The following is a 288,358-nucleotide window of genomic DNA, read 5'->3' as shown; positions in this document are numbered from 1 at the left end:
TGAGATTAAACTTCAGATCCCACCAATAATCAACCAACCCTTTAAAACCATGTTTTTTAACTTTTTTTTTAAAGCTCCCTTTTAATGAAGGATTCAGGTCCACTATGCCAGATCTAGGAGGTTATGCACAATATCCATTAAAAATTACAATGATATTCTGCTATTATAATCACTTGAGAAATTAAAATTTTTGTTAGGCTTTATTTTCTATAGTTTGCATTGCAAAAAGGTTTTTTTGCCTTATTATTATTATTATTATTTTGGTATATAAAATGTTACAATATTAAATGTTACTTAAACTATGCATACCCCTCCCCCCATCTCCAAATGCCAGAGAGTCTGGTGCTCTGACATTCTCTTTGAGTCTTACTTCTTAAGACCATTCTTTATGGTCCCCTACTTTTCTATCTTTGGAAACATTACAGAAAATCTTTGGTGAAACCCCCTCCACCTCATATGAATGATTCTCCTGCAGTATCTAAACTATGTACTTAATGAGTTGGACCAAAGTGTTTCAAGAAGTACAAAAGAGAAGTTTGCTCTCCCTTAGATTTGACCAAAAAACAAGTTAAAGGTATAGTTTATTCCAAAGTAAACACTGTCCCCCTCATAAATTTTCCTTAAACTTAAGATATCTGCTACCACTTACCCATCAGCAGACAAGAAAATACTGAGTAAACTATGTACTTTTAATATAAAAACTCAAAAACAGCCAATCGTGCTTATCTGGATTCTGTGACAGGTAGGACGATTTTTCTATTATATACACATGATGGAACAGTTTTTTCTTCTAGTAAAATCATGCCTCATTCATATAATAGAATTAAATACAACATTTGGAAGCGCTCCCCACAATGTTCCAGTGTCCCTTTAGTACTTCCAGCTATTCCAACAACCGAAACATTCTGTGCAACATTGGAAAAGATGAAGCTGTCCCTAAATACCTAATGGTTTTATAGAAATCAACATTCTGTCCCCTAAACTCTCCTACAAAAAAAAATTCCAACACTTAATTCTTTATCCACATCCATGAATTTAATAACTCTAATTAAACAAAGCTCAGTGAACCACTGGTTCAAGAGAGCCACATCAGAATTAGCTGACAAGCTTTTCAAAATAAAACCCCCCAGGCCCTATTCTAGAAATGAGGACCAAAATGTCCAGGGTTAGGATATAGACATTTGTATTTTGAAAAGTTCAAGTGACTCTAATGCATTCTCGTGGAACTAGAGACTATATTTCATGTAATCATCATTTCTCTTTCAGTAATGAGATCTGCTTGAAGTTTCCTCTCTTCTCAATTTAACAGATGTCACAAAGTGACAGACTGGGCCTTCAGCCTATTAACTGGTAACTCTCCTTTCCAGGGAAAATATTCTTGGAAGCTCAGCAGAAGTCTAGACCTGGCTATGGGTCTATCTATCTATACATTTGTTTTTCAACAGTGCATTCAGAATTGACAGTTGTGCTAGGGGTTAGATGTCTGGACAGTTCCATTTTGACCACAATCCCTCTCATACTGCTGTCTTGAGTCAGAGCCCCTATACACTCACTTTACTGTATCTGTTGAATAAATTTTTTGACCCATCATCAGCACAGCAAAAAACTGTGAACTGTAATAAAGTTATTACAATAATTTTGCCATCCATTTTCTTATTCACCCCCACAATCAGAAATCTGTTGTTCATGTAAATCTGACATCTACAGAGCAGACACGTCCGGATTTAAAAGCCAAGTAATAGTTTTCCTCTGTGACATTCATCCTTATGTTGAAGATTTTAATGTTAATTTGGGTTTCATAGTACTGAATTCTACAGACCAAACCCACAGCTCCATAACAATCAAAATTTGTTTTTAATAATCTTATCCTAACAAAAACCTAACCTCACACATGTATTTCACAAAGGGATTTTAAGTAGCAATAAAATACCCTGGAAAACACCTAACAGTATATAGGCTCTTATATATTATCTCAACAATCCTAATATGATGGTATTATGTATCACTACCTGTACTTTCAGGATGAAAAAAACAGGATCAAGTGTTTACCAAATTTCCCAAGGTCAAAGAAGTAGTGAGTGGAAAAACCTCAGTTTAAACTGTCTTCTGACTCCCCATAGATACGCTCAATCCTAGGAGAGAACATACTAAGCAATAAACAATAACGTGTTCAGTGTTAAGGAAATTCATCTGTTCCAGACTCAAGAATGAGGGGCAATGCCGGTAACAAAATCTAATTTAGACTCCTAGAATAAAAGCTTCTCATTCAAGCTCAGCCTATCTTTCTGACTCAAGGATGAGAGACAACGCTGGAACCAAAATCCAATTTGGATTCCTAGAATAAAAGCTTCTCACTCAAGCTCAGCCTATCTTTTTGGTTCTGGACACAATGAGCTTGGCTTAATCTCAAACCTGATCATACTGGGACTTAAATTGTTTGTTTTTTTTTTTTTTTTAATTATCACCATGGAAACAAACCAAGATTTTTGCAAATGACCTCATGATTTTCATTACAATTGGCAGAAACTGAATAACGGCTAATGCATTTACCTCTCTGCCCTTCAAATAAATCATTTTCCTGCCTATGTTATGAAATCTCAGTGACTCAATGAAAGATGCCCCCTTCCTTACACTTACTCCTTCCAAACAACCTAATTCATTCTTCAAAACCTAGCTCAAATGTCATCTCTTCTATAAGCCTTTCCTAACTTCCTCTAACAATTAGTTATTCTGCTGAGCTTACACAGCTCATAATGATTTGTTTACAAGTATCCATGTTGACTCTGACTATAGCGGACACTGTTATAATACCAACTACACAGATCTGTTATAATACCAACTACACAGATCTCCGTTCAAGACCGAAGGATTTGTTGTCCCGGCTGCTGAGAAGTACTACCGAAAGATAACCCTCAGTTGTCAGTCCTGTTCAGAACTGCCTCTGCTGAAGAGCTACCTTACCCAATGTCATATCCTCTTCCTAGGACCAGCCCATATGCAAAATCAGGCCTCTTCACTCCAACTAAGGGTAACTTTAAAGGCTCTTCCTGGCTTCACATTCTCCACAGGATTGGTTGGGTCCTTCATTAAGATCGTATCACAACTTGGGGCGCCTGGGTGGCGCAGTCGGTTAAGCGTCCGACTTCAGCCAGGTCACGATCTCGCGGTCTGTGAGTTCGAGCCCCGCGTCGGGCTCTGGGCTGATGGCTCGGAGCCTGGAGCCTGTTTCCGATTCTGTGTCTCCCTCTCTCTCTGCCCCTCCCCCGTTCATGCTCTGTCTCTCTCTGTCCCAAAAATAAAAATAAAAAACGTTGAAAAAAAAAAAAAAAATTAAAAAAAAAAAAAAAAAAAAAAAAAAGATCGTATCACAACTCAATTTCCTCTTCTCTCCCAACGTGCTGATCCTAAGAGCACTGTCTAATAAAACTCATGCAGGACTACCTCCAGTTCAGAGTCTGCTGCCCAGGGAGCTCACCTTCTGAAATCTCCAACTCTCCCTAATACACAATGAACTTGTCTGGGTAATGGACAGTATCATTTGTTTACTATCCCAGAACCTAACATAGGGTCTGAAACATACAGTTGACCTTTAAATAATGCAGTAGGTGTTCTAACTTTTGACTCCCCCAAAACTTAAGTACTTAATAACCCACTATTGACTGGAAGCCTTACCAATAACAAACAGTTCTTTAACACATATTTTGTATATGTATCATGTACTGCATTCTTTTTTAAAAATGTTTATTTGAGAGAGAGAGCTAAAGAGCACATGCACACACACAAAGGAGGGGCAGGAAAAGAGAGAATCCCAAGCAGACTCTGTGCTGCCAATGCAGAGCTTGACTCAGGACTCAATCTTACGAACCATGAGACATGACCTGAGCCAAAATCAAGAGTCAGATGCTTAACCGACTCAGTCCCCCAGGCGCCCATACTTACTGCATTCTTACAGTAAAGTGAGCTAGGGAAAAGAAAATGTTAAAGTCATAAGAGAAAATACATTTACAGTACTCTCTCATATTTACTGAAATAATGCCACATGTAAGTGGACAAGTGCAGTTAAAACGCTTGTTCAAGGGTAAACTGTACTCATTTTCTAAATTAATGACAATCACCACTTAAGTGTTTTTTATGTTGTGTTTTGTTTTTGAGAGAGAGAACACAAGAGGGGGAGGGGAAGAGAGAGGGAGACGAAGATCCAAAGCGGATTCTGCACCAACAGACTGACAGTAGTGAGCTGGATGCAGGGCTCGAACTCACGAACCATGAGATCATGACCTAAGCTGAAGTCAGACTCTTAACCCACTGGGCCACCCAGGTGCCCCTAGTGTTTTTTAAGCACAGGCTGAATGATCAAGGTACTTTAGAAGTAACTTCTAACTTAAAATCATGTTTCATGAATTCTCACAACAAAAGAAAGCCATGGAAGGGAAGATTCTTGGTAGAATCTGTCATTTAATTAAGAGGTTGCAAAAAGGAAGCAATCACAAAAGGCTGGATACGACTGGCAGACAATTCTTTGTTTGACCTGTTATAAATATGGCATATTTCACATATACCTAAGTATGCATGTACATAGAAATGTTTGTGTGTGTATGTATACATTAGCTCAAACTAGCTGATAACATTTAAAACAGGGCTATGGCAGAAAAATAGATTTTGGGCCTCTCATAAAAAAACCTAATGATTAAGCAAACTAGAACTGTAATCATCCAATAATAGCCTGGAGTTTTAGTAGCAAATGTCCCCTTTGGTAAGAGCCATATAATCTTTAATCTCCAATGTGCCACAATACCTACCCAACATCGCTTATTTCCATCAGGTGCCTGGCCTCAACAGATTTTGAGTTTGTAACTTCTGATATAACCTGAGAAAGGACCCACACATTTAAAACTGGATGATCAGGTAAGTGCCAAGAAGCACAAGTCGTCAAAATTAGGTCAGAATCTGAGCAGGAAATGTGAGGGAAAATTTGTGGGTATTTAGAATCTGAACTGGACCATAGGGAATTAGAAAGAGGGGAAATGAGCACCAGATAAATAAGGTACACAGGTTAAGAATGGGTATTTGTGTACCTATCTTATCTGGCCTTTTATTTTAATATCAAAGGCCAGCTTCCCTCATATGATAAGCATATAATATACTTATCAGCATAAACATATAATGTGCTTATCAGTTCATTAGGTAGTGATGTAATTAACCTTAAATTACCCAACTAAAGGAATAAACCAGAGCACTCCACTACATACGTACCCAGAATATGGTATATCAAGAATAGGACACCACCAGAACATTTGGACAAAGTTACCCCCATGAGAGTTATTTCAAGGAAAAGATGCTTAATGAAAAAAGCAAACTGCAAAAAGATATACTTGGCAGCTTACGTACAATAGAAAAAAACAATACACTGTTATTTATGGATATGCATATACATAGTCAAAGTAAAGAGGGAGACTAGAAAAAATACATTAAAGTGGTTGCCTCTAGAGAAAGGAAGGTAAATGAGACATGGGGCAGAGAATTCGGAGGACCCAAACTTTTCCATCATGTTTATTTCCTCTATTAAAGCAACAACAAAAGATCTAGATGATGAAGACAGATATCTGCACTAACTCTATTTTTCCATTAAAAAAAAAAAAAAGTAAGGGGGTGCCCGGGTGGCTCATTGGTTAAGCGTCTGACTCTTGATTTCAGCTCATGTCATGATCCCAGGGTCATGGGATTAAGCCCTGTGTTGGGCTCTGAGCTGAGCGTGGAGCCTCCCTAGAAATTTCTTTCTCCCCCTTTCTCCCCTGCTTGCACCCTCTCTCAAAAAATAAACAAACAAATAAGTAACGAATTATCTCACATAAACCTCCCAAGAATCCAAAGAGGTAGGTATTTTTATCCATATTTTACAGTGGTGAAATTGAGGCACAAGAAGTCACTTGCCAAGGACCACAAAGCTATTTTTGACTCCACAAAGCTACTTTTTTTATTTTGAGAGAGCATGCACACAAGGTGGGGAGGGACTGAGAGAGGGGTGGGGGGGCGGGGGGAGAGAGAATCCCAAGCAGGCTCCATGCTGCCATTGCAGAGCCCAACACAGGGCTCGATCTCACGGAACTGTGAGATCATGACCTGAGCAGAAACCAAGTGTCAGACGCTTAACCCACTAAGCCACCCAGGCGCCCCTCCACAAAGCTACTTTTGACTATTAGCGGTGCATACAGAGCCCAGAGCTCCTAGACAATGAACTAAAAGGAAAAATCACTTTGCATTCACTAAATAAGGAAGCTATAACCCCCAAATTTGGCAATTGTGATCTAGCACCATCAGGAGAAAGAGACACTTCTCTGGCAAACGTGAGATTTCTGGTCATCAGAAAGGTAATCGCTCTTATGGATTGACAATTTATATCACCTAGATGAACTTTCCTCCAAAGATTAACTACTTCATGGATGGATTTATCTACACTCATTATAGGGTTTTTTTTGGATAAGACATATTTGGAAAGAAAAAATTAAAATGAAATAGTGCCATACAGAAAAAGACAATGCCCTTAAATTTACTTTGCTCTCTGTGCTACATCTTTTAATTAATAATTCAGACTGTCAGATACAAGAAAGAGGCAGCTTTAATAATAGACACCAGTGTCCAGTATTCCCCCACTGTCCCAAATAAAGCTTAATAACCTGACATATCTCCAACTTTTATGAGCTTTGTGAACTCTGGGCATGACAAAACTTAGTCGTCTTTCAGAAAAGTGGTGGACAGACCCTAAAACATGGTTACAACCCAGCAATTGCCAACTTTGAGTGGCATCTGAATGACTAAGCAAGCTTGCTGCTCTCTGACAACAGAAAGTTACACAACTGGGAAGTAATTTTTCCTTTCCCCTTCACTGAGTTCCTTTGTACCAAACTCAGTAAAGAGCAAAAACAATAAATAATTGTTAGATGAATGAACTAGTACTTCTCAGTTTATAAAGTACTTTTTCATTTATCCTCTCCTCTAATCTTCACAAAAATACTAGAATATTCTGGTGGGAATTATCATCCAGAGTTAAACTGAAAGGAAAAATGTTCACTTTTGCCTTGAATGGGAGAGGAAGGATGGAGAGTTAGCTAGAATTCCAGAAGTTGACGTAGTCTTAATCACCTAATATCACATCCCAGCAAAACCATCTATCTTCTTGTTTTACTGTATCCCTATGATCAATCCCAGATCAAGTCATTCCTTTTATTAGAACATTCGTTTTTCTCCCCTAAAAACTATGTCCCCCCCCCCTTTTTTTTTTTCTAAAAATTGCTGTTCAGGGGTCCCTGGCTGGTTCAGTCAGTAGAACATGTGACTCTTGATCTCGGAGTTGTAAGTTTGAGCCCCATGGTGGGTGTAGCAATTACTTAAAAAAAGAAAATCTTAAAAAATTTTTTAAATAAAAATTGCCATTCAAGCCTCACTTACTTCACACTGTCCTAGATTAGAACCTTCAGACTCTTATCAGTATGAAAACATATCCCCACCCCTCTCCCTTTCCAAACCCGATTACATAATTACAAACTAATACCTCCCAGCTGCTTTTAGTTATGCAATATATTTGTTGTCATACCTGCCACTTGAGTGTCTGAGTTGTTTGCCGCTCTAGTAAAAAGCATCTGGATTTTGCTCAATTTCTTCCATTAGGCTGTAAATTAATTAAAAATAGTCTATATTATCTAATACAATTCCTTTCTTCACAGTGCTGAGCACCATTTTTCATCCTCTTAACATAACATTCATTTTATAAAGTAGTGAAGAGTACATTAGCTTTGGAGTGAGACAAATCTGTATTTAAAACTCTCCGCCACCTACTATCTTTGCAATTTTCTGTAAATCTAAAATTAATTCAAAATTTAAAGTTAAAAAAGGAATTTAAACCACCCTGCCACTTGCTACCGTGTAACTGTATTTGTCATAATAATATTCAACCTCTTAGACCTCAATTTCTACAATTAAACAATAGGGATTATCTGGCCTACACTAAAGGACAAAAAGGTCTCAAACTAGAGCGCCTCAAAGGTAGGGTTTTTTTTTTAAGTAATCGCTACACCCAAAATGAGACTTGAACTTATAACCCCAAAAGAGACGTGCTCCAGTGACTGAACCAGCCAGAGGCCCCAAAAGCAGGTTTTTCTTTAGCTTTTCAAAATATATTTTACAATAAAGTGTAAATTAATTTCCCCTCCCTCTAAGCCTTGACTGCTCAATGCCTCGTTAAAAAAACCACACATAAAATGATTTCCCAATACTTCACTGTCGCCTACGGACCATTTAATACAACCATAAAATATCACTGTAAACAAAAACAAACACCCCCTCCACACACAACACACACACACAGAGGTCACTCTGATCATTCACTCTCTTCCACTCAACTCACATCCTTATCCTTAGTCTTATTCCCAACAGGACACCTTTAATCTACAAATCCATTCACCTATTTCTTCCTAAGAAGCTTAATCCACCAAGAAGGGTTAGGTGTGTAGATATCAGAAATCTGTGTCAAAGCAGCATGTGGAAGCAAGGTATGAAGCGATTACTAACTGCAAAATGCATTCATGGAGGATGAACTGTTCCCTTCCTGAAAAAGTTCTAATTCACTCAGTTCTTTCTTCCTTTGATTAGTGGCTTTTAAGTATTTTTAGCTATGGAACCCAATACATAAAACAGACATAAGGAGAAGCTGCTCTAGCTGAAGTAAAGAATAGGTACAGTAGAACCCTACCAGCTGAGCCCTCTCAAAGAAGCTTAGGGCTGTAGGAACCAGTGTGAAAAATCATTGTCCTTTCTAGATTAGTGGTTCTTTTTTTTTTAAATTTACATACAAGTTAGTTAGCATATATTGCAATAATGATTTCAGGAGTAGAATTCAGTGATTCATCCCCCATGTGTAACACCCAGTGCTCATCCCAACAAGTGCCCTCCTTAACGCCCCTTGCTCATTTAGCCCATCCCCCACCCCACAACCCCTCCAGCCACCCTCAGTTTGTTCTCTGTACTTTAGAGTCTGTTTTGTCCTCCTCCCTGTTTTTATATTAATTTTACTTCCCTTCCCTTATGTTCATCTGTTTTGTATCTTAAATTCCATATATGAGTGAAGTCATATGATATTTGTCTTTCTCTAATTTCACTTAGCATAATACACTCTAGTTCCATCCATGTTGTTGCAAATGTAGATTAATGGTTCTGAAAGTGAGGTCTGAAGGCCCCTAAAAGTCTCTGAGACCTCTTCGAGGATGTCCACGAAGTCAAAACTATTTTCATAATAATACTAAAATATTAACTTTCTTTTTTTAAACTGTACTAACCTCAGCACTGAGTTGCAAAACCAATGATATATAAAACTGCTGGAACCGGGGCACCTGGGTGGCTCAGTCAGTTAAGCAGTTAAGCATCTCACTTCAGCTCAGGTCATGATCTTGTGGTTTGTGGTTTGAGCCCCGCGTCAGGCTCTGTGCTGACAGCTCAGAGCCTAGAGCCTGCTTCAGATTCTGTGGGTCTCCCTCTCTCTGTGCCCCTCCCCTGCTTGTGCTCTGTCTCTCTCTCTCTCTCCACCCCCCCTCAAAAATAAGTAAACATTGAAAAAAATATTTAAAACAAACCTGCTGTTTCATGCTGGAACCTGAGCATGAATCAGGACAATGACCCAAGCTCTAAAATAGTCACTAAATTCTTCACTGCCACCCACTTACAGCACACAAAAAAAATCCACTTTCACTTGAATGCCTTTGATGAAGCAGTAAAAACTGATTGTATTAATTCTTGATATTTCGGCATACATCTTTTTTAAAAATGTTTATTTATTTTGAGAAAGAGTGTGGGAATGAGTGAGGGAGGGGCGGAGAGAGATGGAGAGAGATAATCCAAGCAGGCTCCAGATCCCACAAATCTCAAGTTCATGACATGAGCCGAAATCAAGAGTCGGATTTTTTTTTTTTTTAATGTTTATTTTTGAGAGAGAGACAGAGCACGAGCAGGGAAGAGGCAGAGAGAAAGACACAGAATCTGAAGGAGGCTCCAGGCTCCTCTGTCAGCACAGAGCCCGACTCGGGGTTGGAACTCATGGACCGCAAGATCATGACCTAAGATGAAGTCAGATGCTTAACCAACTGAGCCACCCAAGTGTTTCACATCTTTTTAATACTCCGTGATTATTCTTTGAGATGAAATGGGAAATACTCAAAAGCACTTCTTGTAAATGGAAACACAAGGGCTATCTCAAAGAAAAACACTTGTGTGATTACCTGAGTAGAAAGCTGAACCAGCTGATTTTTTCATGAAACACCATTTTTACTTCAGAGAATAAATGATAAACTATGGTTATTGAGACTTGAAACAAAAATTAGAATTATGTCTACCACTATGAGCTTGCCAACTTCCCAATTCTTAAAAGACTTAGCTGATGAGATGGGTGGAAATGTTAACAACTTTATAATTAAATTTGTCAACATTTGGAAGAGGTACATAACCCGGTGAACCAATAATTTCTAAATGATCAATGTATGAAGTCATAAAATCATGCATGGTAAACATTCAAAGTACAAGACAGACCAATGAATTTTAATGTAACACTGTACAAAAGTTCAATAATATGGTTTCAGATTCCATATTGCAACAAATCTTTAGAAACGTGTTAAGTATAGTGTCAAAGGAGAATACCTACAATTACTTGAAAAGGTTATTAAAACATTCCTCCCTTTGGGGCGCCTGGGTGGCGCAGTTGGTTAAGCGTCCGACTTCAGCCAGGTCACGATCTCACGGTCCGTGAGTTCGAGCCCCGCGTCGGGCTCTGGGCTGATGGCTCAGAGCCTGGAGCCTGTTTCCGATTCTGTGTCTCCCTCTCTCTCTGTCCCTCCCCCGTTTATGCTCTGTCTCTCTCTGTCCCACAAATAAAAATAAAAAAAGTTGAAAAAAAAAAAATTTTTTTAAAAAAATTAAAAAAAATAAAAAAAAAAAATAAAAAAAAAAAAAAACATTCCTCCCTTTTCTGTATGAGGCAGGATTTTCTTAACATACTTCAACCAAAACAACTTATCAACTATCTAATGCAAAAGATCTGCAAATCCAGTGGTCCTCTATTAAGCCTGACATCAAAGAGATTTACAAACATGTAAAACAACCCCACTCTCGGGGTTCATTTTTTAAATGAAATTGTTAACAAATGAGATTATTTCTTTAAGTCAATAAATCTTTAAAACTTTTAATTTGTATGGGGTACCTGGGTAACTCAGTCGGTTATGCGTCCAACTTTGGCTCAGGTCATGATCTCACAGCTCGGGAGTTCAGGCCCAGTGTCAGGCTCTGTGCTGACAGCTCAGAGCCTGGAGCCTGCTTCGGATTCTGTGTCTCCCTCTCCCTCTGCCCCTTCCCCGCTCACCCTGTCTCTCTGTCTCTCTCAAAAATAAATAAATATTTAAAAAAAAATTTTTTTAATTTTAATTTTCTAGTGCAGTAAATAAGAGTAGATATAACCCATATAAACAAAGGCTCTCTGGAGTATTCAATAATTTTTAGAAGTATAAAGGAGTCCAAAGACCTCAAATTTTGAGAACTGCTGTACTAGAGTATTCCTACTGCCTCCTTCTAATTCATTTGCCAGATTCCAGTTTGACATCTTCCAATTTACACTACTACTCACCAGCTTAAACTCACTCTTAGTATCAGACTTAGGTAATTAGAGCTATATTTTAAGAAATAATTTTCATTTCTCTACTACAAAACTGCATTACACTGAATTAAGTACAAACTCTTCAATATGACAATTCAGTGTCAGTACAAAAGGACAAGACTTCTGATCAATGCGTATTCATATGACATCAAATGTATCAGTAATATGAAAGATAATGGAATCCCACAGCATCACATTTAATCGCATCAATTCAACTACAAGCTCTTTTGCCCTCTTCCACAAAAAGAGAACTAGATATTGCTTTATTTACCCAATGGCCTATCCCCTTTCAAAAAGACCTTGATTTCTATCCCAGAGAAAGGGAGGCTACCATGGAAATAAAAGAAACTAAAGAAAGTTACTCTAGGACTCTCAGCTTTTCAGCTGCCTGATACCAGATTTTGACAATTTAAGGGTTTTTCAAGGACAGTTTGACAAAATGTAAGCATCTGTACAGCTGACTTTACAAGCATACACTAGGTAAGATAAAGGTATGACTTTACTGAAATACTGGTAATGTATTCTCAAGAGCAGTGATCTCCCAATCCAGGCAATTTTGCTTCCCAGTGGACATCTAACAATGTTTAGAAACCTTCTTAATTGTTACAACTTGGGGAGGGGGTATTATGGATATCTAATGGGTAGAGGTGGGGAATGCTGCTAACTATCCACCAATACACAACATAGCTCCCAGACAAAAAGAATTATCTGGCCCAAAATTTCAACAGTGTTCAAGATGAAAAATCTTCTCTAGAGACATGTGATGCCAAATACTTAGGTTCAATTCCAAACCCAAAGAAATACACCAAATTCTCAAAAACCGTTGTTTACATGCCTTGCCTCTAATATTTATATTGTTAAATTAATTTCTTTCTAACCTTTCAACAAATTGCATAATTACAATGCTCTATGTAATACAATGTGCTCTCTATTGGAAATTAAACATCAGAACTACTATCCCTTACTTCCTAGGTTCATTGCTACAATAAAAATATCACAATATCACAAAAAAATACCCAATTTCTTCCAAGCCGTAAATTTGGTTCCCTAAAAGTTCTATTTGCTCTTAACTATCTATGAGCTAGTAGACATGAATGAAGTCAGATACCAAAGTACCATGTAACATACAAACAGTATGGGTCATCTTATCTAGGCCCCATATTTCAGGAGCACACATATACTCAGTCTTTTTATAGACTATTTTTAGGTTTAACTGCTCCATATTTGTTTATCCCTTCAAGGAAAAACTACTTGGCCTACTATGTGCCAAGCAACTTGAATACAAAGACAAAAATATTTACCACAGTCTAAATAAGATAAACAGCTAAAATACAAAATGATTTGTGCTATAAATAGAAGTATCAAATAAGTGTTAGGGAAGCTTACAGGAGACAGAATGCCAGGAAAGGCTTCCCAGAAGAGGGTGACGCTTGAACTGAGAAAATGTCACAGAAAATACACGGTTCACATCTCAGTGTTTAAACTACTACTCCTCTGCTCTTATGCACTAGTTTTCAGTTTTTGCTTCATCATCTAAACAAGAGCAAAGTGATGATCTGACCAATGTAAATAGATCAAAGTGGCAACTTTCAATTCAATTTCATCCAATCTTAATGAAGAGTCAAAAAATAATTCTATCAAAGTATTTCCCAGTACCTCCAATTTGTCCAAGTTGTTTTTTTTTTTAATATCCTAACTTCTTCCTCCAAGTAAACATACCATCTGTCACCCAGTTAACCAGCACTTTTCTGAATTTATAAGACTGTCAGAGATCATGATCACTGCTCTTTTCTTTCTTCCAGTTAGTTTCCTCTTCCGAACACAGTTTCATTTTCTCATCTTAGTCTACTGCAATACTTTGAATTCTGTACCAGAAAGGAACCATGAGTTCCGAGGTACCAGAACTACAAAATAACTGCTGCCTCTCTTTCTAAGCCTTGTCTATATTTCTTGCTTTCTATTCCAATGCTTCTGTGAGCCACTAACTGGACTCTCTTCTGAGTCCCCAGCAGCTGATACAAATAAAAATTTCAGATTTGAAACAGGAAGCTAGCCAAAGACATGTATGTAGTCCTATCGATTCGTTTCCAATACGTTACATCATTGACATTCTTTAACCAACTTTTGAGTTCTCATAGTTTAGGTTAGGGTACCGCATATGAAGCTTCTGCCTTACTATGAACAGACCTGGTAGCAACCAGAACGGAAACGCTAGTGAAGACTGCTGCCAACTACCGAATGCCCCCCCACCCCTGCCGCCAATAAATGGGAGGCTGGAACACCCAAGGAGAGTGATACACGAGAATATTTTCTAGACTGAGTCAGATCTGGTATTCACTAATCCCGTCCCTTCTCTGGGCCTCAGTTTCTCCATCTATAAAACTTGCTAGTGACGTACAGTAGGAGGATTGGCTTAATTTCTAAGGTCCTTCCGGCTACAGTAATCCAGATATCCCATCTTTCTCATCTAGTTTTACAAAGAACACGTGGGAGGGCAAAAAAATAACCTTTTACTCCACTAAACCGACCTTAATTCTCAGATATTGTTTTAAAAAGCTAACAAACTCCTGACCCACCCACCCTAAACCTCGGGCAAACCTTGGCAAGCCGTGAAGTAGCCAAGACAAATTGAAGCCCATCCCACACTACGGTCAAGAAAGTGCTGGGGAGACCCTAGTCAGGGAGTTAAGACGCGGCCCCCGCAAAGGGCCCGCCCACCTAATCACAGCCAGGCAAATGAATGAGTACCACCAGATACACGGACGCTCCTCCAGCGCAGGCTGCAACTGGAGACCCCGGGGCCCATACTCCACCGATATTGATTCCCTCCCAGCGCCTGAGGAGCCCGGCCTTGGGGCCGCAGGGTCGCGGGCCCCGCCCCCTCCCTCAGGGCAGTAGGTGCGCGCCGGGGCGCGAGACTTCGGCGAGGAGGCCTGGGACGCCCCGCGCACCCGCCCGCCCTGAGGAGAGGAGGAGCCTGACGGTCCCGGGCCGCCACCGCCCCGGGTCCCGACTTACCGCGGTGCGGTGGGGCAAGGGAGGTGTCAGGAGTGAAGGCCTAGGCCCGTCCACCACCCGCCGCTCAGAGAGCAGCGCGCGGCCGCCACGAAACCGTCGCCGCCGCTACCACCACCGCCACCGACCGCCGCTTCGGGCGCAGCGCGCAGAGGGCCCGACTGCGTCACACGCCGCCCGCCGTCAGAGGCTCGCTCCCGGCGCTCCGCCCTCGCTGTCTGAGCATTGGCAGAAGCCGCCGCCACTCTAGGCCCGCCCTGTTATTCATTGGGCAACGAGTCTTTTGAAACCGAACGTGAGGGCGGTCTTCGGGAGAAAAGGAGAGGGGGAAGAGGAGGGACAGCGGAGTTACGGGGAGGGGCGGGGAGGGGCGATGGGAGGGACATGGAGTCCCGCCCCTCCCTGCCGAGATTGGCTGGAGGAGTCGTGACGTCATACAGGGCCCCCCTCGAAGTGGGCTTGTGAGTGGCTGCGTGGGGGTGCATCGGGCGGGGTGTGGGAGAAGAGTGGTGACGCTATACAGAGGCTCCGCCCCCTTCCTTGGAGCCGAGACAGTCGGGCTGCTGAAGCTCGGGCCAATCAGAGGGGAGGCTCCAACGATGGCATGGTAACTATTCTACCCTTTCCTTGTCCCAGTCCGCGGGCGGTGATGGGAAGGCTTCCCCGTAGTCCTGCCCGCACTTCCTGGCCAGACCACGTGCGGAGCTGGAGGGCCCTCCTGGGAGGTCTGTCTCTCCGTGTAGCTTGCCTGCAGCTGCTACGAGGCCCCAAAACCTGGCCTCCTGGTCTCCCAACCCATGCCGGCCCCATCACAACCTTTCCTTCTTTGAATCTCCCTAATGTACGCTATGAGCATGCCGTGAGGGAATGGCTCAACATGGGATTTGTTACAAATGAGGGTTCTTGGAACTTCTTTCACACCTGCACTTTAGGAATTCCTATTTATCTTAAAGGCCTGGTTCAAATGTTCCTGCCTTCTCTGGGATACATTCCCGGATCTCTCTGAGGAAGTTTGGCTAATGCTTGGGCAGGCCTCTGTTACAGCCTTGTCACTTTGTATCCTATTATTTTCCTGTCTTCTGTGCTCAGGCTCTTAGAAGTCAGAGCTGCATTTTATTCATTGGGGTTTCTTTCTCCCGTGGCCTAGCCCAGGACAGACGCTTGATATTACAAGGGAGAAGGTTGAGCATATTCTAGAAACTAGACCTAGTGACTGAGGGTCCCATGCAGAATAGCAGGGACTATGCTCAGAAAGCAAAACCTATTCAGACTACCTCTCCACCACCACTTTTTCCTGGAACATCAACACAGAATTGAAGTGGGCTCTGCCCAAAAGTAGATAAATTTAAATCCCTCTGAGTGTTCAGTGGTAGCGAGGTATTACAAATAATTGACTAATTTGTCCAAAAGTGGAATGCTTGTAAAGATGAAATAAGATAACAGTAGAAATCTGATACATTGTAGGTGCTCAGTAGATGCTCAAAGGAAGAAACAAATAAATATGTGGATGGTCAAATAGTAAAGCTAGTTTAAACATCTGACTCCAGCCACATTCCCCCCACTCCTGCATCCAAATATCCCTCCCTTTCATCCTCCCTTTCCTGTGTTCTACATTGGAAAGTCATTAGTTCTCCCTGGATAGTTTACTATAGCTTCCTCACTGACCTACAGAACATTTGATTTCTCACCCTCCAATCCTGAAACCCAAATATGATTAAACCTCTCCTCCACTTATTTATTCTGGTGTCCCTAAGCCCAGGCACAAAGTATAGGTGCACATTAAATGTTTGATGAACGGATGAATGACTTTCTTAAGTAGAATAGTAGTAGAAGTGTGAGACTTTTGAGTTAGGGAACCCTGAGTTTAAACCTGAGCCCAACCATTTATTGGCTATGTCAACTTGGGCAAAATTTTAACCCCTAAGCCTCAGTTTCCTTGTCTGTAAAATGAGGGTAACAACTGTAATTGCCTTTAAGGTTGTCGAGAGAATTAAATGAGATAAAGCATTTAGTATGGGACCCAGTATACAGTAAGCCCTCAATAAATGATAATTATTCCTATTCTTTAAAAATGTCAAGGAATTCCCATTCTAACTATTCTAAGACATTGATTCTGACACAGAAATGGCTCCCAGAAATATGTTTTAAGTGATTAAGTAAATACATTCAGGTCAAAGTGCTGGCAGGTATGCAGGAGCTGAGATCCTTAAATAGGATCCCACATACTTGTGGGAAGACTGGAGGAAGAGACATTAGATGAGGAGTGTGGCAGGGAGCAATTTCCTATGACCATGGTGATTTCTAAATAGAAGGACCTCTTGTTAGATACTCTGGTAGGTATGTGGCCCACATGCTCATCATTCCCAGGTACTTCTGCCCTCGGAAGGACTTTGTGGACCACATACTCTCACTCTGTCTAATTCTCATAACCCCTTCTAGTCTCTTCATTCCTTCTTCACCTCTAAAGAAAAGAAGTTTGGTGCATGCTCACAAAAACTTGCTGAGCCAAACCCTCTCTTGGGCTTCAGGAGCCCAAGAAGTCCACAGCTTAACACTCTGCTCTGGCCCAGAGAGACAAAGCAAAGGAAAGTCCAGCTTTCCTGGGAAACCCCAGTCTCTCACATACATACTCTGAGAACTCACCCTATGCAGCTTTGAAGGATTGGTGCTCAGAGCGGAGACAGGACCCATAAGGACTGAAGAATCGGGGAAGGGCAAGAGACTTCCTTTTAGAGTGAGGGCCTAGATTTCTTTCTTTTTTTTTTAAATGTTTTTAAATGTTGACTTATTTTTGAGAGAGAGAGCGAGAGAGCATGAGCAGGGGAGGGGCAGAGAGAGAGAGAGAGAGAGGGAGGGAGACACAGAATCCAAAGCAGGCTCCAGGCTGTGCTGACAGCTCAGATGTGGGACTCAAGCTCACGAACCATGAGATCGTGACCTGAGCGGAAGTTCGAAGCTCAACCGACTGAGCCACCCAGGCGCCCCCTAATGGTTTAGATTTCTTAGGTGGTGCGTAGGAAAGAGTGACAGAGTTGGAGTCAAACAGCTAAGTTTAAGTACCAGACTTCCTACTTTTTAGACCTTGCACAAATTATTTAACTGTTCTGTGACCCAGTTTTCTTGTCTATGAAAAGGCACAAAAATTCCCATGTTGTAAAGTGATTGTAAATGTCAAATAAGGGAATTTGCAATGGACTGGGCACATGTTTGACACACAGTAAGCACCCAGTAAATGTTGATTTCCTTCCTCTTTTTCTACAACTGAAGGGAGGGATGATGTTTATAAATAGCATATAATTAGATTTTTATAAATCTTATGTGAATACCTTTGACTTTAAACTAGAGCATTTAGTCTATTACACTTAACAAATTTATTGGTATATTCAGAATTTAATCTAACATTTTCTATTTGTCCTACTGTTCTGTTTCTGGGTTTTTCCTTAATTTGTTTTTCATTTTAGTTCTTTTGTAATAATAACCTCCATTTTTTGAGGTGCAGTCCTGCCAGATTGTTTTAATTGAGATATAATTCACATAATATAATATTTACCCATTTTAAGTATAGAATTCAGAGGGTTTTAGTATAGAATTCAGAGGGTTGACCCTTTAACAACATGGGTTTGAAGTGTGCAGGTCCATTTATATGAGGATTTTTTTTTCAATAAATACAGTACTGTAAATGTATTTTCTCTCCCTTATGAGTTTCTTAATAACATTATTTTCTCTAGCTTACTTTATTGTAAGACTACAGTACATAATACATACAACATACAAAATGTGTGTTAATTAACTGTTTATGTTATCAGTAAGGCTTCTGGTCAACAGTAGGCTCTTAGTAGTTAAGGTTTTAGGGAGTCAAAGTTATACATGGATTTTGGACTGTGTGGGTCTAGTGCCCCTAACCCCTGTGTTGTTCAAAGGTCAACTATATTCATGAAGTTGTGCAACTATCACTACTATCTAATTCCAGAAGATTTTCATAACCCCAAAAAGAAATCCCAGACAATTAGCAGTCATTCCCCATTTCCCCCTTCCCCCAGCCCCTAGCAACTACTAATCTACTTTCTGTCTTGATGAATTTGCCTATCTGAACATTTTCTATAGATGGAATCATACAATATGTGGCCTTTGTGTCTGACTTCTTTCACTTAACATAATGTTTTCAAGGGTCATATGTGTTATAGCGTGTATCAGAATTTTATTCCGTTTTATGATAGAATAATATTCCATTTTATGGATATGCCATATTTTATTTATACATTCATAAGCTGATGGCATTTGAGTTTCTACCTTGTGGCTACCATGAATAATGCTGCTATGGACATTTGTGTATAAGTTTTTTATGGACATATGTTTTCAGTTCTCTTGTGTTTATACCTAGGAGTAGATTTATGGGGTCCTATGGTAACTCTATGTTTAACTTTTAGAGGAACTACCAGACTGTTTTCCAAAGTGGCTGTACTATTTTACATTCCTATTAGCAATAGATGAGGGTTCCAATTTCTCCTCATCCTTGCCAATACTTGCTATATTCCTTTTTTTTCAATTGTAGCCATCCTAAGGGCTATGAAGTGACATCTCATTGTGGTTTTCATATACATTTCCCTAATGACTAATGATATTGACCATTTCTTCAAGTGCTTATTTTCCATTTAAATTTCTGCTTAGAAAAAAAATATGTACATATGTATTTTTTTTTAGAGAGAGAGCGTGTGTGCGCACAAGTAGGGGAGAAGGGCAGAGGGGGAGAGAGAGAGAGAGAGAGAGAGAGAGAGAGAGAGAGAAGGAATCCCAGGCAGGCTCCATGCTCAGTGCTGAGGCCAACATGAGGCTCAATCCCACGACCCTGAGATCATGACCTGAGCTAAAATCAAGAGTCAGCCACTCAACTGACTGAGTCACCCAGACACCCCTAAATCTCTGCTCTCTTAACATTCTTTTGGATTATTTCATTTTTCTCTTGTACCAGCTTGGAAATTAAATTCTCTTTTTATATTATTTTAGTGATCTCCCTAGAAGTTCCCATATGCATTCCTAAGTGTGCTATTAATGAACACCTTTATGGTACAGTTTGCCAAGATGGAGGGAAAAAAAAACATCCTAGGTCAGAGGAACAGAGAGAAAAAAGATGTAGGACCAAGAAAGAGCTCAGTATATCCAGAGGTACAAACTAGGATTTCATCCTAGAAGTGATAGGGGAGCCAGAGAAAGTTGAACAATGAAGAACAAAATATACAATGAAGATTTAATTACTATTTGAGGCAGAATGGGCCTACAGCAAGATGGGTGTGCCTAGGGTGGATAGTTTAAAGTCATCCAAGGAGGATGCCTCTGCTCTGTGAAAAAGATCTCTAGGAAGAACAAAGAACAACCCTGGAAGACTTTCCTGAGGCTGCCCAGGAGGCAGGGTCGGAGTTTGGCCTGAAACCGGGTATCTTTAGCACTGCGTCCTTGCCTCTTTACCTATCCCTAGCCATGCTTATTCTGCCTCTACCCCTACAACAGTGGTCTTTCCTCAAAGGCTTTTCTTACAGTTCCTAAATCTCTTCTTGATACATCCAAATCCTGTCCATCCTTCAAAACCCAATTCAATTAAATCAACCCTTCAATCAAATATTTTCTGGGCTTCCTTTGTGTCTATCTCTGGCCTAAGCTGAGAGATTCAGAAATAAATGGAACAGGTGAGGGTTCCATCCTTAAATGGGTTTCCAGGAAGGAGAGGGGAACAGACACTTAACAATAATTTCACTACATTGTGGTCAATCCTAATAAAGGTGTGATGGACTTCTAATGCTTCCTGTGGAGTGGGGAGGTAGGTGAATCATGGTGCTTAGGGAGAGATAAGGAGGAAGTTGAGCAAAGCTCATGGAAAAAATGAGCGTAGCTAGAATGTAAAATATGTGTTTGCTAGAGTAGAGGATGGCCAGATAACGAAGGATGATGAATACCACACTAAGGAATTTGCTCTTGATCCTAAATGCCATAGGGAGTTGCTAAACAATTTGCAGCAAGAGAGGCACATGATCAGATCTGTATGGTTTTTTAAAATGTTTATTTATTTTGAGAGAGAGAGAGAGAGATAGCAAGCATCAGCTGGGGAGGGACAGAGAGAGAAGGAGAGAGAGAGAATCCCAAGTAGGCTCTGTGCTGTCAGCACAGAGCCCGATGCAGGGCTCGATCTCACAAACCATGAGATCATGACCTGAGCCAAAATCAAGGGTCAGACACTTAACCGACTGAGCTACCCAGGCACCCCCAGATCTGTGTTTTAAGAAGAGCCAATGTGGCTGTAAATGGGGAGGATGATGAAGAGATAGAAGAGCAAGGAAACCAGTGAAGCAGAGCCTCAGGAAGCTTTCCTTAACAACTACATCCCACATTCACTTTTCTTCTGCTTCTCACCTCTGTACTGCCTCCATGCTACTGCGGGCTGGAGCATCCCTGTAAATAAATGCTCAGTCAGCTTGGGGAATCTAGTATGTGTGTGTGGACAGGGGGAGTGGAGCAGTGACTGTGGCCAAAGCTGGACAATATTGGTGCTATTTCAGGCACAGGCCTCTCTGAGGTATGTCCAGGCACAAGGCAAACCAACCAGGAGGACAGGAGACACTGGAAGGTTTCAACGGCAGCAGCAGCAACTACTTGGATTACAGACAAATGCTGATTCAGCAAACACTGACTGCCCACTGAATTGAAGGCAAGACTAGAAGCTTAGATGCTTGTTCAACTTCTTTATCTGTAAAATATATTCCATCAAATTTACCTCACCAGATTATTAAGAGGATTGAATAAGAAAGTGTACATAAAGTTCCTCGTAAGTTGCCTAGTAAGAACTCATTTTTCTACTTTTCCTCACGTAAATCAAGGTGATAGGCTTTGGAACTGACAGAAGAAGAAATAGATTCAGAGAGGGTCAGTGATGGCTGAGGTCACACAGTTCAGAAAAGGCTCAGTCTTGGGGTGCCTGGGTGGCTCAGTCGGTTGAGCGTGCGACTTCAGCTCAGGTCATGATCTCGCGGTCCATGAGTTCGAGTCCCACGTTGGGCTCTATGTGGATAGCTCGGAGCCTGGAGCCTGCTTTGGATTCTGTGTCTCCCTCTCTGCCCCTCCCCTGCTCATGCTCTGTCTGTCTCACTCTCAAAAATGAATAAATGTTAAAAAATAAATAAAAAAAAAAAAAAGAAAAGGCTCAGTCAGGACAAGTTCAGACCATAGCTTCCACATCTCATCACAATAGCCAGGGTGTCTTGAGTATCTCCTGCATACCTGGCACACTGCTGTTTTACCTCACTTAATCCCCAGGACAACCTTGTGCTGTGGATATTCCTAAAACCATTTTACAGATGAGGAAACTGAGATTCAGGACTGTATGGTGAATTGCCCAAATCACCAAAGAATTAATGGCAAGATTAATGCACCTCAAGTTTCAGGCATTGGGGGTAGTCTAGAGGCACAGAGAAGGGACCCAGCCTCAGGGAATGGTATTTAGGGCCAAAGGAACAGACAAGGAATAGGGTCAGGGAATAAAGACAGGGAATAAAGGCCAGGAGCAAGCATCTGTATGTTGGAGGTAGACAAAGAAGATGACACAAAGCCCTGAGGTAGAAAACCTACATCTAATCATTGAAACTAAAAGGAGGTGGTTCTTTTAGTACAGTCTTACTAATTGTTCATTTGCCCTGGAACCCTAAAGCACAGGGTGGAGAGGAGTTCAAAGTCACTAGAATAGGACATTGTCCCGCCAGACTTGGAGCCTCCAGGAGTGAGTTATCTCTGGGTCTGCCACCATTGCCCAGTCAGGGCCTGCCACAGAAAGGGCTAGGCTGAGTGAATGAACAAGAATGAATGCATGAAAAAGATCTCTGGTAAGTTAATCAAATTTAAGCTTCTGTATCCACCTGCAAAGTGGTGAGTGTAGCTACCTTGTGGGATTAACATTATACAGTTGACTCTTGAACAATGCAGGGGTTAGGGGTGCTGACCCCCCCCCCCGCCCCCACACAGTAAAAACTCCATGTATAATTTTTGACTCCCCAAAACAACTACAAATACCCTACTGTTGACTGGAAGCTTTACCGATAACAAACTATTGATTAACACATGCTTTGTATATGTTTTATATGACATATTCTTACAATAAAGTAAGCTAGAGAAGAGAAAATGTTATTAAGAAAATCATAAGGAAGAGGGGGCACTTGGCTGGCTCGGTTGGTAGAGCGTGTGACTCGGTCTTGGGGTTGTGAGTTGGAGCCCCACATTGGGTGTGGAGCCTACTTTAAAAAACAAAATAATTTTTTTTTCTTAAAACCATAAGGGAGAAAATATACATTTATAGTACTGTGCTGTATCAAAAAATCCACGTGTAAGTGGACACGTGCTGTTCAAACCCGGGTTGTTCCAGGTTGTTCTATATAGGAAGGGATTAAGGGAATGACCTCAGGTGCGGGACTCCAATCCTGTTTCTGACATTTATAGCTGTGTGAATAGGTAACATACCTTTTCTAAAACAGGGATGTTAATAGTATCCATCTCATGGAGTTTTTATAAGGATCAAATGGGATAATGCATAAAAAATAGAAAAGTGCCTGGAAAACAGAGGGTGCTCAAAATGTGCTATTACTGTGGGGATATATGACTAGGAAAACTGTGGTGGTAACTACGTCTAGGTCAGAGGTCTTCACCCCCTGCAGGTGCTCTGGCAACCCCAAGAGTCTTCCTCGGGTTCCTTCAGGGGTCAGTCTGGGTGGGGAGGGAACCCTGTGGGCTGGGTTGGTTTCTGCGGATCAACCCTCTCGTGGTGGGGCAGACCCAGGACTGGGGAAAGGAGAGCCTTGCTCTGTTATGTCAGGACAGGGCGCCCTCTCCTGATCAAAGCCGGGAACAGCTCTGGCCCCGAGTTTTTGGGGTGGGCCTCCCTGATCTCTCTACCTATAACGTGCTCTTCCCTTTGCTGAATGCCGGGAATCGGCTACGGGGAGCAAAGTTAGGGGGAGGGGCGCTGAGGCTGGGGCAAAACTGTTTTAATGTTTCAGAAGGGCGAGGCCGGATAATTCGGCTAGAATGGGGACGTGGGCAGGAGACACCGAGACTAGAAAATTAGAGAATTCGGGGCTTGTTGAACCAATTTTATGTTCTTTCAACAGGTGATGGAACGCCGCTGAGAGGTAAGGTGACAAGGTGGCTTATCCAACGTGTCAAACCCAGGGGTCCAGGGCTCTTCCGGCTGCCCCCACGCAACAGGAATTAGTGGGGCAGACCAGAGCTAGAGAGGCATGGCACAAGGGGACACCGGATCAAGGCGGAGAGCCAAGGGTCCAGGTCCGCAGAAGTGGGGAGGGGCCAATGGAGGATCTGGGCGCAGTTTCCTCCCCAAGCGCGCTGGCCCCGCCCCCGCCGTTCCCGCTCCGGCCCGCCCCCGGCCGCTTGCCCCAGGCCGGGCCTGGGCTCCCCTCGGGTTCCCCCAGCGCCCGGCCTGCGCCGGCGCGGCCTCCTCGCCGCCACAGCCTGGGTGAGTATGGGGATGGGTGTGACGGATCGCGGGGCAACCCCACTTGGGGGAGCTCCGCCACGAGGTCCAGCTTTCTCACCGCCCAGCCCCAAGGTGCTGGTGCTTGCCCAGGATCTGCTGCTGACTTCTGAACTAACCCTTTACCCCTCCTGCTCTCCCACATGGTGCTGGCTGTGCACTGATTGAGCTCTCCTTCATTCTCCAGGGTCTGCTGATGGGGATTTCTCTTTAGATGCCAGGGATGTAGGTGTTGGGTGTCTCTGGAACCCGATAGAGTAATTTCAAATTACACCTCTTCCATTTATTAGCCTGTGACCTTGGGCAAGTGTTTTTAACCTCCTTGAGCCTCAGTTTCCTGTTCTGTAAAATGGAAATACACAGGCTATATAGGGCCTGCCTCATAGAATTATAGTGAGGGTTAAAAGAAACAAGGTATGTGGAGCATTAAGCAGGGTGCCTCATACTCAGAAGGTACCCAGTAAGTATGGATTCTGGCTGGAGGCTGAGAAGATCTCTGGGACCTTTGGAGATAAGGTAGGGGTACTCCTAAGAAAGCAGTTTCCAGCTAAGTAGTACGTATGAAGAAGTTAGAGCTGACTGGGACTGAAGAGCTGCCCTTCAGGTAGTGAGCTCCCTGTCCTGAGGCCTGGAGAAGTAAAATGACCATGTTGGAATGGTCATATTAGTAATCTAAACCACATGATCTTCATGTTGCACAACTGTGGAAAAAGACCCAGAGTGGTTAGATGACTTGCCCAAGGTCACACAGCTAAAAGAGGAGCCAGGCATACCTCCAAGCAGTGGAACAGATTGTTCCTCCAACCTCTTTACCCACCCCCTGCCTCAAGCAGTGCCTATTCATTTCCTGAGGATCTGTTCTTCAGTTTGGGCATCCCAGTGGTTCCCGAGGCTTCTAGAGCCACTGGCTTCAGAGAGGGGACTAGTGCTGCTACAAGCACCAAATCAGGGTTTGGGCTGGGTGGGGAAGTCCTTCCCCTTCTAGGGTCTCTAGGGACTTATAGTCCATTTGGGGATGATCCAAGAAATGTGTTCAATTTGGGAGGGGCACCAGCTCCAATTCCAATTCCTCTGGGAGATCCCTGGCTCCTGAAGGCAGAAAAGAAGTTGGGCAACTGGGGCAGGCTGACTAATCGGGCCTAGAAGAGAGGCAGGGTGGGGGAAGATGGAGGAGAACACAGAAGCGTATTCACCTGGTTCTGGAATGCTAGGAGGTTAGCTTCAGGTTCTTCCTGAGGGCGGGGCCAGGAAGAGTTGGGACTTGATCTGGCAAGACCTTTGAGTCCATAAGGGCGGGTTCTTTATGAATCTGGAACCAGCCCTAGTTTGGCCACAAGAAGCGTAAGTTCCAAGGATGGCTTTCTGTCAGGCTCAGCATCTGGCTTTGAGGAAGGGCCTTTCTCTCTCTGCATCTTGGTTTCTCTGCCTTTGCAATGGGGACAGGATTCACTGACTCATCTATATAGGATTTGATTTACCTTTCTTTCTCTAATGACAGGTGCCCCTTCTCTCTCCCCTCCTAATCTGATCTAACCTGACCTTTCTACCCAGAGGTCTGTCCCAGAGACGAAGGGGTCAAAGAAGGCTGGGGCTGCAGTTTGTGACCCTGTGGGCCCTACATCTCCCCACTGCTGGCTCTCCCTTCTAGTTGTTGTGCGACCCTGAGCAGGTTCTTGTTCCTCTCTTAGCCTCAATTTCCCCTCTGTGCACTTAGGGAGGCTGGGCTAGGATTGCTGGTGTATACGTGGTTATTATAGTTGTTAACCTTAGCATCCTCATCTCAGCAGGGAGTCAAAAGTTCTCAGGAGCTTTTACTTCATCTCTGGAGGGGGATGGACAGGCCCCATGGGTTCTGGGAAGCCTCCAGAAGCTGACCAGGCAGCTCTTTCCAGCAAACAGCAAGCCCAGGCCAGCACCAGGCCTGATTCTGCAAAGCCTTTCACCCTCAGAGCACATGAGGCAGCAGGTGGGGACGAGCAGGGGGTCAGGGTTCTATTGGCTTCCATGGAGCCCTCGCTGCTGTGCACTGTGGTGCAGACACACAGAGCCTGGGAAGGGACCGAAGGTACAGAAGGCCCTGGGCCAGTGGGTGAAGCAGGGAGAACTGAAGCCTAGAGGCTCAAAGGCCTGTGAAAGAAGGTGGACTATTCTGTTCACTGGGAGGTTTTAGGGTTGGTTCCTGAAACAAGAGAGACCAGTTAAACCAGCTCCTGTTGTCATAGACCTGTAAAGCCAGGTATAGGGGAGAAGAAACTCTCCCAATCTATTCAGGCTTCATTTTAGCACAGATTTGCTTCATTGTCTTTCCTCTGAAATTGAGGGTGAATGTCCTCTTGGGATTCTGAGTCAATCATCCCCATCCAGGGCAGGAACTGTCCAAGTTTAGGGGCTAGATGGCTTTCTTCTCAGACCCTCCATCCCATGGCTCAGCTAAGCTGAGGACTCAGCACAAGGGCTGGCTTTACCACAGAGTCCCAGCCTTGCTGCCTTGGGCCTTGACAGCATACTACTCCATCCCCAGGTCTGACAAGATGTACCAGGTCCCACTGCCACTGGACCGGGATGGGACCCTGGTCCGGCTCCGCTTCACCCTGGTGGCCCTGGTCACAGTCTGCTGTCCACTTGTCGCCTTCCTCTTCTGCATCCTCTGGTCCCTGCTCTTCCACTTCAAGGAGACTACGGCCACACACTGTGGGGTAGGGCTTGCGAAGTGGGGGGGGGGGGGGTCAAGGAATATCTCATATTCAGGTCCAATTGGATCGATTTTGGATCCTGATTCTGTTGTAACAGGATTAGTGAGCTCTCCAATGAGGTCCATCAGACAAACTGGGTTGCTGGGTACCTGTAAATTGAGGTCTCAGGAATTAGCCTTCTGCCACTTTCCATGGGGGTCATTAGGGCCTGGAGTCATTGAAGTTGGGCAGCCCCAGAATTCAATCCTTACTTCATAGAGGGGCAGATTCAAGAGCCCCCGGGTTTCGTGGGGGATGGAGAGAGAACAGGACTGGGCTAGAGGGTGCTGGCGCCTCTTAGTGTGACACTGTGGGCTGTGGCTGTCTCTGTGAGAATGTGATTATGTATGCATCTGTGTGACTGTAAGGGACGTGACTGTATGTGTCTGGGAGAGACCATATCTGTGTGTGTCTGGATGGGGGCCTGATGATGTGTGTATATATGTGTTCCATATGTGTATATGGGCTATGTTCCCCAGGTAGGCATGTGCCCTCTGAGCAGGGATATGGTGTGCTGGGCCAGGAGGAAAGATGTGAGTTTTCTCTGTAATGTTTCGGGGTAAAGAGGGTCAGACCTGTGTTGACCTCTGTTACACTCCTAATTTCATCCACTGACTCTCTATTACCTGAGACACAGAGACTGAGCCTCAGCTTCCCATGTCTTAAAATGGGGTTGGCAATTCCCGTCCTCCTTCTCAGGAGTAGTGTAGAGCTCCAGATAGAGGAAGCATAGGAAGGTGGTTTGGGAAGTGTGAAGGGTGAGGAGCCGAAGGAGTAGGAGGAAAAGAGATTGTAAGGTTGGAAGGCAGGGCAGGAGAGGAAGAGCCCATGGGCTCTAGGTGGAAAGGAGGCAGGGCCTGGACATGGACCCTTGGAAGAGCATCAGAGAGAGCTCTGAAGGCCCCCAATCAGCTCAGCTTCCTGCCTCCGTATAAGGAGCATTTGCTCCAGAAATAGGACTATGATTAGAAGTGGGGTCTGAATGGCAGTATGGAGTGGGGCCTACTTCTTTTGTTCTTATGACTGGAAGTTTTCTCTCTCCTTGCTTTGTCGATGGGTAGATGTTGGCCTTGAGCGGTAGGCAGCCAGTCTTATGATACCCAGGGCTGGGAGCTGTCAGAAAGAACAGGACTGGACAAAAAGGGGCTGACCAGGTGATCTTGAGGGGGAGGATCGAAAAGGATCCAAACAATGGCTTTTCTTGACCAAGTTTTCACCTTAGATAATGCATCAAATGTTTCTCTCACCTGGTCAACTCCTTTGTATCCTGCAAAACCCTTCTCAAATGTCTCCTCCTTTGAAAAAACGTTCCCTAGCCTCCTTGGGGAAGACTTAATCACTCTTTCCTCTGGGTGCCCACAGTTCCCTGTTTTATCTTTCATACAGTTCTATCATATCATATTTGTATCTCTGTTCCCCATCAGACCAGGAGCTTCTTCAAGGTGGGCACTACATCTGAATCAGAAAGAATTGGTTGAATAAATGAATAGGACCCCCTCCCCCCTGCATCAGCCCCGTGCCCTTTGAAAAGGAAGCCTGAGACCAAGTCTTAGTCCATGCAGAAAATTATATTTGTAAGGCATATGGAATTAAATGGAATAGGCTGTTTGCTTTGCCCCTCATGGCTGGCTCCTGAGGGCTAATGGGATCAGTAAGCCAGCATATCTGGCATACCTATAACCCATTCTTGACATACTAGTTAGGGATCCTAAGGCATAGGTAGTTGCAGGAGGGATACCTGACCACTCTGGGGCAGGACTGAGCTTAGGGACCCAGGTGGTATTGTGTCCCCACTCTCTGGGACTACCATGTTGGAGCCACCTTGGGGCAGCCCAGGTGGATGTATGCTCTGAATTTCTCACCTGGAGTATTCTAGAAATGGCCAACCCTAGAAATAAAAAAAGTAACCTTACTCTAACACATCTGTAATTTAGATGACTCTGTGTTTGCTTGCATATCTCCAGTGATGGGGAGCTTCCTTCCTCTCCAGGCAGCCTATTCTAAGGAGGCTTAGTAACTAACAATTAGCAAGCTCTTTCTTGTAGTGGACATGACATTCTCTTTTTGGTGAATCTCTGCCTTTGCACTGGCTCTGCTTTGGGAGCCTGAGAGCTACTCTCTCTCCTCCTGGCATCAAGCCAGCCCTACAGAGGTGGGATGGCAGTAATGGGGGTAGGGGTCCCCGAGTTTACTCTTATTAGGTAGCATATTTCCAGTTCTTTCAGGCAACCCTCACAGGATGTGCGCCCCTAGACTTGGCCCAGTCGGTCACTATTCTCTTCATATGAGGCCCTGATCTGGGCATAGGTCTTCATATGGCCTGGGTAGCACAGGGAAAAGTAGTACCGTTGCATTCCTATTACTGGCTGTTAGACCCCTGTTAAGGCATCTTGAGCTGAGTTAGCTGTTTCTGCACAGGTCCAGACTGGACACTGATAACCTCATATTTAGGCCCGTCCAGATCTGTCTTGGATCCTGAATGTATTGTTCTAAGATTAGCTAGCTCTCCAATGAGGCCCAACAGACATACATCTGCTTCAACAGAAAGGGGTGAAATCCTATTTTGCTTTCTCCCTTTTCCTTCCCTGAAAACTGCCTGGATCCCAGGATACAACTCTCAAAAGGGTCCCCACCCCCATCCCTGGCAAGGAAGCTGTTGTGGGCTGACTTTAGCCACTATCACTCTTACCTTTGCAGAGTGTTCCAGGGTTTATGATATGGCCTTGTTGGTCCTGGGAGGGCTGTGTGCTTGGGCAGGCGTGGAGATCTGAGCTCTGTGGGCGGGAGGGCAGGCCCTAGAGAGCTAGGGGTGGGACCCTCCAGTCTTAGAATAGTTTCAGTCTGGCTAGAACTCTCAACCCAAGCCCCGGATCCTTCAGCACCCAGTGTGAGTGTTGCTCAGTTCGCGCCCCCTCCCCCATTTCCTTGATGCTGAGCTGGACTAGTGAACTAGGGCTCCCTTAATCGTGGGTGGTATGAGTCCCAAGGGAGGTTTGGTCCTAGGCGTTTGAATACAAAGCCTTTCTGTCTGCCCCCCAGAAGGGAACCCATCTCACAAGTCATGGTAGCTGGGGCAGTCAGGGGTGGGAGGAGGGACTTCTCTGCCTAGCAGGAGAAGGGAGTGGAAGAAGCTAGCTCCCTTGGTTTGGGTCTGTCCTTGCTGGGTCTGGCCCAGCACAATAGGCTCAAGCTGAGTGGAGAAGGTTCCCGTGACCCTCAGATTCCCATAAACTTTGGATTGGGTGACATGGTCTTAGAGAGGAAGGAGAAGCCTCTGCAGGGACCCTGGTATCTTGAGATGATGGTACTGTTGACCTGAGGCTTGGATCATTCTGAGCCTGGGGGTGGGCTGGTTGGCAGCCTGTGGTCCCATTGAAATAGGTTCTGGGCACTCCCACTGTTCCTGGTTGAACTTGGGTGAAGAGGAGGAATGTGGTCAGACAGGGTCAGTGGGAGGGCTTGGACCAGTCTGAGCCAAGGGTCCTTTGTCTAGGTTATGTGACCTGAAGAAAGCCTTGACTTGGGAGCTTTAATCTGTCAAGTGGCTAAAATCTTAGTCCTAATGTTCTATGGAACAGAAGTAATAACCTTTCTACCTCTGATCCTTCTGAGTTGGGTGTGAGAGTCTTGAGATTGAAGTGGCCCATCAAACTCCCATGTCCAGGCCACTGGGAGCCTCTATTCTCCAGGCTCTTTAAGAGGTAGACCTATAGGACCATTGTGCCAAAGGGATTCCTAAGAGCTGACCCTGCCTGACTCAGCTGCTCCCGCCCCATCTCTCTCTGTACCTCCTTACCTTCTGCACTGCTTTCCATTTCCCTTTATGCTCTTTCTACTCTGGCTCTTCCCTATACCCAGAGGAGCCAGCTCTGGAAAAGGCTCCACTTCCCGAGGCCCAGGTGTCCCACCAGGCCCCAAGTTGTGTCCCTCGCCCTGCCTGGGCACCACTCCCTACAGGATGTTCTCTGCGGCCTCCCAGCCCTTGGACCCAGATGGGACTGTGTTCCGGCTCCGCTTCACGGCCATGATCTGGTGGGTCATCACTTTCCCCATGTTCGGCTTCTTCTTCTGCATCATCTGGTCCCTGGTGTTCCACTTTGAGTACACGGTGGCCACTGACTGTGGGGTGAGTGCCAGGCTCCCCCGCACCTGGGTCAGGGCCAGGTCAGGAGATGGCAGTAAGAGTGGAATCAGAGAGTAAGAGAGAAGGCGGAGGGTCAGAGAAAGGGGAAAGGGATAAAGGGATGGTGGGGGGCAAGTCAGAGTTGTGGGAATTTGTGGGGAGAGACTCAGGGAGAGTGGAGTCACAGTCTTCTGAGAGTAGAAGATTACAGAGAGTGACAGGGAGCAGAGGGGAAAGGGGAAGGGAAGGGAAGGCAGTAGGCAAGAGAGGTCATGAGAGGGAGGAGGAAGCTGAAGAAAGACCAGACTGGAAAGGAAGCCAGGACTGGGGAGTTAGACTGGGCCAGGAGCCAGGAGAGGTCATAAGTGGCTTTAACCCAGACTGGGGACGTGGCCTGAGAACACCCCCAGCCCTGCCCTGGAATCTTCAGGCTTGGTTTCTCCCCTGGCAGCCTCGGGCCCCCTAACCTGTGTCCACTCAGGACTCTGCCAGCTAGAAACCCAGATGGACTCCCTGCCTCCAAGAGCAGTCCACCAGGCCTTTCCTGAAGGCCTAGGGGTAGAGGTTCTGTGTCAGAAGGATGGAACTGAACATGGACTTGCCCTTAGCCTCTCATCTTACATGACACAGTCCTAGACACAGACAGTCACAGCACAGTGAAATGGGACTCCTATTGTGATAAAGGGGAACATAAAGAATGAAGGGGAGCATAGGGATCACAGGGCCCAGAAGAAGCACTTAATCCAGCCTAGGTGTTGGGGAAGACTTCCTTCCTGGACCAAGGGGCATTTCTGCTATGGGGGTAAAGAAGGATCTTTGTGAATGCCAGGCTGACAACTTTTGATTTTATCCAGAGGGCAGTGGTGAGCTTTGGAAAGATTTTAAGCAGGAAAGGGACAGGATCAGATTTATGCTTTAGAAGATCATTCTGGCTCCTGAGTGGAGAACAGATTTAAGAGCAGGGGGCAAGAGTAGGGAGATAAGTGAGGAGGCTAGTGCAATAGATCATGCTACTGGGAAGACCAGAGCTAAAATAGGGACTATGAAAGTAGAGAGGCAGGGATGGAGTCCAGAGAAGAGGAGCAGGTTGAATTGATAGGAATGGGAGGTCTTGTTCAGTTGGCAAGGGATGGGGGCAGTAGATAGCAAAGTCATCCATAAGTTTGGGGGACTTTTATCAAAGGAATGAATCTCAATTGGTGAAATCTGAGGTGCTTTGATAGGGAATTTTTTGGACCTTCACCCTTTATACCATGTGACTTTCTGATCTACTGCCCTGCCACAGGTCCACTGAGCCACATCCTCTAGGATGTAGAGGGTTTCTGTTCTTGGGGAAAGGGGTTATGTTCCCACTTCAGTACCCTTAGCTCTGAGCTCATGGGGAGATTTGGGGTGAGCTGGGCACCTGGTCTCTGATAGCTCCTGATGTTGCTGGCATAGTTGGTGAGTGGAGAACTTGTGTGCTTGGGATGGGGGAACATAAATGAATATCTATACTGATTATGCATGTGTGTGCATGCGTGCATGTATATTTGTGTGTGTGGGTGGGGGTAAGAGGAAATCCCTGCTCTCAGCATCCTATCTCCACCCCTAATCTGGGAGGAGCTTATGAGGATGACACCAGTAGCCACAGGGCCCTAAATCTCCCTTCTTCCTGTGGTGTCCTCCCAGATTTTTGCCATCTCTACCATTTACCTGTTTCCCAACATCAGTTAGGGCTCTGGGCTCTCCCAGCCAAGCTTTAAAAAGCTCATGCTGGAGGAAACAGACAAAAAGCTCATGCTGGTCCTGCTCTCCTTAAAGTAGCTGGGATGGAGGCAGGAGTTTTCAGAATGAATATTCTAGGAAACAGAGGCAACACTCCCACTAACCTTACTTAGGGGACCTGCCCAGAGGGGTAGAAAAGTAAGGAGGCTTGGAGGGCTCAGAAGTCTCTGATGAAGTTACAGTTCTTGCCTGTCACTCCCATGCAGGGTTCCCATGTTCAATAACTACATAGCTCACCAGCTATTTGCAGGCTTTTCAGGGAAGTTTGTCTTCTGAAAGCCATCACTTGTACCTGCTGTGTGCTAAACACTGCAGATGCTCTGCATACATCATATTTAATATTCACAATCATCCTGCAAGGTAGGTGGTAGTGTCCCTATTTTGCCAACAAGGAAATTAAAGCTCAGAGAGGTGAAGTGACCTTGAGTAGGTTAATAAAGGCAGAGATGGGATGCAGACCCGGGTTTGTGTGGCTCCAAAGCCTCCATGCTGTCTCTTTACTGATTACTCAGAGTGAGTATCTGAGCCTGGTCTCAAGCTACATGGTATCTCAAGCCATGGCCTTGGGAGCGGCACCCTCTCAGAGAGCTACACTTAGCTTCTTTTGGTAGTGCTGAGGGGAATCTATCTCCTTTTCTGTGAAGGCTGCGAAGCCCCTGGCTGGCGTTACCCCAGGCCCACCTCTGCCCTGTGAGCTGCGTCCACCATTGCCTATGTTCCCAGCATTGATCCATCAGCATCACCATTAGGAGAAAGGAGGGGATCTTCTAGAACTCCATCTCTGAAGACTGGTCCTGCTATAGTCACAGCACGGTCATTCCTTCTCTGGGTCCCTGGGCTCTGGCACTGCTCTGGTTCTTGCTGACAGTCTAAAAAAGTCCACAGAAAGCGAGTGCCATGGACTGGTAGTTTCCAGTCCTGGAATCCTTTAGAAATGCAGATTCTCAGATTCCAGACCCCCAACATCCTCACACAATCCCTGGTTAGTTGTACGCATGTTAAAGGTAGAAGCACTGCTCCAGACCCTGGAGTCTGAGAGATCCTCCTCCTCTCCCTGGCTTTCCTGTCCCCATCTAGACTGTTCTTCCCTCATCCTCTCACCCTCTCACACGAGCAACACACCAGTCCTCGCAGCTGTGTGTTATCTCCTCCTCCTTCCTCAAGGAGGAAGAATAGTGCTCCAGTTCCTGAAGGAATAAGGAGTTCCAGGCTTTGAGAAAGATGAATGGGAGGGATGCACAAGAATAGGTCATTTTCTTAGACTACCCCAGGTTAGGAGCACCCACTTTCTTTCTTTCTCTCTTTTTTTTTTTTAACGTTTATTTATTTTTGAGACAGAGAGAGACAGAGCATGAATGGGGGAGGGTCAGAGAGAGGGAGACACAGAATCCGAAACAGGCTCCGGGCTCTGAGCTGTCAGCACAGGGGCCTGATGCAGGGCTCGAACTCACGGACCGCGAGATTGTGACCTGAGCCGAAGTTGGCGCTCAACCGACTGAGCCACCCAGGCGCCCCAAGCACCCACTTTCTTAAGCATGATCAGGGTGGGGGTACCCTCCTGACCCAGGTCCCCCAGGATCTCACAGTACCCTCTACCACCTTGGCACACCTGCCCAGAAGAGTTAGTAGAACTGAGAGCAGTCAAGAACAGCTCAGGTGGGCCGTGAATCCAGCACGGAAGCTCAGGTGGTCTGTTACTCATCCCTGTCCTCAGGACTGAATCTGGGGTCCTGGGCCATGGAATCTCCCATAGCTCTGTGCTATGGGCTCAGAGAGCATCTGAACCTGTCTACAGCTTCCCCAGCCGTATGTAGGTTCCATGTATAGGGAGATGGAAAAGGTCCAACCAAGTCCCTGCACAAACCCCAGGCTGCCTGGGGAATGAGAACAAGCACATTGGGGGCCGGGACCTGGAAAGGGATGTCTCCCAGGAGAGCTCTCTCTGGAGGTGCCTGAAGGAGGACCTCCGGGCAAGGAAAGGGCTGGAGCGGAGCCTTCTGAGGGCCAGCGTGATTTTGATAGATGGAGAGAAGGATCTCCAGGTGGGTGGGTGGGTGGGGCTGGTGGAGGCCTGCCACCAGACTGGTCACAACTCTCTAGGTGCCCAACTACCTGCCTTCGGTGAGCTCGGCCATTGGTGGGGAGGTGCCCCAGCGCTACGTGTGGCGCTTCTGCATCGGCCTGCACTCAGCGCCCCGCTTCTTGGTGGCCTTCGCCTACTGGAACCACTACCTCAGCTGCGCGTCCCCGTGTCCTGGCTACCGCCCGCTTTGCCGCCTCAACTTTGGCCTCAACGTCGTCGAGAACCTCGCACTGCTAGTGCTCACTTACGTCTCCTCTTCCGAGGACTTCAGTGGGTGTCCACATGAGGGAAGGAGGAGCAGGGGAAGGGTTGGGAAGGGTCGCCCCTGCGCCCTCCCTCACTCAGACCTTCAGAGGGAGGGGTTAGGATGCTTCCTGTAGTGCCCGCTCCCAACCCTCCTCTCTCCCTCCAGCCATCCACGAAAATGCTTTTATTGTGTTCATCGCCTCTTCCCTCAGTCACATGCTCCTCACCTGCATTCTCTGGCGGCTGACCAAGAAGCACACAGTAAGTCAGGAGGTACGGTCTACCCCTAGTGGGGCTCTAAGCAGCCCAGGGGAAAATCAAGGACACCCGTCCTCAGGATGCGGGTAATGGTGAGATGGGAACCAGAGTTCTAACAGGAACCCGGGCTGAGGCTGGGGCTTGGGGATGAGTGGAGGGTGATGGATTGGTCAGAATCTAGGACTGTGTTCGGGTACTAATGGAGACTGGAAAATAGAAGAGATGGAGGCTCCAAATGGGGGTAGAATGAGGGACAGCACCCAGGCTGCAGTGGGTTAGGAACTGTGTCAGGGGTCTGTGGTCTGTAATAACTCCAGTGCCCCTCCTTACCCCCGCCCCCGCAGACACCTTTCTTCTCCCCACAGTATGTGGAGGTGTCAGGTTGGGGGGTGACTCCGAGTAACTTTCATGTTCCATCCTGCTGAAGTGGGAGGGGCAGGGACAGCACTGCTCCTTGGCTTCATTATACTCCCAAACGCAGGAATATGAACATGCCCATCATTCCTGCTGCCCTTGCCTGTGCCCCCTTCCAAAACCAAGGGAGGTAAGACGCAGCCCTCAGGAGTTGGGGCTAAGAGGGGAGGCTGCCCACACATATCCAACAGGCTGCAGAGTGATCAGACAGCCCATCCTCTAGGACCGCAAGTCCTACAACTGGAAACAGCGGCTTTTCGTCATCAACTTCATCTCCTTCTTCACGGCGCTGGCTGTCTACTTTCGGCACAACATGTATTGTGAGGCTGGAGGTGAGGCCAGGCTGGGATCCGTATGGGGTCACAGTGGCTATGGGACAGTTATGATGTTGTCTATACTGTGCGAGATGGCAGTGGCCTTGGGGGCTGACTGCCATTGTGTCTCCTTTGTAGAGATGTGTGGTGGTGGCGATTTATCAAGAGGCCCCTGGGGGGCAGGGGCGGGAGTCTCACCACGCTCTGTTCTTGTGCCCTTGCAACAGTATACACCATCTTCGCCATCCTGGAGTACACCGTTGTCCTAACCAACATGGCGTTCCACATGACAGCCTGGTGGGACTTCGGGAACAAGGAGCTGCTCATTACCTCCCAGCCTGAGGAAAAGCGATTCTAAACCCTTTCTCTCCTACTAGAAAGGAGGAGGCGGTCCACTGCCCAGAAACTAGAAACAAGACACCACTCTGGCCTTCCCCACCCTGTGTCCTCTGTGGACCGTGCTGAAGCTGGGGGAGGGGGAGGAAGGGCAGAAGGGCACAGGACAGGGTTTTAGGTAGCCCTGCTGGCTTCTCTTTTCCCTCACCCCACTTGAAGGCACAGGGACCTTCAAGCAGCATCACCCTTATCCGGAGGCCCCAAGAAGCTGAGCTGTTAGGAGAGCTCCACCATCTGGTGCTAAAAAAAGTCCTGAGGTTTATAACCACCATCGGTTCTTGGCCTTTACATAGCCACCTCTTGCTGAGGTCAGGGACCACTGAGCAGTGGCTGCTACCTGAAAACCACAGCCATTTCTCTCCACGGGGTCATTCACTTGACTGGTGTATGTGATTATTTCCTGCACATGCCCAGGCCTGTGGCCACAGTCCCTTGCTAAGTTTGCCCAGGTGTTCTAGCTCTGACTTCACCTCCTGTTTAGTGTGTACCCCTTCCCCATCTAAGCCTTAGTATGTCCATGCAGGTGGTTGGGGGTAGGAGGGCTGTAGGATCTGTAAGGGCTCTGCCAGTGTGTGGTTCTGACACTACCTTGTGGAGGTAGTGTTCTGTACCTGAGGGATGTCCTGCTCCAGGAAAAGCACTGGCACAGCATTTGTTTTCCTTCCCTTCTGAAATCCGTGGCTCACCGACTCTTCCTCCTTGGCAAAGGTGTAGGGTAGTCAGAGGCAGATTCCTGCCCCAAAATGGGCTCTCTGCTGTCTCCCTGTCCTCCCTGCTGCCCCATGCCCTGACCTCTTTTGGTTGTACATTTTATTTCAAAGGAAAATAAATTTTTTTTTTTTTTTTTGCCAACAGTCTGGGCTAGCCTTACTTGTCTTGGGGCTTGGACTTGTCTTTCTTTAATTGGAACTGAGGTGAGGGACAGGCTCCAGGATGGAGGGAAAAAGTCCATGACAGTGTATGATTCCAAGTGGTATCCCCCTATCCCCCCTCTTCCCACCTTAGATCTGGAGTGTCTTAAGACTGGTCTAAGCCACAATTCTGATGAGGAGGAGTGACTGAGCTATCCCTGTAATGACTCCAGGCTTGGTAGCTGGGATAACTGGGAGAGTCTTGGGTTGAGGCACAGGCCTTAGTTCTAGCCCCAGCTCTGTCGGTGAGACCTGCCACCTTCGGGTGTAAGGCAACAGCTCTCAAGTGCAGGACTGTGAACACCTGCCTGCAGGCTGATGGTTCTCAACTTTTCCCTTTCTGAGCCTCAGATCACAAAGTTTTTCTTAATGCTTTGCATCTCAGTCCACTATAGAATCTGTGGCTGGGCCCCAGAGCAAGACTGGCCCCTCCAAGGGAGCCCAGATCTTTGTTAGGGAAATTGGGGGCTGGGGGGAACCACAATGAAGCCTATTGTCTCCTGTCCCCTTTTATAGGAAACAAAAGGCTCCCAGTCTCTGGGGAGCCCTAGCCCATGCCCATCCCCTGCCCAACCCCCAATGCCCAGCACACAGGGAGGAGCCAGGGCCACTGGAGACAGGAGGTTTTATTGATGCTGATGGGGGTAGAAAAGGCCCCCAGGAGCCTGGGGAGGGAGGGGGACTGAGTCAGTCAGCAGATGCATAAGGCCTGGGCACATGGGGGTAGGTTAGGGCACATTCATCTTCTCAGGATTCTATGGCTCCTTCTTTGGGAAAGGGAGAGAGCATCTTGAGGGGGGGAGCAATTCGAAGAGCAGCCAGGGAAAGGTTAGGGACAGCTGAGAGCTCCTAACCTGAGAGAAGGCACCATAATAGGCAGCAACATCTGTGTGGAAAGCTGGATCAACTGGTCAGTAGGGAAAATGGGGGAGGGGCACTGGGTTGGCTTCTTGGGGAGGGGTCCAACCTTGGCCTGGGTGAGCTCTCAGGAATACCTGGTGTTCCCAAGCAGAGTGGGGCAGGGCCCAAAGCCCCTTTCTCCGTGGGCCTCCTTAAGGAGAAATAGGCATTCAGAGAAAAGGGCATTCAGGGAGCCCCCTGGCAAGGGGTGCCAGAATTAGTCCTTAAGGCACAGCTGGGGGCAGACAAGGCGCCAAGGCACAACTGGTGGGGGGGCAGGGGCAGCCTCCAAGCTGAGTGCCAGGGTCACAAGAGGACGCAGGACCGCCCACGCTTGATGGGCGTGGGGTTGAGCACAGCCCGGACAGCCTCAGCAAACACTTCCTTGACGCCGTCCTGCTGCAGGGCTGAGCACTCGAGGTAGCGCACAGCATGGATCTGCTTGGCCAAGGCCTGGCCCTGCTGCGGTGTGATGGGCGCCTGGCCCTGCTCCTTAAGGCGCCGTAGGGTGTCAGGCTGGGCTCTCAGGTCCTTCTTGGTGCCCACCAGGAGGATGGGCACGTCGGGGCAGTGGTGGCACACTTCCGGATGCCACTTGTGCCGCACATTCTCGTAGGAGGGCGGACTGGCAATGGAGAAACAGATGACAAAGACATTGGTCTGAGGGTAGGAGAGTGTGCGGAGTCGGTCATACTCCTCCTGGCCCGCTGTGTCCCACAGGTTCAGGTTCACTGTGCGCCCGTCAACCGCACTCTGGGCACTGTAATTATCGAACACTGTGGGGATGTATTCCTTGGGGAAGGCATTAGTCGTGTAGCAGATGAGCAGGCACGTCTTGCCCACAGCCCCATCGCCCACCACCACACACTTGATGCTCTGCATCGTGGGTGCAGCTGCTACAGTGGAGGCAATGCCTCCTTCCCCTTCTGGGCCCCTCTGGATGCAGTGACCTATGGACAGATCAAAGGGACACTCATGGTTATGGAGGCCTCTACCCATTGGGAAGAAGAATGGGGACACACAGAAGGAAACCAGTTCCTGTTCTCTTAACCTGACACCATCCTGCAACCCCATCAAGACAGATGTTAGAGAGGCAGATACACAGTGAGAGAGAGGCCCTAAGACCAAGCAAAGATACTCAGGTGTAAGGAAGATGGCATTATGTATTATGTGAAGCACCTAAGTTCTGGTACCAAACTGAGTAAGGTTAAGTCTTGGTTCTGCTATTTGTACATGTGTGACCCTGGACAAATTACTTAACCTCTCTATGCTTCAGTTTTCTTACCTGTAAAATGAGGATAAAATAATATCTACCTCATTGGGTTGTTGTAAGGATTATGTAAATTAATACATGTAAGGCATTTAGAACAGTGCCTTGGTCATACTAAGCATTAGCTACTTTTTTCCTTTTCCTCCAGGCAGTATAAACACAAAAAGACAGTATACAAGTGTAGGGATCTACCAGATCCTCTACCAGACAGGGACCCCTCCCACTGAGTAGACTAGAGAGGGGTTCTAGCACAGAGCAGCTGTCCCAGGTCACTCTGAGATGCAGTGTGGAGTCTCTATCAACTCAGGGCTTATTCTGCCCAGTGCACTATGTTTTAACTCTTAAGCCTGACACCTTGGCTACTGTGTGCAAACCAAAAGGCACAATGAGAAACCTGCTGAGTAAGGAGCACACTTCTCTAGACGGCTGCCCTATCTCAATCCAGGGTGCCTGAGAGGTGAGGAAAAGGAGGGAGAGCTGACCCCATAATTCTTGTAAGCACAACAAACCCTATCTGGCAACTCAGTGCAAGAGAATACTGGAGATTGTGCCAGGGCTGGGATTTGGTCTGGAATCTGGGTGTGTAATGATGATGAATGAGGCAGAGGCTGTGGCTCCCAGACATTAGCATCTTCTCTCAAGGCTCTTGGTGGGGTGAGGTAGATCCTCCAAGCCCAGACAAGAGGAATGGATGGAAGAGGAAAACATTTACTTCCTCTGTCCTTTTCCTGAGATCATGGCATGTGCCTCTGAAAAATTTCAGAAGCTTTTAAACTCGGGTAGAAAACATAGTGACATTAAAGCACTATCACTGAGAATATATGCTGGAGTCAGATTGGCCAGGGATTCTAATCTCAGTTCCACCAACCAGTCATGTTTGATCTTGGGCAACATATTTAAGTTTCCTGAGTCTAAATTTTCTCATCTGTAAAATGGGAACAATCTTGCCTATTGTGTTAGAATTGTCAAGAGTATGAAATGAGCTAATGTGAAGCAAGTGTTTGGCATGAGGTGTGGCACACAGGAAGTGCCAAATAAACAGGCTGCTGTAATTATTAGTGGGGTAAGTATGAGAGAAGTCCCAGCTCCAGCCAATACCCTGGTCTCCCCTGTAGTTCACAGGGCCTTGGGGAGAGGAACTTCTGAATTCTGGGACAGAGCAGAGCTTCCGGAAGCCCTGTGATTATTTATACTGCTATGGCAAGATTCCTCCTCTCATTGGCTACTTCCTCTTGGCCATGGGGGACTTTTTTTCTGGCCAGTATGTGACTTCCTTTCCCTGACTCTCTCCCACAACCAGGTCTGTGCTCCCTGGAAGGGACGGCCCTGTTTTAGACCCACCCAGTCTCTAAGTTATCTCTTGTTCTACCCAAGCACCATCACCACGAGCCCATTTTCCCCATTTCACTTCACACATACTATACCCTGGTCTGAGAACCCCTTACCCCTCAGGTTGACCTCTCAACCATTGGTTCAGAAGCCTCAAAAATCAAATGGGGGGGGGGGGGGGAAGGAATCCCTCCCTGGGAAGCAGAAAAGGAATTCTGGTCATATGGGAGCTGTACAGGACCCAGGACTTGGTCCCAGCTTGGAGGGAGATGGTGTCACTCCCTGAGGTTGCCCCTCTGGGGATTAAAAATATTTCCATCTTATTTGAATGAATAAACATGCGTTCAACCTCAGGTGAGAGGATAGAGAACCTCAGGGAATGGCTCTGGGAAGGAAATAAGGGTCCCCTAAGGCAATGGAGAGAACCTCAGACTGGGAGTCAAGAGACCTAACATAAATCCTAGTCCCAGCTCTGCTCTGCTGCTGACTCACTGCAACCCAGCATGAGGCACTTAGCTTCTCTGGGCCTCAGCTTCCCAATCCATGAAATGGGGAGAAAAATGCCTGTGACAAGGGTACTAGGTAGATGAAATGAGACATCAAAAACCCTGGGAGCAGGGGATAGGATGATGGGCATATGAAAGGCCCCCAGGAGCACAGGGTGGGGGTGGGAGGACTGAGTCAGCAAATGCAAAACGCCTGGGCAATTGGGGCAAGTTAGGGCACATTCATTCTCAGAATTCTGTGATGCCTTCCCTGGGGAAAGAAACAACCAGTTTTTTTTGGGTGGGGGGAAAGGTCCATCACTTGTGTCCACAGGATTATCTGGGAGACCCTGGCATTTTGAGATCAGGCCTCTTGGGCTTGTAAATCTTCAGTCCCACACAGAGCAGAGGAGTGGGTGTGGTAGTGTGACTGGGAACTCTTCCCCTACAAGCCCAACACTGGGCTGGCCCAGGCAGGAAGGCAAGGAGGGAACTCTGGCCGGCAGTCACAAGGCCCAAGAGACTGGAAGTATAGCTGGCTCCGGGCAGCTCTCTAGGGAGGGGTTATCAACCGGCAATCAGTAAATCAGCCCTCAAAGAAGCTGGGAGGGACAGAGTAGCTTCCGGGCTGGCAAGGGAACAGGGACTGACACCGGAAAAGGATCTTGAGTGAGGTAGTGTCCAGAAACAGGGCAAAGCAGAAGCAGTGTGGTACAGAAACAAGAGCACTGGATACCTGAATTTGACCTCTTGGATTCACCTGCTGACTCTGCCCCTTGATCAAAAGCCTTCACATGGTACAACCTTTTATAGGTACATGATGTTATATTATTTGATCCTTATAACAACCCGCTGGTAATATTCCTAATTTACAGATTAGGAAACAAACTCAGGGCACTTAAAGGAACCCAACATCACACAGCTAGTTAGCATGGAAGCCAGGACACAAACCCCAGTTTTGTCACCCAAAGTCCCATGTTTTCTTCAAATGTGTCACATAGCCTCCAAGTTACCCCTTACCAGCTGTCTTAGAGACCTTAAGCAAGTAAGTCACTTCCCTCCCTGGAGCCTCTGTTTCTTTATCTGTACAACAGGAGCGATAATACTTGCTCTCCCTGCCTTCAAAGGGCAGCTGTGAGGATCCCTGAGCATGGGAATTAATGTGCTTTGTAAACTGGGAAGTGCTATGTGCACAAGAGGTAACAAAAGCAATGCCTTTTATCCCAAGAGGCAGGAAGCACCATGTATGCAGGCATCCAGTGGTGGCATCATCCCAATTCTCCCTGCTCAGGTGTAGCTCAGACCCTTATCCTCTCTCCCAGGACAACTCTTTTCTCTGAAATCCTATGGCCTGAGCTGGGTCAAATAAGTTCCCACAGATCATTTAAGGAGGGCACATACTAGAAGGCAGGGTCTAACCTGTGGCATATAAGAAGCATCAGTCAGTGCTACAGAGGCCAATCATGAGAGAGGCCTGGTCTGCCTGGGGTCAGGGATCATCTGTGACTTATTTACTAGGTGACTTTTTTTTTTTTTTTAAAGGATTTTTGTTTAGTAAATAATAAATTAAGGTTTGCAAATATATGTAGTATTATTCTGGCTTTATATCCCGAAATTAATTCAGATCATGCCTGGTCCCTCACCTTGGTGTTCAGAGTTCCTCATAATCTGGTAGAGGTTTTGGAGTCAGATAGACCTGGGTTTAAATCCTAGTTCTTCCCCTTATGAGCTAATAGCACCAAACCTATCAGGTTGTTATAAGGATTAAGTGCAATATTTGTGCTTTGTAAATGTGAGTTCCCAGCTCTCTGCTCCAGAGGGATTTCCACCGTCCTTTGTAAAGGATCCAGGTTCATTCTTGCCTCTGGACTTTTCCTCTTGCTCTTCCGTATGCTGTTGTCCCTTTAACCCTCTCCCATCTTCCTGACTCAAGGCCTAGCCTCAGTCTCACAGTCCCATGAGTCCATAGCATGGCTACCCCTTTTAGTAGCCATGCTATGGCTTTGGCTCGGTGTGATTCTCCTCTGATAGTCATATGTAAGTTTCCTAGCTTGTGAGTGCCCCCCAATACTGAAGCTTGAGCTTCTCTCCACTGCCCTCACAGAAAAGCTAAGTATAGGGATGGGCACACAGGAGTGTGCAGCCACTGCCTTCTGATTGGTTTGCTTCTGCCCCATTACTGAAATGTGGATAGATGCCATAGAAGCCCAGAATTGGACAATAACCCCACAGCCAAAAGCTTTGACTTAGATAAGCAAAAGTCTCTCCTCACACTACCAGCTTGATCTGGCTCCCACAAGGAGCAGTCCATGGGAGCACAACTCATAGGAGGCTAATGTGGTCCCTGGAGCCCAGCTTTCACCCAATGGGACCTGGTCTTGGGGTGTGGCCCAGGCAGGCCCAGAATGGGGGAGGGAAAGGAAGCAGCAGATTGATTGCCAGATCTGTGGCCGTTATAGTAGGGGAAGTGTCCCAACTAGGAGTGGGGGAGGGGAGGAATGGGCTGTAACAGATGGGGGAGTGTGGAGGCAATGGGAACTTACTGTAGCCTTCTAACCTGCCTCCCAGATCTGGGGATCCCCTTCTACAGCCCTCCTTGAAATTCATTCTAACTATAATCCGTCTGTGGGCATTCTCTTCCCTGAGCTCTGGTCACATCACCCTGACCCTCTACAAGCAGCCTCCACATACTCTTCTTCAAAATACAGCAAGCAACAATATTGGCTGTCCCTGTGGGAATCCAGCATTTCTCCCCTATTTCCATCCATCAACCCCTCCCTACCCCCACCTCCAACATCCGTCCTCCAGAGCCAAGTACTCTTGCCACTTCCTCCAGGAAAGTTTTTGCAAATCACCCAAATCCCAAATGACTTATCCCATCCCAGGTCTGGTCCTTATTTTTCTCACAGGTACATTCTATCTTGTATCACATGGAGGCTGAACTGAATCTTATCTCTCATCACTGGACTGAGAGGGTCTAGAGGGCAAGGTCCTAGCTGATCTGTCTCCCTGGGCTGAGCACAGCACACAGTGGCTATTAGTAAATAACTGAATGAACTCAATCCATCCCTCATGTCTTTGCACAGAGGAGTTCCTCTTCTTGGAATTCTGCTTCCCTGCCTCAGAGTCTCCCAGTCCTTCAGGGCCCAGTTCTGTTCCCCAGCTTCTCGAGGACATCAAAGCAACCCCCTCTCCTGCCCTACCTTCCCCAGCACTGTCTCTACTATACATTGCACTCAACTGGATGCCTCATAAGGAGGAAAGTCTGTCCTGCTTACTTCCAGAAGCCCAGCAGAGGGCTGAGCAAAAGCTGCAGACTGATACACATCTCCTCCCCCATCAATCCAGACTCTGACTCTGGGAACAAGAAAGAGCCTCCATGCCCCGGAGACACAAGACAAGGGTAACCCACTTCCTCCTTCCTCTATGGAGTACAATTTAGAGTAATGAACACACAGGCTAGATTGCCCTATCCTCAGGTGGGAAGGTGGGGGCGGGGGGGGGGGTGCGGAGGCAGGATCCAGGGATAGCTGGCCCAGAGGTGATGAGGAAGATGGGTAGGAAAAGTGATCCTGATAAGGATAAGGACTGGTAATATTGGAAGACCCTTGGTCAAGGATGAGGTGAGGATCAGGGGTGGTGTTGGAGATGGCTTTAGAAGCTCTGCAAATCTTTGTTTTGCAGGAGAGGTGGAGAGGTGATATGAAAAGGCTCAAAGGGGCTGCAGCTGGCTGCAGCTGGGCTGGGAGGAGGAAGCTGGGGGGAGACATGAGGTCAGTGTGGGGCTGGGATGAGGCCAAGGGCTGAGTCTCCCTCGTTCTTCCCCTTCTCCCCATCAGCAGGGACAGAACCCAAGAGAGTCTAGTTCCCAGCCTTAAAAAAAAAAAAAAGAATGTAGGCCGAAGAACTCTCTGCTTCTTGCTATTCTACACCCTTCAGCCCTGCAGAGGAGCCTGCATGGCAGCAGTAGGGTAAGAGGCAAAGAGAGCTGACTCTACCTACTAGGGACTAGAAGGAGGAGGAAATGAGATCCGAGATGGTTGTAGCTGGGAAGGCTGTGGGGGGCTGGGACCCTTTCACTAAGTCCCAGTTCCCTTCCTTCTCTCACCATCCCAGCACTTGGGGTGCTCCTCAAAGGGTGAACCCTAGGACCAGGGCAGCTCTGGCTGGGGGAGCTAAGGAGACTGACCCTCCCCCACCAGGCAGCACAGAGGAAGGCTCCAACACTTGCTTCCTCCTCTCTTCCTCCTCCCCACCTAACAGCAGCTCAGCAGTCCTGGGGGCCCCACGAAAGGCCTGTGAAGTGGCACTTCCTTTGCCTTTGCTCATTTCACACGATGCTATACAGAAATGCCATGCTTTACAGAAATGTCATCCTCCCAATCCTGCCCCCCGCCTCTGAAAATACCCAGAGAGACCCAGGGCGCCCTATCCCTTGGGCCCCGCCCCAGGTCTGAGGGGGTTTCCACAAGGGAAAAACACATCAGGGAGGAAACTCCGGCATCTATTTTCCACTGTCAGTGGGGCAGAGCTGGAGCAGGGCACAGGGTACTCCCCCGTATTGCTGCCCCCTAGCAAAATCCCCAACGCTCTGCCTACTTCTCTTCTCTCAACCTGTAAGAATCCTTGTGCTTTGGGGGGAAGAAGCCGCAGGTCCTGTCCCTGAACAGATAGAGACTACTCAGGCCTCTGATCAAGGCTGGCATGAGACAGGAGGGCCCAGGGTTAGGGGCACTGCTATGAGGAGCTTCTTGGGGGAAGAAGAGTTAGAGCTCTCAGTATTCTCTATGCTCACTGGAGGTACTGACAGGCAACTCCTTAATGCTGGAGCTGAGCTACAAGAGACCAAGTTGACCTGGGTTATACAGAATTGGGAGCAAATCCAGGACAAGGACCTGGGTCTCCTAACCTCCAGTCTGATGTCACTTCCACAAAGGAGAAGGTGAGGTCTGTTACTCTAGCTGGGAATAGGCCCATGTCTCTGGTCTCATTCAGGATGACCCTACAATGGTTTATTCTTTCCGGAAATGGGCCAAAGGGATCTGGTTGATGCCTGAGCCCTTTTTGCTTCCACATTCCCTTGACTCTCATGCCTAGACCATACTAGGCTATGATTCAGCATTGACATTACTGTATAGACAGCCATCCTACCCTGCCCCAACTGAGGAGCAACAACTCTAGGCTCTAGCTCCTGGGGAGATGCCCTCCGCCCATGACATGAGGACAAAAGAGGAAGCTAGACCCTAGACAGGAAAACCAATCTGTTCTGGGGAGGTGGCCCAGGCTTTGTCTTTGGTTTCCCTCCTCACATACTCCTACAAGCCTCACCACTAATGGGTTTACACTGTGCATGGAGAGAGAGGTCTTCACTCTGGGCCAGGGCCCCACCTTCTTCCTAGTTGCCCAGCTACCCTCATTGTAATATCTGTCTCACTATAGCTACAGCTTCTCCTATGTTGCTGTTTAAGACCTCCTAAAAGCTCATATCAGCCACCTCATCTGCCCAAACAAGCTGGCCAGAAACAACTCTCCATATCCTAGATTTCCAACCAGGATCTGTGACAATCTCACATTAGCCATTTCTTCCTAAAATAAGTACTGGTTTAAGCAGGTGGGGAGTCAGAACTCCTGAATGGTTTTTTAATGAGCCATGATGCTGAAAAAGGACCTTGCATGAACATCCTTCTCTGAACTGGAATTTTTTGCAGGTCCCTGGGATTTCCTCCTGGAGTGGAATACCCTATACCTCCCAGAAATAACAGGAGATATAGGTGGGTGGAAGAAGGGATGATTCATGGGAGAGGGACAACTGTGCAAAGGGAAGAGAACAGAATGAGGAACCAGATTAGCCCTTAAATCTAGCTGTGCTTGGGAATCCCAAAAAAGTTCCCCTCTACTTCTCTTTTTTTTCTAATGGAGAAAAATGAATACAGTAGACTTAAGGAGGTAGAGAGGCAGGATCTATCAGTATGCTTCCCAAAGACTTGAGGAAGGAGCTTTAGAATGGGGACAAGAGCTTATAAACCCAGACTGAGCTGAAGTTAGACTCGGGAGAAATTCTTGAAAGAGGGGGAGTAGGCTCCTGGGTGAGAGGGGGAATATTAAGGATGCCTGAAGTCAGAGGGGTCAGCAGAGGGCCTTCTGGTCACCAACGCCTTGCTGTAGCCCAGGGCACGTGGATTCCCAGCCTGGGAAGGCCCCTGAAGGCAGTAGGGAAGAGGGGGCAGACACCTTTGCCTTACAACCCTCTTCTTTTCCTGAATTGGAACTAAAACAGTTAAGACTGAAGTTAGACCAGCCATAGTCTTTCCTCCAGAATCCTACCTTTGCCCTCTCCCTTTCCTTCCATCACACCTAGCTGACCTGGTCCCATTCTCCCTAACAGGTGGTGTTGCCACCAGTAAGCATTGGAGTCAGGGACCTTTGGGCTATCCCCCAGCCTCCAGACCTGGCCTCTTGGTTAAGCAACAAAGGGTCTGGGTGATTTTGATTTCCCATGGCCTCTCTTACCAGTCTTATTCCTGTGTCACTCTACCCTGACTGCTACCGACTGCTTCTTCCTGCCTAACCACAACCTCACCCACTGCAGGTTCCCTTCATTCTGCTGGCTTCCCCTACTCTGAGCCATTTCAAGGCTGAGGGCAGTTATTTTGTCTCCAAAAGATAAAGATATAGACACACTGACAATCCCATGCAAACACACATATAGAAAGGGTTACCAGCCCTTTAATTGGCTCTATCACTGTCTCTCTGAGGTAGGGAGATTTGAAAAGGCTTTCAAACTCAATCAAAGATCTAGACCCCAAAGTTGGAGATAAGTGACTGAAAGGGAAGAGGATAGAGAGAATGAGAGGAGTGAGGGATGGTGGAAGATGCAAGAGGGTGGGTATGTGTTTGGGAGCCAGAAGTTGGGCAAGGAAGGAAGGAGGAAATCTGCAGGGAACAGAGATGGACACAGAGGCAGAGCAGGTGACAGGACAGGACATAGGCATGACTGTGTGTTTAGGTGAAAACACTGAAAAGGATGCAAGAAGAGGACGATGGAGGGTTTGTGGATAGGGTCTGAAGTAGGAACAGAGGAAGAGAAATGAGAATGTATACAGTTTAGGGACTAGCGATGGGGTGGGGGGTAGTGGGAGATGCTCCCAATAATTTCCCAAGTCCAGAGCCCCTGCTGCCTCCCAGAAGCTCTAGTCTCTCTAGCTCCTCAAAGCTCCTCTCTAGCTCTCAGTCCTGCTTTCAGTGATGCCATCTTGTTAGGGGCTATCAGCACCTCTAGGCACTGGACAAAACCAGGACCTCTCCTTCCTCAGTTTACCCCAAAAGAGAAAGGCCAGTCCCAGGTCAGCTAGGCACAGAGGATGTTTGCTTACTAAATACTTGTTGCTTGATTCCATGGATGGAGAGGATGGGCGTCAGAAAAACAGACATACAGACAGAGGCGGGCTGGCGGAGCTCCCCCGCCCTCCTCTGAGCGCACAGGACCTTGAACTGCAGCCTGTGAGTGTGGGTCCGGATTGGCACAGATCTTCCAGAGAGGGAGCTCTTTCTCTGCAGTCTAAGGCTTCACAGGCCACAGACACCGCCCCCCTCCAACCTCCCAAGTGTCACAACTGCCGGAGCAGAGGGAGCGCCTTCTCCAGCCCAGAAGGCCCGCTCCCTCACACACTTCGGAACCCCCCTCCCCAAACTTCTGAGGTCACCCCACCCCCGAGTCCCATGTCCCAGCTCTTCCACTTCAGAGACTTTTCTCTCAGAGCGGGAGACCCTCCCACCTCAGTGGTCCCTCGCGGCTCCCGGGAACCGGGGCAGCCTCCCTCGGTACAGAAAGCCACCCTCTCAGAGCCGCCGCCGGCTCGCAGTGGCCGGCTCCCCGCCCCGCCCGGCCGGCCGCGCCCGCCCAACTTGCAGAGAGCCGAGAAGCTCCCGCCCGCGGCCTCCCGCAAGCAAACTTCCCGGGCCCGCGTCCACACGCAGTCCCCGCCGGCCGGGCTCCCCTCTCCCGGACCCCTAGCCCGCCGGACCGCGCCGGGCCTCACCTGGTGCCCTCCCCGCCGCGGGGGAGCTGGGGGCGGCGGCAGCGGCTCGGGGCTCGAGAAGGAAGTGAGAGCGGGAGGCTGGAGGAAGTGGGGGGGGCGGGCCGGCCGGCCGGGGCGGGGCGCGGGGGCGGGCCCGGGCGGGGCGGGGCCCGACCAGGAAGTGCGGCGGCCTGGGCCCCCAGCTCTGGTCTCACCCCCACCCCCACCGCCTGCCCTGCTCGCGGCAAGGTCCTGCCCCCACCACCCCCACTCCCGCCAGACCCCAGCCCTCTGCCTCGGAGGCCCCTAAGTCAGGCCTCCTAATGTCGGTCCTCCTAAGGTCAGTCCTCCCAGTCTCCTCCTTGCCACCCCCACCCCAGTAGAGGCCCTAGCCTAGGCGCTAGGCTTTTGCCCCCCTCCCCATATCTCGCGCCCCCCCCCCCCCCCGCGGGAAGATGTTAAGAACAGGCACCCCTAGGCTGCGTGCCTTCAGTCAAGCCCAGGATCGATCGCTGGCCGAGGCTGGGGGTTGGCCAGAATGGGTCCGTCTGGGGCAGTCCCCACCCCTGCCCCGAGCCCTGGGGGAGTGCGGAGTGGTGGTGATTCAGCTGTGGGAAGGCCCCAGACCCCTGGGGAGGGTGCACAGACTGGGGGAAGGGGAGCTGGCGTCAGCACCCGGGGAAAGACAAGATCAGCAGAGGCGCCTGAAGAGCCGCGGGCCCCAAAAACAGGATGTCGTGTCGTCGTTCCGCAACCGGCTGCTTCGTGCGCCCCGGCTCTGGGGAGGGGGCGGGGCGGATGCAGGACTCAGGGCTCCCCTAGCCCGCTCTTCTAGTCGCGGCGCTCAACTGCTGAGGGCGGCAGGGCCGCACCCAGGCCCGAGATCCTGCAGGCAACCTGGGTGCAGTGGGTGGGCAGGCTCGTGGGCGCCCTCTGGTGCTTCTGCACCCAGGTCTTGCTCAGACTCGGAATGGATATCCTTCGTTCAACACTAAGTTTCTGAGCGCCTACCACGTGCAGAACTCCTTGCCGTGTACTGTGGAGGAAAACTGGGAGGCATTTAAAACAGGCTCCCTGTCTCCAAGAGGTTTTCCAGATAAAGGGGAAGAACAACTCCGAGAATAAATAGCTTAACCTTTCTGAGCCCCAGTTCTATCTTTGGTAAAATAGTATAACCTCTCCTTCATTCTGTACTTGTGGAGAGATAACATGAAAGTGGATGTACAAGATCTGCTGTCAATGCCTGACTCAAAGTAAACATTCAACAAATGCCTTTAAAAAAAAAATCACGCTGGGAGCGCCTGGGTGGCTCAGGCGGTTGAGCGGTTGAGCGTCTGACTCAGGTCATGATCCCTGGGTCATGGGATCGAGCCCCGCCTCCTGCTCTGTGCTGAGCCTGGAATCTGCTTGAGATTCTCTGGCTTTGTCACTCTCTTTCCCCGCTGCCCCTCTCGACTGCTAGCTCTCTCTTAAAAAAAAAAAAAAAAAAAAAAAAAAAATCATGCTATAAGAATTAGTTTCCTAAACACAACACGCCTACCCACATCTTTGGGTCTTTGCCCATTCTGTTCCCTCTGCCTGCCTTCTTTCCTGTATTGACTTCCAGGTGAAATCCACTCAGACTTTCACAATTTGGCCTTAATGGACTACTCCCTCCCTGGCTGCCATTATCCTTTCTCTGACAAAACACGTGCACACACACATACACACATACACCCCACCCCACTTCTGCCATGCACTCAATAGTCTTTCTCAGTGCTGTCTAGTGGAAATAATGTAAGACACATATGTAACTTAAAATTTTCTAGTGATTACATTTTTCAAAAAGTAAAAACAAACAGGTAAAATCAATTTTAATGATAGGTTTTACTTAGCCCAATATAGCCAAAATATTATCATTCAACATGTAACCAATATAAAAACTATTGACTATAAAAATGAATAGGGTATTTTATAGTATTTTTTTTATACTAAGGCTTTGAAATATGGTATGTGTTTTACACTTAGACTGAATCTTGGCTAGACACATTTCAAGTGCTCTATAGTACATACAGCTAGCGGGTATGAGGTAGGGCAACAAAGTGGAACCTCTGTCAGATTCAGACTGGTAGATGACTGAATAGATGAATTCAATTCCCATGAGCCTTCTGGCAGAGCTTGTCCTGATCTTCCTAAGTGTAGGCTGGGTCTCTCTCCTCCCTCTCCATAGCACTTGGGACAAAGTCCTCTCTGTGGAGAAGAGGAGAGCAGGAAAAACAAAAAGGTAATTTGATTCCCCTTGATATCCTACTGGGAGCACACAGTTGGTGCTTGGTGTTTGATAAATGAAGAAAGGATTGTGAGTTTTCATAAAAAACAGGATTTAGTGGAGGACTACATAACTAAAGCAGCTTCTATAAAGCCATTAAAAATTGTGTCCGACAAAGGTGTTCGAAGGACAAAGGTGTTCGAGTTGTGTTCCTAGAGTTCCCTTCCCAGGACTTGAAGGCAGGAAAATGGTAGCGCTCTGGCCTCCCTTCCTTTCAAACCAGAGTTAATTTGCTTTTATCTGATTTATATACTAGTGTTCTGGATAAAGAGCTTATTTTAAAAAAGTTTCCTGCAAAAAATATTTGAAAATCAGTTTTAGAAGCATAGTAGTAAAAGTAGGATGCACATTACATGCAGTAGGCCAAAAGTCAGACTGCATTTCCAGAGCCTTAGGTCTTGGGCATGCCTGGCCCTGGTTCAGCTTACTTTGGTGGGAGAACCTGACTTGTCCTGGAGGATTTCATGGTCTGGTGGGACATGGGACTGCTGCATATGAAGCTACCAGAAGAGGAAGAGCCCTGGGCTGCTGGGCTTCAGAAGACCTGAAGTCTAGTCTTGGCTCAGCCAGACCTGCTAGTGAGACTTTATGCTAGGCCTACCCTTCTCTGGGTCTCAGACTCCTCCACTGGAAAACAAGGGATTAAATTAGATGATACCCTTTGAGTTCTGACTTTCTATGATATACTCTTCAGAATAATAATTAAGTAATCAAGGTTTATGCATGCAGCATATTGCTCATCGCTCTTTAGTACCATTTAGGTCATCTTGCTTTGTGCTCTAGTTAATTGTATCTGTGCCTAATGTGTGTCTCCCCCACTGGCTGTAAATCCTTTGAGGTTGTGTCTGATTCATCTTTGTGTTCACCCACTGGGCCTGGCACAGGCAGGCCTGAGCACCCATTTGCTGTCAGTATACATCTGTGGAATTAAGTTGCCATAATAAATGTGTAGAACCATCAGAGGTCAGGTGACTTAGAACCACATTTATGGCACAGATATAGGATGGACCAATATGGCCAGAGGAGTGGGAGACAGGTACTGGGGTGGAACTGTCTGCAAAGGGTTCTTGGAAAAGGAAGATGCTTAGCTGAAGAGTGTAGGAAGAGGGAACAAGCCCCAAAGGGCTGTTTTTTCTTCCTAGTCTCTTACTTGCTTTCCATGAATAGGTGAGTTCTTGGTAGGTGGTGTATGTTTGTGCTTACAAGCAGCTAAGAAACAAGGACACCCACTGGGACATTTAGAAGTGATGCCAAGGGGGGGCCCTGGGTGGCTCAGTCAGTTAAGTTCAGGTCATGATCTCCTGGTTTGTGAGTTCAAGACCCATGTCTGGCTCTGTGCTGACAGCTCAGAGTCTGGAGCCTGCTTTGGATTCTGTGTCTCCCTCTCTCTCTGCCTCTCCCCTGCTCACACTCTGTCTCTCTGAAAGAAAAATAAACATTAAAAAAAAATTTAGATCCTCTGTCCCCCACTCTCTCTGCCTCTCCCTCCCTGCCCTCCCCTGCTCTCATGCAAGCTCTCTCTCTCTCAAAAATAAACATTAAAAAAGAAAAAGTGAGATGATATATGAGAGTATTTGGTAGAGGTAGGACAGAGAGATCACAGATAGCTTCTGGAGCCAGACAGTCCAGGATTCAATTCCTGGTTGTATCACTTACGTTGAGACCTTTGACAAGTCATATGAACTCTCTCATTCATTCTTTGAACACATTTTATTGAAAACTTTCTCTAGGCTAGGTATAATGTCACATGGCAATGACACAGAGGTGAAAACACAGTTAAGTCCCCATCCTGATGTAACTAGCAAGGGAGATAGATCTTAAACAGGTAAGTATACAAAAGTACAGAGTGCTATAAGAGCATAGAACAGAGCCATTTAGTTTCATTTTAAAATGGGAATGACAATACTATGTGCTTTGTGGGATTATGAAATAATGCAAGTTGAGTGTTGAGCAGATTGCCCAGAGTACGACAAACATTCTCTGTATGCCCATGACTTGGCTCCCCTAAAAAAACAGGGCAGAGACAGAAAGGAGGAAGAAAAAAAGCCCTGAAATGATCTCACCTCTGCCCTGATGTCTTCCGAACAGGTCTTCCCAGCTTAGTCTGCATGAGCTCCAGCCCCGATAGCTCACGCATGGCCCACACAGGTCTTCTGCTCAGCCCCAGTTGCAGCATCTTCAGATTAACCCTAATTCTGTGTTGTCCTTTCTCTGATGTGGCTTAGGGGACTCAGGCTTGGTGGGGCTCCTCTTGGTCCCCTGGTGTTCCCCCTCTTTCAGCCTGCCTTAGGGTTAAAAGTAGGAGTCTCTCTTTCATTACTCCCTTTTATTGCTACCACCAAAGACAAGCCCGATGTTTCATTTCGTGACATGGGAAGATGATGAGCAAAACAGGAGATAGCAAAAAAGAACAAATAGGGGAAGTGACAAATGAAACAAAGTTCTAGAGTTGCGTCCTCTGATCCATTGTTCCTGAATCCCTCTGAGGAACTAACTAGATGGGGGAAGGAAGGACTAGGGGCTTGCATGATCTAGTGGAGGGTCTCTCCTCCCAGGCAGGCAGAATAATAGTTGCCTTGTTTGCCTCCAGAACACCTTTGCATCTTTGTACCACCAAACTGAGTGGTACAGGTCATTTGGCATAATCCCCTCTGGGAATTCCTCCTTCTTCAGCTCTGGTGAGTTCCAGGAGCAATTCAGTTGGTGCAGAGTCACACAGCAGTGCCTGGATGTGAATCTAGGCAATCTAATTGCAGAACCCCTCCCCCTCACTCCATCTGTGTGCCTCTGCACAGCCTCACTGATTGCTTTAGGCAGTTACTTGTTCCTCCTCTGTGCTCCCTCACTTGCCCCTGTACCATTTCCTCTCAAGACATTATCAATAAATGCTCAATAAGTGAATATTACTATTCATATACAAATTCCCCCCAAAACCAAACTCTTCAAGGATAGGAACTGGGTTGTTATGAACAGGTGCTCAGTATATGTTAAGTCAATTAATGAACATTGGTAGTAAGATTCTAGACTTGATTTTGGAAGAGGAGGTGATTTTCTTTGTGAAACTAGCATAGGAAGAATTGTTAGAAGCCAAGATCTCTCTCTTCCTTACCCAGCCAGACCCTGTACAGCTTCGCAGTAATAGCTGTACTTGCCATTTTTGGACACCAGGGAGCGCCACTAATAACACAGCCCAAACTCAGGGATTCTAAACTTTTGTGAGCAGATTTAGGACTGTGTTACACTTCTACTGGAGATACTATCACTTTCAAAATGAAAGCTATTGGTAACCAGAAACTCTGTGGTATAGAGGAATGACAGCTAGGGACAAGACAGCCGGTTCATAGAGAACACACATCATTCATTTATGCACTTTTATTGAGTACCAGCTATGTACTTCATGTTCCTGGGAGAATATGAAGATGAATGAAATTCAGTCCTTGATGAACTCAGAAGCTAATGGGGAAGACAGATACTAATGAGAGAATCATAATCCAGTTATATAAGTACTCTAAGATATAGCAGAAGACTGGAGACACAGGGCAAGTCAGACAAGGTGCCAAAGGAATGAAGGGGTGACTTTTGAGCTGGGTATTTAAAAAAAAATTTTTTTTGGACTAATCATAACTTTTGGTTCACGCTATGCTGTCATCATTGGTTAAAGCATGGGTGCTTTTCTTTCACTGGAGCTAAGACTTGAAGAATAGAGAGAAAATCCTAAGGGAGAGAGCTCGATGTGGTGGCCTCAGCCTCATTTTCTTAATCTATAATGAGTATAGCCTCTGTCTTATCTAGCAGAGCTCTTTTGAAGGAAGGATGACATAGTAGATGTGAAAAATCTTGCAAATAGTGACATAGAGGGATGACAATTGTTAATCCAATCTGATTTAACCAATATCTGCAGAAAATCAGGAGCAAGGCCCTAAGAGGAATTCAAGGGAGATACACCCGGTTGAGGTAAAGGTGTATGGTAAAGGCTTTGTATATAGGTTTAAAAAAAGAGAGAAGGGCACCTGGGTGTCTCAGGTGATTAAGCGTCTGATTCTTGACTTCAGCTTAGGTCATGATCTTGTGGTTTTGGGCTCAGGCCCTGCATCCAGCTCTGCACTGATGGTATGGAGCCTACTTGGAATTCTCTGTCTCTCTCCCTCTCTGCCCCTCCCTGCTCATGTGCCCTCTCTCTCCAGATAAATAAAGAAACATTAAAAAAAAAAAAAAGAAAAGAAAAAGAGAGGTGGGAAAAAAAAAGCTCTTTGGTTCCTCCTGAGACTCATAATGTGATGAAGGGTTCTTGCAGAAGCTACACTGACATGAGGACCCAACATAGGGGCTATTGAGGTGAGAGTCACAGCTTCAGATCCAGGAAGATCCATGCAGTCTCAGGATTTTCCTGTTTTGTAGAATATCAAAGCCAAACTGGATTAATAATCTGGTACTTATCCATCCTATAGTTGGGGAGACTGAGATCCAGAGGGAACTGGCTTTTCTGATGTTACATCATGATGTTGCAGGCAGAGAGAAAACCAAAATGTTTCTCCTGTTATCCAGGCCAGGGCTTTGGTTCCCAGGTACCATCTATTTTTATTTTTAATTGTGGTAAATTACACATAACATAAAGTTTACCTTCTTTACCATTAAAAAAAGTTTGTTTATTTATTTATTTGGCGGGGGGAAGGAAAGAGAGAGAGGGAGAGAGAGAATCCCAAGCAGGCTCTGCACTGTCAGCATGAAGCCTGATGTGGGGCTTGAACCCACAAACTATGAGATCATGACCAGAACCAAAATCAAGAGTTGGATGCTCAACTGACTGAGCCACCCAGGTGCCTCAGCTTCTTCACCATTTCTAACTGTACGGTTCAGTCATGCAAGGTACATTCATGTTGTTTGGCAGCCAGTCTCCAGAACACTTTTCATCTTGAAAAACTGAAACTGTATTCATTAAAAATTGCCTATCCTCTCCTGGCAACCACCATCCTACTTTCTGACCCTCTGAATTTCACTCTAGGTACCTCAAAGAAGTTGAATCATATAGTATTTGTCTTCTGTGACCAGCTTATTTTACTTAGCATAACCTCCTGAAGGTTTATCCATGTTGTAGCATGTAGAATTTCCTTCCTTTTTAAGGCTGAATGATATTCCACTGTATGTATATACCACATTTTGTTTATTCATTTATCTGTCCATGGACACTCAGATTGCTTCTACATTTTGGCAATTGTGAATAGTTCTACTATGAACATAGGTGTGCAAATATGTCTTTGAGGTACACCTGTGTGGCTCAGATAGTTAAGCATCCCACTTTTGATTTCAGCTGGAATCATAATCTCCCGGTTGTGAGATTGAGCCCCGCATTAGGGCTCTGCGCTGACAGCATTGAGTCTGCTTGGGATTCTCCCTCTCTCCCTCCCTCTCTGCCCCTCCCCATCATGTGCTCATGCACACTCTCTTTCTCTCTCTCTCTCAAAATGAATAAACATTTAAAAAAAGTTTCAAATATCTCTTTGAAACCCTGCTTTCAATTTTTTGAGTATATATTCAGAAGTTGAATTGCTGGATTGTATGCTAATTCTACTTTTAGTTACCAGGCACCATTTTAGCCTCATAGAAAATGCAGCATGCTCTGAGAGGTTCACATTCTTGATGTGAATTGGTAATAGACCCTCACTTCCTGCCTTCAAGACCCAGGCTTTTTGTATTAAATGGGTTATGCACCCATACTGCCAAAGAAATCGTGTGGTACTCAAGAGAAATAATGCAGTCGAGTTTAAAGGAAGTTAAGCATGCTTTACTTTCTTTTTCTCTAGTGTGTTCTCTTAGACAAATGAGTGAACAGGCAGGTTGGCTTAGGCAGAAATGATAAACTAGCAATCTGAGTGATTAATTTATGCTACAAATGTGTTTTGTCTGGTCTGTACAGCGTTTTTTACTTAATTGCTAGAACTAAAAAAAAAGGGATATGTCATATAAAAGTCCAGCTTTTAACCTTCTCTTAATGATCCAACAATTACAAGTCCACCTTCTTGCCTGCTCTCCAGTGTGCCATAGTCCCCACCACTCCCTATATCCCACCTACTTCCCTCAATTATATTATCTATCTGCCATTTGAGCTTAAGACCCCTGACTCAGAGCATATGTCTAACAGAACCTAGGTCAGGGGCTCATCTTCTGTTCTGTCCAATTTTCCAGCACAGAGTTGTTATTCAAGAAATATTTTGGTGGTCAAATGAATTAACTCATGTCCACCAGGTTTTACTGAGCACTTATGTGCAGAGCCAGGGACTGGATCCTCCTTTCTCAGAAATGGATGAAGCATGGTTCCCTGACCTCTGAAAACTCAACCTTACCGGGTGGAGGGAGGCAGACATTAGTATGCTCCAGTTCTGGACTAGAGGCACTGGTCAGAAGTGGGAGCTTCTGAGGAGAAGACCTTGAACCGTATCTGGAAGAAGGAGAGGACAGCTATATGAGGAGCTAGAGGTAGGAGGGCAGAGAAGCCACCGCAGATACAAAGGCTGGATGGTGAAGGTTCAATGTGTTTGAGGAACTTTAAAGAAGGCCAGTGCGACTGGAGCTTAAGAAGAGAGTGGGGGAGAGTGCTGGTAGATGACGTTAGACGTGTATTTTTGTATCAACAGCCTAACCCTTAAGCCAGGCAGCTGTTAGGCAAATCCACGTTCTGGTCTTCTGAGGGCTCGCTCAGAACAGGTAGCTGGCTTAGCACGGTCAGTCAGAGGAGGACCTGGGCCTAATCCCTTCCCCTGACTCCAGTGCCAAGGACAGGGTAGGGCACAGAGCAGGTTTTAGTAAAGATCTGCTGACAGCGTACTCGAGAGAGAACAGGAAATGCAGGCTCTGTTGAAGGAGGCCCAGGCGCGGCTCTCTCTTGATTGGGGCACTCATTCTAGGTCGCTAACACCTCCTCCAAGCGACACAGGGAGCTGGGAGAGTGAGAGGCAGAGAGGAACCAGCCACAGGCCCTACCCACAAAAACCTCAAAGGGGAGGGGATTTGAGGAGCAGGTAGGAAAATAGGCTGTGACAATTAAGGGAGGGCATCCGACTTCGCTTGGATGAGGCGGGGAGAGGGGTCAGGAAAGCAGATGGGTCCTTTAGCCGAGACGTAAGGGATGTGCAGGGCAATTTTACGTATAGCGTTTTGTATGTTGCATTTTGTTTTCTGGCATTATTTCCTCTGAAAGCACTCGCAGTCCTTAATGGGCTGCCCCGGGGCGGGTCCTTGCTTCACTCCCCAACCCTCTGCAAAGGGGCAGGGCCTCCCAGGAGCTCCAGTCTTGTCTGCAGCACCCAGATTTGTCCGCCAGGGGCCGCTGCGCACGGGTGACTAAGCGCGCAGGTTCCTAAACTGCAGAGAGGAGAAAGCTGATTGGCTGCGCGGTGCGGCGGGCGGGCGGAGCCTGAAAGCGGGTCCGGGGTGGGGGCTGGGAGCGTGCCCCCGGCCCAACCGTGCCAGGCCGTTGTCGCTTTAGGCAGCCCGGGACTGCGATCATTGTGCCAGGGGCCTCTATCCAACCCCGCTCTAGAGCTGAGGCGACTGGAGCATCACCGAGGCCCGGAGACCCGGGCAGGGCAGTTACTGTCGCCGTCGCCGCAGGCCTGGGTTACCTGAGCAACTGCGTGTCCGTGGCCCGCCAGCCCAACCGCGGGCGGTTAGAGCGGGAGAGACTCCCTTGAGGGAAGGGGAGGTCGGGACCGGACCATTGGTGCGGGAGGAGTGTCCTGGCAGAGACTAGGGCGGGCCGGGGTCTGGGGAAGCAAACCGCGGGCTGGGGGCACCCGGCAGCAGCTTCCAACAGGTTATTCCGGGATAAGCCCGGCGCTGGGGCGGGCCGGGCTTCGCTGGGGGCCGGGCGGCGCGGGGCGGGCCTGCAGGAGAGCACGCCCCCGCCCGCCCCGGGCCCGCCCCGCGCCGCCCGCCAGCCTGCCGGGGAGCCGCTGTCCCGGGCCTGGCGAGTGCGCGTCCGCCGGCTGAACCTGGGCACCGCCGCTCGCCTGGGCACGGGACTGGGCGGGGGCGCTGACCTCGGCCTAGGAGGCCTGGGATCCCGGAGCCGCCCGCGCCCGCGGGGACCTGCGAGTTGCACGCCCTCTCCCAGCCTGTGCTGCTCGCGGCTACTCGGCGGGGCGAGGCCAGGTGCCCCCCTCTTCCCCTTCCTTCCCTCCCTCCCCCACTCCGGTGTCCGCGGGAGATCCCGCCCGTCCGCCCCCCTCCCGCAGAGGTGTAGCCCGCTGCGGAGCTGACAGCGGCCCCGCAGCCACCCTGTCCAAACTCTCCGGAAGCGGCCGGAGCAGACCCGGCGCTCAGGCCGCCGCAGCTCCGGCGGACCCACTGTTGGACCGGAGGCACCCGCCCTCCTCCCGCGCCCAAACTTGGAGCACTTGACCTTTGGCTGTCGGAGGAGGCAGGCCGGCGGGTGGCTGGACAGCTGCGGCGCCTCGAGGGCATCTTGCCTGGGGTTCCAGGACTGTCGGCTATACTTCTGGGCTCCCGGCTTTGCCTCTGGGATCCCGAGGTGTCCACATCAGGCGCATGTTGACTGAGACCTAGAGTCATGGATGTGTGCGCCCGTGTAGCCCTGTGGCTCCTCTGGGGGCTCCTCCTGCATCACGGCCAGAGCCTCAGCCATAGCCACAGCGAGAAGGGTACAGGAACCGGCTCAGGGGCTAGTTCTGAGGAGTCCACTGCAGCAGGTAAGGCCTTGCCACGGGCTGGACTGGGCTGGGGGCGTTGACTCAGAACTGAGGTGCCTGAGTGGGCAGGTGGAACCTTAGGTTTCTACATATGAAGTTGATGGAGGACCCACACATGGCACTGTCTGTTCTCAGTAACCCAAGGAGTTCTTTCTGTTCAGGAGCCACCGCTAATGTTTCTGTCTCTCGTGAACAACTTTCCTCCTCCCTCCCCAGGATGTCTTTTGTCGATAACCAGAAGAGGCTGGCCTTTGGGGCACCTTGGCCTTTCGGTTTATCAAGCCAGGACCCTTTCTCAGGACTACTTGTTAGGAAGAATGGTTTGGGCAGATGATAAGTCTATTGCTCTTGGCCAGTTTCAGCACTTGGCAGCACAGGGGAGGTTGAGGCCACTTGGGTTGGGCAGGGAAAGTCAGGGCTGGGCCAGCCCTCTTGCCCTATAGCTTGGTGTTGAGGTGTGTCTTTCTGTTCCAACAAGCGTGGGAAACTTAGTCCCACCCTTCCCTTAGGTAATCTTCTGTCTTTAGCTATCCCATTTGAAATATCCACATAGTTCCTTAGAATCCCACTTACCACGAGGGAGTTAAATGGCTTTTTCTTATCATAGGTATGGTATGATTTCTGGGACCACTTGTTGATGTATTCTGTTTCTTCTGACTGATCAGGGTAGGGATTCTATAACATGTTTGGTCTGTTTTTCCTTATGCAAATCATGGAGACTTGTCAGATATCGGGAGCTTTGGTGTTCTGTTGCAGAAGGAAAGAGTACTTTTGTAAAATTCATTTGTTTTACACAAGGCTTAGAAGGAATTCCGTTTTCTTTCCCCATTTCTCTCACTCTGTTATTGTGATCTATCCAAAGTAGTGGGGTGCAGAGTGGGGAGGGTTTATAGCTGAGTTCTTGATGAAGGTAGACAAGCTTAAATGAGGGGACTGCTCAATGGATACCCATTGATTCAAGGAGGAAAAGGAAACATAGGTCATGGTGGCTGGGAAGTTTCATGGATGGATCCAGATGATGGCTTTGGTGATAGATTCTTTGTTGGAAAACTCCCTTTTTTAACTTCTTTGATTCAGGTGAGTGTGATTCCAGATATCTGAAGGGCTGGGTTCCATTTGAGGTCAGGATTGTCCTGTGTCCAAGCATAGCACCTAGGCTGTTATTTTGAAGATAGGTCTTTCTCACATATTAAACCTCTTTCTCCATATGCTATCTCCTTGGGCCCTGAAATGTAGCTCAAAGCTTGGTTTTTGCTGGGTTTGTGAAGGGAAAGACTAGTAGGCAGATGTAGATCAAACTGGAGCATCTCTGCTGTTTCAGTGACATTCCTGTTTATAACTGATAAAATGGTCCTTTTCTCACCCTAAAATATGAGTGCCTGGCATAAAATGAGGTTTTTTTGGGGGGGGGGGTGTTTTATATCTTAGACACAGGCTAAAGGGATAAAGTTTTGAATTTTAGGCATTAGCTTGCTATCAAGATTTGTGTGTATGTGCACGTGTGTGACCACACCTGCCTAAAGTAAGAGGCATTCTAGCATCCCTCAGAACCACCCCATGACTTGGGCTTAGGGGGACAGCCCTCTTTACAACATATCTTAAAGGACTGGCCATGCTGATTGTATCACTTAGGCCTCTTGTTTGGTTTGGTTCCTCTCAGTTCAGAAATTAGTTTCTGTTAGGGGTGCCTGGGTGGCTCAGTCAGTTGGGTGTCCAACTCTGGATTGCGGCTTGTGTCATGCTTGTGTGGTTCATGAGTTTGAGCTCCGTATTGGGCTCTGCACTGATGGCACAGAACGTGCTTGGGATTCTATCTCTGCCTCTCTCCTGCTCTCTCTCAAAAATTAATGAACAATAGAGGTGCCTGGTGACTCAGTTGGTTAAGTGTCCGACTTTGGCTCAGGTCATGATCTCATTGTTCTTGAGATTGAGACCCATGTTGGGTTTTGTGCTAATGGTATGGAACCTGCCTGGGATATTCTCTCTCTCTCTCTCTCTCTCTCTCTCTCTCTCCTTTGCCCCTCTCTCACTTGCTCTCTCTCAAAATAAATAAACTTAAAATACATAAATAAACATTAAAAAAATAAATTAGTTTCTGTTGTCATAATAATACTGAATACTAAGGAGGGAGGTCTCAGACAGATACCCTAGGTGCTGGGCATGGTTATAGTTTGTGGGAACCTGGGGACCCCAGCACTATTGTTCTAGGAGTTTATCCCCTTGGGCCTGGCCTGTCTGGGACTTTGACTCAGGGACTCATTTTTTTGCAAAGAGGTGGTTCATAGACAGGACTCTGCTAAAGGATTTGAGGAGAAGCTTTCTATGCAGCCAGGCACTCTCCTAGCTTTTCCAGTCCCCATGTATTCTTAGAACACAGGAATTTTACTTGTCTGTAAGCTTGCCATTTCTCTAATCAGATTCAGCATACCTAGTCAATTTATGTGTTCTCTACAGTTTATTTTTATTTATTTTTTTAGAATGTTTATTTATTTATTTTGAGAGAGAGTGAGAATGAGCGGGGGAGGGTCAGAGAGAAGGGGAGAGAGAGTATCCTAAGCAGGCTCTGTGATGTCAGTGCAGAGCCCAACGTGGGGCTGAATCTTACAAACCTTGAGATCACGACCTGAGTCAAAATCAAGAGTTGGATGCTTAACTACTGACTGAGCCACCCAGGTGCCCCAAATTTATTTATATATATATATATATATATATATATATATATATATATATATATATATTTTTTTTTTTTTTTTTTTTTTTTAAATTGATTAACTTATTCATTAAATTTTTTTTAATGTGTATTCATTTTTGAGAGATGGAAAGAGAGCATGAGTCGGGGATGGGCTGAGAGAGAGGGAGACACAGAATCTGAAGCAGGCTCCAGGCTATGAGCTGTCAGCACAGAGCCTAATGTGAGGCTTGAACCCATGGACCATTAGATTGTAACCTGAGCCAAAGTCGGATGCTTAACCGACTGAGCCACCTAGGCACCCCAAGGTTTTTTTAATTTTTAAGTAATCTATACACCCAATGTAGGACTTGAACCTAAGACCCCAAGATCAAGAGTCATATGTCTACTGACTGAGCCAGCCAAGTGTCCCTTGCTCTCTACAGTTTATATTTTACAATTACACAGCTATTTTTCCTGTAAAAGTCTCATAATAGCCTACTAGAATGCATGGCAGGTGGTATTATCCCCTATTTTATAGATGAAGAAACTGGTTCTGTGCAGTCTTTAGACAAGTTTTAGATTTCTTCCATCTTCTTTGGCTCTGCTTTGTTAAAGGAGTGCTAGGCAGGGCTGAGAGAATGTTACTTTCTTCCTGGTGAATTATTTAGGCAGGCCCTTGTGACTGTAGCTGAGATCCAGATCTTCTGCAGGGGCCAGAGAATTGGATTTTTTTCTCTTGTTGGACGTATATGTTTATCTGAAAGTCCTATTCCTTCAGTGAAGGCAGGTGGTCTGCTATGAGGCTCTCTCATTGGACAGTAGGGAGGCCATTCTTGTCACCTCTGACTCTCTGATGCCTGCACACCCAGCTGTGCTAAGTTACTTTCTCAGTAAAGATATGTGTGCATCAGAGTGCTACCCTGGGGACTGCATTTCTGAAGCTGTCCTGGAACTGATGCTTGGAACTTCCCATACACTCTGGGCTCATTGCTTCCAGAAACTCAAAATGTTTTCTGTAGAATGTTTGTGGGGGGATCCCAGGTGAGTCAGGTTGTGACTGCCAGTGTTGGAGATACTGAGGGTCTCTGATCAGGAACTGTGGTGTGACTCATTATAGCCACAACAGGGCCTTGCAGGATAGGCATCTAGGCAGTTTGTGGACTGCAGGCTGGTTTCTCAATCAATTCCTGATGGTAGTGGGAAGGCAGAACTCTGCCTGCCCACCCGGCTAGTTGCTGCTGCCTCCGAGGCTATAAATGGCCTGGCCATCTTGGTGGCTATGCTAATTTTAGCTGAGGGTAGCTCCCGGAACTGGACTGGGGCCAAGAGCAGGTGGGTGGGACTTGGCTGAGGCTAATATTGGGGCTGAGAGAGGGTCACATTAATCCTGGGGCAGCTAGGACATCATCTGCATCCATACCTTGGCTTTGACAATCACCTCTTAGCTAGGTTAATTTATTCAGCAAACCTCAAAGAGTGGCAGTTCGTGTGCTATTTATTCAACAAATGTTTGAGTGTCTTCTCTGGACCACACACTATGTTTGGTGGTGGGAATTTAAGGATGAACAAAACAGACATGTTCTCTGCCCTCAAGGAGTTTACAGTCAGTCTAGTGGGGAAATAGGAAATAAATCCATAAATAAATATATTGTGTGGTGGGTGCTGCAAGAGAAAGCATAAGCAGAGTGCTGTTTGGAGAATAGGAGGAGGACAGAGATCCAGCTGAAGTAGCAGCTCAGTGCCTAGTAAGACATTAATAACAGCAGCAATAATAGCAACTAGCCTTTGTGAGTTCTTAGTGTGTGGCAGGCATTATTCCAAACACTTTGTTTCATTTATTTCTTACGTGATCTGGTGTGCTAAGTATTAGCCCTGTTTTATATTTGAGGAAATGGAATCATAGAGAGGTTAAGTAACTTGCCCAAGGTTATACAGCGAGTGGGAAGTAGATCCAGTATTTGAATCCAGGCAGCCTGACTCTTCTCCCTGCCTTCACCTCAGCCCTTAGGTTACACACTCTCTCACAACTTGTGACAAATGCTGTGATAGAGGTATTGTATATACACACAAAAGAGTGTGGGAAGCCCAGAGGAGCAAGTGACTAACAGTGCCTGGGAGAGCTGGGGGAGGCATTTCGGTTTCCCCCATAATTTTTTCTCAGATCTTGGGAGATAAAAAGTGGTTGCCTAATTCAGAAGTTAAGAGGTGGAAACATCAGTTAGTTCAACCCACTTATTTTTACAAACGAGGAAACCGACATCCAGAGAAGCATCAAACCAAAGTTTCACAGTGGGTTACTGGTGGAACTAGATGAAGACAGTCGAGTCAAGGACCCTGACTTAATTGGTTATTCAATCCGCAAGCCCATAACGAGTGCTTACTGCTTGCTTTGCACTATAAAAGAGACAGGGCTACCAAAGAAGTCTAAATCTGGGGGGTAGGGGTGGGAATATTTATTTAGAGAATATTAAATGTAGCATAAAGCACAGGCTTAATGAAGCAAAAATCCAGGCAGTGTAGACACTGTAGACTAAGGATTAAGAGAGCTGTGTGTGGGTTGGGCTAGGCTGAGGTGGCTGGGGAGGGCTTCCTGGAAGGAAGAGTTGGGTAGAGGCAGAAGGGAACGAGGAGGGAGTAGTGGTCTTGACTTGGGGAAGGCTGGAGGAAAGGGGGCATTGTAGATGTCTGGGTCACCAGGGTGAGCACATGGAGTCTCACTGTTTGGTGGCTGGCTGAACAATAACTGGGCAGAGTTGCTTCATACTTGGCCAGTTACCTAGCATGAGGGCCTGTAGACAGAAGATTGCGCTCAGATGTAATGTAGCGGCAGAGCTAAGAACTACCATAATTTTGAAATAATGATGAGTGTAAATAATATTTTGAGATGCCTACAACAGTGTAATGTAATGTGAAAGTGTCTATCATTTCTTTTGGTGACAAAATCATAGGTCCTGTTGGTAATACTGTGGTTGGTTGCCCATAATATATAATAGAAGGAAATATTAACTTTCAGTAAAAGAATATTGGAAATAAAGATGCAATTTCCTTCCCATCCAAATTCACAGTCCCCTCTGAATTCTGTCCATGGTCTCCTTAGGAATGTGGGGCCTTCATGTTAAGAATGCCTGTTCTCTGGCAAGGAAGGGACGAGGTCTTGTTGAGGGGAATGGTTTCCTAGGGCTCCACAGGACTTGGGTTTTGAGCACAAAGAGGCCCCTCATTTCCTGCTGAGTAACTTGGAGATACGTTGCTTAATGACTTCACGGGCATGCTGTGGTACGTTTCCCTTTATGGGAAATGATACTCCAGGAAACCCAGCAGCTCTGGCTGTTAGACTTCTAGGGAAAGAGAAAGACACCAAACTGGGCTTCCAACAGAACTTTCTCTTTCTTTCTTTCTTTCTTTCTTTCTTTCTTTCTTTCTTTCTTTCTCCCTCTCTCTCTGGTTACTGCTGATAAAAAATACGAAATATTTTGGGGCACCTGGGTGACTCAGTTGGTTGAATATCCAACTTCAGCTCAGGTCAGGATCTCGTGGTTTGTGGGTTCAAGACCTGTGTTGGGCTCTGTGCTGACAGCTTGAAGCCTGGAGCCTGTATCCCCTCCCTCTCCTTGCCCCTCCCCTGCTTGCACTTTGTCTGTCTCTCTCTCAAAAATAAATAAACATTAAAAAAATATGAAATATTTAAGATATATAACAAACTATAAAGAATAATACATTGCATACCATGTGCCCAGGACACAGTTTAAGAAATAAAGTAATAACAATACAGAACTTTCTTTATTACCTCCAGGACACTTTGTATAAATTTCTAATGTAGCACATAACACATTGTATATGTTTGCTCTCTCCCAAGTGTAAGCTCTGTGGAAGAAGGGAGGAGGGATTGTCCTTTATTCATCTCTGTTTTTTTTGTGCCTAGCCCTAAAACCTATTTTAAAGTTTGTTGGAAAAAGTGGAATCTGGGCCTGTTTGAATGGCTCATAATTTCTCTCTTCCTTTCAAACCATCACATTCTTGGCTTTTCCTCAATCTTTGGGGGTGCTGCTCACCCAGGGTACTTGATATTTTCATCCATGCTCAGTACTGTTCATTCCTTTATAATCTATTTTATTTTATCCTCAACTTTGGAAGTTGGTAGGACTGTTTTTATTATTATGCCCTTTTTAAAGGTGACAAATTTACAGCTGAGAAACTTGTGTTCTTGGTCCTATATAGTTCTGACAGGATCAGAAGTATAACTCTGGGGATCTGTGTTCTAAGCCTTTACTGTTTTCTTTCTTTCTTTCTTTCTTTCTTTCTTTCTTTCTTTCTTTCTTTCTTTCTTTCATCAGAACATAATACCTGTTGATGTGTTCCTCACTGATCTGACACTCAGAGCCCTTTTAGCCTAAGTGGTCTGGCGATGGCTATATCAACATGGATGTTTGAATAGTCTAGTCATATATCAGAAAGTACTGCTGTGGAGGCTGGTGGAGTCTACAATCTTAAGAACCATGCTATGCTGTTGGAGTCCTCTGTGTATGTGCTTGCCTTCCTCAGTATACCATAAGCTCCTCGGGGCTTAGGACAGCAGGTTCCTAGCACGTTGCTTAGCATGTAGTATACTTTGTATTTTATAAAGTTTGTAGAACTAAACTGAAGGGGATTTGTTTTCTGATTCTGATTCTCCTGTAGTTCACTAAGCTGGTTAGAAGTTGAAAAAATTTTCCTTGGAAAGGGTTAGCTAACGTTGAAGAAATAAGCTTCACTTACTTAGAAAGTTCACTGTTTTAGAATTTCTCACTCTTTGTCTCTGTTAGGAAAAATCATCTAGATCAGTTTGGGTCCAGTAATAGCCTCATTTCACCTGGAAGAACTTTGTGTAGGATTTTAAAGGCACCAGACTCTTATCATTGCAGTCCTTAACAAGAGAATGCAGTTAAGAGTAGCTGGGAAACTGTCTAACTCCACAAGGACCCATGTGGAGTGGGGAGGAGAGGGTTGGCAAGTGAGTGGGTGGGGCTGGATAGAAGCCTAGATGTAGAGTGAGAGGATTGTCTCGGCTTTGCAGAAGGGTCTGAGTTGGCCACAGCCATCATACATAAATATCTGGATTTAGGGGGACTTTAGAATTCCAGCTCCTTTCCTTGCTAGCTGTGGATCTAGTGGAGGGCAGGTCATCTCATCTCTTTCAGCCTTAGTTTTTTCATTTGTAGAAAGAGAATAAATAACCTTAGTGAACAGATTTCTAGTGAGGATCAAATGAGATGACTTCTATACTGAAAAGGCTTCATAAACTCTAAAGTACTATGTAAGTAGGGATAGTTGGGGACTGAAAAGCCTCAGTCAGAATCCAGGTATCTACTCATGGTGTCGCCTCTCTAAGGGTAGTTGCTACCCTGAACCTGCTGGAGATCCATTGTTTACCCTGAGGTGTACCCATCAAATGTGTATAGGCTCAGGGTGTGGCCAAACTAGGCTTTTATTCAGGGTTTATTCTAGGCTAAGGGAAGCTGTTGATAGAATCTGGATGCTGGTATTTGACTTTATTTCCGGCCCATACCCCCTTCCTTTTATTGGGTGTAACCACTTCCCCAGCCCCACCTGCAGACTTGAAATGGCTGACCAGATGGGCCTGGTCCCCACCTGTAATGGTGCATAACAAATTATCCCCAAACTTAGAGGCTTAAAATAGTAAACATTTATTATCTCATGGTTTCTGTGGGTTCGGAATGTGGGTGTCACTTAGCTGGGTGCCTCTGGCTTAAGGTCTCTCATGAGGTTGCATCAAATTGTTGGGCTGCGGCTGACGTTCATTTGGGGGGAGAGCATTTGCAAGTTAATTTGCGTGTTTGCAGACCTTGGTCCCTTGCTACAGGGACCTTTCCATTGAGCTGCTTCATGACGTGGCAATTGGTTTCCCCCAGGACAAGTGATCCAAGAGGGAGTGCCGAGGATGGAAATGACAGTTTTTTTACTGCCTAATCTTGCAGTTGATGTGTCATAGCTTCTGCCATATTCTATTTGTTAGAAGCAAGTCAGTCAGTCTAGTCCATACTCAAGGTGAAGGGCCTGCACAAGGGCATGAATACCAGAAGGATGGGATCACTGGGGCCATCTTAGAGGATGCCTGTGGTATCACCCTAAGGCCATCATCTTGGGAACAATGGCTTCTGGGTGCTATGCCCTCTTAGCTTTTCTTCGACTTCCTTTGCTTGTCTCCTAGAGTTTTGTGGAGTCTCTCTGTACTTCCTTTGATATTATATCTTCTTGGTTCACGCATAACTTCTTTGCTTTGACATGTAGAGTTGGCATGGCCCCTCCCTCTATATTCCTCCTGTGTCTTAGGCCCAATCCTAGAGTAGCTTTTTATCCTAGGTTCTAGCCCTGCCTCCCACCTCCTTGTTTGATATCTTCAGTTCTGAAGCCCATTTTACATCTACTGACCTTGGAGGCTTTACTGCCCCAGCTTGGCCTCAGAGAGCTAGACTTACAAGTGGCATTGAATTGGGACTTATACAATGACAGATGGAAAACTCACTCTGACCTTTTAGGATATTGGTGTTAGGTGCCAGGACTTAACATCCTACTGTGTCAAAGCTGAAGGGCTTTTAAGGACTATCTCTCCCCAACTCCTCATTTTACATATGAGAGGAATAAACTTGCTGAAGGTGGTAGCCAAGGCTAGAATCTAATTATGTCTGATTCTCCTTCATGTGCTGTTTCTACTCTGTTGTGGAGTCTTTCTACCCTAGTGCAGCCAGTTTGGATTGTTAGAGGTCTGAGACCTATACAGAGGAAAACCAGAAAGTGGTTCACAATGTTGTATTTTGTTTACAGAAATTGGGCTGGGCAGAATTGGGAGTATTCAAAAGTCAATGTCAAGCACTGCTTCTGAGGAGTTTCCCCGTACAGCTAGAGAGCTTTCACATAAGGCAAGGAAAGGAGCCAGTAATACCTGTGGCATTTGGTGACTAATATCTGCATTCTGTACCACTCCCTTGGCATCTCAGTTCAGAGCAAGAGAAATCTCTGTCTCTTGGGATGTACAGAGCAGGCTCCCTGAAGGGGGAGCATCAGAGAGCTTTAGTGCATGTCTCACCATTGTTAGGCCCAGCTGCTTTCATAATGTATGGACTTGGGGCCTCCACAGCAAGGGTAAATGTATCTAAAACTTTGTGTGGTTACTTGTGGCCACCTGGAAGGTGCCAAGGGCACTCTTTGGGCACTGAGAATTTGACAAAATCTCGCCTACGTTGGCGCAGCTTGCTGGGGCAAGCAGACTTGTGCAGAGATGGCTATGGCCCTGTAATGTTTGTCAGAGTGGAGCAGATTTATTTCATGAGAGGCCGCGCAAAGAAAAACCTCAAACCAGCCATCAGCGTTGTACTTTTGTTTTCTGCTGGGGAGCTTGGAATAGAGATGGTGTAGGCTCTGAAGACCCTCTGTGGGTGGTGGTCTCCTTCCTGACCTAGGGTTCTGGTCCCAGGACATTTTGCCTACTTCGTCTTCCTCTGTTCCTCTCTCTGTCTCTTGGCCCAGCCACACTTTTTCCTTTATCCTGGTCTGCAGGACACACCTTCTACTGCCTCTCTTTCACTTTCCCTTCTGCCCTTGTACTCTCTTCTCAGACTGCCCCTCCCTCTCCTCCTTTCTTCCTACCTAGCCTCTTAGTCCTCTGTGAAGGGTTCCCTGACATTAGTGCTAGCCATGAGTTCCTTCTCATCTCTGATCAAGCTGGTAGCACTTGCTATCTGCAGTACTCTGTGCACTTCACACCCTGCTCATGCCTCTTAAAGCAAGAGATAGCCCGATGTAGAAGCAAGAGCGCTGGGCTCTGGCTTAAGTCCTTACTGGCTGTGTGACCCAAACTACTTGAGAAATGAGGTTAAAAGAGAGTTAACTTATATGAAAGGGTTGTATAGATTTTAAAGCCATTTTTTTTGTTTTTGATTTTTTTGTTTTGTTTTGTTTTGCATATTTTCCTCTCTCTTGAGGACAAGAGCCATGTCTGTTTTGTTGACCGTAGTACCTATCCTTAGTATCTATCACCGTGCTGGTCAGAGAGTACGTGTCCAATAGACATTTATTGAATAAATGAATGGATAACAATGAGTTGATCCTTGGGTTGAGTGGACATGAAGGGAGAGTTCTGAGTAAACTGACATCAGTTTCTGTGAAAAGTTTAGACAAGAGTGCTCTGAGATGAGGGCTAGAATGCACATGGTGGGTTTTCTGAGGAGTTCTGTGAGCGTTATTTCTTTGCAGACTAGTACTTTATCCCTATTTATTGAGCACCTACTGAAGCTGTGCTCAATGACAGCTATTAGTTATTCTGGGAGATGGTTTGGCCCTTGACTGTGGATAGCAGTTTTTATTTGCCACATCAGTGGCTACCCTGAGCAGCTGGCTGTGGGGGGAGTGCATATGGGCCGCGCTCAGACAGGGCCAACAAGAGACCTGTGGACAAGGCTTCCTTGGGTCCTGCTGTCCCTGTCTTTTGGTTCCACATAGGTTTACCTCAGTTCAAACTTGAGGCAGCCACATGAACAGTATAACTTTAATTGCTTTTCTTAACCTGCTTGGGGAATTGAGGAGACTTCTTTCCTGCTGGGCTTGTTGCATAGCAGGGAGGTAGGATAGTCTGGTGAAGATGACTGGCTTTTTAAATGTTATCTCTGATTCTGGAGCTCCCTGGGCCTCCGAGAACTCCAGCCTGAGCAGACATCACACCAGCTTTCCTTCAGGGCATTCGGGAAGGGCCTCTAGGGACACTTGGTGGAGGAAGCAGAGGTGTAAGAGAGATAGCTGTGCTGCTGCCAGCATGGCCCAGTGAGGACACATCTGTCCCTTGCCTCTGTTAGCCACATACACTGAGCTCCTGGCTGCCTTGTGTGGAGTTCTGGCCTACGTAATGATCAGAAATCTCACGGGCAGGGAGGCAGGCAAGCTTCCAAATCTCATATGCTTCTGATTCTCTCTCTCCAGGGTGATTTGGTAGCTCTGCTCCTGCTCAGCCTCTCTGGGTTATCTCAGGCCTCTCAGGAAGCTCTCAGAACTCTCATCACTACAGTGTATGTTAAAACAAATGTGTCCACGTTTGCCAAGTTCCCAGAGCCAGCATCTAAAATGTAGTGGCCAGGGTGACGGGTGCCCTTCAGGTAGAATACATACACAGGTTAGAATGCAGTCCGTGTGTGTGTGTGTGTGTGTGTGTGTGCGCACGCGTGCATGGGTGTTGGCCGGGTAGCCAAGCTTGTGGAGGTTTGTTTCAAGTAACTTTTGCTGACAAGGGCAAAGTTCACTGGAACTCATACTTCATATTGCGGAAGAGATAAATATGTAATTAAGACAACTCAAATAACTTCAATGATAAGAATGATGATGATAGCTACTATTCATTGAGCACCTGTTGTGTTCTGGGCTCTGGGCTAAGTGTTTTACATCTGCACAATACTTAAAGGTGAATATTTTTCTCATTTTGTAGATAGGGAGACTGTAGCTCTGAGAATTTAAGTGATTTTCCCAAGGTTATTAAGCCAGGATTTGAATTTAGGTTTATCTGACCCAAAGGCCAATGATGTTTCTATTTTAGTTTAATAACTTGTGGGGAGGGGAAGAAACCGCTATATGAATTGAGATAGGTGCATTTGGATTTACAAATGTATAGTTTCCCAGATGGTTAGTGGCATAAGTTTGTTCTGTCATCTAAGTGCCCTGGAAGAAACGGGATTAGGAATTTGGAGGTGAGGAAGGGAATGAGAGGGTGTATTTCACTTATAAATCCTGAATGGGAATATCACCCTGGTGAAGTATACTGCTACCGAGTGGTGTGTATTCAGTCTGTATCTTCCCAAACTAGCATTATGGTTGAGATCTTCTGGATATAAGCTTTGGGACAAAGTCTGTATCTTTGTAGTCTTCTTTATTTCTTCAGGCAACATTTAACATGTATGTCATATGGTATATGACAGTTCCTGCCAGTAGAAGTACTGTGTATAATACGGAAGTTAAGATATGCATTGATACTTTTCCTTATTATAATAAGAGCTCCTATTTATTGAGTACCTGCTCTGTACTAGGACTGGGCTATATACTTTCAAGTACGGGATCTTGTTTAATCCTCACAATGGGTCCCCCATTTTATAGTTTATTGTGCAAGGTAATCCAGGTTCAGTGCCCTGTGAATGATACTGATGGTCCTTTTGGAAAGTGAGATAAAGGAAGCTTTGTGGAGGTGGGAGCAGGTTAGTGGCTCTTTGGGTACTTTAGGCAGAAATATAAGGTAGGTTGAGGCAGGCATTCCATGTGTAAAGGCATGGAGTGAAAAAAAGTAGTTTTTTTTTTTTTTTTTAAGGGGGCGTGCAGGTGAGTGAGGGAGAGAGAATCCCAGGAGGGGCAGAGAGAGAGAGAGAGAGAGAGAGAGAGAAGTGGGGTTTACCTGAAGTGGGGCTCGGTGGGACTCAGACTCATAAACCATGAGATCATGACCTGAGCCGAAGTCACATGCTTAACGACTGAGCCACCCAGGTGCTCCAGAAAAAAGTAGTCTTTAGGGGACATTAGTTAGTCCAGATTGGCTGGAGAGTAGCATCTATGAAGGAGAGTACTATAAAATTAGGCATAAAAGATTGAGGAAAGATGAGGGAAGGCCTCAATGCCAGGCTAAAAAATTTAGGCTTCACTTTGTAGTCAATAAGTTGTTCTTGCAGGTTTTGACCAAGGGAGGACATGACCTGAGCTTTGCTTTAGGAAGATTAATCTCACAGTGTGTACACAATGTACTGATAGGAGTGAGGTTGGACGTAGGGAGCCCAGATAGAGGAGACTTTGCAATTGTTCACGAGAAGGGATTAGGGTCTGCATTGTGGATGTAGAATCAATAGGACTTACAGTTTAGGGGGAGGGAGGGAAGGAAAGAGAAAAGTCAGAGGTATGTCCATGTTTTGAGTTTGGGTAATGAGGAGCCTGGTGGTGCCATTATCATAAAATACATGGCAGTCAGAAGGAGGGTCAGTGCTAGGGGGTGATGAATGACGGGGGTAGTTGACTCTATTTCAAGTGCTGGGCAAGACGCTTCGCTTCACAGTACTCCAGGAACCAAAGACTTCTTTTCTCTACACACTTGTTTCAGATCTGTCCATTTTATAGATGAACTCTCTGGTGCCTAAAGAAAACGATTTGCCTAAGGTTACACAGTGACTCCTTGGTGGATTCTGAGTCTGAGAACCTAAGTTTCTTGTTTTTTAGCTATTAAGCATCCTAACAAAGCTGGGCTTTCACTGTAGGAAAAGTAGAGAGTCTTGGAGATAGAAAAATCTGGGTTCAACTCCAGGCTTTGCCATTTTCTGCTTATAAAATCTTGAAAAGTTTCCCTTTTCTCTCTGAGCCTTAGTTTCCAAATTTGCAAAAAAAAAAAAAAGGGAATATTAATCTCTACCTTATGGAGGCTACGGAAGATAAGGTACTTAGTAAAACTCTTAGGTGCTGTGTGAGGGTACTATTCCAGGATAATGGCGGGGGTGGAGCCCATGTATATATTGAGTATTTTGGCCAAATGAGAGCAGACTTAAACTCACAGTTTTTCATGGAAGGTCTTCTTTCACTTTAGGCTGTCCTAGGCTGCCCACTTGTATTTGGGGCTTTCTGGTCTGGGAACGTGCCAAGTTTTCCATAGTCCTGTATCTCCACTTTTCTAGTGGGAAATAAATTTATTACTGAAAGAACACTGAGTGATCACATCCTATCAGCTGTTCTTGGCCTGAGAGAAGATGAATACGACCCACTTTGCCCCAGGGTCTTCTGCCAACCTTCTGCTTCTGCTGGCTTAAGATGTTGGGGCAGAGTGATAGCTGAATTTTAGGCTATGCTTTGGGAGAGACTCCTGCTAGACCAGGGTAAGCCCTGGCAACAGAGGTACTAGGGTGTAGCTACTGCTCAAAGCTAGTGCTTGGAGTCCTCTTGTGGTCATCTCTTTGGTTTAGTTTATATGTTCCCGAGTCCTCTTGAGAAGGGGGAGTAAGCTGCTTGTGTACTGTCAGGTAGCAGATCTGTGGTTATGAAGCTCTCTGTCATGGAAGCGGGCCTGAAACTGGCCATCTTGTCTGATGTCTTGTCCCACACCCTCTGAGAGAGTAGAGGGAGAACGCGAGATTTTCTGATTAATAAAATGGCTGCTTCTTGTTTTGTAGCTTTGTCTTTTAAAAAAAATTTTTTTTAATGTTTATTTAATTTTGAGAGAGAGAGAGAGACAGACAGAGCATGAGCAGGGGAGGGGCAGAGAGAGAGAGGGAGACAGAGAATCCAAAGCAGGCTCCAGGCTCTGAGCTGTTAGCACAGAGCCCGACGTGGGGCTTGAACTCACGAACTGGGAGATCATGCCCTGAGCTGAAGTCAGCCACTTAACCAACTGAGCCACTCAGGTGCCCCTTTGTAGCTTTGTTTTAAAGTATTTTCTTTTCACTTATTTCCCTTGAACCTTTATTTCTTTTTCTTCCCTCTTCCTAGCTTGGTTCTCTTGAGTCTCCACAGTTTTCTTTATGGAATATGTACTTTAATAAAAAAGAACACCAGGGGCACCCAGGTGGCTCTGTTGGTTGAACATCTGACTCTTAATTTTGGCTCAGGTCATGATTTCACAGTCTGTGGGTTCAAGCCCCACGTCATGCTCAGCGCTGTCAGCTTGGGATTCTCTCTCTCTGCCCCCCCTCCCAAATAAATAAATACAACTTAAAAAAAAAAAAGAACACTAGACTAGGAATTAAGTAGTCATAATTAACATGGGTTGTGATACTCTTGACCATTCTAGGCCTCTGTTTCCCCATACCAGGTATTTTGGGGTTAATAGACCCTATCTCACAAGGTTGATGTGTACAGATCTTATGAAATAATGTGACAAGTCTTACACAAATGTGAGCAATTTATTATTAGTTTTCCTTTGAATTGTCTGGTCATCTGTATAATTCCTGTCTCCTTACTACCCTATGTCCCCTAGGTTCTCACTTTTCCTTATGACCTTGCTTTTTCACTCTCAGTGACAACAGGAAAACTTGCAAGGGAGAAGAGCCAGAGCCTTTGGGAAACGTAAAGTTTGTTGTTTTTCAAGTGTAACATCTTGTCATTAACTTGAACTTTACCCCTTCGTGCCTCAGTTTTCGTATTTGCCTCCTGGTTTACCATGTAGCTCAATTCTTTGGAGTCTTGAAGTCATTTCCATTTTGGAGAATCTCCTTTAAAATACAAGCATGACTGGGGTGAGGTTACCCCAGAACTGAGAATCCAAACTAGCCTTTGCTAGCTTTTTGGGTGTGGATCAGCTAGGGTATAGCTACTGGGAGAATGAGTCACAGTAGGACACTGGGGTGGAGGACTGGAGCCTGGCAAGAAGGCAAGGCTTAGTTTACTGATGCTGGAAGGGTGTCAGGGCCTCAGGGCATACTTGATACTGCCTCTCTCACAACCCACACCCAACTGCTCTTCCTGAGCTGAGTGAGTGCCTATACACTCAGCCAGGAGTTAGAGCTTGGTGAGGCCCGATTCCCCCAAGAATTCAGGGCTGGAAATTAGGGCACTTGAGCAGATCTAATTGGCTGAACCGGGTGAAGGGCAGAGGCTTTCCCTGGGGGCTCCTTTTAATCTCCTGTGGTTATAGACTTTTAAGGTTGGACTAATTAAAATGTTGGCAGCTGGACTCAATCCTTTCCTTGCACTAGTACCAGAAGTTGGCACAGGGCTGTCTTTGCGGGGAGCTGAGGAGTGGGTTTCCATTTCCTCATCTAACTAGATGCATAACCATGTGGTGTTTGTCCAGAATGGGTTGCCACATGTCTTGTGGTGGAGAGAGATATAGGCTGAGACCTGGATCCGGATATGCCTGGATTTGTTACTCTCTTGACTCCTGAGATGTCCTTTCAGGTTGACTCTCTGTTCTGTTAACCCCCAAAAGGCTTTGCTCTGTTAGCCGGAAAGTAATTTTCATTGTCTTGGGGCATCCCTCCCTGATGTGTGTTCCTGTTCTAACCAGAAAAAGGGAGAAAGAAAGGATAGTTATTAATTCCCACCATGCACCAGGTTGGAGCTAGTGTTTTACATAGCTGTCTTTTGACAGCTGTCTGTCCATTTTACAGATGAAGAGATACTCATGAAAGGAAAATAATTTGCCTGATTGTCATTATAGCCTGTAAGCACCTGCACCAGAATTCAAATCCAGGTCTCTCCCAAAGCCACTGGTTACCTTCCTAAAGAGGCACATATGATTTTATATCCTCCTATGCTTCCACGCTGAGCTGATTTCCTACCTCCAGAAAGACTTCTTCAGTTTCTGTAGTCACAATTATTTTCTTGGCCTGCATTTCCAGAGCCTTCTGCCCCTCTCTCTAATCTGGCTAATATTCATGAGGCATGGATACAGACACACACACACACACACACACACACACCCCTACCCATTTGACTACTACCACTTCTGCAAGGGGTAGCACTCAGGATGTGTTTGTTAGAGAACTGAATGAAGTTATAGTGTTAGAATTTTAGGTATTATGACAAACTGGTAAAGGGAAAGGTTTTGGGCAGTCTTGGCTAGATCTCTGAAACAGGCCAAGCCTGAGTCTGAGTCTTCTTGATTTGCTCAGAGTGTGCTATGTTCTACCAGATGCAGCAGAGCCTTTTACGTAGGATGTCTTTTGGGTTCCCGGAGTGCAGGCATCTGTTCCCTTTGGTAATTTTCTTTGGCATCTGGCTTTAGAGTTTGTTTCTTTCTTGTAGTTTCCTTGCAATGAATAAAGTTAGAAAAACGCTACCTGGAGTAAGCAGAATGACAAAGCCCTCAGCCTGGCCTTAGTTGCTGAAATATACCTGTTGGCTGTGAGAGGGGTGGGAGTAGGGGATGGAGGTATGGGGTTGGGTTATTTTTGCAAAGAACATACTCAGTTATTAACCTGCATTTGAGGCTTCTGCTTTCTGCAACCTTTACCTAATGGTATGTGTCACTTCAGAGGCTAAAGTCTTTCCTAAAACAGGCAAGCCTGTAAAAGCATTTTCATAAGTTGAATTATGTCTCTAATTTGAAAAAATTATAAAAGTATTTTCAGGGCTTTTTCTATACATATAGCATATATGCTTAGTGTTTCATACCAAAGGTCCTTTGGGGGATAAATGGCAAATTAGAACATAACAAAAAACAGTTAAAACACCTTTAATGGGAAAAGTAACAAGGTATTAGTAACAATCAAAAATAAATACCATGATAGGATGAAATGCAATGGTTTTTCTTTATCTCTTCTGTTTTGATAATATGGGAAACCTGAAATCGCTTATTCAAATAGAATGGTCTAGATAGTAACATGACATCCTTTTGTTTTCTCCAGTGTTGAGAATAGATTATAAGATGTTCTTAGGCGAAGGGGAGGAGAACACACTCGGGACCAGGGAGAACTGTGCTTTAGCTCAGCTACAGTTCTCAATTGTGTATAAGGACCCAAGAAACTAGTAACTAAACTTTCTGATGTCTGTTTGTGAAATGGGAACAATATGTACCTTGTTTAAATTTATGAGGATTAAATAAGATAATGTACATAAAGTGTTTTGTAAACTCTGAAGTTCTACTCGTGTCAACTCATTGCCACCACTATAAGGAAGCCTTTGGTTTAAGCCTTTGGTTTAAGCCATAGGTGTGAAGAAGGATGTGGAACTGATGAATAAATAACAATGCTGTTTGGGCAGCCTCTGAGAGGAATTCTTGTGAGGTGAGGGCAAAGACCACATTCATTCCTTTAATACATACCTGTCAAGTCCTGCCTGTCAGAGGGGAAGAAATACAGAGATCTCTTATCTGCTTATTAAATATGTGGTGTGCTAAATATGGAGGCAGCTTTGTTCAGGAATGAAATCTCTATAAAGACAGGGGTTCTCGCCTGTCTTATACACTGCTGTATATTCACCCAAGACTAGTGCGTGGCACATAGTAAGCTCTCAATAAGTAATTGTCGAAAGAATTTTGACAATTTTGGAATCAGGCAGACTAGGTTCATATGTGGGCTCTGCCCTTTACCAGCCCCTTTCCTGATCAACTTGTCTGATCTTTCTGGTGCTCAGTTTCTTCATTTATAAAATGGGATGATGATTAGCTATCATACAGGACTATTGGGAGGATTAAAAACATTGAAAAATTTGGGGAGTGTGGGTGGCTCAGTCAATTAAGCATCTGACTCTTGACTTTGGCTCATGTCATGATCTCATGGTTTGGGAGTTCGAGCCCTGCATCTGGCTCTGTGCTGACAGCACAGAGCCTGCTTGGGATTTTCTCTCTTCCTCTCTCTCTGCCCCTCCCTTGCTCCTGCTCTGTCTCTCTCTCTCTCTCTCAAAAATGAATAAACATTAAAAAAAATTTAAAAATTTAACAAATTTTGTAGAAATTCTAGTAAGTGCTCTATGAAAGATGATTTTCCCTTCCTGATTTACAAAGTGTGATGGAAGTACAGGGGCAAAAGCACATCTTCTTGGGGAAGCGTAGCCAGTGGCTTCAGATGTTTGGTGTGACCATATCTTCCTAATGCATAAGATGAGAGTTACTGGTGTTATTTCTTCACAAAAGGAATTCCCTGGGATTGAGCAAGGATGTTAGAATTAATATGTTTTGCTTCTCTGCATTTCCCATGGTCTTGGTGGGAAGGCTGGCTCTTATCTCTCAAGGCAAGGTAACTTTGGTGCTACAGGTTTATGCAGAGGCTGTTTGCAGAAAAAGCAGCTTCCACTGGAGAGTCTGGACTCACCTGATTTGGATTAGGCTTTTATAGCCAGCCATCACCCCACCCCCCCCCCCCCCACCTCCGCCACGCCCCACCTCGATAATTGTTAGTTATAGCTTTGAAAGCGTGTACTCAGCTTGACTTCTGTTATGGATCAGTTGTAAATTCTCCCAGGACTTGGAGCAGAGCATGTTTGCTTGGGTTAATCAGGTATTTATGAGTTGACCTTTACTAGTGAAAACCTAATTTTTTCCTCATGCCTGAGTGACTCCAGCAGGCTGAGGGCCTTGTTCTGAGACATTCCCGGGACCTTTGGAAATTGCCACAGGTTTGCCTTCTCTTGTCACACGTGCACAATGCCCGTGGGATCTATCTGCCCCTAGGTAAGGGTGCCCAGCATGCTCCCTTTTATCGTATGGTTTTAAGACACTGCAAATACCACTCTCCTGTCTTTCATCATCATTTTAGCCTTCAGGGCTTTCTCTTCTGGTTTGGTTTCTTGGGAGAAATTGTCAGGCCATCAGGTAGAAAGGGCTTCTTGCTTGTGAATTGGAGCCACTTGGCAAGAAGTGGGTAAAGAGTATCTTCCCGGATGGGAGTGGTCAGGCACTGGGTAAGTTAGTTTGGGGGTTCAGTGAGCCTGCTGACTTCTAGAGTCAGCACGTGCCCTAGCTATGTCCTCAGTGCCCTCCTTCTGGAGCTGAGCATTGTCGCAAGGGAGATCTCAAATGTGGGCCTGAGAAAAGGGAAAGGGAGGAGGGTTAAGGAAAGGAGATAAGGGAAGAAAAGGGAACTTTGCTGAGCTGATGCCTCCTGCTAGGTGCTTTAGATCAGTTATTTCCTTTAATCTTCACAACAAGCTTGTGAAGCTTACTGATGAGGGAAAGTGAAGCCCAGAGAGGGTAAGCAACTTTTCAAGGTCACAGTGGCAGTAAATGATAATGGTAATAGATATCATCTGTTGTATGTTGGGAAGGCACACACCAATTCTCTTTCTTTAATGTACTTTATATAATTTAGTGCTCACTACCATCCTATGAAAGATTCTTATTATTTCTGTATTGCAAATGAGGAAAGTGGAAATTAGCTTTGGTTACTTCATGAACGCCACTCATCTAGCAATAGCAGTGCGGGGATTTGAATCCAGACTCCTGTGATTAGAAAGCTTGTTCCTTGATGTTCACGTCACTGCAGACAGAAGAGCTAGGACACCAGTGCACAGTCATGAAAGCACGGTTCATGTCTTTATCTCTCCCAGTATCTCCATAAGCTATGATAGTGCCTACCACATTGTTAGTGCTCAGTAAGTGTTTGCTGTGAAATCCAGCTCTACTCTCTCCTATTGCTCCCTGTGGCCAACTGCATCCTGCCCTTGGCCTGACTGTCTTCTCTCCACAGTCTGGCCTTACCTAACTACCCACTGTGTCCTCCCTGCCCTCCCAGCACACAGCATCTGATCCAGCACCGCTGCTGTCCTGCTGCTTCACCCCCTTTGCCCTGGCTACACACTTATTCTGCCATCATCCTTCAGTCCTGTCCATTCTTTTCTATATAGTTTCTCTGAAGAATCCCAGAGACTTCCCCTTTCGAGACTATAATCTTCCGGATCTGTATCCTATAATTAGGCACCTAATTATCTGCTGTTTCACCTTATAATTGTTTCATGGACATTAATCTTCTCTCCAACCAGCTAGTGGTAATCATATCATCATGACTCCGCAGTTGGTTTGTGCTTTGCACTTTACAAAGCACCCTTCTGTTGAAGATGCATCTTTTTGCTCATCACACCCATAGGAAATCTGTGAGATGTGATAGTAGGGGATTATTATTTCTGTACTATAGCAGAAAAAACAAATGCAAAGAAGGCAGGTAACTTCTCAAGGTCATATAACTAATTAGGGGCAGAACTGAGACTATGTCTCAGGTCTACTGATTTCTGGCTTAGTGTTTTATTTGCCATGCCTTCCATATTAGTATTTTTCCCTCGCATTTCCTGGAACCCTACCTTCAAGGGCCATCTAAGGCAGAACATCTACATTTGGGTTTTCAGGAGGCTTGCTTGGTGACCTGGGGAATGATGGAGTAGGCCAGATAGCAGTCTCAGGTACTTCTCAGAGGTGTCTCAGAGGTTGCTACTGTCTGAGAGAGGTTTTGACCCTGTGGCTGCCAGGATTAATGTTAAACTGAGAAGAACTGGTTTATTTTGAGTGGTCAGAACATTCTCTCATAGACATTCAAGAAATAGGGAAGGATGTATGATGCTGGGCAATTTCATGTTGTGGCAATGGCATGAGCTTTGGGAGCAGGCAGATTAGAGTTTAAAATCTGGCTTTGCTATTGTTTATTAGCCTCATGGCCCTGGAGAAACCATTAATCTTTATGAGTTTTATGGCTATTGTGAGAATGTATTTAAGGGCCACATAATGGCCCTTAATAGTACCACATAATGTACCATATGGGGCATTCATCTTTGTTTTTTCTTTTTAGTTGAGGTGAAACTCACATAACATAAAATTAACCATACACATCTACAACTCAGTGGCATTTAGCCCATTCACAATGGTGTGTAACCACCATCTCTGTCTAGTTCCAAACCATTTTCATGCCCCAAAGGGATCCCATACTTGTGAAGCAGTTGCTCTACTTCACCTGGTGGCTGCCAATCTGCATTCGGTCTGTACGGATTTACCTGGTCTGGATATTTCATATGAATGGAATCATGATAAATGTTACCTTTTGTGTCTGGCTTTTTTTCGCTTAGCATAATATTCTGGAGGTTCTTTTGTGTTAAAGCATGTAGCATGTATAATGAAGCAGTACTCCATTCCTTTTTATGGGTAGCTAAGATTCCATTGTATGTATGCACCACAGTTTGTTTACTCATCTCTAGGTGGATACCTGTTACCGTCTTTTTTTTTTTTTTAATTTTTTTTGGTGTTTGTTTATTTTTGAAGAAGAGAGCATGAGTGGGGATGAGGCAGAGAAAGAGGGAGACACAGAATCTGAAGCAGGCTCCAGGTTTTGAGCGGTCAACACAGAGCCCGACGCGAGGCTCGAACTCACAAACAGCCAGATTGTGACCTGAGCTGAAGGGAGACACTTAACCCACTGAGCCACCCAGGCACCCTGACTGGCTGTTTCCATCTTTTGGCTGTTGTCAATAGTGCTGCTGTGAACATGTGTATACATGTAGTTGTTTAAGTACCTGTTTTCAATTCTTTGGGGTATATTCTAGGAGTAGAATTGCTGGGTCATATGGTAATTTCATGTTTAAGCTTTTGAGGAACTGCCAAGCTGTTTTCCAAAGTAGCTGTACTGCTTTACACTCCCTCCAGCAATGTGCAAGGGGTCCAATTTCTCCACATTTTAACATTTGTTATTTTCTAGCTTTTTTTTTTTTTTTTTTATTATAGCCATCCAGGTGGGTGTCAAGTGGTATCTTATTGTGGTTTTGATTTGCATTTGTCTGATGACTAATGATATTGTCTTTTCCTCTGCCTCTTGGCTATTTGTATATCATCTTTGGAGAAATGCCTATTCAAATTCCTTGTCCATTTTTTAATTGGGTTTTGTCTTTGGTCGAATTGTGTAATGGTTAATTTTATGTGGGCTGGACTAAGGGATGCCGAGATAGCTGATGAAACATTATTTCTGGGTGTGTCTGTGAGGATGTCTTCAGAAGAGATTGTGGATCAGTAGACTGAGTAAAGGAGACCATTCTCACCAGTATCAGTGGGCATCATCCAATCTTCTGAGGGCCTGAATAGAACAAAAAGGGGAGGAGGATGAACTTGTTCTCATTGCTGGAGCTGAGATATCCATTGTCTCCTACTTTTGTACATCGGACCTGCTCATTCTCAGGCACTTAGACTTGGGCTAGGACTTACACCATCACCCTGCCACTCCGCCCAGGCCTCTGGACTTGGTCTGAATCACACCAGCAGCTTTCCTGATTCTCTGCAGATGGCAGATGGTGGGACTTTTTGGCCTCCATAACCATGTGAACCAATTCCTGTAATAAATTGCCTCTGGTATATCTGTATCTGTCTATATCTATATCTATATCTATATCTATATCTATATCTATATCTATATATCTATATATATATATATATCACTCTTTCTCTCTGTACCTATTAGTTATGTTTCTCTGGAGAACCCTAACTAATACAAATTATAAGAGTTCTTGTTATATTCTGAACACTGGACATCCATTTTTTTAAAAAAACATTATTTTGTGGGGCGCCTGGGTGGCTCAGTCAGTTAAATGTCCAACTTCAGCTTGGGTCATGATCTCATGGTCCATGGGGTTGAACCCTGCATCAGGCTCTGTGCTAACAGCTCAGAGCCTGGAGCCTGCTTCAGATTCTGTGTCTCCCTCTCTTTCTGCCCCTCCCTTGCTCGTGCTCTGTGTCTCTCTCTCTCTCTCAAAAATAAAATAATTAAAAAATTAAGAAATGTTCTTTTTTGTTGTTGTTTTTTATTGTTTTTTATTGTTTTATTGTTGTTGTTGTTTTATGTTTATTTATTTTTGTGAGAGAGAGAGAGCACACATGGGTGAGTGAGCAGGGAGGGGAAGAGAGAGAGAGACACAGAATTTGAAGCAGGCTCCAGGCTCTGAGCTGTCAGCATAGAGCCTGACATGGGGCTTGAACTCACAAACTGTGAGATCATGATCTGAGCCGAGGTTGGATGCTTAACTGACTGTGCTACCCAGGCACCCCAAGAAACATTCTTTTGGGGCAAACCTTCCTTGACTCAAAAATCACTCACTCGGCTTTACATCCAGATGGCCAACTGACACATGAGAAAATGTTCAACATCACTCCTCATCAGGGAAATACAAATCAAAATTACAATGAGATACCACCTCTCACATGTCAGAATGGCTAACATTAACAACTCAGACAACAACAGATGTTGGCGAGGATGCAGAGAAAGAGGATCTCTTTTGCACTGCTGGTGGGAATGCAAACTGGTGCAGCCACCCTGGAAAACAGTATGGAGGTTCTTCACAAAATTAAAAATAGAACTACTCTATGACCCAGCAATTGCATTACTAGGTATTTATCTAAGGGATACACGTATGCTGTGTTGCAGGGGCACATGCACACCAACGTTTATAGCAGCGCTATCGACAATAGCCAAAGTATGGAAAGAGCCCAAATGTCCGTCGATGGATGAATAGATAAAGCAGATGTGTATATATATACAATGGAGTGTTACTCGGCAATCAAAAAGAATGAAATCTTGCCATTTGCAACTATGTGGATGGAACTAGAGGGTGTTATGCTAAGCGAAATTAGCCAGTCAGAGAAAGACAAATATATGACTTCACTCATATGAGGACTTTAAGATACAAAACAGTTGAACATATGGGAAGGGGAGCAAAAATAGTATAAAAACAGGGAGGGAGACAAAACATAAGAGACTCTTAAATAAGAATAAACAGAAGGTTGCTGGAAGGGTTGTGGGTGGGGGGATGGTCTAAATGGGTAAGGGGCATTAAGAAATCTACTCCTGAAATCATTGTTGCGCTATATGCTAACTATGTTTCAGAGGAGCACATGCCCCTTAACTAACCTGGATGTAAATTAAAAAAAAAAAAAATGTATATATATAAATCACTCACTCATCTTTAAATATACCTAGATCTTTTATGTCTCTCAGGCTTTGATCATACTTTTTCTTTTGTCTGGAATATCCTTCCCTTATTCTGGTGGCTGAAATTATAATTGTTCTTCCAGGCTCAGATCAACTGGTACCTCCTCTGAGAAGCTATATTAACCCCTTTCTCCTCCTTATTCCATTAGTTAGGTGCTCTTGACTATGAATATCTCTATAATGGTATACTTTTTTTATTGTTTGCTTCAAACCACTAGGTTGTATTTCTAGAGTCAGGGATTATATTTTGATTTATTTCTGTCCTTATCATCTAAATGGCTTGGCGTATAGTGGATGTTAATAAATGCTGAATGAAACGAGCATAGACTGGAGTTTTGAGTGTAGAGTGGAGGTTTGCTTGGCAGAAATGGTATAGAGGGGATGAGTTGGGAGTTGTACCATTTATTCATTCATATAGTATTAAGACCTTACTCTGTGCCAGGTACTCTGTTAGGTACTTGATATGCAGTGGACAATAAGAATAATAGTTTCTGTTGTCTTATATTCAAGTAGGAGGATAGGCAATAGATAAGTAGACATGTAATATAGTTTCATGTAATAGTAAGTTCTAGAAAACAAAATAAAGCAGGACAACGTGTTACAGAGTGATGGGGGTGCTATCTTAGGTAGGATGGTCAAAGAAAGCTTCTCTTTTTAATGTTTTTTTAAAAAATTTTGTTAAAGTTTATTTCTTTATTTTGAGAGAGAGAGAGAGTGTGCGAGAGCACATGAGTGGGGGAGGGGCAGAGAGAGGGAGAGAGGGAGAATCCCAAGCAGTCTTGGCCATCAGTGCACAGAGCCCGATACGGGGCTCGAACCCACGAAACTGTAAGATCATGACCTGAACTGAAATCAAGAGACAGACACTTAACTGACTGAACTACCCAGGCACCCAAAAAATGCTTTCTTAAATGGTGAGTAGCATGATGCTTGGCTCTACGTTTTCTAAGTCAAGAGAATGAATGAGCAGTATGGGAGCCAGCCAGATGTTTTCAACACCTGGAAGTCCCTAGGTATTGTACATGAATGTTTATAGTAGCATTATTTATGGTAGCCAAAAAGTGGAGACAACTCAAATGTCCACTGAGTGATGAATAAACAAAATGTGATATATCCATATGATGGAATATTATTCAGCCATAAAATGGAACAAAGTACTGATACATGCTACAACATGGATAAACCTTGAAAATTTATGCTAAGTGAAAGGCAACATATTATGTGATTCCATTTATGAAAATGTCCAGAATACGCAAATCTGTAGAGACAGAAAGTAGATTAGTAGTTGCCAGGGGTTGGGGGAAGGGGTTATGTGGAGTGACTGCTAATGGGTATGGGGTTTATTTTTAGGGTGATGAAAATGTTCTGAAATTAGATTGTGGTGATGGCTGTATAACGTTGTGGATATGCTAAAAGCCACTGAATTGTACACTTTAAAAGGGTGAATTGTATGGTATGCAAATTATATCTCAATAAAAACAAAACTTAGATTTGCTAAAAGCTGTTGTTTTTAACATGGTTGTAGAAAGTTATCATTTATTTTCTTTCTGACTGGAAGTCTTTCCCCGGGACTTCAGCCCAAAGGTGAGGATTTAGGAGCCCATTCCCAGTTTTAGATGTGAGCCTGAACATGATTTTAGGCATGGACCCACCAGTGGCTAGGTAGAGGATACCTAGCCTGCTGGATAGGCTAGGTATAGCTGGATAGCAGGATACATTGTCCTGCTTTGGTTCAAGGGACTTTTCGTGCGTTTAGCTGGGGTAAGTATGGATGAATCACTCCCTATAGTCTGAAAGATGTGGGATGTGAAGAATGAGCTGTCATCTCTGTTCTGATGACATCTTGAGTATCACACAGTTGTAGATCCAAATATAGGTGCTGAACCATTTGCCCTGAATGCTTCATGGATAATTCCCTGGGAACCAGTAGAGGATAGGGAGAGAGATAATCTAAGCCTGTGGGAGCAAACCAGGTAAAACCAGGTAAGAGATGCCAGTGACATATTTTTTTTCTCATCTTTTTTTAAAGATGATCTATCAAAAGCTCAAGGGAAGTTTTTTTTTTTTTTTTTTTTTTTTTTTTTTTTTTTTTTTTTTAACTCTGTAAACACTTATTGGTGGACTCTCAGGTGGCTGGTCCATTGACCTTGTCCTGAAGAAGTTCCCAAATACACCCGGGAGGTGAAACAGACATCTAGGCTGCCAAAGGTCCACGGAGTGGTTCCGATAGGATGTGCACAGTCAGAGGAGGGAGAGATGGCTGTAAACTTGGTGATAAGAGGAAGCCTGGGAAATCCAGCTTAGGCCCAAGTCCAGAGGGCAGCATGTACTTGGTGTGGGACAACAGGGAGAGTAAGGCAGGATACATTTTTTCTGTGTTGTTTCTGTACCTGCTCACTTTCACTCTACAACAAACAGACCTTTGAGGACCTGCTCTAAAGCTGCCCTGGTACCGGACAAAGCTGGAGACATAGGCATTATAAGACTTGGGCCCTGCCTTTAGAAGTGCTTAATGTTTTGGGGTACACAGAGCTGGAAACAGTTGACTCCAATGGTATGGATCAGGGTGTGTAATAGATAGGGATGGACTCGGTGTGTAAGACTGCAGACCGACGGACTCTGATTTGGGATTAGGTAAGGCTACCCTTGAGCAGGCATTGAGATAGGGCCTTGATGGAGGAACCTTTTTAGGTCATTGCCAGAAGGGGAAGTAGAGGTACAGAATGCTTCTTTGTCAGATGTGGGCCTCTCATTTTGCCCTCAGGTTTGAAGAGGAATAAAGGGTCTATGTCCAGGAATAGCGCTTTCCCTGCCACCCTTTGAAGCAGTGCTAGGCTGACTGTGGAAGGCCCTTCCCTGTCTTGCACTTGTTCTACTGCTGTTTTGGAAAGATGAAGCCTGAGAGGTGCCAGAGCAATGCCAGTTGCTATGGGGCCGGAAACAGGTGAGGCTTGTAGCCCTGCTCGAGTTAAGGAGTGAGGGGTTTGTCCTCTTCAGCCAGCTTAAAGCCTGCCTTTGCTATGAAACTGGATAAGTAGTCTGCACAGCTTGTTTTTCATTTGGGGCTATTTTCAGCCCTGGAGCCCAGCAAGGTGGAATGATTGAGATGCTTTTGTAGGGTTCAAGCTTTTGCCAGATCCTATTTGCCAGGATATGGACCCAGCCATTTCCTGGGAGGTCAGCTTTTCCAAACGCTCAATGTTAAAAGGAAGAAGCATTTTCATTTCCTCTCAATGGGGAGTGTAGGACATGTGAAGGTGGGTGTTTAGTTTAATATTACAACCCAGGTCCTAAATGGAGATGCGGTATAGTTTGGAACATTGCCATATGGTCTCTAAAGCAGTTTTGAGGAACTCATCTGGATCCTTCTTGTATTTTTATGGTTATTGAGATGGCCAGGCCCTACTACAGGCGGGCCTCTCTAAATGTATACACATGATGCTGGCCAAGGACTTGATGTCTTCTGTGCCTGCCTGTCTCTAGGGCTAACAGAACAGATAGCTCAGCCTTGCTTACTGGCAAGTGACCCATGGTGGTCCATGTCTGGTAGTCTTCTCGAGAGTTCCCTATTTAGTGAGTGCTTATTGTGTGCCAGGCAGCTATGGTGAGCACCATGCTAGATGGTGAGGTTTTATCAGAGATACCTAAGACAATACCATCGTCTTACTCCTAGGGCTTAACACAGCGCCCTGCATATAAATAAATACTTATGATTTAATAAATGTTGGTCCAAGGACAAACCAAACCAAAATCAAAATAGTTTTTATAGGAACTCAGAAGGCTTGTGAGAAGGGAGACTACTATGTGCCAGGTACTGTATAAGTGCTCTCATAGACATTTAATTTTTCATACATTCTTCTGAGATGATTGTTGTCAATATCTTATAGTACAAATAAGAGGTTAATTACTTGGCAAAAGTCACTTTATTATTATTTTTTTTAATGTCTATTATTTTGGGGGGGGGGTGGAGAGAGAGAGAGGCAGAGAAAGAGGGAGAGAGAGAATTCCAAGCAGGTTCTGTGCTGTGAGCACAGAGCTATATGCGGGGCTGAATCCCATAAACCGTGAGATCGTGACCTGAGCTGAAATCAAGAGTCAGACACCTTGGGTAGCCTGGGTGGCTCAGTCGGTTAAGCGTCCGGCTCGGCTCAGGTCATGATCTCACAGTCCGTGAGTTCAAGCCCCGCGTCGGGCTCTGTGCTGACAGCGCAGAGCCTGGAGCCTGCTTCGGATTCTGTGTCTCCCTCTCTCTCTGCCCCTCCCCTGCTCATGCTCTGCCTCTCTCTGTCTCAAAAATAAATAAAAACATTAAAAAAAAATTTAAAGAGTCAGACACCTTAACCAACTGAGCCACCCAGGTGCCCCCAGAGTGACTTTCTATTAGCGTTGTCTAGACTCTTTCTTGAGGCGCTCCATCTTGGCATGGAAGATACCTAATAGACCACACGTTGCCTTGTTTTGAGTATTGTGTGGGTGAGCAGGGCTAGTCTGAGTCTTTTTGAAGTCAGCAGGAGGTGCATCTGTATGCCTAAGTGGGGAGCTGGTAACACAGATAAGGATAGGAAACTGGGCATAACCTTGAGGAACTACCATCTAATGGGGGGGATAGGTAAGTCGATATTATAGGATCTACGTAAAAAGGAGCCATAAATCGAGGAAGGACCCTTTTACTTTGTGAGGGGTATGGTGACCAGGAACTGCTACCAGGAGGCCTTCTGTACCTCAGCTCTTGTTCTTCTTTTCCATACCTGCAGCTCCTCATGGTAATCTTCCTTACTACCTGGACATGCATTTTGACAGTTTTATGAGTCTTACCTTGTTGTCAAGATTGTTATTCCTTGAGACTAGGTGCTCATGTTTTTCTTGCCACCACTTAGACTTGGGTCACTTACTCAGTCCGAACCTCAGCTGTGTTATCTGTAAAATGAGGCCAATGATAGGTAGGTAGATTACAGTCTGAAAGCCGGGACCAATCCAGGTGTTGATCTCTGGAGATTCACCTTATTCTCCCAATTCTGTGATTTCTGTGATCAGACCTAATATAAGGCTGGGCATCTAGGAGGCTTTGAATTAAGGTTGTCACAGAGAGTATTTTATGGCACCTCAAAATTCTAAAACTTTTCTCTGTCACCATTGTTAGATCCAGCAGTGACAGAAGCTCTTGGCTTCTGTTGGCCAGGCTCTTGGACTAAATGAGCATTTCTAGCCTGACAGTAAGGCTTTGGCTGAAGTCTCGTAAGCTCAAGAGGATATTGTATTCCCTCCCCCTTTTTTTAAAATTTATTTATTTTGAGAGAGAGGGAGTGCAAGTAGATGAGGGGCAGAGAGAGAATGAGAGAAATAATCCCAACCCGGCTCTGTACTGGCAGCACGGAGCCCAATGTGAGGCCCGAACTCACGAACTGCGACAAGATCATAGCCTGAGCTGGTCAACTTACTGAGCCACCCAGGTGCCCCTAGAGGATATTGTATTTAAATATATTTCCTAGTGTGGTGTCTTTCATTGTCAGATAGGTCAGTTAGAGATAGTGGTTTCCTGATTTGCTTCTGGATGGCCTGGCTTAAGCAATGGGATCAGGACCCCACCCTGAAGATATTCACCTTTTTAGGCATTGGGCCAGACATCTAAAGCTCCATGAAACACTCTGTTCATGTACAGTACCCACTTGAGCTCTAAAACTTGTAAAATAGTCAACTTTGGTATAAAACTTGGGCTGGGGTGGAGTCCTAAGGAACCTAGGAGGAGGTCACAGGAACTCTGAGCTACAGCTAAGTCCACCACTAACTAATCAGACAGTTAATAATAATAAAAATCATAATGTTAATTGTTATGATAAAAAATGTACTTTGAGTACTTTTGTGTTATGTACAATTATGTATTCACCTTATTTAATCCTCACAGTAGCCAGTGAGATAGATAGATATTGTTATTCTCATTTTATAAATGAGGAATCTAAGGTCACATATCTAGTAATTGGTGTAAGTGGGACTCAACCTAATTAGAAATGTCATGTTCTAATTCTAAGACTTAAGTTTTTAAACATTGCACTATGCTGCCTCCCCAGTGATCTGGATATATGCTTATATTTCTATGGGCCAGGCTGCCTCTTTGGGAGTGGGGGGAATATAGTAACAGGTTGTTTCTTCCTTAGCACCTGAAAGAGTTATTTATTTTTGGAATGCATGCTGAGTGCCAGGTACTGTGTACATACCACAGATACTAATTTTATTAAGTAATATTTGTATTTATTCAATAAAAAAAAAGTTGCATGGCATAAAGTAAAGCACATTGAGCTAGATCCAGAATCCTGGCTCCATTTTTTGCTAGCTTTGTGACCTTTGAACAGCTTACTCAAATTCTCTTAAATCAATTAATATGTTTAAAGCTCTTAGAACAGTGCCTAGCACAGAGTAAGTGCTCCATAAATGTTAGCTATTATTAATACTGTTTCTAAATTGGGGGCTAATAAATGTATCAGGCTGTGGGAAGACAGTGGTAAACAAGATAATCTCAACCCTGACCTTACAGAGTTTACAGTCCAGTGAAGGAGATAGGTTTTTTTTTTTGTTGTTTATTTTTAAAATTTATATCCAAGTTAGTTAGATATAATGCAACAATGATTTCAGGAGTAGATTTCTTAATGCCCCTAACCCATTTAGCCCATCCCCCTCCCACAACCCCTCCAGCAACCCTCTGTTTATTCTCCATATTTAAGAGTCTCTTATGTTTTGTCCCCCTCCCTGTTTTTATACTATTTTTGCTACCCTTCCCGTATGTTCAACTGTTTTGTATCTTAAAGTCCTCATATGAGTGAAGTCATAATGATATTTGTCTTTCTCTGACTGGCTAATTTCGCTTAGCATAACACCCTCTAGTTCTATCTACGTAGTTGTGAATGGCAAGATTTCATTCTTTTTGATTGCCGAGTAACACTCCATTGTATATATATACCATATCTGCTTTATCTATTCATCCATCGATGGACATTTGGGCTCTTTCCATACTTTGGCTATTGTCGATAGCGCTGCTATAAACGTTGGTGTGCTTGTGCCCCTTCGACACAGCATACGTGTATCCCTTGGATAAATACCTAGTAGTGCAATTGCTGGGTCGTAGGGTAGTTCTATTTTTAATTTTGTGAGGAACCTCCATACTGTTTTCCAGGGTGGCTGCACCAGTTTGCATTCCCACCAGCAGTGCAAAAGAGATCCTCTTTCTCTGCATCCTCGCCAACATCTGTTGTTGTCTGAGTTGTTAATGTTAGCCATTCTGACAGGTGAGAGGTGGTATCTCATTGTAATTTTGATTTGTATTTCCCTAATGAGGAGTGATGTTGAGCATTATTTTATGTGTCGGTTGGCTATCTGGATGTATTATATGAGAAGTCTCTATTCATGTCTTTTGCCCATTTCTTTGCTGGATTATTTGTTTTTTGGGTCCTGAGTTTGATAAGTTCTTTATAGATTTTGGATACTAACCCTTTATCTGATATGTCATTTGCAAATATCTTCTCCCATTCTGTTGGTTGCTTTTTAGTTTTGCTGATTGTTTCCTTCACTGTGCAGAAGCTTTTTATTTTGATGAGATTGCAATAGTTCATTTTTGCTTTTGTTTCCCTTATCTCTGGAGACATGTTGAGTAAGAAGTTGCTGTGGCTAAGGTCAAAGAGGTTTTACCTGCTTTCTCCTCGAGGATTTTGATGGCTTCCTGTCTTACGTTTAGGGCTTTCATCCATTTTGACTTTATTTTTGTGTATGGTGTAAGAAAGTGGTCCAGGTTCATTCTTCTGCATGTCGCTGTCCAGTTTTCCCAGCACCACTTGCCGAAGAGACTGTCTTTATTCCATTGGATATTCTTTCCTGCTTTGTCAAAGATTAGTTGGCCATACGTTTGTGGGTCCCTTTCTGGGTTCTCTATCCTGTTCCATTGATCTGAGTGTCTGTTTTTGTGCCAATACCATACTGCCTTGATGATTATAGCTTTGTAATACAGCCTGAAGTCTGAGGAGATAGATTTTTAAACAAATGATTGGAAATATGATGAGTGCTGTGAAGAAGTGCAGAGTGGTATGGGTCCCAGTACAGAGGGACCTAACACCATTTGAGGGCTTGGGAGTCTCTGAGGAAATGTCACAGGTGGGCCCTGGGATGGAATAGGAATAGCACAAACTCTGGGACCGACTGCCCTGCCACTTATCATATCAGTGCCACTTTGGGCAAGTTACTTAATTTGCCTGTGCCTTTTATCTGAATAATGAGGATAATAATAGTATCTCTCTCACAATGTAGTTGTAAGGATTACTAAGTAATATTTGTAAAGCGCTTAGGAGTAGTGCCTGGCACATGGTAAGTACGTATAGGTTAAATGAAATAAGTAGATGAAGAACACTCTTCTTAAAGCATGTATCTTGGTATTCCTGTCTTTAAAATCTTGTATTAACTTGTCCTATCTGGTAGGTTAAAGTCCAAGTTCTTTAATATGGCAAATATCATATTTTCTTGGGATGGTCCTTGTTTACAATTATCTTTTCTGTCTCTCTTTTACCCTCAGTAACCCTGTTTAGACCATAAATTACATGGCTACTCATCTATGGTGATCTTCCACATGAGGCCTTCCATGGTCTGACCCCTTTGTCTGGCTCCAGTCTCATGTTTTGACATTGATCCACTAGCACCTTACCTAAGTGTTTCTGTGAACTACTTGCCATTTCCCAAAGCCATGTTGTATTTTATTGTTTTGGGGTTTTGTTGTTGTTGTTTTTGCATTTCTGAGCCTTTGTATATGCTGTTCTCTCTGCTTGGAATGACCTCTCGTTTTCACCTCCATCCTTCTTCCCCTAGTACTGCCCTCCTGGCATATATATACTCATTCTTCAAGATATACCTCAATTATCTTCTATGGAGACTTGGCCTTACATACCTAGTTAGGCTATTTTCTCTTTTGGGCCATTACTGTAATTAGTGTAACTCTTCATTGTGCTTCTTATCCCTGTTGTACTGCAATTGTTTACTTTCATGGCTTTCTACCACATTGTGAGTTGCTACAGGGCAGGGACTGAGTACTCTTTATTTCATTAAAAAAATATTGAGTTATGGCATAAATATGATTAAGTGAATTAAATGCTTGAGGAATTTTTACATATGTGTATACCCTTGTAACTATCACCTAGATCAAGATACAGATACATTTCTGCATATTCAGAGTCTGGCATAGTGATCAGCAAACCTTTTCTTTAAGGGACCAGCTAGTAAATATTTTAGGCTTGATGGGCTGTATGGTTTTTTTGTCGAAGCGGCAAGTTGTGCAGGAAAGCAGCCATAGACAGCATGTAAATGAACATGCATGACCGTGTTCCAGTAAACTGTTTGCAGACATGTGTTGGGCCAGATTTGGCCCGAGAACCACAGTTTGCTCATCCGTTATCTAGCACAGTGCCCAAAGATAGAACAGAAATTGAGTAAATGTCTGTTGAATTGTAGACAAAGATCTTGATCTTAGAAACCATTTTCTTGAGTTTTCCAGTAGTGGAACAGCTTGCACCTACAGATAGGGCCTGTGCTTTTGGGGAGTACATCTTGAAGCAGGTTGCCTTTTCACAAGTTGTTTGTGTTCATAAGGGACTAAAAATGTCACCTCTTCCAGCACAGTTTTGGTGGCCTGTGGTCACTGGCAACTTTGGGGTCCATGAGTGTATTTGTGTAATCCCTTGAGGTCATGGACTATGTCTTATTCATTTTGTCCTTAGTGTCTACCATAGGGTATTGGACAGGGACACTTAGTAAATTTTGAATGAATAAATGAATTGAAGTTGGCTTTCAGTAGTAAGCCTAATGGAAATTGTACATTTACTTACGATAAAAGTATCTTTGCTTTTGGTTTTTATTAACACTAGTTTTCTCTTGCTGGTGGGTGCTTTGGCTGGCAGTTGATGGCATCATAGGACATAAACCTGTCCAGTGAGTGAATGACCTTGAACACAAGTATACAGCCAAAATAAGCAACTGGTCCCACGGCCCAGTGCTTGAATGTCTACATGTTTACTTTCACTTTCTTGCTCATTACTATCAAAGCCAGGACGGTGAGGTGTGTGATCTCAAAATATTGTTATGAAGCCTCGATTATTGTATATAGTTGGTTGAAATCTGGATTAGCATTTTGAAAAGAAAAAGTGGTGATAATAAACACAGCTGAAAACATTGAATTATTTCTCAATAGGTGCACTTTGTTTATAGGCAAAATCATTCAAAACATGAGGGATTGCGGAAGGAAAATAGAATCTAGGTGTTGATAAAAAGGATGGATTTCATTATTTCTGAGTCAGAAATAGGCAGTTAAACTGTCATTAACATAATACTTTTTTTCTCCAGTGGTTGGCCTTCTTCACAAGTATCTTGTACTATATTTTTTGTCATTTGCGAACACGGTATTTAGAGACCTGGAGCCTAAACTGAGGGTAAATTTTCAGTAATCTCTAGGGAACTTTCTTATTACTGCTCTCCCCCTACATCCTCTCCCCCCCTCCCCCCCCCCCCCCCCCCCCCACTATAGCTGGCCAGGCACACAGTGGTTGCCCACAGAATTGAACCTTAATTCCTGCTGCCTCTCATGTCTTCACAAAATTTTATGTGTTTTCTGAAGATTGGAAGGGATTGGCATGAAGGTTGGGGTGGGATGGGGGTTGAGTAACTTCAGTGTCAGGAATAAAAGGCAAGTTATCTCCTAAGTGGTCCTAATGATGATCATATATACTTTTAGAATACAAAGAATTTAAATTTCTTATTTTATTTGATCCTTGTTGCTATCCGGGGAAGTAGCCCTATTTGCACAAGGGTAAGAAGAAGCTCAGAGGTAACTCTTTAAAGGTGTCACGCTGCTATTAAGGCTCAGAGCCAAGACTTGAAGCCAGTTCTTTTACTTAGGTGTCTGTATTCCGTATAATGCAGCCTTGGTTTCAAACTGTTTTCTAGGTATTCTAAGGCTTCCCAAGCTGCCTCAGGGATCACTGTGGAAGAAGTGAGTCATTGGGAAGAACTCTAGGCTTGTCTCACATGTCTTAACCATGGCCCCTCCATATTGAGCTTATTTTTTAACTTAAAAAGATCTTTTTTATTATTAAATTTTAAACATATACAAAACTAGAGAGGGCAGTGTAATGAACCCCAACGTGCCCATTACTCCCCATTTACAATTATGTACTCAAGGCCAATCTTATTAATCCTGTTTCATCTTTACCCTCCCATCCCTTTGGATTATTTTAAAAAATGTTTAAAAAAATATATTTTAAATGTTTATTTTTGAGAGAGAGACAGACAGACAGAGTGTGAGCAGTGGAGGGGGAGAGAGAGAGAGGGAGACACAGAATCTGAAGCAGGCTCCAGGCTCTGACCTGTCAGCACAGAGCCGGACATGGGGCTTGACTCACGAACCGCAAGATCATGAACTGAGCCAAAGTTGGACGCTCAACCGGCTGAACCAACCAGGCATCCCCTTTTGGATTATTTTGAAGCAAATTCTAGGCATGTTATTTCATTCGTGAACATTATTATGTATTTCTTAAAGAAATAATAATAAATTTGAAAACATTACCAAAATATAATGATCACACTTAAAAATATAACATAATTCTTTAATATCATCAACTAGTAAGTGTTTAAGTTGATTTGCTCACATCAGTGTCCAATGAAGATCTATACATTGGTTGATATAAATCTTTTTTTTAATCCTTTTTTTAGTTTGATGTAGTTCCATTTTTTTATTTTTGCTTTTGTTGCCCTTTCCTGAGGAGACAGAACCCTCCTGAAAATTGCTCAGACGAATGCCCAAGAGCTTATGCCTCAGTATCCTTCTAGGAGTTTTATGGGTTCTGGTCTTATATTTAAGTCTTTAAACCTTTTGAGCTTATTTTTGTATATGGTGTGGGAAAGTGTTCCAGTTTCATTCTTTTCCATGTAGTTGTCCAATATTCCCAACACCACGTATTAAAGAGACTGTCTTTTTTCTGTTGTATGTCCTTGCCTCCTTTGTTGAAGATCAATTGACTGTATAAAGTTAGGTTTAATTCTGGACTGTCTATTCCATTGATCTATGTGCCTATTTTTGTGCTAGTACAATACTGTTTTGATTACTATAGCTTTGTAGTATAGTTTGATATCAGGAAATATGATACCTTCAGCTTTGTTCTTCTTTCTCAAGATTGCTTTGGCTATTTGGAATCTTTTGTGGTTCCATACAAATTAAAAAAATTCATTTTAATGTGAATTTATTTGTGAGCGAGAGAGACAGAGTGTGAGTGGGTGAGGGGCAGAGAGAGAGGGAGACAGAGAATCTGAAGCAGGCTTCAGGCCCTGAGCTGTCAGCACAGAGCCCGACGTGGGGCTCGAACTCACGAACTGTGAGATCATGACCTGAGTGGAGTCGGACGATTAACCAACTGAGTCACCTAGGTGCCCCGGTTCCATACAAATTTTAGGAGTATTTGTTCTAGTTCTGTGAAACATGCCTTGGGTATTTTGATAGGGGTTGCACTGAATCTGTAGATTGCTTTGGGTAGTATGCACATTTTAATTGTATATCTTTCCATTTGTATGGAATAATATGGTATATTTTCCCATTTATTTGTGTCTTCTTTTTTTTTTTAATTGTTTTTAGTGTTTGTTTTGAGAGCGAGAGACAGAGTGTGAGTGGGGGAGGGGCAGAGAGCCAGGGAGACAGAATGTGAAGTGGGCTCCACGCTTTGAGCTGTCAGCACAGAGCCAGAAGTGGGGCCTGAACTCACGAGCTGTGAGATCATGACCTGAGCCACAGTCAGATGCTTAACCCACTGAGTCCCCCAGGTGCTCCTATTTGTGTCTTCTTTAGTTTCTTTCATCAATGTCTTACAGTTTTCCATTTTTTAAATCAATGTCTTACAATTTTAATTTCTTTCATCAGTGGCTTACAGTACAGGTCTTTTACCTCCTTGATAAATTTATTTTTAAATTTATTCCTAGGTATTTTATTCTTTTTGATACAATTATAAATGGGATCTTTTCTTAATTTTTTTCCTGATAGTTCATTATTAACATAGAAATACAATAGATACAAATAGGCAACTTTACCTATTCATTTATTAGTTCTAATAGTTTTCTGGTGGAGCCTTTAGGGTTTTATGTGTGTAATATTATGTCACCAGCAAATAGTGACAGTTTTATATCTTTTCCGGTTTGGATGTCTTTCATTTCTTTTTTCTGGTTGGTCTAAGTCTTGAGTTTCTTCTAATTCATAGCTTCCCTCCCTCTCCCCATTTTATTTCTTTTCCCTGCAATTCTCTATTGAAGAAAGTGAATAATTTGTCCTGAAAATTTTCCCAGTTTCTGGGTTTTGCTGATTCTTTCTCTATAGTGGCATTTAACATGTTCCTGTGTCCTCTGTATTGTACTATAAGTTGGCAGTTGGATCTTGAGCCTTGATCAGATTCAGGTTTGCTTTATTTTTTCTTTCTTTCTTTCTTTCTTTCTTTCTTTCTTTCTTTCTTTCTTTCTTTCTAAAAGTGTTTATTTTTGAGAGAAAGAGTGCATATGAGTGGGGGAGGGGCGGAGAGAGAGAACACAGAGAATCCTAAGTAGGCTCCTTGCTGTCAGTGTAGAGCCTGACGTGGGGCTTGAACCCATGATCTGTGAGATCAGGACCTGAGCCAAGATCAAGAGTCAGATGCTTAACCGACTGAGCCCCCCCCCCCCCCAGGCACCCTCTTTCTTTTTAAAAAATGTTTATTTTAATGGGGCACATGGGTGGCTCAGTTGGTTGAGCGTCTGACTCTTGGTTTCAGGTCAGGTCATGATCTCACGGTTCATGATTCGAGCCCCTCATCTGGCTCTGTGCTGGCAGCACGGAGCCTACTTGGGATTCTCTCTCTCTGTGCTCCTCCCCTGCTTGCACTGTCTCTGTCTCTCAAAATAAATAAATAAAACTTTTAAAAAAAGTTTTATTTATTTATTTATTTTGAGAGAGAGAGAGAGAGAGAGAGAGAGAGAGAGCGCGCACAAGCAGCGGAGGGGCAGAGACAGAGAGAGGGAGAGAATCCCAAGCAGGCTCTGCTCTGTCAGTGCAGAGCCTGACATGGGGCTCCATCTCATAAACTGCAAGATTATGTCCTGAGCAAAAATCAAGAGTCCGATGCTTAGCTGACTGAGTTACCCAGGTGCCCCTCTTTTCTTTTTGAAGGATGCCCAACTACATCTGTTTTTCTCTCTTCTTGTAATGTTAAGATTGCTGAGTGGGTTCAGATATTGTCAATTTGATCTATTTGTTAAAATATTTCCCATCAACTTTTCCCTGATGATTTTAGGAGACATTGATGTTTTCTACCTAGATCTATTATTTTGTTAGAGATCTAATTAGATATGGAGACTCCTAATTAGATTTAATTTGAACTGCATTTGAAAGAGAGAGTTACACTGTTCAAAAATAAAGTTTGAAAGTTATTGGATTGTAACTGGTCTCTAAGAGCACCAATTACAACAGGAACCAGGAACTGAAGTGGGGACAGTGCCTGTAACAACTTATAATACTTTTTAAACCGTCTTTACTTCCTCATGTGTGCTGTTTTTGGCCTACATTCTTTCTCAGCTCAACAGTTAAACCCTCACAACAAAAAGGGCCCACATGTTTTAACTTTTAAAGAGTAAAATGGATGGACTGTCTTACTCTAGAGCCAGACCTGAGGGAGGGAGCCCTAAGGGGTGGAATGAGAGTTCTGCTTTAATGAACAAAGGACGTGGTTAAGTCCCTGGGGCCTGTGTAGCCAGAAGAAGAGCCTGAAAATGGCATTGGCAGCATCTAAGACTAGATACTTCTAGTTGAGAATGGGAGGAACAGTCCCTTATCCTTATTCCTTATTCCATACCACGAGGGGACTCTTTGGTCTAACCAAAGGGCCTGCCTGCTTAGGCTTCATTTCTGTCCCATCTGACGTGTTCCAGGCCCAGGGTCTTGGTAGCTGTGTTTAAGGCTGACTCTTAGGAATCCTAAACTGATAACCGCAGGACAGCCTGATGGCTCCTTGTTTTTGGCTCTGTTCTAAGGAAGGCCAAGGGCAGGAACCTCTTTGCAATAGCTTGGCTGATCCTTGGCCGGCAATAACTTATGTCATTCTGGCCAAGAGAAGAGCTGCTGTGGAGCACTTGGTGTTCTCTAGCCTTGCAGAGGTCACAGGCAGACAGGGCAGGGGAGCAAGGCCTTAATTAGCTAGGGACTGCTAAAGCAAAGCCATTTGGCAGTGTCTTACCTCAGCTCCTCAGATCCTCAGTGGGACTGGCTCCTTCTCCTGGTGACAGTGCAAATACTCCCTCCTTTTATAGCTTTATGTCTCTGAGAGACCTCTCTTCTTCCGTGAGCTTCAACACACTTCTATGTAGTGCTGTTAAAGGCTGATATTAAAAGCTAGTTAGGTGGAATGATAAAAATTCCTTCCATCTGAGCAGTGCTTTTTAACCACTCAAGCATGTTTTACTTCATTTGTTCTGAACCAATAGTCTGTGAATTGTAGATGAGGAAATTGAAGCTCAGAAAGGAGAAATACTCAATTAAGATGATTGCTAATTTTACTCTGGATTCCCAGACTAGAGGTCTTTCTACCAGTATATGAAAGACAAAGGGAAAGGTGGAGGATGGTAAGTAATATTGGGTAGCTTTATGTGCCAGGCAATGTGGAGGGTGCTTAGCTTAGTTTTCTCACAACATTATATGGTAAACAATTTTACCACTCTGAACTCCAGACTGGTGAAGTGACTTGGCCAAGGTTATAGGTAAGAAGTGGCAGTGCCTGGAATCAAGTCTAAGTCTGTTTGGCTTTAGAGCCTTTGTCTTTCTATCATTATACTATATTCCTTGCCAGTTTATTTGAAAAAATATTTATTGAGCCACAGATGTAGTGCTAGGTATAAGGGATATTAAAAAGTGTAATATTCAGTAATCTCCTCATGGAACTCATAATTTTGGTGATGGTTCACTGCTACATTATTGGGAATGGGGGCAAGAAGTAGATAGGGGGATAGGAGGCAGTGGGAGCTCGGGGGCCTCTAATTTTTCATGGTAGAGGATTTGTCGGAGGAGGCTTCCCAGAGAAGTATGTACCTCAGCTAGTCTAGTGATGAAGAACGTAGGCCCTGGGTCAGTCTGCCTGGTCCCATCACTTGCTAGTAATACTTGGGTCAAGTTGCTTAACCTCTCTGAGCCTGCTACCTTATCTATAACATGGAGATAATCATATTATCTACCTCAAAGGGCTGTTGTGAAGATTAAGATGAGATAATTCATGTTAAACATTTAACAGATTGCCTGACACATAATAAGCTCTCATTAATTGTCAACCATTATGGTTATCATCGTCTAACCTGTGTTTCTCCTGTATTCAGCTCAAGTGGAGACAAATTAAGCCAGGTTATCTTAGGACCTCTTATTATCAATAAAGTGGGGTTTATTTAAGTCATTTCAGAATATTCCATTGAAGCCTAAGATTCTGTCAAAGTAAAAACTGCCATTTAATTGTTTCCAGGAGAGCAACTGTTTGTATCTGATGGTAACCCAACCTGGCTTGTGCTCCCTAAAGCATCTCTGTTCAGTCCCAGGACATCCAATAAAGACCCCTCTTTCCTCTCCTACCTCTTCATTGGATAGGCCAGAAGCAGGCCTCCTTTAGAAACTAGGTCTATTCCCCTAGAGCCCCTTTTCTTTATCACTAGACTAGCTGAAGTACCCACTTGGAAGCCTTTCCTGGCAACTTCCCTGACCATATTAGCATGCTCCTCAAGCTCCCATCACCTCCTTTCCCTCTAGCTATTCCTATGTTCCCATTCCCTCTATCATAGCAATGAGCCTTACCAAATTATGAGTTCTATGAGGGCAGAGATTACTAAATCTCATACTTCCTTGTATCCCTTGTACCTAGCATTGCATCTGCAGCCCAGTAAGGATTCTTTTTTTAGAACAAACAACTGTCAAGGAATATAATAGTATAATGATAGAAAGACACAGGCTTTAAAATTAGCAGACAGATCTGAATCTAGGTTAACTTTCTCCCAAAGCTTATTGTGCTGGAGAAAGTAACGTGATTTTAGTACTCCAAGTAGTACAGGTACTCTTTCCTACTTTAGGGTCCTGTCCATTTGGGGAACAGTATCTGTATACATTTGCGATATACCTGTTTGCAACAACAGTACCTATATACATTTGTATAAATAAATGCTCATTATAAAATGTACATTTTAAAATAAGTGTTCTTCATGGGCCCCTGGGTGGCTCAGTTAGTTAAGCGTCTGACTCCTGATTTCAGCTCAGGTAATGATCTCACCGTGGTGAGATGGAGCCCCTCATCAGACTCCATGCTGGGTGTGGAGCCTGCTTAAGATTCTCTTTACTCCCCGCCCTCCCACTTCCCATCTCCCTCTGCCCCTCCCCTGCATGTGTGCACGTGCTCTTTCTCTCTCAAAAAATAAAATAAGTGTTCTTCAAAAAAAAAGTAAATTAAAAAATAAAGTAAATGTTCTTCAGAATATCACTATCGTATGAAAAGAAAATAGGTATTCTGAAAGACCTTTGAGATCAAATTTGGAAAAGCTGGAGGCTTTAATATGATAAGGAAAGGTATGCAGGGTTTCCTACATTTTTTTTAAGCTTAAACTCATCTCCCTGGATCAAAAGTCATATGCTGTATGGACTGAGCCAGCCAGGTGCCCTTCCTACATTTTTTTTTTGGTTACAGAATCTCGACCCCCTCCCCACTAGTGCCCTCCCTCCCCCCTCAAAACCCCCATCTATTGACATTACATAACACACTAGTGTTCTACGGAACACTCCTAATGAAGTACACAAAGTGGCTTCCTGTTTTTCTGTTAGTAGGGCTTGGAAAAGTAGAATGGCAACCTGTCCTTTGGTCTTAGAGCTACCCTTCTTTTCACAAACTGGGTTGTTGCTACAGAGAGCTGGATCTTGGGTAATCCACCGGTCCTTGGTTATGTCCCAGAATCAATGGGAGATTTAGCTAATCGAGCCTCTACAGATGGCATAGTCTTTTGCTTCTGGAGGGGAAGATAAATGCCCTTCTTTGAGGAAACAACGCTCAGTTCAATCAGGGAACTATCTATCTGCTCTTTTGTGAATTGCAGCTGGCCCAGAAGAGGGTTGGGGGTGGATTGCATTCAGTAATTTCAGTCTTATAGAGTTCTGGGTTCCAGTCCTCACTGTGCTTTGACTGAGGTACTTCGATTTTCTCAACCCTAGTTTTCTAATTTAAGGATGAAGAAATTGGGTTAGATTAAGTACATTTAGTAAATATTTATTAAACGTTTAATGTATCACTGTTCTAGGATAATGGGCATGTAGTGATGGAAAGCCAGACACTGCCTTGTGGAACCTCATCTAGTAGAGATGATGTGAGTGGGGAAGTACATGTTACAGATTAAGACTTTAGTAGTTGAGGATCACTGTAGTTTAGCAGGCTTCCTGGAAATGGTGTGACTTAACTAGTCTCTAAAGCTCTGTTTAAGGTTTACATACTGCACAAGTTCAGGGAGGCACTTGGATTGTAAAAATGACCTGAGTGTCGGTAGGAGTGAGCATAGATAAGAGTGCTCAGGTGAAGGTGTTATCCTGTATTGCTCTTAGGTATGGCGTCACCCATGGCCACTCTGCTGAGGGAGTGTTTTCCGGGCAGCTGCAGGTAGCACTGCCAGAGAGAATTTGCAGCTAAGGACAGATGGAGGGCCTGGGGAGATGGGGATTGATATTGTGGGTAGAGGCAAAGAATCATAAGTGATGAAGTCAGAAGTTAAAAGAATTGGGAATTGGTGAGTTGTAGCATATAAAATGGGTCAGGACAACAGTTCTTGTCTTGGGCTATGAATGACAGTGGGACTTGAAACCTGAATATGTTTATATATAGTTTACCAAGTTCTTACCACAAGCCAGGCACTGTTTATTTATTTATTTTTAATATTGCATTTATTTTTTAAAATTTACTTACTTATTTTGAGAGAGAGAGAGAGAGAGAGAGAGCGAGCATGAGCAGGGAAGGGGCAGAGAGGGAGGGGGAGAGAGAATCCCAAGCAGGCTCTGTGCTGTCAGTGCAGAGCCCGATGTGGGGCTAGATTTCACGAACTGTGAGATCATGACCTTAGCCAAAACCAAGAGTTGGATGCTTACCCTCCCAGGTGCCCAAACCAGGCACTGTTATTAGCATTTCTAATGGTAAGCTTATTTAAATTTTTATTATTTAATTATTATTATTAGGGTATTTATTAAAAAATTTTTTTTTAACGTTTATTTATTTTTGAGACAGAGAGAGACAGAGCATGAACGGGGGAGGAGCAGAGAGAGAGGGAGACACAGAATCGGAAGCAGGCTCCAGGCTCTGGGCCATCAGCCCAGAGCCCGACTCGGGGCTCGAACTCACGGACCGTGAGATCGTGACCTGAGCTGAAGTCGGACACTCAACCGACTGAGCCACCCAGGCGCCCCTTATTAGGGTATTTAATCTCTATACCAATCCTAAGAGGGTAGGTACTATTGTTTTCTTATTATAAAGGTGAGAAAACAGAGGCCCAGGGAGCTTAAATAACTTGCTCACACTCACATGGTTAATAAGCAGTGGGGTTAGGATTCAGGCCTGGATGATATGTTTCTAGGGTCCTTGTTCTTAATCACCATGCTCTGCAGCTTTAGGCAGTGAGAAGCCATCATAGATTTCTGGCTAGTGAAGCCACTTGTTGCAAGTAGTGTGGTGCAAGGCAGTTTCCCAAGGAGGGGTGGAACTGAAGGCAAGAAGGTTAGCCATAGGTTGTTGTAGTACTTACCTTACTTACTTTTGGAAGTATGTAAAGGTCTTGAAGATATTTCACACATGACTTCCTGAGGTGAATCTGGCAGTGGCCAGCCCTACTTGTAATGAGCCCATTTTAGAAATCATTTTGTAAAGAATTTTAATCTACAGGAAACTCTCCTATCCCTATTGAACAGGCTGTTCCAGGCAGAAGGGCCCTGGGATCAGGTCAGGAATACCTCCTTTGGGGTCAGAGTCCAAGCAGCATCTGGAAGCATTTGCAAAAGGGGAAATATTAAGACTTCCTGTTGCCACTAGAGTTTGCACTCCTGATAGGGGGGATAGTCATGGTTGATATCAGTCTGCTTGTTTATCATGAGAGACTGGGCAAGTGGGCTGAGTTACAGAGATGTGACAGACACAATCCTAGTCCTTGAGCAATCCACAGATTACTGAGAAGATAAGCATATAAGCAAGTACACTCCATACAGTGTCACAGGTGCTACAGTAGAGGAACATAGACGATGTACTGGGAGAAAGGAAGGAGAGTCTAAATGCTTAGCAAGAGGGAGTCAGGGAAGGGTTCAGAGATGCTTAAGGTGGATCTTTAAGAATGACTAGAAATGTACTAGGCAGTGTGAGGAAGTACATTGAGTGTTCAGGGAATGGTGAGTTGTTCCTGGTGCTGGAGTGACTGTTGGGCTGCTTGAAGGGATTCTGAATGGCAAAGAGCTTACATCCTATTGGAGTTGAGCTTTACCATAGATGTTTAAGATGCAGAGTGACATGGTCAGAGTGGTGTTCTAGAAAAAGCTCTTTGATACCTGTGCTCAGGAGGCTGAGAATGGATAAACTAGAGGCAAAGAAGCAGCTGCAAATGGTGAGGCTGGAACAAGGGCAGTGGTCATGGGGATTGAAATTTTGTGAGTGAAGGGCAAGGAAATGTTAGGTGATTGGGTATTAGTGTGATGCCATTCACACATGGAAATACAGGCTGGAGAGCTGGTGTGGGGAGTTAATGTTGGTTTTGAGGTGCCTGTGGGTGACACTGGCTACCAGGGAGAGAAGATGGGAATTTTGGAGCTCCTGCAAGAGGTAGAAACATAGGTATGAGAATGACTTCTAAGTGAGAGTGGAAGCCATTAGAAAGAGATGAAATCACCTGATAAAATCCATAAAGTGGGGAAAAGATGGAGGTTGAGGATAGAGCCCTGGGGAACTCTGATGTGTGTAGACAGAAACACCAGGGAAGGAGTCTGAGGAGTAGGAATCAGAGAGGTAGGAGAAAGTTCTGTCTGGGAAGCCAGGAATGGGAAGATTTTTAAAAGAGGGTAAGTGTCTATCAAAGCAGAGAACAAGGAGGGTGAGTCCTGAAATGAAGCTACTGAGTCATTGGTGACCTGGTGACGGCAGTTTCAGTAGAGGGGTGGGGACGGAAGCTAGACGCTAGACCGCCCGTGGCTTGGGGAGGGAGTAGGAGGTGAAGATACAGAGGCAGCAAGTATTGACTTTTTGTTTGAGAAATATAGTGGTAAGGGAAGGAAGGAAAGAAGATGATGAGGAACCAGGGAAGGCAGGTTCAAAGATTTTGTTTTTTCAAAGTTGGCAGAGTAGAGTGGGGAGCTGAGCTGGTGCAGGTTGAGGGAGGAGAGATAGAGAAATGCAGCCAGTGAAGGTGCCCTGCCTCTCTCAGAGCTTCAAGTTACTGTGGGAACCCTATACTGTGGTACTGTGTTGAAGCCTGTGTCACAAGAAAGAGTGTGGGATAGACACAGGGGACCTTGATGTTAATAATAATTAATGTAGCACCATATATTGAGTAACCTTTGCATGCTAGGCATTTTTCTAGAAACATCGAACAGAATTCTAACGCTAACCACAACTCCCAGAAGTAAGTACAGTATAGTCACCATTTTCCATGTGAAAATAGACGAGTTAAACATTCAGGCAGTTAGAGGTGGAGCCAGTGTTTCGGCTGAGGTCTGTGAACCTACAAGGTGTGTTCTTTCCACTCTGCTGTGCTGTTTTTTTCATTAGAAGTCGAATCCTGAAGACTCTAAAGGGGGCCTTGGAAGGGGGTGCGGAGGGATGGATGGCCCAGAGAGATAAAGGTAGAGCTCTGTAACTGGCCCTACCCTGGAAGGAATGTGACTTAATCTCTGGAGTGAAGGAGAAAGGTCTTGGTCCTGCCTTGCTCTGTTTTCTCTCTGCTAAGCCTTTGGCTTTCACTTTATTTTTCTCCATCTTTCTATAATTTCCTACCACGGCCTGTTGTTGACAATTTACAGAGCCAAAAAGATCAACTTCTAAGCCTAAGCCATTCTTTTTGACAAACTGCCTGTGAGGATTTGCTGAGCTGTAGGATGCCACTCTCTTTGGCACAGGGCACATGATAGGCTTCTTCCTGGTAAGTATTTTTATTTGAATGGAATAATTTTGGATCAGTGGAAAGAGCAAAGCATTGAAAATTAGAAGACATGATTTCTAGTATAAGTGAGCAGCTAGGTTAGCCCAGGCAGGTCACTTCCCTTGCATATTTACTTGACGTAAGGCAGGGACTGTGTTTCACTCATCCCTGTATCCCACACACCTGGCTCACAGCCTGATTGAACAGGTGTCCTGAGTAAGTTTATTCTGCTCATCTGTTAAAGGAGGGGATTGGACCTTTTGATTTCTAAGTCACCCCAATTCTAAAAGCGTATTGTTCTATGAGGATTTATATACTTTAATTTAAAAATAATAAGTGTGGTAATTTGCTTAGGGCCTAACTACTTGCCAGACACTGTGTGATGCTCTTTACATATTTATTTTTTTAGATTATTTTTAAAAGTTTAAAATTTTGCCTTGGTTGTTTAGAAATATTATAGTCCCTTGGGCTGTCAGCTCCATGAGGGCAGTGGTACCTCTGCCTGTTTACCATTGTAGCCCTAGTGCTAAACACAGTGCTGGGCATGTTATGGGATGCTCAGTGAGTATCTGTTGAACACATGAATGAATGGATGTATTATTATTACAACAGTCCTAAAACACAGGTACTATTAGAGCCATCTTACTAAGAAAATTCTAGTTCAAAGGTCATAGATCTAGTACGTGGCTAAGAGAGAGGATTCAAACCTGTCTGTCTAACTATAGAATTAGTGCCTTTACCACTTAATACCACAATGCCTCCACTTATCTGATTTTTTTTTTTTTTTAAAGTAATCTCTATACCGAATGTGGGGCTTGAACTCAGGATCCTGAGATTAAGAGTTGCATGCTCTTACAACGTGCTGTTCAGGTGCCCCTACTTATCTGATTTTTTTTTTTTTTAAGTTTATTTACTTTGAGAGAGTGAGAGAGAGAGCATGAGCACATGAGTGGGGAAAGGGCAGAGAAAGAGGGAGAGAGGGAATCCCAAGCAGGCTCCACGCTGCCAGTGCAGAGCCTGATGTGGGGCCTGATCTCATGATCCGGAGATTAAGAGTTTCATGTTCTTCCAACATACTCTTCCAGGTGCCCCCATTTATCTGATTTTTTTTAAGTTTGTTTTTTCTGAGAGAGAGAGAGAGAGTATGTGTGTGTGTGAGCAGGGAGAGGGGCTGAGGGGAGAGGGAGAGAGAATCCCAAGCAGGCTCCGTGCTGTCAGTGCAGAGCCTGACATGGGGCTCGAACCCATGAACTGCGAGATCATGACCTGAGCTGAAATCCAGAGTCAGAAGCTCAACCAACTGAGCCACCCAGGTGCCCTTATCTGATGGTTTAAAAAAAAAAAAATTTTTTTTTTAACGTTTATTTATTTTTGAGAGAGAGAGAGACAGAGTATAAGCAGGGGAGGGGCAGAGAGAGAGGGAGACACAGAATCTGAAGCAGGCTCCATGCTCCAAGCTGTCAGCACAGAGCCCGACGCGGGGCTCGAACTCACGGACCGTGAGATCATGACCTGAGCCGAAGTCAGACGCTTAACCGAATGAGTCACCCAGGTACCCCCCTTATCTGATGTTTTAATAAAAAATTTGAAAGGATGGAAGAGAATGAGGAAAAATGCAGAGCAGAAAGTCAAATTTTCTTGAGGGATTGGTGATGGGGTTAGATGTTGGGCACCAAAGTTTTATTCATGCTAAAAGTTGTTGAGTATCTCTAGCACCTTAAGAAAATAAAGGGTTTGTAAAAGCAGTTATTATTCACTGGGTATTTCATTCTTGTGTAATAAATAAATGACATTTAGAAGCCATTTCCTTTGTTTTAACTATCATCTGTTCATTGAACACTCTCGAAGTTGTGTTTCCAGCTCAGACTTCTCTGAACTTTAGACTTGTGTATCTAACCTCTTAATTGACATTTTGGATGCCTGATCAGCATTTTAAACTTACCAAGTTTACGTTTATGTTCAGTCTGTCAGCAGATCCTATTGTTTTTACCTTTAAAACATATCCGAAATTCAGACATTTTTTATAGTCTCTGCTACTACCACCTTGATCTGAACTCCTGTTTTCTCTTGCCTGGAGAGGTAATAGGCTTTTAGTTGGTTTCCCCAATTTTGCCCTTGCCTGCCGACAGTTTGTTTTATATAAAGCAGTCATAGTGATCCTCGCAAAATGTAAGTCTAATCACATAGCTCTTCTGTTCAGAACCATATCTTTCAGGGAAAAAGCCAGAGTCCCCCTTTCTCAGTTCCCTGGTTTATCTTCATCTCCCCTCCACCTGCTCACCCTGCCCCATTGGCCTCCTCACTTTTCCTGGAACAAGACAGATATGCTCTTGCCTCAAGCCCTCTGCATTTGTTTTTCCTCTCCCTCCTGTTTCTGTGTGGCTCCTTAGTTCATTTCTTTCAGATCTTTTGGTCAAATGCCATCTTCGGAGTGAGGATTTCTTTAATCATTCTATTTAAAAATAGCAACTCCTTCCCCATAGCACACTGCAACCTCTTTTTCTATTTTTCCCCATGGCATTTATCATCCTCTGATATATTTATTTCTCAGACCTTCCACCTTGTCCCCACCCCCACCCCCCACCCCCCACCATCAGTTCCATAGCAGCAGGGAGTTTTGTTCACTGCTGAGTCCTCAGTGCCTAGAACACTGATGGGTGTATAACATATGCTTTGTAAATATTTGTTGAATAAAATATTTTGGGGCAGGTACATTGCTAGATGCTTTGTATATATTTGTTTACTCTTCTTCACATCCCAGCACGATACCACTATTATTCCCATTTTACAAGTAAGGAAAATGATTTGCCCAAGATTGCATAGCTGGAAGGTTGTAAAGCCTAGGTCTGTTCCACTTAATACACTATTAGGCCCAAATAAAATATTATAGAAGGATGGAGTCTAAGTATTATTGCTTTGCTGCTGAATGAAGTATGTAAACCTTATAGGCCTAGATACCAGAAGAAGGGCAAAGTGTGAATGTCCTGAATTGGGCATTGTTCATTTTGTCACATGGGAACACGCTGCTATTTGTGATGCTGCTACAGCTAGAAACCTAAAACATCCTGCAAAAAGGCCTCTGTGGGAGATCTGCCTGTGTGCCATTTGACACACCTTTGGCTTGTGCACACAGAAAGCTAGAAAGGTTTTGTAACGATTTGGAAAATTTTCTCCCCCACTCTCTGGGAAAGACCTTCTTTCCATAGTTTGGAATAACATTAGAGTTACTTCAGGCCAATTGCTTCACATCACTCTTGTTTCCTGAGGCTTAATGTCAGCCAAAGTCAGAGTGTCAGTCGTTTCCAGGGTATACTGGAGTGTGGCTTTCTATGGTATGGTGGTTAGAAAGACCTAGAATGAGATGAGGCTAGAGTCTGAAATATCTTTAGGGTAAACTGTGGCTGAATTCAAATGAGATCCTAATAGAGGTGTGGCATTGTGTCAGAAAAGAAGGTGAGGGACAATGAGATCAAGATTCAACCCCCCCCCCCCCCGCCCCCACTGGCTGGGATTTATCTATCTCCTGAGTCTAGGGTACCCATAACACCCCCCTCCTCATTTTTTTTATTGTGGTAAAAGACATATCAGATTTACCATTTTAACCATTTTTAAGTGTGCAGTTCAGTGGCATGAAATACATTCATATTGTTGAGAAACCATCACCACTGTCCATCTCCAGAACGCTTTTCATCTTCTAAAACTGAAACTTATACCCATTAAACACTCCATTTTCCTGCCCCCCCCTTCCGCCCCCTGCCCCAAGTCCCCGGCAGTCACTATTCTACTTTCTGTCTCTGTGATTTTGACTACTCTAAATAAAACCCAGGGACCAGTAACTTTGAGGTGAGAGACCTGGTGAAGCCTTGGACTTATGAGAGACCCAGACAGAGGGATCAAATGTATTCAGGGTAGGCTGTTCTCAGTGACATGACAGGAGTAGAAGAGGAGGAAGTGGAAAAAAGTCATCCTGGCATGACTTGGTCAATGACAAGTCCAGAGAATAGTTAATTAGTGAAGTGTGGATCAGAGTGATCCCCAGAGTAAAATGAGACTGGGATCAGAGCTGTACACAGGGATTAATGAAAATCAGATGAGAACATTCCCCAGAGTAAGATAAGCCTGGAGGAAAAAGGTATGGGGGTGATAACACCATGCCCAGGGTGAGAGAAAGAAGATAGCATGTTTGAGCAGTTACAAGTAGTAAAGGAAATGTAGTGACAAGAAAGAATTTTAGGACAATGTGTTTAGGAGATGAGGCTAGGGAGACAATCAGATGTCAGACTGTAGAGAGCATTGTATGTCATGTTAAGGATTTGAGACTTTATTCTTTTGGCAATGCAGAGCCCTTGAAAAGTGTTTTTTAAAATTTTTTTTAATGTTTGTTTATTTTTGAGAGACAGACAGAATACTAGTGGGAGGGGGCAGAGAGAGAGGGAGATACAGAATGCCAAGCAGGCTCCAGGCTCTGAGCTGTTAGCACAGAGCCCGACGCAGGGCTCGAACCCACAAACCACGAGATCATGACCTGAGCTGACGTTGGACGCTTAATCAACTGAGCCACCCAGGTGCCCCTGCCCTTGAAAAATTTTAAATAAGAGATAGATATGGTCAAATTTTGTGTCTGGTTACTGTGCCCTGTATTCCCAGGAGAGCTGAGGTCAGGAGAGGCTAGAAAAGACCATGGCAACCTAGGGACTGCAGGCAGATGTTTGCTGGAAACCACAAGGATCTTGCTTACTGTCTGAGCTGGGATGCATGAGGAGGGGCTGGGGTCTGACCTCAGGGAAGTCCTCACTCTAGGAGGCTTTCCTGGACTTTGTCAAAGACTAAGAACCTCAGCAGTAACACAGCATTGTGAATGAGCTAAATGCCATTGAATTGTTCACTTTAATAAAAATGGTCAATTTTGTGTGATGTGAATTGGATTTTTTTTCAATAAAAAAATCAAAGGGAGTCAGGGATGGGACTAGGCATCGCAGAATGCCGAAGCCTGTCCTCTTTTGGTCCGTCCTTCCTATCGTCTGCCAGAGTCCTCTAATAAGTCTGTCTAACCATGACCCTTCCCTGCTCAGAAGTCTCTGTTGCTTTCTCATTCCCCACAGATTATAAAAGCCAAGCTTTTGATGGAATCTGGTGTTCATGACATTCCATTATCTAGCTCCTGCTTATTGCCTTTTCAGCAAGCATCTTTGTGTTCATTCCCGCTCTCCATTTTGCTTGAATGCCTTCCTTCCGTGTCTGGCAACTCCTCATCCTTCAGTGGTCAGCTCCACTATCACCACTGTTTTAGAAGCCACCTCTGATTTCCCTGCCCATGGGTAGGCAGCCCATTTCACAGTTATTTTTTTATTATACTTGATGTGTCTCTGTTAGTTACCTCACTGTATTGTGATTGGGAGTTTTTTTAAAGACAGGGGCCCTACTTCATTTTTTTTTTTTTTTTTCCTGTACCCTGAGCCCAGTATTGCACAGAGATGGCTGTCACTGATTATATTAAAGAAAGTCTTGGGGCGCCTGGGTGGCTCAGTCGGTTGGGCATCTGACTTCGGCTTAGGTCATGATCTGGTGGTTCGTGAGTTCGAGCCCCGCGTCAGGCTCTGTGCTGACAGCTCAGAGCCTAGAGCCTGCTTCGGATTCTGTGTCTCCCTGTCTCTCTGCCCCTCCCCTGCTTATGCTCTCTCTCTCGCTCTCTCTCTCTCTCTCTCTCTCAAAAATAAATAAATATTTTAAAAAAAGAAAGAAAGAAAATTTTATTTCTACACCCTAAATACCCAATCACAAAAGGCAAATAATAGGCTATGTTGGTATTGGTCAGTGTGGTGAGGCTAATAGGAGGCAACAATCCATAGTTGTCTTGTATCTTTTCTTTCCACCCTAGCCAGCGGGTTCCATGGAACAAGAACTGCAGCTACCTCAGGGTAGCTGGGCTTAGAAATTAGTTCTTTGTTTCATCGGAAAAATAGTAATAATAAAAAATAAAGAATAGCTGAAGTGAGTATAGATGGCAGAGACTGTTAGTTGTCTTTGCAAATATTGTCTCTTTCGTTCTTTTTTTAAACGATAAGAGCACCTGAATTTTAGCAGGGCGGATAGCAGCTTTTTATAACTCTTTTGCAACCAAGTGTGGCCGCATGCCCAGGTTGGGACTAGTGGGATCTAAGTGGAAGTGGCGTATCTACTGCTTTTAGGTCATGTGCTTAAAAAGAGTGGCTAAGTGTTTCTCTTGCCCTTTTTCCTTCCTGCCAGCTGGGGCATAATGAGAGCTATGGCACTTTCTGGTTCCAGCGATGAAGTGTCACATTGAGTGAGGATGGCAAAGTTCCACTCTCTGCCCTAGACTGCTCACTGCTAACATACTATATGAGACAGAAATAAACTCCCCATGGCTTAATCCACTCTAAATGGGGGTCTTTCAATGACAACAGCTTTACCTGCACTCTCACTGATGCAGGGAGGCCTCTGATACTGCAGTCTCAAGTTGCTTCCTCTTGCCGCTCCTGGATGTTTCTTGGTGTAGTCACTGGGTTCTTACCATTTCTTGCCCTGCCTCTTAGCCTAATTCCTGTTGTTAAGATGATTCTCTGAATTCTGTCATCTACTTAAATAATTTATTGAGGTGAAGGTTATATCATTACAAAATTAGCCATTGTAAATTGAACAATTCAGTGGCATTTCGTACATTGACAATTTTATGCAACCACCACCTCTGTCTAGTTCCAAAACATTTCTGTTACTTCGGAGTAAAACACCTTATCTACTAAGCAGTTTCTTCCCATTTTCCCTTCCCTCCTGGCAGCCATCAGTTTGCACTCTCTTTGTGGATTTAATTATTCTGGATATTTCATGTAAGTGGAATCATACAATATGTAGTCTTTTGTGTCTAACTTCTTTAATTTAGCATAATATTTTGGGAGTTTGTCCACATTGAAGCATTTGTCAGTACATCATTCTTTTTTTTTTTTTAAGTGTTTTTGATTGTGATAAAATATATAACAAAATATGCCATTTTAACCATTTTCAAGTATATAATTCTGTGGCAATATTTACACTCACAGTGTTATACAACCATCACCACTACCTGATTTCAAAACTTTTTCATCATCCCAAACAGAAACTTTGTACCCATTAAGCAATAACTCTTCATTCTCCTCTTCCCCTTAGCTCCTGCTAAATTCTAATCTACTTTCTGTCTCTATGAGTTTGCTTATTCTAGACATTTTATATTGCCTGTGTTTCATATAGGATCATACAATAATTTTCCTTTTGTGTGTGGTTTATTTCACTTTGTATAATGTTCATAAGGTTTATCCACGTATGTATCAGAAAACCTCATTTCTTTTTATGGCTGGTATTATATTAGAATACACACAGACACACACACACACTCCACAATTGTTTATCTATTCATCTGGTGATAGACGCTAAACACTTGGGCTGTTTCCACCTTTTGGCTCTTTTGAGTAGTGTGGCTATAGACATGTATGTACATGTCCTTGTTTGACTACCAGTTTTTTTTTTTTTTTAAAGTAGGCTCTATGCCCAACATGGGGCTCAAACTCATGACCCTGAGATCAAGAGTTGCGTGCTCCACCGACTGAGCCAGCTGGGTGCCCCTGAGTGCCAGTTTTTAATTCTATTGGCTACATACAGGACCTAGAAGGAGAATTATGATTAAATTATAATTCTGTGTTTAATTGTTTTAAGAACCACCAAACTGTTTTCCACAGCAGCTGTACCATTTTACATTCTTACCAGCAATGTATAAGGGTTCCATTTTGCCATATCTTTGCCAATACTAGTTAATTTTCATTATACTAGTTATTTTTCACTTCGTTGGTTTTTTTTTTTTTAATTTTTTTTTTTTTTAACGTTTATTTATTTTTGAGACAGAGAGAGACAGAGAATGAATGGGGGAGGGTGAGAGAGAGAGGAAGACACAGAATCTGAAACAGGCTCCAGGCTCTGAGCTGTCAGCACAGAGCCCGACGCGGGGCTCGAACTCACAGACCGCGAGATCATGACCTGAGCCGAAGTCGGACGCTTAACCGACTGAGCCACCCAGGCGCCCCTCATTTCGTTGGTTTTAATTACAGCTATCATAGTGAGTGTGATGTGACATCTCATTCTATTATTTTTTTCTAAAGGATTTTATTTCATTTTAATGTTTATTTTTGAGAGAGAGACAGACAGAGCATGAGCGGGGGAGGGGCAGAGAGAGAGGGAGACCCAGAATCAGATATAGGCTGCAGGCTCTGAGCTGTCAGCACAGAGCCCAACATGGGGCTCAAACTCGAGAGCCATGAGATCATGACTTGAGCAGAAGTCGGATGCTTAACTGACTGAGCCAGCTAGGCATCCGTCATTGTGGTTTTGATTTGCATTTCCCTAACGATTAATGATGTTGAGCATGTTTTCATGTACTTATTGACCATATGTATATCTTTTAAAAAAAATTTTATTTTAGGGGCACCTGGGTGGCTCAGTTGGTTGAATGTCTGACTTCGGCTCAGGTCATGATCTCACAGCTCGTGAGTTGGAGCCCTGCATTGGGCTCTGTGCTGACAGCTCGGAGCCTGGAGCCTGCTTCAGATCTGTGTCTCCCTCTGTCTCTGCCCCTTATCCACTCGCATTCTGTCTCTGTCTCTTTCAAAAGTAAATAAACATTAAAAATTTTTTTTTTATTTTAAGTAGTCTCCACGCCCAATATGGGGCTTGAATTCATGACTCGTAGGTTAAGAACCACATGCCCTACTGACTGAGCCAGCCAGGCACCCCCCCTCTGTATATCTTCTTTGGAAAAGTGTCTGTTCAATTCCTTTGTCCATTTAAAATTAGGTTATTAAGTGGCATCTGGGTGGCTTAGGTGGTTAAGTGTCCAACTTTGGCTCAGGTCGTGATCTCACAGTTTGTGAGTTCAAGCCCCACATTGGGCTCTGTGCTGACAGCTCAAAGCCTGGAGCCTGCTTCAGATTCTGTGTCTCCTTCTCTCTCTGCCCTCCCCTGCTCAATGCTCTGTCTCTCTCTCTCAAAAATAAATATTAAAAAAAATTTTTTTTTAATTAGGTTGTTTGTCTTTTTATTGTTGAGCTGTTAGAATTCTTTATATATTCTGGATACTAGACCCTTACCAGATATATATGATTTGCAAATAAATATTCCTTCCATACTGTAGGTTGACTTTTCATACTCTTGATAATATCTTTTGATACACAGTCATTTTTAATTTTCATGGAGTCCCATTTATCTATTTTTTCTTTTGTTGCTGATGCTTTTGGTGTCGTATCTAAGAATCATTTCCAAATCTAAGGTAATAAAGATTGCTCCTGTGTTTTCTTCTAAGAGTTTTATGGTTTTAGCTCTTACATTTAGGTTGTTGATTGATTTTGAGTTAATATTTGTATAAGATGTGAGTCTAACACACTTTTAAATCCTTGAATGTATGCTGTTGGGATTTTCCCAATCAGTAACGATTTTTGGGTCTTCAGATCCCGAGAGATACAGAAGTTGTGTTAGCTACTATTGGCTGAAGTGCTCCTTTTCACCAGAGGTGTATCTTAGAACACATTTCCTCCTCTTCAGATGCTATCCACTGATGTGCATTTGATAGGTCCAGGGCTGCTTCGAGAGTAAGGCCACTGACATTTAGGGCTACCAGCCAGTTGATTAACATACATTTTTGTATGTGCAGTGAGATGCTGTGCCATGGGCTTGTCTGTATCTTAGGCTTTGCAGAAAGGGAGGAGAGCGAGGCTTGCATGAAGCAAGGCCAAGCTGCCAGGGGTCAGGGAAACAATGCTGTCAGGTTGCAAGTCTGTACTGAGCCCAGTCAGGTTCCTAGTCCTGCTTATGGCTTGTTGAGAACTACGTAAAACAGTAATGAGTAGCTGAAAGATATAATTTGGAGACAGAAGCCTTGATTTCAAATTGGATGATGTCTGGTTAGTCACTTCTCTCTGAATTTCAGTGTCTTCAGATATACAGCTTGAATGTTAACTTCATAGGGTTGTTTTGTTTTTGAAGATCAGATGAGATTATCAATGGGAAAGTGATTTGGAAACTGTAAAATGCTGTGCACATTTAGGAATGTAATGAAGTCAAGGGGAAAACTAAGTCTTCTGTGAGTTGTTGTTGTTATTGTTTTAATATTCTCCCCCCACCTATGATTTACAGCAAAGGTTTGAGGCTTATTGGCCAGATACATTTTTCATTTTTTTTGAATATTTTTACATTTGTTGTGACTCTTTTTGCAAGTGACAGAAATATAACTCAGACTGACTTAAGCAAGAGAGGAACTTATTGACTGTAGTAACTAAAAGGCTAAATGTATATTTACCTTCAGAAACAGCAAGATCCCAGAATTGAATGATGTCATTGGGCTTAATCTCTTTTCCTTTGGCTCTGCTTTTCTTTGTTTTGGTGTCATTCTTAAAAGACTCCACCCATGCAGTGGCAAAGATCAATATCAGCTTTGGGTGTGCATTCTACTAGCTAAGCAACCACTATCGAAAGATAATACCTCTTTCTTGATGGTGCTGGCAGTCCTGGGTATGATTTCGGCTTGGGTCATGTGTCCACCGTAAAGTAATCACAGAAGAATGCTGGACTTTTATTGGCCAGCAGAGTTACATTGTTTCTACTCAGGGAACCCAGGGGTCAGGGTCTGCTCCCCTGGAACCTCTTGGGCTGAGAGCAGAGAGGAGTGGTCCCCGCAGGGGAGATCAAGATGCTTTTACTTAAGGGCTTGGGAGGTGGGGAGCTAGTTAAATCAGCAAAATTCGTAGACCTTCACTACCAAAAAAAAAAAAAAAAAAAAAAAAAAAAAAAAAAAAGTGTGTTTCCAGTACTTAAAACTCAACCGAGTACAGCTGCTCTGCTTGACGAAGTAAGATATTGCCAAGGAACCTGGGTGAGAGGAGAGGTGTGTAGAGCAAAATTTAAAACTTCTAGACAGTTTATTCAGTACATATTTGTCTAAGATGTGATAGTCCTTGAATCCTTTCTTCCTATCTATCTGGCCTTTTATAGGAGAGATTGCATTTTTCCTCCAAGTGAGGTAAGTAGCTGAGCCAATTATTGCCTAGAGCTGAAGATGTCAAGGGCCTTGCTTAGCCTTGACACCACACTGCTTTTATTGAAGAAGCCACAAGCCTTTCAAATTTAAATAGGGAGTCAGAGAACAATAAGAAGTCACTTTACAATGTATTGGTTAACCAGAGGATGAAATATATTTATATCCTCAACATTTGCAAGGGCTTAGTATGCTAGAGTGTATAGAGCTGTGAGCTGGATTCTGTTTTGTAAATTGAGTGAGAGTAAAGCCACTCTTATATATCAGCCAGGTGACCATGCAGCCAATAGCCATTCAGTATTGTGTTGTGTGTGTGGTTTTTTTTTTTGAGATAAAATACATTTAACATAAAAGTTGCCATTTTAGAGTGTACAGTTCAGTGATTTTTTTTTAACAGTTTTGTGCAACCATCATCACTATCTAATTGCACAACATTTTCATCATCCCCAAAAGAAACCCCATTACCCATTAAGCAGTCACTCCCTATTCTCTAAACCTTGGCAACTATAATCTACTTTCTGTCTCTGTGGATTTGCCTATTTGGACATTTTATATAAATGGAATCATGTCTGGCTTCTTTTACTTGGCATAATGCTAATATATATTTATCTTACTACTTTCTTATGATACTTTCTAGAAGTAGAATCATCCCATACATCTACCAAGTAGTCATTTCTTCTATCCTCAAACGTATAATCGGGATGGACATACCTAACAATTGGAGTAGCACCCACATCAGATCCTTGACCTGTCAAATAAGCTATCACAGTGGGGAAGGCCAAGTGGAAGCCTTTGAAACTGCTGCATGCTCCCCTGGTCAAGATAGTGAATCAAAACCAATATCACATTCTGTGAGGGATGGTGGAGGCTAGGGCTAGCCTTAAGTATCTTAAAAATGCAGGGGTGATGGTCCCTATTTTGTCTACATGTAATTCATTAGCCTGTCTTCTTGCAAAACTGCGTGGATCCTGGAGAATGTAGACTCCAGCAGTTTAACTGAATAGCCCTAATTATGGCTGCTGGGATGCATGTGGTATCTTTGCTAGAGCATGTGAATATGTGGCCATTAATTTGGTGAATGCATTCTTTTCTCAGTCAGAAAAAAGGATCAAAACCAGTTTGTATTCAAGTGGCACAGATATCAGTATACCTTTATAGTTTTTCCCAGGTCTATATAAACACTTACACTCTTGTACTCTTTGTCATAATCTGGTCAGAAGAGACCTGGACCATCTGGCCATTTCATAGAACATCACTTTGATCTATTACACTGACAACGTCATGCTATAATCAGCATGAGCAAGAGCCCTGGATAAGATATATGCTGTTCCACATGGATTCTGTCCCATTCTTTGCCAAAGTGAATGTATTTGGTTTTAAAATATGTCCACAAATTGTTTGATACCTGTCCCATCAAGAGCCTAATTCCCCTCCCCTTGACCAAGCCAGTCCCTGGTGACTTGAATCTAACAAATAAGAATAAAGTAAAAGTGATGGTGTATGACTTCAGAGACTAGGTCATAGAGGTAGTGCAGTTTCTTTGTCTCTCTGTCTTTGGGATCACTCATTCTGAGGAAGCCCACTACTGTATTGTGAGGATATTCAAACTGCCTATGGAAAAGCCCACATGGAGAAGAACTGAGGCTTCTTGATAACACCCAGCACTGATTAGCTAGGAACACCAGTGAGCCATCTTGGAAGCAAATCCTTGAGGCCTAGTTAAGTCTTCAGGGACGATAGCCCTTTATAAACCTTTATGAGAGACCTGAGCCAGTTAAGTCACTGTCTGATCCCTAACTCTCCATAAATGTTTATTGTTTTAAGCAACTTAATTTTGGGGTAATTTCTTATGCATCAGTAGATATTAATACACAGCCCCACGAGCTATGTATGAGAGTTCCAGTTGTCTGACATCCTTTCCAACACCTAATATTTACCTGTTTTTTTCATTTTAGCCTTTCAGGTTAGTGTGTAGTATTACTGCATTGTGGTTTTATTTTTTAATTTAATTTTTAAAGTTTATTTATTGAGAGAGAGAACTTGAGCAGGGGAGGGGCAGAGAGGGAGGGAGAATCCCAAACGGGCTCCGTGGTGTCAGTGTGTAGCCTCATGTGGGACTTGATCTCATGAACTGTGAGATCATGACCTGAGCTGAAATCAAGAGTGAGACGCTTAAGCGACTGAGCCACCCAGGTGCTCCACTGCCTTGTGATTTTAATTTGTATTTCCCCAGTGACTAATGAATCTTTCTATTCATAAATATATGAATAATATACACATATGATAAATATATACATATACATATGTATATATGATATATATGACAAGTCCAGACAGTGTGTGCAGATTATATATCATATATATATATTTTAAGCAGTGTATATTTATGATATATATACACACACATTTATCATATCTATATCTACACATACACACACATACACTGTCTAGATTTATTATTTTGTTAATTTTGTTATTTTTTTGTTAATTTTTTTATTTTTTATTTTGTTGCTTGTTATTTTATTACTGGTTTGTTAGAGTTCTTTATGTATTCTGGATACAAGTTCTATATATTGTGAATATTTTTTCTCAGTTTATCAATTTTTGCCTTCATGTTTAGCCCCTTTTGTGTTCTTTTCTTTTATTTATTTATTTAAAAAATTTTTATTAACTTGTTTTATTTTTTATTTCTTAAAATATACATCCCAATTAGTTAGCATATAGTGCAACAATGATTTCAGGAATAGATTCCTTAGTGTCCCTTACCCATTTAGCCCATCCCCCCTCCCACAACCCTTCCCATAACCCTCAGTTTGTTCTCCATATTTATAAGTTTTGTCTGTTTTGTCCCCTTCCCTGTTTTTATATTATTTGTGTTTCCTTTCTCTTATGTTCATCTGTTTTGTCTCTTAAAGTCCTCATATGAGTGAAGTCATATGATTTTTGTCTGTCTCTGACTGACTAATTTCACTTAGCATAATACCCTCCAGTTCCATCCACATAGTTGCAAATGGCAAGGTTTCATTCTTTTTGATTGCCGAGTAATACTCCAGTGTGTGCGTGTGTGTGTGTGTGTGTGTGTGTGTGTGTGTGTGTGTATCTGTATATATATATCTCATATCTTCTTTATCCATTCATCCATCGATGGACATTTGGGCTCTTTCCATACTTTGGCTATTGCTGATAGTGCTGCTATAAACATGGGGGTGCATGTGTCCCTTCAAAACAGCACTCCTGTATCCCTTGGATAATTAATTTTTTTTAATGTTTACTTATTTTTGAGACAGTGCAAGAGACAGAGTGCAAGCAGTGGAGGGGCAAACAGAGGGAGACACAGAATCTGAAGTGGGCTCCAGGCTCTGAGCTGTCAGCCCAGAGCCTGATGCGGGGCTTGAACTCACGAACCATGAGATCATGACCTGAGCCAAAGTCAGACACTTAACTGACTGAGCCACTCAGGTGCCCCAATTTTTGTGTTCTTTTAAAGAAAACTTTTGCCTACTCCAAGTTCAAGAAGCTATTCTCCTATTTTCTCACTTTTAAGCCTTATTATTTCATACCTTTTGCATAGTTCTGCAGTGATCTGAAATTACTTTTTTGTGTGTATGGTGGGAGGTGGTCAAGGTACATCCCTCCCACTCTATCCCTGTATGGATATCTAGTTGATCTAATAACATTTATTGAAGAGATTACTTTCCCTTCTGTACTATAGTGCCACCTTTGTCATAAGTCAAGTGATCATTATGTGTGGGTCTGTTTTGGAATCTGTATTCTGTTCCATTGCTCATTTTTTTTTTTTTTTATTTAAAAACTTTTTTTAAATGTTTTTATTTATTTTTGAGACAGAGAGAGACAGAGCATGAGCAGAGGAGGGGCAGAGAGAGAGGGAGACACAGAATCTGAAGCAGGCTCCAAGCTGTCAGCACAGAGCCCGATGTGGGGCTCAAACTCACAGACTGTGAGATCATGGCCTGAGCTGAAGTTGGATGTCCAACTGACTGAGCCACCCAGGCACCCCTCCATTGCTCATTTTGTATCCTTGCAGTAATACCATACTGTCTTAATTGTTACTATAATAAGTCTTGATATTTGGTAGTGTAAGTCTGTCAGCTTGTTCTTCAGGACTGCCTTGGCTGTTCTTGGTCCTTTGTATTGCTATATGATTTTTAGAATCAGTTTGTCAATTTCTGCTAAGGAAAAAACCTATTAGGAAGGAAGGAAATTTGACTGGGTTTGCATTGAATCTATATATTAATTTGGGAGGACTGGCAGCTTAACTAGATGTAGTCTTCCAATTCATGAATGTGATATGTCCTTCCATTTATTTAGATCTTTAAAATTATTTTATCTATAAGAGTCTGTAGGTTTCCTTTTGGTGGTCCTATGTATCTTCCACACCCCTCCCCCCACTGCCACCCTGGGATTTGATGTATTTTTGACACAATAGTAAATGGTACTACTAAAATTATAAAGTCTTATTTTTCTTTTATAAAATAAACCATTTCAGTGTAATCTTAGCATTCAACACTTCCGTCTTCAGTTTCTCTGCTACAGTACCTTGCTTAGGAATGACTCAGGAGAGGGGTGCCTGGGCGTTGAGTCCGTTAAGCAGCCCACTTCGGCTTAGGCCATGATCTCGAGATTTGTGGGTTTGAGCCTTGCATGAGATTCTCAAGCCCTGCTTGAGATTCTCTCACCATCCCTCTCTCTCTGCCCCTCTCCCACTTGTGCATGTACACGTTCTCTCTCTCTCTCTCTCTCTCTCTCTCTCTCTCTCTCTCAAAATAAATAAATAAACTTTAAAAAGAAAAAGAAGAATGACTCAGGAAAGAATTCCATGTATACTGCTATTTCTTTACCCTCACCCAGAAGCCTTTTAAATAAGGATTATTGTTAAATTCAGTTAAATCAGTTGCTTTATCTGTGAGTATACATAAGTTGTTTTTCAAAAATCTTATTTTTAATTTATAAAACTTTATTTTAATAAAAGAAATCTTAGACTATAGAGGATATTTTTTCTCTTGTACATTTTCCCTTTAGTGGTCCTTAAAAGGCAGTTCCTTTTGTATTTCATTGTTTAACAGAATGTAGCAAATCCTTTAACTGGCACATGAAAGAAAACTTACATTCTACCGTATAGCAAATCGCCTATGCTCCATAATTTGTAATATTTTTTTAAATCTTAGGAAATATTTTGTATATGTTCAAAAAGCATTTGCTAACAAATGAATGCAATTTGAGAAATAGAAAAATATTGCTTTTCATGTACTATTTAATCTCATTTTTTACTGCAGCAAGAAGGAAATAGTGTTTTACCAATGATATGTGCCTTTTGTTTTTCTCTATTAAGTAAGAAACCCATAAAGAGATTTCTTAACTGGATTGAATACCTCTGGACTTTAAACATCACAGAAAATATATAGAGGCTTATCTTTAGATTTAATTTTTAGATATGTTTTTAATCCTGATAGCTTTATTTCATTAATTTTTTTTTTTTTTTTTTTTTTTTTTTTAGTTTTAGAGACAGAGTGCATGAGCAGGGAAGAGGGGTAGAGGAAGAGAGAGAGACTCTCAATCAGGCTCCACACTCAGCATGGAGCCTGACAGGGGTCTCAATCCCACGACCCTGGGATCATGATGAAATCAAGAGTCAGACACTCAATCGACTGAGCCACCCAGGTGCCCGTATTCATTATTTAATATAAGGGTCAGCAAGCTATGCCTACTTCTATAAATAAAGTTTTATTAGAACACAGCCACATTCATTTGTTCACTTATTATCAATGGTACTTTTTTTTTTTTTTTTTTTTTTTTTAAAGTAATGTCTACACCCAACTTGGGGCTAGAACTCACAACCCTAAGATCAAGAGTCACATGCTCGACCAACTGAGCCAGCCGGGTGCCCCATCTATGGCTACTTTTATACCCTAATGGCAAAGTTATTTAGTTATAATAGAAAACATATGGCCTATGAGCCTAAAATAGTTACTATCTGACCCTTTGCTGAAAATATTTGCTGACTCTGATTTAATACACCAAGGCACAGTATATACCAAGGATACAGCTCATTGTTAATAATAGATGTAAATCCATATTTTAAGTAGTCTCTTGATAATTTTGATTTTTGGGGGGACTTATTTATTATTTGAAGCAATTAGATTGTTTTTACCCTGTAATGTAGCTTATAGAAAAGTAATACTAGGAATAGAGGGGTCAGCTGTCACTTTCCTATGATTTATTTTTGTTTGTAATTTTAATAGTATCTTCAATCCCTGCGTATTGTTTTTTTATTTTTCTTTACTTATTTGCAAGAATTCTTATTTGTCTATGTGGTAAGGTTGGTTTGGTTGGGAAAAAAGTAGAAACCATAATACATAAGCTCATTTAATCAGATATGTATTAACTGCAGTATGTCATAGTATCCTAAAAACAAATTAGTGACTGCAAGCACTGATGTTCTCCCTCAGACACCATGGAGCTCCCGCTCTATCCTCAAGACATCTTGCATGTGGTAGGTGATGTGGAAACATCTTGCATGTGGTAGGTGATGTGGAAACATCTGACATACAGACCCAGAGAGGGCAGCATCGTTGGTCTGTACAGTTCATATTGGTAAAGCAGAATTCTTATATTTTAAGATTAAAAACAAATATAAAATAATTCTTTCTGTACTTTCATTGGAAAGTCTTATGCATCCCATTTTGGAGATGACTGTCTTAATATATATTGTTTGTGTAAATTCTTTCTGAATGTAGACATGATTACTGAATATAAATAAAAGTTTGTAGCATAATACAACTCTAAGTCCAATAAAGACTACCTTGTGTAGTCGGCAGCTGCAGTTACAGAATCTGGAAGCCAAGCCAAGCCTCACTGAGATGCTTCATCTGTCCTTATCCTGTGTGGGCAGCTCTATTCCACTAAGATTTTGTGCCTGCAGCTAATTAAATCAAGGATTTAACCTTAGAATGGATAATATAGGATGGTGACTTCTTGCCAGTCTGCAAGCCACCAGAAACGCCACAGCGAGTAAGACCACCGCCTAGCAGGCCTCATTAGTTGGGGATTTATTTTGTGGAGTTGACAGAAGTTTAGGTATGGAGCCACACTACCTGGGTTCAAAATCTGGACTTCTTGTTTTATTAGCTGCATATTCTTAGACAATTTTACTTTCATCTCTGTAGGTCTCAGTTTCCTCTTATGTTAAGTGGGGAGAACGATACCCAATTTGTAGGGCTGTTATGGAAAATCAGTTACTCCATATAAAGTGCTTAGAATAGTATCTGGCACATGTTAAAGAAATGCTCAGTGAGTATGTATTAGTTCACCTTTTGAAGGTTCAGATTTTGTCAGTACATTGAGAATATTTATCTCTGTAAGCAGATTGTCTTAACCAAGTTCACAAGGCTGGTATATAAAATGAGAATGCCAATTTTTAATTTTACCTCAAGAAATAGAACTATCCCAAGTACTAGAATCCCTGTTTTGGTAGGACCATGTCTCTTCTCCCTTTGGGTAGCACCATGGAACACCAAATCCTCACCAGAAAGGTTATGGTGAACATAGAATCTGAATTAGGGGCATTAGTTAGATGAAGCCAGTGTTTTGCATGTAATGCCAAAGTGGCTAAAATGGATATTTATTACCCTTTTAAGAATTTCTTCACTTAAAATTCCAGATGTTTACTTCCACCCTCTTTTGTTGCTTCTTTCATTCTGATCCACTCACCATGAACTTGGACTCTGAAGAGCCGGTGTTTTGAGGAAGCAGACCACAGTGGTGGTGGTATTTGGAGCAAGGTGGAGCTCCTGGAACAGCAGAGGTAGTGGTGTTCCAGGGGCCATGTTACAGACGCTAGGAAGAGTGGAGGTTGGCAGTGGAACGTGAGGTGTGCTGACAGACACATTCTGCCACATGATTTTAGGCATTGTTCTTGGCATCCACCTCTGGTTTTCCACTTTTCCAGGTGGTCTGAGCTTCTCTTTAAGATGTTATTTTTCTGTTTAGACTAGTCAGAATCAATTGAGGTTGTTGAACTTGTAAACTAAGTTGTTCTTGCAACTGGGAACCCTGGCTGATACAGTGGCTACAGTTGCCTGATGCAGTGGTCTCACAGTAGGGAAGGAAAGGTCATGGGAGAGCAACTGCAATGTTTGAACTTTGTTGGCTCCCTCTCTCCTTGAGAGTGTTGGGATCACTGTATTCCCAGGGCCTAGAATTATGCCTGGCATATAGCAGGTGCTCAGTAAACCTTTGTGGAATGAATGAATGATGGGCACATTCTGCCAGTGAACCCAGTTGTGTGTCTGTCAATGTGTGTTTGTGACTTTGCTCTTTCTCAGCTTCTATGGCTGATCAACCTCCCTGATCAGCCTCTGGCCTCTTGGGTCTCTGTTGTATCAGGTCCAGTGCAAGGGTTTAGCATTTAGGAGGAAATAACACCCTTGTGCCCTGGGTGGGATTTTTTTTTTTTTTTAAATAAACCTATGTTGGACCCTCAGTAAATGAAAGGCACTGTACTAGGCTCTTTACCTGTGTTATCTCTATCTTCCTACAACCTTGTGAGATGGGTATTGTTCTTATTTCACAGAGATTACTAAAACTCAGAAAGATTTACTAAGTAACCTACTGTCACACAGCTCATGACTTGAATCCAGGCCTTCTGTCCTTGTCTTTTCTAAATGACAGCTTCCGTTTACAACTTTCTTTAGTAAGTTTAGTAAGTAGTAAAAGGTACATTTTTTTTAGATATGTTACTACACTTGTTATCATATATAACAGTTAAATTTTACTGCCTTGGAAGCTGTTCTGTCTTTTAAACTCACTTGGCTTGTCTGTGCTCTGTGGACTAAAAAAATTTTTTTTTATTAATTTTATTTTTGAGAGGCAGAGAGAGACAGAGCGCGAGTGGGGGAGGGGCAGAGAGAGAGGAAGGCACAGAATCCGAAGCAGGCTCCAGGCTCTGAGCTGTCAGCACAGAGCCTGACGCAGGACTTAAACTCACAAACCACGAGATCATGACCCGACCCGAAGTCGGATGCTAATCCACTGAGCCACCCAGGTGCCCCTCTCTGTGAATTTTTTAGTTTAGCTTTAGGATTGGGATTGGGATTGGGATTGGGATTGGGATTGGGGTGTGTGTGTGTGTGTGTGTGTGTGTGTGTGTGTGTGTGTGTAAAAGGGCATCTCACAGAATCCCCCAAAGTACTCACAAGAACTTGAATCCCTTTTTGGTGTCACAGCTTTCTTGACATGCTGGAAGCCATAACTTCTTGAGTCTTCCTCATGAGGCTTGTTGGTAGAATAAAGAAAGGACCATGTACCCATAGACTTTTACACACACACACACACACACACACACACAAATACTGAACTGTATTTGAACCTCAGATTTGCCACCTAATAACTTACGATGCTTGGTAAATTTCATATAGATGTCTTGCTTTGCTTTTCCTCTGATGCTGTTTCTGAGATTAGGAAAAACAGAAATACATGCCTTTTATCTCCACTTTTCCTTTTTGGTTTTAAGGCAGGCAGACCTCTGCTTCAGGTCTGCCCTTTAAGGAACCGTATGGGAATTGGCAATTAGCACCCACATTCTGGCGTAGTGAGGTCATTTGCTTCTAATTACTGAGCCCCTTCCTGGGTGTTATGAGATGATGACCTTCTGAGGATTTTGAGAAGTTGTTCCCGGTTCATTCAGTTTCTTGCCTCTCTTCTTGGTGGAGATGCTGAGGGTAGTACACCTGATATCTGTCTCTCCTCATCTCTAGAACACAGTGTTTTAGACTTTGGGTTCTCATAAATCAGAGCCGGGACTTTGAGATGAAGTTCTGTAAGCATGCTAATCAAGACTTAGGGATCATTTATTCTAGGCTTCTTGTATTTCAGGCATAGACACAAGCCTAGAGAGCAGTGTCTTGTTCAAGATGACACAGTCGGTCAGGGATAGAGTGAATATCTGAAGATATTTCCAAGGGCAAATGGAAATCCCTGCAAAGGCTAAGCCCCCTGAGGCCTACTGGAACATAAAGCTAGGAGGGTTGGGGAGGGTGAGGGATTTGTTCTGTGATTTCCTTCCCTGCATCTTGTTAAGAATGAACACCTCACCTCTGGTTGCTTTGGTTTGCTCCCACATATCATTACTTAGAGTGGACCTCAGTCTGTAGTGGGTGATCTGAAACACACCCCAGTCCTAAATTGTATGCTTGGGGTCGTAGGTTACCAAGTTTACAGACAACAGTCTTGTGCCTCTGTGGACACGTGATCAGGCTATGAATAGATCTGAAGTTCTGGGAGAGCCTCAGCTCTTCCCCCACCTCTCTATTCCCAGCAGCCTGCCTGCTGGTAATTTCCTCAGTGCTCAGACAGCTAGACAGAGAATGGAAACAGGGCAATCTGCCCATCCCCTTTTAGGAGGCAATGCAGGCCCAAGTCTCTGTGAGTAGCCTCTGGCCTCTTGGGTCTCTGCTGTATCAGGTCCAGTGCAAGGGTTTAGCATTTAGGAGGAAATAATACCCTTATGCCCTGGGTGGGATTTTTTTTTTTTTTTTTAATAAACCTATGTTGGACCCTCAGTAAATGAAAGGCACTGTACTAGGCTCTTTACACGTGTTATCTCTATTTTCCTACAACCTGTGAGATGGGTATTTATTACTCTTATTGTACAGACATTACTAAAACTCAGAAAGATTTACTAAGTAACCTACTGTCGCACAGCTCATTACTTGAATCCAGGCCTTCTGACCTTCGTCCTTTCTAAATGACAGCTTCCCTGTTTATAACTTTCTTTAGTAAAAATTGGGCTAGGATAATTTGGATGGACTATCCTTGGAGCCACGTGTGTTGTTGAATGATCCCATATAACTCGGAGAAATGGGGTGAACCTGAAGGAACAGGAAGAAGGCCTGTCAGTCTGTGAGCAGCAAAGGGAGCTAAGTGGATGGCTATATCAGGATGGTACCTGCCAAGCATCCATGTGACTTTAGTGAACCAGGTCAGACAGTGGCTGTCCTGCAGGCTACTAACCATATTCCTCAATATGGCATTCAAGGCACTCAGAGGTGGTGTTTCTGTTTCAAAGCCCCTATTTTACGTCTCCTTACCTTCTGTCACACAGACTGTTCTTCATTCTATTGTTCATCAAATCTGCTGTCACCTTCCACGCATGGGCATTTATAGGCTCTATCATGATTCTAGTCAGAAAATAACTGTTGACCACTAGGGCTGAGCAGACAGTTTTGAATACTCAGTCATCCCATAGTCATTTTTTAAAAAAATGTTTATTTATTTATTTTGAGACAGAGAGAGAGAGAGAGAGAGAGCACGTGTGAGCAGTGGGGAGAAGCAGAGAGGAGAGAGAGAGAGAGTCCCAAACTGATGGCGTGGAGCTGATGGCATGAAGCCTGATGCGGGGCTTGATTCTATGAACGATGAGATCATAACCTGAGCTGAAATCAAGAGTCCGATGCCTAACCAGCTGAGCCACCCAGGCGCCCCAACCCGTAGTCATTTTGGTCTGGAGCTCTCTCATTCATTCTTTGATTCATTTGTGTATTCAGCCATTCTAACATACTGGGCACTCCTTCTATTCCAGGTACTGTATGAGGCCCTGGGAATCAGTATAATGAAAAGACAGACAGGGTTTGGGTTCTCCTAGAGCTTACAGTGTAGCAGGGAAGGCAAAAATGAAGCAGATAATTATAATGAAGTCTGATGAGTGTCATAAAGTGGAAATAAGGGATGTGATGAGAGGGTACATACTGCAAAGGAACCTAATATTGTTTAGAGTGTCAGGAAAGACCTCACATTACCTGAGGAGATGATGTTTAAGTGAGACCTGAGGATTGAGAAAAATTAGCTAAGTAAATGGGGTTAAGAAAGGTGCTTTTTAGATGGCAGGCTGAGTATATGCAAAGACCTGGAAGCCAGGTGGTAGGAAATAAGGCCAGGTTCATGTTGCTTCATTTATTAAGCAACCATTTACAGATGATGGGTTATATCATGTGCACTGTGCTGGGGGCTAGGGACATAAAAAACAATCAGATGGCCCCTTCCTGCCTGGAGAAATTCAGTCAGGAGCAGTGGCATCACTTCTTGGTAACCAGTATGCTAAGGTCACCTTAGATCTTGGACTCAGGCTCCTTGGTCCCATGTGACAGGACTTAGCACCTTTAGAGAAATGGTCTGCCCTTGAGCATTTGGCCCATCTGTCAAGCAGAAGAGGATATGGACCTCAGTTGGACACTTGCAGCGTTTGCTCTCATCCCTGGCTTCACACTCACCAGATCCTTGATTGATGGGGTTCGTCTACAGACTCGAGGTTGATGGAGGCCCAGAGATTGATTTTTTACCCCAGCGGGAACATAGTAGAGCCTTTCTGGCTGAGACGAAGTTGCCTTGGTTTTCAGAGCTTTTTATCCCTGGTCTCATACTTGTTATTCGGATTGAGTGGTATCAGACCCATCCATTTTCTTGAATACATTTCTGTTGTTCTGACTTGTGGCACTGCTTATGGACAGAAGTCTTAGTGGCAGTTTGTCTTGACTGTGCACTACATGACTGCAGGATGCACAACAGACTGTTATGAATGGGGCTGCCCCTCCCTAATTATGCAACAATGCATCCCTGTGGCTCTGGTTGAAGGGAAGTTATTTAAACACTGACTGTGTGCCTCAGGCTAGGTGGTTTATATTCTTGACTTCACTTAAGAGTCTCAGTAATGCTCTGAGGTAAATACTACTATTATCCTCATTTACATATGAGACACTTGAAGGCCCAGGGAAGCTAGCTAGCTGTGGCTGGGGTTAGAGCTCTGGTTGGACCAAAGTCTCTGCTTCTCTGCACTCCCAGCCATTTCCCAGTGTGGTTACAGACTTTACGTCTTGCCTGTCATCTTGTTGCCATGGCTTCCTTGGCCTTGTCTACTTTGACTTATCTGTCTGGCCTCTCCGTGTCAGTACTCCATGGATTCTCAGCATCGCTGAGGCTCAGGAATGTGTCTTGTTTGGGAGATACCCTAGAGTATCTAAATTTCTTTTCCCATCTAAATTTGTGTGTGTGTTTAGCATGAGGCAACATTATATCTGTAGGTGAAGTCACTTTCGAAAAGTAAGTCAGCTCTGGATTTGTCGGGCTGCCTTTCTTGCTCCAGCTTCCCCAGCACTGTCAGTAGGAGGGAAGCTGGGGATGATGGCTCATGAGAGAGGAGTTTGAGTGAAAAAGGCATTGGACCTGGGTGTGGGTGGTAGGATGAGATCCTCTCATTTGTAAATGAGTAGTCCCCTTTCAAGGGGCTTATGGTTCTCCTTTCTGTCTTTTAATGGAGGATCAGCCTCTTCACCTGGGGATTCTGGAGCTACTGACCTTAGCATGGGAGGGCTTTTTTTTTTTCCTTCTCTGAGCTGTCAGGGTGTAGGGGTGCACATGTGCTGTGGGAGAGGGAGGTGTGTGGGGCAGAGTCTGGGGAAAGGGGGCAGGAGGAGGGATGTGTATTCACCGCCTCACCTGCTTCTCTGCACTCTTTCTTCTCCCCGTCCCCTCAATGGAGGCTTTGCGGTCTCAGTCTTGTTGGAGAAGCAGGGTCCTAAAAAGAACACGCGTCTCCTGCACTCATCTATCTTGTGTTCCAGATCCACCCGACTGCTTGCAGTTCTTGAAGCATGGCAAGCTTTTTCATATCTCAGGTCTTCGTACATTCTGTTCCCTCTGTCGGGAATGTCCTCATCTTCTCTACCCCAAGTACACCCACTGAGCCTTCAAGACCCAGTATAGATGTCACCTTTTCAGTGACACTGCCTTTCTTCTCTTCTCTCTGTGGAGGTAGGCACACTCACTTTTGTGCCTCCACAGCGCTTGGTACAGACCTCTGTTGTGCTGTGATTATTCGCTTAACTGTCTGCCTCCCTCCCCATGTATTGAGCCTCTTGAGAATAAGGAACAGAGTCGGTTTCATCTCTTGTTAGCAGGCACAGGGCCTGAGGGACATCAGAGTGTCAATAATTGTTGCTGTGAACTACGCTAACGCCTGACCTAGAAGTAGATGGTTGTGTACAACTCTCTTGTGTGCCTCCATAAACTAAAAAAGGATTCTCTTCCATAATTCAGTGTATTGCACATCTTCCACATTCCCTAGCCCTCCAAACATGCACTGCAGTGGCTGACTTCCAGAGAGAACAGTGCCGTGCTCCACAGATGTTCTCTTTGTCTGCTTTGCCTTACCTTGCCCTTCATCTCACAGTGCTCTTCAAAGCCCCTGGGCCTGACCCAGGGAATGAGTGGGGAGTAAATGCCAGAAATGAGCCACTCTTGGCATCCTGGATCCTTGATTTGCAGGTTTGGCCCTGTGGGGCAGTGCGAAGTGAGAAAATGGAAATGAACCCGTTCCCTGTCATAGCAGCCCAAAGGGCTCTCCTCCAGATTGTGAGTACTATCACCAGCTGCAGCAATGAGGCACTCCCCTTATTGCATTCTGGATCTAAGACAATCAATTCTTCTTCTAAGTTGGCTCACTTGGCTCACCCTGAGCTTTCTCACAGGGCTGAGAGCCTGAAACACGTCCTATCACAATTGTTTTTCCACCATCATCAGGCCACAGACTGGGAGATTGTTTATTCTTGTCCCTTCATTTTATAGAGGAGGAAACCAGGGTCCACAGGGAGCATGGGACCAGCGCAAGGTCCTATGACTGGTGGCAGCCGAGGCTAGACACTGGTCTTCCCACTCCTGGCAGAGTGCTGCTCCCTTTGCTATACCTCGCTGCCTCTGATATCAGTTTTATTTTTCTGTTTGTAATTCCTGTACACTGTGAACTTGGTGAGGGTGAGGCAGCTGGGAAACTAGGTATCTTTTTCTTCGGTTACTCCCTCACTCCTACACTGGCTGGACACAGGAGACATTCAGGAAAGACTTGGTGAAGGACTGAATAAAAACCCAAGTTGGTCCAGGAAGACCTCATGAGCTAAGGTAGAAGAAGGCTAACGTAAGCACATCCCTCCCAGTTTCACTGGAATATCTTTGGTTTTGATGATGATTCCTGTGGTTTGGCTTTCCCAGTGTTAAACACAACCTTGGCTGGAGCATGGAGGAGGTGTGGTTTGTAACACTGGTGTTTTATCCTCATGAAAGCCAGATCTGTAATGAAACTTCTGGGAAAATACCACATCTGGGCTAGCCAAGGATGCCTTTGGGTTTTCAGACCCCTCCCTTGCTCCCCAGCAGCAATCAGAGGACACAGATTGTGTGCAGCATCGCAAATTCCATTACAAATAGATAATATTTGTCCAGTGCTTACTATGATTTCTGGAACTATTTTAGGTATTTTATAATTCTCTTAATCCTTGCAATCCTCCATGAGTGGTTACTGCAATTTTTTTAACTTTTCAAATTGACTTTATTGAGATATAACTTACAGAGAGTAAAATGCACTTGTTTTAAGTGTTCAGTTTTAGTGTTGACAAATATATATGACCTGTATGATCTCTCCCCGGCAATCAAGGTATAGAACATTTCCACCAATAAGCACTATTAATTATCCTCGTTCTGTATGGCAGAAAAGTGAGGTATAGGAGGAGTTAAGTGACATTGAAGGGGTGTCCAGGGTCTCATAGCTTGTAAATGATAGGACCAGGATTTGAACTCCAGAGCCCATATTCTTTTTTTTTTTTTTAATTTATTTTTGGGACAGAGAGAGACAGAGCATGAACGGGGGAGGGGCAGAGAGAGAGGGAGACACAGAATCGGAAACAGGCTCCAGGCTCCGAGCCATCTGCCCAGAGCCTGACGCGGGGCTCAAACTCACGGACCGCGAGATCGTGACCTGGCTGAAGTCGGACGCTTAACCGACTGCGCCACCCAGGCGCCCCCAGAGCCCATATTCTTAACTACTGTATTGCTTTCCATCTCTTCTTTTGTGGTCTAGCCATTGCCTTTCTTGCCCTGGTAGATAAGACATTAAGGAGTAAGATGACTTAGGCTAAAAGTCTAAGCACTAAAGGGGTCTTGGGCAAGAAGCCCAGAAGTAGGCAGTGGGGAGGATTGAAACAGTGATCTCGGTACTAGAATCCCAGGACCCAAGCAAACAGAGCTACCTGCTTTTTGTCCAGCCTTTGCCTCTCCACTCCTGGACCAGGGCGCCTCCTAACAAGGTATAAGGTAGTACCTGAAAAAGGGACAGGCTTCTCTGCTTACACAACTGAGATAGTGAAATAGAAGAAAAGTCTCATTTGCTCTGAGAGTGCCATCTGTGGTATACTGCATCCAGTTCTGCTCTAGGCACTCTAAGGGCCAAATGGACAGGCCAGAGCATATGTAAGGGAGGCAAGGTGGAGAGAGGTCCTGAAATCTAGTCCTTTGAAAGGGGTTGGAGGAACCAGGTTTGGAAGCCCTTAAGAGAAAATGTAGTCATTGCCTTCATATCCTTGAAAGGCTGTTCTTTGGACGAGAGCATCAACTTGTTTTTCTCTGTGGCTTCAGAAGGCATAATTAGAGAGTCCTGTGGGTGGGACAGTATAGCATATTTTGGAAAAATTGAGGTACAGTAGATATGACATACCTCATCAGCTTGTCATCAGCTTGGAGTACGAATAAGGTCAAGTCTCTTTTCAATAGTAAGATTGATTTCTTGAACGAAGATGAAATTATCTGCAAGTTTAGTATGTTTCTCCTGGGGCCTTTCCTCTTCCCTCTTTCTCTTTATGAAGTATTATTGAAGAACTTCATAAGCTAATTTAGTACAAAGGAGTCAGGCTTAGTTCAAAACAGAGAACTAGAGGATCTTATTGGTGTGTTAGTGGGCCCTGTTTTCAACTTCTATCATTGGCACACAGTGTGGCTTTTATGAACGCATTTCTCACAGTGTGTTCTTTCCTTATTTAGTGTAGCCATAAGGACTTGGTTCTGTACAAGGCGCAGTGGTTCTCTGACGGAAGATGACAGCACCGCTTCAGTGTCACACTTGGCCTAGACCTAGGTTTATGCTTAAGCTCTCAAAGTGAATGCTCTTCAGTTCATATATGTATAAGCTCATCCATTGGAGGAGGGAACCCCTATAGTCGTCATTTGGCAGGTCTAGAAGTGTTTCTAGATTTAGCCACATTTCAGTTCCAGAACCAGCCTTCTTCTACAATTATTTTGGTTACTGTATTAAGCTTGAAACACCCATTCAGACATTCTGTTTCCTTGGTGTGAGTGAGCACTTACCGTAGGCTCTTAACATCCCTTTCTACCTTTAACTTGACTTAGGATCTCAGTCTGTCGGGGAAATTCTAACAGCATTGACTCTACAAGAAAGGGGTGAAGCCTTCAGTCTTTGGTCCTGAAAGGGCTTTGATCCTGTACGTATTTGTGTTCATTCACTTGTGTTCTGTTCCCCTCGCATACTAAGGGGTGTTGGGAACAGTTTTTGCCAAGTCACGAAAGATCACACTGTTTTCTTTTCCCCATGGGTATTGTGTGCTCTTTTGTTTTATATTTATATGGTTAAAAGGGGATTTCCCTCAAGAACAAGGGTCTGCTCCAACGTGACTTGATGTTTCTAAGGCAGAGGGGGCTGACAACTTTAAAATGGCAGTTTCCATAACTGAAGTAGTTTGAATTGTTGTTTAATCTGGTCTCCTGCTATACAAGGAAGATTTTTCAAACTACTAGAACTCCCTACCATTGGAGTGGGCCACCCAGAGATATGAGTGCTTTGACATTACAGCTGTTAAATAGACTACCTGCTTAGGGCCATTGTGAGGAAATGCTGAATTTCTTTAAAAAAAAAAATTTTTTTTTAATGTTTATTTATTTGAGAGACAGAGAGAGCCTGAGCAAGGGAGGGGCAGAGAGACAGGAAGACACAGAATCCGAAGCAGGCTCCAGGTTCCAAGCTGTCAGCACAGAGCCTGACGTGGGGCTCGAACCCACAAACCATGAGATCATGACCTGAGCTGAAGTCGGACACTTAACCGACTGAGCCACCCAGGCACCCCAGAAATGCTGAATTTCTTAATAAGACCACCATCCAGAATGAGTAAGGTTAGCATCAGAAGATGTGAAAAGGGGCAATTGGACCATGTAGGCTGAACCTGGATTGTGAAACTCTTTCCTCCATGGAGCGACCTTTACTAATTATCTCCACTATATCATACTAGCTTCAGCAGGGCAATGCTCTCCTTTTATGTTTGTGTCCAAGTTGGGCACAGGAACTTTTCTTTAGTACTATATAACTGTGCCCTGCATAGAATGTTTGGACAAGACTCAGGGACAGCAATAGGAAAATAAACATAGTCATTGAAACTAGTTAATCTGGCTTATAAAATGTTGCTTGATGTCTGGGACACCCAGAGGATATACACATGAGCAGTGCCATCATGATTATTGGGTGATGGGCTGGAAACAAGATGAGTGATGAGTATGAGTGAATGAGTTGGCCTCTGAAGGGCCGTCTATCTCTGAGATTATATGATTCTTCTAGGCCTTCAATCTTGAAAATTCTAGAACCGACTTTGTGCTGTGATTCCTAGAAATCTTATAGACCCAACAGTGGGTCAGGAAAGTGGGTGACTATAATGCAGTTGAGGTTACCACTGATCTCATTTCCACATTTCTCCCAACCACTGCTCTCCCCTTAGGCCAGAGAAATACGGAATAAAAGACAGCCTCTTATATATGCCTGATCACAGTGAAAAAAGAAAATAGCCTTATTCTTTGTCCTTGATGTTGATCTGTCCTTTCTCATTAGACCCTCTCAACACCTTGTGATATGGGCAAGAAAGTGCTTACTAAGCTCTTTTTAGAGGTGAATAAACTGAGGTCCAGAGGAGTTAATTAATTTACCTGTCCATATTATACACTGGATTGACTGGTATCCTAAGTGCTCTCAAGAACTATTTGTTAAATAAATGAAGCCCAGATTCTGTCTGTCCTTGGGCAGTATTTTGCTACCACATAATTCTGAACCCCGTAGGGGCTTCCTGTGAGCATCTGCAGGATTGGCTGGTTTTTGCTGACCTTCCCTTTGGGATTCCCTCATTCTGTAGCTGAAGCTGTGTGCACTCTTTAGAGAGCATCAGCCCAATTGTGTTCCCTACAGAGTGGGATGGGAAAAAACATTCCACCCACTGTGATTCTTTTTTTGTTGCTTGTTTTCTGGGATCTTCATATCATTGCCGACAAGAGTGACTCATAGACTTCACTATATGATTTTCTTGGTTAAGAGGACTTTTTTCTTAGCTCTAGAAGAAATGAATTATAGTTATATGGTTGTATGGTTATGGTGCCGATATTCGGCAGCTTTACCCAAAGCACTACAGATCTCTCTTCTAACTAAGAAGAAGTTAGAAGTTACTTTGGCTCGGTAACACTGTGCAGCCACTGCGTGCCCAGCCATGTGTTAGGTGTCTAGAGGAAGCTCTTGGGTTGAAGGGCTTAGAGTCCAGTTGGAAAGATAAGACGCATACATAAATAGGAAAACAGTTTGACACAATTTTAAATAAAACGCAAAATCAAATGGTATACATGTAAACATTTAAATGTGGGGAGTAGGTCATAAGGGGCTTAGAAGGTATTGTGGAAAGAGTGTGTAGTTTAGAACTGTGGGCCACTGACAAGTTAACTCCCTGCACTACTTTTTCTTTACCTGTGAAATGGGTATAGTAATAGCAGCCTCCTGGGGTTGTGAGGATTAAATGTGGTAACGTGTCTAAAGCACCAGCATAGTGACTGATGCTTCGTAGGCATGAAGCCAGTGGTGATTCCCGCCCTCCCACCCCCTTTTCTAGGAGCTTTCCTAGAGGAGCTAAGCCCGACAGGTTGATTAGGATTATGAGGAGGGAAGGAAGGAGGATGGCAAGCCAAGAATGAGGGGCAGGTCCTGTGAGTATGTCAGTCTGGTGGGAATGGAGGGTACATGGGAGAAGCAGTGAGAAGTAAAGCTAAAGAGACAGAAGTTTGGACTTAACTGAAAAGAGATGTTATGATGGGAGGTATATTTAAGCCCTGTACACATGTGTATGTATGTATATAAAGGTCCTTGTCGCACTCTGCAGCATAGCATAGTAGCTAAGAGCTTGGACTCTAGAGCCAGGCTGCCTGTCTCTAGCTGCTACCACTTAGTTTACTTCTCTGGGCCTTCGTTTCTTGATTTGAAAAATGGAGTTGATGATAATGATACCTTGTAGGGTTTTCATGAGGGTGAAATGAGATAAATATGAAGTGCTTAGAGTAGTGCCTGACACATAGTGCTGCCTAAATGTTAGCTGCTATAATCATAATTATTTAAATGGTACAAAACTTTTATAAAAAGTGTATGCCCTTACTGATGAACTCTAACAATAAACAAAAAAACTGATCCATTAGCTGAGGGATGTCAGTTGACTGGCGTTTACAGTTTGAAGGCCTCTGCTATAGGTTACAGGGTCATCAACACGGGGAGTGAGGTGAGGCCTGTGTGAAGTGGTGGTAAACAAGATCTGACAGGAAGGTGCAGGATGAATTGGGGGGTACGTTTGGCAGGGGGCTCTTGACATGGGGCATGTCCGTGTTGAATCATCTGGTATAGTACATTTGTTGCATGTGGAGGTGATTCCTGGTAGGTCTTAGGCAGCCTCGTCAAAGGACTTGAGTTCCACTGAGGGGTGTGTGCCACACTACCACGGTAAACAGTGCTGCCATAGAAAAAGCATTACTACATACTTTTTGAGTGGATACATGTTTTTCAAATAAAATAGAGTCATCATTGAGGAGGAGGCTGAAAGTTCCCCTCAGGGTGGAAAGTACGAGGATTGGACTTAACAGTAGGGCAGGATTTGGTCATTGGGAGGAATGCATGGGGATGAGAATGGGTTTAATGGATGATCAAGTTAGTAGCCAGACTTTTAAACCCAGTTTTTCTGTTCCAGTGAGTTCTGCAGAACGGTGTTCCTTAAACAACCATATAATATCTAGACTGTACGTGGCAATCTCATCATGTGGGCTGCAAAAGTAGCCCCCTTTTCCTGGGAAGAGTGGTCTTTGTTTCCCCAGGTGGCACACTGCCAGCTTCTTTACTGATTTGCAAGTCCCACAAGGGCCAGGCTGAGCTGGTGTTTTATGGGGTTGGGGTTGGGGTTGGGGATGGGAAGCTACTCTCTTCCATTTTGATAGTGCTTCAGGAAAGGCTCCCCTACCCTTCTTTCCAGTGCTGCTTGTGCTCTGTGCCTAGGCTGGGCCTAGCTGGGACATGGGTTTAGTGATGGGTGGGTAGGGTGGCAGGGACTGTTGGATTTTCGGCTTCCACTAAATGAACTGCGGTTTCTCATGATCTACTTGCTTTGCTCTCTATTTGTATAGCATTAAAGGATTTTTGTCTTCATCTTGGCCAGCTCAAAGTTAAACCATGAGAGGTTTTCATTTTAACTGAAATATTTCTCATTTTAGCTGGCTTTAGGTTTTAAGTCTTAAGACCATTAATGGTGGTATCCCCCAGCAGAGCTCTTTGTGAGATAAGGTGGCTCTGGCTGCTGGGAGCCAGTTTGCAAGGCAAGAAGCAAAAGTGTGTGAGCGCCAGATAGAGGAGTCTCTTGTAGAGTCTCTAGCTTATGCTCAGTACTTTGGGTCTGTTTGAGTGCAGAGCGGATCTAGGTGCACTACAGAGTTTGATGGATTTTACCTGGAGCAGATGCCCCAGGGGTATAATAAATATGATTTTTGAGGCAACTAGGGCTATAGCATATTTCTTTTATCCTAAGGCAGCTCTCGTGCTAGGAACCTGGGACTCTTTAGTCTGCCTTTAGAGACCTCTCCAACCCTGTCTCTGTGGGCTCAACATTCTAGCATCCAGATGTTCCATATTCCCTAAGACTAACCCAATGGCATTTTCTCTGGGAAGCCTTTCCCCGACCCTTAAGAGAGAAGTAGTCATCTTGCTTCCAGGGAAGTTGGTATATCCCTTGACTGTAGCTCTTTCCTTGTATCCTGATTACCTGTCTTCTCTACTAGAAGGTAAGCTTCCCTTCCTGCCCCGCCCCCCCAACCCGTAAAGCTATTGTGCTGTAATAAACAAAGATTATTTACTGCCAAACATAGCTGTTACCAAAAGATCCACAGGCCAATTCAGGTTTCTAAAAAACCCAAAACTTCCTGAATAGAGGAGAGAACAAACACAGTTTTCCTTCTTTCCCCTTTCCACGTGTCTCCCACAGTCACATGACTAAGACTTGAGGAAAATGAATTGTCACATATATATGCAAGGTTCAAGATAAGTGATAGAAACAAATGAATTAGTGTAAAAAAAAAAGGCTTCATCTACAACCAGAAGCGCAAATTAAAATGTAAGCTTTTTGAAGGCAGAGTTGTTTTTTGTTTTTAAAGTGTGTGGCTCTAGTACCTAACATAAATTGTATACAGAATAAACGTCAGTGGCCAAGAATGATGAATGAATGAGTTAATGTGGGCATTTAGTACTTTTCCTTCTTATCAGGAGTTTAAGACCCCAGCTGGGTTGATTTGGTGGGTGGACCTCAGGCTGGTTCAAATTAGCTGTCTTGTGTGCAGACCTAAGAGCGTGTGAAATGTGCTCCTGCTGGGGTGTTTCCCCCTGGCCTTTCCTTTTTGAGCACTCCTCTCTTCTCTGATTGCCATTTAAAGATCTGCTTACTGAGGACGAGCTGCTGGAGGGAATGTTTCCCTGAGGACATGGGGTCTAATGGCAGCCAAGGCTTTGTGGTTGATTAACTCCCTGATTGAATCACTGATTTTGAGGCACCCAGGGAGGGAGCATGGGTATGTGTAGACCAAATTAAGAACTCTGCAAGTATGATGAGAGTGGACGGGGGGAGTGGGGACTGGGTGGCGGTGGGATGAAAACGGGATGGCCAGAGAGTTTTAAACTCTTCCTCAGTCCCACGTTTTAGATTTCCCTTTTTGTGGTGGAGTCAGAGCAGTCTAGTAGAAAGGACAGAAGCCAAGGGGCTTGACTTTTTTCTGCCATCAACTCACCGATGTGTTGGTCTCATTTCCTTCATTTGTCGAGTGGGGTGACGAAACTCTGCCCTGCCTGACTGCCTTGACTGTAGTGAGGTCTGGTGAAGTGTTGGATGAGAAAGCTCTGACCAGAGTGGGAGAAGAGTACAGCGACACTGGTCACTGGCCCATCTTTTCTCACCAGAGTCCTCCTGTCTCTGGAGGAATCAACCATGGTAGCCTGGTCCTTAATGCTCAGGTTCCTCTGAACTTTCTGTTCTTTCCAGCCTTGAGGTCATCACTCTTTATTCAATAATGTGGGTGACCCAGAAAGCATTCACAGTTCCCTGACTGGAATTCCTGTAGACCAGGGACCATGTTTTTCCTCCGTGTATTCCTAGCCCTTGGGACAGGTTTGGAAGAGCAGGCACTTGCTAAACAATTTCTTGAGAGAGAGTTTAAGTTTGAATACTGGATCTGCCATATACAGTACTAACTTTATGACTGTGACCAAGAGACTTGGCTTCCCTAAACCCTAGTCTCCTTTATCTGTTAAATGGGAATCATAATCCTTGTCTTTCAGGGTGAGAATTGAATATATACGAAATTCCAGGTGTTGTGTAAATGTAATTCCCCTCCATATCTGCCAGCTGTGGTACGTGGGGCCCAGTAATCTGCTAACTACTATACTATAGTACCTCCATAGTGACCTGCTGAGCCCAGAGTTGCTCCTGAGGTGATGTTTTCTGGATATTTAGGTCTCAGACAGAAGAAGAAAGCAGAACCTTGGGATTTCCCTTAGCATTTCCGCCCTTTTCTATCTGCCTGCCCTGCTTGCTTGTTCTTCCTTGGATTCTGTTCCTAGAAGAGCCAGAATATTTTTCTGCCTCTTCATTTTCCGAAGCGTCTTCACCAGCCAGAGCACTTTTGTTTTGGCTCTTCCAGGCTTGCTCTGTTTGGTCTTTGTTATTCTTCATTAGCTGTTACTATTCCCGCTTATTTTCAGTTTCCCGACTTGTTGTGCTTTGTCCACGGCTAACACAGCATCTGAGGAAAGTCACTTGGTCGGGCTCCCTCTAGCCACACAGGTCTGTGAGGTGGAAGAGCTGAGTTCCTGTGCTGGCTGTGCTATCTCTAGCTGTGTGACCTTGGCCGAAGATCTTGCCCTCTCTGGGTCTCACACCTCTCATCATTAACATGAAGGATTTGAACCAAATAAGTGGTTTGTAAGGGTCCTTAAATTCTGAGTGTGAGTTTGGACAAGGCATTTTTCTTTTTGGGGGGTTCTTAGCTTCCTCATCTGGAAAACCAAGTAGGTTGGACTAAATAATTTATACTCACTTCTAGGCCTAAATATTTTCTCCTCGTTCTTTTTTTAGTTTCTTTCTTCCTTTTCTGCCTTGTATTGCTTTCTGGAGCATTTCTGTGACAGTTAACAGCTGTGGACAGGAAACCCTTGAACACTTCTAACTTGGCAAAGGTTGCTGCTCCCTCTGAACCTCATCCCAGCCCATTTCCTGTGTTTACAGCGTTTGGGTTTTTTGCTTAGTGACAGGCCTGACAGGTCATACTCCAGTTCTCCTCCATGGCTTTGTGTGGGGTAGACCAAAATGAGCACCGACTTGGGAGTTTGGGAGACAAGGTTTCAGTCTCCGCTCAGTTGTATGACCTTATGTAAGATACCTGCCTTCTCAGAGTTCATTGTCCTCATCTGTAAAGCCAGAGAGTTTAACTAGCTCTGATACTATAGGATGTTAATATTTGCTTCCCTTTTATTCTCCCCGCAGGGACCTCTGTTTATCCCGTTTCTTCCACATACTCCAGTGTGGAAGGGACCCAGGGTAGCTGCCTTTGCATTTCCTGTGTGGGACAAAATAATAGGAAGAAAGGAAGTCAAATAGCTATCTCAGGCCCAGATTGGCAGCAGAGAAAAGTTGAGGTACGGAGCTGGTGTGATCAAATTGCCCAACATATCCGCTATATAGTTGGTAACCAGGTGGACACCAGTCTGCATTTATTCTTATCAACACTCTGGAGAGAGACAGTATCCCAGTTCCAGCCTTACTTTTACCATTTATGTGACTTGAGCAAGTCATTTAGCAGATCTGGGCCTCAGTTTCCTCATTTTATATTAGGGATAATACAAGTACTGACTTTAGGGTGCCTGGATGGCTCAGTCAGTTGAGTGTCTGACTCTTTTTATTCTTTTGTTTTTTTTTATTTTTGAGAGAGAGTGGCAGAGTGTAAGCGGGGGAGGGGCAGAGAGAGGGAGACACAGAATCCAAAGCAGGCTCCAAGCTCTGAGCTGTCAGCACAGAGCCCAACACGGGGCTCGAACCCACGAACCGTGAGATCATGACCTGAGCCGAAGTCGGACCTTTAACCTGCTGAGTCCCCCAGGCACCCCTGAGTGTCTGACTCTTGATTTTAGCTCAGGTCATGATCCCAGGGTTGTGGGATTGAGCCCTGAGTCGGGCTGAGTCCTGAGCATGGGGCCTGCTTGAGATTCTCTCTCTTTCTCTGCCCCTCCCCCACTCATGTGCATGCATGCGCGTGCACACACACACAGGCATGTGCGCACACACTCTTTCTCTCTAAAATAAAAAATAAAAGGACTGACTTTACAAAGTTGTAAGAGAGTACAACTTTCTATGTACAAGTCCCAACATAGTTCCAGACATATTTGTCCCTCCTTTCTCCCTGAGACAATAACAATGTACTTAATTCTGTTCTTGTGTAGATAACAGGAGGACACTCAGGTCCCACCGCAGAGTCACTAACATGCCAGCTGGGGACAGAGTCCAATTGTGGTTGGAAGAAACCTTGTGAGTTTGTGCTTGAACCAGACTGAGCTCAGTGCTGTGACCTCAGAGGGGAGACTCATAGGGCCTAAAGTGGTTAAAGAAGGCAGGTGGGCATAGGACTTTTCCTGGACCTTGAAGGGCCACCAAGTCTTGCCCATGAGGAGCTGGAGGGAGAGTGGCTCCAGGTGCCCGTTCACCCTTGCTCAAGCTGGTGCTTAGTATTCATGTGTATTGGCATTTACGTCTTCCCTTCCCTCCCTCTTCATCGGGGAAGTTACTATCCAAAGGACTTCTCCTTTTTCCTTTTACATTTTTGAGAGAAAGAAAATTTGAAGGCACAAGGATGGCATAACATTTATTCAGAGCAAACTAGTTTTAGTTTAACCAATGGGCTAGGTAGTTTGCTTGCATAATCTTAAATACTTAGAAAATTACAGTATTATGCCACATTTTACAGCTGAAGTAACAGTGCCTCCAAAAGGTTAAGCATTTTTTTCAGCTCAAAATTAACAAGTTATAATGACGAATCAAAAGAGCTCTGCACAATAATTCAGTACGACTTCAGCCAGTTTATTCACCCAAGTTCTTAGTAATCTGTAATAGTTGTCTTGTGCTTATCTTTTTGAGATGGCTATCTTATTCCTGGCTCCTACTATACTTAGCTCTTGTTCTTAGCAATAATTCTCTATTCTGTAGATCTCTAGTTCTACCGTTGACTTAGATTCCACCTCATTATGCCAACATTAGCTCCCTTAATTCTTTTTCCAGATATTTACCAAGCACCTAACTATAGGCCAGACCAGAGATGGATACAAATTCCAGTTCCTGCTTGGATCTTTCAGTGTGATGGTTGGACAAACGATTACAGTAAAAACAACTTGGTAGTAATTGAATATTTACTGTGTGCCATGCTTTCTTTGAAGTACTTTATATATTTTCATTTCATTCTTAAAACTCTATCAGGTAGATACCGTTTTCTTCTTATTTTATAGATAATGAAATGCAGGCATACAGAGGTTAATTGGTCTAAGTTGTGATAGAGAGAAGCACAGGGACCATGTGGACACAGAAGAGGGGCTCCTAATCTAACCCAAAGAGTCAGTGTAGAGAATACTTCCTAGAGGAATTAGAAAAGGCCTGAGTAGAATCTTGAAACTTGAGTAGGAATTAGTCAGGTGTAAAATGGGGCAAGGATATTGTAGGCAGAGGGAACATTGTGTACAAAGCCACAAAGTGAGTCTTGCGTATTTATGGAACTCCAAGTAGTTTAGTGTGGTGGCAGGGTAAGGTGTGTGTCAGTGACTGGTATGGGATAAGGCTAGAGAACCTGGTAGGGACCACCTCCTGAAAAGCCTGTATCCTTTGCTACATTATATTTGTTATACCTGCTAGTGGTTCCCAACTTGAGCATTTAAAACTCTGAAAGGGGCCCTTGAAGGGTGTCTCGTGAATCCATATTATTTTCTTAGTTGTTTTTCAATCTGTGGATACTAAAAGTATAACTATTATTAATGGAGCTTTTGGAATTCCTCATTGAGAAAAAGTTAGGAATCACTGTTGTAAGAGTTGGGGAGCTTTGCAAAAGATTTTTTTCTTTAAATTAGAATATTTATTGAGACAATTCTAGACTTACATGCAGTTTTTAAAAAATGCAGTGTGGCGCTCGGGTCTCAGTCTATTAAGTGTCTGACTTGATCTCAGCCCAGGTCTTGATCTCAGGGTCATGAGATCTCAGGGTCCAGCATGGAGCCTACTTAGAACAATAATAATAATACAGCGAGATCGTTGGGAAACTTTGCAGTTTTCCCCACAGGAACATTTTGACAAACTGCAGTATAATATTATAACCAGAATATATTGACATTAATAAAACCTACCAATCTTGTTTAGATTTCCCCAGTTTACTTGTACTCGTGTGTGTAAGTTCTGTTCCAACGCTGTAAGTATCCTTTATTTGCCCTTTTATAACCACACCTTTCTCTCCCACCCCCTTCCCTGTTCCTAACCCCACTGTTCTCCATTTCTAAAGTTTTATGACCTTTCAAAAATGTTGTATAAATGGAATCAGAGTTTGTAACCTTTTGGAATTGGCTTCTTTCTTCAGCCATAATTCCCTGGAAAATCATCCAAGTGATTGTATGTATCATGACTTTGTTCCTTTTTATTGCTAAATAGTGTTCCATTGTGTATAATGTATATAACCATTCCCTGAAAGATGTATGGACTGATCCCAGTTTTGGGTTATTAAACATAAAGCTTCTATGAACATTTGTATACAGATTTTTTTTAAGTTTATGTATTTATTTTGAGAAAGAGGGCATGTGGCCAGGGGAGGGGCAGAGAGAGGGAGAGAGAGAATCCCAAGCAGCCTCTGTGTTGTCAGTGCAGAGCTTGATGTGGGGCTCAAACTCACAAACTGTGAGATCATGACCTGAGTTGAAACCAAGAGTCGGACGCTTAACCAACTGAGCCACCTAGGCGCCCCTATAAACAGGTTTTTATGTGAACCTGTGAAGGATTTTATTCAGGAGCATGGAGAGTGGTCTAGTCAGATTGGAATTTTAGAAAAATTGTACTGACTGCTTTAGTAGAGGATGGGTTTGAGAGAAACGAGCAGAGACAGGAAGATCAGTGAGGAAACTGTAGTAACCCAGGCAAAGTACATGGAGATCTGAGCTCAGATCTCTGTGAGCTGGAGCATAGAGGCCTTTCCTCAGAAATCATACTAGGCTCGTTCCCATGTGGGAGCAGGACCAGGGAGCCTGGGCTGTCAAGAGGCTCAGGCACACTCCATTCTGGATAGTTAGCCACCCTTCTGGGGAGATGTTGTCTGGATCCATAGCTGAGAACTGCATCAGGTGAGGAAGGGCTGCAAACCAAGTCCTTGGAATGACCATCCTGACTGCAGGGTTTTTCAGTAGATGTTCTTGGTTATCTAATCTCAAGAAAAGAAGAAAGGGGGTCAGTTATCTTCTTTGTATTGTTTGAATGGAGGCTTGTTTGGGGCAGAAAGATGGTGAGAAGCTCTTGCCTGGTTCTGGTCTCTGGGAGCCCAGGCATGTGTTCTCTGGTAGGCCATCCAGCAGTGGGGCTGGGTGACCTGAGGATGAACTCCTGCTGCAATGGTCCCTGGAATCAACATTGTTTTTACCCCGTGTGTGTGCCTGGCTCCCCAGTGTTTATATCTTCCAGGCATTTATCACTGTGCTCTTGGGGTCACTGTGATCAGGACTGATTGTTGAGAGCCAGCTCCACTCCTGAACCAAAGGGTATAATCCTAGAGGGTCCACTAATGGGTTGGACACCTCCCCTGGGCACTGTGCAATGTCCTTATCTGGACAAGTCCTTGGATGCCCACTCAAACACTTTTAGAAAACTTTTCCCAGCAGAAATCTGTTTTGAGTTGTTTGTAATTATTTTTTTGGCCATCTCAGACCCTGACAAGTGCTGGCCAGGATGCAGGAATGTTTGGGTCGGGTGCCAGGTCAGAGAATTTGGGGCAACTTTTGAACCAGCGTGTGTTGATTTAATTTCTCTGGGGTTGTCATGCTTCTTGGCACAGATACCTTTAGAATGTAAAGACCTGTGGTATGTGGGACCCCAAAGCTGAGAAAGCAAATCTTCAAAATCTGTAAGCAGCTCTCAGTTGTCCCTAGACCGGGTCTTGTGTTGTCCAGTGCCATGCCTGACACAGGGGAACACCAGAAAAATCAGACTCGTGTATAGTTGGGAAGATGAGACTCAGATAAAGCAGAGAATAGAGGACCAACAAGCAAATGACTAACACTTACAGGGCTTCACTGTTTTTCAAAGGACTTTATGGATTTTTCTGATAAGAGAATTAATCCTTAGGAATAGTCAGAGTATAGGAAAGTTGAAATTTAAGTACCTGCACCTACCACTTCTGTGATTCAGTATATATTTTAATAATTGAGAAGAAGGGGTGGGGGGACCCTGGAGAGCAGAGTAAGTGTATCTTACCTCTTTTTGTATCCCTAGTGCCTTTGGCTAGTTCAGCCAGCTAGTTCAAGGTCAGCAAATAGGTGATTGAAAATCAGAAATGAGTGTTGAAATGGTAGCATGTGAACACTGAACAGGGGGCCAGAAACTTTTAATTTAGTTAAAAAGGTGATAGAAATAAAAGGGCAGGCAGATAGGCTTTTAAGCAGATGGACAAGTGTCCAGAGCCCTGTAGATGTGGGAGGAGGCATGGGCAGTCAGAACAGCTACAAGTCCCCGGCATCAGAAGCCTGCGTTATTGAGGTCATGGCCTGCTTGGTGGGGACTAACTTTAGGAATTAGCCACCTTCTTCCGGAGGGAAGCTTTTTGTGAAATCAGTGTTTGAAGAAAAAAATACTGAGAGGAGGAAGAAGGTAGAAATGGGGTGGCTGAGTGGAGAGAGGAGAGAGGGCTGAAGATTTCATTTCTTCTAGCAGGTGATTATGTTTCATATGCTGAAATAGAAGCATATTCTTTTGCTCTTTTTGTTCCTCCCTGCAGAGCGTGCTAGGGACTCAGTACTCTGTCTCTAGTGTCTTTTTAACTTTGTTTCTAAGTCTTGATAAGGAAGGTGTCTCTGGCTAGTGCTGGACACTGAAGAAGTTAAGGCAAAACCAGGAAATTCTGTTTTACCCTGCTTGGGGAATGGCACAAGACCAGTTATGACTTCTGTGTTGGTCCTTAATAGGCAAGCAGAACCTAATTAAACTTGCCCCTATTCGTGAGTCTTGGAGGGTAAGGGTTAGAAGTTTTAGGGAGCCCTCTTGAACACTCATCTGGATCTCCCAACCATATAGCCTTGCCATAGGAAGTTAGTGAGACTTCTAATCTGGTTCTGCCACTAGTTTGCTGGCCAACCTAGTGCAAAACAACCCCCTTTCATAGTCTCAGTTTCCTTCTCTAGTTGTAAGGTAGGCAGTGATCCTTGATGCCCCCCAAAGCCCTTCCAACTTTGCCACTTAGAGTTTGAGTACACTGGGGATCTCAGCATCCACTATTCCCATTCTGCGCCAGGAATTTTGTAAGATTGGTGAAAAGTTCATTTTGACTTTGGGTTCTTTTACAAATCAATCTGTGTGAGATGCTGTGCCCCTTCCTCTTGGGCTTGCTTTGTTAGGTTGCCCTGCCTTCCACCCCTACTGTCTTCTACCTGTTTTCAGACTGGTATCTCCTGCTGCTCTGGTCTCTTGTGTCTTACTGTATTCTATTTTGTGTCTTTGTCATTCATACACTGTGTTCATTCTTGTACTTTTTGTGGGCCAGGATTATGTTGGTTCATCTCTGTTTGAATTTGCTCTTTCATGCAGCTGAGTTCTTCTGGGCGTTCATTTGTTCAGTCAGTGAATATTCATTGGAGTCCAAGTGTTGTGCTAGGGACTTCGCTAGGTCCTGGGTGTTGGCTCAAAGCCAGGATTCAGCCATGAAGGCAGCCATGGCTCCTGCCACTGTGGTGCTTACAGTTTAGTGGAGAAGAAAGATATTAAGCAAATTGTCACACAGATAATTATAATTGTGAAAAGTGTTATCAATGTTGGAGAATGTATAATGTGGGCCTAAACCAGTTTGGCAGGGAAGACGATCAAGGAAGATTCTTTGAAGAAAAAGTATTTAAGTTCAGACCAACAGCATGTGTCAGAATCTGCAGGTCAAGAAAGAATGAAGAAGCTTCCATACAAAAGGAATTCTAGGTCATTCTCAACCTGGGTTGCACATTAACATCACCAGGTATAAGAGAGTATATGAAGCAGCTGGACTGGTGCTTCATACTGGTGCTTACTGGTGAGAGTATAAAGCAATGCAACTACTTTGGAGAACAGTTTGGCACTTAAAAGTTAAACATAACCCTGTCATATAACCCAGAAGTTCCACTCCTACTGGAACTCAAGATGAAAAACTTATTTTCACTCAAGAAAAATGAAAACCTATGTCCACACAAAGACTTGTACACAAATGTCCATAGCACTTTATTTGTGCTAGCTAAAAACTGGTGGATGGATAAACACATTGTGGTATATACATTCAGTGGAATACTACTCAGTGAGAAAATGGAGAAAAACTACTGATTCATGTGATAACATGGTTGAATCTTTTGAATGCTGAGCAAAAGAAGCCAGCCACAAAAGAGTACATACTGGTGATTATATTTCTTTGAAGTTCTAAAGCAGGCAAAACTAATTTATAATGATAGAAATCAGATCAATGCTTGTGTGAGGAGGGCAGTGCGGTTTGGCAGTGAAGTACCAAGTGGGAACATTTTGGGGTGATGAAAATGTTCTATATCTTAATTGGGTGGTGGTTACACAAGTGCGTATGTTTGTCAGACACACTGAACTATGCACTTAAAATGGAGACATTTTATTGCGTGCAACTCTGCCTTAAAAAATATCCATGCTCTATTTTTATAAATGTCAAGGCAAGGCAAAACTCATCTATGGCGATAAAAGTCAGAACAGTTATCACTGTGGGGTGGGGTGAGGTGTAGTGGTTGTGATAGTATTGATTGGAAAGGGGCAAGAGGGAGGAAGTCTTCCTGGAGTATTTCTTGATTTTGGTGGTAGTTACTTAGATATATACATATGTAAAAGTTACTTGATCTATATGTTTATTTATATACTTTGCTGTATATATGGTATGTCTCAAAGAAAAACAGAAAACCAAAACTCCCCTAAAACCAAACCCATGCCTAAGTCCCATCCATTGAGATACTGATTTAATTGGTCTGGGATGGGGCTTGGGCCTCAGCAGCATAAGTGCTCCCTAAGTGAATCTAATATGTAGCCGGAGTTGAGAACCAACGTGCTATGTGAAAGGAAGGGAGAAACTTGGAACATGAAAGAAGGATTGCACAAAGCTAAGGGAGTTGTTGGACAAGAGACCAGAAAGGTGGCAGCTGGCAATTCATTCTGGGCCTTACAGGCCACTTTAAGAAATTTGAACTTCATCTTAAGAGTAATGAAAAGCTTTTGAAGGGTTTTAAGTAGGGAGATGACTTGGACAGATAATCAGCTGGTATGCAGTAGCATTGCCTATAGTTAGCATTCCTGCCAATTGCTTGTTGAGTATTCAGAATCTCTCTCCTGTGAGGAGAAGAAGATTTGGAATAGTTGAGGAGTCTTGAAGGACTGGTGCTTGATTAGAGGTGGGGAGTGAGGGAGAATGAGATGTCAAGGTTTCTGACACCAGCAACTGGAGAAGTGGGAACTTTGGCAGGGGGTGGGGGCGGGGAACTAATGAGTTTAGATTTAGACATTATGCATCCGTTGATGTTCCTGTCAGACATCTATGTGGAGATATTTAGTAGGTGGTTGGATTCTGTGTGTTTCTGAGGGTCAGAAGGGAAGCTTGAAGCAGAACCATCATCTTACTTTTTTGGGGGGAGATGGCAACAGTTTTTTGGGGGGAGATGGCATTTCTTTAAATGATAATTGAAGCTGTGAGGAGAGGTCAGATCCCTCCTGGAGAGAGTCGTCTGAAGAGAAGAAAGCTCGGGACCAAACCCAGATTCTTTAAAACTCCAACATTTAAAAGTCATGTCTGGAGGAGAAACCTGCTTTGTACACTCAGGAAAGCAAAGATTTATTCATTCATTCAGCAGATCTATATTGAATACCTACTGTGTGCCAGGCACTATATGAGTCCCTGGGGATACCACAGGGAGCAAAAAAGTTCCTGCTTTTGTGACCCTTACTTCTACTGGGGGGAGATGGGCAGTAAACAAATCAACAAATAAGTGCATCATATACAAGGTGGTGGTAGGTGCTATGAAAAAATGAAAAAGATATGACCTCTGCCCTCAGATATCCTCAAATAACTACAGTTGTAAGCTGACTGAAGTGAGGCCAGAAGAGGTACAAAGTCAGAAATGCTGGTGGAACTCAGAGGTGTATCTCATTATGTTGCATATTGGAGCTTTATACGTAGTCAATGCTGTGAATTTGTTTCCACTGAGGGCTTTCTTTAATTTTATTTCATGTGAATTAAAAAAATATTCAGATCATAGGTTAGAGCAAAAATATAATTATCTAGCATTATAATAAAGATATAATATTTTTTAATGTTTACTTTTGAGAGAGAGAGCGAGTGGGGGTGGGCTGGTGCAGGGGGACAGAGGATCTGAAGTGGGCTCTGTGCTGACAACAGTGAGCTCTATGTGGGGCTTGAACCCACAACACATAATATTTTTATTTTTATTTATTTTTTTAATGTTTATTTATTTTTGAGAGAAAGAGTGGGGGGGGGGGGAGCAGTGTGCAAGCAGGGGGAGGGGCAGAGAAAGAGGGAGACACAGAATCCAAAGCAGACTCCAGGTCTGAACTGTCAGCACAGAGCCTGATGCAGGGCTCAAACTCACAAACCAGAAGATCGTGACCTGAGCTGAAGTTGGATGCCTAACCAACTGAGCCACCCAGGTGCCCCACAACATATAATATTTTAAAGCATGCTGGTAAGAATTATAAAAGCCTTTACTGACCACACACATATTGTAGGCCAGGCTTTTTTTTTTTTTTTTTTTTAAACTTTATTTTTAGAGCAGTTTTAGGTTTACAACAAAATTCAGAAGGAGGTACAGAGATTTCCCACATATCCTCTGCCTCCACACATGCATAGCCAACCCCATTACCAGGGTTACTTACCAGAGTGGTACATTTTTTACCAAGGATGAGGCTACATGAATACGTTATAATACCCAAAGTTCATAGTGTGTTACCTTAGGGTTCACTCTTGGTGTTATATGGGATGTTATTATTACTTTTTTCACATGTTCTCCCTGGGAGGGGAGACATGGGAAGTCTTTGGGGTAGTCTTTTGCTGCTTGGGTAGTTGAAACCAGTGCCTGCTTCGTCCATAAGGAAAACTCTTCTGAATTCCTGCCCCTGCTGAGAAGAGTCAGACCTCTTCTTGGATATGAAGACATGATGTTCCAACAGGGGCAGGACCATCCCTCAGGAGGCTGGATTTCACTCAGTGTGGGAATCTGACTCCTCTTTCCTCTGTGGCTAGACCTACAGTGTGCTGTATTCCACGTGGGACCTTTCTTGCCAGAACTTCCTAGGTCCAGGGAACTAGTTTAGTTCCCTTTCTCATTCTTTACCCTTTTGTGTAGAGGGTACTTTCTCCTTCCCACGCCCCTTCCCTAGACCCCCAGCCTCAGCCTCATTCTGCATTCTGTGCTGTTTTATCTCTGGAATCTCATGGCCCTTGGTCCATCAGTCTTCCCAGGGCTGGTACTCTCAGTCTTAACAGTCTTTTGAGTCCTTTCTAAGGGTAAGGGTGGATTCTGATCCCATCTAGAGTCACTGCAGAGCTTGCTGGTTGTGCTTGGGGGGTGGGAGGTCAAGTGGGAGAAATTAACAATCAACAAATGAGACCCCTGCTGGCAAAATTTATCAGTTTTCAGATTCCCCTCAGGTGCCAGCCAAGTGGTAGGGAACAGTCTGACCAGCGCCTTTCTTTGCTCCTCATCTGTACCTTCTTCTTTGACTGCTGTTTGTCCCACTTCTTTACCTTTGGGCTTGTGTCTCACATCAGACAATCCATGGTCAGGCTCGACCGCAGTGGTTCTGCTTTGCATGCCTATAAATACGTGTTCTCAGGGGGATAAGTTACTGTTTGGTGATGAGAACGTGGCTGGAGGAGAAGAGGCATCAGGTGGATGGTGGATATTGGTGGTGGGAACTGGTGGGGTGTACTCAGGAATTCTCTTGTCTTTGGGGGAGATATGGTTTGTTATGAATCCATTCGTGCACTCATTCATTCATTCAGCCAGCATTTGCTGATTTTATATTTGACAGGGTGGATGTAGGCCCTGAGGGTTAGAGTGAGTCAAACTTAGTCCTTGCCCTTTTCTGGATATGGCATGCAAACAACTTAGAGCATGAGAATTAATACAACAGAGTTATGTATAAAGTGCTTTGGAGCATAGAGCAGTAAATGATTAGCTCTGCCTGGAGAAAGGAGAGGAGATTTAGACGCAAAGGAAAGACTTTGTGGTGTTGGCTGCTAGTGGTTAACAAAGTGTGGTCTGCAGACCGTTGGGGGTCACCAAGATCTTTTCAGGGGTCCACAAGGTCAAAGACATCTTAATAATAATGCTACGATGTTACTTGTCTTTTTCTGCTGTGTCTACATTTGCAGTGATGGCACAAAAGCACTTAGGTAAAACTGCTGGCACCTTAGCAAGAGTCAGAGCAGTGGCACAGAACAGCACTGGTGGTCGTGGTATTCCTCACCAACATGCACTCTGTTTTAAAAAATTTATTTTTAATTTTTTAATTAGTAAAAAATTTTTTAAATAAATGTAAAATGTATTAATTCTATTCAATTGTGTCCTGTTGAATACATATCTCTTTAGTATTCTGTGTGATGAAACAGGAAGTGTGCATAAACCACTTCTGTGTGTAGAAGTTTGATGCTTATTTCTTTCTCTAAATTTTTAAAATTTTTATTGAAAATTTTTTTAATGTTTATTTTAGAGAGAGAGAGAGACAGAGCACGAGCGGGGGAGGGGCAGAGAGAGAGGGAGACACAGAATCCGAAGCAGGTTCCAGTCTCTGAGCCCGTCATAGGGCTCAAACCCACGAACCTTGAGATCATGACCTGAGCTGAAGTTGGATACTTAACCCAGTGAGCCATCTGGGCGCCTCTGATGTTTATTTCAAGAGAGAGCATTCGTACCACAGAGCTGCAAGTTGAACTGCCTCCTTTTTTCAGGGAACACCATTTTTATGTGAAAGAATAACTGACAGGTAAACTATACTTACTCAGACTCACGTATTTGGCACGTATTTTCTTAAAAATGAATGAAGTGAGTCTGCTATTAAAGGAAAACAACTGGTAGTATTTATTGCCAACAATAAAATTCTAGTTTTCATTTAAAACTTAGAATTTTGAAAAACTTGGATCTGCCACTGTGAGCTTGACAGCTGCCCCAGATTTAAATCTTTTCTGATGTAATTAGTGGTGATATTAATAACTGTGATTATTTTGATATCGTAGAGATGAAATGGGTCAAATTTGGAAGTTTCCTTGTGACCAGTGCATCATGTTACAAAATCACTCCTGGATAAAAGATCAAAGTACAAGATAGACCAATAGATTTTAATATAATAGAGTACAAATGGTTCATTTATATAGTTTCAAATTTCACATTGCAACTAATCTTTAATAAACCTACTACTTGTCGATTTTGATGTAATATCAGAGAAGAATGTTCACAGATATCTGGAAGATTATTAAAATATTCCTGTCCTTTCCAACTACATATCTGTTTTGCTCTGTGATCAAAACAACACATTGAATGTGGAAACAGATACAATAAGACTACAGCTGTCTTCTATTAAGCCAGACTTAAAGAGATTTGCAAAAATGTAAAAACAATCCCACTCTTCTCAGAAAGCATTTTTTTCCAGGGATGCTTGGATGGCTGATTTGGTTAAGCATCTGACTCTTGATTTCGGCTCAGGTCATGATTTTACAGTTTGTGAGATGGAGCCCCACATTGGGCTCTGTGCTGACAGTGCTGAGCCTGCTTGGGACTCTCCCTTCCTCTCTCTCTGCCCCTCCCCACTCGCACGTACATGTGCATACACATGCTCTCTCTCTCTCAAAATAAACTTTATTATTATTAAAATTTTTTTAATGTTTATTTTTGAGAGAGAGAGAGAGACAGAGCATGAGCAGGGGAAGGGCAGAGAGAGGGGGACAAAGAATCTGAAGCAGGCTCCAGGCTCTGAGCTGTCAGCACAGAGCCTGACACAGGGCACGAACCCATGAACTGTGAGATCATGACCTGAGCTGAAGTTGGACGCTTAACCAACTGAGCCACCCAGGGGCTTCTCAAAATAAATAAACTTAAAAATTGTTTTTCCAGAAAACAATTATTTTTCATAAAAAATCCTATTAAATTAATGTATAGGAGATTTATTTGTCTAAAATGAATTAATTGCTATTATTAGAATTTGCGTTTTAATTTCTGATATGGTAGTGGGTGCCTGGGTGCCTCAGTCAGGTGAGCGTCTGACTTCGGCTCAGGTCATGATCTCACAGTTCGTGGGTTTGAGCCCCTCATCAGGCTCTGTGCTGACCGCTTGCCCAGAGCCTGGAGCCTGCTTCAGATTCTGTGTCTCCTTCTCTCTCTGCCCCTCCCCTGCTCACGCTTTGTCTCACTCTATTTCTCAAAAAATAATAATAATAAATAAATGTAAAAAAAATTAATTTCTAATATGGTAGATATTAGTTTTGGGATTTTCAACTTTTATGTATATAAAGGGGCCCTGGCACCAAGATATTTAAAAACCTACTCCTGTGCTACTCTTTTTACTTACAGTTCTCTTTTCTGCCTGAAGAAATCCTACACATAATTGTTATTTAGTTATTTGTTCAAAAAACATTGAGCATCTATCAAGAACCTGGCTTTTGCTTGCTGCTGGGGACATGGTCCCAAGCCCTTATGGACATTGTTTGATAGGGAAGACAAATGAAACAGAGAACTGAAACACAGTATGATAAATGTTATTGGTGATAGACACATAAATGCTGTGGGAATACAGGCTATTGTCGGAATCACTTGCTAACTCATCTAGAACATGTGACTGATTGATTTTTCAAACACAGTAGGGAGAGTGACTGAAGTTAGCAGGGAACTGTTCACATGTTGCTCTGGGAGGAAAGAAGGAAACTACAAATGTATTGATTGTCAGCTTTTTGCATGCCCTATGCTATGCTAGGGCATAGGCGTTGGAACAAATGTGGTCTTAATTTTCATAAAAACCCTGTCAGCATAGGTAATTATCCTCATTTTGCAAATGAGATATTGGAGGCTCAGAGAAGTTGAACATCCTGTCCAACATCATATAGATGTAACTAATAGAGCTGGGATTTTGACATATGTGTTCTGGTTCCAAGTCCAGGGCTCTTTTATTAATAATGCATTGCTAAACGGGTGGATCTTCTAAGGTATTTCCAGGTAGCGCTGGGAAACCTTGCCAGATTGGAACGAAGGTATAAGAGAAGATAGAAGAGGTGTCAGGAAGGAGAAAGACAGCCTAGGAAATGCTTGGTAGAAGGAGTCATTTGTGAATTTTGACTAACATGGTTTTTCTGGATAGGATTCAATGGCCTTAGGAGACATCAAGGTTTTATACTCCTTTATTCTCAATCCCTTAAATCCTCTATGCCAGATGATGCCAACAGCAAAGGTCACCTGTCTGTCTGATCAGTTTACAAACCAGAGCCTAGCATTTGAAGCCTAAACTTCTTGCACCAGTTATAGGCTTTTGGGAGAGAGGCTGGCTGACCTTAGGCCACTCGTGTCCAGCCTGGAGGCCCCCAGTCCCTAGAGCTCAGCATTTAAACTTTTTCCAGTATTTAAAAAAGTTTATTAGAGGCTTCTGGGTGGCTCAGTCGGTTAAGCGTCTGACTTGGGCTCAGGTCAGAATCTCGAGGTTCGTGAATTTGAGCCCTGTGTTGGGCTCTGTGCTGACCCTTCAGAACCTGGAGCCTGTTTCAGATTCTGTGGCTCCCTCTCTCTATGCCCCTCCCTTGTTCACACTCTGTCTCTCTCTCTCTCTCAAAAATAAATAAATTAAAAAAAAAAAAAGCTCATTAGAAGTTGTGCTTTATGATAAACCTGTTTGTGGATACAGGCTAATGAAAAGATTGTATTTCTTTGCTTTGAGTCAGAAATCTGTCAACTTAATGTGGTTCAGGTGTGCTACCTAAGGTTTTCTAGAACAAGGGTCAGCAAACTATAGCCCTGGGGTCAAATCCAGCCCACTGCATGTTTTTTTGAATAAAGTTTTATTAGAACACAACAAAGCTCATTTACTCATGTTTTGTCTGTGGCGGCTTTTGTGCTCTAAGACAGAGTTAAGTAGTTGTAACAGAGACTATATGACTCATAAATCCTAAATTATTTATTATCTGGCCTTTTACAGAAAAAGTTTGCTGACCCCTAGGGTAATCCTGATTCTTTCCGTCATGGTACTTAGCACATGGTGTTTTAATTGCCTCTGTCCCCTACTTTTAATAATATATATATTTAAGTTTATTAACTTATTTTTAGAGAGCGAGAGAGAGGGAGAGCGCATGTCTGTGCGCAGGTGTGCATGCATGTGCAAGAAGGGGAGGTGCAGAGAGAGAGGCAAAAAGAGAGAGAATCCCAAGAAGGCTCCGTGCTGCCAGGGCTCGATGCGGGGCTCAATCTCATGAACTATGAGATCATGACCTGAGCTGAAATCAAGAGTCAGATGTTTAACCATCTGAGCCTCCCAGGAGCCCCTCTTCCCTACTTTTAAAACTAAGCTCCTTGAGAGCAGGGGTGAGATCTGACTCATCTCTCTTTATGCCCCATGCTGATCACAGAGCCTGACATATTAAGAGCACACAATAAATGTTTAAATGGGCACATCATGTGCTGATTAAAAAGCTCTGATGGGCAATTTTTTTTTCTCATTCTGATAGGCAATTATATGTGCCTCTGATTAAGACAAAAACAGAACTAAGGGAAGGAAAACATTATGTTGGTTATGCTAATCCCAGTGCTGTGTGCCTCACCTATGAACCAGTCATTACTTACTGCAATTTTTTTTGGATAGGTAAACGACACAATCATGCCAAGAGCTCTTGTTGGTGAGGAAGTTGAGAAACAATGCCTTAATCTTTGGCTGCATTCTACCACCACCGCTTTACCCCATCCTCCGCTCCCCACTCCCAACTTAGCGGGACAAATGTAGTAGAATATACAGTTACATGGAGATATTTCTTCTTCATGTATTGTATTCTTCTTACTTGTCTTTTTTAAAATGTTTATTTTTGAGAGTGAGAGCGCGTGCGTGTGCGTGAGTGGGGGAGGGGCAGAGAGAGAGGGTAACAGAGGATCTGAAGTGGGCTCTGTGCTGACAGAAAAGAGTCCAGTGTAGGGCTCAAACTCCCTGAACCTCGAGATCATGACCTGAGCCAAAGTCGGACACTTAACTGACAGAGCCACCCAGGCACCGCTTACTTTTTGTCTTCCATAAAGCCATTTCTTCACTGTGCTTCTTACCATCTGTGACTAACGGAAGATGAAACCACGCTAAAGCTGTTTGGTCACCTTGGCATAAAGATAGGTGAAGTACCGACCTGGGAGTCAGTAAACCTGGGCCCTTGCTGTGACTCTTCAGCTGTCTTTGATTTGGGGCACATCAGTTAACATCTGTGAGCTCCAGTATCCAACATGTTTTTATTGAGTCACATCTGGGACACTTGACACATTTAATATTTATATCTCTCCCTCATTTTGAAAAGGATTTGAGCAACTCGTGAGTGACAGAGAGTTGACTTGTCCTGTCTGTTCCCTGTCTCTGACCAGCAGTCAGCTGAATGATTAAATGGATTGGAGTGTTTTGGGACTTTGATCAGTGCCTCGGAGAAGGCCTCACAGCCACAACAGCCCCTTTACCCTGTCCTTGTTTTCTCTCCTGTGACAACTTCTTCCTTGGGAGTAATCTGAGGAGTTTTTGCTGGAGAGAAGGAATCAAGATCAGGGTCAAAGGGAAAGAGGAATTTTAGAAGCTAAGAATTGGAAGACATACTAGAAACTTTACTTAAAATATCTCTTTCAGATAGTGAACTTGAGGCCTGGAGAAGGGACGTGACCTCACTTGGTAGAGCTAAGACTAGATGCCAGGTCTGCCTGCTGTGTGTGTGCACGGTGTTTTCCAGGGTTCTAAGAGAGGAGTAGGTGGCCTCGGCTCTCGTGCTGGTTTTTGTGTCACATTAACGACTGTGTCGGTGGGTGGGGGAAGCTGTACTGCAGACCTGCCACGCTGTTGCACCCGGTGTGCCCAGGACCTTAGATGTCTGAGAGCTATTCGCTGACCGTAGCTGTCAGTGGACGGGCATAGCATGTGAAGGGTTTCTCCGGTTAGTTTGTGACTGGCATTGTGTTATTATTACCAGCGGTGACAAAGTGAACCAAAAGGAAAACTACATATTATCTTGGCATTGCAATGAATGGGCTGTCTTCCTGTTTCTGGAAAGATTGTATTCACGTGCATTTATTTATTGACTGATTAAAAATGGTATTTCACTTGAATATGTATTTCTTTGCTTACTGGTAAGGCAAAAGTTTTTTTTCTGTGTTCATTGGCTATTTATATTTTCTCTCATTTATATTTTTTCTTGTGAGTTACCTATTCACGTTCTTTGTCTAGATCCCAGGGTATTCCCAGCCTTATGCTTGATTTTCCTGCCAGGGAGCCATCAGGATAATAGGACATTGTCCCTAAATGGGGGAACTCAGCACATCCTGGGGGGAGAGTTGAAGACTGGATGAAACACTTTTCTCACTGTACAAATAGCTATTTAAGTGGCTACACGAGGCTTGAGGTGCTAGAGGCTAAGGGCACTGAGACAGGTGGGTAACAGAGGCCAGCAGTGCCCACAGTAATGTTGTCTCTTGCTTTTCCTGTACAGAGTTTTGCCGGATTGACAAGCCCCTGTGCCACAGTGAGGATGAGAAGCTCAGCTTTGATGCAGTCCGCAGCATCCACAAGCTGATGGACGACGATGCCAATGGTGACGTGGATGTGGAAGAAAGCGATGAGGTGAGCTCTCTCCCCCTGCCATGGCTCCCTTCTCTTCCTGTTTGGACAGTCCCTGAAGGCTGCCTAGACACTCTTCCCTTTGGAGAGATGTTCTTGGTATTGGCTTGTTCTCTAGGAGCTCCTTCCTGTCAAAGGGAGTGATTCTCAGCAGAACAGCCCTGTAGGAGCCAGCCTGTCCGAGTGCAGGCCTGCTGTCTGTATGCCTGGACTGGCTCCCATCTGCCTACTGGCTAGAAGTACAACACTGACTGAGCTGTGCTGTTTGAGAGGGAGAGAGAGTCCCGAGGTCGGTCTCTATAGTTCCCCTGAACCCATACTGTAATCCTGCTGCAGATGGAGGGCATCAGTCTGTACTTGCTATGTACTCAGCCCTGTGTTGGCATGTAGGAGAGACATCAAAACAGTCATTATCTTGCCCTTTGGGAGTTTATAGTCTGTTCAGGAGGAAGAAACACATGTTCCTAGAAAGATTATTCTGAATTCCAGGTTGTGGTTGCTGGGAGCTGGTTGAGTGGTCCAGATAATAGGAGCGAGAGGAAACTCTAGATGGAAAAAGCTCTGTTATTGTTTCACCTTTTGGCATTACTACAGTTCCAATTATACAGAGCCCAGAGTGCAAAGTCATCATGTGTGGAAAGATTGAAAGGTTTTAGTTGATTTCAAGCTCAACGTGGGCCAGCAGTTTGGTGAAGCTGCCAAGTTATGCCAAATCTTTAATAGTGATATGGTGTATGTCATGAGGAAGAGGTAAGCCTAGTTTTGAGTTCAGTCTTGGATCTCACATTGTCAAAGGTATTTGGAACAGTGCGAGCCTCTACAGAAAAGGGTGACCTGAATGCTGAAGGGTATGGACACTATGAAATGGAGAGCATTCAGTAGAACTTAGTATTTATAGGTATTTATTATGTATGTGCCAGGCACTGTTGTAGATATGGGGATGTGGCAGTAAATAGGACACAGACATCTGTCCTCCTATCATTTACAGTCTAGTGAAGAAACTTGAGCCTGGAAAAGAACAGATCCAGGTAATATAATTTGTATCTCACATACATTAGAAGTGGAGGAATTAGATTTTTAAATAATGACGGTGATGGCGATGAAAACTGCAGCACCAGCTCTCCTTCATTGGATTCTTATTCTATGCCAGGCATGGTGTTAAGCTCATGGTGTTAAGGTAGTTACTCTTTTACCTTTCATAACAGCCTTTTGAAGTTGGTATTATTGTCAAGGACTGGAGCCTTGGAAAGGTGAAGCATTTTGTTCAAGGAAACATTGGATATGAGCACAGATCTGATTTCAAAGCTTGTGCTATTAAGTACTGCTATATTGTTTCTCTTAAACTAAAGGCAGGACCAGGACCAATGTGGGAAAAGTAAAATATGGCCATATTCTTCTAGAATGAAGAATCGTCTAATAGTGCCATCTTGTCTTAGGAGAAGCTTCCTTGGTAGGTACGTAGTAAACTCCCCGTCACGGAAGATGGGCAAGTAGAATACAGCGCTCTATTGATTGGTTAGCAGAGGGGATCCTCACATCAGGTTGAACTGGGTAATGTCTAAGTAATTTATAAGAGGAGAAAAATAGACTTCCTGGAGCAGAAGCAGACATTTGGGTGGAGTGGAAGGGGTGGGGCTGCCTGAGTGGTAAGTAGGGAGCCAGTGTGAACACAGATGTGGGGGGGGGGGAAGCTCTGACTAGAGCAGGGTGGGTGGGTTTGGTTGGATGGAGTGACTATGGTGGAGGACTGAAGGACAAAAACCTGGAAAGGAAAGTGGGGCCCAGGCGACTAGGCTGAGAGATGAGTACTTATTGAACCTGGCAATTGTAGGTTCTTGAGCAAGGACAACAGGCGTGATGAAAGTTTTGGTCGCATCTTGAAGTGACACTGGCCCTCAAAGGATCCAGATTTTATTTGTCCACGATGGGAAAAGGACCATGTTCCTGGACGCAAATGAAGACTAGAGGTTTCCCTCTCTCAGGGGGCCTGGCCACAGGACTGGGGGATAGGTGGCACACCAATTAAGAAGGTGATATGATCTAAGATCCACAAATTCCTGGATATCCTTGTCACCCGCTCCTCCTTCTTTTTTCACTTTCTGCTGAATTGCTTTGTCAATGAGGGGAGGAAGAAAATGTTCTTTTTAGAGGAATGTTACCACAACAAAAAGCTCATCAGCACAAACTGTTCTAAAATAACACAAAAGCTGTCACCCTGCTCTTCTCTGTGCCAGTGGTGAGCTGTTCTTTTTCAGTGTAGCTTCTGCCTTGCCTTGGCTTCAACTTCTCTCCCGGCAGGCTCAGGCCTCTGGTGGTGAGAGGGGCCTGCCAGTCTGGGTTTTCACCATCAGTCACAAGCTACTGTCTTTGAAAGAGAAGGTAATGGTGGCAAAGTATGTGTGCTTAAGTCAGTCTAAACGTATATGAGACAACCTTGGAGTTCAGGTTCTAACTAGCATGTTGGGTGGACCGCTCAGAGCTTAGAATATTGGCTCACGGGTACTGAGCAGAGATGTGACCCTGGTTGTGCTGGCTATGATGGACCTGAGCTTTTTATGACCATTCGAAAGCACCACTGATTCCCCAAGGATTATAGAGGAAGTCTGAAGGGATATCTTCAGGCTTCATTTGTTCAGCCTCATATCAGCAAGCTTTCCAGGTGACTGAACTATATAACCTCAGTTCTGGATCTTGTAAAATTTTAGCCATTTTTGAAGTAAGTCTTTCTTTTTATAGATTATTGTGAACAGAGTGTTAACTTTCTTTGGATCATTCAGAACATGTCATCAGGCCTCTTCTATAACTACCCCAGGGCTTAGATTCCTATATGCATTGTTGTGATTTCTTCTTATAATTTCCCTGTCTCTTCTTTGATTCATCCCCATTTCTAATTTCTGTTTACTTCTCTGTGAGCTATGAAATTAGACGTATGGTAAACTGAGACTCAGCAGGCATTTTATAGGAAATATGTAATCATTGGCATGTGGGGCAGCCAGTTTGGCTGCTCCAGTACTGTCTTTGTTTTCTTCTGTCCTAGTTAGTGTAGCTATGGATTGTGGGCCCTTCAGATGAGCAAGGTGGCATTATTGGTGATGGTGCCCTTCTTGGCAAGGCTGGGAGGGAGTTCTACCAAGCCAACAGCATGGAAATTCATGACCTGTGTTCTACTGAGACTTCTGGTGGGGACACTGCCTGTGGGCAATGGATTTGCTACAGTGGGATGGTCCTGTCAGGTTGTTCTGACAGTCTGAGGTGGACAGACAGAGGCTGTCCAAACCTGCTGTCCCTTCATGAGCACTGGGTGTTGTATGTAAGTGATAAACCACAGTAATCTACCCCAAAAACCAAGAGCACTTTACACACTGTGTGTTAGCCAATTTGATAATAAGTTATATTAAAACAAACAAACAAACAAACAAACAAACAAACAAAACCATTGTCCCTTCAACTGGATCCCTACAAGGAAAATCAAGGGCATTTATCCAGCCATTAAACAAGTTTTTGTTGAATACCTGTTGTAGGACTATGGATTCTGTAACAAACAAAATGGATACGATTTTAGCTTTTATAGAGCTTGCATTCTAGTGGTCTGTATGTCACAGGCAATTAAATGAGAAGTAAAATTCTGAAATTAGGAAGAACTGTGATTATAGTAGTTTAGTGACTTCCCCTTTAATTTTCTCAGGTAAAATGGTGGTTAATGATTCCTACCCTTGCAGGCTATTGTCAGAATTCAGGGAGAAAAGTGCTGGTAAAGTTTCCAGCACAAATAACTCCCAAACTCTACAGAAACCAAACAAGTCAACACAAAATGGGAAAAAATTTGAACAGACACTTCATCAAAGAAGATATATGGATGACAATTAAACACATGGAAAGATGCTCAATATCACTAGCCATTAGGGAAATACAAATTAAGACCACAGCATGATAGCACCACACATCCATCAGAATGTCTGAAATTAAAAAATGGACAACACCAAGTGCCAGGCGAGGAGGTAGAGCCACTAGAACTTTTGCTTATAGAGTTTCTTAGAAAGTTAAACACAATTCACTACATGCTCCAGCAATTCTGCTTCTCGGTATTTATCCCTATAGATAAATGAAAATTTATATTCACACTAAGACTTGTACACAAATGTTCATAGCAGCTTTATTCATAAGCGCCAAAAACTGGACACAAAGCAAATGTCCTTCAATGTGTGAATGGATAAACAAACTATGGAAAACTGCTCAGCAATTAAAAGGAATGAACTATTGATGTACACAACATAGATGGATCTCAAAGGCCTTATATTGAGGGAAAGAAAGCAGACTCAAAAAGTTAACATGCTGTATGATTCCATCTACATGACATTCTGAGAAAGTAGGGATGGGAGTTAGGCCAGTGGTTACTAGGGGTTAGGAATGTGGGGAGGGTTTCATTATCAAGGGGCAGAATGACAGAATTTTGGGGGGTAATAGAATTTTCCTGTGTCTGGGTTGTGGGACAGTTAGAAGAATCTAAATATGTTTCAAAACTCATATGACTATATACCCCTGACCCCCCCCTCCAAAGTTAATTTCATCATATGTTAGTTAAGAAAAAAGTCGCCAGCATAGTACCAGACATACAATTCAAGCTCAGTGAATGCTGAGCTTGAATGCTGAGCTTTTCCCCTTTCTGTTTCTTCTGTATTTCCCAGAAAGTTACCTGTATCTGGCAGTTGTATTTTAATGTTTGTTTAACTGATGTGTTTCTCTCACCAGACTGTGAGACTTTTCAGGGCAGGGACTGGCCTTATTTGGTTATTTTGCCTTTGTTTCCCCAATGCCCAGCAGAGCCCTGTACAGAATATGTGCTTAATTTAATCATTGGGTGGAATGACTGGCTGTTATCTGGGTAGCAGCATAGTGTCTGGCTGAGAAGGGAGGCTTGAGCAAGGGTGTGATCACACATTTTGGGGGGGGGGGGAGTGGATGGTTAGGTAGCAGTATGAGCCCAGGAAGCTGCAAAATCAACTTATGCTTTTGTTAGTGTCTGTGCAGTGTGGTGTAGCAGCATAGCACAGGGTTGAGAAGTGGTGCTCTGGAGCCACACAGACCTAGGTTTAAACCTGGCTCTGCCTTCAGCAGCCATGGAAACTTGAAGAAGTTACTTCATCTCCTTGAGCCTCGGTTTCTTCATTGGAAGTGGAGTGATAAGAGTAGGCATCTCATGAGTTGCTAAGATTAAATGAAATAATGCATACAGAGCACTCAGTACCATGCCTGGCATATGGAAGAGGCTCAGTAATGGTTAGTTTTTGCTATTATTATTATTGTTATTGTTTTCATCAGAAAGCACATACATTTTAATGCAGACAGGCCTGTATTCAAAACTTGGCTTTGCCACTTACTATGTGACAAAAAGGCAAGTAACTTCACCTCTCCAAGCCTCAGTTTACTCAGCTGATTGAGGAGATCTTTGCAGGGTTGTTGTAAGAATTTAATGCACGCAAAGGGCTGACACAGGATTTCATGGTTTTTCCTCCCTCGGGGTGGTGGTACAGATAGCGAGGGCTGGCCTATATGGCAAGACTTCCAGATCAGCTCTCTCATCCCACAGCACCGGCACCACAGTGTTCAGCTCTGGGAGCCACCCCCAGCAGCTTGGCTGACTTGACTAGGACAAGAGCACCACAGGAGGCAGTTCTATGTGCGCCTGAGTAGCTGCTGTGAAGGGGGTGGGGCATGACAGAGCAGGGCCTAGCTTTTCTAGGGGCTGCAACTCCTCTAGCCGCTCCCCCTAGTCTCCTGTCTGTATGCCTGTGTGCTTTAAAAAAGGTTTATGTGAGAACTTCTCATTTCCCCCCACCCATGTGGAAGGCTAGAGGAGTTTCGAACAACAAAGCCGTATTATAGTACTGTCACCAGATCTGTTTGACTTTAGCAGGGTAGGAGATGACTTGCTTTCCTCCTTTTTCACTGCCCCACCAAGAGGCATGCTTGGTTGTGGGAGGCTCTGTGAGTCGGGAAGGATGGAACCTCGCACCAAGTGGAATCAGGGCTGGGGGAACTCAACTTTGAGAGGAGCGCCTCCATTTGCAAACCCCAGAGGCCAGCAGGAATTGGACTTGGTGGGAGGTGGTATGTAAGGAGGGAGGGAGAAGCCCTCTGTGCTTCTTGCGTATAAGCAGTGCTGTGGCCAGGCTGGGCTAATTTGGATGAGGGTGAGTAACTGAGTTATGCCCAGAAGTTATCAGCATGGTTAATAATAATTGTTTTCCCTCCTCTGCCTTTGGGCCTCATTTCCTTACATCCAGACAGCTGTAGACACCTCCAAGTGCTCTCTTGCCTCTAGTGTCCCTTTACCAGCCCGTGTTGTTCATGCTGCCAGCGGTCTTCCTAAGTTACGTTTTGGTTTCATGTGTCCTGCATGATTTTCTTTTCTTATTCCTTCGGACTATCTGTGTCTAGCACTCCATCCCTTCAAATCTGGCCTTGGTCTTTCTTAAGACTCTCTGCACCTACCTCCTACCTCTCTGGTCTGACCCTGGTCCTCACTGTCTCATAGCTGTTCCATGCTTATTGCAGGCCCCTTTCTCTGCTCAGCTAGTTCTCCCTAGCTGGAGTTAACTTCTTATATCCCTCCCTTCAACCCTTGGCCCTGTCCGTATCTGTCTTAGGTGTCCTCTGGAATGCTCCAGACTCACTTTTCGTGTGTGAACTTTCCCTGGCTTTCCCACCCCCACCGATTTCTCTCATCCCCGTACCAATTCCCATAGCACACATTCTATATCAACTCAATTTAGCACGTAATTAGAATGTCTTGCTTTGTGCCCTAATGATTTTGATTGTATTATCTTACCTATAAGTTTGTCTTTTTTGCACTCTTACTGGAATTACTGAAGCACAACTCTGATCATTACTTCTCCCTTGTAAAGAGAATGCAATGGAAGAGGACCATCCTTACCACCTGTCAAGCCATGTTCCAGCTGATGGCTCGTACAGTGTCATTTAATGCTCAACCACTCTATGAGCTAGGTGTTATTAATTGTCTTTTAGAGGCCATTTAACTATAAGAGTGGCCTGCCTTTACTTACTAAATTAGTCTTCACTATCTAAACCTGCCTGTCGGTGCTCCCACAATCTGCCTTTAGCTCTCCTAACTAGTTCATGTTACACTGCATTCCCCTACTTTATCCTGAAACCACTTCCAATATGTTCTCTCTATCCTATCACTGTGCCTTTGCTTTAGATACATTTTCATCTCAGCATCTCTCTGCCTCTCCTATTGCCTGTAAAAATTCCACTCATCCACCAAAGCCTAGATCAGGGTGTCTCAACCTCAGCATTAGTGGCATTTTGGGCTAGATGATTCTTGCTTGTAGGGAGCTATCTTGTACACTGTGGGATGTTTTGCAGCATCCCTAACCTTTATACACTAGATGTTGTAGCAAACCTCCACCATCACTCCTTACCCCAGAAGTTGTGACAACCAAAATTATCTCTATTGCCGATTGCCCTGGGGGACAGAAGTGCCCCTGGTTGAGAACTGCTGGCCTAGATTAAATGTTTTCTCCTAGAAATCTTATTGTTTCTTTATGTGGGAAGTAATTGGCATGAATCTCTCATTTGGCATATCGCTCTGCTCTGTATTGTAATTAGTTGTCTGTCTGACTAGATTGTGATTGCCTTCAGGGGCAGGAACCAGGTCTTATTTATTTATCACTGTGTCTCACACAGTGCTTGGTACAGGGCCTTACACACAAAGGAGATGAGTTAAGTTTTTTTTGAAATTTGAATTTGAAAGCAGTGATCCTGTCTTATCACTGAGTGCCCCTTAAATTATTTCCTTAGGGCAGAGCTAGAGTCCAGGGTTGGCTGGCCAGTGGTAGTGGGGCAGGGTGCTTTGGATTCGTGAGTTCCTGGCCAGGATGGTGGCCGGCTCAGTGGTGGGATGTTTCTAGGAGAGCTAGGGTCTAGGATACAGATATGATATTGCTTAGTGTATGATGTGTGTGTCTGACCTCTGTGACCCCTTCCTTATCTTTCTACCCTATGCTGTGAATCACATACAGAATCTGGGCGGAGGTGAAATCACTGTAGTTAAAATAATAGGGAAGACTTAGGGGCACCTGGGTGGCTCAGTCGGTTAAGCGTTCGATTTGGCTCAGGTCATGATCTCATGGTTCGTGGGTTCGAGCCCCACACTCTGTGCTGGCAGCTCAGCCTGGAGCCTGTTTCAGATCTGTGCCTCCCTCTCTCTCTCTGCCCCTCTCCTGCTCACGCTCTGTCTTTGCCTCTCTCTCTCAAAAATAAATAAACATAAAAAAATAAATAAAATAATAGGGGAGACTTAGAGAAAAACATGTACAAAGAGGGCAGAGATGAACACAAGAAAAAAAAAGACACAGAATGCTGAAAGGCTATGTGACTGAGCAAAAGTACACACGGGCTTTGGAGCAAGAAAGATGAGGGTTTTAGGTGTACTTTCATCAACTGTGAGTTGCGTGACCTTGGAAAGTTTCTTAAATCTCTGTGAGCTTTCATTTTCTCATGGTCACATGGGGGCAGTAGTCTCTGCCTTGAAGGATTATAGCCAAGATGAAATGAAATCATGTGTAGAAAGTGCCCAGCCTGTGGTTTCGTTCACAGTGGTAGCACCACTGTGTCTTCTCCTCCTGCTACTGCTTCTGCCCACCTGGCCTGAGGTGGCTGCTTTACATATACTCCCTCATGGAATCTTTACAAGAAACCTGTGGGGCAGGTACTAATCTTTCCATATAACCAATAAGGAAACTGAGACTGAAATTAGCACATAGTTACCTGTTTTGGGGGTTATTGCAACTCAGATCTGCATCAGGCTGATGAAAATGTTCTTTTAAAAAAAAATTTTTTTTTAATGTTTATTTATTTTTGAGACAGAGACAGATAGAGCATGAATTGGGGAGGGTCAGAGAGAGAGAGGGAGACACAGAATCCGAAGCAGGCTCCAGGCTCTGAGCTGTCAGCACAAAGCCTGACATGGGGCTCGAACTCATGAACCGTGAGATCATGACCTGAGCCGAAGTTGGAGGCTCAACTGACTGAACCACCCAGGCGCCCCTGATGAAAATGTTCTAAACTTGTGGTGAGGTTGCACACCTCTGAATATGCTAAAAACTCTTGAGTTGCCCACTAAATTGGTATGTAAATTATATCTAAATAAAGATGTTAAAAAAATAAAATTGTCACTACAACATTTGTTGGTGTTACGGTCACCTCCCACTTGCCTTGCTATATAGCCCAACCCATAGGAACCCCTAGGACTCTATAGAATAAACACTTTGAAAACAGTGTTGATTTCTGTCTCAGTGTCCCCCACTCCTAACTTTGACAGATATGCAGAGGTGCTTCTAAGTCTGAAGTGCCATGGTTTCTGTAAGCAGAGATCCATGGTTAGCTAACTGATAGCTAGTTTGTTTATTTCTGGGTAGGTATGGATGGCTTTTGAGGATACCAGACTGAAGAGCCCTGGGACATTCTCTTTGGGAGAATCCTTCCTCTTTTTCTCTCCCCGCCTCCCCGCTTCCCTCCCTCCCATCCTCCCTTCTCCCTCCTCCTCCCTTCCCACCTCCTTCCTGTCCTCCCTTTTTCTTTTTTGTAGCTGTCACTTATGGGAAAGCTAAGATGGCAAGAAAGCTATGGGGAGAGCCCAGGTGGTAATTCCTTCTCACCCACATACCAGGAACCTGAATCAGATTCTTGGCACTTGCTATATGGAGCTTCAGGAGGGGACATGTCAGAGGCACTTGGCTAAGTAGCCCTGGTATTATTTTTCCTGGATTCACCTTGTGCTCCAGGCCTTCCTCTGACTCCTGCTGCTGCTGCCATGCTGGCCCATGGGAAGCAGACCTCTCCTCTTGGTCTCTGGACCCAATCCTGAACATAGATTTCCTGGCTTCCTCTTTGAATAAGTTTGACAGCCTGGAGCTTTTGCTTTTTTTTTTTTTTTTTTTTTTTTTTTTAATGTTTACTATATGCAGCAAGTAGGGCAGAAAAGAAATAATTGCAAACAATTTTTCAGATAACCTCAGCATAGGTTTCTGTGTATACATTTCTGTTGCTGCAGTAATTCTTCTTTGACCTGAAGGATTGTTACAGTTTGGAGGCATCTCTCTGGTTTTTTGCCTTCCAGCTTCCTGCTGGTCTCCTGGTGCAATCACTATCTTATCTCTTTCCCTGCAGAACATTCTGACCTCCTGCCCTTAATGTAGGTAAAGCACAGTTTGAAGTCTGCTCAGGCCTTTTGGACAGAACAGAGATGAGTGATACTGTGAATGACATCATTCTTCAGGTGAAACCTGGTCCTTAGGCTAAGGGAATGACCTGTCCCCCATTTTTCCTTGTAAATACTTAATTGTAGGGCGGCTGTAGCATTCACCTACCAACCCCCACTGAGTTCAAATTCTGTGGCCTTGCTCATGCATTCAGTCCAAACTCTTGTGAGTTTTTTAGAATAAAGTATGTGGACATTGACTTCTTAAAAGTCTAAGCATAAGCTTTGGCGTCTGACCTGAATTCAAATCCAAACTTTGCAATGTAGATCTGTGAGTAATTTGGAGCCTCACTTTCCTCATCTGTAAAGTAGAGATGAAAATAAGATACTCTTTGCTATTGATAAGCCCTCAGGCTGGTGAGAGAGGCAGACATGTAAACTGGCAACAACAATAGCACGTTTTCAGGACTGTAATGGTGGTGTGCACAGGGGCTGCGGGGGGGGGGGGGGGGGGGGGGGGGAAGAAGGCTGCGGTTTGCAAGAGAAATAAGGGTGAGGTCAACTAACGTGCTGGTGTAGCAGAAGATACATTGTCAGCCAGCACTCAGGGAAGGGTACCAGTTGCTAGACAAGCTGAGCTACACATCAGAGGGAGTAGGCCTAGTTTGCAATCTGTCCCAGTGCCTTAGCCAGATACAGGATGAAGCAGCAGCTCCCCCAGATGGTACCGCTCATGTTTCCAGGAAAACCCAGACGGTTTGCTTTGACAGGGGAATTCGTTCTCACTACGCAGACTGTTGTTTTCCTTCCCCATTCTTTGTTGGTGAGTCGGCTTTGTCTGTTCTGGATTGCAATCCTGTTGATGACAGAGATTAGGTAGATTTGCAAAACTCCTCTGTGTGTGTGTCTATATATGTGTATGTGTCTTTTTGTGCCTTTGTGTTTGTTTCTTTGTATGTGTGTGTACATCATTTTATGCCTTTTTGTATTTGTGTGTGTCTTTTTGTATTTAGACGTGTCTGTGTGTATGACAAGAAGTGGAGGGAGGGGAGGGGTGCCTGGGTGGCTCCATTGGTTAAGTGTCTGACTCTCAATTTCAGCTCAGGTCGTAATCTCACACTTCCTGAGATTGAGCCCCTTGTTGGGCTGTGCGCTGACAGGTAGGAACCTGCTTGGGACTCTCTCTCTCCATCTCTCTGTCTCTGCCCCTCCCTGACCTCTCAAAATAAATAAACTAAAAAAAAAAAAAAAAAAAAAGGCAGAGGGAGGGAGGAAACCAAGCTGAGGAAATAGGACTTGAGAGAAAGCCCATAAGCCAGGTCAAGGATCAAAGAGAAGGTTAGGAACAAATGGTTAGGCAACAGCACAATATGCGGGACCTGGAGATAAAAACAGAGTTAGAAGTACAATCGGGAACCCAAAGACGCTGTTAATCTAGGCTGGATCTGGACTCTGTAAAGTGGTAGGCAGAGTGCAGGGGTGGGTCATCTAGCAGCCAGAAATGGTCAAGCCAGCAGAGAGAGGACAGCCCTGCTGCAGGTATCAAGCTTCTGAATCTTCCTGTCCAAGGAGGAGTCAGCGGCTGGCTTGCAAGGCCATCAGACCTAACCGGTGTTTGTGTTTGTTTATGCAGGTCTCTCCGTGCATGTCTGTGCATGTGTACCACATCCAGTGTCCTCTGTGGCAGTAGAAACAACGGGTTTTCAGTGCGATGTCTGATCCACCTGAGGACTCATGACCCCCCATTATTTGTTCTCATGTCCTCCCCTACTGCCCCTTCTTTCTCTTTTTCTCTCTTCCTTCTCCAAGCGTATTTTGTGTCTGCTGTCTCCTGGACGCTGGAGATGCAAAGACTTTCTACCTGCAAAGAGCTCATATAACTAGTGAGGCAGAAGAACATACGTGTCCTAATAGGTGTTGTGATGAGGGATTGGTACTGCATGCTCTGGAATTTTAAGAAAAGGGAATTTAATTCATCCTAGGATTCCAGGAAATACAACCCAGAAGAGGTAATGGCTGAGTTTAATTTTGGCAGATGAATAGGAGTTAACCTGGGACAAAGGGGAGAAAGGTTTAGCAAGTGAAGGAACGTGAGTGATGTCCTTGGATCTGTGAAGTCACAGGTTTCTTTAATTCAAGCATAGAATGTCACAGTGGGACAGGGAGGGAGAGGCTGGAGATGAGTTGAAGTGGAAATGGCAGGCATTAGCCAGATTCTTAACATACTGAGGAACTTGGATTTTATCCCAAAGATGATGAACTACAAGGATTGTAAACAGAGATGGGGCTCATTCTAATTGACAGGATGTCTGGGGTGGGCTTTGCAGAGCAGGTGAAACTAGAACTTGTTTTATTTATTTATTTATTTATTTATTTAAAAGTTTATTTATTGACAGAGACAGCACAAGTGGGGAAGGAGCAGGGCGGGGTGGGGGGGTGGGTAGGCACAAACAGGCTTTGCGCTGCCAGTGCAGAGCCTGAGCCCAATGTGGGGCTCAAACTCATGAAACTGCAAGATCATGACCTGAGTTGAAACCGAGAGTTAGACACTTCACCTACTGGGCCACCCAGGTACCCCTTGACCTTGATTTTTAAAGATGAACAGGGCTTACTGATGAAAAGAAGGAGAAGCAGAAAAGAGGAACTTATGAGTAAAGGCAGGACGCAAAATATATGACAAGTTTGGGAGACATCAAGTAGGGAGGTGTTTAGAGAAAAGTTTCTTTGTAAGAAAGGGGCATCTTCAATGGCTGGTAAGTGGCTCCAATAAGATAATGAATGTTAAGAATCCTTTGTAAACCATGGTGCTGCATGAAAATGTCACTAGTGGTGTTGTTATCCAGCTTCTTCTCTTTCCCTTCCATGCCCGGCAACGCCAGGCTCTCCCAGGTGTAGGTCAGGTAGGTGTGAACAAGGCAGTGTGGCGCAGTGTGGCGCTGACTGGGTCCTCTTTCATCTCGCCACCTGGCGTCTTGGGGAGGAGGAGGAGCTAAGATTAGAAGTCTCTGGGACTCAGAGGCCGGGTGCTGGAATGAGCCCTCCTGCCAAGGGATCTGGGTTCAAAATAGTCAAACATTTATGAAGCACCTCCTATGTATAGGCGCTGTGGGGGACTGTGCCTTACATGATCTCATTTTCTCCACATTGCCACTTTGAGGTTGTCTGCATTTTATAGGCTTATGGTGACATTGTGAATAAGTAGTAGAGATGGGATTATAGTCTGTATCTGTGAGATTTTTTCCTATTTCACTTCACAAGCCTTGTGATGTCTCTGGGTGGTGAGCAATCTCGCTGACTAGTGCAGGGTGGAAAACTCTGTGGGATCTAAGGCAGTGTGGGTTTGGGAGGATTGGAGAGAGAGTTTCTGGGCTCTATGTTGGGGATTGAGCCATAGCCCCTTCCTCCAGATACAACAGTGGTTCTTGCTTTCAAGGACTGACTCTCCTCTCTGTATCTGTCTTACCTTGGTGCTTTCCACAGGTCTGATTAATCTCTGTGTCCTTGGATCCCAGCACAAGGAATGTCACAGAGTCATGCCCAGTAAATGGCTGGTTGGGCAAATGAATGAATAAATGCCTCCTTTTTTTTTTTTTTTTTTTTAAAGTTTATTTACTTTGAGAGTGAGAGTGCAGTGCAAGCAAGGGAGGGGCAGAGAGAGAAGGAGAGGGAGAGAATCCCAAGTAGGCTCTGCACTGTCAGCACGGATCTGAATGTGGGGTTTGAACTCACGAACTGGGAGATCATGACCTGAGCCAAAATCAAGAGTCAGATGTTTAACCTACTGAGCCACCCAGGCGCCCCATGAATAAATGCCTCTTAATAAAGGCTTCTAGAACCCCTAATGTCTTCACTACTCCCTCTGCCTTCTCTTGTGGTACTGTGATGCCCTAATAGATTTTGTTCTTAAGGACAGTTTTGTTTTTGTTTTGGTATTGTTGTTTGACACATAAGCCTAAATTCTCCCTTTTACAGTTGATTAGGAGCCAGAATGTTGTTAAAGAGGAACACGAGTTTGTCTTGCTCTTTTTTTTTTTTTTTAAGTTCGCTCTACACCCAGTCTGGGGCTTGAACTCTTAACCCCAAGATCAAGTTGCATGCTCGACGGACTGAGCCAGCCAGGTGCCCCCATTTTACTCCTTTATATTCTCTGTTCCCAAGCCTTTCCCCCTATCCTCTCACTGCCTAAAGGTTAAGTGGGATTTAAAAGGGACACATGGTGAACACTCAACTCTTTTGTCAGGTGTTCTATTTTGGAAATGGAGTCCAGGAGGTTTTCCTGCTATTAAGTGCTTGGCTGGATGCATGTCTGAGAATCTTGGAAAGCCATGCCTAGGGATAGCAGTATGGAGAAGAGACTGAGAGAGGAATCAAAGTTGATTCTTCTTTATGGGAATTGTAAGGGAGAGAGAGTTCCTTAATACCTGAAGCTGTAATAGAGGGAGTAGGTGCTAGTCCAGGGATCAGCAAACTATGACCCCTTTCCTGTTTTTTGTACAGTCTATAAACTAACAATAGCTTTTACATTTTTAAATAGTTGGGGGGAAATCCAAAGAAGAGTTTTGTGACATGTGAAATTTACATAAATTCAAATTTCAGTGTCCATAAATATAAAGTTTTATTGGTTCAGAGCTACTCTTACTCATTTACATATTGTCTATGACTATTTTCACTCAAGAACAGAGTTGAGCAGTTGTAACAGAGATCGTATGGTCTATGAAGTCTAAAATATTTACTGCCTGGTTCTTTACAGAAAAAAAATTGCCTGGTCTCTGGTTTAACCCATCAAGTTTTTAAAAACAGATTTATTAACATATAATGCATATACCATATAATTTACCCATTTAAAGCATACAATTGAATGGTTATGAGTATATTCATAGATATGTGCAGCCATTGCCACAGTCAATTTTAGAAACTTTTCATCACCTCAAAGAGAAACCTTCATATACTTTGGCTATTGTTCCCCTATCTTCCTATTCCTCACAGCCCTAAGCAACTACTAATCAACTTTGTGTATTTATATATTTGCCTATACTGGACATTTCCTACAAATGGAATCACATAATATGTGGTCCTTTGTGACTGGCTTATTTCATTCACCTAGTGTAAGGTTTTCAAGGTTCATCCATGTTGTAGTACATGTCAGAACTCTATTCCTTTTTATGGCTGAATAATATTCTATTGTATAGGCACACTACATTTTGCTTTTTCCCTCATCAGATGATGGACATTTATTATGCTTTTACCTTTTGGTTGTTATGAAAAATGCTGCTATCAATATGTACAAGTGTTTGTGGGCATAGGTTTTTATTTCTCTTGGGTATATACCTAAGAGTGTAATTACTGGGTCATATGGTAACTTTGTGTTTACCTGTCTGAGGAACTGCCAGACTGTTTTCCAAGGTGGCTGAACCATTTTACATTCATGCCAACAATGTGTGAGCATTTTGATTTCCCCATATCCTTAGCGGCACTTGTTATTGGCTATTTTTTAATTACAGCCATCCTTGTGGATATGAAATAATGTTTATTACGGTTTTGGTTTGCATGACTAATGATGTCAAATATCTTTTCAAGTGGTTATTGACCATTTGTATATCTTCTTTGGAGAAATGTTTTATTCCTGTCCTTTGGCCATTTTTTAATTGGGCTGTTTGTCTTTTTACTATTGAGTTGTTAAAGTTCTTATATCCTAGATATATACAAGTCTCTTATCAGATACATCATTTGCAATATTTTCTCCCAGTCTGGAGGTTGACCTTTCGCTTTCTTTTTTTTTTTAAAAATGTTAATGTTTGTTTATTTTTTGAGAGAGAGAGAGAGAGAGAGAGCGAGCATGAGTGGGGGAGGGGCAGAGAGAGAGGGAGACACAGAATCCAAAGCGGGCTCCAGGCTCCGAGCTGTCTGCACAGAGCCCGACGCGGGGCTCGAACTCACCGACCTCGAGATCATGACCTGAGCATGCTCAACCAGCTGAGCCACCCAGGCGCCCCTACCTTTCACTTTCTTGATGATGATCTCTGAAGCACAGATGTTTTTCATTTTGATGATGTCCAGTTTATTTGTTTATATTTGTCAATGCTCAGGCTTTTGATGTCCTAAGAATCCATTGTCAGATCCAACATCATATTTTTCCTTGTATTTTCTTCTAAGAATTTTAAAGGCATCTGAAGCTTAACATGCCCCAAATTGGATTCTAAGTATCACCTCATCTAAAACCTACTCTACCCACAGCCTTCCTCATTTCAGTTGAAGGCAACTCCATTGTTTCAGTTGCCTGGGCCAAAAATTATCCAGCCATAATTTCTTTGACTACTTTTTTTCCTGCTCCTTTCTCCTTATTGTCTCCTTTTGATTTCCCCATTATGCATATGAGTTTAATGGTGTACCACGTTTCTCTGAGATGGTTTGTTTTTCTTCATTCTTTTTTCTCTTTGTTTTTTGGATTATATAATCTCTTTCAATCTCTCTTCAAATTTGCCAATTCTGTCTTTTGCTGGTTCAGATCTCCTGTTGAGCCCCCTCTCCTGAAATTTTCATTTTAGTTATTGTACTTTTCAACTTCACAACATCCATTTGGTTCTCTTTTGTAGTTTATATTTATTGATATTCTTCATTTGGTGTAACATTGTCATCACACATTCCTTTAGTATTTGAACATGTTTATAATGGCTTCTTTGAAGACTTCTTCTGCTAAATCTGAAATTTGGTTGCTCTCACAGTTTTCTTTGCTTGTGTTTTTTTCTGGTGTCATACTTGCCTATTACTTTGTATGTCTCATATATTTTTGTTGGAAACTGGATGTTTCTGTGATATATTGTAGCGACTCTGGGTATTGGTCCAACCCCCTCTGGGCCTTGTCATTATTTGCTTGTTTATTTGTTTGGTGGCTGGCAAGATCATTTTAGTGGTCCATTACCACCCTCACTCCCTACTCCCCTATACTGTGTGAAGCCTCTCATGTTGCTCCTCAGAGCTTTAGATATGGCCATGGTCACCTTTGGATGACAGTGGTTTGGGTAGGGCTCTCATTGACTCTGTCTTTTTCTGGCCCCATTCAGGTGTTAAGTTCCATTAGTTGTCATCTGATTACTCTGTTGTTTTCAGCAATGCTCTGGGCATAAATTTGCTCTGATCCAATCATATTGGGACTCCTCTGAAAGGATAGTTCCTGAGATAAGTGTTTGAGATTTGTTCTTACCCCAGGAGGGCTCTTCCTAGCCCTCTCCCCAGTTCCCACCAGCAAATTCTCCAGCCTACAGTTAGCTTCTATCTCTAATCATCCACCCATCTCCTCTCAAATGCCTTTTTACCACAGCTTTCACTGTGTTTGAGAATGCTCTTGGTCTTGAACTCCTTCACATTCTGTTGCAAACAAAATAATTTCCTTTGGGAAGAGGTTTGAAACTCTGTGTAAGCCTGCTCCCCACCCAGGCAAAATCTCTGAGCCATGATTCTAGAGCTGGAGGTGGGGATAATGATGTGCTTCTCTTTGAGTGATACATCGACTTTAGGAGCTGAGCGCTCAGCGGAGGTGTGGCAGTAGCTTCAGGCTGGCTTGGCTTGCCTCTCCCAGAGGATAATTGCTGTCTTATAAGCCAGGGCCCCAGCATCCTCAGTGACTCTGCATCCAAGGTGAAGTCCCTGCTTCATGAGTGGGCCTGGGTGGAAGAAGGGGGGCCCACTTCTTAGTTGGACTCACCTAGAACATAGCCTTAACAACAGGTAACTGGAGGCAGGATGAAATATGCTGATATGCCTTCTGTCAGGCAGATAGCCTTCCAGTTAGGATCCTGGGGAACAGAGAACCCTGTTCTTGGCTGCTCTAGTCTGGAGTGGAATTCCTGTTTTACCAATTTGGAAGTGGGGAGGGAGAGAGGGAGCAGGTGTTAATTCAGGTACTATAGACTCTCACAGTTCTTACTGAGTTTTAGTAGATGTTCTTGAGCAAATGTTTCTTCATTTGCTGTATGCTCTTAGGACTATTCCCAGAGACTTTAAACAGTGCTTTAAAAAAATAATTTTCACTGTTTCACTGGATAGTGGGTCCATGGAGCTTCTCATACTGTCAAGCCAGAAGTCCCCTCTAATTCATCAATTTTCAAAAACATGCATACCCATAATGTATTCTGTCTAGGGCTGTGTATTCATTCTCTGAAAATATGGCAGTATTGACCTCAATTAAGAAGATGATCCCTTTTCTCTGGGGAAGTATTTTTAAATTAGTGACCTATTTCTGTCCTCCTTTCATAAGACAAAGATTCCCCAGCGAGTAGTTCTTGGCTAGCTTGTATACTTTGGTCCCAAAAGTCTCCCAGTCTTTGCCATTCTGGCCAGGTACCTAGAAGGCTACAACTTGAGATGCTACCTTTAGGATTTGATCTCTGTCATGTGCCCAGTGTCATGGTCTGAGGACATCAAGGATGATGATTCCATGACAAGGACTCAAACTCAGAGGGATTCTCTGTACCTGCATATGTGTTGGGTGCTGGGTGCTGGGTGCTGCATATATAGGAGTAAAAGGAAAAGCATCGTTGCTGCCTTGAAAGAAGTTCCTCTCGTGGTAGATGTAGGTAAGAATATGTCAACAGATGAGAATACTACAGTGGGATGAGTGAATGCTGTGATGGAGTCACAGAAGAGGCAGGCCTGTTAGTTATATCCACACGTAAAGTTGCTGACATGTAATTTGGGTCTGGAGAGATGACTGGAACAACTGGGAGAAGAAAGAGAGTGTTTAGGTAAGGAAATAGCATATGCAAAGACGTTAGACTGGTGAAGAGCCTGGTAACTTTCAGAGAATTTTGAGTAATTTGTTATCACTGGAGATGGCAGGAAGTGGCAGTTGATGTGGCAAAGGAGGCAGGTGGGTCTTGCATATCGTTGTGAAATTTTAATTTTAATTTTAATTGGAATTAATGCTTTCAAAATAAGAATCATAGAATAGGACAGAAAAGACCTTCAAGGTCAGTCGATTACAAGTGCTGCGTCTCAATTATCTCTATTGCTGATCTCTTGGCACATGGCCTTTATATAGCAAGCACTTAGGAAATATCTATCTTTTACCTCCTTCTGGGATGTCCATTACATGTGAGAGATCAGCATCACTGTAATAGTGGGCTCCGGGGTTGCACATTCTTAGTATCTTTATATTCCTTTTACAATATGTTAAATATATTCATATTTAAGAGAGAGCTTCATTCACACATAGAAGAGCATATTTTGTGCCAGGCACTGTTCTGAGTTTGATATGTGAATCAATTCATTTGTAATACCCTCAACATGAGGGTATTATGAAGTTTTGTACTACTGTTGCCCCTATTTTACAAATGATGTGCATGATACACTCAAAGTGATAGAACTGGGATTCAAAACCCAGGCAATCTGGCTCTAGAATAAAGCTCTGAACCATCGTCCTACAGTGAATCCAAGCCAATGTAAGTAACCCCCTGGCCCCTAGCTGAATATCTGTATTTTAGATTGGCTGACAATTGGGGGACCTTTTTCTTTCTTTTGTGTAGGGGACAAAAGACACATTGACTAGTTATGGTAAGCTAAGCACCCTGCTGGGTGTTGTAGGGTGAGAGACATTTATTCACTTATTATTTTTTTAAGTTTTTATTTTATTTTTTAAAGTTTATTTATTTATTTTGAGAGAGATGGAGACAGTGCAAGTGGGGGAGGGCAGAGAGAGAGTGAGAGACAGAAACGCAAGCAAGATCCACACTGCTAGCTGTGGAGCCCAGCATAGGGCTTGAACCCACAAACCACGAGATCATGACCTGAGCCAAAACCAAGATTCGGACACTTGATCGACTGAGCCACTCAGGTGCCCCTAAAGATGTTATGTTATGTTGTGTTGTGTTGTGTTATGTTATGTTATGTTATGTTATGTTATGTTATGTTATGTTATGTTATTTATAAATATTTACTTTTGAGAGAGAAAGAAGACAGAGCATGAGTTGGGGAGGGGCAGAGAGAGAAGGAGACACAGGATCTGAAGCAGGCTGCAGGCTCTGAGCTGTGAGCACAGAGCCTGATGTGGGGCTCGAACCCATGAACCGAGATCATGACCTGAGCTGAAGTCTGCCGCTTAAACCAACTAAGCCACCTAGGTGCCCCAAGATTTTATTTTTAAGTAATCTCTACACCCAGTATCGGGCTCAAACTCACAATCCTGAGACCAAGAGTCGCATGCTCCTCTGACTGAGCCAGCCAGATGCTCCTCATTCAGTTATTTAATAGCCACATACCCTGCTGTGTGCCAGGCCCCATGCTTGGAGGTGGGCTTATGAAGCTAAATTAATTATTTGTTTAGGTGTTCCAGAGAATGTGTAAGACATTGGTTAGAGATAAATGACAAATAAAACATAGTTTCTATATTTGAGTTGCTTAGGGATAGCAAGGAGGAGGGTAATTAAATAGTAATTATAGTATAATGGGATAAGTACTGCCATAGATATATACCCTGAGAACTAAGAGAACAAAGAGAGTAGGGCAATTAACTTGCTTGGGTGAGGTCTGGAAAACTTCACAGAGGCAGTGACTTTTTCTTTAGCAGATAAAGACAGGGAGAAAATATTTTAAATGGAGCACCTTGTGTAAAGGCTTAGAGTTATACTGAGTATGGTTTATTCAAGGAGCCTGTAGTAGCTGGATGTATCTAGAGCAAATGTTGGCAAACATTTTCTGTAAAGGGCCATACAGTCAATATTTTAGGCTTTGTTGGCCATACAGTCTCTGTCACAGCAACTCAGCTCTGCCTTTGTAACATGACAACAACTATAGGCAGTACATAAATAAATGACTGTAGCTATGTTTCAGTAAAGCTTTATTTATAAAAAGAAGCAGCAAGCTGGATTTGGTCCATGGCCATAGTTTCTTGACTCCTTGTCTGAAGTGTAGGTGCCTGGTAGGGAGGGAAAATGGCCAGGAGGCTGCCTGGGAAGCTAGTCTATGACTAGATTGTAAAAAGCCTTGAATGTGAGGCCAAGAAGCTGGGGCTTTATTCTGTAGGTAACGGGGAGCCATGAAATTTTAAGTAGTTTTTAAGTTAAAATTTTAAGTAGTTTTAAAGTTGGTATACTTTATGGATTTGTACTTTACAAAGGTCATTCTGGTGACTAATATGGTGGATGGACTGGCAGAAGTGAGACTAGATGTACAAAGGTGTGTGAGAAATGACTCTCATCTCCCTGCCCTCGGCAATAGCTTCTGATCTCACTGGGGACAGATACTTCATCTATGAGACATCCAAGTCCCAGCACTTTGTACAAATGGCATTTAGAGCTATTGTAGCTAAAATGTGGGTCCTTGGTGGACATTGAAGAGATGAACGAGAGTTGGGAACCATCTTAGATCTGGGGCATGTGTCTTGAGTGTTCTAAATATTGCGTGTGGGGAGTGGTGAGTGAGAGTAGAGGTGGTGAGGTTTGGTCTGGGAGATGTGGAAGGTGAACAGTCGGAAATGAAGTTGGAAATGGGAGGAAGGAGTAATTGGTTGTAAGGAAATACCCGGGAGACCTGCCTGGACCCCTGTGCCCAGAGATGCCCTGCTCTGCTTCTAGCTTTACATCAGTGACTTCTACTCACTGATGAAGCTGGCTGGGCCTGTTTTGTTGGGAATTCTACAGAGACGTTTCCCCTCCTGTCCACTCTCACCCACATCTCTTTACTCCTGCTTCACTTGGGGTGGGGATGGGGTTGCATTCTTTGTGCCACCGCCACAGAGATCACTTTTCTGAGCTCAGAGCTAAATATACTTAGTGACAGCTGCTCCCTGCTCTTCAGATTGCTCCTGAGCTGTAGCTCTGGCCAATGCTGCATCCCCATGCTAAGGCAAGACTTGTAGGGAGCCTTCTTAGGCCTTCCTGAGAGAAGAGCTGCTTGTTCTGAGTCAGAAATAGTAAATCTTTGTTGTGGGAATCAAAAGTTGCCTCTTGGCTTGGTTTTGTTTTTGCTTTTCATTGCTCTTAAACTTCCTTTTAAACCAGACTTCAGCTATTAGTTGGCTGTGGGGTGGTGTGCAGAGTAATCTGTGGCAGTGCCTACCCCAACTGCGGTGGGCATTGGAGTTTTAGTTCAGTACAGCATTCTTGCTTGCTATGTTTATGGCTGGATAACTGGGACCTTCATCAAAGCATAGATGGTTTGGCAGGGGGATAGACACATAATAACACTGGTAAGGGTATACACAGCACAGAAGCATCACCTTTGACGAAGAAGCTTTTTCTCTTACTTTCCGTATCCTTATCTCACCCTCCTGCCAATAACAATAACTAACATTTGAGTTGTGCTCTACAATTTACAGAGAGTGCTTTTGTGTGCATCAGGAATCACAAGCTCTCTGCTCTCACACTAGAGAGTACTTGCCTCTTCAGAAGGAGGCAGCTGATGCTCAGCTCTCACACACTGTTGCCAGGTCAGTGTGCAAACCCAGGAGTGGTGCCCTGGGGGTGGGGGTTGAGGCCCTCATGACCTCCCTCAGCACCAACTCCCCCATCTCCACGCTGCCCCAAATGACAACACGCACATAATGTCCTTTGATGTGGACAGTTGATTTTTTCTTAGCTTTAAGTAAAATGTGAATAACAACATCTTCATAAAATGTTGCATTTTGAAGTTAATTTGTAATGGACAACCTACATAAAAATGATGTGCTTGCTATGCGGACACCAGTTTATGACAGGTCCCTAAGCCACCTTTTCTCTTCCAGTCAAATTACAGTCCTTAAGCCCTTAAAATCTAGGAACTCAGGTGTTTCTAGATCTTTATATTTTTTTTTTTAAGGTAGACTGAAAAGCTGAACTTTCTTGGTGTGAAATTTAGTTTTTAAATATAGGTTCAGTTTAGAAGATACTCTGTGGGCCACTGAAAGACAGGTGCATAGGCAGCTTATGGACTTCTGCAAGCATGTCTCATTTACAACTTGTCACACTCAGATGAGAGGGAGGCCTAGTCCTCACTCGTTCTGAGTGGGAAACAGGCTCAAACAGGCGAAATACCTTGCCCAAAAGTCACACAGGAAGTAAGGGGTCTGTTTCTATAGGTTGTGAACTCTTCCTCTTTATAGTATACTGCCTTAGCTACTCTTTTCTGCTTGTTTTAGAGAGTGTGTGTGAGAGTGGGAAAGGGGCAGAGGGAGAGAGAGAGAGAGAGAGAGAGAGAGAGAGAGATTGAGAATCTCAAGTAGGCTCCAAGCTCAATGTGGAGCCTGACGCTGGGCTCAATCCCATGACTGTGGGATCATGGCCTGAGCCAAAGTAAGGAGTCAGAAGCTCAACTGACTGAGCCGTGCAGGCGCCCCTGCCTTTCCTACTCTTGAGGCCTGATTGTTCCACTCAGCATCAGGCCCTTCCTTCAGGCAGAACTTCTGTCAGCGCATAGTCCTCATTTGGCACCTCTTCTTGCTGGTCTTGTTTTCCGACCCCATTCCTTCTTTGCATGGTTTGTGGCATGAATAGAGCCTGTACATGAGCCCTGTATGTGCAGCTTCCCCTTACACTTTCTTCCCATGAGCTTCTCTGTTCTCCATATACCTCAGTGATCAGACTTGGCTATAAAAAGCAGTCTATTTCTTATTGGTTCCCAATAAGCAGCTGGTATGTGTCATCCGGTGGTTTCCTAGAGTTAGCTGGGAATGGCAGAAAATCCCCTTCTTTGGATATTTTGGCATTTCTACTCCTAAGGCATGCACATGATGTGTGTTTCTGTAGTCTTAGATTAGGAGGGTCTGGATTAGAACCTTGGAGGACCAACACAGGGTATACCTGTATCTGTAATCTGAGGATTACAGATTTGATTTCTTTAAAATATGTGCGAAACTTGACAACTTTTCATTATACCCACATTACTACCTCGTTTCAAGTTAGGTTTTTGCAGTAGCCACCTGACTGGTTTCCCTGCCCTTGCCTTCCTATAGTCTGCTCTCTAGCACAGCATTTGGAGCAATCCTTTAAGAGATGCAAATGTGATCATGTCGCATCTCTGTTCAAAGTCCCCTAACAGCTTCCTTCTCAGAGTTGAAATCCAAGCCCATATAATGGCCTACAAGGGTGTTTATGATCTGGACCCCTGATTTCTTCCCTGGATTTGTCTATCACTAGTCACCACCTCTCTCATTTCTCTCAGCCACACTGGCCTCCTCACTGTTCCTTGAACAAGCCGAGCATGTTCTTGCTTCAGGGCCTTTGCATTTGCCATTCCTATTCTTGAGATACTCTTGTCCCAGTTATTCTGCTTGCCTTTCTCCAACATCTCCTTCAGGTACATGTACCTCCTTAATGAAACCTTCCTTGACTCCTCTAAAATGACAAGCCACCAATACCAGTACTCTTGTCATTCCATATTCCTCTTTCCTGCTTTATAGGAATTACTGTTTCTCTCACCCAAAGAGGATATTAGCTCAGTGAGGATAAAGATCTGTATCTGTTTTGTTTACTACTCACTGAATTTCTAGTGCCTGGAACTATGCCTGGTACTTAGAAATCTTATGTTTGTTGACTAAGTGAATTAATGAATTTCTGTCCCCAGACTGGCTGTCTGACTACTTGTGACTGTGTCCCCCTGAGATGTCCCAGTGTCTGTTGTTTAAGGCCTAGTGATCTCATCACTCTCGCCTCCAGTGAGAGAAGACTCTTAATAAGTTAATAGAATTGTTCTAAAATTAATTTTGAAAAATAAACAGCTGAGATTGACAAGAAGTATTCTGAAACATAAGAGCCATGGGAAACAGGGGGTCCAGGCATTAGAAATTACTATTAAAGTACAAAATAAAACAAAAAGTATAATAAGATAGTCAAGGGCTAGCACAAAAATAGAAATATGATTGAGGTGCCTGAGTGACTCAGTCGGTTAAGTATCTGACATCAGCTCAGGTCATGATCTCATAGTTGGTGGGTTTGAGACCCGAGTTGGGCTCTGCACAGACAGCTCAGAACCTAGAGCCTGCTTTGGATTCTGTGTCTCCTGTCACTCTCTCTGCCCCTCCCACACCTGTGTTCTCTCTATCTCTCAAAAATAAAATAAATAGACTGAAAAAAACTAGTTAAAAAAAAGAAATATCATTTAGTGCAGAAGAATGCAGAGCCTGGAAATATACTCAACTATATATAAGGACTTAATTATTACTAAATAGCATTTTTAAAAATGAATAAAAGATAATTTAATGAATGGGGTTGGGATAACAGCGTGGCAACTTGGGAAAAATTGTTAAAATTCACAATTTACAGGGGCGCCTGGGTGGCTCAGTCGGTTGAGCGTCCGACTTCAGCTCAGGTCACGATCTCGCGGTCCGCGAGTTCGAGCCCCGCGTCAGGCTCTGGGCTGATGGCTCGGAGCCTGGAGCCTGCTTCCGATTCTGTGTCTCCCTCTCTCTCTGCCCCTCCCCCGTTCATGCTGTGTCTCTCTCTGTCTCAAAAATAAATAAACGTTAAAAAAAAAATTTTTTTTTTTTTAAAAATTCGCAATTTACAGCATATAATGAATCAAAGGTCAGGTGCCTTAAAAGGCTGACTATTAAAAAACCATAAAAAATACTTTAATCAGTTTAGTTTTTCTAAGAATCAACAAAATCTTTTTGCTCTGGGCTTTTCACCATGTCACTTGCATAATCCTTATTAAAAAATAAATTTTCTCACCAATTACAAATAAGAGGTTGGGGAGCTGGAGAACCTAACCCTTGTTGTCAACTGAATTTAGTTGAGGCTGGAGGGCACGAAGGGCTGTCTAGCCTGTGCATGTGAGCACTGCCTTTATCTCCTCATCTCACGAGACGTCTTGACTTCCTAACACCACTCCAGCCTCTGTGGGAGTGTAGCCAGGCCACACCCAAACCACAGGTAGAAGAATGGGTTAGAGCTGCGCCCCAATAGGTGGCCATTAGCCACATGTGGTCATTTAGCTCTGCATTAATTTTTTTTTTTTTAATCTCAGGGTGTGTGTGTGTGTGTGTGTGTGTGTGTGTGTGTGTGTTTGTCACACTAGCCACATTATGAGTGCCCAGTGGCCACATGTGCCTAGTGGGGACTGTTTGGACAGGACAGATATTGAACATTTCCATCATTGCAGAAAGTTGTATTGGATGGTGCCATGTTATAGTTGTGGGCACTGTCAAGTTCCTTGTGCCCAGCAGGCTATATTCTGACTCGGTTGAGAGTGCTCCAGTGTGGACTTGCTTCAAACTTCTCTCCTGAGTCATTAAGTCTTAGATGTCTTAATATCCCCAAAACCCAGGGGGAGGAAATCACCTCTTGATTATGGGTCTAGGTAATCTGTCAGTAGTCTGTTTGTTTAGATAGTAACATTTACTGATGTTACGCTGGGTCAGACCCTTTCCTAGACACAAAGGGTAAGAAAAGAAGGATAAGAGACATTTCCTGAAAATCCTACTAAACTATGTTTTAAAAACATAGTGATCAAAATTGCATATTTCTTTGATGTTTGAGGCTCTAGGGAAAACCGGGATCAAGTGTTCAATCTTGTACATACTAATGAGGTTAAGAATCTGGCTGAATGAGTATCTGTGAAGTTAATTACCAGTTAAATTTCTAAAAGCTTTGATTTGTTTGGCTTTTCTTCTTATAAGGGTGTATATTATGAAAAGAAATACCAGTAATTTAAAGGACAGCGTATATAGTGCTGGGGGAAAATTTGGACTGTAAAGTCAGATATCTTGGGTTGGAATACAAATTCATCACTTGAGCAAATGTTTGAGTTATCTAATGCTGTATAACGAACTTCCCCAAAACTCGGTGGCTTCAAACAGCAACATTTATTTTGTTATTTATCTGCAATCTGGGCATCGCTCAGTAGGGACAGCTCATCTGTGTCCACTTGGCATCAGATGCAGTGATTCAAAAACTGGGGGCTGGAATCACCTGAAGTCTCAGTCACTTGTCTGAGTCCTGGGCTGGGGAGACAAATAGCTGGGCTGCTCAGATATCTGTCTATATTTCTATGTAGTCTTTCCATATGTTCTAGCCATAATGGTGGCTTTGGGGGTAGCCAGGCTTCATGTATGTTGGCTCAGAGCTCTCAAGGCATGTGTCCCAAAATGGAGAAGGCCAGGTGAAATCTGTATTGCCTTTTCTAACCTACCCTTGGAAGCCACTCGACATCACTGCTGCCAACTGTTTGTTAGAAGATGAGTCACAAATGTCAGCCTATATTCCAGGGGAGGGGAATTCTCCTTTTGTGGGAGGATTATCATAGAATTGTGGACATATTTTAAAACCATCATAGCAAGTAATTAAACCTCTCTAAATTTAATGTGATTTGGGGGCAAGTTGCATTATCTTAGCGTAGTTCTGTTCTCGTTTGTAAAATAGGTGTGATAATTCATTGGTTGTGGGGATTAGATGAGAAAATATTGTAGAAGTTCTTGGAATATTGCTTAGTATATAAACAGTGATCAAAAAATTGTTAATTCTTTTTCCCTATCCTTCTTCCTTTTTCTAGCGTATTGAATTCCAGTTAACTATCATTTATTATCTTTCCATAATTAAAAAAATACGAGGAAGAAATTGCTTATTCTTTTTTTTTTTTTTTTCAAGTGAAACATACAACAAAGAAGAAGAGGTAGTCTAGTTGGCAGCTAGGACATATGCACATGGAAGGACATAAGAGTGATGTGGTACACTTATACATTGGGTGGATGGAATGTGCTATGGAAAGTTAGATAGCCTGTGTGGAGATCTTGGTGGGCTGACCCTAGGTATCCCTTGTGACTTGTGTGCTTTTTCCTTGCAGTTCCTGAGGGAAGACCTCAATTACCATGATCCGACAGTGAAACACAGCACCTTCCATGGTGAGGATAAGCTCATCAGTGTGGAGGACCTGTGGAAGGCATGGAAGTCTTCAGAAGGTAATAGGCAGCTTGGTTATCAATCCTAGTTGCTGGAAGATTTAGAGAAGACAGAAGAAGATGGGCAGCAACTTGGCCTTAAAAGTACATGAGTATAAAGTGCTTTGTAAAGAGAAAATTATTAAAATGGTTCTACATACAGTCACTGATTAAGACTGAATCTAGTCACCATGTTGGGAAAGGGGGAAGATGCTTCAAATAGAGTTGGAGCTGCTCTTCATTAGAATTCTAAATGGTTCTATTCTATCCCCACCTGTCTCCTTCCTACCTACCACAGTCTCTGCTGCTTCTCCAGAGGTAGGGAGCTTACTGGCCTTTTGAGGCAGCCCCTTCCTTCTATCAGTCTCTACTTGGTCTCAGCTCTGCTGAGTCCTAGATGATTCAAAGATTGGGTGGAAGTAAGATGGAATCTCCCCTGAGTCTTTTCTTTTCCAGGTTAAATAGCCAGGTTCTTTGAAGAAAACATGTTTTCTCAGCCTCTTCCTCCTCTTGGTCTCCTGCCTGTGAACATTTCTGTTAATATCTTTCTTAGATCATAGTTCTTAGAGTCAGACACAGACCCGCAGGAATGGTTTGACCAGCACAGAGTTGAACAGGATCGCCAGTTTCTTAGTTCTGGACTCTGCACATCAGCTAATGCAGTCTGATTTGATACTGGAGCCTTCAGCACTCACATCACTCTGCTAACTCATGTTGAACTTACTAAATAAACACTTTAGTTATTTTTCATGTATAAAATTGTTAAACCAGGACTACGATTTTTTTTTCCTGAAACATTTGCTTCAGAGCTGTGAGTGAAAGAGCATATCTAATAGTGTGAAGCTTGACAAGGAAGGGAAAAACAGGGTTTTTGCGTCCTCTCCATCTCTATCTGTGGCTAGAGTGTCCTTTGATACTAACAGGATTGAAAGCGGTCTCTTTGCAGGGTCTCATAAGATAGGTCTTGATGCTAAGAAGGGTTAAACATAAGTGACCATCAGGGCCCTTCCTTTGCAGATGAGGAGCCTTAGGCCTAGATTTATAAAGTTACTTGTTCATTGTCATGCATTTAGTACATTGTAAAGCTAGGACTCAGACCTGGACCTTCTGCTCACTGGATCAAGGCTTTTCCATGCCATCTGGGTTGAAAGCGCTGGTCTGGTGGTAGAGAAAAACCAGTTTGGGTAGGAATGAGGCAGTTTTTATTTTTGTTTTAATCTTACCTAGGATTATAGAATTTTAGATCTGGAAGGGATTATCTATAAGGTAGGTTGAGAACATTAAATTTAAAACAAGAAGACCTGGGGGTGCCTGGGTGGCTCAGTCAGTTAAGCTTCTGACTCTTGGTTTCAGCTCAGGTCATAATCTCACAGCTTCGTGGGTTAGAGCCCCACATCGGGCTATGCTCGGACAGTGTAGAATCTGCTTGGGATTTTCTCTCTCTCCCTCTCTCTTTGCCCCTACCCCACTTGAGCTGACTCTGTCTCTCTCAAGATAAATAAATAAACTTAAAAAAAAAAAAAAAGCAAGAAGACCTGGATTCTAGTCCTATTTCTGGCATGGACAGGCTGATACTTCTTATTAACTCTGTGTTTTTATCAATCTAGAAGAAGCTTAAGTTAGCTTTACAGACGGCTTTTTGGAAATCTTTAAAAGCTGAGTTCCTTGTGGGGGCTTTGTTTAATAGCTCCTGAGCAACTCAGGCTGTTTACTGATGAAAAATCAAGCAATGAAGTGATCTTTGGAATTATACTGGCACTGCCAGGAAAAATCTTCTACTAGTACTGTTTAATTTTAGTTTTCTTCTTTTTCTGTAACAACATAAGGACATGGCGCCTGGGTTTTAAGAGTGGGTTTCATAAGTGGGAACTTGGAATGAAAGATGGCAAGGAGAGCATTCCTGGCCTTCTCAAAGCTCATACACAAGTAGCTGGGAAGGGAAAGTGACCAAGAGAGGGCAGAAACAGGAGTAAATCATAATACTAAAAAGTAGCCAAGACAGTTTTCTGGTAAGAACTTTATTCCTGGACTCAGCAACTATTTGGAACACTTCCAAGTGTGTTCTAAATGACAGGAAGATGGAAGACAATGGAATGAGTTTTGAGGAGTTGGTCCCCATTACTGGTGAGCAAGGGATATTCCAGTGCACTGTGATGTAGCTCACAGCTAAGCTGAGAAGTGACATGTATGTATCATTTTAGGGTTTTCTCACTATGTGTCATGCCTGGTGGTTTGACAAGCTAAAAGTAAGAATCTTCATGGGTACTGTTCCTCCCAACAATTTGCTTCATTAATTAGAGCAAGGCCCCTAATCTCTGGAGTGATGATTTCCAGAGCTACAAAAAGCATGTAATACTCTGGCAGTCACTCAAAGTGGCTGGTCTGAGTTTTGCTAGATGATATAGATATCAGCAGTGTTCATTTGTGTTCAGAACATTAGCTGACTAATGTCAGTACCATCTATGTGATTAGTTGTTAACATTTTCTGACTGATACTGAAAGCCAGTCTTTCCTTCCTGTTGTTTAGATTTTAACAGAAAAGCCTGATAATTGCTACATTAGCCAGTTCTGGACTTCAATAATAAAAACAGCAACAACTAAGAAACTACTCTGATATTTACATGATATTTGATGTGTGCTAGCCACTGTTCTGAATGATTTATATATGTTAATTCATTTCTCACAAAAACCCTTTGAAGTATAAATACTATGATGGTCTGCATTTACAGATGAGGAAAATGAGGCAGAGAGTGTTTGATGAAATAATGTAATGCACTTCTTTCTAACCAGAGTTAGTACAGACTTCACAAATTAAGAGCATAGTCCTCAGTAAGACTGCTCTCACTTTAGATACCAACCAGCCATAAACCCTGGGTGTTCCCAGCCACCTCTGCTCTGACCGACTGGCTACAAATCACAGTTCCCACTATCCCCTCAGGTTTGGTAATTTACTGCATGACTCACAGAACTCAGGAAAGTGCTGTACTTCTGATTACAATTTTATTAGAATGGATAAAAGTTAGGACCAGCCAAAAGAAGAGACCAATAGGGTGAGGTCTGGGAGGGTCCTGAATTTGGGACTTCTGTGTCTTCTGCCCCTGGAATCAGGACATATCACCCTCCCTAGCATATTAATCATGGATGTGTTTGCTAACCAGAAAGCTCATCTGAGCCTCAGGATCCAGAGATTTTATTGAGGTCCGATTACATGGGCATGATTGATTGAATCACTGGCTGCATGACGGCTCTTCATCTCCAGCCCCCCTGTTCCTTTCTGATGGTTGGGCTGATATCTCCTGGCCCAAAGCCCCAATCCTCTAGTCAGCTGGTTGGTCTTTCTGGCAACTAGTCCCCATCCAGAGTCATCTCATTAGCTCAAACTCAAGTGTGATCCAAGGAGCCCCACCATGAATAACAAAGATATTCCTATCACCAGGGAAATTGACACCAAATTGACACCAAATTTGAAGGGTCTTTGAAGACAAAGACCACCAAATTCTTTGTTGTACAAAATTAAAGAAGAAGGAGCTGAACAAACAGGGCTGAGGAAGGATCAAGAACAAGGGGAACTCCAGGGATCCCAGCAGCAGGGTCTAGGGGATTGGCCTTTTGTAATTGGCTACTCTTGGATGTCTCCACTTCGTTCATTTTTCATCTAAGTATCTTTGCTCAACAGTGAGATATGGTGGAGGGAAAATCAGATTGGCATAGTTTGTATCACAGACTTATTATGTAAGGTAGTGGTAGTGAGAGCTTAGACTGTGGGGGAGGGGGCAGCAATTTCCAGTCCCTCTAAGGCCCTGTGAGGTAGGGGGAGTGGTAGTTTTTTTAAAGGAAGGGATGCCAGGTAGATTTTGTAGAATCTTCGAGAAATAGAATTGTTTGCATATTTGAGCTAGGGGAAATAGTAACAGTGTCCTTAGAAGGGGTGCTGGGAGGACTGACCTAAGAGGACTCTCTTCTAAAGCATGGCTTCCATTCTTCTAAACAAAGTACATCATGTCTATTTTTTCTCCCCTTTCCTGGACATGAGATTTTAAAAGATGCTATCTGCCAAACTTAAATAACAATTTCGTTCTCCATTTGTATAGATCAAAGACATATTAAACTATCAATTTTGATTCTAACTAAAATGATTCCACCTAAAAGCAAAAGTACTTGGTATTCTAGTGTGACTCTGAACTTTGTCTTGAGAAAATGTTTACTTTCTACTGGAAATGATTTGGAAATAATTCCAAAGAATCATTTAGAAATAATAAACTCACAGATCTCCAGTTGTGTCTGTGCTATTCTTTGCAGGATGGGATTTTTCACAGGAGGCAGTGGAGCAGTACTGGCAAACCAGGAGGCTTTTAGAGAGAAACCCAGCAGAACTGGCCTTTCTCTGTTGATATAGCACAGCAGGGGCAAGTGGCATTGGACTTCTGTCTAAACCATTTCAGAAGTCATATCAGTATAAAAAAGTTGGCATCCCCTTTTTGCTTTTACATAAACCCAGTGAGACATATGTTTCTTCTGTTCCTTTAGCTCTATAAAAATTACTTTGCTAAGTGAATCTTCAAGTCATTTAGTTAACTGCCTCAGCCATTGTTGCTACATTTTGGGGGAGAAAGATACAACTGGCTTTTTATTTCTCTTGGATTCTTTTAGATACTTTTTCTCCAATAACAAAAAACAATTAGCATCAATGCAGTGATTTAAAACTTATCACAGGCATTTTCTATTTATATTAAATAGCTGCTTGAGGGTAAACGTTCTTACTTGTATCCCCATTTAATAAAGGAGCATCTCTCACCTATTTCTGTTACCAAGTCCTGAGGATTCTCTCTTATATATATTTTATATGCATCTCCTATGATACTGCCTTAGCTCAACTTCATCTTTTTGAAAGATTTATTGAGTTGTAACTGATAATACAATCAGGTGTAAATATTTAAAGTGTACAATTTTTTAAAGTTTTGACACATGTATTCAGATGGCTATCCTTTATGAGATATATGCTTTGCAAAGATTTTCTCCCAGTCTGTGGCTTATCATTCTTTTAATAGTATCTTTTGAAGAACAGTAAGTTTTAATTTTTCTGGGGTCCAGTGTTTCAATTTATGCTTTTAAGAATTATGCCTTTGGTGTCATATGTAAGAAATATTTGCCTAACCCAAGGTCACACAAGCATTTTCTCCCATGTTTTCCTCTAGAAGTTTTATAGTTGCAGGTTTTACATTTAGGCCTCTAATCTGTTCTGTATTAATTTGCGGATGTTAGTGTTAACAAAGAAGTCCCAAGTCCTTCTTTGTGCTTCTGGGCGTCTCAGTTGTTTCTAGAACCATTTGTTGAAAATTCTGTCCTTTCTCCCACTGCATTGCCTGGTCTTTTGTTAAAAAACAGTTGTCCATATAAGTATGGGTTTATTTCTGGTCTTTGTATTCTGATCCACTGATCTATTTGCCTGTCCTTATGTCAATACCATGCAATTTTGATTACAATAGTCTTATAATAACTCTTTTAGTCAGATAGTGTTAGCTCTCCAACTTTGTTTTCTTTTTTCAAGTTGTCCTGGCTGTTTGATCTCGAATCAACTTGTCAATTTCTATAAAAAAAGCCTACTAGGATTTTGACTAGCATTGTATTGAATCTATAGCTCAGTTTGAGAGAACTGACATCTTGACAATATTGAGTTTTCTGATCGATGTATAAAGTATATCTCCCCATTTAGTTAGGATATGTATTTTGTAGTTTTCAGTGTACAGGTCTTTCTTTCATACCTTTTGTCAGATTTATCTCTAAGTATTTCATAGATTTTGATGGTATTATAAATAGTACTTTTAAAATTGTGGTAAAATATATAAAAAAGTTGACCATGTAAATGGTATTTAATTCCTGATTGTTGTTTATATATAGATATATAATTGATTTTTATATATTGGTCTTGTATTCTGCAACCTTTCTAAACTCACTTATTTGTGAGATGCCATCAGAGTTTCAACTGAGGTAATCAAGTCTTCTAGTAAAGAAAATTTTGTTGTTTTCTTTTCCAATCTGGATGCCTTTAAAAAAGTCTTCTTCTTGTCTGATTGCCCTGGTTAGTATCTCCAGTACAGTGTTGGGAGAAGTGGTAAGAGTAGGCATCATTGCCTTGGTTCTGATCTTAAGGAGGAAAGAATCCAGTCTTTCATCATTAAATATAAACATAGTTGTGGGCTTTTTTTCCCTTTTATCAGATTGAGGAAGCTATTACTAATTTGCTGAGAAATTTTTTATCAGGAATGGATATTGGATTTAAAAAATTTTTTTTTAACGTTTTATTTATTTTTGAGAGAGGGAGAGACAGAGCATGAACAGGGGAGGGTCAGAGAGAGGGAGACACAGAATCCGAAACAGGGTCCAGGCTCCGAGCTGTCAGCACAGAGCCCGACGCGGGGCTCGAACTCACGGACAGCGAGATCATGACCTGAGCCGAAGTCGGCCGCTTAACTGACTGAGCCACCCAGGCGCCCCGGATATTGGATTTTTATCAAATGAGTTTTCTGTGTCTATTGAGATGATTGCCTGGTTTTTCTGTTTTTGTTTGCTAAGATGGTGAATTACATTGATTAATTTTTGAATGTTAACCCTGCATCCTTGGGATAAACCCCACTTGGTCATCATCCTTTTACTATATGGTTGGATTCTATTTGTTAAAATTTTGTTTCATATTTTTATACCTTTGTTAATGAGGGATATTGGTTTATAGTTTTCTTGTAATATCTTTGTTTTTGGTATCAGGATTATGCTGACCTCATTAAATTAATTGGGAAGTAGTCTTCAATTTTTCAGAAGACTTCATATATAATTGGTATTATTTTTCCTTAAATACTTGGTAGAATTCACTAGTAAAGCCATATGAGCCTGGTGTTGTCTTTGTAGGAAGGTTTTTAATGACAGTGTCAATTTCTTTCATAGGTATAGGACTGTTAGGTTATTTACTTCTTAAGTGAGCTTTTGTAGTTTGTGTCTTCAATTTGTCTATTTCATTACATTGTCAAATTTATAGGCATACATTTACTCATAATCTTTTCTTATTATTCTTTTAATATATTGATATACCCAAAGAACCAGTGTTTGGTTTCAAGGATTTTCTCTATTGTTAGCTATTTCATTGATTTTTACTTTGATCTTTATTATTTTCTTTCTTCTGCTTACTTTGGGTTTAACTTGTTCTTTTGTAGTTTGTTAAGGTGGAAACTGAGGTCATTGACTTGAGACCTTTCCTGTTTTCTAATATTGGCATTTAGTACTATAAATTTCCTGTAAGTACTGCTTTAGCAGCATTTCACAAATTCTGGTGTGTTGTGGCTTTTTGCTTTTTGCTAACTGATTTATAGGTAGCATAGACAGAGTAAAAATACCTAAAATGAAAGCACAACTGGTGGTAAATGCTTATTCTTTTTTTTTTGGTCTGATACAGTCTTCAATAACTTGATATCCCTCAATAATGTATTCCAATTTGAGGAATTATTTTGGCCCTGGAAATTCATGCCTCTGAAATCTGTCTTGTATCTTATATCCATCTAGTATTGGCTCTTCACCATGTTAGATGATATGTTTTATTTTTATTTTTATTCAACTCAAATATTCTATTTACTTTCTATTTCCTTTTTGATATCTTCTTTGATTCATGAGTTTTGTTTTGTTTTTTTTTTTAGAAGCATGGTATGTAGTTTTCAAATGTTAGGGGATTTTCTAAAGATTTTTCTGTTATTGATTTCCAGTTTAATTCCATTGTGGTTTGAGAACATACTTTGTATGGCTTGAATCCTTTACAGTTTTTTAAAACATTTTATTACATTTCTGAATATTATATATCTTGGTAAATGTTCCATGTGCGTTGGGCTGTTGTTGGGTGGAGTGTTCAATAAATGTCAATCAGGCCATGTTGGTTGATGGTGTGGTTCATGTCTACTATATCTTTGCTGATTTTCTGCCTAGTTGCTCCATCAGTTATTGAGGGGGAGTATTTAAATTTTCAACTATAATATTGGATTTGCCTATTTTTTCTTGCAATTAGTTCTGTGAGTTTTTGCTTCATGTATTTTGAAGGTATGTTACTAGGTGCATAAAGATTTAGGATTATTTATTTATTTATTTATTTATTTATAATGTTTGTTTATTTTTGAGAGAGAGAGACAGAATGTGAGTGGGGAAGGGGCAGAGAGAGGGAGACACAGAATCCAAAGCGGGCTCCAGGCTCTGAGCTGTCAGCATAGACCGTGATGTGGGGCTTGAACTCACTAACCGTGAGATCATGACCTGAGCTAAAGTCGGACGCTTAACCGACTGAGCCACCCAGGTGCCCCTGTTATTATTTTTTAAAAGTTTATTTATTTAAGGGGTGCCTGGATGACTCAGTCAGTTAAGCATCTGACACTTGATTTTGGCTCAGGTCATGATCTCATGGCTTGTGAGTTTGAGCCCTGCATTGGGCTCTGTGCTGACAGTGAGGAGCTACTTGGGATCCTCTCTCTTTCTCTCTCTCTCTCTCTCTCTCCCTCTCTCTCCCTCTGTCTCTGCCCCTCCCTCACTTACCCTGTCTCTGTCTCTCCCAAAATAAGTAAATAAACTTAAAAACAAAACAAAAAAAAGAAAGAAAGAAAGAAAGAAAGAAAGAAAGAAAGAAAGAAAGGAAGGAAGGAAGGAGGGACTGCGTGGCTCAGTTGGTTGGGCATCCAGCTTCGTCTCAGGTCATGATCTCATGGTTCATGGGTTCAAGCCCCACATTGGGCTCTCTGATGATAGTTCAGAGCCTGTAGCCTGCTTTGGATTCTTTGTCTCTCTCTCATTCTGCCCTTCCCCAACTTGTGCATGTGCGCTCTCTCTCTCTCTTTCGCTTTCTCTCTCTCAACAACAACAAAAAAACATTAAAAAAAGAAAAAAGAAATGCATTAAATATAAAAACACAAGTATATTAAAAGTAAATACATGGAAAAAGATACACAAAACTAATAATACTCAAAATAAAGCTATATTTATATCAAAATATCAAAATTATATCAAAATCTGATAGCACAGAGCCTGATGTGGGGCTTGAACCTATGAGACTGTGAGATCATGACCTGAGCCGATACTGAGTCAGACCCTTACCTGACTGAACCACCCAGGCGCCCCTAAATGCATTTTTTTTTAATATATGAGATTTCTTGTCAAATTGGTTTCCATAAATGCATTTGTTATAGGCAGTTTATGATTGGGTCTTATATTTTTTGGCAATCTGATAATCGCTGCCTTTTAGTTGGGGTATTTAGACCATTTACATTTAATGTGGATATTAATATGAGTAGATTTGAGGCTACTATCTTGCTATTTGTTTTCTGATATTTTTCCCTACTGTATTTTCTTCTCTTTTCTTTTTTTTTCTACCTTATTTTGGGTTAATGAGTAGTTTTTTATAATTCCATTTGATCTTTTTTTTTTGTTGTTTTAACCCTGTTTTGTTATTTTAGTGGTTGCTTTAGGAGATAAAATATGCATCTTTAATCTTTCATAGTCTTCTTTCTAGGGATGTTATTATTTTATTTGTTATTGAAATATAGTTGACAATATTTCATTAGTTTCAGGTGTATGACATAGTGATTCAACAACTCTATATATTATGCTTTACTCACCATAACTGTAGCTACTATCAGTCACCACACAATGCTATCTGCAACACCATTGATTATATCTCTATGCTGTACCTTTCATCACTGTGACTTATTCATTTCATGACTGGAAGCCTGTCCATCCCACTCCCCTTCACCCATTTTGCTCTTTCTCTAGCCCCCTCTCCTCTGGCAACCAACCACTAGATTGTTCTCTGGGACTGTTTCTGCTTTGTTTGTTTGTCCATTTATATTGTTTTTTTAGATTCCACATCTAAGTTAAATCATATGGTATTTATTTTTCTCGAACTTCCTTCACTTAGCATAATACCCTCCAGGTCCATCTGTGTTGTTGCACATGTTAAGATCTCATTCCTCTTTGTGGCTGAGTAGTATTTCAATGTATATATACCACATCTTCTTTATCCATTCATCTATCAATGGACACTTAGGTTGCTTTCATATCTTGGCTATTGTAAATAATGCTGTAATAAACAGGGGTGCATATATTTTTTCAAGTTAGTGTTTTCATTTTTTTAATGTTTATTTATTTATTTTGAAATAGAGACAGAGAGAGTGAGAGAGAGAGAGAGAGAGCATGAGGGGGGCGGGGAGAGGCAGAGAGAGAGAGAGGGAGAGAATCCCAAGCAGGCTCTGTGCTGTTAGCACAGAGCCTGACGTGGGGCTCAATCTTGTGAACTGGGAGGTCATGACCTGAGCTGAAATCAATAGTTGGACACTTAACCAGCTGAGCCACTCAGGCACACCAGTGTTTTCACTTTCTTTGGATAAATACCTAGCGGTAGAAATACTGGATCATATGGTAATTTTATTTTTAATTTTTTGAGGATCTTCCATACTGCATTCCACAGTGACTGCACCAATATACATTCCCACCAACAGCGCATGAGGGTTCTCAAGAGCTATTATTACACCTTGTCACATATAGTGTAAGAGCCTAACACTAGTGTACTTCCATTTATTCCTAAATCTTGGTTCCACTCTCTGCACTGTGGCCTGGAAATTCTTTCAGAGCCATAACTAGGACAAGTATATCACCTGCCTCATTTGTTTACCATCTCTCAAGGACCAATGTCCATTATAGGCTGATGTCCAGTGTCTTTAAAACCATTGTTTCATATATTTTGTCTTTTCTCTTTGGTTGTTTCAGGAGAGAGGGTAAATTCCATTGTAGTTACTTCATCTTAGCCTGAAGCAGAAACCTCAGCTTAATCATTTTGCTTGGATGCTTTCATACTGTACTTCTTGGCCTGTCTAGCTCTACTGCAGTTTGTCCTTCAATTGGTTCTAGAGGGATCTTTCTAAAGTAAATATCTGACCAGGTCTCTGCTTAAATTTTTCAGTGGCTTCCTATTTTTTATTTTTATTTTTTTAATAGTGAAACAAATATGCCAGAACACCAAATTTCTAGGTGGAAGAAATATTCTTAATTGGAACCTGGACGAATAAAGGTATTGCTAAAGGTGTTACAAGTAAATTCCTGTGTAATCACATATGATAATCTTATGTTACTTGGAGGAGATAAATACTGGCTTTTCTATTCATTAGGTAACACTTGAGTTTGTGAAGAATTAGCAGTAAGCTTAGGTTACAACTGCTGTCTCATTTGGGACTTAACAAAATGAGGTACTTGAAAGCTTAGTAGTTGTTGATGAAACAATTTTTTATAGAAAATGCCATTGACTTTTTTTAGTGTTTATCAATGAGATGTTAAATGCTGAAATTAAATGCCCATTTGTAATCTCAACTGAATTATTTCAGTTGGGGGAAAAAGTTCAATATGTATATATAAATAAAAACCTGGTGACCTTTTATATCCTGAGAGTTTCTTTATATTTTAATGCCATGTTTCTCCATCATGCCTTATTCACCTCTGTAGTATTGGCCCCCAAAAGTACTGTTTTCTCCTACAATTTGTGTAAACGTGCCTTCATTACAAAAATAAATAAATAAATAATCAGGGTGCCTAGGAGGCTCAGTTGATTAAGTGTCCAACTCTTGATTTCAGCTCAGGTCATGATCTCATGGTTTATGGGTTTGAGCCATGCATTGGGCTCTACACTGACAGCATGGAGCCTGCTTAAGATTCTCTCTCCTTCTCTCTCTGCTTCCTCCTTCAAAATACATACATAAACTTAAAAGAATTACTTGAAGAAATTACTTAAAAGAATTATACCTTCTATATACCAGGCATTGTGCTAGATTAGTTTAGCGTGTCAGGCCCATGCTTATCTCTGTGATCCACTTATTTTCTTCTTTTCTACCACTCTTCATCACATCTACTCTATAGCTGCACTAATTTATTTGCAGTTGGGAGGATATGTCGTTTCCTTTCATCCCATGTTGCTTTCATAGATACTGTTCTCTCTGTCCCTCCCCCTTGTTGATCTGATTAAATCCTATTTGACAACGCTCAGTTTAAGTCTTCTTTTTTTTTTTTTTAACGTTTATTTATTTTTGAGACAGAGAGAGACAGACCATGAACGGGGGAGGGTCAGAGAGAGGGAGACACAGAATCTGAAACAGGCTCCAGGCTCTGAGCTGTCAGCACAGAGCCCGACGCGGGGCTCGAACTCACGGACGGACCCTGAGATCATGACCTGAGCCAGAGTCGGCGGCTCAACCGACTAAGCCACCCAGGCGCCCCTTAAGTCTTCTTTTTATTTTCTCCTTTTATTCTCTTTATTTTCCATATTCTTTTCATTCTTTCTTTTATTTCAAGATTTTATTTAAATTCAAATTAGCTAATGGATAGCATATAGTATAGTATTGGTTTCAGGAGTAGAATTTAGTGATTCATCACTTACATATAGCACCCAAAGTATACCCTTCTTTAGGAAATCTTCCCTGGAGACCATAGTTTAGGTTAGATGCTTTCTGTGCTCCCACATCTCCTTACCCTTATCTCATCACAGCATTTAGTACACTAATTGTAATCATCTATTCCCTTGCCTGTTTTCCCACCAGATTGCTTGAGGACATTACCTTATATGATTTTATATCTTAACACTTTGCACAGGGCCTGGTCCAGCATAGGGATGTGGAAGACAGAAGTTTGTCCTTGGCTCTACCATTGTGAGATCTTACACAAGTTGTTTGGCTCATTCAACATTCCAAAGCCTAGGTTCTCTTACTGCTCTGCAGCCGTGTAGACCGGGTTTGTGCTGGGTAGCCTAGTGGGCCTGTCACATGAGGCCTTGGCCCAAGTGCCAGATTCTCTTTACAGTGATGATTCAGGAGTTGAGGTTGACACCACATCAGAAAACTAAGACCCCTGCCTCCCTCTAGGTGCAGGTGGCAAACTGCTAGTGAGAGCCAGAAGGAAACCACTTAGAGAGACAATGGGCCACAACGTGTCTTTGCTCACATTTCTTCCCTCTGGTGAGCCTATAGGTGTATCCACCCAGATTCTAACCAGTTTTCAATATCTATCGCTTGTTGAATGAATGTATATTTCTTCATTCATGTATATGAATGAAGAAGAAATTACTACTGAGTTTGTATTAAATCCTAGGTGTTTTCAAACATATGAACTCATTTAATTCAACAACTTGAAGAGATCAACACTGTTAGATGGTAAGCTACCTGGGTATCTGTCTCAATCACTGCTCTGTTTCCAGTACCTGGCACAAAGTAGTACAAAATAAATGTTATGAATGACTGGAAAGAAATTTTATAGAAGGGGAAATTGAGGTTCAGAATGGTTAAGTGATTTACCCAAGGTGATCCATGGCCAATAGGATGGAAATCAAAGTCTTCCAGCTTCAAATCTAGTGCTTTTTCTGATAAATTCGACAATTAAAATCCGGCCTTCTAACATGGCCAGGTATTTGGAAATCCTGAATGACTTCATTTTTTGTGGCTATTCTAAATTAAAGTGGGAGAGTTTATGCATTTTACATACAAATCTTTCTCAAAGGAAAAAGGCCTTTTCCCATGAAGCATAGTGTGGAGGCCAGGATAGATCTTTACTATCTGAGAAGCTAACTGATCATCAATTTATAGAGGTCTCTGCTGATAGGTATAAGTGCTTAAAAAAAAAATTCTCTCCTTTACTTCCATGAGAAGTCTGTGGGGGGCAGTGATGCTGTTGGTGGGAAAACATAGTGGAACTCCTGATGGGATGTGCTACAAGTGATCCAGGACCTACAGATTGCCTTCATTTGTTAATTAATTAATTAATTCATTCATTCATTCATATTGATTCTCTTGTCCATTCAGTAAACTTTACAGAGTATTTAGAATGATCTAGCCCTGTGTTAGGCATTGGGGAATACAGAAATAGAAAAGACATGTTCCCTACCACTATAGTGCTTATATATAGCACAATGGAGAAGAGAGACATGTGACTAATAATAACAATATAACATACATGTTAGAAAAGAAGTCTGAATAAAGAAAGTGCTAAGTAAGCAGAGAAGGGAGTGCTAGTACTCATATTTTGAAGGTTTTAGAAGAGAGGATTTAGAAACGAGCTCCAAAGCATTTCCACAATGAAGAGCTGGAGCTAGGTTTTAAGGATTAGTTGGTGTTTGGCAGTCCACAAAGAGGGAAAAGAGCTTTTCTGGAAATAGCAAAGACCTGGAAGTCTGAGAGCAATGTCCAAAGATGAGTAGCAAAATAGTGCAAGACACTGATTGTAGATCAGGTCTGCTAAGTTCAGAGCAACAGCTGAGGCAGCATCCAGGGAAGAGCTGTGAAGTTCAGGTCATCTGTTTGGTATGAGTTTGACTGTTTACCCAGTGGTTTCCAGCTTCATAAGATAATCAGCTAGGTGCTAGAAGAGAATACTGTAGCTTATGCTCATATTGTATTTATTTCATTCTTTAATTTTTGTGTATGTTTTACAGTATACCTAATGTCAGTACATGAGCCTGATTTATAAATAGATAGTCCTGTGTTGGCAATGTATGCTCCAAATACAGGTAGGTTATGTCATTAAAAGGGTTGGAGACTACAAAGTTAATCACCTTATACACTTGTCTTATGAAGGACTATTTGGTGCTGAAAACACCAGAGATTGGCCTTCTCTGACGCTGTGTAGTATTGTCTGTCATTTTGCCCAGAGAGGTAGTTTTTGATCTCTCTAGGGGCCTCATGGACAGGCTTAGGGTGATGAGAGGCTCATGACTTTAGAAGACTGTCTCTTGCTTGCATATCCTCCTGGAATTTGGGCATGTGAGTCATTTGGAGACTATCTGTACTAAGCTCTCCTTGCCAAATTCTGTGGCCTTCTAACAGCCACAGCTCTCTGTACTTGCTATTACCTTCGTCCTCACTTTGGCCTGGAGATTCTTCCCATTTTCTCTTTTGGAATGAGAAAGTAGAACAAGCCTTTTAACTTTTAGGTACTTGAACCTTAGGGGTAAGGGACCCTGATATCTTGCCTTGGCTATTGATTGGGACACAGGGTCACTCTCTGATAAGGATACAGCCCAGCCTGGCTTACTTTGCCCAGACTGTAGTGACTCTGGGTGGCCAACACCATGCTGCCAAGCTTACCTAGATAGCGTGTGTGCCTAGGTAACAGAATGATGTGTAGAGCACATGTACACACACACACACACACACACACACACACACACCAAAATAACTATCTCGAGGTTTGTCCTGATATGCTAAAGCCATTATCCTCTTCCCAATAGCTTAGCCATGTAGGGGCTGACTATGTTAAGAGTCCATCCTCATTGGAATGCAGTGGCCCCCTTACCTTATAGACCTCCATCTCACTTAATGTCGTGTTTACAGCAGTGGTTCTCGGCTGGTGGGCAATTTTATCCCCCAGGGAACATTTCACAGTACCCGGAGACATTTTTGATTGTCATGACTGGCAGCATGCTACATCTCGTGGGTGGATGCCGGAGATATTGGTTAATATCCTCCACTGCAGAGGACAACCCCCCACCCCCCCAACAAAGAATTATCCTGTCCAAAATGTCAGTGGTGCAGAGACTGAGAAACCCTGGTCTAGAGTGACTCCTGCCCAACTGCACTGCAGTGTAAGGTGCAGATAGGGGAGTTCCTGCATGCCAAGTGTCTGTGTTTGGGCTTGTAGCAAGGCTTCCTCCCATGAGACAAAAGGCTCTTGTAGCACAGCTAGCCTCAGGCCTTTCTAGCAACAGAAAAGTGGCCTTCTTTCCACTCCACATGCCAAGCAGAAAGGCCCCATTGTGCTGGACGTGGCTGAGCTCCCTTGGCAGCAGTGGCAGGAGTGTGTTGTTCTCTGTACTTCACAGGCTGGTACTTGTCCATCTGCCTCGTATCTGAGTGTCCCTCTACTACACCTTCATTAGCCGACGTTCTAGACCATAGTAAATGAGCACATTTGTAATGTCTACTAATGGATTCAAAGGCATATATTTCTTCTCAGGAGGAAAAGGCCAATACATCCTGCTTTTCTAACCCTGCTCTGTCATCCCCCCTTTCCCAAACCCTAGGATTTCAACATAGCTCTTGGAAATTAATTTCTCTTCTCTTTCCAATATATTCTAGTCTGGGAATTAGAAATTTAACCAAGCAATGACCAAGCACCCTTTTCCTAATCCTCTGGGATCTTGTCTCCTAGGATGCAGTCTAAGTGCACTAGAGTGCCCCTCATTTCCTCCCAAGGCACCTTCCTTTTCTCACCTCCTGTGCCTCTGCAGACAGTTTAATGGATATCCAAAGTCTCAGCTACAAAACTTCCCTCCTGAGCTCTAGTAGCTTCTTGAGGACATCAAGAGTTCAGAGCGTTTTTGCCTCCAATTTTGTTTCATGCAGGATGTCTCAGTGTCTGCTTTGTACCACGTGCTGGGCTCCACTGAAGGGGAAGTAGGTGAGTGGAGGGACAGGTCCAGCCTTCCAACTTCTCCAGCTTATCTGAGAGTGACAGAAGTAATCCAATATCTGAGGCGTGTTTACCAGAGGAATGCCTATTTTTCTGACAGGCATTTCAGAAGTTAACCATCCACATGAGCTGTGTATTTGTTTAAGGAGATGATTGTTTCTCTTCGGAAGCCCACAATCAGACCATTTCTGGAATTCCTTGTTTGGGGTGGTTATTCCTTGAGTAAATTCTTTTTTTTTTTTTTTTTTTTTTTTTTTTTAAATGTTTATTTATTTTTGAGACAGAGAGAGACAGAGCATGAACAAGGGAGGGTCAGAGAGAGAGGGAGACACAGAATCTGAAACAGGGTCCAGGCTCCGAGCTGTCAGCACAGAGCCCGACGCGGGGCTCGAACTCACGGACCGTGAGATCATGACCTGAGCCGAAGTCGGACGCTTAACCGACTGAGCCACCCAGGTGCCCCACCTTGAGTAAATTCTTATTGATGCTACTGTTTAAGAAGCTTTACCTTAGAGACAGTGGGGTGAGCAAAAATGAACAGGACGTAGTCCGTGTCTTTGATGTTTCCTGACTTTCATTTTTATTTATTTATTCAAAAAAAATTTTTTTAACCTTTATTTATTTTTGAGACAGAGAGAGACAGAGCATGAACGGGGGAGGCTCAGAGAGAGGGAGACACAGAATCTGAAACAGGCTCCAGGCTCTGAGCTGTCAGCACAGAGCCTGACGCGGGGCTCGAACTCACTGACTGTGAGATCACGACCTGAGCCGAAGTCGGACACTTAACCGACTGAGCCACCCAGGCGCCCCTGTTTCCTGACTTTTAAAGGAAAATTGGACAGCACTCTGATGAAAGGCAGTTTTGGGGAAAGACATGGACCTTAAGAGAAGAGGGTGATAAATCTCACCGTTTCATTCTCTTTCGGAACATTTTTTGGCTTCTTACTGCTCGCAGCAAGTAGTTTTCAAACTTGAGGAATGTACAAATTCCTTTTAAGGGAAATAATTTATCTTGGACCTACAATGCTGACTTAAACTGTTTTTATTATAACAATGATTACTCAAATTATTATCTAAATGTGTACAAACATAAAATGAGGTTTAAGGTGCTATATAAAATTTGTATATAAATATGAACAAAAACAGGTTTATACATTAAATGAAAGCAAACTTTAAATCCAATAAAATGGCATCTTTTTTGCTGCAACTCAGTTGCTCCCAGTCTTTTTAAGTTCAGTATGCTGGTATTCCTGGGTGCCATGTGATACACATATCCTATATGTCATTCGTCTACCTGTCTGTCTGTCTGTCTGTCTATCTGAGAGAGACAGCAAGAGCACAAGAGTGCATAATGGCTTAGAGCAAGGGTTACGGAACCACACTGCTTGAGTGCAGGTGTTTGCTTTGCCAATTCCTAGCTGGGCAACTTTCGGAAAGTTATATAACCTTTCTGTGCCTCATTTTCTCCATCTGTAAAATAGGGATAAGACAGGACCTATCTTTCACATGGTTGTTGCGAAGAACAATGCATTAATGTATATGAGGCCTCTAGAAGAGTACCTGTCATATAGTAAGTGCCAATGTAAAGGATGGCATTTGTTAGTATTATTATCATTATTATATTATAGTTGAGGGTTATTTCACCCAAATACCGGTATAGTGAAAGAGCAAGACCATCCCCTGTGGGTCAAACAAAACGTACAGTATGTACCCCTTTTATACTGAGGATTTGTAGGAGAGGGGGATGGTAAACACATAAACATGTGGTCAATGAGAAGGCCAATGTGACTGATGGTAAGTTCAAGTAGTTCTTGCATTCTGGAGTCAAAGCTTTGCTTGTCTCTTCCCACAGTGTACAACTGGACCGTGGATGAGGTGGTGCAGTGGCTGATCACGTACGTGGAGCTGCCTCAGTATGAGGAAACCTTCCGGAAGCTGCAGCTGAGTGGCCATGCCATGCCGAGGTCAGGAGGAGACTGGATTCTCTCACTTGGGGGTGTAGGGAATGGACTGGGATCGGCCCAACATCAGGTTTCTCTGGCCAGTTAATGAGGCTCCACTTTTTTCAGGGCACACTCTCTAGACCTCTCCTCTTCTTGCATCCATTGTGCACTTGCTCTGAAGTGTGATGGACACTTGGCATCCGTTCTCTTATTTAACATTTCTGTCGATCCTGGGAGTAGTACTAATAGCTGTCGTTTATTGAATGCTTAGTACATGGCAGGCACTCCTATGCACCACTTCATATACAGTATGTCACTTAATTCTTACATCAATCCTGTAAGGTAGGTATTATTGTATATAGACAATGAGACTAAGTAACTTTTCTAAGGTCACATGGCTAGTTAGAGGCAAAACTGATTTGAACCTAGATCTGGGTAGACTTCAAAGCCTGTGGTATTTCTCTTTTCTTTTGCTGTGCTCCCAGCAGCTGCCTCTTTTACTGCCCAGGAGCCTCGGGGCTCTGTTAGCCTCCCTTGAATTATCCATATAGAGTGTGTCTACTCTAAAGACGTGGTGTGAGGTGGGGCTGACTCCCACTGGCCCCGGCCTCCTCTCCGGGATGACTCTTCCAACAGCTGTGGTACCCTAACTCTGCCTGCTTCACAGGTGCAGTAGGCCAGGGCCTGCGGGGGGTGGGGAGGGGATGGAGTACTGCATGGACTTCTTGTTATGTCAGACTAGTACCATGTGTCATGCAGCCATTAATCCATTTACTTATTCATTCGACAAATATTTACTGGGTACCTGCTCCGTGCCAAGCACTTGTGCTGGGTGCTGGGGATAAAGATGACAACAGCCTGCCCTTGCCCTCCAAGGGCTTACTGTCTGGTAAGTGCTGACTGTGTATAATCTGTCATCCTATTATGTAGGTGCATCTGGTTATGAGCTTCAGCAGAGGGGAAGGAGGGAGGTGAAGCTGCTGGTGCACCCACACTTTGCAGCCTGCAGCCGCAGAGCTACTGGGCGCTGCTGCCCCCGCCCCCTGCCTGCAGCCTCCTTTTCACAGCTTCTCCCTGCCCTGGAGAGAGTAATAATCTTACTGTTTGTACAGCCCCTTCTAGAATACTTTCCTGCCTATTATTTCAGTTGGTTCTCACAATTCTGGGAGGAAGGAATTACTACCCTGGCTTTTGGGTGAACAAACTGAATTTCAAATATTTTATGATTTATCCAAGCTGGTAAGTGGCAGAGCTGGGATTTGAACCCAGGTCTTTTCATGAAACTTTACCAATTATCTACCCCGTGCCGGGTTCTCTCCTAGGCCCTGAGGACAAAGAAGTGTATCAGACCCCATCTGCCTTGAGGAATTCCATGTTTAATGAAACAGACAATTAAATAGATGATTGACCATGAAACTCCAGGATCTAGGTTTCTTTCCCGTTACCCATGGAAATTGCAGTATCGCCTTGGCCCATTCCATCTTGAGGAATAGCTATGGTTCCATTAGAGCGAAAACATAGGATGAGAAGTCAGTTCTCAGGTCATGGGCTCTTGGTGCCTCCCTGTAGCTAGACCAGACCCAGCCAGGTCAGGCAGGGGGTGGAGGAAGCCAGGCTGTGGCACCTTAGTGACAGCAGGAAGCCTGGAGCCTTCGGTACACGGAGTGTGGGATGGAGTGGCAGTGGTTGTAGGCCCACCACTAGGCAGCATGGTGTAATGGGAAGAATCCAGAAGATTTGAGTTCATTTCCTGCCTTTGCCACTTACGTGCTATGTACGTGACTTTGGGCGAGTTGCTCAACTCTGAGTTAAGTCAGTGGTGCAGTGAAGTGGAGCTAGTGATGGACCTGTGTCCTTCCAGTCAGAGGACTGAATGAGGCATTGTATGTGAAGCATCAGAACAGGATGAGAGATGCAGTAGCTGCTTAGTAAATGTTAGCTCCTTTCTCGTTTCTCTCATTGCTCACTTCATAGGTTTCACTGACAAATAGACTGCAGAAAAGATGACACTTACATCGATCAGTTAGATGAAGGCCAGTGCACTGGGTGGAAGTGCTCTGAGGAGGAACCCCCAGAGCTCCTGGGCCTAGAGGAAGCATCTGATTTCACAGAAGCTTACACAGAAGGAAAATGGGGCCCCAGAGGGGAGACCGAGTAGTTTATGATCAGACAAGTGAGTTGCTGACTCAGCTGGGACCAGAAGCTAGATCTTCTGACCCCTTCAGCCCCCATCACAGTGTCTCACTGCTTCTCTTGTAGAGGGGTTGATTGCTTCCCGTGGCTGGAGAGGGAGGTAGCTGCCCCTGTGTGCCCAGGCAGGAATATAAATCACACACTGATGTCAGAAGCATTTTTTTCTACCTGGGGAAACAAAGCTATGCATCAGCAAAGAGCACTAACTTTATGGAATATGACAGTAGTAAAGGCTCATGTGTGGGACCCTGACCACTGGATTTATAACCTTTCATATCTTATAACCGTCTCCTCCACACCCCCTGTGTTCTAGCAGAAGAAAAACACAGTCCAGTTTGTTTCTGGGTCATTTTCTCATTTGCAGGCCCTTTCTTATTAGAGTTATCATTAACAGTATGTTGAAGGTCATAAAAAGTTACAATAATCTGACTGGGAGTAAATGACAGTGACTCAAATACAAGATAATAAGACTAATGCACTGTTTGTCATCAGCAGATTTGTACTTAATGGCAGTGGGTTAGGATTAGAGGTCCTCAGAAAGCACTGGGTCACGTGGCTTGTGTTTTGACCTGGGTTGGACAGGAGAATGTATTTGCAGATGGTGGGAGTGTGGGGATAGGTGCACAGTTGATACTCCCTGGAAGGAGAAACACAACAGAAAACTTATAGTTGGGTGTGGGCATGCTCACAGATGGGTAGTCCTCAAAGAGCAAGGTTCTCAGGGGATGGTGGACATGGGGAGAAGGGTGAACATATTCTTGGTAAATGTTATGTGTCCCTCCTTACTCCTTGTTGAGATCCACTGGTATGGACTCTGTGTTCTAGAGCACACAGGGGAGCAATCACCAAGAGCTAGAAGTCATGGAAGTGTTCCTGGAGGAGGTGGGTAATCCTTCCTGGTTTTAATGGCAGGAAACTGAACCCTTCCTCTTTGCCTCGACAGGCTTGCTGTGACCAACACCACCATGACAGGGACTGTACTAAAGATGACAGACCGGAGCCATCGGCAGAAGCTGCAGCTGAAGGCCCTGGATACAGTGCTATTTGGGCCTCCTCTCTGTGAGTCCTGTGGAAAGAAGGGCTGCTGATTTGCCATGGAACCCGAGGCCATTGTGGGGGCTAGGCTGAGGTCCTGGGTCTCCTAGGTACACCTGCAAGGCAGCACCTCCACTCTTCCCACTGAGAAGTGAAAATATGAGACATGAAATAGTCCAGTCGGATGTCAAGTTCCGTTCATTAGATACATTAAGACCTACTTTGTGCCAGTGTTGTACTGGACCCTGTAGGAAGACCTGGATGAATCATATCCTTCCATAAAGGGATAAAATGAAAGTTCCAGAGAGGTACACCATGCTTCTGAGGTCCAGAGGAGGGATAGAGAAGGCATCTGATAGGAGAGGTGACATGTGACCTCTGCCTGTAAGGATGGGTAGGGCTTTATTCCATGCAGGTGGCAGGAGAGGGCATTCTAGGCAGAGGAAACAACCAGAGAAAGAATACAAAGGCTAAGATATGAAAGGTATGCTCAGGGATAACATAGGGTCTGAATGCCAATTAGCTGTTCCCTGCTTTCACTGTGCACATGCAGAGAGTATGAACTGATGGCTGAACATCTTATGTCCTTGGACCACCAAAGAAGACTAAGTGGGCTTCCCTGGAATCATAGAGACACACTCGGGCCTAAGAAAGGGTAGTCTCTTCAGCCAGGGGTTACTCAAGAGAAATAGGCAGTTCAGCTCCTGAAGATCTCTGCAAGGTGGGAATGGCCAACCCTGCCATCCTTTATCTTATTCCCCATGAACTCAGGGGGAACAAAAGTGGTAAGATTTCTGAGAAAATTAGCCTTGACCAAGCATGCTCTTAGGACCTACTCTCTGCCCATTGGGAGCTGTTGGCATCAGTTCAGGATGCCAGTGGCAGAATGTTATAAGGCCAAGAACCAGTCCAGAGAAGCAGCTGGCAGGCAGAGTCAGAGGCTGTATAACATTTTCCCATCTGTGCATTCGGCTTGACAAGTGCCTGAGCTGATCCGTCATCTGTACATGTTTTTTAAATTTTTAATAAACTTTATTTTTTAGAGTAGTTTTAGGTTTGCATCAAAATTGAGTGAAGCTTGGGGTGTATGGGTGGCTCAGTTGGTTAAGTGTCTGACTTTGGCTCAGGTCATGATCTCATGGTGAGTTCGAGTTGGGCCCTGTGCTGACAGCTCAGAGCCTGGAGCCTGCTTCGGATTCTGTGTCTCCCTCTCTCTCTGTTCCTCCCCTGCTTGTGCTCTCTCTCTGTCTCTCAAAAATAAATAAACATTAAAAAAATTAAAAAATAAATAAATAAATTGAGTGAAAGTGCACAGATTTGCCATACACCCTGCCCCCACACGTGGCATAGCCTCCCCCATGGTTAGTGTCCTCCACCAGAGTGGTACATCTGTAATGACTGATGACCCTGCACTGGCACATCATTATCACTCAGTCCATAGTTTACATTAGAGTTGACTGTTGGTGTTGTACAGTCTACGGGTTTGGACAAATGTACAATGACATGTATACATGTATTGTATAGGATAGTTTCACTGCCTTAAAGATCCTCTGTGTTCCACCTATTTATCTCTCCCTCCCCCTCAACCCCTAATATAGTTACCATATAACCCAGCAATTACAGGCCTAGGAATGTATCCAAAGAATTGAAAACAAGTACTGAAAGAAGTACATGTTCACATTCATAGCAGTGCTGTTCACAACAGTCCAAAGGTGCACACAACCCAAATGTCCATCAGTGGACAAATGGATAAGTGGTAGTATATAAATACAATGAAATATTATCCAGCCACAAAAAGGAATGGAGTTGTAATACATGCTACAACATGGATGAACCTGGAAATCATGCTAAGTGAAAGAAGCTAGACATAAAAGGCTACACATTATATCATTCTATTTATATGAAATATCCAGAATAGATACATCCATAGAGACAGAATGCAGATTGGTGGCTGGCAGAGGCTGGGGAAGTGGAAAATGTGTAGTGACTCCTAATTGGGTATAGGATATCTTTCTGGGATAATAATAGTGTTCTAAAATTAATTGTGCTGATGGTTGCACAACCTTGAAAATATGATAAAACCACTGAATTGTACATTTTAAAAGAGTGAATTTTAGGGTATGTGAATTATAGCTCAACAACAACAACAACAACAACAACAACAACAATAATACATATGCGGCTTGATTTTTGGCAACTCCTGGACTTCCATTTAGAGAACTTCTTATCAAATTTAGGAAAGTAAAGTACCTTGGTCCCTTTTTCAAATTTCCACTCACTGTGTGACCTTGTGTAGGTCACTTTTCTCAGGATGTGTTTTCTGATTTGTATTATGAAAAAATTGAGCTAAAGGATCTTTGATTCCTTTCAGGTGAACATTCCATAGTTTTTGAGAGGAAACCCTTTGATTGGTAAGGGTCCTGGTAAAAGGATAAAAGATAGGAGTTCTCCTCCTCTCCGCTGCTGTCTGTTTAGGAATCTGTGCTTGGCCCTTGCCTTATCAAGTGACCTTTGGCAATTCAGTTCTCCTGCCTAGATTTTGGGTTCCTTATGTGTAAAATGGGCTTGGTCAAGGCTCTTACTGGCTCCCTGATTCTAGGACTCTGATAGAGCTTGGGTGTACTTCTGGGAGCTAAGGTTTTGGAATCCAGCAGCTGTCCTGATGGCAAATAACTGTTTTTATACTTTCCTACTGACGGCTCGTTAAAGAAAAGTTTTGAAAATTGCCAGATGGAATCTGAGGAAAATACTAGGAAGCTCTTTGCCAGGAGACATCTGCAAGGGTGGGGCTGTGTCTGGGGGGTACCTGCAAAGAATCCCTTGGTCTGTGTCCCTCTAGCTCTGTGTTTCCATCTGAGCATGGGCTAAAATCCCTACTTGAGCTCTGTTCCCTGTCCAACACCCATACAGGACTTAGAGTGCTAACCTGTGCTGCTGACCTGGTTCTGTACTGAGGGTGAGTTCTTAAGGCTGTGGTTCTTAGGTGGTAAACACCCTGGAGAGCCTGGGCCAGGTATAGCTGCAAACCTTGGCTGCCTTGCCCAGCCTTAATGAAAATCCTGCCATCAGTCTGAAACTTGAGAAATCTCAAATCAAAGTTTGTTGTACAATAGCCGGGAAGGTCTGCTGACTGATCAGGGTCCATCTGTCTGAGCAGCCTCAGAGCTTGGGAATGGGGAAGAAGGATCAAACCGGCTCAGCACGGAGCTACTCAGGACCCATTTTCTGACAGTAGAAGACGTCTCAGCCCTCCCACCATGGCTGCAGAGGAGCACATGGCCTTTTACAGTCTTTCCGACCTGCAGAGTTGGCTCTAGGCTTGCAGGTCTATCCGGGGCTCTACTAACAATCCCACAATGAGGTGTTGTGTTCTGACACACGAAGTCCCAAGGCAGCTTGCCTTGGAGACCTATGCTGATGTCTCACTCTGGCAGCAGATCATTCACTGAGAGGGCTTTTCCTGATCTGCAGATAATTTGTCAGAGAAATGGAGACTCAGGAGATGAGGTGAGTTTTTAGAGGTCATTCAACTTTTAAATGACAGAGCCATGACTCAGACCCAGTAACTTATATTTCAGTGCTCTTTCTACTATATTATCTCATCCTCTGCTTCTGACAGAGGAAGCAAGATAAAATATAAAGAATTCCAATATGAGATGAAGCCAATTAAATTAAAAAAATGTTTATTTTTGAGAGAGAGATAGAGTACAAGCGGGGGAGGGGCAGACAGAGAGGGAGACACAGAATCTGAAGCAGGCTCCAAGCTCTGAGCTGTCATCACAGAACCCGATGTGGGGCTCACACCCATGAACTGTGAGATCATGACCTGAGCCAAAGTTGGACACTTGAGCCACCCAGGTGCCCCAAGAGTTGGATTCTTAATGGGCTGGCTCCCTCAACTCACTTTTGAAGCTTTCTCCAGGATGCCTTTCCAGCCTCTTCCTGGGCATGTTCAACCCTTTCTCCTTACTCTCTTCTGGGATCCTATAGCCCTTTGTACCTGCTTTTTTTTTTTTTTTTTTTTTTTTTTTTTTTAATAATCTGTTTTCCTGTCTGTTACCCTTCAAACTGGGAACTCATGAGGGTAGAAACAGCTTTGTTCATCTGTCGTCGTAACTCAGCATATGGCCCAGCAATGAGTAGGCGTCAGGAAATGTATGGTAGAAGTTTTGCAGAAGGAGGCTGGGTGTCCTCAGAGCTCTAGGACAGGGGAGATGGGAGGAGACTCTGGCCCAGCTTGGCTGTGGGGAGAACACTATGGAATGTCTTCTGTGGATATGTGAGTCAGCTAAAGCACTTCTTGGGCTAAAACCAGAAGGCAAGAAGGTCCAGGAATAGTTATTATAGGTTAACCACACACCTCAGCACAGAAGGCTATGTAAATGACAAAAGAAATTCCAAGCATGTATTCTGGCAGTAAGCAGTGAATAGGTGTGTCTCCCAGGGACAGGGTATTGTGGACAGTAGAGAAGGTGGCAAGAATAGATTGGGAGAGGGGGTTCCAGAAAGTGGTAATGATTGAAGGCTCACTTTCTCAATGCTAACTGTACTATAAAAATTCTCACCATTATTCCTGACTCTGTTAACATGTCAGCATCTCATTTGTTTATACCCTCCTCCCTTGCCTCAGGCCTGATTGTATTAACAGTTGACCTCATTTTGCTAAAATCTATTTGTAGCACTCGGGCTGGGAACTCTGCCACATTCTGGCTCCCCAGGTCCTAGCCAGTTTCCCTGGGTTAGCTCTGTTCACCTAGCAAGCCACACCTGCTCTCATGAAAGCTCCATGGTCTGTCTGCCCTAGCAGTGCTCGCTGGGCATAGGGGTAGCTTCTGAGAGTTGAGCTTGTGCAGGGGCTGTGCGGGACGGCCAGCCATGCTCTTCTTGTGCTTTCACATGCACTTTCTATCATAACCCCTTCCATGTGAAAACTGCCTTTCTTCTTCCCTTTGTCTTTCCTTTCCACCTTTGCTGAGTACCTGTTCTGGTCAGGCTCTGTGCTAAGTATGGGGCTATAGAGAGAAATAAGGCTTGTACCCTGGCCCTGAGGAACTCACAGACTATCAGAAGGTGACTAGTATGAAAGTTGAAAAACACGCAAGGTAGTCCCTGAGATGGCAGGAGATAATCCATGTTTACCTGTCCAAAGAGTGGGTTGGTTGAGGAATCCTAGTCAGAGGAGAAGGATTGGAAATATCCATGTAGACTGTTGTGGGCTGGGAAGGTGGCAGGAAGCAAAGAATGGGAATGGAATTCTGGGGAAAAGTACATCGTTAGTAAGGCACAGATGAGACTCTTCATTTCTCTTTTTCTGTCACAATGGTTTATAGATTCTGTATTAGGATTCTCCAGAGAAACATAATATGGATGGATGGATGGATGGATGGATAGATAGAGATAGATAGATAGATAGATATAAAGGGAAGATTTATTATAGGAATTGGCTTACATGATTATGGAGGCCAAAAAGTCCTGTGATATGCCATCTACACCCAGAGAACCAGAAAAACCAGTGGTATGATTTAGTCTGAGTTTGAAGGTCTAACAACTAGGAGAGCTGATGGTGTAAGTCTGAGTCCAAAGGCCAGAGAATCAGGGGGCTGATGCTATATGTCCCAGCCTGAGTCCGGAGACCTGACAACCAGGTGTGCTGATGTAAGACGGGAGCAGAAGATAAATGTCTCAGCTCAGGCTGAGAGAGCACATGCATCCTTCCTCCACCTTTTGGTTCTATTCAGGCACTCAGAGGCCTGAGGATGATTGAATGACATGTACTCACATTAGTGAAGATGGTCTCCTTTACTCAGTCTACTGATTGAAGTACTAATCTCTTATTGAGGCAAGAAAGCTCTCTCGGCATCCCTTAGCCCAGTCAAGTTGATACATAAAATTAACATCACAGATTTGCTTTGGACTATAGGGTTCTGCCCAGGGTTCCACTGAAAGGGCCTGATAATTCTCACATCTTCTTCTCCAGCTACTACCTCTTATTTAAACTCCACATCCACATTCTTAATTACCTAGTGGATATGTCCAGCTGAAGATTTCCAGAACACCTCAAAACACTTTCATTCATAACTATGCACTTGATCTCTTTAGCAATTCTGTGACAATGCATTTTAGAGTTGAGGAAGTTGAGATCCAGATGGAGCAGAGGCAAGCATAGAACCCAGACTTCCTAGTACTCAGTGCAGGATGCTGCTTTTGATGGCACAATAGTTTCTCTACATGAGGCCTTACATTTAACCTTAAAGGCCTGGCCATTTGGCCTTTGGGTATTCACTCTCCGGATGGCCTGTGAGCCACAGTCAGCTCTCAGGATATTGTCTGGGAGAAAAATTCAGGTTTTGGAACTCTTATAGCCACACTCTGGCTAGATCAGGGGATCATCTCCATGGTGAGCAGTGTTTGGATGTAACAAAGCAGAAACAACACCTGCTGCACAAGTAGGAAAGTTGTAATGAGAAAGTGGGGTGCAGCAGAAAGACCATGTGGTCAGGCAAGTCTGGATCTGAATCCCAGCCCTGTCACTTTTGATGAACTCCAGGAAGTCAGTTCTCCTGGGGAGACTCAGTTCCCTGGCCTATAGAGTGAGAACACAAATACCTGCCTTCTAGAGTGGCTGTGAGAATTCAAGATGGTGGATATAAATGCCTGATGTGTTATGTGTCTTCTCTTTTCCTTCCTCTCCTATGTGGGGTAAGGAGAGAGAGATATCATACTTGGAACTTATCAGTAAAGGTTCAGTTCCACAAATATTTACTGAATCCCTGTGTGAGCTGGTCATCGCTGTGCTGGGCCCCGGTATACAGACAAGTGATGATCACTAGGGGCCACAAAGTGAGTCAGCCAGATTAGAGTCATTCTCTTCTTGACAAGGTGGTGGCTCATGGGATGGGACAGGCAGTATCTCTGAGCTCTAACTATGCACTTGACTGGACAGAGGGGTGTATGGATGCTTATATATTTAAGTGGAGTTAAAGTTGGTTGAAGAGATCCAAAGGGTACTGGTAGGTGGAACAGTATTGCCTTAGACGAGGGGAGGACTATCAGATCCTACCCTTGGCTCTGGTCATTCAGTATTTTTATTCATGACTTGGATGAGAGTATTAAGCTGGAAAAAATAATAGAGTCTTGTTCCACATCAATCTGGACAAGGTGGGATAGGGACTGAATAGAATATATAGGTGCCCAATCCGCATGTCCATCTTGAGAACTTTGAAGTGTTGGAGGTAATAGGGGGCGGGCATTTCCCAGAGTCTTGTTTGAACAGGAGTGCCTCTGACTTTTGGTAAGAATATAAAAGGGATGTTGGAGTTGGGAAACCTTGGGAAGCCAAGATTAAAAGTCTGTAACAAACAGGGGAGACAAAGAGTACCCCGGCCTCTGGAAGAGGTGTGGAGGAGGCAGGTGTGTTCCAGAAAGAAAGGCAGCTCACCGTGCTGCAGAGATATCTCTTCCTGGGACCCAAAGGACAGGAGAGTGAGGACTTGTGTATGGTTGGAAGGGTAGGCCTGCCTGGAGGCTGGAGGATGGCTGCCAAGGGACCCTCAGTTTTCTCTATGAGAGTCTGGCCTAAACATGTAAAGGATAGGGCTGCCACCCCAGACCTCGTAACTCCCCTCCCTTGGATGGAAATAGAATGTGCTAATCTGTCTTTGATCCCACACTGTCCCCATGTCCTGCTGCTCAGCTTTCAATCAGGAACTATGAATATAACCATTTGTCAATCTGGGCCTCAGCTTCACACAGTTTCCAGCTACATGTATCTTTTCCTGTTATCTAGACCCAGCCTCAACTTGGTGGCTCCACCGGGGTCCTTTTGGATTCCCATCAGCCCCTCATCCTTACCAGGCGCTGGGGTCCTATCGACCCTACTGCCCCCTCCTCAACCTGAGGATAAACTGCTGTGCACAGGAGGGCATTCCTTCTTTTCTTCCTTCCCCGCCCCCCACGTCTAGGGCTCCTCTGAGCCCACTGCTACTCTCTCCTGAGTTGAGTCCAGCCCAAGCAGGGGCCACAGTAGCAGCCGTGTTCTCCTTATGGTGTCCTGGTTTCCTGTGCTGTGGCTCAGAGCTGAGACCTGGTGGACTGGGAACAATGGCAGGTTCCAGGAGTGGCCCTCTTCTGGTTGGCTCACTTCTGAGGACATGGCTTTTGTACTTACCTTCCGGTGTTGCTCCTTGTTCAAGCTTTTCAGTTTTGTTCTGGAGACTGAGCATTGCTTTGAACCCCAGCCATCACACCGGCACTTTGCCAAATTGCCACCAGGCATTCTCTGGAGGTAGATCTGTCCCTGGATTCCTGGCAAGGGCAACGTCCTGTATATGCCAATCTTTTGGTGTTACTCCCGTTGTACTTGGTCTCTGGATTGAGCCACAGCCTAGAAAGGCTCTCCATTGGTGAGACCTTTACCTGACCTGGGCTCTGTACCTTGTACCTGGAATAGCCTGGTTGTCCGGGAGACCCAGCTCCTGCAGGAACATCAGTCCCACAGCCAGGCCTCAAGCTCTAGTGATGTTGCTTTATACTGTTACCAGCTGTCCCCTTCTCCCTACTCTAGCATTGCTGATCCAGTAGCACAGAAGCCACTGCGTGTGGGCACATGCAGTGCTCATTGCAGTCCAGAGGTAGCTGGGATGTCCTGAGAAGGCACTAGTTGTCTCCTATTCACTGCCTAGTAGGGAAGTATGATTTAACAAACTTCCTGCACAGCTCTCAGGCCTCTCATCTTTTCCGAAGTAGGCAGAGAGCTCACTATACTAGTATGTGGCAAATGTGTGTCTAAGAAGCATTCTGCAGTGGGAGGGCTTCATGCAGGAGGGGATGCATGGAGTTGCAAGGCTAGGTGTGCAGTGGGCAACCTGTCTCACCATGGCCTCCTCTCTGGCAGTGACCCGCCATAATCACCTCAAGGACTTCATGCTGGTGGTGTCGATCGTTATTGGTGTGGGTGGCTGCTGGTTTGCCTACATCCAAAACCGTTACTCAAAGGAGCACATGAAGAAGATGATGAAGGATCTGGAGGGGTTACACAGAGCTGAGCAGAGTCTGCATGACCTTCAGGAAAGGTAAGGCCCTGCCCCTTCCCCACAGCCCTGATGCTGCCAGCTCTTGGGAGCCTCCTGTTTCCACCAGGGTTGTGGGCTGTCTCGCCCCCAAGATCATGCTGGCGTCACCTCCCAGGCTGTGCCATACTTCCCAAAACTGCATTGGGAATGTAGGCTCCTGACATTGCAGTTGCACAGGCAAACATTCCTCCCCAGGGCAGAAGCTTATTTCTGTCTTTCCTCCCTCTGAGTCTCAGAGGGAGAAATGTGTAGCTGTCAGAGATCTAGAGCCTCCCTGGGTGGATGGCTTGTCCATTCTATCCTTCTCGCTGCCCCTGGACTGTTATCTTTCCCATAGAAATAGACATAATTACCTGTTCATTGTTCGCCGAAGAAACCTCCCAAATCTGTCTTTCTGATACCTTTAGTGCTTGAAAGATGGTAGGGAGGTCCTGGTAGTTAAGGTTGAATGTATATAGAGTGAGGCCAGATCCCTGGCACCATAAGACTCTCATGGAGCAGTTTTAGAAAGATGCATAAGTCAGGAGGGAGTCAACGCAGGTAATTGGTTTTTTGCTTTGTTTTGTTTTTGAGAAGAGGAGGGACCTACTTCAGGACTCTTTTTTAGAAAATTATTTTGGCAGCCTCAGGATTCCCATTGAGAAGTCTTTGCAGGAATCCATGTAAAAGGAAATGACATCTGGCCCTTTTCTGTTACTTTTTAATGATAGATACTATTTTCTTTGGAGGGTGGGCAAAGGATTTCTTATGAGCTAGGTATTGTTAACTACTTAAATGCATTATTATTTTTTTAAATCACCACAACCATGTTAGGTAGGTACTATTACTATTTTAGAGTTGAAGAAATGAGGGCTCAGAGAGGATGAGTGCTTTGTTTGGGTCACATATCAGTAAGTATTAGCCAGGAATTTTGACACTTACAGGTGCTGCCTCAGTAAAGGTGGCCCTATCACATTCATTTCCACTGGCTGGGCTTCTCGGAGATAAGTGAAGTTTTATCTCTGAACTGATTTCTGGCTACTTTTCTGGGCCCCTTGTTCCTGGGCCCTTTGCCAACTAGGGGCTAAATGCTGCTATCTGGGCAGCCCCCATTCTTCATTTGTCTGAAAAGCATGCACTGTTTTCGTTCCGAAGCCAAAGAATCTAGGCAGGAGACGTTCCAAGTTTGAGGATAAAACTAAGCTCCCAGTTCTCCCTGCTCCCCAAGGCCTCCAGAGCTTAATGACCACTGTGGGCCTTAGAGAAACAACTGCATGCACACACATTGACACATGTGCACACACATATTCTCCTCTGATAGTGTCCAGAGCCCACATGCCGCCTTGTCCCTCCTTCCTTTCACAGGCCTGCACTGCCAGCCACCACAGAGCTTTTCTTTTTTTTTCCAGAGTTCCTGATACTTTGGGTGAATAAATGTAATGCTACATGTGCATTCCAGGTAGGATTTCACTGGGTTTCAAGAAAATTCTTTGAGGCAAGGATTTTGATCCCCATTTAGGATTGAAGAAGCAGGCCTGGTCCGGGGAACAGACTTGTCCCTGGTACAGGGAACAGATTAGTCAGTCACACAGCTGCTTTAGAGTCAGGGCTTGCGGTCAGGTAGCCAAATTTTCTTACTTGTAATGCTAACTGACTGCTGCTTTCAAGATGCTCAGTCTTCTGTGGAGGAGATGGAGTGGGGTGAGGCTTGACTGTACACGTATTTGCTCATGTCTGCACCCAGTAGTATTTATTGATCTTCATCTCTGCTAGATCCTGTTAGGACTATAAAAGTGGGTCAGTTTTGATTCTACTTTAAAGGAGTTCCCTACTATCTAGGCAAGGCAGACAGATCATAGGCTTTTCTGAAGAGGCTGCTTTCAGAGAGGATTATATTCAGTGAAGAAATGAATCCCCAATGGTGTAATTTCAGGCAGTTGGGTCAAGGAAGAATACAATAAAGAGGGTATTCAGCAAGGGAAGCTGATGGGGGCAGGAAATGGCGCCTCTGATTTGTTTTGAGCCTTGCCTGTAGTGCCACCTAGTGTGTATCTTGAGGAGGCTGAACTGCCTTTCTCTCCAGGGACAAAGTGGACTGCCATTTGTCAGCAGGAGGCTTGCAGCCTAGTCCTGTTCTGCTTGTCCCACCACATCTCTTGAGGTTTCAGCCACTGACAGATCTGGACTTGAACTGGCAGTTTTTATTTTTATTAAAAAATTTTTTTTAATTTTATTTTTGAGAGCAAGAGAGACAGAGCATGAGCAAGGGAGGGCAGAGAGAGAGGGAGACACAGAATCTGAAGCAGGCTCCAGGCTCTGAGCTTGTCCGTGCAGAGCCTGATGTGGGGCTTGAACTCACAAACTGCGAGATCATGACCTGAGCTGAAGTCGGACACTCAACCGGCCGAGCAACCAAGGCGCTTCATGGACGTGACTTGGCAGTTTTTAGAGGCTGAGTTCTGTCTCTGCCTCTTCTGTTTCACCTACTTAATTAGCTCAGTGGTCAGTACTCTCTTCTGAGGTCCCCTTTTGTTCTGTAGCTTTATCCTTCTGTATCTCAGGTCTAAGCTATATATCACTGTCTTCTTCATCATCCTTTACCCTCCTACCCTGGTCTCCTGTGACTTGGTGTTTCTTACCCAGATAGGAAGACCCAACAATGACTAAGTCCTTCCCTTCTTCCAGAGGGATTAGCGAACTCTTACTCTTTCTCCTGGGTCTAGTCACCTTCCCTGACTCCTTTCAGGCAGAGTTGGTCACTCCAACCTTTGGGCTCATCCAACACCTTGTATGTCTCTCTGTTGTAGAACTTATCACACTGTGTTTAGGTATCTGTTTATTTGTCTATATTGGACTAGATCATGAGCTCCTAATTGGCAGGGACCAATTTCTCATTCATCTCCATGTATCTAGGACTTAGTGCAAGGCTTGGCATTCAGCAGACACTTGAAAGTATGTGTTGAATGAATGGATGAATAAATGAATGGATTAACATAGATATGTGGAGGAAGGAAGGAGGCTGGGTTGGATGGATGGAAGGTTTTGTCAGTGAACAGAGGGAATGTGTGGGTGGGTACAAAGGTATATTTTCATTATAACTGAGCCCTTGAGATCTTACCTACCATGGAAGATACTTAGAAAGAAAAGTCAGGCCTGGGGGCAGCAGGGGCCCTCCCCAGACCCTTTGTTATGAATTTCATTTTCTGGACTTCTGGGAACAGGTACTCAGGACTCTATGAGGTGCTTCTCAATGGTTCCTTTCTCATCTTCCCTAAATACTCCCAGGATCCCCACCCCAGTCGCATCGCAGCCATTGTGCCTTCTCTGGATCTTTGGGCTAGCTTGCAGGGCATTCTACATTTATTGAACCTTCCAGATACCTGAGGATATGGGGAATGACTGTGGGGTTTGGAGTCCTACAGATTGGAATTCTAGTCTCTGTTCTACCTGCAATTACTTCCCTTTTCTAAGTCTTAAATCCATACCTGTCCTAGGCTGATAATGATGCAACATATCATTATCTGCAGGGAGGACACATGGAAATACCCTGTAAGCTAGTAGTTGTTAGGATCTTTGTGAGATCCCTCAGAGGAAGGATTCAGATACCCAGGAACGTAGCATGATTACTGGCAGCAAAATGATAAGAAATATGGTAATCACTGTGGTTTCTTTTGGCCCTGAGCTAACTCAGAGCCAGTCAACAGAGTAGGGAGAATATATTCTGAGTGCCAGAGCCCTCATTTTCCTCTTTGATGCCGTGACTCGTGGCGTGTTGGCTGGCACCCCTTGCCTGGCCTTCTCCAGCTCCCTGCATCGCTCCCCAGGCTGCACAAGGCCCAAGAGGAGCACCGCACAGTGGAGGTGGAGAAGGTACATCTGGAGAAGAAGCTGCGTGATGAGATCAACCTTGCCAAGCAGGAAGCCCAGCGGCTGAAGGAGCTGCGGGAGGGTACTGAGAATGAGCGGAGCCGCCAAAAATACGCAGAGGAGGAGTTGGAGCAGGTAGGAGAGTGTACTGCTTCCTGGACACCCTGGGGTGGGGGTGGGAAAAGTGCAGGGCCAAAAGCCTGGCTGGAATGCTTCATGTGCGAGGACTTTGAAATATGCCTCAAAGAATATCTTTAGGAGTTACTAGACTCTTACCAATAATAGTGGAAAAGTTGTAAAAAAAAAAAGGTCGCTTCATGTGCGAGGACTTTGAAATATGCCTCAAAGAATATCTTTAGGAGTTACTAGACTCTTACCAATAATAGTGGAAAAGTTGTAAAAAAAAAAAAAGGTCACTGTGATTTTCAAAGACTAGGGGATAACAGGTGATAACAGTTATTTTGTTCCCTTTTTACTGAACTATTACATAAAGTGTACCAATCATAAATATACAGCTGGAAAGCTTTCACATAAGCATGTACTTGTATAACCAGCATCCAGATCAAGATAAAGAGTATCTTTTAAGCACCCTAGAAGGCTCACTTTTGCTTCTCTCTGCCTTCTGTCAATATTCCACCAAAAGGTAACTATGGTCATGATCTGTAAACCGGATTTGTTTTGCTTGATTTTGAACTTCATATAAATGGCATTATATGGTATTTTTCTTCGTGTTTGGTTTCTTTTACTCAGCATTATGTCTGTGAGAGTCATCCATGTTACTGTGGGTAGTGGTAGTTGGTTTATTTGCATTGCTAAGTAATTATTCATTGCAGGAGTGTTCTTTAAATTATTTATCCATTCTCCTGTTGGTAGACATTTGAGTTGTTTGCAGTTCTTTTTCTTTTCCTTTTATGAATAACACTGCTATGGACCTCCTGCATATTCTCTTAGCATAAACACTTATTTCTGTTATTCTGTTGGATATATAATAGGGAATTTATAAATTTAGCTGTATTAGAAACCTCTAGTTTTCCAAAATGGTTGGACCAGTCCATACTAGTGCCAGCAGTGTGTGAGAGTTCTGGTTGAGCTACAACCTTGGTATTTTAGGCTTTTTAATTGTATACATTCCGGGATCTAGAGGTATTTCATTGTGATTTTAATATTCATTTTCCTAATGGGTAATAATAATAAATACCTTTTGATAAATTTATTGACCATTTTATTTGGGAATCTCTTCTCATTTTAAAAATTGTGTTACTTGTCTTCTTCTTAGTTGATTTGTAGGAGTTCTTTATATATTCTGGATGTAAGTCTTCATATGTATATATATATACATATATATATATATATATATATATATATATATATATATATATATAAAACACAAATCTTTTCCCAGTCAGTAGCTTGTTTTGCTCTCTTAATATTGCTTTTAATGAACAGAAAGCCTTGATTTTAATGAAGTCCAATTTAGTCATTTTTTTTAAGTGGTTGATACTTTTTGTGGCCTCTTTAAGAAATCTTTCCTGATCCCCAAGATATTTTTGTAAATTTTCTTATAGAAGTGTTCTTGTTTTACTTTTCACATTTAGGTTTGTGGTTTATTTCAAATTAGTTTTTGTCTATATGAGGTAGGAAGTCAAGGTTCTTTTTTTTTTTTTTTTTCAAGTAGATAATTCTGTTCTGTAGTCTGTCTGTCCTTAAAGCACATTGTCTTCTACTAAGTCTCAATATCAGTAGTAAGTTCTCCAGCATTGTTCTTCAAAATGGCCTTGGCTGTTCTAGGTTCTTTGCATTTCCATAATTAAGCTTGTCATTCTACCACTTCTCCCTACTCCCCCTGCCCCCAAAAAAGCCTTGCTGGGATTTTTATTGGTTTTATATTGAATCTATAGATTAATGTCGGGGAAAATTGACATTTTAACAAAATGATTCTTACAATCCATGAGCATTGTTTATCTTGTCTCCTATTTAGGTCTTTTAAAATTTCTCCCAGCAGTGTTTTGTAGTTTTCAGTGTAGAAGTCTTGCACTTTAAGAAAAATTATTTTAGGGGTACCTGGGTGGCTCAGTTGGTTAAGTGTCTGACTGTTGATCTCAGTTCAGGTTTTGATCTCAGGGTGTGAGTTCAAGCCCCGCGTGTTGGTTCCACGCTGGGTGTGAAGCCTACTGCTCTTATTTTTCTAGCTTTTTAAAAAATTTTTATTTTTTCAGATTTTATTTTTAAGCAATCCGTATACCCAACGTGGGGCTCAAAACTCACAACCCCCAGGTCAAGAGTAGCATGCTCCACTGACTGAGCCAGTCAGGTGCCCCTTATTTTTCTAGCTTCTTGAGGTGGAAGATTAGGTTATTGATTTTAAACCTTTAATATTTTCCAACAGAGGCATTTAGAACTATAAATTTCTAGCTCAGCACTGCTTTAGCTGCTGCATTTACTAAGTTCTGGTATTTCATATTTTCATTATCATTCAGTTGAAAAGATTTTTTAATTTCTACTGCAATTTTTTTGGGGGGGGGTGCTCATGGTTGTTTAGGACAAGTGTGTTGATTAGTTTTCAAACACTTGGGGACTTTTCCAGTGATTTTTCTCATTGATTTCTAATTTAATTTCACTGTGGTCAGAGAACATATGCTGTATATTTTCAGTTCTTTCAAATGTGTTGAGACTTGGTTTATGTAAACAGACCAAACAATACAATGGAAAGGTGAAGAGTGTCAGATTGGATAAAAAAACAAAACCCAGTTATCTGCTGTTTACAAGAGATATAAAATGGTAAGGATATAAAATGGGTAAAAGTAAAAGGATGAGAAAAGATATACCATACACACGCAAAGCAAAATAAAACAGGAGTAGCTATATTACTATCAGACAAAATAGGCTTTAGAGCAAGAAGTATTACTAGAGACAAAAATGGACATTTCATCATGGTAAATGTGTGAATCCAACAGTAACATAACAACGCTTAATTTGTATACATCTAATAATATAGTTTAAAAATATATAAAACAATGAGGCACCTGCGTGGCTCAGTCAGTTAAGCATCTTTCAGTGTAGGTCATGATCTCACACACAGTTTGTGCATTCAAGCCCTGCATTGGCCCCTGTGCAGACAGCTCAGAGCCTGGAGCCTGCTTCGGATTCTGTGTCTCCCTCTCTCTCTGCCCTTCTCCTCACGCTCTGTCTGTCTGTCTCTCTCTCTCTCAAAAATAAATAAACATTAAAAAAAATTAAAAAAAAAAAAAAAATATATATATATATATATATATATATATATATATATATATATATATAAAGCAAGAGCTGAAGGAACTAAAAGTTTAATAGACAAATTTATGGTCAAAGTTAGAGATTTTAAAACACCTCTGTCAAAAATAAGAAGCCAAAAGTATCAGTAAGGATGTGAAAAATGTAAACAAGATTAATCAATTTGACCTTATCAACATATACAGAGCATTCTGCCTGACAACTGCAGAATACACATTTTGTTTCATGTCTGCATATTGCTTCTGTTCCAGTCTCTCCTCTCCTTCTGGGAATCCAGTATTTATGTAAGACCCTTTAACTGGATTCCACTTGTCTCTTATGCTTAGTTGTGTCTTTTTTTTCTCTTCGTGCTTTGGTTTCATTATTTTCTGTGGATTCGTCTCTGGGTTCTCTAATCCTATATTCTGCTGTGAATATTGTGCTGTTTTGTTCAACCCATCCAGTGGAATCCTACTCTCAGATAATGTATTTTTCAGTTCTAGAATGCCTGTTTTATTCTTTTATAGATTCCGGTTTCCTGACCAGAATTTCCATGTTTCCATTTATTGTGTCTATCTCTGTATTTTCTTCACTCATAGTTGAAGTCCTTTTCTGGTGCCTCTCACATTTGGATCACTTATGGGACTGCCTATTTTTCCTCTTGATTATTGGTTATATTTTCCTGCCTCTTCTCATGTCTAGTCATTTATTTTTATTAAATAGTGGACAGTGTGTTTAAAAAATAATAGAGGCTCCAGATGATTTTATCTTCCATCAAATAGAGGCTCCTCCCTTCTTCTGTTAGGTATATAGGGTGAGGATCTAATCACCTCAAGCCAATCAGAAATTGAGCCATGTTGGAGCTGGGTTGTAGTTTTAGAAAGACTTGGTCTAGCACTCGTTTGTCCCTGTTTCTCAGGCATGTTCCTTCCTTTTTCTTGAGAGCTTGTGGATTTCTTTCTCCTGAGCCCTGAAAGACTATGAGAGATTCATTTCTGCCACTTGGAGGATTTTAACTTAGCTCTTTGGCCTCCTGCTCCTCATAGCTTCAAAATTTTGCAGCTGTCTCGAGGGGAGGACCAGGGGTATGTGTGAAGCAGGTCCCTTCCTTCCTACAATGTTTTGTCCCCTAAGTATTATGAAATTATGGGAGATTTTATTCCACCCTTTGACCTAGCTATGTGTTCTCCTGTACAGCCCCAGAACTGAGTAAATGCTCAATGAAGAAAACTGGATGTATGTTTCTAATATCAATTTCCAATCTGTCATACCAGTACTGTACTACCAACAAAATCTGGGCTGGTTTCTCTAGGCTCCAGTGGAGTCCCCACTGCCCTGGGCCATGCCCAATTATCAGCTCTCACCCAGAACCATCCAATGGCTCCAAGGAAGAAAATGGCTGACAATTATCAACTCATCTTAGAAAGGCTTTTTCCCCTCTTTGGATTTTCAGTTCATCTAGTCCAGTGATTCTCAGACTTTTTGATCTCAGAACTCTTTGACTCTTAAAAATTATTTAGGACCTCAAAGAACATTAAAAAAATTTTTTTTAAGGTTTATTTTTGAGAGGTGGGGGAGGGGCAGAGAGAGACAGAGACACAGAATCTGAAGCAGGCACCAGGCTCTGAGCTATCAGCACAGAGCCTGATGTGGGGCTGAACCCACGAACCATGAGATCCTGACCTGAGCTGAAGTCAGAGGCTTTAACTGACTGAGCCCACAGGCGCCCCATCAAAGAACATTTTTAAAGGGGAAGTCTGTTGCTATTTACCCTGTTAGAAGTTAAAACTGAGAAAATTAAAGAGTATTTATTAATTCAGGGGTGCCTTGCTGGCTCAGTCAGAAGAGCATGCAACTCTTGATCTTGGGGTCATGAGTTCAAGCCCCACATCGGGGGTAGAGATTACTTAAAAAAAAATCTTAAGGGGTGCCTGGGTGGCTCAATCGGTTAAGCGTCTGCCTTCAGCTCAGGTCATGGGCTGATCTGACAGTCAGGTCAGATCTCACAGTTCATGGGTTGAAGCCTTGCATAGGGCTCTGTGCTGACAGCTCGGAGCCTGGAACCTGCTTCAGATTCTGTGTCTCCCTCTCTCTCTGCTCCTCCCCTGCTCACGTTCTGTCTCTCTTTCTCTCAAAAATAAAATAAAACATTAAAAAATTTTTAAAAAAATTTACTAATTCATTTTAAATAAGTGTATTAAACTCCTTATATATCAACACAATATTTTTTTAAAAAATGACTGCATTTTTCAAAATAAAAATAATTTAATGAGAAGTGAGTTTTTTTTTTTTTTTACAGTTTTACAAATTCTTTTAATGTCAGGCTTAATAGACTGCTGATTCTTATATTAGTGTCTATATTCAATCTGTTATGATATTACTTATCATATAGCCTCTGGAGAAATCTACAGTTCAGTTGTGAGCAAAAGGGAGTGAAAAAGGTAAATAACGTCTTAGTACAATTATGAAAATAGTTTGATCTCACAGATGCTCTGAAAGGATGCACTCAAGGATCCCTGGATCACACTGGAAAAATTGTAGACGTAGTCTTTATAGCTCTCTGATGACTTTGAAAATTTTTCATAATTATAATAATTTGTCTTTCAAGAATTTTGTAATTTTTGTAGCTTAGACAGCTTTCCCCAGATGCTGTGTTGGATCAGAATTATTCTTCTGGCATGACCTACTGCATCCTATGGGGAAGTGGAAGTCAGGGGTAACAAAGCACGTGGTCAGTGGTTATTAACTTTGCTGCGTAGTAGAAGCTATGTAGTAGAACTTGCAGAACATGAGAAAGTATTGATACCTAGGCCAGCACCCCAGATCTGTGAAATCAGAATCTGGGTTTGGGTCCAGATATCAGTATTTTTGAAGTGTGATTCCCCAGGTGATTCCTCACCAGCGTGTGGCAGGTTGAGAACCACAGCTATAGAATAAAAGAATACTGTGACTTGCCCCCCAGCTCTATCTCATTCAGACATTTATTCCTTCTGTGTGGCAGGATGGGTCTGTCTCTGTCTCCTTGCCTCCCATCCTCCCCACCCCACCCCCCACTTCCTTTTCCCTATTTTGTAAGTATTTCTCCTGTTAAACCATTTTGAGCCTGTTAGACCAGCCTTTCCCAACTGTCTCACTGCCCTTCCTTTCCTCTTTTTTCTTTTTCTCTCCATCCTCCCTTGCTCTTAGCTTATCCCATTCCTTTCTCTCCCTTCAAGGTAGAACTTGATAATACATTTTCACACTTGGTGTATTAGACCCTAAGGCATCTGTTCTCCATTTTAAATCTACAAAGCCAGGAGTGGGCTAAGTTATAGTTTCTTTTTCCACTTTTTCAAAGACCGAAAACCAAGTGGGGATTTGTCCTCTCATTGGCTCTCTATGGAATAAAGGTGTTCTGTCCTTAGCTAAGGCCCTCCCAGTCTATCTCAGGCCATGGAGAGAACCTCAGGCCTGCTCTGGGATACTTGCCCCATTGGCAAGTTGGGAATAATACAACTGCCTCTCAATCCCTTTTCTCTGGGATTCTGACCAGCTAAAGGTCAGTGTCTAGGTGGGGAAATTGGGGGTCACTTCTACTGTAGACTGGGTGAGATAGCAAGGGATCCAGTGTGTATAATGTCTGCATGCAATCTCAGACCTTCCATGTTTAGTGCTTCCATGTTTCAGCTTCATGGGATGCTCCTTGCTGAGAAGTCAGTGAGATCTCTGCTTACACATTGCTTCTCTCATGTCTTGGCCTCTTTTGGCAATGCCCATGTTCAAAGTATGTGTGCTGGTTTGTAGAGGGTGCCCTTCAGAGCCTACCTGCCCTGCTCAATGGGAGAATCATAGACAAAACCTCGGGACTACAGGACACTTTGGAGAGCATTCAGGCTATCCCTTTCTGGAATAGCGATCATTTTTAAGGGCTCTCTGACCTGAGCTGTTCACAATACCTCCTCCTGAGATCACCCCTTTACTGTGGTTTGGATTTGCAAGGGAGAAAGTCTTTCCTCACACTAAATTGAGATCTGCTATTGAAAGCACAGGGTCACAGGGCCAGGAGCCGGAATCAGAGTTTTGGATTCCCAGTCAAGTGCTTTTTCTGCCACATGGTGATGTCTTGAGGTCTGAGCATAGACCCCCACCTCTCAGAAAGAAGGTGGCTCACTGAGCTGACCTGAGCCTCAAGAGAGCAGGGAGGATTATGGAGATTGGCTGCAGGCCAGGAGAGGCAGCTAATGTGTGGGTACACAATGCTCTAGTCTGGCAGAAAAAAAAAAAAAAAATCTCAATTTGAGATCTGGTTGACACTACTGACTGTGTGACCTTGAGTAGATTACTTTCCTTCTCTGAGTTTGCCTCCTTGTAATATATAAAACACAGAATAATCCTTGCCCTTTCTGCCTCTCGAGAGGGCTGGAAGCTCATACGAGATAGCAGATAAGAACTCAGAATTCTGTGCTATCAGAGGCATCGGAGAGGGTCATGGCAGCAGTAATGGCTCACATCCTCTTGGCTGCACAGGTTCGGGAAGCCCTGAGGAAAGCAGAGAAGGAACTGGAATCACACAGCTCATGGTATGCTCCAGAGGCCCTTCAGAAGTGGCTGCAGCTGACCCACGAGGTGGAGGTGCAGTACTATAACATCAAGAAGCAAAATGCTGAGAAGCAGCTGCTGGTGGCCAAGGAAGGGGTGAGACCTGCCTTCCCACCACTCTCTTCTCTCCTCCTTGCCCCCTCCCCTCACCTGCCCTTCTTCCTCCTCTCCACCTCTCCCTATCCCTCCTGTTGGACAAAGAGATATCCTGGTGCTGGGTTCTGTTTCTTTTCCTGAAAAATAGTTCCTGATGATGTCCTCAAGTTTCTGGAGGAGGGGCTGAGGGCATGGGTGTACTCCCACCTGCCTTCTGGAAAGATGAAGCAAGTGGAGGCAGGTAGAGGGAAAACTCTGCCAGCCCCAGCCCGCCATGGGGCAGAACCCTTCTGGGGCTGGGGGACTGTCAGGGGATCCCACTGCTTCTCTCTTTGCCTTCATTTTCTTTCCTCCCCCGCTGTTGTCCTTCCCCCTGCCTTTCTTTCCCTTCTTCTCTTCCTTTCTGTCATGCAGCCTAAGCTGTGCTAGGAGGAGGAGGACCCAGCCACTGAAAGGCATTTCTCATTGTCCCACCTCTAATCCCTGCTCTGTTTAAGCTGGGGATCTCATTTTTGCAGGCTGAGAAGATAAAAAAGAAGAGAAACACACTCTTTGGCACCTTCCACGTGGCCCACAGCTCTTCCCTGGATGATGTGGATCACAAAATCCTCACTGCGAAGTAAGTAGCACCTGATGCCCAGCTCTGGCAGTGTCCACCCCATCCTCAGAGTTGGAGGGTGTGCGGAGTCTGCAACCCCAGTTCTGCTTCTTCACCGGTAGAGGGGCAGCTCTGGTGTCCTGCCCTGGCCTTTATCCAGCTCCCACCTTGCTCTTGAATTTATGATTTAATTGTGTTTCTTATTTGCACGTATTCCCCCAACCTGTTCCTCTAGGAAGCCTCGTTCCTACCGGGGCTCCCACCCGCCCATGGCTTCAATTCTCTTCCATGTGCTCCAGGCAAGCTCTGAGTGAGGTGACGGCAGCACTGAGGGAGCGCCTGCACCGCTGGCAGCAGATTGAGATCCTCTGTGGCTTCCAGATTGTCAACAATCCTGGCATCCACTCCCTGGTGGCTGCTCTCAACATAGACCCCAGCTGGATGGGCAGCACGCGCCCCAACCCTGCCCACTTCATCATGACCGACGACGTGGATGACATGGATGAGGAGATTGTGTCACCCTTGTCCATGCAATGTAGGTGACCTCTTGGGTGGGGGTGAGGGAAGGGGCCTTTGATGCACCGGTTGAGAAGTGGTTGGCCACTGCTGTGCCTAGAACAGCATATGGGGCGGAGACCAAGGAAGGTAGTTGAGCTCAGGGCCTTGGTTCATAAAGCACAGTTCATGTCAGGATATTCCTCCACAGTTGTGCTCTTGGTGTTGTTTCCATGCTCTATGCTCTGTCTGCCCCTCTGGGTCTATTGTGTTAAGTGTGTCTCCCTTCACTCTTTGTGTTTCTTAAATCCCTTTATTCTCCTTTTTCTCCCCCATGTGCCTTTATAAAAACAATCTCCTTTAGTGGTTCATTATATCAAAATGGTATTCGTTTTGGCTCTTTACTGCTGTTATCTGTTTTCATTTTTATATTTGTTCTTAATTGCTAAAGTGGACAAATGGAATGATATCTTTTTCTGGTTTTGTGTGAGGCCCCATAAAGCGGTAGTCCCTTAAAGAGACATAGCCCTACATTCTCCAAGCCAGAAAGACATTCTTGTCCTGGAGGGATCTCCTGCACAAGCATGTCCCCCTGAATTCTTGGACCTCTGCACCCTTTCCTGGGCCTTCCCTCTCCCGTTCCTCCCCTCAAGTGGTGAGAGCTGAGTAGAGCAAAGTCAAAGAGACAACTCTCCGTGGGAAATCTTCAGTGAATGAGGGACTTACCCCTAAGTGGCCCAGTTGAAATTTTCCCTGGAACAGAGGCTATTTTAGATAAATAGAATAGACCTTTACGGAAAAGCTGTTGTCTCGGGCCCACATCCCATGGGCCTGGCTTAGGGGCTCACTTTCAGAAAGCCAGATTCTTTCATCAGGCTGGACTCCAGCTACAGACAGGATTTATTTGTAAATTTGTTCAGCAGTACTTTGCCTCTGGCCAAGCTGCTTTGTCACCCTGGTCTGATATCCTATCAGGGCTTTAATCAAAGTCCCAACAAGGTTAGGATCACTGGCAGGCAAGGCTCCCATGTTCCATGGGTTGGGAGGGATCTTCATTAGCTCTCAGCTACCCAAGTCCTTGCCCTGGCCCTCCCCTTATCCCACTGAAAGGTGGGCTGAAGCCCTCTGTAAATCAGATTCTCTTCTCCTTTTGGCCTGGCTGTTGGAACCTAGATGCTGCCTGGCTGATGGGGCGTAGGTTCAGTGACCGCTCTCTCTGCTCAGCATCCGCCGGCTCGGATGATCAGTCCCTCTGGAAATACCCGGGTTTGAGGAGCCCCTTTGGGGCTTTTGTTTTTCCAACTTTTGGGACTAAACCAACACTCCTACCCCTGAGCTCCTTCTCCTGCCTGCCTCACTCCCCTGCCTGCTCCCTCTATTCCCTTGGCACTATCCCTACTAACTGCAGGGAGAGGTTCAGGGGTGAGAAGAATCAGCCTGCTCAGCTGAGGGCTGGAGAGAGAGCACCCATAGTGAGGGAAGGCTTGGGCTTCTCCTTCCAGCCCAGCTAGACAGAAGTCCTGGTGGCCCTTCTTCTAGCTGGGCTGGGAGGGAAAGAGAGAAGGAAAGATCCTTCCTTTCTTTTCTCTTTTTCATGTTTCTCCCTTTTCCTCTCTTTCCCCCTTACTTCTCCCTTTGCCTCTTCCTTTTCCATGCTGCTTCTTCCTCTTCTGCCTCCCTTTCGATGCCTTGAAAGCCACCAGCCATAGAAGCCCTGCCTCCCCAGCTCTCCATCACTGTGGACCTGTGTTCTCTCCCTTGCGGAGCCTCCATGGCTTCTGGCACCCATGTCACGTGGCTCATTCTCCCATCTTTAGGGAGAAGGCGGGGAGGCCCACCTCTCAGGGTAGAGGAAAAAAAACAAAGGTAGAAATTCCGTTTTCAGCTGGAGCTGGAAGTGAGCCCAAGGGGGGATGCTCTAGCACATTCCCAAGTTACCTGGTGTCCGTATACCCCTTCCCTGGGCATGGTGGCCATCGTCTTCCAAGAGCCTGATTTGTAGCATTATTCCAGGAGCTGGCTCTGTGTTGTCTGCATGCTTGTTAGAAGAAATTTGGAAAGTGAAAAGTGAAAAAGTGCAGAAGAAAAAGGCACACCTAGTCCCACTGTATTTGAACAGCTTTTTTCCTACAGTCTCCTGTCTGTGAAATTTTTAATAATTTTTTATGTGGTCAAGATAATAATGACCACTACCATTTGTTGAGTGCCATGAACTGTGACAGGTACTTTAAATACACTCTCTTGAAGCGTCACAACAACCCTGCAGAATTTTATAAACTAGGTCTCAAACTAGGGAAACTAGTTGCACAAGGTCGCGGCTACAAGTGGGAAGGCCTCACTTCAAACTCGAGTCTTTTGTGTCCCGTAGTTCAAGGTATTTCTTTCATGTATCCTTTTGTCTCCCCTGAGCATTTCAGTAGGTATTTTTGTATGTTTTTCAAATCTTAAGCAGAATTTTTAATAGCTGTATAGTCTTCCAACAATCAGATATATTATCATTTTCAATTTTATGTGTATTTTCATACAATTATTAATACTTATGTGATGAGCATGTGTGTGTATAGATCCTTGTCTGAACTGTGAATTACTTCCTGAGGTTGGCTTTCTAAAAAGGCTGGTTCTTAGTGCTCTCCCGGACCTCGTCCCACACCCCCTCCCACCCTGCCTGGCCCGTTTCCTCCCACTAACTGCCCTGCCTCTCCTCTCTAATAATATTGGCCCTCGGTATCCTTCCATTGCAGTTGCCACTAAAACTGACCTGGGCACCTCATCTTCAATGTCCCCTTCCTTTTAGGACCCCTGGTGGGAGGTTTTCGGGAGGAGGTGCCCCGTTCTCCAGATTGGGCACCAAGGGCCGAGCGGTCTGCAGCAAGCCTTTCTCCAGGGGCACACCTGCTTGGCTGCCAGCCCCGAGGAGGTCGGCCCCTCCTGACACTTTCTTTACTCTCCTTGCAGCTCCCACCCTGCAGTGCAGTGTCCGGCAGCGCCTGACGGAACCACAGCACGGCCTGGGATCTCAGAGGTTGGTAGAGGGCGAGGCTGGCCACTTCTTGACAAGCCGGGTCTCTCTGCGGCGAATGCGCAGCCTTTCATCTGGACAGTCTTTCAGTTCTGAAGGCCACGGGACCAGCTCTCCACCTGCCTCTGCTTCTTCTTCCTGTTCCTCTACCACCACCACCACCACCTCCTCCTCCACCACCACCACCACCACCACCTTCACCACCTCCATCACCAACGTCCATGTTCACCCTGTCTATTACCACCACAGCACTTCCTATTTCCTCCAGATGAAGCCCTACCCTGACCCATCCCCTGCTGACAGCACCGCTGTGATTCCTGGGCATTCAGAGAGCTTGGGGTATCGGCTGTCTCTCTTCTCTTCCTTGCCTTTCTGCTGCCTTTACCTTGGCCTCTGCCTGCTGGCTGCTGCTTGGTCAGCTGTGGGGGTGTGTGCAGTGGGGCATCTTCTCCTGGTCCTGCCCTTTCCCAGCCCTGGGCTCCTTCTTAAGTTCAGCCTAACTCCCCACAACTTTGTTCCCTTCTCTGTTTGGGGTTTTGCTGACTCTAAAAATGAGTACAACGCCCCTCCCTCACGGTCCTATTGCACTTTTGCCTAAACTTTGCACTTTCACATCCGTTGTTTCCATGGAGTCTTTACTTCCTTTACTCCTTCAATAGAACATTTATTGATACCTGCTCTGGGCCAGGCTCTGCTGGGCATGGGGATTCACAGATGATAAGATACAATCCCAGCCATCAAGACTCACAGTCTGGTCCGGGAGAGGTACATAAATAATTACGGAACAGTCTGAGAAGTGCTATGGGGTGCTGAGGAGGGAGTGACTAACAGTGTGCACCTGGGTGGAAGGCTTCACAAAAGAGGTGACATCTGTGCTAACACCCTGTGCAGGAAAAGGAGGAAGTATAGTCTAGGCAAAGGAAGGTTTAATGTGCAGAGGCGTGGAGGTTCAAGAGAATATGATGTATTCGTGGTTAGAACCTTGGGCGTGTGTTGGTGGGAAAGGGTGGTAGATGAGGCTAGGAGGAGGAAGGGCTCCAAGAGGCTTGGGCATTGCCCTTTAGGAGATGGAGAATTCCAAAAGGGTTTTAAAAAGGAAGAGAATCATGGGGCGCCTGGATGGCTCAGTTGGTTGAGCATCTGACTCTTGATTTCAGCTCAGGTCATGATCCCAGGGTCATGGGATCCAGCCCCAGATCGGGCTCCATGCTGAGCATGAAGCCTGCTTAAGATTCTCCCTCTCTCTCTGTCTCTCCTCACCCCCCTTCCTTTGCCCCTCTCACCAGCTTGTGCGCTCTTTGTCTCTCAAATAAAAATAAAAGGAAGAGAATCAGATTTGCACTTTAGAAATAACATTTTTGTGGCCTGTATAAAGAAGAGAAGGGGAGACTACAGAAATCTGGAAGTCACCAAGGTAGACCAGTAGGGGAGGTAGTGAGGTCTAGGCATTGGAAAGGAGAGGTTTAATTTGGTAACTGGCTGAGATGGGGGTGGAGGAGAAGGAGGAGTCTAGGATGACACCCAGGTTTCTAGCTGGGGTGGCTGCATGGATATGGTAACCTTCATGGAATTAGGGAACTGAAGAGGGGAAATGGGTTCAGGGGTTTTAGACAAGAAAAGTTTATAGGTGGGGCCAGCATAAAGTACTCACTTTCAGAATAGGAATTTAAGGTTCTGAAAAGTTAAGTAAATTTCCCCACGTCCCACAGCTAATTAGTAACAGAACAGAGTAGAACTTGACTTTCCATTCCAGGGCACTCTAGGTATTTTTGTCCTTCCACAAGGTCTCAATAACTGCACTGTGTAAGAGTTGGTGAAAGGCTTTCTCCCACAGCCTGCTCTAGCAGCTACCTCAGGAGATAGGCTAGGGTCAGAGATAAGAGAATTCACTTTGCCTGGAACAAGCTTAGGGGAGACTCAGAAAGTCCCTCTCCTCTGGAGGGACCTCTCATCTCTGAAGTTGAGACATGACCAGCCCTGGCCTCGGGGCTGCAGCCTGCTGATGCCGTTGCTGACTTCTGGCTGTGCTTCACTCAGGAAGCCAGTCTCTCTCTGTGTTAGCCTAGAGGGCTGTTCCTTTGTCTTTTACAAAGGGACTGCCTTTGCTAGCACTTTCACCCTGCAGAGTGGCTCATATTCATCCTCATCCTCATTTTCATCCAGAAGCCTAGGCTGGGAGACTGCCCCTCCCAATACAGGCGGAGAGGGCTGGATGGGGTCTGGGGCATTAGGGGATGCTGTGGATCTCAAGCTCCAAGGCCCAAGCTGAGGGCAATGGGGAGGGGCGGGTGGGGAGGTACCTGCACCCACCTGGCCTGTTCACTACTTAATTTTCTTTTGCACCATGCACCAGAGGATCGTCTCTAAAGACAAACAGGCTCTCTAGTAAGGTTAGTAGCTTGGTATGGGAGCCCAAGGCAACCCAGCCTTTGGGGAGGGACACCTTCTGGCACCTGAGTGTCTCAAAGATCCAGGGAGGGAAAGTGAGCTTTGCCTCAGCAGGGCTTTTACCTCCAGGGTGTGACACCTGGGCTTCCTCCAGGCTTTTTTCTTGCATTGGAAAGTCTTAGCTTATAACTGATGACAAGGCATGGGGGGACGGGAATCATGGCCAACTGGAGCTGTAGGCCACGAGGAGTGAGGCTGGGAGGTCCCCCAACCCCCTGACCACTCTTCCTTGGCATTAGAAATGTAGGCTTCTGGGGTTCTCACCTCATCAGCGTAGATGGCCCCCTTTCCAGTGCTGCTGCCCCCCAGAACTGTCTCGGCACCTTGCTCACTGGCTCATTATGTGTGTGGAAAAGGCAGGATATGGAGAGCGTCATCTTGGAACTTAAGGAAACAAGGGCATATTTAGATGGAAGAAAGGACAGTGTCAGATATAGGAAACCAAATATGAGACTGAATACTAGTAAACAGTAGAGTATGTGGCTGAAACAGGATTTGTAGAATGGAATTGGAGCTGGGATTGTTCTCTGCTGTTCCTTGTCTCCAGGAAGATACTGGCCCATGGGGTAGCTGCTTAGTTAGTTGTTTCCTGTTGAGAATTAACCCTACACTAGCTATGAGCCAACCTTCTGCTTTTGCCTATTTTAAGGGCCTGGTGCCTTCCCTGATTTTTGACCCCCAGCCTCCTCCTTTCCAGATCCTGTGGTGCTCTCCCCTACCACTCCTGACTCTTTTCCTTTGGCTTCCTGACCTGGATGCTTAAGCATTTCCCTTAGCCCTCTCCTCTGCCTCTACTGTGGTTGTCAGGCCTCTGGAAAAGCAGAGGGAGGGTTAAGGGACTGACAGGGGACCCCTCATATTTACCCTTTTGTCTGTAGAGGCAGGAGAGGAGGCATCGGGAATTGGTTGATGGGCCTTCTTAGGAGTAGCCAGCCCCTTCGGGGTCTCAGCTTTCTGGACTAACCTTGGTGTGTGCATGTCCAGTGTGCGGTGCCACATCCCCATAACAGCCTTGCAAAGAAACCTCTTGTGACTGGCCCACAATGGGTCTTCCAGCTTGATTGGCCTCATCATCTTCATTCCCACATACTTCCTACATTTCCAAGTGATTTGCTAACATACCTGATCCTCCAAACAGCCTTGCAAGATCACTCAATTGGTATTATCTTCATTTGGCCAAAACTGAGGACCAGCAAGGTTAGATGACTTAAGTTTAAGGTCACACAACAAGCCTCAGGCAGAGATGGAAATCAAAACAGACCTTCTGACATCTAGTGGCAGCTCTTTGGAACCACTGCTACTTAAAAGACCGATGTGCTGTGTTTCTGCACCTGCCTGCACTGTCCCTCTCACAGAGCTCTGAAAAAGACCCCACCTTTCCAGCTGCCAGCCGACTTTGGTTTGAACTCAGAAACACTTCTCTGTGACCCACTTTGAATCCTGTGAGAGGGTTGAAAGAGGCAGCATCCTGACCTTTTGGGGTGGATAAGGGATTGTTTGCAAGGCTGTTCTAACCTTCTCCTCCCCAGCCTGGGTCAGGCCCACTTACTACTGCATGTACCCTGTTCCTTGGGGCTTGGCCCAGACTGGATGTATCCCAGGGTGTGACAGGAGTCCGTGGGGGAGAAAGTCATGGAAAATGGTGACCCAGAGCAATATGTGGGCTCTGGGTTGGCTTAAGGTTGAGTCCTAAGAAATCTAGCCACTTGTGGGAAGGAAGAGATTTTATTGAGGATGCCTGGGGAACTTAAGCCTACAGTTGCAGCAGTTTAGGGCCTGGCCACTCAGCAGGGTGGGGGCCCGTCACTAGAAAGCCCTTTGCCAGACAGATGATGGTATAATGATGTTTGGTTTTGCTTCTTGTTTGTCTCTTTTCTCTCTACCACTCTTCCCTTTCTTTCTCCCCTTGTCCTTATTTCTATTTGTTCCTCCTTTTGCCTTTCTTTCTCCCTGCTTTTACTCTCCCCTCTGTGTCTCTTCCCCATCCTGTCCCCATTCCCTATTCCTGCCGCCTCTCTTATCCTGTACTTAACGGCCTACTCAACTTCCTTCTCTTTCTCATCCTTCTCTCTCACCCACCTGTCTGTTCATCCTCTTTTCTCTCTCCTGCCCCTCTTTCCATCCCCATTCCCTACCCCATCCTTGTCTTCTCATGCTGTTCCTCTCTCTTCTTCACCTTCTCCCCATTCCCCTATCCTGTATGTGTCCCTTTCCTCCTCTCTGCCCTGTCTTGCAGGGATTTGACCCTTTCCGATTCGGAGTCCTCCCTCCACATGAGTGACCGCCAGCGTATGGCCCCCAAGCCTCCTCAGATGGTCCGTGCTGCAGATGAGGCCCTCAACGCCATGACCTCCAATGGCAGCCACCGGCTGATTGAGGGGGTCCACCCCGGGTCTTTGGTGGAGAAACTGCCTGACAGCCCTGCTCTGGCCAAGAAGGCACTACTGGCGCTGAACCATGGGCTGGACAAGGCCCACAGCCTGATGGAGCTGAGCCCCTCAGCCCCACCTGGTGGCTCTCCACTTTTGGATTCTTCCCGTTCTCACAGCTCCAGTTCCCCAGACCCAGACACACCATCTCCGGTTGGGGACGGCAGAGCCCTGCAGGCTAGCCGAAATACACGCATTCCCCATCTGGCTGGCAAGAAGGCTGTGGCTGAGGAGGATAATGGCTCCATTGGTGAGGAGACAGACTCCAGCCCAGGCCGGAAGAAGTTTCCCCTCAAAATCTTTAAGAAGCCTCTTAAGAAGTAGTCAGGATGAGAGTGGCAGTGGCGGGACAGCTTGCCCTTCCCTGGTCTTCTGCCTCTCTTTCTTCCCCTTCCAAGATCCCTGGCCCCTAGAGTGGGGCATGGGAGGGGCTGGCCCAGGGGCCTCGGCACTGTACATACCTGCCCCCCCCCATCCTTGGGTCCTTCAACATTATTTATTAACTGACCACCATGGCCTGCCTGCCCTGCCCTCCCACCCACGGGCTGCCGCTGCCACTCCCTCTCTACTTCAGTGCATGTCTTAGTTGCTGTCCCCTCAGCTCCCAGCTCCACTTCTGGGGTCCAGCTTCTGTCTCTGCTGTCCCAGTTATGAAGTTTGGTTTCTTGTTTCTCTGTGTTTCCTGCTTTCAGGCTCCTCCCTCCCACCACTCCGCAACTTCCCCTAGCAACTTGGGGGGGGGGGGGAAGATAGGAGGAGAAACTTCTGACATCTGTGCCTCAGACCTGTTCCACCCCATCTACGATGGTTCTGTTTGCCTCAGACTGGGGCGGGCCTAGGGTCTATTGCTTGAGGTTTGTTCTTTGGGAGTGTGGTGGGCCAGAAGGAAACTTGGCCTGGAGCTCTCTTGAGCCTCTAGGGGTCCATGGGGGAGTGGAACACATTCCCAGAGAATAAGCTACTAGAGAATTTTGAAGAGAGGCCAGGCTAGGGGGTAGGTTGGGAGAGACTCCTCTTAGTTGGAGCATGAGTAGATGCCAGAGTTGTGGGCTATAAGGTAGTCACCTTTTCTCTCTACTCTCACCCACACCTGCGTCTTTCTTATCCCTGCTCCCCCATACTGCAGGAGGGTTTGACTATAAGAGGTGCTGCCCAAATGCTCCCCCAAGCATCAGTACTCCTGGAGCTCAGGACAAATGGCTCCCCTGGCCATGGGAGTCTCAGCCATGATACAGGGCTCAAATGGGGCCCTGAAATGGTTGGGCAGGATATTGTTGCATTTGAACCAAAAAACATTTTTAAATTGAAAAAATAAATCTCCTGAATTTCCCAAGTGCCTGCACCACATACTCCCCTTGTCAGACCCCATTTTCATGTTACTGCATAGCTTGGGCCAGAGGCTCAAAAAGGACACAGCTGGTTTAGGGAAGGGGGTGGCTAAGGAAGATGTAGGTGAGGGCAGCTGTGTGACCTCTTCCCCCACTCCCTTCCCACCCTCTAGACAAGTCTCTCCCTTACCTGTTTTTGCTATGGCTGTAAAGGTATTTTCCTGTTGCCCCACTCCCTCCCATGCCTTTACTCTGGGATCCTATTTGGGGCCTGGGGTGCAGGCACCTGGGGCTGGTCTTAGGAGGGTGCTAGGCTGCAGACTGCCTTGTACCCCCTGGGCACCCTCACATGGGTTTTTCTGTGTTATTTCATAAGACTCTTTGAAGTCCAATAAAGCATGTAGGAGATTTTAACCTCTGCTGGCTTTGACTCTCATTGTGTTCTCTGGCATAGCAGACAGGATGAAGAGACTATTTCTCCTTGGCCAAGGAAAAATGAAACTAACACACGTACCCAAAAGCTCTCTGGATAGGGTTACCAGATGAAATACAGGATGCCTGCCTGGTTTAATGGAATTTCTGATAAATAAAAACGTTTTTAGTATAATTATGTCCCCTGCAACATTTGGGACACGTTATTTTTGTTTGCTAAATCTGGCAACCCCATCCACCCTTAACCTATCTATCCCATGTCTTGTCTATCACCTTTGTCTTTTTTAATTACTTCACAGGGAGCTTGGGGTGTATCTGGAGGGCAGTGAAAAACCAATGAAAGGTTTTAGAAATCGATGCCACGTGAGCTTTCATAAAAATTAGTTTGTGTAGCCTAATCAGAAGCTTTTACATCAGTCTTGTATATTTCGTCTCTTACCCATTCTTACCCCCCACATTCAGTCACCAAGCACAGTCCATTCTGCTTCCACAAGGCCTTACTGCTGACCCTGTTTCTGCCACCACCCGCTGGAGAATTATAAAAGCCCTGCTCTGCTCAAACTCTTCCAGAGTTCCCATTCCGTCAGGATAAAATTCAATGCCCTTGGCCTAGCAAGGCTCTCTTCCAAGGATTTAGTGCCAGATTTCCTCCGACCTAGAGCGTGGGCCTCCTGGCTGCCTCCAGCTCTGGATCGAAGGCTACAGCCCACATTGGACAGCAGTCGGGTTATTATATTCTAACAGTCCTCAGGACAAGAAAGGGTTTTTGGATGGTTGGGTTTTTATTTCAAAAACACCTGAACCATCTTGTTCTCGGCGGGGGCGCGCCAACGAGGAGGGCGGGGCCGGGCCTGGCGGGTTCTGCGCGCAGCGCGGGGTTCCTGTCCCAGATTCCTCTATGCCCACACTCAACATGGCGGCGGGAGAACCGCGTTCCCGCCGGGAGTGCCCACACCCAATGTGGCCGCGGGAAAGGCGCAGTATCCAGGGCCCTGCCCATACCCAAGATGGCGGCTACTGGGGCGAGGCTTACTTGGGCTTTACTAGCCCTGCCCACTAGCCAGGGCGCAGGCAGCGTCGAGTAACGTCATTCGAGCTCCGTCGCGCCGCTTTTGCGTCTTGGGTGGCGGGAGCGGGAAGGGGATTCGGATTGTCGCGCCTCCGCTCCGTGGAGCAAAGTGCTCTCTGGCCCCAAATCCAGTCCCTGCACCTGAGTACCCCCAGGAACCCGACCCTTCGCACCCTACTACCTTCTCGATCCCGCCGGCGCCTCAGAGCTGCAGTCCCGTCTCGAATCCCTCAGCGCTTCAGCCACTAGCCGCGATGCATGTGATCAAGCGAGGTGAGAAGCCGGGGAGGGGGCGGCGAGTTAGTGGGGGGCAGGTAAAGGGGTCGCGGGCTGCCGCCGCCCTTGCAGTCGGCGGCGCCCGCCCGCCCGCCTCCACCGCTTCCCGCCCTGCCCGCAGAGGCTTCCCGCCCTGTCAAGCCCGCTCGGCCTCTGGCTTGCGTCAGTCTGACCCTCCCACCCCCCACAAGGCCTTCAGTCTGAGCCCCCTCGGCTTTGTCATCCTGGCGCCTTTCTAAAGAATAATACCTCCCCTTTATCGGGTGGTTCCTGTGTGAGCCGAGCACTTTCCAGGCAGTGTTTATTAGCTCCTCTTCTCAGGTGAAGAATCTGAAGTGCAGAGAGAGGTCTGGTGACTAACGCAAGGCCACCCAATTAATTAGTTGATGGTGAGGCCAGGGTTCGAACCCATGGCTAACATCGGAGTTGTATTGGAAAACCCTGGGGCTGATGAGCTGTCCTAGGGACTGGGAGGAGCCGGGAAGAAGGGACTCAGCCCTAAATGGGCACCTATCAGTTTCCTGATCTCTTTTGTGCGGTGAAAAAGAAAAGATCTTAGACACAGACAGACACCCCTGGAATTTGCCCTTTGCACGACGTGTGTTGCCACTTGCCCCAGGAGTGGTCTCGGAGGAGTTTGGGACTGGGACTAGTGATACAGAATCAGAGTAGGGTGGCAAAGACAACTTCTGACAGGATGAGTACTGGGAAGGGCCTGGGACTTGTGTTCTTCCTCAACAGTTATTTCCCGTTAGACTTGCTGAGTTTCTCCTTTTTGCCAGCCCTTTGCTTGGCAGTGTGAAATTATAAGAGGAGACGGTCCCTGCCTTGCCAAAAGGTTTAATCGGTTTGGAAAAACAAGAGCAAAACATACATTTAGCAGAGAACCGTATGAGGCAGGTATGAACAAGTTTCAACTTGAACCTACTTGCCCCTGTTAAAGCAATAAAGTTATTTCAAAATTGTAGGCACTTAGTAAATACTGGTTGACTGGATATTTTGTCCACTAGGCTGTGAGTGTTTCAAACATCGGGACTTTATGCCTATACTTGGCACAGGACTTACCATGAATAGGAATTCAAAGAATGAATGAGAATTATTTTAAAATATAGGATGGATATAGGGGTGCCTGGGTGGCTCAGTTGGTTAAGCGTCCGACTTCGGCTCAGGTCATGATCTCATGGTCCATGGGTTCGAGCCCTGTCTGGCTCCGTGCTGACAGCTCAGAGCCTGGAACCTGCTTCAGATTCTGTGTCTCCCTCTCTCTGCCCCTCCCCCGCTCATGCTCTGTCTCTTTCTCTCTCTCTCTCTGAAAAATAAATAAACATTAAAGAAGTATATATGATATAATAAATGCTAGGGGTAGGCAGGTGGTTGATTTGGTTTTGTCTGGGTAGTTTAATAAAAGCCAAGAGATGGAGAAGTGGACAGTGGTGGTCCATCTTCTAATCTTTAGTATCTTGAGAACATCATTCTCTGAAATTCCTAGTCTTCCATTTTAGCTCACGAAACCAAAGACCAAAATACACAGTGTACTTTTATTGGTCCTTTCCTGTGAATGAGACGAGCATCTAGTTTTTTAGACCTTTGAAAAAAGGAGGATGAGGATCCCCTTATGGTAAGTCTGTAACAAATAGGAATTGAAAACTTGTGAACCTAAATTACTGGAGTAGGTAACACCTCTATGTTATATTTTTCAGCTTTGGGCCCACTTTAAAATGCTGTAGTTTAGATGGTACTTCCTACCAAAATAAGCTCTGAAAGGCAGGGCTTATTTTGTTTCTCATTCCTTCAGAGAACATAATTTGATCCAGATGAGTCTCTGCTAGATTCTGCCAGTGTAGCATTTAGCAGGGCTTGTTAATATACAAAGTGGTACTTCGGTTTCTTTTATTTTTGACTTTTATGGGCTTAGGGTTTTTCTTTTTCTCTCTCATTTTTGCCATGCCAGTGAGTAGCAGACTGACTTATGTAGTTTTTTTAATTTTAATGTAATTATCCAGGAGGGCAGCTGGCAGTCAACCTACTAGTATAGTAGTCCTCCCCCACTTATCCGGGGTTTTGCTTTCCACGGTTTCAGTTACCCGGACATCCGTGATCTGGAAGCAGATGATTCTCCTGAGTATTGTCAAAAGGTCAATAGTAGCCTAACTGTACATCACAATGCCTATGACTTTCACCTCATTTCATCCCATCATATATTCATTTTGTCATCTGACATCATCCTGGTACCACGGGGTATTTTAAGAGAGAGAGAGAGAGAGAGAGACCACATTCACATAATTGTTATCATAGTATATTGTTATAATAGTTTTATTTTATTATTAGTTATTGTTTATCTTTACTGTACCTAATTTATAAATTAAACTTTATCATAGGTCTGTATGTACAGGAAAAAACAGTATATATGAGGCCCAGTATACTTTCTGTGATTTCAGTCATCCATTGGGGGTCTTGGAATGTATCCCCTGTCACAAAGGGGGTACTACTCTATTTACTCAATGTGCTTATATCTTGCTAAGCACTGTGAGGGAAATAATAGAGGAAGAAGGCAGCTCCATCTTCAGAGATCTTAGGATTGTTAGGGACATAGGATTAATCATATGAAAATTGTTAGGTAACAGAAGGAAATAGTAGATGAGTATTTCTCTTGCTGTCTTCAGCTATTTTTTTTTTTTTTTTTTCCTAATGGGAGAGTATTGTATTCCTCAGGGAGATTAAGGTTAAAGAATAAAAGTTGAGAATCATTGCAATAAATGCAGTGTAGCTGACTGAGTTGTAAAGTGTGCTTTAGAATGCAGTATAGGGTTTTCAAAACATTGGGTTGTAACCCATAGTAAAAATTATATTTTACATCATGACTGAGAACATGCCAGTCTGTGTGTGTGTGTGTGTGTGTGTGTGTGTGTGTATTCATGAAATGAAATTTTTTTTTTTCAAAATAATTCCTTTTAAAGCATCCACTTGTACTCTCATAATCACTCTTCTATTCCCAATCTGTTCTCTAGCTCTCCCTCTCTATTCCCTGCTTATCTCCCTCCCTATTTTCTCCCTTCCTTCTTAATTCCCTTTACAGCCCACTGTATTATTTTGCAAGTCTGTGTGGATACTCTGCTGGGCACTGAGATTAAGGCTGAGTAGGCAGACATGGTTCCTGTTTTCAAAGATCTTACAATCAATTGATAAAGATAGACACATTTATTTTCATTATTTTTGTTTTAAGTTTATTTATTTTGAGAGCAAGCGAGCGTGAGCTGGAGATAGGCTGAGGGAGCGAGGGAGAGAGTCAGCACAGAGCCCAAGACACAGCCTGACCCAGGGCTCAGTCTCAGGAACCATGAGATCACGACCTGACCCAAAATCAAGAGTCAGACTCTCCACCAACTGAGCCACCCGGGCGCCACAAAAATAGACATGTTTAAGAACTTAATATAATAAGATATGATACTCTGAAAGGTAAAGTAAAGGCTGTAGGAGGCCATTCATTCAGTTTTTCAGAAAGCATTTATTTAGTACTTCTTTGTGCCAGGAACTGTTTTAGGTAGTAGAGATTACAGCAATGAACCAAACAAGGTAAATCCCTTTTCTCATGGCATTTACATTCTGGTGTGGGTGAGAGTGGTATGTATATGTAAGAAACAAGTAAATATAAGAATCAGTCAACTTCAGATCATGATTAGGGAGATGATGATAGTAAAACAGTAATGTAATAAAGGTGATTGAGAAGGTAATCTTAGGTTAGATAGTCAGGGAAAGGTCTGAGGAGCTGGCATTTGAGCTGAGCTCTGAGTAGTATTAAGAGCCAGCTGTGTGAAGATCTGTGGGTTAAACATTCCAGGTAGAGGGGATAGAAAATCATACCTTGTAGAAGAGGCACATCCTTGGTTAACTTATAGTATAGCAAAGTCTTCCTGAAGAGAGAATCAGAGAAGTTTGTAATCAAGAGGACATCAGACAATTAGTATTCTAGAGGATTTCAGAAGAGGAAGAGGTCAGTGTAAGTTTGAGTGCTTGGGGCAGGTCCCGTGGTATAAGCATTGATGTGGGTGTGGGAATGGGAGGCGCTATTGGAACTTAATGTTATTTTCACAGGGAACAGGTGAAAAAGTGATAGAGGGCCAAATTAAGGAAGATTTTGCTTGAGAGAAGAGGATAATGTAGGCAGTGAGAAGCAGGGATTAATGATGTGATGAAGTCAGCATCTGAGTTGCAAAGTTGACCAAGTGGAATGATAGGCTAGAAAATGGGCCTTTAGACTTCCCCTTCCAGGGTGAGTCGGTATAATTGCTGTTGTACTTTTTGTCAGTTTCCTGGTTAACTTGGCAGCTGCAGAAATCTGTTTGCAAATATTGCTTTGTGATCATCTGTCTGCTTAGTTAGCCAATTGGTAGAGCATTGAGGGCCTAGTCCCCGTGTGGGCCAGTAAATTAACTCTGTTGCAGGGTTAAACACTGCATATGTGAATTTGGCCAGAACAGGAGATCACAATGGTGGTCAGAAAGAGGGCTGTCATAGTGTTCAGATATTAGTGCAGAAGAAAAAATATCCTGTTTTATTGATCAAAGGTTAGTAGCGGTGTCTTAATTTTAATTTATTCTTCATCCAACATTTGAGAACTTACCTTGGGTCAGCCACTGAACTAAGTTTTAACATAAAGATGTGAATGAGAAGGCCAAGTGTAAACATATAATTAACACATTGCCCTTTAGTTACTAGTTAAAAAGGATTGGGGGTGGGGAACAGAGAAGATAAACCAAATGAATCAGTTTGGGGTACTAACATTTATTGAGTGCCTCTTTTGTATCATATACTGTGATCAGTGTTTTCCCAATAAGAGCAGCTTTTTAAAAAAAAATGAGATATAATAACTGTAATTATACCAAAGCTTTTAAGACAAAAGCTCTTTTTTACCTAATCTCATTTTGTTGTTATAGTAAACTGATGTAGTAAGAAGAGGTATAATAATTATCCTCATTCTGTAAATGAAGATCTGTAATGTCTGGTCATATTGTGTGGCTTGCCTAAGACAAGCTATTTAGTGATTGGATGTATTTACTATTCTTGACAGGAATAAATAAATAAAGGTTGGATGAACTACTATTGAAGTTAAACTAAGAATAATAGGACTTTGTCTGGAAGGACAAAGAGGACTATATTCTGAATACAGAATCGTAAAAGGACTAACTAGATAAGGTCTACATGTATTTGCTTACCATATCCCAGAAATATGAAAACTAAGAGGTTGGAAAAAGCAAAACAAAAACTAAGAAGCCTCTGGAAGATTGTCTTGAATTACAAATAGAAGTATGTCTTTACATGGTATGAAGTACATTCAAAATCATGAGTATGAAAGACAAATTTATCATGAAGATGTTGGACAGGTTTTAAATAATTTAACATTTCTAAATATTTGAGTACCTTGCTAGGCCTCGGTTCTTGGTCGGGGCACTGGACAGTGTATTGGTAAATAAAACTTGCAAAAATATTTTTTCCTTTTGGAAGTTATATTCTAGCAGATGAGTGGGGAGCTCACACGGTAAACAAATACATAAATAAAGTACATAGTAAGTCAGATGGTACTAAGTGCTGTAGAGAAAAACTAAGCAGAGAAGGAGGAGGGGGGTAAGAAGAGCAAGGCTGTGTTTGGAGCATTGCAGTTTATTTATTTATTTATTTTTGTTAAAAAAAATTTTTTTAGTTTATTTATTTTGAGAGAGAGCAAGCAGGAGTGGGGAAGAAGCAGAGAGAAGGAGCGAGAGAATCGTAAGCAGGCTCCACACTGACAGTGCAGAGCCTTACACGGGGCTTGAACTCAAATCATGAGATCATGACCTGAGCTAAAAACCTAGAGTTGGCCGCTTAACTGACTGAGCCAGCCAGGTGCCCATGGGGTATTGCAGTTTAAAAACAGGGTGATCAGGGGCACCTGGGTGGCTCAGTCAGTTGGGTGTCCGACTTTGGCTCAGGTCACGATCTCACTGCTTGTGGGTTTGAGCCCCACGTCGGGCTCTGTGCTAACGGCTCAGGGCCTGGACCCTGCTTTGGATTCTGTGTCTCCGTCTCTCTCTGCCCCTCCCCTGCTTATGCTCTGTCTCTCTCTTAAAAATAAATAAATGTTAAACAAAATAAAAATAGGGTGATCAGAGAAGCCTCACTGGGAAGATAGCATTGACCAAATACCTAAAAGAGTATAGATAGCAAGGAGGCCAAGGTTGCCAGGGTTGAGTAAGTGAGGAAGGTGGGAAAGAAGAAGGTAAAGTTGGGGAAGGGCAGGGGCACACAGGATAGATTGTGTAGGATTCTATGGACTATAATGATTGTACTCGTAATGATTTTGACTTTTATTCTGGAGGAGATTTGCGGGGGATAATGTCATGATTTTGACTTAAGTGTTTTTTTTTTTTTTAACGTTTATTTATTCATTTTTGAGAGAGAGAGAGCTCACAATCAGGTGAGGGGCAAAAAGAGAGGGAGAGAGAGAATCCAAAGCAAGCTCTGAGCTGCCATTGCAGAGGCCAGTGCAGAGCTGGAACTCACAAACCGAGAGATTATGACAGGAGCTGAAGTCAGACGCTTAATCGACTGAGTGACCCAGGCATCCCTGGACTTAAGCTTTTTGTTTTTTTGTTTGTTTATTTATGTATTTTGAGATAGAGAGAGAGAGAGAGACAGCGAGCAAGGGTAAGGGCAGAGAGAGAGAATCCCAAGCAGGCTCCATACTGCCAGCGCAGAAGAGCCCGACATGGGACTTGATCCCATAAATAGTGAGATCATGACCTGAGTTGAAACCAAGAGTTGATGCTCAACTGACTAAGCCACCCAGGCACCCTGACTTAAGTTTTAAAGAATAATTCTGACTGCTATCTGGGATAAAGGGAGAAGCATCATTTGGGAAGTTATTGCAAGAATCCAACTGATTTTTAATGTAAAGGAAGAAGGGAAGACTTTCAGTATAAAATCCCTACTTTTTGAAGACACAAAAAATTTTTTGATGAATCTGTTGGGGTCTGAACTTTTTATCTGTGAAATAGCATCTCATGTTCATCAATATTCAAAGTTCGTGTGTTAATTACCTTTGATTCTTTGACATCGCTATGTTATTAAGTGCTAACGTGAATTGCATGGTTTGTTCTTCAGATGGCCGCCAAGAGCGGGTTATGTTCGACAAAATTACGTCTCGAATCCAGAAGCTATGTTATGGACTTAATATGGATTTTGTTGACCCTGTAAGTAAATATGGTTTATATTTAAACCTTGTTTCATGTGATTCTTTTTACTAGTCTCTTATCTCTTATCATTCACTTGATACATATTTTGGTTTGATATTTTGGTTATGGCGTTGGATATAAAATGTGAATTCATTGCTTAATGCTTATTTTCTAAAAAACAAAAACAAAACAAAACTTACTTTCTAAAATTGGGTCCTGTGAGTTCTTTTCAGAGAACTATGAAAAGAACTCACAGAACTCACTCTCTGGAAAGAACTCACAGGACCCAAATTTAGAAAGACTTCCTTGAGTAAATTGTTGTATTCATAAGTGGAAAAGCCTGTAGAAAAGCTTTTTTTGGAGTTATGGTCATTTGGATAGGAACTGGTTTGAAATTTGCTTTTTTGTTATCTATGTAGAAAGAATACATTTAAGTAATATAAAGTGGATTTCATGGACAACATTTAAATTAAGGAGAACTATTCATAAGCAAGTTTTTCTGTTTTTCTCATTTTTTGTAACTTAGCTACTCTAGACCCTTATCAACTCTTCTCTGGATTGCTGTCTGTAGTGGTCTCTAAAGTGTCCTCCTGGTCTTCCTCTAATCTTGCCCTCTTCAGATGCATTTTACACATAGCTTCCAAGATGATCTTTGAAATAGAATCTATAAGAACCCTTTTTCCAAACCCATTCATATTGCCCCAGCTTTATTTAGGTATTTTATCTGTACTGTTGTGGGGCTGGTGCTGGCCTCATAGCATTAATTACGTGATATGGAAATTCGTTATATGTCTCTGTCCTCCTCTAGAATCGAGGGTGGGCTGTGTCTTATTCTTGTGATATCTAACAGTGCTTGGCATATATGTAATTAGACACTTGATAAATATTGAATTGACCAAAATGTTCAAAAGAAAATAATTTTAAATAACCTTAGAATATGCATATTATAAATTCTTTTATATTTAACAATATAAATAATATTATAAATAAATAGGAATGTAAGTAAAATATACTTATATTTTACATTTGTTTTTATATTTAGGAATTCTAAATAATAACTAGAATAGTTGAATATTAGAGTTGGAATGAATCTGAGAGATCAAACTATTTCATCTTCCTGGTTTAGAGATAAGAAAATTCCAAAGACAGGGGAGTGAGATGTACCAGTGACTTGTTATTTTATCCTGAATTCTGATTACTTGCCATGTAGCACCAGAAGCTATTCAGAAGACTTCACTCCTCTTTTACTGAACATAACTTATATCTTGGATCTGAGAAGAAAGTGATCAGGAGCAACTTGGGCTTAGGTATAATATAAGTAGAATTGATTATAAACTAGTGATACACACACACACACACACACTTTTTTTGAAGGGGGCATGCTTTGGTTAACTGGGAAGTGCATTGATTTTCTGTTGGATTAAGGTGTCTTAAAGATTCAGTCAACACTTAGAATTTGTTTTTCTTTATTTTGTTTTTAATGTTTACTTATTTTTGAGAGAATGCGAGAGACAGTGCAAGCAGCGGAGGGGCAGACAGAGGGAGACACAGAATCTGAAGCGGGCTCCAGGCTCTGAGCTGTCAGCCCAGAGCCCGACGCAGGGCTCGAACTCACGAACCGTGAGATCAATGACCTGAGCCGAAGTCAAGACGCTTAACCGACTGAGCCACTCAGGCGCCCCTAGAATTTGTTTTTCTTAAAAATATATGGTAATAACTTGTGCACTGTGTGTTTTAAAAAGGGGAACCTCTTACAGTGTGGTCTTGAAAACAGTGAAATACAGTGAGGTTGAATGGGATGTGGAGCAGAAGACTTAGTAACTGTGGGCAAGTCCCAGTATCCTGAGCCTTAGTTTCTCATGTAGAGTGGTGATGGTAATAATGTCCATCTCACATGGTGACTGAAATGTCAGAGAAGATTATGAAAATTGAGCTACTTTGTGGCTACTTGTGAAGTGCTAAAGAAAGGGTAGTCATTAAATTATTTGATGAGTCTGCCTCAACCCTAATTTATACCTTTATCTCCTTTAATTGGAATGATTGAAGTTTGATTCATTTGTTTTCTCATCCTTGTCCTTAGGTAGAATTGGGGGGAAATGGGTAAGTATATAGCTCAAACCCTGGTCACAGAGGGAGAATTTGAATGAAAGATGAGGAAATACTTATAAAATCACTGGTTTGTTTTTAGCTATTTTCTTGTGAGACTATTAATCTTTATAAAAGCTATACTTGGATTTTCTGTTTGTTTGGTGATACCTCTTCATAGCAAATGTAGTATGCATTGTCTGGTGGATCTATTGGTTTATGTGTTCTTATTACTAAGTTTCCCATAGTTTATTCTGAAAGATAATTTTTCAGGAAAGGTAGTTGTCTATTTTGTTTTGATAACAAATTTGATGGCTTTATTCATTGCTCTTTTAAGGAGGCTAGTGGTTCTTGGAGAAGCTCAAGTAATTCGTGGTTTTGTTTTTATAGGCTCAGATCACCATGAAAGTAATCCAGGGCTTATACAGTGGGGTCACCACTGTGGAACTAGATACTTTGGCTGCTGAAACAGCTGCGACCTTGACTACCAAGCACCCTGACTATGCCATCCTGGCAGCAAGGATTGCGGTCTCCAACTTGCACAAAGAAACAAAGAAAGTGTTCAGTGGTGAGTCTCCAGGAAAAAGTTAGACTTCTCAGAAAATTTATAAGGCTACTAAAATGAAACCTTAAATATCAAAAGTTACGTCTTACTTTAAAAGTGTGCGTGTTAGTGGCAGAGAAGAGACTGGAACTTCTGTTTCTCCATGCTGCTGACCTGCATGAGAAAGTCAGTGGATCCTTTTCTTCTCTCTCTCTCTCTCTCTCTCTCTCTCTCTCTCTCTCTCTTTTTTTTTTTTTTTTTTTTTTATTAAAGCCCATCAGTGGTTGGTGGTGGTTTGGTTGGTAAAATGAGTAATATTTATTGGCAAGTTCTAGGTTGAACAAAATGTCTTTTGTCACCATTAGCAAGCATTTCATTCCATCACTCATAGCTCAGGGAATGTGGGCAAAAGAAGGTTAAATAATTTGTTCAGTGTGTAAAAAGTGATATATGAAGAGTCAGCTGGTAGACTGAGAGTACAAGTCTTTTGGCTCAATTGCAGATTATTATTATTATTTGGGGCTCAAATATCACCCTCTTCATTGGATTTATTGTATGTATATTAGTTTTCCCAAAATTGTTCTATAGATTCAAGATAATCCCAGTCAAAATGTCAGCATTATGTGTGCTTATATAAGTTTTATATGTAAATGCAGAGAGCCACACTCTGCTATCTGCTATGATGTCTTGAAGAACAAAGTGAGAGGGCTAACTGTTTATAGAAATGAAATGCTTGTGATGATAAATTATGAATTTAAAGTTGAGTTTCTATTCTGTTGGGATAAAAAACAATTGAGATAATAATTTCTGCTTTTCTGTATTTTCAACCAATAATTCTCAGTGGGGTTGGTCATCAGAATCACTGGGGAATCTTTTTCACATTACAAGAGCCTATGTTTACTCTAACTCTGGAAGATGTTTCCTTTACTGAGGTATTAATCTATATTTATTCAACATGTATACGTTTATTGAGCACTTTCTATGCTAGGCAGTCAGATAGGGTGGCATGAAAAAAAGGGTTGAAAACCCTTAGACTGTTATCTGAGGATTGAATTTGCTGTTAAGTGATTTTGATATTTATTTATTTATTAAAATTTGTTTTTTAGATGTGATGGAAGATCTCTACAACTACATAAATCCACATAATGGCAAACACTCTCCCATGGTGGCCAAGTCAACACTGGATATTGTTTTGGCCAATAAAGATGTATGTATAATGCTTTTCTGGTGAAAATTTTTTTATGGATTCCTTTTTTTTTTTTTTAAAGCAACAAGCATATTTTTAAAAATTTAAACATTATAAATAGTATAGGTAAAAAGTAATTCTTTCTCCTTCTCTGAATCCTGCTTTCTAGAGCAAGAATGTTTTATCATTTTTGACTATATTTTTCTAGAGCTGTTCTATAATATATGTGTGTATGTGTGTGTGTGTACGTGTACATATATATTTTTCCTTTTAGTGGTAGTATACTATGCATACTGCTCTTGCTGATACTTTTTTCACTTTAAGTTTATCCTGGAGATAGTTTTATATCAACATTTATGAACTTACCCTACTCTTTCTAACAGCTGCATGGCTTTCCAGTTTATAGATTTATTATCATTGTACATATATGTAAGAATTGCTCTGGTGATGAATATTTGTTTTCCATTTCTTGCTGCAGCAAATATCCTTGTATGGTAGGTGCTTTGCTCATAGATGAGTATATCAGTAAGATAAATCCCTTCAGTGGAGTTGCTTAGCCAAAGAGTATGTGCATTCAAAAATTTAGTAGACATTGCCAGACTGACTCCCAGCATAAAATCTTTAGAGATCTTGCTCAGCAACTTAAAAGTTGTCCACTTGTGTTTTAATCCCTTTCTTAACTAGATCCCACAGGACAAAAAAGGGAAAGATGTGTAGGTCTAGCCAGCCCTTTTGTACATGGATTTATTTACCATGTTTTTACCTTTGGTAATAGAATGATTAGTCAACTGTCTCTCTAAATGTGTATCTGATGTTAAAGAGAGTGAGAGAAAACTGAGTTGTTGTGTGTTGTTCATATGTGTAATCTTGAAGACAGGTTAAAAACAAAAATAGGGGCACATGGGTGGCTCAGTTGGTTGTATCCATCTCTTGATTTCAGCTCGGGTCATGATCTCACAGTTGTTGGATCCAGCCCTGCCTTGGGCTCCACGCTGAGCATGGAGCCTGCTTAAGATGCTCTCTTCTCCCTTTGCTCCTCCCCCCCTCATGCACGCTCGCTCTCTCAAAAACAAAACAAAACAAAACCCCAAAAATAACAGCAAAAACCTGTATTTATAAAATAAATACTGATAATCATGTATTTCAGTTCCCCATTACTTGGGCTAGGCACCTACCTGCCTTTGACAACAAAGATGCCCTTAAACATTTAAGAGTAAAGGAGGAGTGTCATATAGATTTTTCTAGTTCTTGGGCATGGATCATTATACAGAAAGCATTTCTGTTTTGTGTTTTGAAGAACAATAATAACTCCATTTTTTTTCTATCCAAAATGACTATTTGTACCTAGTTGCTTTTGTTTTCCTCTAAACAGCTTTATAGCAAAGAAAAACTCTGTAACAGTGACCAATTTTGCTATAAATCTCATTGTCATGACACTAGTTTATTTAAAACCTGCTAAAAGACCATAGATTTTGAAGAGCCTTAGAATTGATGTAATCCTACCCTCTGTCATTCTTTATTAAACTGTTATGTGCAGTTTAAAATGGGCTAATTTTGAAATAAAAATATGTAGTAGTAAATATGTGGTACTAATACCTTTAAATTAACAGGTAGTCTAAAAACATGTTTAAGGATGATAATGTCTCTTTTATGCTTATGTTCTTTCCTTCTTTAATTACAGATTAACTGTAAATATAATAGGGGAAGTTTGGAAAATCCCATTTATATTTTTACTTATGTACAGCTTACATATACATGTTCTCTTTTAGTCTTTTAATATACATGTTTTAAACCTAATCAAGATACTCTATATACTGTTTTACTTTCCTAATGTTAGATATAAATTTCTAGTCTACAACAATACTTAGTGTTCTTCCTTTGTATCCTATGTCAGTTTTAGTTTCAGGGCTGAAAGAAATCAGATTTTGTGAAAATCTAATTATCTTATTTATGGTTTTTTTTTGTTTGTTTGTTTTTTAACCTCTATTAGCGCCTGAATTCTGCCATTATCTATGACCGAGATTTCTCTTATAATTACTTTGGATTTAAGGTAAATAATGGGTTTTAAATAAGTGGGAATTCCTCATTAAATCAGCAAACACAGGTTTTTGTTTATGTTTTAATGATACAATTATAAAAACAATAAGTTTTGGGAGTTGGGATGGACCTGGGGGATTAGGTTAGGGTGGCGATGGTTGTTTGAATTCAGGAAAGATAGCTTAATCCATTTGCAGTTTTTGAATTTTACAGGTATTACTTGTGGATTACTTAAAGAGATATGTAGATACTTGGCTAGAATTATTCCGTATTATTCTATTTATGTAACAACTATTTATTGAATCCCTACCATGTACAAAGTGCATTTTCAGGTACTTTTGTGTTGATAAACAGTATTGTGCAATGATTGAGAACATGAATGTCAGGCCATCTGGGTTCAAATCTCTGCTCTCTTATTGAGCTGGTTAAATTTTTTTTTTTTTTTTTTTTTTTTTTTAAGCTGGTTACTTAATCTCTCTGTGCTTATTTCCTCACCTTTCGAATGGGGATAATGATAATAAAATTTCAACAATAAATTCTCTTGAGAATTAAATGACTCTGTGTATGTGTGTATTGCTTACATCAGTGCCTAGCTTTACAACAGCACTTTGTAAGTATTAACCATAATGATGATGATGACGGTGAATACCACGACTTCTGCATTTAACATTTGACACATTAATATAGAGCTGGCTTTTTCTAGAAGTTTTCATGTAGTCTTTTCCAAAACAGATGGCCAATTGATAATGTTCCAGACCGAAGCTAGTAAAAGTATATTCTTCTAAAAGCTATTCTTCTCATTTAAAATAATACAAAAACTGAGAATATTTCAATAGATTGCCTTATTGGGAAAGCTGTATTGTGTCTTTAAAAACTGTGCTCTGGAAGTTTTTTGGTTGCTTTGCTTTTTCTAGACTCTGGAGCGGTCCTATTTGTTGAAGATCAATGGAAAAGGTGAGAAATGAACATGTTTGTTATATTTTCTGTTTATTATATTGAATATAGAGCTTTGAGCTATTAGCCTTAACATTTCTATTTGAGCACTAACATTTTTTTTTTCAGTTTTTTAAAATTAATTAATTATTTTTTAATTTACATCTTAGTTAGCATATACTACAGCAATGATTTCAGGAGTAGATTCCTAATGCCCCTTACCTGTTTAGCTCATCCTTCCCTCCTGTAACCCCTCCAGCAACTCTTTGTTTGTTCTCTATATTTAAGAGTCTCTTATGTTTTGTCCCCCTCCCTGTTTTTATATTATTTTTGCTTCCTTTCCCTTATGTTCATCTGTTTTGTATCTTAAATTCCTCATATGAATGAAGTCATATGATATTTGTCTTTCTCTGATTAATTTTGCTTAGCATAATACCCTCTAGTTCCATCTACATAGTTGCAGATGGCAAGATTTCATCCGCCGTATGTATGTGTGTGTGTGTATATATATACACACACACACACACACACACACACACACACACACATACACACACACACACATACACACCACATATTCTTTATCCATTCATCTGTTGATGGACATTTGGGCTGTTTCCATACTTTGGCTATTGTCAATAGCACTACTATAAACATTGGGATGCATGAGCGCCTTCGAAACAGCATACCTGTATCCCTTGGATAAATATCTAGTACTGCAATTGCTGGGTTGTAGGGTAGTTCTTATTTATTTATTTATTTATTTTTTAATTTAAAATTTTTTTTTTTTTTTTTTTTTTTAATTTACACCCAAATTAGTTAGCATACAGTGCAACAATGATTTCAGGAGTAGATTCCTTAGTGCCCCTTACCCATTTAGCCCATCCCCTCCCCCACACCCCCTCCAGTAACCCTCTGTTCTCCATATTTATGAGTCTCTTCTGGTTTTGTCACCCTCCCTGTTTTTATATTATTTTTGTTTCCCTTCCCTTATGTTCATCTGCTTTGTCTCTTAAAGTCCTCATATGAGTGAAGTCATATGATTTTTGTCTTTCGCTGACTAATTTCACTTAGCATAATACCCTCCAGTTCTATCCATGTAGTTGCAAATGGCAAGGTTTCATTCTTTTTGATTGTCGAGTAATACTCCAGTGTGTGTGTGTGTGTGTGTGTGTGTGTGTGTGTGTGTGTGTGTGTGTTTGTGTGTATGTATATATACACTACATTTTCTTTATCCATTCATACATTGATGGACATTTGGGCTCTTTCCATACTTTGGCTATTGTTGATAGTGAGCACTAACATTTTTAACTTTAGATTTGGTTTATGATTAATTGTTGGTGCTTATTGGTATAAAGTTTTTTAAATTGTCTTTGGTGTTCCTGTTTTGACTCCAGTACATGTCTCAGCCTAGTTTTTCTGACATGTCCCATCATGTGACACTCCTTTTGTTTTTAGTGGCTGAAAGACCACAGCATATGTTGATGAGGGTATCTGTGGGGATTCATGAAGAAGATATTGATGCTGCTATTGAAACATATAATCTTCTTTCTGAGAAGTGGTTTACCCATGCCTCTCCCACTCTCTTCAATGCTGGTACCAACCGCCCACAGCTTTCTAGGTAAGTGTCCTGTATGTTTGCTTTTAATGTTCTGAAATGGTTTTGATTAGGGAAGTAAACCTTGACCTGAAGAAACAAGGCAGTTAATCACATACAAATTAATGCAAATGAGGGAACAAAGCTGTAGTGATTCACTGATAGTATGATTTTTACATAGGAAATTCAAGAGCATCTACAGATAAATGATCAGAATTAAAAAGAGATTCTGACAAAGCATCTGGATATAAGTTCAGTATTAATTAATGAAGTTTCCTATTTTAGCCCTTAGAAGATTAACTTTTAATGTGTATCATTTATAATACTGGAAGGTACCTAGGACTAGATCTAATAAAAGATGTGTAAGACTTTTAAGGAGAAAATTCTAAAACATAATTGAGGGACATTAAAACAATGGAGAGTGATTTTATATCATAAATGGATTTAATATTATAAAGATGTCAATTTTTCTCAATTTATGGATCCAGTCAAAATGTCAACATGCTGATTGCAAAATTTATTCAGAAGAGCAAAAGACTAAGAACAATTTAGTAGGCTTTTCAAAGATACCAGGTTCTAATCCCTGGAACCTGTAAATGTTGATTTATAAGGAAAAATGATCTTTGTAAATATGATTAACAAGGATCTTGACATGGGAGGTTGTCCTGAATTATCCAAGTGGGCCCTAAATCCGATCAGAAGTATCTTTATAAGAGAAAGGCTGAGGGGGATAAGATACATACAAAAGAGAGGAGGCAATGTGAAGATAAAGGCAGAAATTGGAGTGATGTGGCTATAAGCAAAGGGGCTACCAGAAGCTGAAAGAGGCAGCGAATATTTCCCCTAGAGCCTCTGGAGGGAGTGTTCTTGATTCTGGCCCAGTGAAACTTCTGTTAAACTTCAGGCCTCCAGAACTGTTTCAACCCAGCAAGTTGGTGGTAATTTTTTAGGGCAGCCACAGGAAACTAACATAAATAGCAATAGCAGGTTTTGAAGAAAAAGCCCTACCAGATTTCAAGACTACTCTAATGCTATGGCAATTAAGACAGTGTGGTATTTACCCTGAGATAAGCAAACCACAGGAATATAACAGAGAGCCCAGAAAGAGATTCAGGCTTATAAGGGAACTTGATGTATAATTGAGGTGTTACTGCATTTCACTGGGGGAAACGGTGCTAGGGAAATTGGTTATCCTATGGGGGAAAATTAGATTTCCCGTTTTCATTCCATATACAGAAATATGTTAAAAAAAAATCTAAATGTGAAAGTAAAATCTTTTAGAACATTAGAGAAAATAGATAAATATTTTTCTTCCTACTTTTTACTATGAGTTTCAAATATTCAGAAAAGTTTGAAGGAAGGACAGTAAATGTCTATACACTCACCTCTGCCTAGATAAAAAAACTATTACCATTTTATCATATGTATATGTATGTATTTTTTATCTTTAAAATTTTTTAAAATTTTTTGATTTTTTTGAAAGTAAGTTGTAGACATCATGACTCTTAATACTTCATCATGCATCTTAATGGGAGATTATATGTGATCTCAGAATGATGAAAGATTTCTTAAAGTAAGTGTACTAGATAAAACATCATAAAGGAAAAATTGACTACATTAAAATTAAAAACTAATGTGAACCAAAAACAAAATGGAAAAACAAGTTTCAGCCTGACAGAAGATATTGGCAGTGTATGTTAACTATCAAGGGATTACAAGAAAAAGATGGGCTCCTGGGTGACTCTGTCAGTTAGGTGTCTGACTCTTGATTTCAGCTCAGGTCATGATCATATTTGGTTAGTTTGAGGCCTGCATCAGGCTCTGTGCTGACAGTGTGGAGTCTGCTTGGGATTCTCCGTCTCCCCTTCTCCCTGCCCTTCCCATGCTCATGTGTTCACTTGCTCTCTCTCTCTCTCTCTCTCTCTCTCCCTCAAAAATAAATAAGCATTTAAAAAATTTAAAAATCAAAAAATATTTAACGTTTATTTTTAAGAGAGAAACAGACAGATTGAGAGTGGGGGAGGGGCAGAGAGAGGGAAACACAGAAACTGAAGCAGGCTCCAGGCTCTGAGCTGTCAGCACAGAGCCTGACGCAGGGCTCGAACCCATGAACCGTGAGATCATGACCTGAGCTAATGTTGGACGCTTAACTGACTGAGTCACCCAGGTACCCCAAACATTAAAAAAATTTTTAAAAAGTTGGGGAAGCACCTGGGCAGCTCAGTCAATTAAGCGTTCGACTTTGGCTCAGGTTAAGATCTCATGGTTTGTGGGTTCGAGCCCTATTTCAGGCTCTGTGCTGATAGCTCAGAGCCTTGAGCCTGCTTCGGATTCTGTGTCTCCTTCTCACTGCCCCTCCCCTGCTCACACTCTGTCTCTCCTATCTCTGCAAAAATAAATAAACATTAAAAAGAAAAAAAAAAGAAAAAGACCTAAAACTAAATAGAAACATGGGCAAAGGATAAAATAATTCACAGAAGAAACTTGACTGGCCAGTAAACATGTGAGGTGATAAATAAACTTTGCTAGTAATTAGGAAAACAAAAGTTAACATAATGAGATATTTCATGCCTATCAGACTGATAAAAATTAAAAGGCTGGTAATACCAAGTGTTGGTAAGAATGTAGAACATAGGGAACTCTCATACATTGCTAAGTGAGTATACTTACCCATCCACTTTGGACAATCTTGAGTATAGTGGAACATAATGCGTATCTTTTGACCTAGCATTTCGTGTTGTGGGTTTATTTTCTACAAAAATCCTTACACCTAAGCCCCAGGAGATATGTTCAAGAATTTCCACAGCAACATTGTGTAGAATAGCAAACAAATTGGAAAATCCAAATGCCCATCTACAGGCAAATGGACAAATGTATTGGCATAGCCATACAGTGGAACAACTTATAGCAAAGAAAGTAAACTAACTAGTGACATGTACCAGTAGGAATGAGCAATATTGAGTTAAAGCAAGTTGCAGAAGGATAAATGAAATTTAAAAATGTAGAATGTATATAAATGTTTTTAGAAGGTAGAAATGCATGGAAATGGTATGGGATTGCAATTAGACTATATATGTAGTGTCGGTTTTCTTGATGTAGGTGATAAGTACAAAGTATATGTCATATTATTCTCTGTATCTTTTTGAATGTTGTCATATTTAATGGAAAAAGTCAATGGATAGAATTCATTTGAGTGGATGTATATTCAAGATAGTGAAGGGATCCTTGGTAGAGTAAGTAAAGTTCCTGAGGTAGGGAGCAGGATGAGATCCAAAGCACAAGTTGGAGGGGTTGTCTTCCAAAAGACTAAAGCAGCTAACTTTTGGAGGACCTGTCAAAGAATTGACCATTGGATAGATGTTTTTTTATTTCATAAATTTTTCTTGGCTTACTAATAGGTTGGAAAGACCTATTATTGATCTATGCTTAGGAATTTGCAGGAGAAAATGTGTTAAGGCACATCTGCAGTCTGATAAACATGTGAGTTAATATTTTTGACTTTATTATAAGACTTCCTTCTAGGCTTAACATCTGGGATAGGCAGCAAGATATTTTTAAAATAATAGGATGTGTTGATATGTCTTGTGTCATATCCAGTAAAAGTTTTTTTAATTTTTTTTCTAAAATAACTAGGAATTTTGTAAACTTCAAATCTTATTTGCCCAACTTACTGTTTTGGGGGTGTATAGTCAGTGTTGTTTCTCTGCTTTGTTTCATTTCCTTGCTGAGTTGTGACTTTTTTTTCCCCTGTAGCTGCTTCCTTCTGAGTATGAAAGATGATAGTATTGAAGGCATTTATGACACTCTAAAGCAGTGTGCATTGATTTCCAAGTCTGCTGGTGGAATTGGTGTCGCTGTGAGTTGTATTCGAGCTACTGGCAGCTACATTGCTGGGGTAAGCTTCTGTTTTATGACTAAAAGATTGTAGGATAAAAAGATAAGCAGCCAGGCTTATCGTTGAGAGGGCATACGCTGGAGCTTGGGAGACCTGGGTCTCTGTTAAGTGCTAACTGGCTGTGTGACTTGGAGGGAGTCATTTCACTATTTCTAGCTTCTGGTTTAGATTAGATGATCTGTCGGATTTTTTTGGCTTAGATTTTGGAATTTGGATTTGATGCGATAATAATAGCATCATAATAAATGATAATTTATTGATTGCTTATTATATGCTAAATTTGTTACAAAAGTTTGAGTTACTCATTTAATCCTTGCTACAAGCCATAGGATATGGGTACCATTAGAGACACATGGTAGGAACTTTACTCTTTGCAATAACTTTGTGATTAAAGACAATATCATCTTTACAAGTGAGGAATCTGAGGCTTAGAAAATTAAATTACTTCCAGAGATCAGTCACTTAATATGTAGTAGAGCCAGGATTCATGTTTTACAAGTTGGCTCTTTATGATGTAAATTTAGCCCTTTGCTAGTTCATTATTCATTGGGAGTCAAGATGAAGATATTGGATAAGAAAGACCTGGATTTAAATCCTATCTCCTCTACTTAGTAGTAATGCAGCCTAGCATAAGTTATTTTACATCTCTGGGTTTGTTTCCTCACCTGTAATGTGAAGAAAATATCTGACCCTACAGAAGAAAGTTAGGGAGTCCAGAAGGAAACTATTCTATTACATAGTGTTTTGGAGCACTTAACACACAATAATAGGGTGAGCCATTGCTCACTTATCTTTCTAGTCTGTTTAAAGGCTTACCTTAGAGTTAGAAGGATTATTTTTGATGAGGTATCTTTTAGGAGTCTTTGTGTTTTCTTATCTTCATTCTAGAATCCATTTATTGTTGAGAATCTCCATATATCTTTATTGTCTTCATTTATCCACTGTGTATAATTCTTACTGTAAGTTGCCTTTTGGGAAAAAGACACTGTAGTTGTGTTTTTATTCTACTCAAAGTATATCTTTATATAATGACCATTATAAGGTATGGAGGTTAAGTTCAGCTACCCTGGTTTCAGATTCTTTTGACTTGTAATTGTAAATTAGAGATGCAACAAGAACATTAAAACAACAATTAGGGGAAAACAATATTTTGTTTATCTTATATTGGGTATTCTGTTTATAAAGGGAGAGATGGAAAGCAGATAAAACTTTATTTAGACTGGGAGAGCTCTTGTAACATATTCACTGTTGAGCCATTTTGTTCTTTTCCATGCTTACTTAGTCCCACTTTTCTCCTCCAGATGCCTTTATTCTCGGTCTCTCTTTCAGACTAATGGCAATTCCAATGGCCTTGTGCCAATGCTGAGAGTATATAACAACACAGCTCGATATGTGGATCAAGGTGGAAACAAGGTATGCTCTGTTACTTGAAGTCTTGGAAATTAGGACTAAAAATCTTTAACCATGAATGCTTAAAATAAGGTGATTTAGTGTGTATATTTGTAATTACTTTGCTTTTTTTTTTACTTTCAAAATCAGTTTAATGAGGTATAATTTACTTCAAAAATGCACACACTTTAAGTGTACAGTTTGATGCGTTTTGACAAACGTGTATACTTATGTAATCACTATACCAATCAAGATATAGAACATTTCCATTACTCCAAAATGTTTCCTCAAGCACCTTTGATTAATCACCCCATCACTCCCACCCATACATACTTTACCTTTGGCTCCAGGCAGCAAATGATCTAGTCAGCTTTGTATTATTTTTATTTTATTTTTTAAGTGGGCTCCACGCTCAGTGTGAGGCTTGAACTCATGACCCTGAGATCAAGAGTAGCATGCTCTACTGAGTGAGCCAGCCAGGTGCCCCCAGTCAGCTTTTTTTATATGACAGTTTATTGGCAAAGAATTTCTAAAATTGTAACTTTTATTGATACCTAATCTTGCAAAGGAGTTGTAATAGTCTTGTAGGGGCTTTTTTGTTGTTTTTGTTGTTTAACAAAAACAAAACTCTGCCTGTTTCACAGAGGGAGAAGTAGAATTGAGAGAATTGGATTGTTTGCCCAGTGTTATCAGCAGGATAGTTTGCCACTTGAGGCTGCCTCTTACGTATATGTAGACACACTAATCACCTGGTAGTTGATGAATTTCCTTTGATGGACTTTAAAAACAATCTGTGGAGATCTTGATATAAGACATCACTTTTTTGATCTTTGGTAAGAGCACAATTTATAATTGTCAGAATTAAAGTGATTTTCTTTGGGGTTTGCATACGTGTCATATAATGTAAAGTAGCTGGATGACAACTGAAGGAAGCTCCGTCTGTAGTTCACTGTGTCACTCTGGACAAGTTATTTCATCTTTCTTGTTCTTTCTTATCAATTGCTCTTTTTCACTCCTAGAATTATAAGAAAAATACTAGTACTTATATTTATAGTACTTTTACTTGTATTATGTCATTTAATTCCTTACTTGTAATGAAGATCAAAGGAGATATTATAAAAGTGCCTTGGAAAATATGAAGTTTCTTTGTTTCATTCTGATTTTGAAAAGAATGATGATGTATTTGCCTTTAGCGACCTGGGGCATTTGCTATTTATCTGGAGCCTTGGCATTTAGACATTTTTGAGTTTCTTGATTTAAAGAAGAACACAGGAAAGGAAGAACAGCGTGCCAGAGACCTTTTCTTTGCCCTTTGGATTCCGGATCTCTTCATGAAACGAGTGGAGACTAATCAGGTGAGAAATAGGTACCTGTTGGTAAGAACAACTTTATTCATATCAGTTTTCTTTTTTGTCATCTTAAATCATGCTTAGGAAGAGCCCACCTGCATGTTATGCTATGGAAGAATTTTAAGCAGGTTAAGAGATGCCATTCCTACCTTCTTGGATTTTTGTTTTCTTTAAAAAAAATTTTTTTTAATGTTTATTTTTGAAGGAGAGAGAGGGTGTGAGTAGGGGAAGGGTAGAGGAGGGGCAGAGAGAAAGGGAGCCACAGAATCTGAAGCAGACACCAGGCTCTGAGCTGTCAGTACAGAGCCTGATGTAGGACTCAAATTCACGAGCTGTGAGATCATGACCTGAGCCGAAGTCGGCTTTAACCGACTGAGCCACCCAGGCACCCCTTGGATTTTTATTTTCTAAAGTAGATGCTATCGGACCTAAATGCTTAAAAGATCATGTATAAACAGGTAGAATTAGATGTTTGAGCCCGAGTCCAAAATGATCATTTCTGTAGCAGATTTCCAAGAGAGTCTATAGAAGTCACCCTGTCCCTTTCAGTGTTCCTAATGGACTATGTGTGGTTGGTTATTTAAAGTTTCGTATGGGTTCTTCCCTTTGTAGGACTGGTCTTTGATGTGTCCAAATGAATGTCCTGGTCTGGATGAGGTTTGGGGAGAGGAATTTGAGAAGCTGTATGAAAGGTATGGGAAAAATATGAAAGTAATCATTTTTAACCGTATGTTTCTTTTATTTGGGGAATCCAAGTGTCAAAATACCATCAATCATTAGCCAGTTTCTAGGAATCCCAGAAGCATCCAGTAGAGAATGTGATTAATAATATATTTTGGTCAGATTTGCTATCTGAATCTTCACCAAAATTGAGTTTCTATCTTCTTTCTTAAAACTTTGGGAGTTATAAAGAGGTTTTTAACTGATCCTTATAAAAATTAAGACAGAGAGTATTATTTTTGTCAGTACATTTGACAAAAAAAGAAAAAAAAGTTATGCTTTATATCGCACCCAGGAATCAAGAACAGTTAGGACACATGTCAAGAGTTTATTAAATAATAGTACAATAGTAGGAGATTTGACCACTTGAGGTGTTATTCCTTTTCCTTATGAAGGGTTTTGTTGATTTAGTGGAATTGGGGTATATTCAAATAGGTCCAGAGCTGTCTGATTTTCCTCTGTGGCTTTAGTTACAGTAAAATAAAGATCATATTCCTTCCCCCCCCCCCACCCTTTTAGCAAAACATAGTAAACAATTTAAGAGTTTTTGTAATTTTATATTTTAGTGTCTTCAAGTTGTCTGCAATAAAGATTTTCTTAGGGAATATTAATATTAGCTTTGCCTTTCAGTTATGAGAAACAGGGTCGTGTCCGCAAAGTTGTAAAAGCTCAGCAGCTTTGGTATGCCATCATTGAGTCTCAGACAGAGACAGGTACCCCGTACATGCTCTACAAAGATTCCTGTAATCGGAAGAGCAACCAGCAGAACCTGGGAACGATCAAATGCAGCAACCTGTGCACAGAAATAGTAGAGTATACCAGCAAAGATGAGGTAGGTAGAAAAACTTCTGCCCAGGGTACTGAGAGAAGAATCTTAGGCAGTTATTGTTTGTGCATCCCTCACTTGATTTCACTTGAGGTGGGGGAAGGGAGTTTTTGTAGTTTGTTGTAAATAGAAGGGCACCAAAGTAGAGATTGTAAGGGAACAGGTGTGATCTGTGCCCTCAAATATCTTACAGTCTAGGCCATGTAGAAAAGATTTAATCACCTTTTTATTACACACGCATTGTTGTAATAATCTTTACTCAGTGTTCAGTCATGTTGGTTTAGGACAAACACAAAAATGTGTCAGGATGTTCATTCAGTTTAAAGTATATAATAAGCAGGTGGAGAGTCTTTTCAGTGAATGGTGAGACAAAATTCTAATCTCGGATCTTTAAGGCAATTCACAGAAGAGGTAAGGATAGAAATGGGACATAGATTTGGTTTCTTAAAAAAGAAGTTTATGGACAGGCTTTCCATTTGGGAAGAATAGCCTTGTCAGATCAGAGACAGGAATAGGTTTTATGCAGTGTGTATCAAATAAGTTTGTTCTGATGGAACAAATACATTATGGTTTGGTATATGGAGAGATGGCTATAGCTGAGGGAGGGAAGGTAGTAGGTGAAAGCTGGCATGTCGCAGAGGTAGGAAGCCCTTGTAGGTTCCTGGAAGGAAAATAGCATCAAAATGCTAGGATGAGAAGGATGGTTCTTGTTTCTGGTGATAGAGTGTTTTGGTGTGAGAATAGGTTGGAGGTGAGCCTAAGGAGATTGTTGTAGTGGTTGAAAGACAGGCTGCTTGGATGTTGGATATAAACTATGGAAAGGAGGAGGAAGCCTCCTTCCCTAGCCCCTGGCAACTTCTACTAATCTGTTTCCTACCTCTGGATTTGCCTCTTGTGGGTGTTCCATACAAACAGAATCATATAATATGGTGGCCTATTGTGTCAGGCCTATGTCACTTAGCATGTTTTCAAGGCTTATCTGTGTTGTAGTATGTATCAATACTTCATTCATTTTCATTCATAATCCTTATAATGCCCCATGAGGTCATGCACAACTGGGGATGCCCATCTCATCTACTGTTACTTTCCCTCCTTGCTCACTGTGCTCCAGCCCTACTAATTTCCTTGCTGTTCCCAAACATACCAAGCACACTCCTTCCTCAGGACTTTTGCTGTTTACTTTATTTTGAATATTAAAATGCTCTTCCCCCCCCACCCCCCAGATAGCTACATGGCTTGCTATCTAACCTTTTCAGTTTGTTCATATGTCCTATTCTCAGTGATGTCTTCCTTGACAACCGTATTTAAAAATGGCATCCTTCTGTCCTTATTCCTAGAACTCTTTTGTCTTTTCCTCCCTTATTTTGCTCCCTAGCATTTATCAGACTCAATTACTGGATTATGTGATTTGAGTTATACTTTATAAATGGGTACTTAGGCAACTTGTGTAGAATTGAGTAGATATGAAGGGCATGAGGGAGTCTAGGTGAGAGGAGTTGAGAGTTTGGGTTAGGATAGTCCTAATCAAAGTGGAAAAGAAAATATTCATTTAACATTATTTAGCATTTAATATATGCGAGATATGGTACCAGAACTAAAAATAAAAGGGTAAATAAGATATGATTCTTTCCTGGAGAAGCCTATCACCTAGTGTAGTGTAGTGGAAAATCACCTGAAGAGCTTTTTCAGAATTCACAAACTTGGATCTCCTGTTGTTAAAGGCTTATCAGAATCTCAATTAGAGTAAGGTAGGAATGTGTAATTTGGAAAAGCGTTCTATAGTGATGGAAGTGTTCTGTATCTGGTGGCTGTTGAGCTCATGATATATGATCATTGCAACTGAGAAACTGAATTTTTTATTTTATTGAAATAGCTACATGTGGCTAGTGGCTGGTATATTAGACAGCATACATCTCCTGACTGAGATGAATATACATAAAAAATTATAGCACAGTGGGATATATGTCTGGTCATAGAGCCATGGAGTATGGAACACAGATTCTCTCTCCTTATTTCACTGGTGCGTGTTATAACTCACATGTGAATAGGTATTGGGATTTAGAAATGAACGATGAAGAGGGAGAAGATAAAGATAAAAATTTTATAATTTAATATCATAGAGCATTAGAGGCTTACATGTTGCTGTCATTGACATGGGGAAGAAATAAAAATTGTGTGATTCTTGACCCCTTTTCTTTGCCTTCCAGGTTGCAGTCTGTAACTTGGCTTCCCTAGCCCTGAATATGTATGTCACGTCAGAACACACATATGACTTTAAGAAGTTGGCTGAAGTTACCAAAGTCATTGTCCGAAACTTGAATAAAATTATTGATATTAATTACTACCCTGTCCCAGAGGTATGAATAGATTTTTTGCTTATTGGTAATTATTGAAATCCAAGTTGGAGGGAGTGTATCACGGTCTGCCAGTCATTATTTAAATGGCTGTCAGTGGAATGGTGTGAGAAAATGGAGATAAAAAGAGAGAGGGTATCATTTGGTGCAGAATGTTGCCTTTTCTATTCAGTAATGTCTCTTTCTTCTCTAAATCTGTTGGCACAAAGGCATGCTTATCAAATAAACGCCATCGCCCCATTGGAATCGGGGTACAAGGTCTGGCAGATGCTTTTATTCTGATGAGGTATCCTTTTGAGAGTCCAGAAGCCCAGTTACTAAACAAGCAAATCTTTGAAACTATTTATTATGGAGCCTTGGAAGCCAGCTGTGACCTGGCCAAGGAGCATGGCCCATATGAAACCTATGAGGGCTCTCCAGTCAGCAAAGGAGTAAGTATATGGATGAAATTTCTTTTTGCTTATAAGTTCCTGTAGTAGGCTGAATGGTTGCCCTCAAAAAGATATGTTTACATCTTATTGCTGGAACCTGTGAATGTTATCTTTTTGGTTTAAAAAAGTCTTTGCAGGGACGCCTGGATGGCTCAGTCGGTTAAGCGTCCGACTTAGGCTCAGGTCGTGATCTCACGGTCCGTGGGTTCGAGCCCCGCATTGGCCTCTGTGCTGACGGCTCAGAGCCTGGAGCCTGTTTCGGATTCTGTGTCTCCCTCTCTCTCTGACCCTCCCCTGTTCATGCTCTGTCTCTCTCTGTCTCAAAAATAAATAAACGTTAAAAAAAAATTAAAAAAAATAAAAATAAAAAAGTCTTTGCAGATATAATTAAGGATTTTGAAATAAGATTATCCTGGATTTTCCAGCTGGGTCCTAAATCTAGTGACAGTATCCTTATAGGAGACAGAGGGGAGGAGGAGGCAACATGACGATGGAGGCAGAGACCAGAGTAATGCATCCACAACCCAAGAATGCTGATAGTCACTAGAAGCTGCAAGAGGCAAAGGACAGAATCTGCTCTAGAGCCTCCGGAGGGAGTGTGGCCCTCCCAACATGTTCATTTTGGGCTTTTGGATTCCCGAGCTAGGAGAGAATAAATTTTTGTTATTTTAAGCCACCAAATTTATGGTAATTTGTTATACCAGCCATAGGAAGCTAATATGGTACTTTTGTTCTCTAGAGTTAAAAAGATACTCTTTTTTTTTTTTTAAGATTTAATTTTTAAGTAATTTCTGCACTCAACATGGGGCTCAAATTTATAACCCTGAGATCAAGAATCGCATGCTCCACCAACTGAGCCAGCCAGACTCCCTTTATCGTAGGCAAAGTTCTTTTATTTATTTATTTATTTATTTTTTAAGAATTTTATTTTAAGAAATCTCTATACCCAACGGGGGCTTGAACTTACAAACCCGAGATCAGTAGTCCCACGCTCTATCAACTAAGCCAACCAGACGCCTCACCCCTTTGTTTATTTAAATTTTTTTTGACATTCATTTATTTTAAAAGAGAGACAGAGCATGAGCAGGGGAGGAACAGAGAGAGGGAGACACAGAATCCGAGGCAGACTCCAAGCTCTGAGCTGTCAGCACAGAGCTGATGTGGGGCTCAAAGTCATGAGCCATGAGATCATGACCTCAGCCGAAGTTGGACGCTCAACCGACTGAGCCACCCAGGCACCCCTCCCTTTTATTTTAATGTTTTATTTAGAACTAGTCATTGGTAAAAGTGATCTAAGAAGAATGCTAACTGTATTAGTTTTCTTTCGCTAAATATAGTACATTAAAACAACATGTTATCATCGTTTCCTTGAGTCAGGGTTCCAAGCTTGCCTTAGTTTGGGTCTCACAAGGCTATAGTCAAGGTGTTGGTAGAGGCTGGAGTCTCATCTGAAGCTCAGAGTCCTCTTCTAAGCTCACCTGGTTGTTGGCAGAATTCATTTTTTTTGTTGCTGTAGAACTCATGACATCTTGCTTCTTCAAAGCTAGTGAGAGAGAGTGTCTCATTTCAAGAATACCCGAGTCCAATTGCTCTTTTGAGGGCTTTTATCTGATAAGTCGGGTCTACCCAGGATAATTTCTCTTTTGTTTATCTCAAAATTAACTGATTGGTGACCTTAATTACATCTGCAGAGACTTTTCACCTTTGCCATAATCATGTAAGTGACATCCATCATATTCCCAGGTCTTGCCCACATTTGGGAGGAGGACATTGTACATGGGCTGTGCACCAGGGGGTGAGAACCTGGGAACAATTCTGCTGTCCACACTGCCTTTATTATTGGTAGAATGATTTTCTTCAGTGTAAAATAAAATGTTATGTTATTTTTAGTCTTGATGTTCCTGCTGATTTTGGGGAAGTCTGATATGCAGTGATTTGAAAATAGATGTCTAGTAGCTAAGCAAATAGATCAAGGGGCAGATCAAAGCAATTAAGAAAGATGAAAATAGAGTAACACTTTACTATACAAAGAGAATGCATCTCAGCAATATACTTGTGTTAATGTTAGGATTTCCTGGTTTGTAGATATGATATGGGTTCTAGATATGATAAGGGGAAGAGGTAAGCCTTAACCAGTTTTTTTAACATTCTTTTAATCAGTTAGACTGCATGGAAATTTGGCCAGGGGAATCTCTGGACTTTGAATTCCTCACACAGTTCCATTAGAAGACATTTGTTGGGATGTAGGGCATGGCAGTTAGTCATTCGGTTTTTGTCATGGTTTTAAATTGTTGTAGGGTGGTTTGTCATAAATTTGCATTGTTTATTCCCTAGATCCTTCAGTATGATATGTGGAATGTTATTCCCACAGACCTATGGGACTGGAAACTTCTCAAGGAAAAGATTGCAAAGTAAGTAAGGAGATGTAAGGTAGCTTTAAAATAAGGAGGGTTTTACTCTCATTGTGGCTTTCAGAAGTTAGGTATGTTTTATTAACTTCTGAAACTTATTTTTCTCTTTTAAATGGGGCTTACATGACCTATTTACAGAACTGTTTTTGTAAAAATACTTTGTAAGATAATATATGAATAGTAACCTGCAAATTGCTTGGTACACTGAAAACATTTTAATAAATGGTAGGTATTATTATTAGCTCATCTTGTTTTAGGGGCTTAACTATCAGGATTAAGCAATTCTTTTTCTCATTAAACCTTCATATTTTCCATTGTGCTTGCTTTTTAAATGTTTTTCACTTTTATTTTTTGCTTAACCACCTTGGTGATTTGTCAAAATGGCTTTTGCTGAATTGATTGTGATAGGAATAAGTTAGGGATTTTGGAGAGGTTTTGGAGGGTAATGTGTTAAACTGTGTGAAAGAAAAACTGTGAAACTTGAGGTTTTTTAAGGCCTTTCAATCTAAGAAACATAAAAGATTTAAGGGCAGGTAGAATGTTTTGCTTAGTGAATAATAAACAAGTTGTTTTCATTTTCTTCATGAGTCTGTCATCTGTGGGTTAATGCATATGCAAAGTGTTTAATGTTTACAGAAGGAAGTAATAGGTTTAAAATACTCTTTAAAAATATCTGTTCACCTTAAAATTGTTTTATTACTCAAATAATACATATTAGAAAATCTAGGAAAATATATGTGTGAAAGGGAGTAAAATGAAAAGTATCCCAGTACCACCTCCCCCAAAAACCTGTTTGTATCTTCTTGTCTCTCATCTTTCAGATTTTCTTTTGAACATGTGTGCATGTGTACATTTACATGCAAATTCAACTTTTACAAACATGAAGCTATAGTTTATTTTTTGTGTTTTTTTTGTCAAAATGCTATAGATATTTTTCTATACACAACTTTTTAAATTTTCAGAATTAATACATGAATAATAAAATTCAAATACAGAAATAAAATGGAAAGTAAAAGCCCTTCCTTTTTTTATTTTTAAATGTTTATTTTTGAGAGAGAGCACGCAAGCAGGGGAGGGGCAGAGAGATGGGGACAGAGGATCCAAAGCAGGCTCTGTGCTGACAGCAGCAAGCCGATGTGGGGCTCGAACTCACGAATCATGAGATCATGACCTGAGCTGGAGTCAGGCCCAACCGACTGAGCCACCCAGGTGCCCCAACAGCCCTTCTTTTTATACCTCTTCTGCCAACCACTTGTTCCACAGAACAAACAAAAACCAGCTTACTCCTTTTCCCAGAGATAACCGTTGTTAATAGTGTGTATTTTTCTAGACCTTTTTCAGTACGCTTGCAGATGCATACAGTTTTGTTCCAAAGATGTGATCAAACTTGACATTCTTTTTTTTTTTTTTTTTTTTTTAATGTTTAATGTTTATTTATTTTTGGGAAAGAGAGGGAGAGAGACAGAGTGCAAGCAGGGGAAGGGGCAGAGAGAGAGGGAGACACAGAATCCAAAGCAGGCTCTAGGCCCTGAGGTGTCAGCACAGAGTCCGACACAGGGCTCGAACCCACAAACCGTGAGATCATGACCTGAGCCGAAGTTAGATGCTTAACTGACTGAGCCACCCACGCGCCCCTAACTTGACATATTTTAAGACCTTTAGGGATTTATTTTGGACATCTTTCTTTTTTTAGTCCATGCAGATCTGCCTAATGTTTTTAATGATTACAGACAATTCCATAGTTTGGTATGTGCCATATATATATATATATATATATATATATATATATATATATATATGAATGACTCTTCAATACATTTTCCTATCTTTGGACAGGAAATCACTGTCCACTTTACTGAGTAAGAAAGACATGAGGTCTTTTGGTGGTTTGCTTGATGCCTCAAAATTACAAAGTGACAAAGTGAGATTAAGATTCCATTAGGATATGAAGCTTTAAGCTAAGTACTGTGTAAATCCAGAGGTATATAATGTAGTAAAGACAAACTCTTTGAGAAACTTAAGACTAAATAAAGTAAGACATGTAACACAAGTAGTTAAAATGTACATAAAGGTACATGTCATAGAAAATGTTTGCAGAAGAAATATTTATATTTGGCATAAAAAAATTTTTTTTTAATGTTTATTTTTGGGAGACAAAGAGAGTAGGGGAGGGGCAGAGAGAGAGGGAGACACAGAATCCGAAGCAGGCTCCAGGCTCTGAGCCTGTCAGCACAGAGCCTGATGCGGGGCTTGAACCCATGAAGCATGGGATCATGACCTGGGCCAAAGTTGGACGTTCAACCAACTGAGCCACCCAGGTGCCCTTATATTTGGCATTTGTATTCAGCATTGTCTCCCTGGTTGGGAAAGATGTTCCAGAGGGGTCATCTCTTAGGCTAAGCTTTGAAGAACAAGCTAAGGGCAGTGTTCAGATAGTGTACTCTTCCTTAAGCACTCTGGCAGTGAATAGAGTCAAAGATGTTAACCTTCCTCTAGGAACGTTATGATTAAAGAGGTAATAGAAGAAGTCAGGAATATACATAATCTGAGCATAATTTTTTCCTGTGGAGAATTTTGGTGATAGATGTCTGATTGTGACCACTTTCACATCATTATTTTTCCTTAAAGAGCTTAGCACAGTGATCATATAGGTACTTAGAAAAGAGTGAGGGTTGAATGGATGTACCCTGATACAGGTGGGGACTCTCCAACAGTCATTTGAGTATTTCCCTGAGCAAGCTAGTGTATCAAATGCTAATAAATCGTCATAATAAGAATTGCCAGCACTAAAAATTGTGCTAATTGAGTTGAGGATTCAGGCATTTAGGAGAGGGGCAAGCTATACCATTCATACTGTGAAGTTGCATCTCTACTGGGGTTGCATGCAAAAGTCATTATATGAGTCTAATGCATGTATGGTGTCACTCACAGCATCTGCATTTACTACAATGACATGAAGTAACTGCCTTCCTGGCAGATTATAGCTTTAGGACCAGCATCTGATAATCTCCTTTTCTTTAGGTATGGTATAAGAAACAGTTTACTTATTGCCCCAATGCCTACTGCTTCAACTGCTCAGATTCTGGGAAATAATGAGTCCATCGAACCTTATACCAGCAACATCTATACTCGCAGAGTCTTGTCGGGAGAATTTCAGGTGAGATCACGACTAGACCTACAGGAGATTGTGCAAAAGCCCGATGTTGGGAGTAAATGACAACTCCTATTTAGTTTGCCCCTTTTTGCTTAGTACAGGGCACAGCTTTGATAAAATGAGTCATCTTCATCTCCAGTGTTACTCTATTTCAGCACATAATAGACATTTAATAAATATCTGTCAAAAGAATGAATTTTTGAGGGTTACATAGGAAAATAAGTTGTTGATGTTAGAGTTCACATGATATTTAACCATCCTGTAATGATGGTTACAATTCACAAATTTTTACAAATAACTTGTTTACAAATTAGAATTTCTGGTAGGTAGGACTAGTGTTTTTTTTACGGTTCCCAGGTAATTCTAATATGCAGCTAGGGTTGAGAACCACTAATCTAGAAGATTTTTATTTGTGAATTTCCAGATCTCCTGAAATCAATTTCTGTAGGTTTGGAGTGGATGCATTTCTATTTTTTCTTAAGTATTTATTGTATCCTTTCTTAGGAAAAAAAAAAAAAAGAGTCCACAAAGATTTACCCGTCTTAGGCAATGCTGGCTCTTTTCACCTTTGCAAATATTACGTTTCTTGAATAACAGGTCAAGATTTAAAGGAATACAGCTTTTGTTTGGTAGGATGGGCCTCTCAGTTTTATAAAATACAGAATTTACCAGGTAATCTAATGTTAAATGCTTCTTTAAATGATCTTATTTACTTTAAGTTCCAGGCCTGTGATCCTGTTTAGCCCTGTCATTCTTAATTATTCCTTGGCATCTTTTTTGCTTTTTCATTCAGATTGTAAATCCACACTTACTGAAGGATCTTACCGAGCGGGGCTTGTGGAATGAAGAGATGAAAAATCAGATTATTGCATGCAATGGTTCTATCCAGGTACAGAATGAAAATGAAGTGTGCTCTTTAGTAGCTAAGTTGGACATCGGTACCTTCTCACTTATCCCAGGCAGTGGAGAGAAAGAATGGCTATTCACTGTGGTCATATAGGCTTATGTTCACCTCTGCATTGTTGTGCTAGGATTATATACATCTTCACATAGCTAGGCCTTTCCCTCTTGTTTGTGCAATAATATAAAGCAGTAGTTTCCAACTTCTCTGTACATAAGAATCAGTTGGGGAGCTTTTAAAATTCTGAAGCTTAAAAAAAATTTCGGAAGCTTAGGTTGCATAACAATTAAGTTGGAATACCTGAAAATGGGAACCAGGCATTAGTATTTTTTAAAGACCATCTGGGTCATTCCAAAATGCATCAAAGTTTGGGGACCACTGATAAAGTGTGAAATTAGAGAGTCAGACTTAATTTAAAAGTATGGTGGGGATTGAGGACTCAGAGTCCCAAAAACAGAGCCGCAAATAGTATTTAACAATAAAATATTTGCATATTTGCAGCCGAGAATCAAGAAGCATTTATTTAAAAAAAATTTTTTTTTAATGTTTATTTATTTTTGAGAGAGAGAGAGAGACACCACGAGCCAGGGAGGGGCAGAGAGAGAGAGGGAGATACAGAATCTGAAACAGGCTCCAGGCTCTGAGCTGTCAGCATAGAGCCCGATGTGGGGCACAAACTCTGAATGGCGAGATCGTGACCTGAGCCAAAGTCGGACGCTCAAATGACTGAGCCACCCAGGTGCCCAAGAAGCATTTATTTGTGGATGGAGACCTCTGTCTAAACATTTGTCTCCTTGGTAACACAGATAAAGATTTCTGTAACAGTTCTATTTTTGCTGGAAGAAATGGTAACACTATTAGCTAGTCTGTATGTTTTGATGCAGATTAACCCTATACCTAAGAAAATGTTCTGTTGACTCCAAAAGGGGTTTGTTTCATTGCTTCCCTTGATCATGTACCTGTGAGTTATAGCCCTGATTATTTGTGTTTTTTGTAAAGCTTAAGGGTCATTTATTGCTGCTTGGTTCCTTCCTTTTTTAAGTGCCTCTAGAACAATGAATATTTTGGCTATAATCCAAATAGAAATGGATCTTTAATCATTACCACCAGCCATATATTTTGTTGGTTAAATGGAGTTTTGTTGGACATTCTAATCCAGAGTAAGCAGTCTTGGGAAACTTGATAAGGGCTCATATTGTATGATACTGAACGGTATGGGTCAGATCTGGCAGGAAATAGAACTGAGGCCAGACCCTGGTATCATTAATTATGTTAATTAAAGGGACGCCTGGGTGGCTCAGTCAGTTGAGACTCTGACTTTGGCTTAGATTATGATCTCACATTTCATGAGTTCAAGCCCTGCGTCAGGCTCGCTGCTGTCAGTGCAGAGCCTGCTTCGGATCCTCTTCCCCCTCCCTCTGTTCCTACCCCACTTGCTCTCTCTTTCTCTCTCAAAAATAAATAAACATTAAAAAAATTATGTTAATTATACTGATTTCTTCAACCAGAGTGCAATAAACATTTGTTTTTCCTTCTTCAGAACATACCAGAAATTCCTGATGACCTGAAGCAACTTTATAAGACTGTGTGGGAGATCTCACAGAAAACCGTTCTTAAGATGGCAGCTGAAAGAGGTGCTTTCATTGATCAAAGCCAGTCTTTGAACATCCACATTGCTGAGCCTAACTATGGCAAACTCACTAGTATGCACTTCTACGGCTGGAAGCAGGTTGGTGGAGGAAATCATGGACTTGTTGCCAGCTTGGGATATTTTGGAATTGGAGCAGTTTTACCTTCTAGCTGCCTATTTAAATATTGCCACCTAGTTCTTTCATTTCAAATCCAATATGTTAAAACCAAACCATGGTTTTTGTGCCAGATTAAGCTCTCACTTTGGATTTTCTTGTTTCTTTTAGGATTATTTCATTATTAGTTTTGAAACCTTGGAGTTACCTACGACCCTCCCTTTATTCTCCATACAATTACTCACCAAGTTGTGGTGGTTGTACCTTTGTACTGTTTCTTGAATATCTTTCTTCCTGTTCCACTACCATTATTCTTAACTTCTTAACTGATCTCTTTGCTTCTAGTAACTGCATTATCTTGTGCACTGCTACCATTTCTAAAATAAAACTTTACACATGTCAACCCACTCACTGTTCAAAAACATCCATTGTTTCTCCACTTTATCTACAATCTAAAAGCCAAATTACTTAGCTTGTCATTGGCAACTGTAAAGTCCTGTGATTCTGGATTCTATCCTTATTAACTGGCAATCACCTGGGTATTTATATAGAATTAAATTTTTTTCTTTTTAATTTAAGAGACATTTATTGACTACATACTATGTGCTAAGACTGGGGATACCAAATAGAAGATGATGGTACTTATCCTTGAAGTAGTCATCATCTGTTCTTTACAGAGACACAGTCTAGATCTCTAAATAATTATAAGGCAAACATTGTTTTAGGCAAACATGGAAGTCATACACATAAAAACAAAAGACTATAGAACAAAAATGTTTGACATTTCCAAAAAGATAAGCTTTTTTAGGGGTAAAATGAACACAATGTACTGACTCTTTGTCTTTAAGCATTTTTGAGAAGGCTTCCTACAGGAGATGGAATTTCAGGTTTAGAAAACAATCTGATGTGGTTTATGGAAATGTATTTTAAACATTGGTTTCGAATGTCTAGTGTTCTTACAATTTCTAATTGTTGTATTTGCTTCCTTTGTGTAGGGTTTGAAGACTGGAATGTATTACTTAAGGACACGACCAGCAGCGAATCCAATCCAGTTCACTCTAAATAAGGAGAAGCTGAAAGATAAGGAGAAGGCAACAAAAGAAGAAGAAGAGAAGGAGAGGAACACAGCAGCCATGGTGTGCTCTTTGGAGAATAGAGAAGAGTGTCTGATGTGTGGGTCCTGAGGAAAGGCTTGGAAGAGACCAGCACTTCCTCACAGCCAAACTACTTCTTGAGCATAGATAGGCACAGTAGGTTTGCTTGAAGTGCTAAGGTTTTGTTGGACCTTATTGCAGCAAAAGGAGCAATTGATTTAAAGTACTGTTTCTATATAATAGTGTGAAAGTACTGATATTTTAAATCAATATATTGGGAATCAAAGTAGAAGTTTTAGGAATGCAAAAGAGGTCATCTTGCAAATAGGAAGTAACTGAATAGGGTTTCATTGCCCACTTGGCACCCCTTTTTTGGTGACCTCAGTTTTCATAAGAAGACTTAGTTTTACTGCTTTGACTGGTGGGTCCATAGAAGCAAAACTGAGTCATAACCTGTGAGAAGTGTTGGCAGGACCTTTATCTGGATAAGGTCCTATTGGTCATTCTGAAATAAACATTTCAAAGTGATTATGTGAGACCAAATTTGTCATTTATTTTCATACAAAGGTCAAATTTGAAAAAATACTTTCTGTTCTTTGAGAGTTCAGGGAGGAAATTTTAAGAAAAATTACTCAGATGCCTTCTACAATTCTGATCTTAACATATGCCTATTTCTTCTTTCTATTGTAAAATATATTAGCATAAGTGTTACCATTTTACCCACTTTAAAGCATACAATTTAGTGGCATAAAGTACATATACAGTGTACAACCATCATCACTATCTTATTTCCAGAAATTTGTCATCATCCCAAACAGAAACTCTAAAACAATAACTCCTCATTTCCTTCACCTCTCAATCCCTGGTAACCTCTATTCTACTTTCTGTCTTTGAATTTGCTTATTCTAGGTACCTCATATAAATGGAATACTATAGTATGTGACCTTTTGTGTCTGGCTTATTTCACTTAGCCTGTTTTCAGGGTTCATCCATGTAGCATATAGCAGACTTTAATTCCTCTTAAAGCCTGAGTAATACTCCATTGTATGTATATATCACATTTTGTCTTTCCATTCATATGTGAATAGACATTGATGTTATTTCCACCATTTTGGCTATCGTGAATAATGCTGCTCTGAACATTGATGCACCAGTATCTGAATTCCTGTTTTCAGTTTTTTTGGGTATATACCTAGAAGTGGAATTGTGGGAATACATCATAATTCAATGTTTAATTTGAAGGAACTTGAGGAACTGCCAAACTTTTCTGTAGGCTCAAGCTGCACCATTTTACATTCCTACCAGTAATGCATGAGAATTCCAATTATTCCACATCTTTGCTGACACTTGCTAATTTTTTGTATTTTTCATACTAGCTATCCTAATGGCTTTTGACAGTTTGATTACAATGTACCTTGGTGTGGATCTCTGAGTTTATCTTTCTTGATGTTTGTTGACCTGCTTGGATCAGTAGATTTACATCTTTCATTAAATTTGGGAAGTTTTCAGCCATTTTTCTTCAGATAATCTTTTTGCCCCTTTCTCTCTTTTCCTTCTGGGACTCCTGTAATGCGTCGCTCGTTCCACTGCTTATGTCCCCCAGGTCCCTTAGGTGTCATTCACTTTTCTTAATATTTTTTCTGTTCCTTAGGCTCAATAATTTAACTGTCATATCATCAAGGTCACTGATTCTTCTTCACACTCAACATCTGTTTGAGCCCCCTTGGTGAATTTTTCATCTTAGTTATTCTTTTCAGCTTTAAAATTTGTTTGTTTCCTTTGAACGATTTCTGTCTCCATGTCGATATTCTGATTTTAATGCATTGTTTTTCTGATTTCCTTTGTTTGTTCATGTTTTCCTTTAGCTCTTCAAGCATTTTTAAGACAGTTGTTTTAATATCTTTGTCTAGTAAGTCTGGTGGCTGGGCTTCCTCAGGGATGGTTTCTGTCAGTTTTTCTTGTTCCTTTGAATGAGCTATGTTTTCCTATTTCATTGTAATGCCTGTAATTTTTTGGTTGTTGTTGAAATATTGTTTGATACTTTTCCAAACTACTGTTGCAGAGACTATTCCCTAGTGTGTGTAATCACTGAAATCTCTGTTCAGTTAATGTTTTGACAGATATCCTTGAATTTCAGGAGCTCTCTATGTAGACTGGCTCTGTGCTAGGGCACTTTCTCCACATATGGGTAGGCTTTTTTCTGAGCCTAGGCATCTGTGATTGTTAATTTTATGTGTAAACTGGCTAGGCCATGGTACACAGATACTTGGTCAAACACTAGCCTAGATAGCTGTGAAGATATTTTTTTAGATGACATTAACATTTAAATCAGTAGACTTTGAGTAAATCAGATTACCCTCCATAATGTGGGTTCCTCATCCAATCAGTTGAAGGCCTTAAGAGAAGAAAGATTGAGGTCCCCTAAGAAAGAAAGACTTTTGTCTTCAGACTGCCTTCGGACTTGAGCTACAATATCACTTCTTTTCTGGGTCTCCAGTGTGCCAGCCTGCTCTGCCAATTTTAGATTTGCTAGTTCCACAATTGTGTGAGACAGTTACTTAAAATCTCTCTCTCCTTTCTCTCCCTCCCTCTCTCTCATGCTCCCCCCTCCCATTTTCTCATTAGTTTTATTTCTCTTTATAGAGAATGAGAACCCTGACTGATACAGATTTTGGTACCAAAAGTGGTTCTAGAGGAGTAGAATCTTAAGGATGAATCTTCTGAATTGGTTGTGGAGTTTCTGGAATTGATTCTCTAATCTGATTAGATTTAAAGGCACTAATGACTATTTCCAGTGGTAAAGGAAGTATTGATAGTTTGTGGTGTGATGTGGTAATAGAGACACTCAAAATACCATCATTGGATGCTCCTAATCAAATACTTACAAGAGGCAAGGTTCTGGGTGATTGTGTGTATGTTCCACCTCCAGGGTGTATCAACTCTCCAGCCCTTTCTCATAATTTAGTTCATCTTGACTACCTTTTCCACACTGCTCCAATACATTGATGACGTGCTGATTAGACCTACTGAGCAAGAAGTAACAACTACTCTAGGCTTACCGGGAAGACATTTGTGTGTCAGAGGGTGGGAAATAATCTGACAAAAATTTGGGGGCCTTCTACCTCTGTGAAATTTCTAGGGGTCAAATGGTATGAGGCATATTGAGATATTCCTTCTATGGTGAAAGATAAATTGTTGCATCTGGCTCCTCCCACAAGCAAAAGACTGGCACAAGGCCTAGCGGGCCTCTTTGGATGTTGGCGTCAGCATGGCAGTGTATTCCTCATTTAGGTGTGCTACTCTGGTCTGTTTACCAAATGACCTGAAAAGCTACTGGTTTTGAGCAGGGCTTGGAACAAGAGAAGGCTCTACAATAGGCCTAGGCCCACCCTGCAGCTGCTCTGCCACTTGGGCCATGTGATCCAGTAGGTCTATGGTGTTGAAGTGGCGGTGGCAGATAGGGTTGCTATTTGGAGCCTCTAGCAGGCTCTTTGGATTTTGGAGCAGAGCCCTGCCATCCTCTGTCAGTAAGTATTCACCTTTTGAGAAACGTCTTTTGGCTTGCTACTCAGCCTTAGAAGAGACTGAATGCTTAACCATGGGCCACTAAACTACTGTGTGACCTGAGCTTCCCGTCAGGAACTGGGTGGTGTCTGACCCACCAAGCCATAAAGCTGCACCTGCGCAGCAGCATTCCATCATCAAATGGTATATACATTGAAGTGGTATATACAGGATTTGGCTCGAGAGGCCCTGAAAGTACAAGTAAGTTATTGAAGAAGTGGCCCAAATGCCCATGATCCTCACTCTTGCCTGCACCTTTGGGGAGGTCCCTATGATCAGTTAACAGAAGAGAAAACTCAGGCCTAGTTTACACATGGTTCTGCATAATACGCAGGCACCACAGCTCCTTTCTGGGACAGCCCTGAAGGACGCACCATCTTATTGACAGAGTTGTGGAAGACTTTTAAGCAGGGAATACTTTTAGATAGCTCACTCTGGCTACCATGGGAAGAGTGACCTAACCTATGGGTTTGGGTCAGACTCAAGTACCATATCAGGGTCTAGTTTGGTCTTTGGAACAGACTGGTTACTGGGCGAAGAGTTGGTCTGGGTGTCTGTCAGACTTGATGCCGCCGGTGGGGCAGGACCTGATCTGTTTATGTGGGCTAGACTGGATATTTGGAGTAGGCCTGACCTGTGTGCCTATGTCAGATTGGGATATCCAGCCTGGGGGCTCACCTGTGTTTGGGACTGATAGTCTCTATAACCCAACCTGTGTGCTTGGGTTAGACTAGAGAGTGCAAGGCTGACCTGTATATTTGGTCAGACTGGGCTTCATGTCAAGTCTTAGGCTGTATTTGGGAGAGACTGGGCCCCAGGGAAGGGTCCTAGCCTATTTGTTTCGGACAGGATGTTCAGAGTGGGTTGTGGTCTGTATGACGCTCTGTACAGCTTCCAGGGGGGGCTCTATACATCCAAATATTAACTGGGGTTTTCTCAGGAGTCAGGGGGAAGAGGACAAAGAAACTAAACAGAAAGATAAATAGGGAAAAGCAATTTTATTATTGGAATGGAAATAGAAAAAGCATTCTAAGAATTTAAAAAGTGGTAGTTGGCTAACAACGGGCCTTCCCTTGAGCCCATAATCTCATGATTTCAGCCTGTCCTTCAGTGATGCCTGCTTATTTCTTATTCCCAGAAGTCACAACCCCAACTTCCCAAGTTGATAAAGTCCTTTCACTCTGGCAGTTGCCCCTCCACTCTCATATTCTGCAGTCTCTGGCTTCTCCCCAACCTCCTGGGCTGATTTATTGCTATAGAGCATCTTTTCCACATGTTGCCGGATCTCCCTGGTCTGTACTCCATAAATGATAGGATTCAAGGATCCTGGGAGTAGCATGTAGATGGCACTGAGCAGGTTCTGGACATCCGGAGACACAGTCTTGGCCACTCGGAAGACAATGGAGGTGGAGAGACCAGAGACGTAGATAGGATGACCAGTAAGTGGGAGCCACATGTGTGCAAGGCCTTGGCTCGGGCTCTCCCAGAAGAGATCCGGAAGGCAGCATAGATGATGCGTGTATAGGAGTTCCCTCGCAGGGCTAGATCCAAGGTCATAGTGACCAACCGCATGGTCAGTCCCAACCCATTGTTGAAAGTCAAGTCTCCACAAGCTATGCTCAGCAGTGCAATGTACTCACAGGCAAAGTGTCGAATCACCATTGTCTGGCAGAATTGAGCTCGTGACGTTAGCACCACCAAAGGCACTGCTACTTCCAGGCTCCGTGTCAGAGCAAGAATGGCCAGCACTCCCAGCAGGTGGGAGGTTATCAGGTCAGTATAGCAGAGTGGGTGACAGATGGCCACGTAGTGGTCTAGGGCCATGGCCAGCAGGAGATTGTAGTCCAGGAGAGTAAAGTAGATACAGAACATCTGGTCCAGGCAGCCATGCAGTGACATGGGGTTAGCATAATGCACAAAGCCCTCCAGCATTTTGGGCATCACGGCTATGGCAGTACAAATGTTGACAGCCAGGAGCAGGGTGATGAGCATGTACATGGGCTGATGCAAACTCCGTTGGGCCACCACCGTGTGGATGACCAGGACGTTTGCAGAGATGATCGTCACATAAAGGAAGGTAAGAGGCAGGACCAGGAGGCGCCGCCACTCTCGCAATCCAGGGAAGCCCACCAGGAAGAAGTTGGTGTAGGAGATGTTGAAGGCACTGGTATCTCCATCCTCACCCATCAGCTTTGGCCTTGGGTTGGCCCCAGGAGCGGTGATCAGAGACTGTTAGAACAAAATGGTCAGTGGAAGAAAGCCAATTTCTGTTTTAGGGCCTGAGGGGTTTGTGATGAATGTCCACCTCTTCATGTACATATGTCTACTCCTTTGGGGCACAGATGGGTGCTATGCCAGGTGTTACGGAAGCTACGGAGGTGAACAAGGCATCCTTTGTCCTCAGGGAGCTCTTGGCCTGTGTGTGTGAAATGTAAACTTACAAGATCCTTGTTTATCTGTGATGTTCCAGGTATTTGCTGAATAAAAGATTAGGAGGAAAAGTAGGTGTGGTACATGAGGGAAAATAAAAGGTAATGGGGGGCACCTGGGTGGCTCAATCAGTTAAATGTCCGACTTTGGCCCAGGTCCATGGGTTTGAGCCCTGTGTCAGCTCTCAGGGCACAGCCTGGAACCTGCTTCTGATTCTGTGCCTCCGTCTCTCTGCCCCTCCCCTGCTCACACTCTGTCTCTCTCAAACATAAACATTAAAAATAAAAATAAAAAAGTTATGGACCAGAGGTAAAACTAGAAAGCATGAAGAAAACCTTTGAAAGGAGGAAATATGAGGAATTTGTGGTCCAAGAAGTGTGGAAGAACCAGGTGGGGTTTATCAGGAATGATGGCCTCACTTTCGTGCCTGGGTTGCACTGTGGCAAGGCCAGGGGAAAATTGCTGGACCTCAAACAACAGGTCACAGGGACTCTTGCCTTCCTAAGCCTCTATAGACTGACTCTGAGGCCTCCTGCCTGGCCTTGTCCTCAGTGTCATGGATGATGATTTTGCTTTCCTCTCAATGTAAGCTCCTGGAAAGCCAGGAAACAGCATTCTTCCCTCGTGCTGCTGGAGCTGCAAGTGCTGATTTCCCCTCCAACCCCCCACCAAGCCCAGGCATCGAGGACGTACTTGAGCACTGCTTGTTGAGCAGGCCAAGGAGGAATAGGAAGAAGATGGGAGGAGGCTGAACATTTAGTTGGGTTCTGAGAGCAGTAATTTCAAAGTGTTGACCAGATTTTTGTGTAATTAAGGGAGCAGATAGGAAAAGATCCAGAGTCCTAGGGTTTGAACAACACAGATTACATGAAAATAGCCAACACCTATTGGACATTTACCATATGGCAGGCAGTGTTTTCAATGCTTTCATGGATTCACTTTTTAAAATCTTAATTGTGCCAGTGAAGGAAGTAAGGCACAGAGAGTTTAAGTCTAGTTCCAGGTCACACAGCTAGTAAATGGCAGAGCAGAATTTGAACCCAGACAGTCAGACCCTAAAATGCATGCTCTTAACTTTAGGATGACCAACTGTTCCCTTCCCGGCTTGCCTGAGACTTCCCTGGAGTTTGCACTGAACATCTGGTGTTCCAGGAAACCTTTGGGGCAGATCACTTCACTCTTACTACTAACTACATAGAAGACTGGAGAAGCCTTATAGATTGTGGAGCAGCTAGGAAATGGTCTTCCTTCTTATCAGTGTATTGTCTGTGAAAACCACGTTTATGTTGGTGTTCCTATAATCACCTTCTGAATACTTAGAAGAATAAAGAGGCACAGCTGTAAATTCACAGGGAGACTTCCAAAGGAAGTGGCTTTGGATTTCCAATGCCCACCATGGAATGTCTTTTTGAAAAATCTTAGAGCATTATTTTATACAGAATAATCCAGACTTTGGGAAATGTACCATTAGTGGGGTTGGGCAAGGGCCAGATGACATTGTGGGAGGGGGTAGAAGTCCTTAGAGTGGGGGACTTTCATAGCTGGAGGGTGGGATTGAGAAGCTGAGAGTGAGGTGAGCGGTGGTCCATGATAGGACAGAGGGGCAAGAAAGAAATGCAAGCTGGAGGAGCACTGGCCAAGAAGGTGTTTAAGGACCAAGCTTCTTGCCAAATGCCAGAGTGTGTTCATTGTTAAGGGGCTTAACAAGCTGTCACGTGAACTGTAGTTTGCCCTCCTATTTTGTATTTTAGGATCACTCAGGTAAGTTCCTCAAGGAGCTCTTAGACCCTAAAGCAGTCAAGAAAGGAAATGGCAGAATAACAAGCCCCTCGAGGAGAAGCAGAAGGGATGAAAAATACCGTGAGGGATGAGCAGATCAGTTAACTCGCTGATGAAAGTCTTGAGAGAGATGAAAAGGTGTTGCTAGAGTCACATCAGTCAGACTTAGGAACCAACTGGAAGTGGGGAAAGACAGAGGAATGGATAGTAATTTCAGGGTTTTTGTTGTTAGCCAGGATGACTGCACTGGTGCTCCTAAAAGCTGAGCAAGGAAGAGCAGGGTTGGGGTGCTAGGAGGCCCAATTAATTAATTGAACTTGGATGTGGGGAGGACTCCCAGATGAAGAGGTCCCCAGTCAACAACCTGAAGTCAGATGGAGAGCTCAGATGAAAAATTAAGGCTAGAGGTGACTATGTGAGGATTAGAAATTTATAGAGGGCATGAGACAGAGTCTTAAGGAGCAGATGGCAATGAAGGAGACCGAGGAAAAGAGGGGAGGGAGGGAGTGTGAGAGCCAGGAGCAAATGGAGTTCTGGAAACCAGAGGAGAGGCTTGGTTGCTCTGGAGGCTTCGAGGTAAAGGGCTTTACAAACAGCAGAGGCCAAAGACCAACTGAGCCAACTCACCCTACAAGTAGCAGAGGAGGGGACGGAGAGGAGGCTGAGGATGATGCCAGAGCCGTGTGCTCTCTGCAGAAAGAGCCTCACCTCCACCACTGGAAAAGTCAAAACCACACACAGAGCTGCTTTATCTCTGCCCTGTCCTCACAAACTGGCAACGGTGTTCGTCTCTCTTCCTTCAGTTCCCAGGGAGAGATGTCTCTTTTGTTCTTAGGGCGTCTTGTACTTCTCACTCTCTCCCCTCAGCGTATGAAAAAGTTCATCTCTGTTAGGAGAAAATAAGCTCCACCTTAACTTCCTATAACCCTCTAGCTTTTCATCTTTCTCCTCACATTTATTTAT

General features: G+C 43.2%; 6 protein-coding genes across 29 annotated transcripts in view; 3 read left to right on the top strand and 3 right to left on the bottom strand.

Moving 5' to 3' along the window:
- Positions 1 to 14,896, bottom strand: part of NUP98 (nucleoporin 98 and 96 precursor) — a 116,136-nt gene extending 101,240 nt beyond the window's left edge. For 6 of the 7 annotated variants that reach the window (XM_060605720.2, XM_060605725.2, XM_060605723.2 and 3 more), the window contains exon 1: positions 14,708 to 14,896. The gene's annotated coding sequence lies outside the window, so the exon portion shown is untranslated. Of the gene's footprint in view, positions 1 to 7,591; positions 7,667 to 14,707 lie in introns of all 7 variants that reach the window. The other variant, XM_060605721.2, reaches the window with a different exon arrangement.
- A 179-nt stretch (positions 14,897 to 15,075) lies between these two features.
- On the top strand, positions 15,076 to 37,407 carry PGAP2 (post-GPI attachment to proteins 2). Of its 14 annotated transcripts, none has more exons than XM_060605744.2 (9): positions 15,076 to 15,311; positions 23,848 to 23,868; positions 26,752 to 26,926; positions 30,920 to 30,994; positions 34,953 to 35,205; positions 35,348 to 35,454; positions 35,921 to 35,983; positions 36,077 to 36,185; positions 36,395 to 36,605. In XM_060605744.2, the coding sequence occupies exons 3-9, from the start codon at positions 26,762 to 26,764 to the stop codon at positions 36,523 to 36,525; spliced, it is 903 nt and encodes a 300-aa protein (XP_060461727.1). In that variant the 5' UTR covers positions 15,076 to 15,311; positions 23,848 to 23,868; positions 26,752 to 26,761; the 3' UTR covers positions 36,526 to 36,605. The 14 variants fall into 14 exon arrangements, with proteins under 14 accessions (XP_060461727.1, XP_060461725.1, XP_060461730.1 ...); XM_060605742.2 differs by having other exon boundaries at positions 30,920 to 31,088; XM_060605735.3 differs by lacking the exons at positions 15,076 to 15,311; positions 23,848 to 23,868 and adding an exon at positions 23,897 to 24,212.
- Positions 37,408 to 38,082: 675 nt separating this feature from the next.
- On the bottom strand, positions 38,083 to 49,626 carry RHOG (ras homolog family member G). The gene is made up of 2 exons (XM_060605774.2): positions 49,498 to 49,626; positions 38,083 to 39,324 (listed from the first exon to the last, which is right to left on the bottom strand). The coding sequence occupies exon 2, from the start codon at positions 39,254 to 39,256 to the stop codon at positions 38,681 to 38,683; it is 576 nt and encodes a 191-aa protein (XP_060461757.1). The 5' UTR covers positions 39,257 to 39,324; positions 49,498 to 49,626; the 3' UTR covers positions 38,083 to 38,680.
- A 9,572-nt stretch (positions 49,627 to 59,198) lies between these two features.
- Positions 59,199 to 242,400, top strand: STIM1 (stromal interaction molecule 1). 5 transcript variants are annotated; one of them, XM_060605785.3, is made up of 14 exons: positions 59,202 to 60,489; positions 161,006 to 161,136; positions 189,104 to 189,218; positions 207,511 to 207,622; positions 210,738 to 210,853; positions 219,723 to 219,900; positions 223,704 to 223,881; positions 231,502 to 231,669; positions 232,188 to 232,288; positions 232,567 to 232,802; positions 233,936 to 234,028; positions 235,718 to 235,784; positions 238,135 to 238,171; positions 240,466 to 240,622. In XM_060605785.3, the coding sequence occupies exons 1-14, from the start codon at positions 60,351 to 60,353 to the stop codon at positions 240,508 to 240,510; spliced, it is 1,716 nt and encodes a 571-aa protein (XP_060461768.1). In that variant the 5' UTR covers positions 59,202 to 60,350; the 3' UTR covers positions 240,511 to 240,622. The 5 variants fall into 5 exon arrangements, with proteins under 5 accessions (XP_060461764.2, XP_060461768.1, XP_060461766.1 ...); XM_060605783.3 differs by lacking the exon at positions 238,135 to 238,171 and having other exon boundaries at positions 240,466 to 242,400; XM_060605786.3 differs by lacking the exon at positions 233,936 to 234,028 and having other exon boundaries at positions 59,203 to 60,489.
- A 1,102-nt stretch (positions 242,401 to 243,502) lies between these two features.
- RRM1 (ribonucleotide reductase catalytic subunit M1) lies at positions 243,503 to 280,153 on the top strand. The gene is made up of 19 exons (XM_078433136.2): positions 243,503 to 243,760; positions 250,901 to 250,989; positions 253,447 to 253,624; positions 254,707 to 254,807; positions 256,777 to 256,836; positions 257,738 to 257,777; positions 259,215 to 259,377; positions 263,107 to 263,248; positions 264,578 to 264,661; positions 265,831 to 265,992; positions 266,599 to 266,678; positions 267,337 to 267,538; positions 269,740 to 269,889; positions 270,096 to 270,317; positions 272,652 to 272,728; positions 275,750 to 275,885; positions 276,676 to 276,771; positions 278,324 to 278,512; positions 279,524 to 280,153. The coding sequence occupies exons 1-19, from the start codon at positions 243,742 to 243,744 to the stop codon at positions 279,710 to 279,712; spliced, it is 2,379 nt and encodes a 792-aa protein (XP_078289262.1). The 5' UTR covers positions 243,503 to 243,741; the 3' UTR covers positions 279,713 to 280,153.
- Positions 280,154 to 284,116: 3,963 nt separating this feature from the next.
- LOC132661339 (olfactory receptor 52L1-like) lies at positions 284,117 to 285,413 on the bottom strand. Its single transcript, XM_060605788.3, is given in 2 exon segments — positions 284,117 to 284,617; positions 284,620 to 285,413. Coding segments are annotated over 2 exon segments (1,044 nt in total). The 5' UTR covers positions 285,374 to 285,413; the 3' UTR covers positions 284,117 to 284,327.
- Between the last annotated feature and the right edge of the window lie 2,945 nt (positions 285,414 to 288,358).

This window comes from Panthera onca, chromosome D1 (assembly GCF_046562875.1).
Source record: "Panthera onca isolate mPanOnc1 chromosome D1, mPanOnc1 haplotype 2, whole genome shotgun sequence".
Lineage (NCBI taxonomy): Eukaryota > Metazoa > Chordata > Mammalia > Carnivora > Felidae > Panthera > Panthera onca.
This window is presented reverse-complemented; position numbering and strand designations above follow the sequence as displayed.

Bases quoted from the DNA above. Each gene is read 5' to 3' on its own strand.
- RHOG (XM_060605774.2), bottom strand. From the start codon at position 39,256: ATGCAGAGCATCAAGTGTGTGGTGGTGGGCGATGGGGCTGTGGGCAAG.
- RRM1 (XM_078433136.2), top strand. The intron at 263,249-264,577 runs GTAAGCTTCTGT...TCTCTCTTTCAG, and splicing joins CTGGCAGCTACATTGCTGGG to ACTAATGGCAATTCCAATGG. The intron at 266,679-267,336 runs GTATGGGAAAAA...TTTGCCTTTCAG, and splicing joins TTTGAGAAGCTGTATGAAAG to TTATGAGAAACAGGGTCGTG.
- STIM1 (XM_060605781.3), top strand. From the start codon at position 60,351: ATGGATGTGTGCGCCCGTGTAGCCCTGTGGCTCCTCTGGGGGCTCCTC. The intron at 161,137-189,103 runs GTGAGCTCTCTC...TTTTCCTTGCAG, and splicing joins ATGTGGAAGAAAGCGATGAG to TTCCTGAGGGAAGACCTCAA. The intron at 232,803-235,717 runs GTAGGTGACCTC...CTCTCCTTGCAG, and splicing joins GTCACCCTTGTCCATGCAAT to CTCCCACCCTGCAGTGCAGT.
- PGAP2 (XM_060605733.3), top strand. From the start codon at position 24,047: ATGGAGGATCTGGGCGCAGTTTCCTCCCCAAGCGCGCTGGCCCCGCCC. The intron at 26,927-30,919 runs GTAGGGCTTGCG...CACTCCCTACAG, and splicing joins CTACGGCCACACACTGTGGG to GATGTTCTCTGCGGCCTCCC. The intron at 36,186-36,394 runs GTGAGGCCAGGC...CCCTTGCAACAG, and splicing joins CATGTATTGTGAGGCTGGAG to TATACACCATCTTCGCCATC.